Consider the following 214,159-nt stretch of genomic DNA (forward strand, 5'->3'; position numbering starts at 1 on the left):
CTGAGATCTCAGATCGAGATCTCAGCTTCTAAGCAGCTTATTATCATGAGCCGATTAGAGACGAGCGTTACTTTCAACATGTTGTTTACATGGAAAGTTACTTTGAACAAAGTCTCTGACAAGGTAACTACAGGTAACTTGTGCTTTCATTAAAACATCTCAAGTTGCAATTAATTCTGTCAATTTGGAGATTCTTTGCTTACCTGCGAAAAGAAGAAGAAAAAAAGGAAAAAATTTTTGTCTCTTGTTGACCGATGGTTAAAAGATAAGAGACAAAGAATGATCAAGTCTACTCTTGAGTCGAGGTACACTTACCAGGTATTTACCGGTAAATTGAAATAAATTTCATTCGTTAGTTATTCTTGTAAAGTCTTGGCAAAGGTCACTTCACATGTGACTGCCTTTTTTTATATCAACATTAACGTTTGGTAAACAATGTGACTGGACTAACTGGAGGTCAACAAAGTAGCCAAGTTGACAGTTGTTCCTCCTACTGGATCATGACAATATGTTTGATGGCCAATGAAGCAAAATGATGAAAAGAGCGAGAAAAGTTTACACATGGACAGATATTCAATGGATGCCTAAAGCAATATAAACACTCCAAAGGAATGCTCGGTAAGAGAGGAAAAAAAGTGCATGGCAAATGGGATTAGCCAACTAAGATGAATGGCCTGACGATGATGAACATGAAGAGAGAGAGAGAGAAGATAACAAGAGGAAGAAGCAACATTCCAATGTTCCTTATGCAGGTAAAGATGATAATTTTTGCGCTTCTTATTCTTTCATTAAATTTACCTTTCTTCTTCTTCTTCTTCTTTTTTCTTCTTCTTTCATAGTTGCTAGGCTCTCTTCATCACACTCACCTTTTCTGATCCAGACTTCATAATCTTAACAGAATTGGAAGAAAAAGTTTGAGTTCAATTTTTGCTTTTCCTTTTTTTCCATCTTTTGGTTTTTCCATCTTAAAATCATGATAAGTTACCAAGAATTTATATCATCTTCTTCATCATCTTCTTCGCCATCATCTTGTCTTTCGCATTCTGACTATGATTAACATTTATTCAGTTCAGCTGTATGAATAGAGAGAGAGAAAAAACTTCACAAGATTGATGAGGTTAACATGAACAAGTTTTCAGTTTGTTTTTATTTTTCCTGTGAACTATTTCATCTGAGATTTCATTTTTTTCTTCTTCTTTCATGCATCCTTCATGAGGGAGACAAATGTTTGCTGATATATTTATAATAATTACAATTTCAACTCAATTTCATTACCATTTCAGTTGCGACTTTAAACTTTTCTTTTTTTGTTCATTCACTTTTTTTTCAGGCCAAAAGTTGTTATAAAATGTTAAACATCATTTTTTTGCTTGTAAAAATTACTCTTTTGGCAAGTTGATTAGTTGACAATTTAGATTGTCAATTTACAGTTTGATTAATGCTTTTAAACCTTTCAACACGCGTTTGGCCCAACTTATTAATCCAACTGAAATTGAAACCAAATTGTAAACATGTTTGTTTTCAGTAAAATATTTACAAAAAACATTCATTTCTCATGAAAGTATCAAAAAAACAAAACTGTAACCAGCAAAAAATGTCAAAAATTTGCTTTCCAGTCACAACAAAAACTGTGCCAATAGAATGGAAAATTTAATTTTACTTTTTTCTCCAAATTCATTTCAAACTTTTATTCTAAATTTGAATTCATTTCAATATCGAAACATTTTTTGACCATTTAGTCCTGAAATTTCTCTGATCTTTTCGAGTCAAGACTCAGTCATTCTGATTCAAGACTCGGAATTTACAGGAAAACATTTTCACTGAGCTAATCAAATATCAAAATCAACATCGAAAATTTGATTTTACTTTTTTTTCGAAATTAATTTTTAAGTTTTTTTAAATTCATTTGAATATCGAAACATTTGTCAACCAATTTTGCCTTGAAATTTCTTTAATATTTTCGAGTCTTTTCCTGACTTGGAATCTACATTTTCATTGAGCTAATCAAATATCCAAATTAATAATAGCATTGCTTTTCATTAGAAGCAAAATTTGATTTTACTTTTTTCGAAAGTAATTTCCAAAGTTTTTTTAAATTCATTTGAATATCGAAACATTTGTCGACCAATTTTGCCTTGAAAATTGACATTTTCTGCTCAAGTCTTTTCTCGATGCAAGAATTGACTTTTGGAAGTTACATGATGAAGGAATTTCCATTGAGCTAATCAAATATCCAAATTAACATTGAAAAATGTGGAGTTGCTGAGGAAAAGCCAACAATGAGAAAAGTCAGCAGAAAATTTGGAAACAAAAAAGACGTTTCAATGTGCTTTCACTAAACTCTTTGTCACTCATGTCATTCATCTTGATCATCTTTGATCCTCATCATATTGCATTCTCATCTTGATCATCTTTTGCATCCTTGTTTAACCACAAAATACCCTGAAAGAGGATAAAGAGATGAATATTGAGAGTCAAAGCGCTACAACAACAAATCGTTTCAAGCAGCAAAACAAGATAACAGTAAACAGACTTTGAAAAGATGAAACATTTTCAGTGTTAAAAAGTGCACAGATGAAAATTAAAATGAAAGACCAAAATTGCATTGTTCATCCCATCATCCTCTTCATCCTCTTCATGAACATTCACAAGTACAACTTTGACAGTTTAATGCCGAAGGCATGAGAACATCTTTTTTCGTCTTTCCTCTTCCTTCTTCTCAAGTTTAACCTGAATCGCCATGTTCACCTTGGATAACAGGAAATTTCACTTTTCACATTGTTATTTACATATCAAACACTTTCAATCTCATGTTTATTTTCATTCAGATTCATCAACAAATTATCAACATTTGTAACTTTATCCATCAATCAGTTCAACTCTCATTTTCACTCCCAGTCAAGAATCACTTTACATTCAAAACCAATTAGTAATTCGAAGACAATTTTTTCATGAGTTGAATAATCAGTTGAGTTCATTTAATGATAGAAATTTCTGTTTAAAAATAAACCAAAAAGTGGTTAAGTTATTCAATGCACAACAAGAATTAGCATGAAATATTAGAAAATATTTTTTCGCTTAAAAATGGAAAAATTTCATTACTTCCGAATCAACAGATTTCTTCTTAAATATTTTTCTTCTCCGATCAAAGTGAACAAGCTCAACTTATTCATTAACATGTTTCATGGAAAATCATTAAAAGAAGATAAAAGTTCTGAGAAACGTGATTCTCCAAGTTGTGTAAAAGGAAAGAAGAAAAATGTTCAGTTATTCACTGATTCACCATGAGTATCATCACTTTAAATCTGATCATCATCATGATCGTCATTCAATAACATTCAGTAGGTTATTGTGTTATCAAATGTTCATCACATTGAATGGCTTGCAATGCGTCAATGAAGTCAAGAAAAAGATTCAATTCTTATCCAACCTTTACTCATTGTTATAACAATTTGTTGATTGAATAGCGCAAATTGAATCGACTTAGCATAATTAATCGAAACTTTTGTCCATCCAGTTCATTCGAATTGCGTCTTTACAGAGTTTCAAATGTTTTCATCAAAATTTTGCTATTTACAGAGTTCCTCAGAACTAAATAGGTCAGGGTTGCTGCATGTAATCTTTTATCAAAACCACCATCAAATGAGATCTAATTTTTTTTATTAACCAATAATCTTGGCAACTATGAATAGTTTGCCTGTTAACATGTTGTGACTTTTGTGAAACCAAAATTAACTCGATTTTGTAAGCTTGACATTTTCCGATTTTTTATGTTCCAAATTTGCATCCAAAAGATTTAAAGTCTAACAATTGAACAACATTAACCGATGATCAAGTAACAATTTAAACAGTAAATTGTTAAATCAATTATTTTCTCAGGCATTAAAGCCAACTCAAAGTTTGTCTCAAGTAATTATTGCAACAAGCAAATCTTGGGAAAATGTTGACAAAACTTTGGTGACTAAAGTTGAACAACGTTTAATTTTAATTTAAGTCAAATGTTGACCTCTAAACTAGCAAGTAATCAGGTTCAACTTAACCAGTTTACCAGGGATTATTAAATTCATCGTTTATTTTCTGCATGTGAAACGAATAAATTGATCGTCAAAAATTTTTACTCAAAAAAGTTCGTTTCAACTCTAGTCTCGAGAAGATTTGAAAGAGTCGAGATAAATTTTGGGTCATTCACCGATTTATTTTCATGTTTCCTAATAATATTGACAAATTTTGCTAACAATTTTCGTGAAGTCTAATGAGCATTATATTGAAAAAGACTGTTCAAACTTCACCATCGATACCTCGAGATACTGCATTTTGGTAAAGAGTTGAAAAGTCACTTTTCAAAACAAGTAACATAAGTCGCTAATAAAAGTTGAAAATATCGTGATTGATCGCACTTGGACCAAACCATCAACAGTTATCAATGATACATTAGCACTGTTAATAGCGTTTCGAGGGGAAACCAACACTTTCAAGCTCTTATAGCTGCGTCATTTGATCCAGTCTTGAAAATCATTCTCAAACTTTCAGCGCCAATGTTGACAAATATTGAATCGTCCATGCCATTGACATGAAAAAACATTAAAGACTTGAACATGAATTTGATACTAATTTACTAACTGTAATAAGAAAATGCATTGATTGAGTCAAATTACTGGACCACGATTGAACTGTTGCTTGTACAACTAATATCACCTTTAATCTTGCCTCATGATACAAGTTTTAATAGCATGATAGCAATTGAGAATAATGTTTACAGAAAAGGAACCTTTTCTTTCATCTTTTTATTGTTTCATTTTTGTTCACTTTTGCCACTTTTCATATTATCATGTTACATGTTTTCCAGATTTTACTCAATACATTATTTAGGTTGAAATCTCAGAGGATGAGAAGAGATTAAGAGATTCGGGTTTGAACCAGAAAGATTTGGTCAAACATAATGATGATTTTAAGCATAAAGAAAAGGCAAAGAGAAAAGAGAAAAAGTAAATTGTAATTGTTGAGGTTCACTTGATGATCTTCATCATCATCATGTTGGTGATATTATCTCGATATATTTTATTACAAAATCATTTATCTCTCTCTCTCTCAATCTACATTTCAGCTTGTTAAACTTTGAATATTTTAATATCAATTTTGAAAGGATCACATTTTGAGCGGGAAAAGGCAGAAGGTTATTAAACATCTAAACTTCAGGTTAAAACTTGAAAATGAAATTATCCAAAACAATTAGGTTACTCAGGATACTCGGGATAATAATAATAAAAATGATATTAATAATGATGCAAGTTAATGTAATGGCTATAAAAATAATAATGATAATAAAGAGTCTTCAGTTTGATCATTTAAAGTTGAACAAGAAAACAAAGTTTAAGAAAATTGTTGAACATCTTTAACAGATTAAACCAACGGAGGTTAATCTAGTAAATGTAATTAACTGTCCCATTTGAATCAATTGTTGATTAGTCAGAAGATAATCGCAATTGTCCGAATTAATCTTGAATTATTGTGAACATTTCCTTTTCTCAGGTTTTTAAAGTGAAAATTAATGGAAAAGATTAACATGGAAATGATTAAAATGATGTTAAAATGAGATTATGATGAGATGAGGATGATTAGGAAAAGGATGAATCTTTTAAAGTTACAATTCTGTTGAGACAAAAAGGCTTCATGTTTAAGGTTTGCTTGTTTACGCTCTTAACGTAACGTCAACACGTAACGAAATAATCACGCAACGTTGGTTGGAACAAAAAGAAAGACTGAAAAGAGAAGAAAATTGTTTATTGAATAAACTCACCTTGCATCAGGCCCAATCCCTTTACCTGACTACCTCCCACTTTACCCTCCTTGAATGACGTTCAGTGATAAACATGAGGTTGATGATGAAAATGGTTAACAAAGAGAGGCATAAGAAAGGGCAACAAACTCTCAACAATGTCCAATGTCGTTGCTTAGCAAAAGAGAGAAAAAAAGATTTTCCTTTTTTTTCAGGTAAAAAAAATTCTGTGAATCATGTGACTTGTTCAGCCAGACTGTATTAATAACTTTACCTTTTTTAACTGCATGAAGGTAAAGAGAGAGAAAATCACTTTAAAGGTTGACCTTGTCTGAGTATTCATTGAATTTTGTATTATTAATGTTAACTCAATTTTGTTCATTCAACAATCATTTTTGTTTAACTTAATTATTATCAAAACATTTGCTTGAAACAATGAATTTATCGTTAAATTCACTAATAAATCAGGGTTAATCTTGAAATTTTTTTCATTCTCAACCTTTTTTCCAACCTAAAGGTAAAATTGATTTTAACTTTATCACAGCTTTTTTTGTTCAATTTACACAAATCTTGATGAAAATTTATTTTCTCAAATTTTATCTTTTTTTTCTCGCTCTTTTTTCTCGTTGATTCAATAAAAATTGCTGCATAAATTATGGTTCCTTCAAAAGGTATCATCATTATCATCCAATAAACTTCATCTTTTATCCCAATGTACTTTACTAACCCCTCACTTTGCCCGCAGCATTGCACAGTAAAAGTTATGATTATTTATCAACAACAATCATGATTATAATGATAATGTTATCATGCTTGTTATTGCTCTTATCTCAACATATAATATTGTTGTTGTAATGTCTCATAACCATGTGAGTTACTTGAAGCATTTCAATGACAATTCAACAATTCAATTTTATTCATATTTTTACCCTGCAATAATCAACTTTGTTATTAATAAATAATAACATTGCTTATTATTGCTATTTATATTAATATTTTGTCAATTAAATTTGGCGCTCCTTATCCTTCTTGGACGATCAGCTTTGCCGCTCACTGTTGCCATTGCTACAAGATATCCAACCAAATGTTTGACAGTTTTGTTGAATGCTGCTTAATTGTAATTGATGAGATTAAATGCTAGTTTTAACTGTTTGTATCATCAAAATGGCAATACCCAATGGTTCCTATTAACACGAGTAACTTCAATTGGCCTCCAGAGAAATCAAAATATTAGTAAGTTGCATTTTTTTCTGCCTCCTCAGTCTTGTGTTTGTTTACTCCTTCATCTTGGACTCAAACTTCATCTTTATCTTTTCCATTGGTGTTTCAATTGTGCCTTTTCTTGATCATCATAAACATCGTCATCATCAGCTTTTATCCTCGCTCTCTGGATAGTTGTTTCCCATCTCTATCAATTTTGTCTTTATGTATTAATGATATTATCAGCTTCACTATTAAATAGCAATGTTAATCACTGAGACTCTCACGTTTATTAAAAGTCAAATATTGAGTAAGTGAGAGTTCCAGTTGACCAAACAACAAATCTCATGGTATCTCTCTCCCTCTCTATCTTATCAACTTTCATCATCTTCCCTCTACTCCATCTGTCCTCATCTTTTATCAACCCCCAAACCTTGAGGTTATTACATTGCAAAATTAGTATTTGCTTAGATCATTTTTACTCTCTCTTTCTCTCTCTCTCTCTCACTCTTAAAATTATAATAACATTTATCAGGATGAAAATAAAAAGCAGGCAAGAGAGTTAATCAATGATCCGTTTTTTCCCTCTGCCTTTCTTTATCATTATAACTGGAAATCACCTGGAGATCACCTTTGATTATTTGATAAATTGAACATCTGAAAATCAACTATCAGATTACACTGAACTTTTCTGAACGCGACTTTGCAACTCTTGTAAAAAGTCAATGTGAAACATCCAAGTAAACAAGAGAGGGAGAAGCAAGCTTTCCATTCAATTTCCAATTACCATCATCATTCTTCATGTTAATGTAATAATTTAATGCTCATTATAGTCATCATCATCAGGATTGCGAAAATTTTGCCTCTTCAAATGTTGTCCAATTGAAAAATTGACCTAATTATGAGAAAAATGTTGAGGAAAAATGAAGAGAAAGAATAAAAGAAAAAAAAATCATTAGTGTTTAAGAATAATCATTTTTATACGATTAATTCAATTTTCAAGGTAAATCTTTGTCCAAATTGATCAGCCTGTTAGTTTATCATGATGATAGAATGATGAAGAAAAAAGTAAGTCCAAATATCTTGTTTGACCTTCTTTCGCTTCACTGTCTTCTTCTCATCATCATCATATTTCTCGTCATTTCCTTTCCTTCATTTTCATACATGTTTCACGCAAGAGACGCTCAAGGATTCATAACGTCTCAAGTGACCCAAGCTTTTCAACCTGCCAAATCATTTTACCTTCGTCTTCGTCTTACCCATCATCATCACCATCGCCACCATCATCAACCTTCTCATCGTTTTCCCTCTGTACCTGAACTTGTAATTGGCTAAGCTCAATTGCATATCTTTTTCCTTCTTTTTTTTTCTTCATGTCTCTTTACGCGAATTTTTCCAGTTTTTTCTTCTGTTTTATTCATCATCTTGTCTCTCTTTCTTTCTCTCTCTTTTTTACCTTCATTGAAAATCCTGAAGTTGATGAAGATGATAAAAAAGAGAGAAAGAAAAGAAAGGAGAAGAAAAATGCAACGCAAAATGGTTCATTGAACATTTACTTCTTATAATATGAAATGTATTATCGATAGAGGGAGTTACTCTTTGAGTTAATATTGAGTTTTTTTCTGAGCTTCTCAGTAATTTATATGTAGCTTGAGCTAAATCAGGGAAAGAAAGGCAGAAGAGAAGCTCGGTGAGTCTCTCTTTTTATCTGTCTGTAAACTTTTGCTCTTCTTCATCATCTGGTTTACCCTCTTTTCATCTGTCTGCTTTCAGTCTGTCAGTCTAAATCAATTTAATCCAATTAATCAATTACATGGTAAAAATTACATTTACAACACAAAATAACTTAACCTAATCCAAGAGACATAAATAAAGGGTGTTGCGTTTAATAAGGTGCAATTATCAGTTACCAAAATGAAGATAAAAAGATTAACAATGTAAGATGTCTTGGTCTTTACCTTTGTCCATCTTCTTATCTACATTTGGGTAACTGATAATTGCACCTTATTAAACGCAACACCCTTTACAATTGCACTTGCTAAGTTGATTAGTTACTAATCATTTGCAGATAACTAAACGAGCAACTTTCAAATTGTTCAAAAGGGACAGTTCAAAAGTTACTATTAGTTATAACTTATAACATTTAAAATTGATCAATTGCTGATCAGATAAATTTGATTCAAGAGAGAAAAAATTAACACAATCATTTGTATTGATAACAAAACTTTTTCATATGAAAAGTGAATAAAAACAAATGATTGACAATCTAATTGGTAACCTTGATTAAATCAAATTAAAACGAGAACAAAAGGTTAACCTTTTCATTAAATGTTATCATAATCATCATGTAATCAATGAATAGATTCATTTCATAGGATTTCCATGAAGCTTTTAACCATTTAAAATTATCCAATTAATTTTCAACTGAACAATCATTACATTTACCTGAGTACTTTTGGGGGTAAATAATGATGATACAAATTAATTAGGTGTGATCAATTAGCAATCAATCAAAATTGTAAGCAAAAATTCGTGTAACATCTACAAAAGGTTACTAGCTAGGCCTGGCTGAGCAACAGCCGAAAATCAAAATCAATAATTTTCTGTAAATTTGGTTACAGAATTGTATCTTTTCAGTGGATTCAACACCTACGTCAACAGTCTTAAAAATTGATAACATTAATAAATAATAATAAACAACAATAATGTTAAATAGAATCGGCTTTTGGGCATTTGTTATAATAAAGATACTTTTTAGGTGCAGTTTTAAGAGCTTCACAGAGCTTTAAATCCTACGCTATTTTGTTTTTATATCATTGATAACGACTTTTTCATTTCATTATTTCTCTCTCTTTTTCACTCTCTTTCAGATGATGACGGTGGTGATGATGGTGATGATGATATTGTTGAACTAATATTGAGCTGTAAGTGGCAAATTATCTTTCCTTACTTAATCTAACCTCATTTGGAAAGGTAATATTATCATTCTTGTTGTTTCTCGTGCTGTTGTTACTGTTTGTCAATAATTATGTTGTCCTCAAGGCCATAAATGACCTAACATCAAGTATCAATATCAATTCTGATTAAGCTTACAGTGTACCATGAGACAGAAAAGGGTGAGAACAGGTAACATCAGATTTCGCAACTTCTATTGAGCATCTAATGAAGAAGAAAAGGAGGAAAAAACAATGTTAAGGTTAATAGAGTAATGCTTTTTGTTTTTCTTCAAAGGTTCAACTCGATGAATTATTATTCAATTATTAGCATACTTGGTGAATTATGAAGTAAAGCTTGGGAAATGAATGAAACAGATAATGTGGCCATTATGATTCCGTGTTGATTGTGTCCCTCAAATGAACCAGACAGATCCTGAATATAAGGAAAACAAAAAAGGAGTAAGAAAAAAGTGATTAATTTATTATCAATTATGTCTTGACTAATGACTTTATCATTTTCATTTCCATCATCAATCTCATCAAGATCATCATCGACGTCGTTGTCGCCGTGATCGTAGTTCTCATTGAAATCAACTCTCTCTCTTCCTTATTTCTCAACAATTTATTTTACATCAATTTTCTTGTCTCTCTTCCTCTTTCTCTCTTTCCATTTCTCTTGTTCATCTGAATTTGTTCAACTTTGAAATTTGATGATTAATGGAGGAAATACTCTCAACATTCTTACATGATCTAATGAACATAATAACTTTTCTTGTACCTTTTTTTCAACACCAAAACAGTCAATGATTAACGTTGAAAAATAAAAAAAAAGATATTAAGTTTCGCTTGACGCTAATCAACATTTCCTGCACAGTTTTACTGACAATATGTGAGTATCTTTTTAAATCACAACAGTCGACGCAAGTTCAAAGGTTGAAAATGTTGAACAATCCAGTGACACCTCAATGCTAGTCAAGTTACAATGTCAAAATTTTCAAAGTTGCTGAATGAAGGACATTTTACCGTTTCAATCCGAAATCAAAATTAAAAATGTATTTTCCTGTTCAGTTTTGTTCTTGGGGAAAAAACCATCCACAATAGTAATCATTATCAAACACCACCTATTAGAAAGAGAAGAAAGGGAGAAATTAATCCTAGAAATTTTGTTAGCTAGTAAATGTATGAATGACGTTTGTTGATTTATTTACGTGTTTCAAATACTTACGTATACGTACACACATGAACAGTATGGGAAAGAGAAGGAAAGAGCAAATGAACAAAACCAATACAATAAAATAGAAATCATTATTTTATGAACAGTAACCAAGTTGATCGAGTTTATTTGAATCAACATTGACGTAAAGGAAGTTTGATGACGATGAAATGTCTAGGAATCGGCTTGAAACCTGTAAATTAGAAAGAAATAAAAATCTCAGATTAAAAATTGAAATAAACATAATTGAACACAATGCGTTGTTAAAACCAGGTAAAAAGCAAGGCGACAATGATAATCAAATATAAAATAGTGATTATTGACACTTACATACCTGTTTTTTTCTAAGAGAAAGTAACAACTTTAGTGACCTTGAAAAGTGAATCCATAGAAAGCTTTTATTTAGTCTGTGTTCTTGTGTTCAACCATCTACAGCGAAACTATTATCTCCCACTTTTACTTTCTCTTTCTATATCTTCCACATCTCAGGCCATTGGCCGTTCCCTTGGCTTTTTATGCTACTTTAGCTTCTCATGTTGCTTCTGTTGATGTTTTCCATTTTCTTCTTCGGGTTGGTGGCCTCAAAATTTTTCCTCTTCTCATCATTTTTTTGCTCTTTCTCTTGCCTCTCTTACTCTGTCTATTTTTTTTCTCTTCTTTTTTACCTCTCATTCTTTTCCCTCGCTTTTTTTTCTACCTGCTTGTCTGACTGACTGTCTGTCTGTGGATATACCTTCATTTTTTGCTTTACTCTCCTTGTTCTTCAGCCTTTTCATATCTTCAGTTGATGGTGTTTCCATCCTTACAGAGGTAAATCCAGCCATTCGTTTCCTCTGGAATTTCATGTTTCATTTGCCATTTTTTTTGTTAGATTGCTCAAAGACAATTTTCTAAGTAAAGAAGAGTATTTTTAAAAAAAACAAACAGACAAATTTCATTGATTCACTTGACCAACGTTGAGCGCTTGGAAATCACGCAAAGCGTGTTAATTTTAAGCTTACCTTTCTCTCTTCATCTGACTTCTTTAAAACACATCCACTGAGTCCCGCCAATTTTTGCCATCTTGGTTTTGAGTTACAGGTTTTAGGTTTTATGTTTGGCTTCACATTGCTTCACTCTCAGGAATAATGGTTTAAATTTTGAGGCTTAAATTTATTTAGGTTGAATGACAAACGCTGTTGCTTTTTCAACTCTAATTCAGTAAGGCTTTTCTGTTTCGCTAAAGGAAAGAGAAGAAAAGAATTGATTAGGATGAAAAATTATTAATCACAAGGCTAAGGAAACGGTATATTCCCAATTCATGATAACATGGGCACTTGTCATATCATCATCTGTTGATAATTTTGACGACAATTGATTGTAAGCCACATGTTTTCAAGCTGTAAACAAAAAAAAAGTGTTACAGATTAACTAAATTAAGCAAATTTAACGACAATGACAATGCCAGCCATTTAAATTGTATGAAATCAATCTTCAATCAGTTGTCTATCAAAAAAATACAAAAAAACACATTGTTTCTCACGCTATAAAAACAGTAACTATTAATTAATAGAAACCATTTTATAAAAAAAGCTAGAGTCCAATAAGTCCCTTTGCACCGAAAATGTATTAAAAATAAATCCAAAAGCTGAAACAGATGACAACACAAATGTATAATTACCAAGTAAAGGCAGAGGTAGAAAAGAGCACAAATTAAAACAAACTAATTGGCAAAAATTAATTAAAAAGTCCAAAAATTAAAAAATAAATGAAGCCCAAGGAAAAAACATGGAAGAAAAATGAAAATAAAAATGGCTTAACCAGTGACTCAATAGAGCAAAACCTTAGCAAAGTTCAATGCGCGCCAAAAATGAAAAACGCGGGCAAAGTAAAAGAAGAGGTTATTTCAAAAGGGAAAGAAATTTGTTTCTCTTAAATGTTGACCTTTCTTCTTTAAAAGTAAAGGAATTTAAAGAATGTCCAAAGGATTTCTGTTCCCAAATATTTTCCACTTTATAGACTGAAATAGTGCCTTAAGGAAAAATAATTTACCAAAAAGAGTCAAGACTGAAATGACAGAAGAAGAATAATAAGAAGCTTGTTTGGAAACTCTTTTTACAACAAAATGTGATTTTCTCATTGAGAAGAGAAGTGTAAAGCAGGTATGAAGAGGGGAGAAAAGGTAAAAAGAACATCCCTTTTCTCAATGATTCACCATCATCTTCTTCATCATCTTCATCATCATCATCATCATCGTCATCTTCAACATTATCTTGACTCCTGGATATGTAAGTTACCTTCTTTGATTCTTGTGGTAAGCGCGTGATTACAACAATTTTAAAGGTTCAAGGAAGAAGCTGATCATCATTATGAGCCCGCCAAAAAAAGTAAAGGTAAGTAGATGATCAATAAGACTGAAAAAAATGTCTTGAAGAAGAGAAATCAAGTTTTTCGCGCGTAACTTTAAAATACAAGTAACAAGCTTTAAACATAATGGATGGAAAGGTAAGAATGATTTGCTTTTTTCTTTTCTCTTTTTTTCTTCGCCAGAAAACCCTAACAGGTATTTTGGTAGGTATGAGTACGCCTCAAGAAAGGAGGAGGAGGAGATGAAGATGAGGATGATGATGAAGGTTAAGAAGAAGAAGAAAGCTCCAGCCGAGAGGAAAAGGGCAACGAGCTCTACTCTATTCATTCACAAATATTTTCATTGCATTTTTTTGCTCAATTTTTTTCTTTCTCTTGCTTCTTTTTCAACAGATTGTTGCTTATTTTGCAGGTAGGTACTTACCTTTACTCTTTTTTTGTGTTATTTTGTTCACCACTTTGTGTCTCTATACCTTGTTATCAGTGTAAATAGACTGTTTGAAAAGGCGCAAACAAAAACAAAACAAAAAAACCAGTCAATGTCAATGGATAAGCATAAGGTAAGCAAAAATGGATGAAGATGAAGATGAAGGTTGATGGCGTTTTTATTCATCATCATGATGGTAATGTGAGAAAAATGAAGTTGAAAAGCGTGCAAGGACAAAATGAATTGAAATGATAACGATCAAAGTTGAGTTACAATCAGAAATTAGGAAAAAATGTAAAACCAGAAAAAGAGTTAAAATTGTATTGTCTAACCAAAGTCTCTCAGTTGATATGATCAATGTTTTAGCAAGAAAAGGATTCTGGAATTAACCACAATTAACCGATTTTTAATTGTAACCAGAACAAGGTTAAAAGCAAATAGTGACTTGATTGTGTTTAATTGGCAAGTCAGTTAAATCATTGATCAATTGGCCAAGGCAATAACAATGATAACTTATGTTCATCTCAAAAGGAAAAAAAGAGATTCAAAAGAAAACTGAAAATTCAAATCAAGGTGGAGCTGAAAAGAAAAGCAAATCTTATTCAGAAATGGTCAGTGTAACTATTTATGAGGACCGACCAACCACGACCATTGCTATCTGGTTTACCTAACCATAAGGCTCGAGCTGTTCACCTAAAAATTGTCTTGACTCTGATCTCTATTGTATTGAATATAAAATATTAATCATAATAATCACGCTAATAATGATAACAATAGTCAATCATGAATTTATCATTAGAAAATTGATTTTAAGGTGAGTTCTTTTCACCATTATTTACCTGTAATGAAGCTCTCAAAGAGAGAGAGAGAAAAAAGAGGGAAAATCTGGTTTTGAGATGAAGTTTAAAATCAATGGCCTTTATTATTATATTTTGGGTTTTATCAAGGTTTTGTTTGTTCATATAACGTCTAAACTTGCAGCATTTCCCGCCACTTCTCACATGGCTATGTTTTGCTTTACATTTGTTGTTGAGATCAAGTTACTTGAGCAACTTTCTCAGTCAACCTTTTCAAGCTCATTTTTGCCCTCATCATCTTCATGTTGCTATTTTCCGTTCGCCTTCCATGTTTTTGTCTGCATCTTTTGCTTCACTGATTTTTCCAAATGATATCAACGACTTTAGAGTTTATTTCAATCTCTTTTTTTTCCTCCTTCTTTTCCATCATGGCGTTGGTGTGATTGAATGTGATAACGGCAATTGATCTGTTGGTCGATACTGTTTAGTCTTTGCTTTTGTCATCTTCAGGGAACACTTTTTTTCCTTCATCATTTCCATCTTCATCAGATTGATTACCTCTTTGTCTTCAGGTTCACTGAACGATTCATTTCCATTCACAATTTTTCATCTTTTTTCTTCATATTTTTTCTTCTTCCCTCTCTTCACACTTTCACACTTGCAACATATTAATATCAACTAATCATGACAATTATTGCAATCATAATTACACTTTCAACTAATCATTTGATCCTCACTTTTTGTCCTCCATTAACTATTATTTTCAATTTTCATCCAACTGCATTCATTAAACTGAAAATGAAAATTCATTTTCCTTTCTTCTTTTGGGTTTCTCGTCCTTCTATCCTTTTTTGTTACCTTAACATTTTTACTGTTCAACAAATTATTCAACACATTTTGACAACATAATTCTTACAGGTTAATTACAATTACAAGCTTCAAGTAATCAAGTAAACTTGATGCTTTAAATGTTATCATTAGGATAGATGGAAATGGCAAGTTCAATGTTAATCTAAAACACTGTGTTAGTATATTTGTTGTAGCTCAAGGTGGAGATGAAACTCTGCGATTCTGTGAGTGAACAAAACAAACGCTAATACAAAAGCCATTCATCTTAACTTAGACATTTAACTGATGAATGATAAAAGGTAAAAATAAGTGACTTTCTTGTGATTGTTTGATAAAGTAATATTTTAAAATCATAATTAGTCTGAAAATTTTCCCAAGAATCAACAATTAAGGCAACAATCAGGATATTTATGTTGAAGGAGGACAACAAAAAAGGATAATATTATACATTAACCTTTAACAGGTAACAAGCAAGACTCATTTTTTGGTGTGTATTTGTGTGTGTGTTTGTTTGACAAAAGTCAACTCACAGATTAGCATTATGATTAGTTTGAGAGTTGATTGATGGTTTATTGTGGTGGTGATAGTGGTGATGATGGTGATGCCAACAATTAGCATTTGAGGAGCAATAAAATTAGCACATTTGCATGTGTAACGAGTTATACCATTTTATGCTAATTAAATTGAGCTTGTCATTGAATCTTGTCTTGCTGATTATGTCCTTGCAACCTCAACTGTAACGTTGAAAAAGGCTCACATAGAGGATGAGAAGAGAAACGAATTATGATAAAATAAGAAAATTAGAAGAGAAACAAACGATGAGGATGATAATTAGAAGATGAACATCTTTCAAGGGTCGCCCTAACATATGAAAGTAATTAAAGAACAATCATCATCATCACCGTCATCATTATCATCATGATAGATGTGATGAATTACAAGAGTTGGACAAAAAAGAGAAACTCTGAAGACAGCAAATGTTCAATGGAAAAAGTATATTTTTTTGAATTGCTTTTTTTGGTAAACAAAAAGTACTTACAACAAGACAATTTACAATTAAATTAATCAATTTTAAACTAATACCATTCATGCTTCTAATAGATAGTAATAATAATAGCTTAGCAATTATCATGTTTTCAATTGAGTTTTACTGATATTATTATTATTATTGCTACTAGTTTGATTGGTATTGTTTTGGTTAACAGTTTTGTTGATTATATTGTCAATCCATAATCTGTAGGCGGCGGTTTTCATGTAAACACCGGGCAAGTTGGGCTCAGCGCATTTAATTCCATGTGAAACGGTACCAACCAGAACCCAATGACCGTTACTTTTTTGAACCATCAAAGGTCCACCAGAATCACCTTCACACGAATCTTTACCACCATCAGTGTAACCAGCACAAAGAAAGGTTGATTTAATCTCTTTATCATGACCAGCATTATTGAACATTTCTTGGCACTTATCATTTGCAAGGATCGGTAGTTTAACCACTTGAAGTATTGAAGGTATTGGTCCACCTGAAAAAAAAGATAATCAACAGAAAAGAAGAAAAGAACAGATAATTTAAAATTTACTCCTTTTTTTGTGGCTTCTCATTTTCTATTCATTTGTAAGCTTGTTTGTCAGATAAATCTGTTGAAACTCACCATAGCTTAATTTACCCCAACCAGCAACATGAGCTACTTGGCCAACAAACTCTTCTCCTGGTTCAGGAAGACAGATAGGAACAACATGAGGTTGAACATCAAATGGTGATTCCAATTCCATCAGAGCAATGTCATTCTCAAATGTTGTTGGATTATAATTACGATGAACAATCATCCGTTTAACTGGTTTCTGAATGGGCTTCAAATTTTCAACATCACCAGTTAAATCGTATTCACCAACAACTACTAATAATGAACCCCAGAATCTAGAAATTAAAAATAAATTAAAAAAACCAAGAAAAGAGTTGAAAAGATTGTCAATTAACAGTGTAATCAATCAAATGGTAATATCTGTGTAATTCAATTCAATTTTACTCTCCTCACTGAAACAGGTAAATAATGGTAATATAATTTTCCCTTTCGACCTTTTCCATTGTTCAATCTAATTGATGAACAATTTCCTTATTGTAAATTAATATTATGATTGATTATAATAACTAATTGATGATTGGCACAAATTGAAAGTCTCTTTTTTTTCAAGATTAAATTGTCCTACTTTCAATTTAACTAATTTGACTGTGAAAGTGTGTTCCGCTCAGTATTTACAACTGATCAAAGTTTGCTATAGCTTTTGCTCTGATTTGATTAGTAAACTATTAAATTGTTAATTGGAGCAATTTAATTTGCTCTCTTATTGTTATGCTATCGAAGTTTGCCAAATACTAATTTTTTCGCTCCTTCCTGCACAAGTTAATTGTTTAATGAATGATAATAATCAAAATGGCGATCATCATGATTATGATTGAAATTTCATTGTTACCCTGGTTGACAATGAGCTGCTGTTAAAACCCAACGATGATCAATGAGGACTCCACCACATTTGGTTTTCATCCATAAACCAAGCCAAGTTGCCTCTTTAATTAAAACCTGTTAATGAAAATTAAACATTAGTAAATATATTAAACATTGAATAGGTTGTTCCGAGAAACAAATCCTTGAATATCATTTTATTCATCACTTTATATCATTGAATAATCGTAAACAATTTTTTCTCTATTGAAAAATTGATCGAAGTAGGTCAACTTTTTTTACGGTAAATTCCCATTGTTATTGATATCATTTTTCTCCTTCTCTCTATTTTCATTTATACATCTTACTGTTTTAATTTTTCAATTTTTCACATTACAATTAAAATTGATATTGACAATTAGTACGCTAAGTATTGAATAGTGAATGTTGATTGACTTTCATTTTATCAATAAAAATTGGGTTAATATTGTGAGGTTCAGTCTTTATTTGAGTTGTTACTATTAACTTTCATTGATAATTTTGTGAGGAAAATTTTTATCAACCAATTGATTTATAAATCTAAAATAAACACAATCAACATGATAGACGTTAATTTCAAGTCTCTCTTTAACTATTTAATATGATTGTAATATTTCAAGTTAGTAATCGTTGATGAATCGATGAAATTTGTTTCCCGCCTAAATGGTTTGATAAATATTGATTCTCATGCAATTGAAATCAATTAATCAAGTGGACAGTTAACATGATTAATAAAGTTTAATACTTGACTAAATTAATCTTTCAATAGCAAATTGTTTAACAACAGCTCAAGGATTAAGGAGTGTAAAGTGACAAATTATTACTTTTAAATGACAGCAATTAGTAATAATTCAACAATTGATTGGATCTTTCTTTTTTGGTTAATATCATTCATTTGTAATGAAACATAACGTTTTGTTTTACTCAATGGGGAAAAAACAAGTTTCATTTGTTTACCATTTGAGTTGGGTTTGATTTTATTATCAATGAACACTTGATTCATTCAGGGTAATCAAGTATTAAATCATGCTTTCACCATGTTAATGATATTGAAATATCTGTGAAATTAAAACTTAATAACTGAATTAATCAAGTTGCTAGGGTGGCGCCAATACTACTGTTATTCAGATTGTAATTCAAGTTTGATTAGAGGTAAATAATATACCATTAGTATTGACATTAATAGTAAATTTTCAAAAAGTTGGTTAATTGACTGAACCAAATTAATTTTGAAACAAGGATCAATTATGAATCGCTTACTTGCCAAGGCCATTCACCAAAATGTGCATTTCGACCTCCAACAACCCGTGCCATTGACTTTAAAGGGCTAACACCACAATCTGTCGATAAAATGAAAAGAATTGACGATTAGAATTTGAAGATAAATTTGGAAAATTTCATGTTTAAATCGGTCCTTACCTAATTTATTGTTATAAGGCCTTTGTACGTTGAGTATTTTATTCAAAAGATTTCCTACCGAATCGGGTAATGTTGCTGGTGTAATTGGTGTTGATGTAATTGATTGGGAAGAAGAAATGGCCAAAGGCGAAACTGAACTGATTTCAGTAAACAACGTTGATAGTTTGGTTGATGGTGAAGATGAAGCTGTAGTTGAAGTTGAAGTAAAATCAGTGGAAGCAGTAGAGAAAGGAGAAGAAGGCATTTCTGTTGTTACTGTTTCTGTAACGGTATCAGTTAAGAAAGATGATGATGTTGATGAAGATATTATTGTTGATATTGTATCTGTTGAAAGTGTTGTTTCAGTATTGAGTATTGTTGTTGGTTCAGTTGTTGATGAGGATGACGTAACATGCGTTGTAGTTGATGATGAGATCCATGGTAAACTTGATAATGTAGCCTCTGTTTTAGCTGAGGTTGATATCATTGTGGTTGGTAGTGTTGCCGGTAAAGGTGTAATGCTTGATGGATGATCTGCAATAGTTTGACCGATTGTTGAGCTAGACTCTTGAAGGATTAATGGTGACGAGGACAAGGTTACAGTCGGTGACATGGTTGAGGTGCTTGATGACTCTTTTTCGACCACCGGTGTTGTCACAGTTGGCCTTCCTGTTGTGGTTAAATTTGTACCATTAGTGAGACCAGTAGTAGGAGCAGCGGTTGTTGTAGAAGGAGTAGTAGAAGTAGAAGTAGTAGGTGTAGTAGGAGTAGTTTTCGTAATTGGTGCTTGAGTTGTTGAGGTTTGTGTTGCATTTGTTGTCGGTGGTGATGAAGGTAAAGGCGAGGGTGAAGGTAAAGACGAAGGTGAAGGTAAAGGCGGAGGTGAAGGTGAAGGTAGAGATGAAGATGAAGTTGTTAAAGTAGTTAATACTTGTGTAGTTTTAGTTGTCGTTGTCAATGTTGATGATGGCAATTTAGGCACAGTGGTGGAATAAATATTACTAGTAAATCCATTTGATGGCTTGGGTTGATCACCAGGAAGTTGACAGCAGCTTTTAGCGTAAATTGTATCCTTACAGATGCCAATAGGCTTACCTTTTGATTGTCGACATGCTAATGAGAACATGCAAGTTCCTTTGTTACCTTTGGCATCAAAACAAGAAACTGGTCTAATTGGTTTACCATTATCACTGAAAACATCAATAACCATTGGGTTCACCAAAACACTAGAAAATAAAAAAATTAAACTCACTAGATAAAAATAAATACGTTCATTATGAAGATTATTGTGTTGGTGATAAAGGTGAAAATGATGGAAACGATGAAGTAAAAGAGGAAAGCGGAACCAAGCCATGTTGATGTTGGTGGTGGTTGATTCAGCAGCAACTCATCCTGAGCATTTTTACTTTTTTGATCCTCTAAAAAAAGCTGAAGAGGAATACACAGAAAAAAAAGAAAAACAAGAAAAAAAGAAGATAGTTATGATGATGATGATGATGAGAGTAAAACAGGAAAAGCAGTTTTCAAGGTTGGGTCATTGGCTTTTCTTACTGTTGACATGTTCAAGGTTACTAAGGAAGAGAAAGGAAGAGAGAAACAAGTGGTAAAAAGAAGATAATCAAGTGAAAAGTAAAGAGAAAGATGGTGATGAAGAAGAGCAATTAATTGAAAGTTACCAATACTTTTATCCAAATGGTTAGAAACAGACGAAATTGAATTGAGAAATTGTTAAGACTGGTTAGCCACATGGTTATTGCAGTTTAACGGTGACTGTTAACATTGGCGCTCACAGCCATCTTGAGACTATCGCTTTGTGGGAGAAACAATACAAGAAAAACAAAAGATTTGGTACAAATATGTCAATCCTAAAAGGTTAATCCTTCAAGATAAAGTGAAATTGCTTGTTGGTTTAACGTGAAAATCCGATAGATTTGTCAAGTTTCACAGGATTCAAAGGTTATGACTTATTGTTTCAAACTGAATGTTTATTTTAAACAAAAGTTGAACAAAGAGGTTAAAGTGTTGAGCTGTAACGGTTTAATGGCGGCTTATCTTCACTTCCATCTCCACCATGACTAGACATGAGACATTTAGACTACAATTTGAGACAAACATTAGGTAACCACTTAACCTTTTCAGTATGATTTGTCCACCAAAAGCTCTTTCCATTTTCCATATTTTCTCATGGTTTTAATTTCAGACTTTTCTGACTCAACCTTAGCAAAATCTCTCATCAGTGTTTGATACAAAATACGTTACTTAAAACAAGTAAACAGTTCAGTTGACAACTTGCTTTCTATTGAATTTTTCAGATTTAGTTTCTTATTTCTTAATCAAATTAGTAAATTATATGTCTAAGGTCACGATTCACTTTCATGTTCAACAAGATAACTCTTTGAGCGTGAAGTACATGTATTTTTGAAAATTGAATTAATTCCCATTGAAAGAACCATATAATGTTTGAATTGTTGACAAATAATAACAGGTAATCTTGTCTTTTGTTGGTTACCTTTTGTTTTCTGTCATTGCTTGCCTTTTACACACCATGTACCGAGATATAAACAATGGGAAGTGAACAAATCAGCAGCTCAAAAAAAAGATGACATCTTGTTAATTGTTGTACTTGGAATCTAATTGATTTACAATTCAAACAATTGCAACATTGTTAATTATTCAGTCATATTGTAGACTGTGTGGGTTACCAGTTGACTCATTTTTTTATCATGCTTTAGATGGTGTTTTGTTTGAAAACAACAAGAAAAACAAAAGGTAATACAAAGTATTATCATTTGTATATTAAATGATGTTGAGATGTGTTGATGGTGATCCTAATGATGTTGATTGTGATGAAGGAAAGGTTGAATGAGAGTAAAAATTTCAATTGGGCGTTGGACAGTTTACTTATTTGTCTATCTATCTCCTCTGGTTAACAATTAATTTGAATTTTTGCTTTTACTTATCAAAGTTTTTCATGTTAATTTAAATGAATTGTAACCAAGGGAGTTGCAAATGTAATGTCAATCACACGCGTTTAAATACTAAATTATTATAATCAATGATGAGAGCGAGAAAGATGGGAAAGAGAGAGAAACCTCGACTGATGACAGTTATTATGTTCATGATGGTGAAAGATGGCGAGTCCAGCCCATGATGATAACTGAAAAGTTGACTCTTAATTTTGTCATTTTCAAGTAAATGGGAAACAAATGGCAAATCAAGAGACACTATTTCTAATCAATTCTGTGTAAATGAATAAGTAGAGAGAAAAAAACTCTGAATTGAGTTATTCACCAATTTGCAAATTGTCAAATTACTATTTATTATAATGACATTTCACCAGGAAACTACTCATCGCCGGAAGTTCATCTGTTATCTCCATTATTTCATCATGGTTCCAATTTTTTTTACTGCTGTTCAATATCTTTCATCTCTTTTCTCACCCTCTTTCTTTCAAGTCAATGATTCTGACAATTTGTTAATGACAATGAGAGTCACTGAATGAGATTCTGTCATGATAAAAATCAAGATTTTTATCATCAACAGTTCAACTAACTTGAGGAAGAGCAAAAAAAAAATGGAACCAGAAAAAACTTCAAGACTAAAAATTTGCAACAATGTTATGCTTCATGGGTATATTAGAGGTTTTTGGGTGTCTCTTGATCTGATCCGAGAAATGAAAGTTGATGAAAGCTTGATCAACGCTATTTCACCAATGATTTTGGATTGGTCACAAAAAAAACTAGAAATGAATTGCTTTATGCCCAAGAGATCAAGCTGTCAAAGTTGAATGATCCTGGTGTTGGTAGTGGTCTTGGTGACTAACTGATTGGTTTGTTTTTATCCAGTCGCCTACAGGTATGTTGTGAATGAGTTAATGACGAGGATAAAAATTGCGGTTTACAATTCATTGAGAAAATCTGATCCTGACAGACTTTGAATTTCTTTTCCTCCTCCACCTACGATTGTTTTTTACGTTAACCATTTTTTGTTGGTGTAGTTTTATGTTGGTGTTTTTACACACGTAAATACTGTTTATTCATTCATAAAATTGTAGTGTCGGACCACAACTTCCGGTGAAACCAGTAATAAGATGCTGTAAAAGAAGAGAGAAGAATATGAATGAATGAGTTTAAGATGTAAAATGAAAACTTGTTAGTGATGGTTATATTTTTACTCTACTCACAATTAACTTGAATGAAGACTTGAAGTAATAATAGATGAGGATTTAACCTTAGTTTACTCGTTTTTAGCCAAATATAACACTAAAAATGCACTCCAATTTGTTTGTTGTTATAATCTGAAATGAGAAGATGAAGAAGAGAAAAATTCTGCTGAAAATTGATAAACTTGAGCTTTTTTGCACCAAGTTTTTTACCTTTACTCTATTCAATGTAGGTTAACTAATACGGTAATTGTTATTTAAGGCCTACATGGAAATGAGTTAAAAGATATCAATCAATTTTGATGGTATAATGAGTACTTGTTGAGGTCTTTTTAAGGTCATCAACATCAAACCTCATCTTCTTTTCAACTTTCATTCTGTGCTCGTCACTGGAAGCTCATTCATCAATCCACCATTTAGAATGTCTCAGTTAATTTTATGCTGTAATCTTATCCAGTTTCCTTGTAAAAAAAGTTAGCTCTGAATGGAGAATCAGAAAAGGATAAAATTAATGTTCATGTTTTGTTATGAAAACTGGGCAAGTTAGCCACTTACAGTTACAGGTAAATACGCATTGATTAATTCATCGGTTTCCAGAATGTTTGCTTTCATCTTATTGTTGTTCCTGTGTCGGTTTTGTTGGTAATTACTGATGTATTTTTTTTGTTTTGGTTTGGCGATGTTAATGGAAAGTAGCAAATTGATAAACACTTGAGGGCAAAGAAAATTTGCTTGAAATTGGCTCTTTGGAGATAACCGTAATCAGCATTGAAGGCATTGTTATTATCATGACGATTATGATGATAATGTTGATGATCTACTATGATTAAATTTCAGTTCATAAATATGATTCAGCCTTGGTTGATAATCAGAGTCAATAATTGATATTAAAGGCCATCAAACCATCAATTTATTTTTGTTTACATTTTCTGTTCTCTTTCTCTCTTTTTATTCAGAGCATCCAGTGAATGATTTTCATGATGATGTCGTCATCTGCCCTTGATGAATTGTTTAATGATCAACACTTCCGTTAACTGAAAGAGAATCAAGAAAAAAAGGATTAGACGATTTAATTGAATTTTTGTGTTTGCTTTCATTGACAATTAACCAGAAAACCAGAAAAAAAGTGAAAGCTTTAAAATTGAACAATTGATATCACATTTATAATTAGAGTGATCGTGATTACTATTAGCAGGTTCATCACTGGAAATGACGATTAAAAGAAAGCTGATTGAGAGATGATTGATGATAATTGTAAAGAAGCCGAAGAGATGATGATGTTGGTGATGTTGGTGATAGAGGAGGAGGAAAGAGCAAGAAGCGCAAACCGAGGAGAGAGAGCAAAAAAAGTAAACTCAGTAAACAGTTAAAGTTGATTCAAGTTGATGATATCTGTTAGTGGGTAATTAGATTAGTAAAAATTGGAGAAGAAAAAAGCAAAAGGATAAACAAAGAATAAGAGAGATACGTTTGTTTTATATCTACTATCACAATGGACTTTCACCAATTTGACCAAACTCGACTCCATTTTATAAGGTTTTTTCCTCCATCGCTCCACCATCAAAGAATCAGGCTTGGACCACAATCTCTATCAACTATTAGCAAAATGCGAAGATGGTGGGAAAAACCCCAAATCAGCATTGTTCAACATTCCAGAGTAAAATTACTTTTGGATCAAAAGCTTTGGTCAAATGAAGCACGGTAAGTAAATAAAGCACAACTTTGATTAACAGAAAGCACAAAATCAAATTTTCTGGTAAAAGGGAAGATTATTTGATAGTATTCAACTTTTGGAGGGAAAATTAACCCATTCGAGATCAAAAAATGGCGACAAAATTAGCAGATTACTAAATAAGACGTTAATATAAACATGTCAAAAGTAGACTCCATTGGATTTGACTAGTCTACTTGCTATTGGATAAGACAATGCCAGGCAACTCTTTGCCGCCAAAATGTCTAGTCTTTCTGGTATCATCAGTTTGATAAGAAGTCATCTCATCTTGCATTTGTTTTTGCTAACCTTTTTAGTTTTTTTATAATCTGGTTCAATCCGTCTTTTTTTGGTTTAATTATAATTTTATATTAAATTGAATGTGCTTTTTTAATCTACTGTTTTTGCCCTGAAAACGCTAATAATCAACACAATTCAATTGAAAATATCTACTAACATCTTTATGTGCTCAAAATGCTGGTTCAAATTGTACTAAAGCCAACCATTGTTGGGGATTAATTTTGGTAAGCAAAAATTTTCCTTTTACCCAAAATTTACCTTTTATTATCAACCCAGTTGCGAATATTTTCTCACTCTCTTTCTTTCTTCCTTACTACAGGAATGCTAATTATCTCACTTGTTTATGGCTAAAGGTGAAGTTGTAATAAAGCAAGTGGAGGTCATAGGATAAGCCGTCTTTTTTCAAGCTTTCAATTATGAAGTTTATGTACTTGTTTCCTTAAATTGAATTGGTTCCTCGTTTAATTGCTGTTAAAAAGACTCATTGGTGGTCTCATTTAAGAAAAGCCTAAATTTTTGTTTTGTCACTGATGATGGATAGAAACTGGGAAAAGCGAAAAAAAAGCTGATGCTGTTTACTGATGAAATTACTGAAGATGGTGATGATGTTGGGAAAGAAGAAGGCGGAGGAGGAGGAGGAGGAGGTGGAGAAGGTAGGAAAAGGATGGGAGAGGTGTTCCACTTTCTCTCTTCTTATTCCTTTTGTTATCCAGTGCAAGGAATTTGAGAATGGATTGCCTTTAGCCTTATTTCCCTTTGCTTGTTGACCATCAGTCTAATCATATTAAAGATTCAAATTGCCGACAGAATGGTTAATCAACAATTGAAACTGTTGACCAAACTTCCATTGGTTATTATTATTAAAGGAACCAGACATCAAACAAACAAACATCATTAACAATATAACAACAACGGCAAAAACAGCAATCTCAATAGCTAACAGCAACAACAACAACTGTAAACATCTTCGAACAACTGGATATTATTTATACATTATTCAAAGTGGCGGTTACTTGAAGAGTAACATTTAACATTCATTTACCATTATTTAAACTAAGTCAAATCTACAATTGATTATTATTAAGAATCCAGTTAATCTGAACATGGTTTTGGAACCCGGTTAAACTAAATCTTTGATTAACTAAACTGCAGTACAATAAACTTACCCAACAATCAATCTTTTTTAGTTAAAGCTTAGCTAAAGGTTCCCATAATGTGAAATTGTACTTGCTTATGCATCGTCAGTTATTTTAATGATATTACAAGCAAACAGATAACAAAAAGTGGGCTTTCTTTTCATTTCGATTCAGTTCAATCCTCTGTTTAACCTTTCCTTTATCTGTCGGTGAACTTTATTATTTGATGTTACTTTTCATGGCGAGAGAGAGCAAAAAATGTGTATATTTGTATATACACATAAACCTTAAATTGGTGTCTCTCACAAGTACACAATACAAGACATAATCTTGATTAGGGATAAAACAACATATAATAATTCATCAATCACATAAAAAAAGGAGAAGAAGAAGAAAGGTAATCCTGTTTTTCCTGAACTCGTTTGCACTTTTTTATGAAAAACATTAATACTGCACAACAAACTCATTGAATCAATGAATACCTTTTTATTTCATAAAATTCAGAAGCTTTTCATCATCACCAATAAATAAAAATGATCATAAAGCAGTAAGAAACAGAAGATAAATAAAAAAAAGCTCACAATAAACGCTTCGAGAAACAGCAAAAAAAGTGCACTTTTCATGGATTTTTTTTTGGATTTAATCTTCAGAAAATATTCCCGTTGTCATCTTGTACCTTTGCTTAGGTCATCGCCAAGTAACCATAACCAAGTTTTTTTTGCACCTTAAAAAACACTTGATATTTAGCTGTGAAAAGTCAAGTGAAAAGCTGAATTCCCGCCAAACAAAAAAGAGATGAAGCAAAGTTTAAATGATGATGTTAACCTCAGATTGTGCGTGAAACTGTCATACAGAAATGAACGTAAAAAGACTTGATTGTAATTGAGTTATTACCTCGACTTGGACAATTTAAAAGTCTTCTCAACCATTTGAGTGAACGTTTTTTTGCTTACTTTGAATGACTTTTAATATAACGCGATTCTAATAGCTTAGCAATAAGCAAAAATGGTGATTTGGTGGAGAGAGAGAGAAGAAGAAAAAAAAGGAAGATGAAAAATGAGAAAGGAAGACAAAAAGTTAGAGGATGAAGATGGGAACAAGATGATGGCAGGTTGCCCATCAATTCCTTAAAAAGGGAAGAGAAAGAAAGACTGAAAGAAAGAAGAAGATGAAGATGAAAAAGTTAAACGAAAGTTATCATCATCAATATAAGGTTTGACGATTTGCTTTTGCCTCTCATCATCTCATACATTTTGGTTGATCCATGAGGAGGGAACAGCAAGTTATGTGTCAAAGAAGATAAGGAAGAAATGGATGAAAATGATGAAAATGATAATGAAAAAAAAAGTAAAGTTGAAAGTGAGATTCAGAGATTGCTGGACAGAATCATCATCTCATTAGATAAGCCAGACAAGACCAAAAATATAAGTCAGACTGAGTCTGGCATTTCTCAGATAATCATCATTATTATGACTAGAATGATGATGAGTATGATGAGAGTGAGGATGAGAGTGAGGGAAAAAGATGATGATGAACATGTCGTTGGCCTTAACGGGTTTAACAGGAGTAAACGTCTCTTCAATCAGGTAAATGGATTCAATAAATTTGGTGAATTGGCAGAAACATAATAGACATAGATGATGATGATGATGAAAATGCGATCAGGAAGAGGCTGAAATGCTTTTAGACTGGAAGCAGAACCAGACAGAAGCCGGGTCATAAATCAATGATGGCTATGGGTAAGACGAGAACCACTTTTTTACCCTCACTTTTGCTTCTCTCGCCTTTATTATCATCTTTATCCTGTGGTTTAACCGATTATTTGTGACACAACAAAAGGTAATGGGAAACATAAAATATTATCATCATTATTATTGATGTCAATTCTAGATTCTAGACGATCATGTTTATACGCATGTTAAACATGATTCTGTCTAATCTCAAGATATTCATTTTCAACCTTTCCAAATAGTCGCATAAAAAGTTGGTTAATCAACCCAATTTTGTCTGGATTGTCTTCTTTCCCTCTTCTTCTTCCTCTTCTTCCCCATCTTCGTCTTCATCAAAATCATCTTTACTTTCATTATAAATGTATTTTCATTTTTCATTTCATTTTTTTTTCCACCAAATCTTTTCTTTTTCATCTTTTCCATGTTGACAAATATTTTCCTTCAATAACACAAACATCTGATTTTTTGGCTTCTTTCAACACTTTGATTATTTATTCCTCTGTTGAATTTACTCAGAAATGAAAAAAATTCTGTGATTTCCATCAATTTATTCATCTGAGAATCAAACCTGACCAAACTTGAATGGTTCCAACTCTCAATTTTTGCATAATTACATTAACAGTTTAAAGTTTAACCTCATTTTGGACATTAATTTTTCTGTCACAAATCTAATCAACATCAGATTGTCATCTAATAATTAATGAAAGCTGATTGAATAGTTAAATGGCTTTTCTTTCATTTGTTTCTTGTTACTTTTTTTTGTTCCTTCGAGTGATTCTGTCCTATCAATGATATTAATGCGGGTTTTAAGGTTAAAACCATCACCAAAACGGAATCAGAAGTGAAGTGAAACAAAACTGCAAATCAAAGTAGCAATTATGAATAATTTAAAAGTGCAATAAAATGCATAATTAACACTAACAATTAACATTAATAAAAAAGGTATTAACAAACGCATACAAATAGACAATTAACTTAAACATTGTAACGTTTAATTATATAACATACAACCTTTACTGATTAGCTGTGTTTTAAGAGTTTCAAGTTGCAACAAAATTACAATTGTTGGTGAATTGAAGGAATGAAATTAGACTGAAAAAAATTTCCTAAAAAAATGGACAAAAACATCAAAATTGAAAGACAATTCAAATGAAAAGCAATGAAAAGTGATGGAATCTTTGGAAATTCAGATTTCCTCAAATTTGTTTTCTCATCAAACATTCAGAATGTTTAACTGATTCCTTCATTTCTGCTCAATTTCATGACAATTCACGCGAATCAACTGTTTTTGTCTCATGATAATGATTTTTATATCTTTTTCATGCTGATTATTTGGAGGTTTTCCAATCAATGAATCCAAATAATCTGATTGCTGACGAGAGCAGTTTAACCAAAGAGAGTGAAGAAAGCAAATTGTGAACAAATGATGAGCAATCAAAAGTGATATTAATGATGATTGAGATGATATATTGGATGAAATAAAGTGAAAAGTAAAAAAAAAGAGTTTATTTGATGAAAGTTACCTTGAGGCGAAAGTTGATGATAAAATCATCTTTAACTTGATTCAATGAAATTGAACAAAAAGATATTCAATTTTGGGCATTTTTGCATTTACCTTTTGTTGAAAGCAAATCAAATCACTTGATTTTTGGATAAAACAACAAAAATGAAAACTCAATGATTAACTTAATCACTAATTTGTATTTTTCAAGCTAAAAATATCTTCTTCTCAATGATTGTTATAATTTGACAATCAAACCTTTTCCTCAATCCTTTCCAACCATTTCAACATTTAGCATTTTTGTTTCCTCAATTTTGTCAATTCAATCAGTAAATTGTGTAATTGTTCAACCTTTATTGCTATTAATAATATTGATTATTATTAGTTTAGTTAAGCAGAAAACAAAATATAATCAATTTGTTGTACTTCAATCAGAATTGAGAAAAGGTAAAGAAGAAGAAAAGAGGTAAATTCAGTGTTAATCATTTTTTTTCTTCTTGCGATTGATTCAACTTAAGATTTATCATTTTCTACCTTTTTCATTAATTTCATGATTTCACTTCATTTTCATGTGATCATTAACTTCACTTTCAATTGACACATTAATTATCTTTAATTAACTCTTAACAACAAGTGTCATTATTTTGGATCATTGCAAGTTATTGATGTTTAATCAACTTTTACATGTTCATTTGAACATTTAACTTCTTCTACTTTTTGTATTCAATCAATTTGCTTAACAACCAAACCTTTTTAATCATGAAACTTGCCACGAGTTAATGGTGATTAAGTTGATCAATGAAGTAGTTAAAATGTTTAACCAAAGACAACAATTAAAGCTTGAATAACAATGAAAGGTGTTGAAACAAGTTGAACCAAAAAAATGGAAAACACTTTTGGTGTAAAAACATGAGAAAAGCGGAAAAGCAAAATCAATGTAAATAGTTAATTAGTTAATCAGTGATGTTGATTGAAAAGAGAAAGTCAAAGCGAATATAATTGTTCAGGAATTTAGGTCGAACCCAAGTCTACTTTCGATGCTTTTTTACCTTCATTTCCATGCCAACCTTTTTCACCTAAACTTGTCTTAAGATAGATTTGTATGAATGAAAAAGAGGAAAGTTTAAAGTGATTAACTGACCATTCAGTGATCAGTGATGATTAATGTTTCCACTGAATGAAGAGCTCAACTTGATTCACATTCTGATCACTTGATGATGCATTTCAATTTACGTTTCATTTACAAGTTTATCATCTTTTATCATCAACCTAATCATAACCATCATCATTAACAGTGAGAATTGGTTGGTTGATACAAAACAAAACAAAAGGCACCAAAAGTGTAATACAAATGAAAATAAACAATAAGCTTTTATTGTTGACGTTTGTTATTGTTGTTAATGATGATGTTTCTTGGTTTGCCGTTGTTCATGATAATGATAATGACGATGAACGTTATTCAATGGGTTTCTTGTTTCATACAAATGATACCAACAACGGGTTTACGCGTTTGTTGTAATAATATTTACGTATGAAAATTTCATCCTTTTGCTTCATTCAATGAATTTATATTTTTGTGTGAAAACAAGTCAACAAATGGAATCAAAGTCACCAGAAAAAAAAGAGTTCAGGTTTTTTTTTCTTGGGTTAACTTTTCTGTTGTTGTTGTCGTTCAATGATACTTTTGTGTGTTTATAACTGTAAAACTGGTGTTAATTAACAATTTCAACAGTTGTTAAGTTGCTAATAACAATTGACCTAAAAATTTAGCCAATTGAATCGCTGATGGGTTACATTGACACGCACCAATCCCACCTTGACTAAGGAATGCCTTTTAATATTAAATGTGCGGTTCATGATCTTTATCATCATTCTGTTGCTAAATTTAATCTTAACATTTATTGGTAATAACTATGAATGGAAATGATCAAGAAAAAGAAGAAGAAGAAGACAAAATGAAGATGGAAACATTGAGGAAGGAAAAACAAATATGTGTGCAAAAATTCGAGCCTTTACTGACTTCATTGGTATTTTTCCTATTGAATATTTATAACGATTCGTTTGACGGCTCCACGCGCCTTCGCCCACGTTGGTTGAAGAAAAAAGGTTGATAAAATATTCTGGTTCGTATGAGAAAAAAAACCAAACAAGACGTCAACATGATAATGGTAACATTAAGACAAATTGAAGTTTTACTTGAAACCAATTTGGGTTGAGGTTGAACCACATAATGACAGTGATGAGGCTGATGGGCTGGTCAACCTCAACCTAAGACCTAACCAGGCTTAGGGCAACTTGAAGGCAAGTGATGGTGGTCGTGTTAAGTCACAAGTTGCTATAACAAGGAAATGATTTATTTGTTGCTCAAAATGCTCTCACTGCTACTGATTATAATTACGATGATAATGATGATGATTAGGAGGATGATGATGAGCGTTGATTAAAGTGACAAAATGAAAAGCAAGATGACAATGGATTGAACCGGATTAAAGAACAGTTTTTAATCGTAATTTTAATATTTCAACCTTTTCTCTCTTAATTAGCATCACTTATCATTTCTATTAATATCATGTTCATCATTTCACAATAATTATCTTCCTCTTTCTCATTCTGATATCAAAAGATTCATCACATTCCTTTTTATTGTTGTTGTTGCAGGAAATTAAATTGCCATTTAACCATGTTTAATACAACCATGTGAAGGTTAAATTATCATTTCTTTTTTATATGAATATTCTGGTTTCAAATCTCTCCCTCATAATTAACCAATATTATAGCCTTAAGGGTATATTATGGTTTTGTAATGATGATCATGAGAGAGACGGAAAAAGGTTGTAAATGGTGAGAGGATGATGAATGAAGAGGATGCAAAATGAGGAGCAAAAATGAACAATGGAAAGGCAAAGTTTTCTGGTTTGTTATTTCTTCTTCTTCATCTTCATCTTCAATTGAAGAAAAATGTCTTGGAAAGAAAATAACTTTTGAAAATGTCTCTCTTCTATGGGAATTTCAGGGGGAAGATGGGTGAGACAGAAGATGAGGATCAAGATGATAAAGGCATGTCTGACAGAGATTTGGTTGCCAAAATGATGAAAATGTTGATTCTTAGGCACGACGCGACTTTCAAACTTTGCTTGTTTAGTCTTGTCTTCATCTACATCTTTCTCATCCTCTATCTTCATCTTGCATCGTTTGCCTTGTGTGTTGCTCCATTTATTGAGATGTTGCTTTTTTATGCATCTTCTTGTGGGCCAAGAATCGTCTTGATTACTGTACAAAATATTCAAGTGATGATGATCAAAGAAGATGATTACTCTTTCCATTTCGTCTTCTCATACTTTCTCTCATCTTATCATTATCATCTTCATCATCAGCATCTTTTCACTTTCACCAGACAAATGCTACTTATCCTTGTCAGTAACTTGGCTTAAACACATCTTAACATTTGTAAACTTATTATAATCATGAAAATGCTCCAGACAATATTAAATGACTTTCAAACGTTTGTCAACATATTTCCATCATTTCCTCCCATTCATGAGATTAACAGGGTAAAACCTATCAATTGTAACCAACTGATTAGCAGTTCAACTAATCTTTCAAAAGGCAATTACAATGTAACAAATAGACGAAAATTGAATGAAAAAAATTAATTGAAAATTCGGTTGAAATGGGTTCGCTTTTTTACTCAAAGTGATTATGAAAGTTGATGAAATAAGATGTGACAATTCAATTGGTACATGGTTGTCAACTGATCAACTGATTATCCCGAGTTAATCCAACTTGTTGACTTGCATTTACTTCAAACAGTAAAGTCATGAGTGTTTCATTGATAATGATATTAAAAAAAGTGTGTTTGCATTGATAATTGAAATCAAATGATCAACCAGGAAAATCCCATAAGGTCAACAGTTAATTGTTGCTAATTGTTGATCATTGTCGTTAGCATGACTATTGGAATGGACGCCTTTTTTTGCTGCTGTTGTCTTGCTTAAAGACATTCACAATTGTTCAATATTGAAAGGAAAAAAAAAATCACAAAAAGTTTTCCGGTTCTGACAGAGTAACAGCCTTGAATAGCAACGAGGCCACTCGATTGAATGATGATGACGATGATGATGAATGAAAAAAATGATAATCTTGAGTTAATTGATAGAAGAAAAGAAAATCGGTGTTCCATGGCCATCAATTCAATACTGTTCCAGCAATATTTTACCTTCGATTTTTAAAGTTAACTTTTCAATCAATTTACCTTAACAGGAATGCCTTTAACGGTCAATAGATGAAACCTAATGTCCTGCCTTGATCAGCTGAAAAGAGCAATAACAAGGGCAATAATGATAATAATGGTTGTAATGGTGATAAAAATGGTGACAATAATGATGATAATATATTTTACCCAAAGCGATAATTAAGGACAACTCAAACAATGGACTTGCCAATAGATAAATAAATTGAAAATTGGCTTCTAATGCTCGTTGGAATGTTGAACATTTTTGGGTTTTCGGGTATTTTTAAACTGCCATAATATTTGCTCGTAAATCCTTTTGTATCTTACCTGGCCTTTTCACTGGACATTTTACCTTCAATACTTTTCTTTTGTTTTCAACTTGTTTGGCTTTTTTTTCTTGGCTTTTTTGGTCACTTGTTAGTGTCCTAAACATTAGTCTTTTTTTTCGGGTTAACAAGTTGATTATAGATTTTGCCTGATTAAGATAACAATTGAGCTTAACAACTGGTCAACAGTTGAACAGATTAAAGGAAATGCTGGAATCTCTTTAATCGCATTTGAATGGGAAAAAGATGGTTAAATTGTTGTTACCAACTAATTGCTGCTAATAATGTGTTAGTTTAGTTTTGATATTTAAATAACAATACAACAGGAAGCAAGCAAACCTTAAATCATGTGTGAAACTCATGTTTTTTTGTTCAATGGATTGGGTTTCATTAAAATTTAATCAAGATGATTGAGAGATTTGCCAATGAGAGGTTTGCTTTTGTTGTCCATAAGTGTCCACCTTAATTGGCCTTTAAACTGTACACTGTGAGTTGACGGTGATCATTAAAATAATATTTAGAGTCAATCGATCAATCACTTGTTGAATTACCAGTTTCAAAGTAAAATAGCAACCAGTAAAAGATAACCAAAAAAGTAACTCAAAAAAAAGAAGGCAAAATGTGAGAAATGCAAAAATCCCTAAAAAATGCGTAACGAGTAAAAAGTGAAGTGTTTTGTTGCTGTTGTGTTTTCCTCATGTGTTTACAATGTTGGAAAGTCCAATGCCTTTTTCAGGGGGAAATACAGAGTAATGAGAAAGAAAGGAAAGAAAGGAAAAGAGATGAAAACAAAAAGTAGAAAGGAAAAAGAATGAATTGAAACCTTGAAAAAGGTCTTTTACTACGCACCTTGTTTTGTTTTTATCGTTACTCGAGTAATCAGTGTTTCATGAAATGTGATGAAAATGAAGATGACTCAAGAAGGTTACCTAGTCAAGATTGTAAAGTTGGTAACAAATGTGCTTTTAAACGCGTGCAAATCGCGTGTTGACCAAACATAAACATTACTTTTGCTTCAATCTGTTATAACCTTTGATTGTTACTTGCGTCTTGTAAAGGTAAAGGTATAAAGTAAGCAGATGTTAACAGATACATTTATATTTAGTGGCAACCTTTTGGCCTAACCTGAGCTAAACACACGCGTCTGGCTTGGGTTCACAGTTATTGGCCAAAGGTTATTTCAAAAAGAGAGAGAGAAAAGAATTTATTTTTTTCGCTTTTCTCTTCTTCTTCTTCTTATTTTTCTGTGTTCACTGGTCAACAGTTGTCCGACGAAGGTAAGGTGTTCCGTCTAAGACTCTCTTCTTAAATGACCCCACAAGTTTACTGGGTAAGTTTAACCAGCGGGACACACATCTTTTCATGTGTTGTTGACCTCATCTACATTATCATTTTTACCTTGTTTACTATTATTTGACCAACGTTTTTACGTTTTCATTAATCATTTTGTCTTTTCTTTTCCTTTCTTTTACTGTTGCTATAATTATTGTTATTAAAATTGTATTAATCATGTTTCTGTCCAATGTTTAGTCCATCATTCATAGGAAACAAAAGTGATCCATTCGTTCAGTTACCAATATGTATTGGGTTGGCGCCAAAATATTACAAATTTAAAGGTTCGTTCCTCTCAAGGTTGGACAGGTGATCATGTTATTAGGGCCAAAAGGAAGTTAAAGATGAGAAAAGATGATGATTATGTGGATGATGATCAGGATGAAGATGGTGAACCTTCGACAAAAAGTTTCCTTTAGCGATGTAAACATAACCCGTCTTCAACTTTCCTCTATTTGTTTCTTAACCAACAACAAAAGATGACCTTTTTTTTCTCGATTTTTAACTTTTCTTTCCTTCTTTCCCTTTGACCTTGGGTCATGAGCCTCTTGGTCTTACCTTTTTAAAGGACAATCAGGGGAAAGTTGAGGAAGAGGAGAAAGAAAGAAAGAAAAGAAAGAGAGGAAAGGGACAAGAAAATGTCCCAATTCTCGGTTTGAGGTTAAAGTCCAGATAAGCATTTTTGCCTTTTCTTACTTAAAATATGTTTATTTCATAGCAGCTGCTGAAGCATGTTGTTGTTGTTGTTGGTGTGGATGATTGTGATGATTGTTGGTCTGATTGTTGAAGAGAAAGTATAACATGAAAAGGAAAAGAAAGGCAACATTTGACAGACTTTTTCCCATTTCTCTCTTTTCCCGCCCTTTTCATCATATCCTTTTCAAATTTGGATGCAACAAAATAACCCAAAATCGGTCTCTACAACAAATTTTAATTGTCTTTCATCCTTTGCCGACATTTCATTATCAATATTGAAATATGTTTAAATTGAGACTTGAAATTGATTTCAAGTTAAATATCCTTTTTTTTTGTCTCTTCAAGCTTCTTGTTGGTTACTGACAATAACAAACCAAGGAAAGCCGAGAAACCAGGCTTGGAGTGAAACAAAGTGAAGCTAAAAGAGAGAGAAGAGAGGAAGAAAAGAAGAGAAAACCCGCCCTTTTCCAGTTCTCTTTTCATTCTGTCTTCTTTTTCTTCATCTTCATCGTCTTTTCTTTTTTCTTTTAGATCTACTCTTTTTAACAAGTTGAATGACCTTACGAAGGCTCATGTCGAACTGAAAAAAAAGAAGAAGAAGAAAAGAAAAAGAAGATAAAATTCGACTAACAGCTTCTTTTCATCTCTTTCTTTTTCCACTCTATCAAGCTCTTCCAAGGTTATTCTGTCTCCTGTAATGTTCAGTCGAGCACTTTCTTCTTCTTTTTTCATCATCATCATGCTTCTTTCCTCTGATTATTTTACTCCTAGGCTTTCCCTTTCTATTAGACTTTGATCATCTTTCTCTACTGTTTTACAGGCTCTCACTCCTCTTCATCATCATCTCAAAGAACTGATCGATAAACCCGTAATGATGCAGTCTCATCTCACTCTTTTCTTCCTTCATCTTCCTTCATCATCATCATCATACTGTTTCTCTTTCCCTTTCTCTATTTTTCCCTCTATTTTTCCCAAAATTTGCTTTGCTATTGCGTGCCATACCCTGTCTGGAGGCTCTCATCGATCGTCTGTTTCCCGGTTAGCTTGATATACACATACTCATATATATATAGTATTATATAACAAGAAATATATATAATACATAGAGATATAAGTATAAATAAATGGATAAATGTGCACATCTAGAAACAGAACATTAGAAACATGGAAAGCACACAAACACACATACACACCTTTTTTGAAGGGATTGCTTCAAGATTTATAAATTCACTGGTCTTTTAAAACACTGTAATATCACTTGAAATTGGGTAAAACACGATTGATTGAAATGATTTAAACAAGATTGAGTCTTTTTTTATGAGACAAGAGTAGTTATAATTTGCATTATGGAAGAGATGGTTTTTTGTACAAATGCGATAAATTAAGGTACAATTTAAGGGTATCTACAACTGTAAGAGTGGTCAAATACTGCATTGACTGCTTGGTGGTGATTCTCCGCTTGTTGAGTCTGAATCGTCAACGGTTGCTTGGGATCTCCTTGAGTTACCATTGACTGGAATTGTTGTTGACACGGTGGTGCAGCCATCAAGGTCGACACTCATCCAAGGATGCTTTAAAATCTCATCTAATGATGGACGGAACATTGGACTTTTGGAGAGACACTTTAAAATTAAATCCTGGCATTCACGAGAGAGACGACGAGGAAATCTTATTTCACCTTTTAAAATCTGTTCATCTTTTTCAAATGGAATGTCACCACACACCATGTCGTAAAGAAGAACACCAAGGGACCAGACTGTTGCTGATTTACCCTTATATTTATTGTTTTTAATCCACTCAGGCGGACTATAGACACGGGTTCCTTCAAAATCGGTATAATAACCTTCTTTTAAATGAGCACCAGACCCAAAGTCTATTAACTTAAGCTTTAATGTGTCAAGATCGACGAGAATATTTTCATCTTTAATATCACGATGAATTACTCCTGCTTTGTGGCATGAAATTACAGTCTCTACAACTTGGTGGAAAAATACACGAGATAGTTTCTCATCGAGTACTCCTTTTTCACTTATAAAATCAAATAAATCCATTGCTGATTCTGGTCTTTCCATTATAATAATAAAAGAGTCTGATCTCTCGTAAAAGTCAATTATACGGATTACTCCACTTATATGGTTCACTTTTTTTAGTAAACTAATTTCCATTGGTATCCTGTTTGGTCCAACGGTTGTGTCCCAACCGACTATCTTTTCTTTAAATATATGTTTAACAGCGACGGGAAGACCATCACGGCATCTTAAAGCGGCAAAAACAGTACCAAAACCACCTTTACCTAAAAGTGGACCAACTTTATAAGATTTTTCAAATGGTTCGTGATGAGGATCCATTGAATCATCCAATTAAACATCCAATATACACAATAAAAATAACAAATATCAAATCCGGGTTGGAACAATAATAAAGAAAAAGTGTGTATGTGTGTTTGTTTGTCGATGTTGATGTTGATGATGAAAAATGAAATAAAGATGAAAAAAGTACACACAAACTCACTTCACTGCAAGTTAACCCAAACTGGCTTCACTCAGGAGTTTCAGCTTCACTCTACTTTCTTTACTTGATGAAGTTTTGCTTTATTTATAACTGACTACTAACTCCATCTATCCATTTCCAGAATAACATTAATCTTTGGTTAATGTTGAGTTTAAGCGCCACATTTGATTGATTTGTTTGGGCGGGTTTCTTTTCCTCTTTCTATCTTCTCTTTCTTTTCACTTTTCCCTTTCTTTGAAACATATTTTTACTCTCTTTTTTCCTTTCCTCTGGCTCTCTCTTAATCATCTTAAAAACCATTTCCTTTGCTCTTTTCTTCGCCTTTCGTACCTAATCCAAAAATTTTCCCTTCCTTGAGGCTATTATATTTTTCTTAACAATTTCTTGTCTCTCTTTTGTTTATGTCCTCTTTTCATTTTGTTTAACCCATTTTACCATTGGATCTATTTAATCTTATTATATTGCCTTTTGTTTTGTTTACATGTGTGACCGGAAATTCTTGAAGATGTCTTGATATTTGAAAGATTCCAATTGAAATCAAGAGGGAGTTTAACCATGTTACCAATATTTGGAAACCTCATACGACAGGGAATAAAGTGATACCACAATGGGTGGGTTGAAGGAAGTTAATTGTAAAACCTGGAAAACACTGGAACCGCTTCTCATCTCTCTCTTTCCTTCTTTCACCCTGGTACCTTTCAGATGAGGACATTTTATTCATCAATAATAAAATGAAAAATGAAACATGATAATCATTTTCTACATTTTCCTCTCTCTCTCTCTCTTCCATTCTCTGGTTTTCTGCTGGTTGGTGTAATTTGGTTAAATGTCATTGAAAGAGCAATAAATGAATCATTTACACTCTTAGTTGGTGGAAATTGTTCCCTTGGATTTTTACTGTCATCTTCGTTGGTGGCGATATTGGTGGCAGTGGCGATGGTGATGGTGATGACGGTGAAGCTGGATGATGGTGATGATGGTGTGGTTTTTTTTCTGTCTTTCACTCTGTCCATGAGGTGATATTATTATTAGCAGTTAGTGTGAGAAAAGTTGAAATTGATTGGAGAATGGACTTTGCTTCAAATAATATTAAAACTATGAATCATACTCGTGGGTGGATTCATCTTGAAGATTTCCACGGAAGTTGAAGGAGGCAAATCAAGAGAAGGAGACAAAATATTACAGCAACAAGCAACAACATGATCAACAACAGCCAAATGAACACTTAAAAATGTAAGAAAGTGTGAGAAATGAAATTTTTGTTAAGACAACCAAAGTGTTTTCACATAAGAAAACCCAAAATGCCTCTTGAAAAGGGCAAAAAATGAGAAACCAAAGTAGGAGTTGACTAATTTTTCCTCCTCATCATAAACCTTTTGTTTTTATTTTCCGTTTTTACCCAATAAATTAAAATATTGGTTCTCAGTGTATCCTAATTAAGTTGCGAAAATTGATTTATCGTTAAAAATTCAATGAATCATCGTTTTTCTCATTTTTTGCATCTTAATCCATTTCCATTTCTCACCATTATACCAATATGAGTAAAACCAAACAAACCCAAACCATGATAATATTTCAAGATAAAAAGCGATGATAATCATGATGGTGATGATGATGAGTAACAAGATGTTGATCCAAATGGAGTCAATATTTATATCTATAAGCCTCTTTTCCCACCAGTGCAACCAGGATGATGATGATCATCTTAACATGATAAGAGAAAGCTTTTTCATTTCAATTATGATTGTTTGATGAAAATGATGATTTTGATGAAACAAAAAAGTTGGACAAGATAAGTGTAACAAAAGAAAGTGAAATGATAAGAAACACAAAGATTAATAACAACTCATCTTTGCCTTTCTAAGGACAAAATTGTAAAATCTGAACATCTTCATCATTTTCCCCTGTAAATGTCAATAGATCACCAATCAAAATCAGAGTCTCTTTTGTTTTCAATGTAATTTCAAGAATAATTTTCTCTCTTTTTTCTCTCTCTCCTTCTCTTTCCATATCCTCTGAATTTCCCCTGTTATTCAAGGACAAAAGATGAACATCAGAAAAACCAGCGAATGCGTCTACAAATATTACAATAAACGGTTCAAAGACGCAGATTGACATTGGCTCAACAATTCAACCTTTTCATCGTCATCATTAACATCACAACCATATTTTCACCATGTAATGATGCTCATCACCATCAGAGATGAACCTTTACATTTAATTTGTCTGTTTCACTTTCATCATCTCTGAACAAGACCAGTTAATGAAAACAAATCTAGTGACAATTTCCCCTCACAATTAATGGCTATAAATCATTATTTTCCAGTCAACATTATTTTACCTTTAATATTTAACTTTCTTCCACTCAAATGATAATCAAAACAATTTTTACCCAAATATGTATATTTAGATTTTGCTCAAGAAAAAGGTAAAAATTTGAATGAGCATTTGTTTTCCCTGTAAACAATACATGAGATTGTCTTTTAGCACAACTCATTGATTCCAAGAATAGTTTCACTTGTTATTATCCACTTAAATGCTAATCTATTCCTATTATTGTGGTTACAATTACCTTTTTTGCCTTGTTTCGTTTTTCTTCATCATTAATTTACTTCCAGTTCCTTAGTTATTGATTAGTCTAGTTAAAGCAAAGGTGTTTTCAGATTGAAAAACAAAGCTTTCTTTTTTTGCCTCTGTTTGTTTGTAATGAAAATGATTACCATTGATTCCCCTGTCATCAGAGTTTACACCAAAATTAATTCAATCAGGTAAACAATGCGCAATTTACTCACAAGCTGATTAAACGATTAATCTTATTTTGAACATTAGACGTAAAAAAAGAGGCAACATCAATTGACGTTAAATTTAACTGGAAAACAATATCAAGTAAATCAATAGACGCGACAAATTGAACCTTAAACTTAAACAATAACTACTTATTATTGAAACCAATTCAATTAGCAATTTATAAATTCAATGTGAATCAACACAGAAACCCACAGACATTTAACCAGATAAGGTTAATCAAGTGATTAGTGATAATGAGTACAATTTATAATTAAAGTTGATTGGTGAGAAAATAGGTTTTAATTGTGACAAAAAAACCAAAAACCTAAATCTGGTTACAATGGTTCATTTTCATTTCAGTAGCTTTAATAGGTAAAACATTGAAAGGTAATCAGGTTGACCTTGCCCTTGATCCAGATTAATTGTGATTCAATAAAGTGTTGATCAATTGATCAACAATAAGGATTACAATTAATCTGTACAGAATTAATTGTAAAAAAAAGTGAAAATCTGTTTCAATAAAAAAGGCTGGTAAGTCTGGTTGAGGTTGAGCGAGAGCAATCATTTGGGTACTTTTGGGTTACTCTTATTGTAATAACCTGCAATAATTGAGCTGATAGTTTTAAGATATCATTAAGGCTTGATAAGTAAACCTATCAAAGGTCAACATATGATTGGGATCAAGTTGATTATAATTGTCATGATGAAGATGAAAAACAGAAAAAAAAGAAAGAGAAATGTTGAAGAGAAAATTTAATCTCTTTTGGGTTTCTTTCTCCATTTGGTATTTCATATTATGCACTTGAGATAATCACATGAGCCTTGTAATAATTGTTATAATTTTTGCGTTCAATTTTCGGAGGCAAATTACAAGCTATTAGAGCACTCATATGATGATAATTCAATGATAATGGGCGATTGAAATTCCATAAAATAACAACAATTATCAATTGAAACTGTTTACATGTTTACTTATGTATTACCAAAGTACATTAAACCTTAAAATATGTCGTCTTCCCAGTTTCTATTAATATTACAATCAAGGCAAGATCAGTGCAGCAACAAAATAAGGTTACATGTTAATTGTTGACAATTCATGGATAAATGGTTGGAAATGTCAGTTAAATTGTAAAATATTTCAATCTCGATTCCTTTTCTTTACCCAGATGATAAACAATCAGGTTAACCTGACGAAGGTTAAACATATATATTTAAGATCAATGGGAAAAAAAAGGAAACTGGAATCAGGACAAAATGGAATCAACGGTAGACCGAAAGATTAACAGATTGTTCAGACTGAAAAATGATTAATGGTTTCTTCCACTGAATCCCAAGAAGATGCCTTGATTTATGGCAAGTGCATTAGTTTCGTCTTGTTATTATGTGTTAAAATGCATTGACTGTTCCAGGTAAACCAACATTTGCACCAACCAACCTAAAAAAGGAAATAAGAAGAGAGAGAAAAAAGTTACTAATTGTTACTAAATTATAAATATCATCTCTTTTAATACCATCAATGGTAATACAGTTAGAGTTGATAAAAAAATTAAGTTATTATTGCAATTATTGAGAGACTTTCACTGGAATTGTATTGTTAATAGTTAGTCACCTTTCATGAAACTTGAATTATCATTAGTTGATCAACTTTCTCCCTCTCATGTGAGTTTTTACAGCTTATGCAGTTTGGATTGTAGATTAACAATTAAAGGTTACTAATATGAATTAACATCCAATTGATAATGATCAATCCTTCTTTACAGGTTAATAAAACATCATCAGTGGCGTTCCAAGTTTTTCCCATTGATTAAGGACAATTGAATTGCTGGTGGAAAAAAAAGTTAGAAAAAAAATTAGATTAATCAAGGCTAAATGTGTATTTGCATATTTAGTGGCACAAGTCTAATTGTAACTGTCAATCTTTACCATTAGCATTTATCATCAGCCATAATTATCATCAATCCAGGATCAATCTTCAGGGTTTCCATTCATTGAGCTTGGTTCCGGTTAGCAATGCTGGGGCACAATCAGGTACATTGGTGACAAGGGGAAAAAATGGAGATACAATTAAAAATGAAGGAGAAACATTGTTAGTAAATTTGTTTCTTTCAATCTATTATCATGTGATGATTTGATTTCTGATTAACACGGGGGAAAAACAATGTAGTATTAGTGTGTTGAGGTTTTTGTTGTTAAGTGACAACTTGATGAGTTTATAATAGAGATGGTAATAATAATGATGATGATGATATTGTTTAGTAGTTACATTGTTTAAAGTATGAAAGGGATAAAAGAGTTGAAAGTAAACAAAAAAAGAACGGTAAATTTGGGTTTAGTTACATTTTAAATAACTATTTGGGATGATTTTTGATTGAACCAAATGCAAGCAATAAAAGATATTTTTCATTTCATTTTTGATACAATCTATTGAATTGTATTTTTATATCAATGCAATTTATTTGTTTTCCCTCACAAAATGACTTTAAATTATACCTAATTTGTTTTTCACTTTCACTCGATTGTTGTTTCAAGTTTGGTGTTTTCTTGGTTTAATGTTGTTGTTGTTTTTGCTGGTATCGGTTAAAGGTAAACAATGTTGAGTGTGAGAATGTGTCAATTAAGTGCTAATAAAAGTAGTAATAGTCAACAATTAGAGCAACAACAATGAATGGCAAGTTGCTCAATCAAACAAATGAAAACAATAAAGGTTAATTTGCAAGCGATGATAAGCTAATATTGATTTGATTTAACGAGAAGCACAAACAGGTTTGATCAATTTTATAATTTAGTCTCAGTCGAGTTGAATTTGCTCGAAATTTAAAGGTTAAATGAGACTTGAGACAAAACAAAAAGAGCAAAAGTTCCTAAAGATTTATTATAACAGGGACAGAAATTGAGATGTCCTGGTAATCATGATAAGCTCAAGATGGTTCAAAATATTGCCCTTCTCGGTATCTTTATTGTTTTTAGCCATTTCTTGATATTTAACTTGCACTTGGTACAATCAATACAAATGATTGTTATTAGGTTGTAAAGTACCTGGTAATGATGAATGGTGGTAAAGGTTTGATATTGGTTGACGTTTTTTTTTGATGAGACAGGTTTCCAGTGAAAAAAGCATCCAATTTTGGGCAACATTGATAGATTATTGTGATTGGGAAATTTGCGTATTTCTGTTACATGCATATTCATGTAATGTATCTTGTCGCTCATTGAAAATGTTTAGTTCCTTTTAATTGACATTTTATGTTGATATGCATAAACACGTTTCAATCTCTTGGATCTTCCCTTTCCTTTTTCCCCATCTGTTCAATCTGTAAATGAATTTATTATTGGATAGGCTTTGTAACAGTTGAGTGGGTGTGAGAGTTAACAGTTATGAGATGACGTTTCTTAACCACTATTTGCTCCAGTTGCTTCTGTTCATGTCAATTGTTATGAAAGAAAGAGAAGAAAGAAAAAAAGAGAAGACGAATTAAAACGTTAGATCAAGTTGACACAGTTTCAAGTTTTGACTCTTTTCTTTAACATTTTGCTTTTTCTCTGAACGAACGATTTTCTTTTTTTTCCTCTCTCTTCATGATCGTAACAAAGATTATCACGCAAACACACAAACACATAAATACACAAAAAGCTCAAATTAACTGGAATAATAGGTTCGATTGATCAAATTTTAACTATCTTTTGCATTTCAATGTTGACAGAAGCATTTGATGAAAGTGTCAACGATAAAAACAGATTTAATGTGTGTTTCTTGCGTGTGTTTATCCATGTGTTTGTGTGTGTCAAAGAGAGAAAAAAAAGAGAATGAAAATTAATGTAATAATAAAATTAACGTCAATCGAGACGCTTTTACGACATTTGGAAAACAATCGCTTACGTCTTTAGGATTTTACGTTTAATCAATCTTTCCATTTCTATTCAACTTTTTTGTCTCCAATATTTCCACGAATTGTAGTCTCATTTTTCCTCTTCTTCCAACCATTATTGGCTCTGTTGCTTTACTTTCAGAAATAATCAGCTTTTCCTTTCCCTCTTTAATCAAATGACCTCGTCCAACCACCGTTTTGGCCTAATCACAGAGCTGATTGAGGCTAATGTAGGAAATATGCGTCTAAAGATAATGGAATAATCATTTTTATTGCTCCTTTTTTCCCTCGTTTGGTATTTTGTCTGCATATTGGCATTTGGTGTTGGCATTCAATGCTGCAAGAATAAGACCAAAAAATTGTAATTGTATTAGCAATAAATTAAGATAATAGTATAATAAGTAACGTGTAATAACAATGTCGTAAGTGAGCGTATTTTGTGGGTGAGTTCGAGATAATCAAAGCTTTCAACTTGCATCAGAATAAAAAACACACTAACCTCGTATATCATTTTCACCTTCGTTTTCTGGTGTCCTTAATAATTGGGTGACCTTCATTGATTACTAATCCATTCTCATTGTCAAATTTTTCATTGACTTAAGCAAAATGCTTTGCTTCATCTTTTGCTTTCTTTAATGAATATCGTTTGTTTCCAATTTCCTTTCATCCTCCTTTATTCATGGTTTTTAAATTTTCTGGATTTCTCTTTTCCTTTCTTTTCCATCTCTCAAATTCCGATAGGAAATCGTAAAATTTGAAAAGTTGATCAAAAGTAAAGATGAGAGGAAAACAGTTCTCGCTTGTGTGTGTGGTTGTATGTACATTTTATGTGTGTGTAGATATTTTGTTTATTTGTCAATTTTCAACATTTCTCTGTTCGATTGTAAGCTTGGTTGTTGGTAGATTGCCAAGCAGCCTCCTCTGGTTGTAAGATGATGAGAAACTAGAGAGAGAGGGGAAAAGAAAGGAAAAATGTGAGAGAAGAGAAAAATAAAAATCAATTGAGGCACCTCAACAATCTCAAGTCTTCCTCACAGCTCTCCTAGGTTGATGGTGTTTAAAGTACAAACCTGGTGTAAATAATCACAAATCTAGGACAGTATATCACTTAAATATTTTGCTATCGTGAAAAAATGCAGGCAGAATGACACCAAACACAGAAGAAAAGAGCAAATTTTGCGCTTGAACCGTGAATCAAATTTTACCAGATTAGAATAACATTGGAAAAGATAAAGTTGGTCTTGGGTAAATAATATGTAGCAATAATAATCATCATAATAATGGTAATAAGCAAAACAGGTTGTTTAACAAAAATTGTATTGGGATCCTTTTTTGGCTGTATATGGTTAAGTAGATTCTTTTTTTCCATTTTTACTTCATTACTTCCTTCCTTATCCTATTCACTCGTGATTGTTGATCATCATATTTACGTTGGATTGCCATTTATTTGCGGTTAAAATTAATAAATTATAATTTCCATTTAGGTTAACTTTCCTTATTTACAGTTTTTTTCTCATGGCTTTTCCATATCCAACAGCAAATCTTACCAGTAAATCAATCGTCACTTGTATCTAGAAAATAACGGGAAAGAACAACGGTACTTTCACTGGTATCACTGGTATCATTGTGAGAGCCAATTGGTTGATTAGTGTCACTTTCATGGTCACCCACGTCCTAAAAGATATTGAAAAAATTAGATTTAATAAATTGAAAATTTGTTTGATTGAAACTAAACTTTTCTGGTTAACATGCTATTTTGCTTGGAGCAAGCAGCGCCATCTCTGGATATAAAACTGTTACTGTTATTTCCCATTTTTGGAGGGAAAATAACTTTCGACTTATCCAATTGATTAAACTCATCTGCTTTAATTGAATCTAGTAATTGTTTCAGTGCAAGATAGAACGGCATCTTGGCCTGAGCTGTTGGATAAGCTGAGGATCGAGGGGACGAGGATGGCATAACAAAAACAAGTGTCTGGTCCAGTGTTTCACTTTGTAATCCAAGAGGAAAATTTTTGGTTCCAGAGAAAACTTCATAAATTCCTGGTTGAAAATTACAAGAAACGGTTTACTCAAAGATGTGATAATCATCATAAAATGGTGGGCAGTTAAGTTGACCAAATACCAGCTTAAAATGGACAAACAAATCATTGAATCATGTATCTTTGTTTACATACCTATGCCGTTGAAAACAGCAACCTTTGGTTTATAGAGAGCCAGCTTACGACGCAACATAATTGCTCCTTCTTTGATCTCGTTTTTACTTAAATCAGCTGATCCTCTTGTTGTCCTTTCAACAATATTTGTGAAACCAATGCCATATTCAATTAGTCTGTCATCATCTTGATATGTTGCCTTAAAATTAATTATACCTGAGGCGTGTAAACATTTCCAAAAATGGTTACCATGACCAGCATAGTGATGTCCATGGTATGCTGATGATAATCCTGGATTAATACCAATTATAACACAATCAAGTCCTGGTTTGAGGGAATCTTTTAACCGTCTTTCCAAAAGTATACTTTCATCGACATCAAATCTCGCTCGTTTGGACGGATTTCCAGCAGACGTGGAGGAGTAGGAAGGACCAGCCATTGTTTTGTTTTCCCTATTTACAACTGGTCTCCTTTGCTGTTTACAGGCTTTTAAGGTCAATGGTCTCTCGTAAATACTTTATTATGATAATACACTTTAATCTGTCAATTATAGTCAATATAATAACCATCAGTTCTTTTCTTCTTCAAGATTTGGCATTGGTGTTGATTGGACTTGTACACAAGGAATACAGGAAAACCAAAGGAGAAACAGTAAACAGTAAACAAGTGAGTTAACTTGATTTTTAATCTAGTAACTTCTAGTGGCTAGTTTGAGGGGGGTCTTGTCTAATCCAGTCCAGAAGAAGCAAGACCTGTCAAAGAGAGGAAAGATTAACCAATGCATATTGCTTTAAGTAATCATGAAATTTGCCCCGAAAAATGTTGTCATTGCTTGATATCATGTTGACATTAGTTTATTTTTTCTTAGCTCTTCAGTTGTTCCTTTTATTTTTACATCTATTCTTATTTTCATCGCCAAACAGGCGACATAGAAAGAGTTTATGCAATCTGACCTTCACCATTGTTGAATTTTTACACACTCTCTCTGTCTAACATTGTCTATGATTACTTAGTCGACTTATTTTTATTTAATTGTTCATTCTTGTGACATTCGCATGTAGGGCGCAATATCAGCTGATGCTTTTTTTATATCAACTTCTTTTTTTATTTAGAGCAAGTTAAGATGAGTTGAGCAAATAAAATTGTAAAGGTAGACAGAATAAAGAAAAATAAACGATGAAAAGATTGAAATGTCAGTCTGAGCAGGTTATTAATGTGTTTTGTTTCCCTGTTTAAGCAAATTATTCAAATTCTCTTCTGTCCTACTTGAACTTTATTTCTACTTTCACAGAATTGCTTTTATAAAAGCACAAAAGATGAAGTAAATAAGAGAAATTAAAATATTCTGAGTTTTTCTTCTCAATTTTTTTCTTCATTCTTTTGCTGTTCATCACATAATACAGTTACCATATGAGTATAAATTGCTCTTGATGAAGTTTCGTCTTTTTTTGCTAATTTATCACTTTTTTTGCTCTTTTCACTTTTTATTTAACTGTATATCCTTTTCATAACTTGATATCATCAAGCAAAACCATCATTAAATCCAATTAATTATCTCTGAGTTTACTTTATTAGGACCTAACTGTGTGATTATTGTTGCAATAGACTCAGAGAGCAAGATTTAATTGTTAAGCTGACAATTAAAGTAACTGTACTTGAAAACGCGCTGTCTATCTGTGTAATTGGATGGTTAACTAATACAGATAAAGCCATAACTGGGTGCAATATGCAATCAAAATGTTTATTGTTTAATTTGCTTACTAGACGATCAAAGGTTCCCTTAACATTTAGTATGAAGAAAAGTAACTTTTATTTCCAAGCTTAAGACAGAGAGGGAAAATTGAGACTGATTGAAGATTGAAGCTAAATAATTTTTCCCTTCAAATCGATGTAAACAAAATTCCTAAAAATTTCGAGTGATTTTTCAATTTTTGCTTTTCTTTTCTATCCTCGTTTAGATGTTATGGATTCAAGTGAAAACGAAGGTGATGATGACCTGATTGCTGGAATGAGATAAACAACATTTTGAAGGCAAAGAAAAAGATGGAACAAGCAAAGCTTTTCTGGTGACAGATATTGAAGAGGAAAATAAAGCGGAGGCAAAAAAGCAATGGATGACGATGATGATCCCCTTGTACTTCCGGGAAGAGAGAAAGGTTGCTTCAGAGGGGAGACTCTTGTTTTCTCCTGTTTTTACCCACTTCGGCAGGAACCAAATTAGGCCTTGTAGAGCGACACAACAAAAGTGTCAATGGAAACTTAATGATTAATGTTTAGTTGTGCAATACAAAATGAATTTGTGGATTAGTAGAGAGAAAAGACAGAGAAAAGACAGAAAGACTAACAAGATGTGGATCCCATTTCATCATCCTTATTATTCTCATCATTTCCATGTATTTGCCTCTATCAACAACATCATTATCACATTGTATTTGGTTAGCTTTGTTTCATTGTATGAAACTTGTCTAATGGTTTTTTCATTGTGAACAAAATCTCCCTGCTATTGTAAATCTAAACCTAAAACCTAAAACCTAAAACCCAAACCCAGACCCACCAGCATGAAATGTAAAGGAAAGATGAAGAAAACCCAAGAATCATTAGTTAAGTTCAGAGAAAAAATGAACAAAAAACGTAATCTAAAGCATGAATATTAATATTATCATGTAACGTTTTTTGATCACTTACAAATGTTAGTAAATGGTTCTTGTTTGTCTTCATCTTTTCTCTTGGTTGGTTTTAATTTTATTAATTAATTTAATTTTCGCCGTTTTCCTCACGCGCTCCTCTAACCCATCTTAATCATCATCATGTAATCATCTCTTCTCTCGTTAACCGTTTCCTTCTTTCATCATCATCATTTCTTGTTCATCTGTTTTTGGTAAATGCGTTTTACGACATAATTTACTCTTCATCCATAAAGAACTTTTATATTCAAGATAATCAACATTCCAAAAGGAAAAATTTCTCTTTCGCTTTCCTACCATTCCAATAAAACGCATTTCTCAAAGCATTCATTTTATTATTGTCTCAATTGAATCTTCCTTCTTCTTCTCCTTCAGAATGATATACATCTTCATCTTTCCTGATCAACATACATTTTCTTCTTTCACCATCAGACTCTCACTCAATGTCCCAAGACCTTTTAACCTTACCAAAGTCTATCTTCAGCTAATTTCATCTAGGTCTAGGTATATGTCATTAAGGATAACACTTGCACTTGCTTCCTTCAATTACTGATGGTGATGATAATGATGATAATGATACTTTTCTTCTTCTTAAAACATATTTCCTTTAATACATTTACTTCTGGTAAATCTCATTCCACAAACTACTCATGGTTAATTCATCAAAATGTTTTCTGATTACATCAACAAAACATTTTTCATCTTTTTGATTGCTAAATTAATTAGCGTTCAACTTTGAAATACCTTTTGCAGCTCTCTGTCTTTATTTAGTTACAATTTCATCAAATATCATTGTTCAATATTTACAGAAAGGTCAAATCCATTGTTCAATTAAATGTAAGCTCAAGATTCACAAAGAAATGACCAATTTTTAATATTTGACTTTTGAAAAGTCAACATTTAGTCTACAAATCAACCCAAAGTTACAGCGCGAGCAAACTAAGGAATGCGTTTAACAGCTCGTAAAAACATCAAATCATTTCTCTCAATTCTTCGGGTTGAGGTTCAACAATACTATCGAGTTAATTTAAAATAAAGATTCACTAAGTTTTTTTTAACTAAACGAGTTTTGTTGATTATTGTTTCTTGGTGTCAGTATAATTTTCAAAGGTAACCGGTAAAGGTTAGAACTGGCTTCAAACTAACTTCAGACAGGAATACTTCCATGTTTTCGAGCAGATCATATGATAAATTTACGAATAACTTTGATCGAATTTCGATTTCCATAAATGCATAACCCCATCCAATACAGATTTGTGGCCCATAACCATAAGGTATCAAATTTTCGGGACTCCATCTATCAGGATCATATTCATCTGGATTATTCTGCTGAAAAGCCCAATCAAATTGCATTGTTTCCAAAACTGATTTAACTTGGCCATTTTCAAACTTACTTGATTTGATATTAATATGATTGGGGTTGATGTCCAAAATCAGGAGAACTGTTAATGGATTAAAAAAAGTATTTAATCTATGATGCGTGCCAACAATTTTTGTGCATAAATATTAAGTTTCAGCTTTCTAACCTTTACGGTCACAGGAAACGATCGGTTTTACTGAAAATTGGACTTGATCTGTTTAATAGAAAAAGAAAATGTTATTTCTCAAAATAAGACCAGTTTCTAGTTGGTCATCAAAAGATGCATCAGTTAAATAAGTTTCGTGCTAAAATCTGCTTCCATAGGTGAGCAAAAAGTGATCGAAGTTTCAAGTTTGACCTCGATTTTCTCGGAAACCGTCCATCGGATGAATTATTTAATAGCACTAATAGACGTAGTTTTTATAACTCTACAAACCTCCCAAGTCTCATTTCACAACTCAAATGTTCGAGCTTTTGACAGTACTCTTTGCTTTTGCTTTGAAAGTTTAACCAGAAAGTTGGTTTATTTACCAAGAAATGAGTTATGATGAGTTTGTTTTGTTGAATAAGTTGTCATCGGACATTTAAAACCCAAAAATCATGACCAAAATGCGCTGATGGAAAATTTATTTGATTGCATTGAATTATTAATTTGTAAAGAATGTAATTGGTGAAACAAAAATAATTGTATGTAATGCCATCGTCGAAATATTGAGGCTAAAAGTTTTAGGGCCAAGAGCCAAAACTAAGAGTACTATTGTTAAATCGTTAGAAGTATTTAACCCGAGGTGTGAAGCACCAATTTTTATGGATAATTAACAAAGCCCAGCTCACTAACTCTTGTGGTCATAGGAAACGATCGGCTTAACTTAAAATCGAACTTGATCTATTTTAAAGAAACAGAAAATGTTATTTCTCAAAATAAGATCATTTTCTGGTTGATCGTCAAAAGATACATCAGTAGTATAAGTTTCAAGAAAAAATATGCTTTCATAGCTGGTCAAAAAGCGATCGAAGTTTCAAGTTTGTCCTCGATTTTTTCGGAAATCGTTCATCGGATAAATTATTTAATAGCACCTTCGGACTCAACTTTTATTTCCCTACTAACCCCACCAAGTCTCAACTCTTTATTCAAATTTTCGAGACTTTAACAGCAATCTTTGTCTTTCATTTGCAATCTTAACTATAAAATCGGTTTATTTACCAAGAAAGAGGTTGAAATGAGTTTGTTTTATTGAATAAGCTGTTGTTCATACATTTGAAACCCAAAAAATCAAGACTAAATGCGCTAATGCAAAGTTTTTAAATTGAATTGCATTAGTAATTAGCTAAGAATTGAATTGGTGAAAGATTGACGATTGTAAGTGATGCCATTCTCGGCATATTGAGACTCGAAGTTTTTGGGTTAATATCCAAAATCAAGAGAACTATTTGTCAAATTGTTAAAAGTATTTAACCCAAGGTGTGAAGCGACAATTTGTATCGACATAACAAGTCTCATTTAATAAGTTCCAGCTCGCTAACTCTTGTGGTCATAGAATGCGGTGCGTTCAACTAAAAATCGAACTGATCTGTTTAACAGAAAAGGTAAAATTCTATTTCTCAAGATATTTTTTTCCCTGGTTGATCATTAAAAGTTACATCATTACTATGAGTTTTACGAAAAAATCTGCTCCCATGATTGTACAAAAGGTGATCGAAGTTTCAATTTCGAACTCGATTTTCTTTAGAACTGTCGATCAGAGAAACTTTTAAAGCTCTTAAATGAACGCAGCATTTCTATCCCTACAAACCAACAGAGTCTAGCTTTGAAAGAAATAGATTTTTACCTGTTTTCGCCCATTTGTGTCAATTTGTGCATATGTGACAATTTTTAGCTGTGTCTTTTCAGTAACAACCTTCTTTTAACCATTTCGTACATGTTTTAACATCAAATAGTCTATTGGCATTAGTTTCGTTCACGTTCGTCAATATTCAGAGTCAAATGTTTTCGCCTTTTTCTTGATTCTGCTTATTTATTACTGGATAAGTTGGACAAGAAATCCCTCAGAATAATGTTTAGTAAGTCTTGAGCAATTTTTTTCCTGATATTTCCCTACAATTTCCCGATTGAATAGACTGTAACATAGTTTTATCCACAGGTTATTAGCGCGGTGCCACTATACGCGTGAATATGGTAATGGGCCATTGATACAAATCATTGATTTCGAGTGATTTCGAAACATGAGTAGCAATTATTATTAAATTTAATTACCGTTTCTCGTGACATTGCAATAAACTCAATCAAGTAAATCATAATTTGAATGTGAAAACTTATTTTGATTAGTTTTATCAATCCAGAAGTTGAGTTTGTCATTTTATATCAAACAGCTCCAAATTAAATTGCATTTGTTTTCAAAATTTACAATGGCTTCCATTGGATTGTTTAGTGTTGAATCAATGAAATTGGTTTTGTTTTCAATAGTTTCATATTTTCTTTACGTTTATCTATTGAAACCTACTCTAAATTTTGTTCGAATGGTCCTTCATTATCATGGATTTCATTGTTATCCAAAACACTGGCTTTTTGGCCATGGGAAGGAAGTTTGGCCAAATTTTCCGTTCCCCATCGAAACTAAAAGGCTCGCAAGTAAGTGATCAAATCATAGCGGACCATTTCAAAGCATAATGGTTTCAATGTTTCATGTTTCAGTGAATTTGTACGAATTTTTCCCTAAAATTATTGGCCCAAATCAAAACCTAACAGTTTTATGGATTTCAATGTTTCCAGTCGTCTTTGCTTCAGGTCATGAAGCGGTAGAGGTAAAGTAAAACACTAATCATTTATTCATCATCTAAATCTAACTTTGAATATGGTTTAATCTTTGTAGCGAATATCGAAGTAAGCAATTGTTACTATAGATCGAAACAGAATGTGAGTGTTTCGCTTTCAAAATTTTGTAAGAATTTCTGTGAGTATCACAAGTGATTTGAAATTTCAATAAGCAAGTGATTCGATTCATATTCAATTGATAGTCTAATGATCAATATCAAGTCAACATATTCGACTTTGCTTTCCACTTTGATCATTGAAAACTATTTACTTTCTTTGTGTTTATAATGTTAGATTGTATTGAACAAGAAACAGTTGAAGAAACCGCACATTTATAAATTTATGGGTCTAAGATCTGGACTGTTAACTTCAGAACCTGCAATTTGGAAGGTTCGACGAAAATTGATTGAACCTTTTTTCTCGACTAAAAAGATGAAAGGCTATGCTAAAGCAATATATGAAGAAGTCGAATCGTTTTCTCAACATTTGGAGGGTGAAGTTGGTAAACCTGTGGACTTGGTCAATCAAATACATACAAGTACTTTGAACATCATTTTAAAGTCGACTGCAAGTATTCCTTTGGATGATTTGATTGAAGATAAAAAAATATTAATCGAACTTGTTAGTGCAGTGGAAAAAAATTCAGTTAAACGCGTTTCGAACCCATTCTATCAGTTTGATTGGCTTTTCAAATTTTTCAAGTTTAGCAAAATTTATTACAAGACCATGGAAGATGCTGAAGAAATGATTCATAAAATATTGAATCGAAGAAAGCAGCTTTTGGAAAGTTCACCACCAAATGGACCAGAAGATCAAGATTTTGTCCATTTACTCGAAGACAAAGTAGATAGAGAAGGACTTCACGATGAAATGATGACTCTCATTGCAGCTGGACATGAAACAACTGCAGTGGCCTTACGTTGGCTTTTATTCAATCTCGGTAAGATTTTAATTTCTCTTTATATTGAGTTGTAACTAAAAAAGACACAATCAACACAATTGACACAAACACTTCAAGACAAATGAGCATAAACGCGTAAAAAAATATTTCTTTCAAATTTAGACTCTGTATTTTTGTAGGGACATAAAAACTGAGTCCATTTGTGTGCTTTAAAAGTTTCTCTGATCAACAGTTCTCGAGAAAATCGAGTTCGAAGTTGAAACTTGCAAAGCTTTTTGCACAACTATGGAAGCAGATTTTTTCATGAGACTCATATTATTGATGTAACCTTTAATGATCAACCCGATTATAAGTTATTTGGAAGAATAAAATTTTTAATTTTCTGTCAAACAGATCAAGTTCGATTTTCAGCTAAACCGGACGCTTTCTGTCACCTTAAGAGTTAGCGATCTGAAACTTATTACTTGTTCGTAAACATTGTTGCTTCGCAACATGTTTTGAATATTTGTTTCGATTTTTCAATAGTTCTCCTGATTTTGAACATTAACCCAAAAACTTCGAGCCTTGATATTTCGAGAATGGCATCACCTACATTCGCTATTCTCTAACCAAACACTAGATTCCATAACTGGCAATGATATAAGATGATTGAATATCGAACAAAATTCAAGCACATTCATTAATTATGAATATTATTCTGACAATTTTCATTTGTGTTTGATTAACTATTTATCTTAATAAATCTGGTAACATGAACAAATACAATGCTCTAACTTTTTTCGTAAGATCTTGAATAATTTAATATTTCCACATATTGTAACCCATAATGGAATCTAGTTTTTGGTCAATCTTTGACGATTGTATGTAATGCTGGTCTCGAAATACAGAGGTTCAAAGTTTTTGGGTTAATGTCCAAAATCAGGAAAACTTTTGATAAATTGAAAAAAGGATTCGGTGCTGGATGTGTGCCATCAATTTTTATCGACGCATGCTAAGTTTCAACTGCCTAACTTTTACGGTCACAGAAATCCATCAGTTTATCTGAAAATCGAACTTGATCTATTTTACAGAAACCGAAAATGTTATTTCTCAAAATAAGATCATTTTCTGGTTAGTCGTTAAAAGATGTATCTGTAGTGAAAGTTACACGGAAAAAATTGTTTCCATAGCTGAGCAAAAAGCGATCGAAGTTGCAATTTCGTCCTCGATTTTCTCGGAAACCGTTCATCGGATAAATTATTTAATAGCACCTTCGGACTCAGTTTTTCTAGCCCTACTAACCCGACCAAGTCTCAACTCTTTACTCAAATTTTCGAGACTTTAACAGTAATCTTTGTCTTTCGTTTGCAGTCTTAACCATCAAATTGGTTTATTTACCAAGAAAGAGGTTGAGATGAGTTTGTTTTATTGAATAAGCTGTTGTTCATACATTTAAAACCCTAAAACCATGTTCAAATTGCGCTAATTAATTTCTTGCGAATTGAATTGCATTAGTAATTAGCTAAGAATTAAATTGGTGAAAGATTGACGATTGTAGGTGATGCCATTCTCGGAATACAGAGGTTCAAAGTTTTTGGGTTAATGTCCAAAAGCAAGAGAACTATCGGCAAATTGTTAAAAGTGTTTAACCCAAGGTGTGAAAGGTCAGTTTTTATGGATAATTTATATGTTTCAGCTTGCTAACTCTTGTGGTCATAGAATGCGGTGCGTTCAACTAAAAATCGAACTTATCTGTTTAACAGAAAAGGTAAAATGCTATTTCTCAAGATATTTTATTTTCTGGTTGATGATCAAAAGTTATGAGTAAAACTATGAGTTTTACCAAAAAATCTGCTTCCATTATTGTACAAAATTTGATCGAAGTTTCAATTTGGAACTCGATTCTCTTGAAAGTTGTCGATCGGAGAAGCATTTAAATCCAACAAATGGACTCAGTTTTTACGTCCCTTCAAACCACCAGAGTCTAACTTTGAAAGAAATCAATTTTTACGCGTTTTCGCCAATTTGTGTATAAATGTGACAATTGTGTGAATGTTTCTTTCTGGCAACAAACTTTATATTGATATAAATTTCATGACATTGATTTTATTAGAATGTTTTTGCACAAATTTCTCAAAATAAACCCTGAATACTGCAATAATTGTTTCAAACTCAATCTTTTATTTTAGGCAATCATTTAGGTGTACAAGAAAAGCTGTATCAAGAGATCATTGAATTTTTCCCTGATGATACACCGGTAGATGATATGGATAAAATAAACCAGTGCAATTATCTTGACCAATGTTTAAAAGAATCACTTCGGTTGAATCCTCCTGTCAATGGTGCTGGAAGAGTACTCGAAGAGGATATCATGGTGAAGGATAAAAGACTTCTAAAAGGTTCCATTGTTGGTGTAACATGTTTAGCTTGCCATCATGACCCAAGTGTTTATCCCAATCCAGATGAATATGATCCTGATAGATGGAACTCTGAAAATGTCTCCAAAATACCAAAAGCATCTTTCATACCTTTTGGTTATGGACCACGAATCTGTATTGGATTGCGCTATGCAATGATAGAACTCAAGATTTATACAATTCAAATCATTCGTAAATTTAGCATAAGATCAACTCGAAAACACGGAAATATTCCGATTCTGTATGAAATTACTTTCCAGCCAGCTTTACCTCTGGAAATAATAATGACACCAAGAAATGAGAATCAACAGAAATTGTTTCATTGAAAATCTTAACATTATATGAATAGATTTAATCATCGGAGATTTTGATTTTCAAGAATTCTGATGATATTGGCGACGAATCGACTTCGAATCGAAATCTTTGAAACTTTTCCTAAACCATTAACTGTGACCCGTTGTAAGTCTTGGACAAACTCATCACTGTATTAAAATTACTCAACCTAAAATCACAAGCTTGGTCTCAATTTATTACTTTCAACTTGATTCAAAAATTTATTGCAATCGATTGTGTTTCCAAGTTCGGCTTTTGTCGTTATGCCCTAAATCAATCTTTATGTTTTAAACAGTTTTTATTTTTGTGCTCGAGCTTTTCAACGATATTTGAAAGCGTAAAGGTCAACAAATTTTGTCGTGATTGACAGATAGTCAGTGTTTATATTATTACTTGAAGCGCAAACGGAAAGGTCAAGCTTATCCATTCAGGCAAATTGGATTTAAAATTAAGGAACCATAAAAATCCAAATTTGACAAATTAACATACATCGTGCAGCCATCTATCGATGTGAATCATGTTTACAGGGTTTTGGTGGATTATTAAAATTATTTTTCATGTAAATCATTGTGCTTCATTAGATTTGATTGTCAATTTACTGAATTGCTTAACTTAAAATTCAGCGTGGAAATTGATTTATCTGATTTCAATATGCGTAAACTCATAAGTATCAAAAGTATCTTTTATGTGCGAAATACAAAATGGTAAAAAATAAATTCAGTGCAAGAAATTCAAACTCAGTGCTTGGAAGTGAATTGAATCCATTATGAATGGTTGCACTTTGCAAACATTATTTCTGCTTGATTTTGCTTAGAGTTGTAAAAGAAGTTGAAAGTCAAGCAAAATGGTTAGAATCTAGAGGAGAAAGGATAAAGCGAAGCGTTCATTTTGCGACGATTTTCACCTTTCTCCTTTTATACCTTTTTCACTTTTCACATAAATTGTTCGAACACAAGAAGCTAGAATGTTAATTTCTGTATGCATTTTAGTGTATAATTATGTAACCTCTAATAATATTGATGCATTAGAGATGATTTTCCAGTTCGATCTTCAGATCGAAATAATAAAAGGTCGAGATCGATCCCGATTGAGCTTTCAATGTTTTGATCTTCTTTGCAATTGTTGACTCAAGTTATTGAGACTAAAATCATTAAAATTGTATCCATTTGAAAAGTCGAGTGAAATTTAAGAAAATCGTGGCTGAGATGCTCAATTGATGTCATCATTAGTTTTGATTTTTGCTATTTTATTTGAATTGTTTGAGGCGAAAATTAAACATTTTTGAATATTCTGATTCGATGACAAGATGATAATGCATGGTTTAACAGTATTTAAGAGCTAGTTAATGATGAAAATGTTTAAATGTTTACGCAGCGTTAAGAATGAAAAAACACAAAGAAGTGGATAAAGAAGTGAATAGTTGAAAGTAAAATTTGAAGTTGCCAAAAAACTATTTTTATTTTCATATAAGAATTTTTCTCTTCCTAATCTTCATCACAATTACTCTTTCTCATCTTTCTCATCATGCTATTTCTCTCCTCATTCACTCATCTACACTTTCTATCAACAATTTAGGTTCACCCTTGTAAATAGTGTCACCTTTGATAAAATTGACTGTAAATCCAGTCTCTCATTGCGCCTCGCAATCAATCCATTTGTTGTCTGTCCAAGTTAATCCACTCAACTTCAGTAACCTTCAACCATCAAACAAGCATTTGACCACAGTTATTAGCCATGATTAACTTTTAATTGCCCACTATTAGCTTCTCATAATCAACTGTCTCTTTAATCTGGTCATTAAAACACACCGAGTCTCCATTCAAGACACAGACTAAAACGTCTATACTTTTGACTTGCTTTTAAATCTGTTAACCAGCCAACAGACATCAAAATGTTTACACCTAAAAGTGGATCATCAAATACACCTGAAGTACCAAAGAGACGCAATCGTAAAGATATCAGCAGATCGGGACAGGATTTACACCAAATGAGTCAAAAATATGACAGAGGTGAGTCTATTTTAGCTAGACGCTTTATTTACAGCTTTTAAGTGCATCTCCATATTTTACGTACTTTTCCCTTTTTATCCTTAATTAGTCTACTAAATCACTACATTCACCATTAACTAATTAACTTTCGTTCAAAATAATCAAATTAACAGTCATATACATCATTATGTCAAGTTTGATACCTTTAAGCCTGACCAATGTTTCCCAACAACATCAATTTTGGCTTCTCATTTTTCACTTTGAACTGTAATTTCTGGTCATTTTTGTTCACTCATTGGTAAGGATTGATTGATAATTTACTTTTCTCGAATTAAATTTAACAACATTAAATAAATGGTTAATTATGATTATAATTTTAGCCGGTAATTGTCTTTTTGTTTTGGTTTTCTTACGTTTCTCACTTGACTCACAAGTCAGTTGGATTTTTGGCAAAACACTGAAAACTCAAATTTAGACTTGAGTCGATCTTCATCTTAATCATGATAATAATAAGTTGACACACAATCATTAATCATCTGATGATAAAGACGCTTGGTCACTATTAAATTGTCCAGCCTCAATAAATTCAAAATGTCTAAAAACGATGAAGTGATCTTTAACTTAAAGCTTTGGGTTTCAAGCGACAATCAAAAATGATTTTGAAATAACAATTCATTTATTAGCTTATATTAATAAATCAGCAATACTTAATAGTTTCATTAAAAGACATTTTTATTAGTGATTTATTATTGACAAATATGCAACATTTATTAACATTAATTGCATGTTTCAAGGTAGCTTTAGTTTTGGATTTCAACTTATCCACAAGTTGATAGGAAATATTCATGTTATTATATCTGATTATCAGCATGAATTGCAGCAAAAAAGCTAACTTTTTCTCGTTGATTTCTGTTAATTGTGGTAAGATGCATTCGCCTTCAATCATTACATTGGCTTCTTGAGGCAACCATTGAAAAGACACCTTTCTTCGGACATAAGTTACCTCGTACCTTCAATGCAACTTCCAGTTGTTCAAATAAGTTCATCAGATCAGACACCACAAACAGCAATGAATTACAATACTAATAATACTCCATCACCACTAAATTCATCTAATGATCGACCTCCTTTGGCTGTGAGATACGAGACAAGTAATACTAGAAGCAATCAAGAGCCAATTTACTCAGCTCCAAGAAGACAGAGATCCTTTAGGAAACAACGATCTCTCGATAATCAAACAAATGAAGGGCAACTTATTTCCACTCCGGGTCCAAATGAATCAAACAACCAGTCTGGCAGTTTATCAGTGGCATCATCATCAGTTCCTCATTTACCAATGACAACCCAACTCCAAATTCATCAACAGCCAGAGACACCAGCTTACACATTGAAACCAATTTCTGCATCAACTGAAGGTTTAATTCAACATATTATTTCTCAACAATCACAAATTGAAAGATTGTCCAAACAGCAAGATTTTTTGACTCAACAGTTGCTTCTCTCTCGAGATACTTCCCAAGATGCTAAAAGACGTGGACATTCTCGTGCAAGATCACGGTCAACATCGTCTAAAAACACTCATGGTGGTAGTTCAACATCATTAGAGCAAGTTAAACATCGTTCATCTTCCCGTGAAAAGATTCAAGAGCAGTTACACGCTCAACAGGCACGAGTACAGCAACATATTCAACAATTAGAAGCTCAGTTGGAGTTGATTCGAGATATACGGACTAGTTCAAGACCAAGCTCAAGATCACACTCAAGAGAGGCATCGGTTCGATCAAGTTGCCCTCCTGATGATAAAAACTACTCACGAAGACCTTATTCAGCTGATCCTAAATGGCTTGACTCGATTCCAACACAATCAGATCAAACAGCTTCTTCAACAAAGTCCACCAATGTATCAAATAAATTTTCAACTCAATCCAAGGCTCGAGATGAACATCAGCCAGATGATTTCAAAGACATTCAACAACCAGAACAATCTTTAAACAAACCTCGACTTATATTGACAAATCCATCAGAGGAGAGTAAAGATGATTTGGATGAAAATCGTGTATCTGATAACAGTAATACCAGGTTAGTTGTTAATCGTCCAACTCTTTTGGATCAAGATGATGGAATACCTTTCATGGATGAAGAGTTGAATGATGAACGTGATGACGGTGCAGATGAATCTGATGAACTAGAAACTGTGTTTGAATTTGAACGAAGCAAATCACCTAAAGGAGGTTACAATGAGGAAAGGAATGGCGCTTATAAGTGCGAAGAGGATGATGAATATGAAGATTGGGAAGATGATGAGATTGACTTTTACTCTCATGATGTTGGGGAATCGCCAGAAGCCGAATCTGATCCATGGGCACAGCTAATGGAGGAAGATATAATGAGAGCAAGGACAGAAATGGATAACCAAAGAAGCTTAATGGAAAGACAAGAGATGGAATTGGCTGAACAAAGACAACAAATTTTGATTAATTCAAACCCAGCGAGACAACAGCTATCTGCACCATCACCGATAACTGTTAATAAAATGAACTCTAAAAGTATAGCAAATCAGAATCTGGTTGAACAATCACGAGTTAGTCAACAAAGCAATCAGTTCAATGTTACCGGAGAAACTTTTTTACGACCAAATGTAAATTTAATCCCTTCACCAGTGTCACCACCTCGGTCACCAAGTCCAATACCATTTTCAATGAGAAACGAAACTAAACAGCAACCAAAATTAGACTCAAGACACAATTATCAACCTCAATTTGAGGCCAAACAGACTCAGGGAAATATTTTCAATTTTGATCAAGCTAGTATTCAATCATTTCAACCAACAGTTCATGTTAGTAATCAACAGCACAGGTTGTCGCCGAATTATACTCAGCCTGGAATGACTAAGGTTGATCCACAAATTAATAGATCTAGATCGCCTGTTCCAGAAAATTTGAATAGTCTTGAGTATAACTACAATGTACCACCTAAAATAATTGATAGACAAATATCGACACCAGTTCCATATAATCATCAATCCACTGGAAAACCAATCTCATCACCTGATTCAAACTATCTTAAGAGACCATCTCTTGAGAATCAACCAACTGATTTAATGGCCCAATCGTCAATCCTGAGATCAAAAATGATTCAACCTTCGGCCAGTCTAGCATCATCTTCAAAAAATATTAAACCCAAAATCAATCAACACAACTTGATGCAAACAGCAAACTTAAAACAACCTGCAGCTCCTCCAAGGCGTAAACCTGTAACTCCAAGATCACAATCGCCGATTTTTGGCTCATCCAATGCTTCACCTTCTTATAGAATACAAACGAACAAGAATCGAATGGCAGATCAAATGTTAAGTCAACCTAAACGACCACAGCGAGCTCATCCTATGGATCAACCTTTCAATCAATCTACTTTTAATCATCAAACAAACTCTACTAATTTGGATGGACGATACTCTCCGAGAGTTTACTCACCTAAAACTATGCAATTAACAGACAATCGATCAGACACAGTATTTAGACCCATATCAACTAAAAGTCAACCTAAACCAACACCAATGATTAGAATTGATCCCGCTCAGAGTCGATCCAACCTTAACCTTTCATCGTCTTTCACTAACTTAGCGAGAAGATCACCAAGCCCACAACCACAAACAGTCAAAAAACCTTTTGGTTCCTCTTTTATACAACGTATAATGGGTAACAGTGAAAAACCAGAAAAGCCACCAAAACTCGAAAAATTCGAACAACAGCAAACATTATCACCCATTGACCGTCCAATGTCACCTTCTGGTCACACTCTTAAAATCGATATGCAAACAATTAGATCAAATAGATCACGAGCATCTTCACCAGCTCCACCTAATAAGGAAAAATCACCGGTACCTAAACCAGCGAGAAAAATATTCAACAATAAGGAAACAGTTGAAGCAGGTAGGAGCACAATTAACCAAATCTAATTATTTTCACCTTTCCTAAAATTTCTATCAATCTTTTATTTTCAATTCATTTTTACCGCTGAGTGGTTTAGATTTTATTAACTATCATTTAAATGAATCATAGTACAGAATTTGTTTTATTCATTCAAATTGACTAATGATTAGTTGAACTTTACGAGATTAATTTACTCGAGAATCATCAGATGATTATGGTTAACCAGCAAATTTGGCCTGTTAAACTATGTTGATGCATGATTTAACCAAAATTCATAACATCTAATAATAATACAATTGCTCTGATTAGTGAAGCTATTTCATTTCTAGTAAACATTGTTTCGTATTTTTTTCTTTATTTACACAGGTTCCTTCGTTGACCATTTTAATCATTATTATGCCCCTAATACTGAGAAACCTCGTCGTCCATTAAGTCAACAATTTACAAATATATCAACGGGCGACTTGAACAGAATGGGCCGGTCAGTCACTCCTAATAGAGATGTCAACAGCAAAATGGATAGTGAAGGAAGACTAAGACGAAGTGGTTCATCAATTAGAAAACCAAACAACCAAAGTACAGCCAGTAAGTTGAGACCGTTTCAATTACTTGTCCCATGGTTTTAAATTGGATTGTTTTTTTTCGCAGATGCTTTAATTGATGCGCCAATCCATTTTGAGAGACGTCAAACTTTGCCTGAAATAACCGCAGGTCTAGGCATTGCGGATTCAACAGCTAAAGAAGAAGCTATTTTAAGAAACATGGCTGGAAAAAAGAAACATTCACTTCCTCAAGATGATTTACATGAGGTGATCACATTTTCATCGGTCAATCGTACCTTTTAAATCAATTAATTTATCTTATTTAATTTATTTTAGGTTCCAATGTTACCGGGATGGGAAAGGGAAAAGGTAGCCACTTTAGCTCATGAAGCTAGGGAAGCTCGAATGAACCAACCTACTGGACCTGCTGTTCATTTAGCTGCTGCTACTAATTGGTTGGTTAAATATAAATTTACAGGGTTAGTCATATTCTTCAACGCTTTGCTGTTGTATCTGTTTATGCGAATACTTCAACCAATCGATCAAGACGAACGAAAACCGAGTTGAAGGCCATTTTAAGCAAAGTTTAAACTCTTCAAGATATTTCATTAATTTTGAAGCTTCTCCGATATCTTTACATATCTGTATTGTTTGATCTAAATGAATTTGTTGATTGTTAAAAGTGTGTATTCAGATCAACCTGAGAACCATTTTGCTGCTCAAAAATACTCCAACGCATGAATTAATATACATAATTACCATCACATCATTCATGATAAAATTGTTATATTGTTATTAAAATTTTGGTTGTGGAGTTAAAGACATTTTCTTTGCACAATAGTAATGGTGAATCCGTTTATTATATTAAACTATGATGATTTGAGCAATAATTAGTAAATTTCAAAGGTTGCTCATTAAATATGAACGAGGAAAGTTTTAGAATATAATTTGCACTTTTTAATTTAAAACAAAATGATAAACTTTTATCACAGACTTTTTATCATATAAAATACTTGATAGTTAAATTAATAATAATTAATGAAAGTCTACCAATTGAAAATTGTGTAAATTAATCTCTTGAATGATGTTTTGAGTCACAATGTTGCAAATTAAAGCAATCCTTTTTTTGTTGAAATTATACTCTATTTCAATTTTAGTGAAAAAACAGCAAAGTCCATTTGGTCCAAATTAATTTGATGACTGGAAATGTTGAGATTTGAATTCAAAACATGATTCAATGACAGGCTGAGTGAGGACATGGTTGGCTGAATAGCACTGATAATGTTGCGTGAAAGATGAGGAAGTAAAGTGAATGGGTGAGATGATGGACACTGAGACTCGCAGGTTGAACCAAAACGATGGAGAAATAAATAAAATTCATTCAAAGTACTTAAATCGCTTCGAAAGTTAAGAAGGTGAACATCACATGGTAATGAAGAAGGCATAAACTGTACCTCTCCATGGTTACTGGAAGCATAGCTTTGCATAAGAAAAGGTTCATTGAGAAGTTTTAACAGCTCTCGCTGTACATGGCTTGTTGGCTTGAGTGAATTTAGGCCTCGATTTTCAATGGCAACACGGAATTTTTCACGAGTTCGTCGATGATCGGTAACACCTTGTCCGACCCCTCTATTATCATCTTGAAGTAAACGACGATCTAAGAAGATATCAATCATTCCTGGATGTTGACTAGTTACGCCTAAGGGTTGAGCTGAAAGTATATTTAATCGGGTCCAAGCATCTTCTATGTACATGAGACTAGGCATTGGGTAAACATTTCCTTGAACCGGGAGTTTTTCAAACCATTTACGTTTAACCATCTGATTAAGAGAATATAAATAATTAGATACAATTAAAAAAAGATAAAAAGAAACAAAAGAAATGATTGCGATTTACCTGAAAACCGTTCAGATCTGTATAAAAAGTATTATCATTTTGAACATCAGAGAAAAATCTCAGCAGAAGTTCCTTATTATCAAAGGAACCTTTAACCATATGGAATTCATTTTCAATCTCGAAATAAGGTTTTCCTCGGACTAATGTTATTTGATGTCTTAATTTCATTGCATTGTCAATTAATATCTCCATTCGGCTAACCAATGGTCCGTCAGTGATTCTTATTAATGGCTTGGAGTAAGCCATGTCTTGAGCTTCAGCTGAATCAGGAAGAAACAAATAAGCGCCACTTTTTTCAACCTTTTTGTTCCCTGCTCTTGTCCCGTAAAACATAAATTTTAATCGTAAATCAAGAGTTTTGAAAAAATCTCCTTGGTGTAAGATTACTTTACGAAGCATTCCGTCAGCTCCATTGAAAAGTAATTTGACACCTTCCATTTCTAGTTCCATGGCAGCAGGAGGAGATTTTGGATCGTCAGGAAAATTGTACAAAAAATTAGTACTCGATTCATAGCTAGAATTGGTGTCAGATTTTTCGATGGTGTATTGAACTAATGATAGTGGTTCTAGATCTGCAAAGAAACATGCTTCAGCAATATCATCTAGAAGTGTTGTGTAATCCCAAGCTTGATTGACTTGTACTTCTTCAACCATTTTTCCGTTATGATCTCGTATAATCCAATTAGAGATATTTTTGGGTATTAATATACAAATAAGCTCTTTTCTTTGCATACCAAGTGAATTGTAAATTACTAAATGTCTGTGTAAAATATGTAAAAAAATGTATAAATAAAACATTATAATATTTGTATTCATTTCACTTACCTAGGTGACTGGTCATTAATCTGTATCACATCTTTGATGGGCAATAATAAATTATGATTTGGAAAGAGATCGATCATTGTTAATGGCACAGTGTTTTGTTCGGTTAAAGGAAGATGCAAAAGGTAGAAGCTCATTGTGCTAATTATGGCTTGGCAATTTTGAAGAGAAGTGATCATTCTAAGGAGAAGAAAAATAAAAAGGATTAAAAAATCGATAAATGGTAAATTTTAAACACCAAGTTGAAATAAGTTCAAAACGATGTTTGAAACCATTTTTACCTGAATCCATAATCATTAACCACTGGGTCTTTTGCAGTACCGGTGATACCGTCGTGGTGTTGAAAAATGGCTAAATTAGTACGAGCTACATTTAAGGCATTTGACAATCTGTCTTTGACTGTTGCATCAATATCAGAAAGCATTGATCCGATAGAGAATAGTATTTCTGCTCCACGAACATAACTTTCTAAGATGCGGTCTAAACGCTTGAAGTAAGGTCGAGTAGTGTAAAAACCACTCCAATAATTGTCATCACGATCGGCGTATGTGAAAAAATCTCCACTAAGCGCAGGCAAATCGGAATCATCAAAAGATTCAAAGTAATCAGATAGAGTTCCCCATTTAATCTAATTCAGAAAGAAAACAAATGTCAATGAATGCAAATGACTGTTTGTTATTATAACAATACAAGGGTGAGGTGATGTAAAAAATCGATGGATAAATTTTCATTATTTATCTCAACAAACCTCAATATTCCAATCCGTTTTGGCATTGATGTAGTCAAAGAGTTTCTGATAGTTAGTTACTTGGTTGTCCCATTCAACCAACTTGTCAAACCGAAAATCATCACCTAAAGGGATAACGTAGTGATAGCATGAATGAAAACAAAAGATGATAAATTATAAGTCAACTATATAATGGAAAAGGTTTGAATAAAAAGCTACATTATACAGCTGTGAGTAGATACTCTGAAACGCAAATAAACTCACCTAATGGAACAAGAAGGGAATTTTTTCTGTAAAGCGTAGCCTTTTTACGATATTGTTCAACAAGCATTGCCGCACGTTGAGCTATATTTTGATCGGTTATCCTTTGAGGAGGAACTTTCCATGGACAGTGTAATCTGTTTGGTGGTAAACGTTTGAAATCAAATTGACAGCATACTTTTGGATCTGGTCCACAGGTGTGTGGCACATCGTAAGAATAAAAAGGTTCAATGTGACAAGAGATATCATCTTTGGGTACATTGTTTGTTTCCCAATATTGCCGCCATTTGAATTCAAGTGATTGTTTCTGGGCAAGGTATTTTTTGATAGAATAATGAACTCGCTGGATAACCATTGCTTTGAGACCCATTTTTTTCAACAGGAAGGCCATTGTTGGTGAAAGACCAAAAGGATCAATGGCCCAGCCATAACGTGGTTTATAATTTAAAACATTTTTCAACCATTCATGACCATCAACCATTTGAGATATCATTGCAAAATAATGGGTATTGGCTTCATCATTCATAACCCATCCACCGGTAACAATTTCTAGCTGTCCATTATCCAAAAGAGTTTTTATTGCTTCTCGATCATCTTCACTTTTCAAAATGTCCCACCAAGCAGCAAAAAAACTGGTCTCTGCCCAAATAAATTTAAGACTTGGATCCTCTTGAAGCTTTTTCAATATGTTATTCAATATATGCCGGGTTTGATCGCGAAAGTATTGGTCAAACGTTTTCAACCAGCCTGGATCACAATGAGAGTGTGGCACGACAAAAATTTTCAATTTATCCTCAATCCAACGGCTTTGGTTAATCTGAATATCCCAACCTTGCGTCCAAACTCCTCCATTAACATTTTCAAAATTATTCATGTTATAAACATCTTCCATCGTTAAGTTAAAACCGTTCTTGTAATTTTGTTCCTCTTCTTTAAAAAATAAAATGTAATTATTAGATACGCATATGAGCAATCAGAGTACAAAAGCAAAATCTTCTTACCTGCTGATTTCTCACAATATTTTAAAGGTACTAAAACTTTTTGATCAGGATGCTGATAGAATTTAATGTGAAGAGATTTTGAAACTTGTGCAATATTGTTACGGATATCATCGAGAAGAATACGATTTTCTTTTAGGCCACCTTCCAGTTCTTGTAACCGCGTATGTATTTCACTAGTGAGACGAAAACTGCTCTGAAGTCGATCTTTTTCTGAAGCATTGCGGAATGAAAACACATAGTAGAATGATCCAGTTAAAAACACTAATCCCAGCAACCAGGTTACATAGAGAATTTTACTTCTCTTTCTGAAAATTCGCAGCATTCTGCTAATCCGGATGAAATGATCTGGATTACACTAGATCTGGAAACGAAATTAAAAACAATACAAGATATTATTATTTATTCCACGTAATTGATTGAACGAGAACTCTGAATTTACATTGTTCTAGCGCAACATTAGCTTATCGATGATCAGTAGTAGATGAGAACTATATCCACCTGATTTATCACTATCAATAAGTTCATTAGTAAGTGGCAAGTTGAGCTGTCGAAATCAGAAGGAAAAGTAGTTTACATCACAATCACAGGTAATGTAAAGATGAATTTTCACATGAGCTGCCATTAAAAAAATTAATAAATAATCGATAAACCACAATCCATTTCATAAAAATACAACTAGATTCCATAACAGTAGAAAATAGTAAAATAAATAAATAGAAACGCTTGTTGAAGAGGATTATTATAATTTTCAACAAAAAGACAAACTAGCAGGAGAAAAGGGAAACTCATCAAATGTGATCAACTAGATATGTTCAATTGTGTTATCGCCAGATTATTTATCACCATGTGAATTATCATTCAATCATATCTTGATCTACTAATGATTTGACGTAGCCATTTGAAATAAAACAGAACACGATAGGATAGGAAATTAACACAAAGATATTGCAAGCAAAACCAAGAGGATAATGAATTTAGGACTAACCTTTCTTATTATTTCCATTTCATTTCAGGCTTTCAGATGACAATATGGTTAATTTGATTATCCTTTTCCTTACTTTACTCCCATTGTGCAGATGATCCATAATTAAGTGTACACAAAAAGGGAATTAAAATCAAAAAAAGACAACTCAAACAGGATAGACAACCAGGCTCATCATATGTTTTGAACAACTCCAGAGATAATGAAAGAAAGAAAGGCTATGAAATGTTGAACAAGGAGTTTAAACTCTACATCTAGTTTAGGATTTAACTCATCAGAATTAAATTATTTATAAGCAAAGTTCAACCTTTCAAATCTCTAACATGGAGAAAGATTAGGTGAAATCAGCTGGTCTACTAGTGAACAATACCAAAGTTGTCCATTTATTATATTTTATTTTATAATATTTTTAAACGGTCCCTAGTCACTGTTTCATTGAAAAATCAAGTTTAATTTCCTGTCCTGTGTTTCAGTGTCCTGTGCAATTTGAAAGAATCGCCATTTCAACCTTGAATGGTTGTTGACAATCATAAAAGGCTAGTAAGCAATTAAAGCACAATTAAACAGGAAAATTAATCAGATACTCAAATACACGTGTTCAAATTATTAAGGAAAATTTTCTAGTCGTTTACCAGATCCGTGATGTAGCGAATTTCAAGAGAGTATTTAGGAAAAGAAATTTTTGACCATAGATGATTTAATTTATCAGAGTGATTTAGGAGAGGATTTGGTTCATAGTTTTAAACCCATTCTGGTGCGATGACCAAATCCTATCCAACATTTTTTCACCAATTTAATCACTGAAGTTTTATCAATATTAGTGATTAGCTAGGAGTACTTGGCAGGAAAAACTAGGTTTATCAGGCCAGAAATATGCAATATGTGAAGCGTATTTATTCAAAAGCGCTTTGACACGAAGTTGTGAACGATTGAATCTGTCATTGACAGTTGTGAGTTACGATTGAAATACAGAGCGCATTAGATAAAACAGCAAGCAGGTAAGAGTACTGTAATTGCGCCTGTGCAAGGTAAGAATGATCAATGATCATGTTTGGTTTACGTGGTAAGCAACATTTATAAAACATCTTGGTTTATTATTTTTGTTTGTTCTCGTTAAATCGTTATTGTTAATTAATAAGTTGCCAGTTTTATTGAGAAATAATCATGTCTAGCCCCTGATATCTCCAAAGATTTTTTAAAAATTCACCGAATTAATTGTTTTTTACCATTTTGTTACATTATTGTGGAATAAAAAGTCATCATGTCTTCATCTTCTTATCTTGTGAAAATACCCGGTAATTTTCTGATTACCTAACGTTTATTTGATTAGTTTCTGTTGAAAATGTTTATTTTATTGTGAATACTAATCCAACTCAAATACTGGATTGATCTACGTTCAGTCTTGTTTTCTGTTGGTTATCCATTTGCTTGTATTTAATTTAAATAGGTGATTTAGTAATATATTCAACAATCTCATTTTTATAACCTTAAAATGAGAGTCTTGCCAAAAAATGAGCTCATCATTGTGATATTATGTATATTATGGTATTCCGTCTCATCAAGCAATGCAATTGTTAGCAAAACCATCTTAACCCATTTTCCATTCCCAATGACTGTATCTATTGTACAATTGTCCTCAATTTACGTCTTCTTGAAACCTATCCTGATGTACCTCAAAGCAAGTGAAAAACAAGTTACATTTGAGAGAAGGTATTTCTGGCGGATGATTTTGCCCTTAGCATTGGGTAAATTTGCCGCAGCCCTATCATCTCACATTTCAATTTGGAAAGTTCCAATAAGCTATTCACATACAGGTAAGCCATAATTGAAGCAGACTTCGTTCAGGCCCGTTTAACTTACATGTTTTTTTCATTTCACAGTCAAATCAACAATGCCGTTATTTGTGATATTTTTATCTCGATTGATAAATGGAGAAAAACAAACTACCAAAGTAAGAACCTTTCAATTTCCTGTATTGACAGGCTGGTTGCTGAATTCATCTGGTTATTCTGTCTTGATAATTATAATTATTTAATTGGACAATCATTTTATTAGTATCGAACAGCTTGTAAAACTGTTAAAGCTTCAGTGCTTCAAGCTAAATTAACATTTTTAAAGACTATAGCGTTATCCATCTAAAAAGTGCCTCAATCAACTATTTCAGACGTGTTCTGCGTTACAGTAAATTTTGACGACAGGTATCAAATTGAACCTAATCAAAATTTACTCTTACTTTTTTGCCTTTCTTCATGAATCCTTCCTTTATCGTAAACTGGTTTCAATCTATTTCCGATTTCCCTTGCTTTTTTAACTCAGCTTTTTCTGATTTTGTCTTTTCTCACTGATCGTTATGAATGAAATTGCTTGTTTTTAGCAACAACCAACAAGTTTAATCGCCTTTCTAATTCCTTTATTTTTTTCTCATCCCAGGTTTATTTATCAATCATACCAATTGTAGCCGGTGTTTCAATCGCAACTGTCACTGAGCTTAATTTTAATTTAGTTGGATTAACTTTCGCATTACTATCTTCATTCATCGTTTCCTTGTTGAATATTTTCTCAAAAAATGTGATGAAAGAAAGACCTGGACTCCATCATTTGGCTCTTTTATCGATTCTCGCCAAATATGCTTTCTTTATCTCCATACCATCATGGATTTACATGGACCTCTTCTCCATCTTTAAAGCAACCACGGAGATTCCCCATCATCTCTATGCTTATCTCATTATAGACGGTTTTCTCACCTTCTTACAAAACATAATAGCTTTTACCATTCTTTCATTGGTTTCACCGTTAACATACAGTGTTGCCAATAGTTCCAAACGAATTGCAATTATCATAGTTAGCTTAATCACGATGAAAAATCCAATCACATTTACAAATATGTTCGGTATGTGTACAGCTGTTACTGGTGTTTTACTTTATAATAGAGCAAAACATGAACAAAATGCAGCTAAACACAGTTTACCTGTTTACTCAAAAATGAACGGCTCAATGAACGGAACTGTTAATCATAATGGTAATGCTTTACTTAATAACAGTTTATTATTGAATGGGCATAAACCAATAACTAATGGCACAACTTATGTGCGCTATTATTAATTTTACTTAATTATATAAAAATCATCTGAAATTTTGTTGTCTTGTCACATTTTATATACATGTAAAATAAATTAATACAGAGTCTCTTTTACTCATGATAATTAAATAATTTAATTCATATTCATGAAGCATTCACAGAATTTATTAATTTTTATAAATTTTCTCAATAAGAATGGGTTTGCTCAGAATAGTGAATTCATCTTTTGAATGGCATGAATAAGGTGAGCTACTCTTTTTTGTATTTATTTCATAAATGTGCGATCATATTAGACTATAATTATAATATTCAGACATGCAATAATTTTTCAATAAAACTGTCTGACTTTACACCTCTATTTACATTACAATTAGAAGGGAGAAAGAATCATGAGAAACTGAAAGTTCGTAATAAATTTTTCTTTCAAAAATATGAAATTATCTATTTCGAAGTTACTTTGAATATTAATGATTTAATTTTTTTAAATACAGGCAATGTTTAACGTACCTGTGACCATTTTACCTCTAGTTCTAGAGAGATGGAACAAGCTGCAGCTAGAAATGGCGCTAAACCTAATCCATCATTTTTCCCTGCTTTTACAATTTCATTCGGTACATTTGTCTATTTTGTATTTGTATTAAAATTCTGTAATTCATTCATCATCGATCAAATTTTTGTTATCAGGAGACTCGGATAAAATCTGCTGTCATTGGATTAGTTTTGTCTGCAGATGATTATTGCTTCACATTGCAAATGATTACATCTTGTTCCGCAATAATTTTGATGATCATCTGTTGATTATTTGCTGAAACTCTAGGCACATCACTGAAAATGGGACAACAGCACCAAAAAAAGAAACAAGAAGTTTCCGATCAATATTGAACGAGTTCCACGCACTTGGAATGACTGTTGGTGTTTGTATTAACTGGACAATCAGAATGGATCTATCAACAGCATATTGGCGAGCCTTGCATTCATTGGCAGTCCTTGTGTCCGATAACAATTGAATAATTTTACCAACAATTGAAATCTCTTTTATAGTAAACTTGTCAACTTGATAAGTAATGTAAATTGTGATAATCAGCAAATTTAAATAGGAGCCCCAACGGAAAAACACTTTGGACCAGTCCAATGTAGAAATATCGGTGGTGTTGCGCACAATTTGTGATGTCGTCTCAAAAAAAATCTGTGAATACCAGAAAAATGGCAGGGAACTCAAGGCTTCGTTAAGGTCATCTTTCAAATTGTACACTTTATGATACATCAAGCTAATGTAGCGAATCCTTTTCGGGTCAGAAGTGTACTCCAAGCAAAATGTATACAAAGATTGGTAACATTCAGAGGCAAGATGAAATGTAAATAGATAGAATGATTTGGAAACAATTAAAGAGCCAATTGTGGCATAACAATAAGTCCAGAAATCAGTCCAAGCAGCAACTGGAAGAGGAAGATTTAGATCAAAATCGCTCAAAATACTGGTGTACAAATCAATCAATTCCTTGTTTGGACCCCAAATGAACCAAATAACAAGTCGAAGAAAATCAAACAACATGGTTGACAACGTTAATAGGAGACAGATAATGGACCAACGACGGAATTTATTTTCACCAAAAGGAACCAAATTAGTCATAACAACCAACGCTGAATAGATTCTTTTGGCTCGACGGAGAAGTATGAATCTAATGGCGAATGCATACACTGCTTGGAATGTCCACAGTACGGAGTTGATTGGATCATCTGAATAGGTGAATAAAACAATTGACCAACAGAATTGGTAAACTTGAGAGATTATACTCGATAATAAGAATATATAATTGAATAAACTCCAAAGGCCGCTAACTGGAAACATGTTTAATCCAAATAACATGAGCATAATTTTGATATATAAAAGGTTATTTTGGGTATCCTCGTGAACGGGCCATATTTCTGTAAAAAATCTCGTTGAATTGTTGAATTGACGAGTCTTGATAACAATTAAACGAGGAAATCGTTTATCTTTCAGATAAACATAATTTTTACTAAACATAGTTTTTTATCGACTATTTAGCTTTGATATGAAAAAAATAATGTGAAATTGAAACGGTAAAAATGTTTCATTCATTTTACTCAACTGCAAATGAATTCCGAAATGATTAACACCTGAAGATGATCAATTTTGTAGCAGAGCAACCACCTTTATTGTTAATTTACGGGTTTCCATTTCTTTTGATTGGTTAAGTTACAATAAGGGAAACTTGTCAATCAAAAGGTGAAAGCAGAGGAACAAAAGAATGGCAGTTCAACTAACTTAACAAAATAATTTTAATGGAGACTTTTTGCTCATAAAAATTCCGACAATTCGCAGACTTGAGTCGCATTGTTGTTCAATGTTGATTTGAACAAAAGATTTCCATCTACGAGTCATATTTTCTGGATTTCCAATTATTGGCCAACTTAATTTCATAGGAAATTTGAGCTGAATAACTGATTACATAGTTTCCAATAAAAAACATGATGCTAATTACTTAAAATTAAAACTAAAATAAAAATAATTATACATTGATGATTTAAAAATAATGAGATCTTTAGACAATTAAGGGAAGTTTGAAGGATAAGTTTCGATCTAAGATTGATATTTGATTGAAGATTCAACAATGATAAATTAGTGGGAATTCATGATAATTAACTGAAAAATAATGAAACATTGACAGAATAAAATTTCAATTTCATATTATTTTCTGATTAGATTTTGATGTGTAGAAAATACGAAAGAATACAAAGTAGAAAAAGGGAACTGAACAGTTATTGTTCAATTTTAAATTTTAATTGAACATCTCTTGCTAACACAAAGGTATTTACAGATGTATAATAAATAAAAGATGATTGTGTACAAGAGCGTCAGTTTAAGGTATGAAGAACAATACAGATGATATTCTTTTTCGACAAAATTTTTCTCCGATCTCTCCATTAAACGAGAGATATGCTTCAATTCCGAGATGCACGAGTCCAGATGTGATTGTACTTTCAACTTTCGTCTATTGAAATGAATACATTTAAAAGACTTATTAAACGATCAGAAACAAATAAACTATTGCACTATAAAAACTATAACAAACTATAAAAAATAAAACAAATTAATGAACATACCATGCAGAAGAATCTGATTATAATTGACATGGCTTTTTGAAGCTGTTCTGGATCTTAGCTAAAATTTGTGCCTCAAGTTGACCAATTAAATCATACCAGTGAATCGGTCATCAACAATCAACTAAATTAAAAATAAAAAGAAAAAGTATCGAAAAAATTAATCTTAGCATTTAACAGTTAAAGTCATGATCAAAACATACCAAGTTAAAAAAACATATCAATTGAGTCCAAGACGAAATAAAATTGACTCCTTTTCAACTCAACATCAAGGGCTTTGTATTCAATTATTATTATTATTATTAAAAGTTGAATATTGATCTTTAACTACATTAATAATTCCTGATTCTCAGATACTCTTCAAATTTACATTTGTACATTATCGGTAGCACTTTTCTTCATTTGTTCCGCCATTTGTTCAATCATCTCGGCCTCCTTAACCATTCCATACATACGATAATACTGGATCCATTGAGCAGTATAATCTTGTTGCGGTTGTTCACTACCATTTTGAGTGCCGGGGGTTGACTAAAAGAACAAAACAGAAATTTAAAGTCATGATTGTCCCTGTCATACGAAGCCCAATACTTTCAAAATTGATAAAGACGGACGCAGGAAAATCGAGGAATCAATTTGGCACAAAGTTAAAGCTGAAGCCCATTAATGGGAAGAGAGCTGAATATAACTGTTGTGCCGAAGATTACTCAAAATATTAAACATTGAATTACTCACTGGTATAGTTGAGGCCATTTGCTGAGCTTGAGTTTGCGCATAATAGGCTGCCCACGCCGCAGAGTTCGGATGTTGATTTGTTGCTATAAATGAAAAGTGAAGTGGAAAAAAATATTAGATAATCTGTTAACTTCGAGGTAACCTACCAAGCTTTATGAAACAAAAAAGATAAAAGGATAACCTCTACATCTAAATTGCTTTTAAAGCCAGACAGTGGTTACTGAAAGATAAATTAATCTTGCACAGATTGACACCCATTTCACGGCAGAAATATGAAATGAGCTCTAAGTCGGCGCAGATTGGTATCAAATTTCGTCCATTATAAACTTACTATCAGTGGAATTTTGAGATGGATCGGGGTAGTAATAGTTAGGCCAGTATTGCTGCTGAGCAGGTTGACTTGGTTGTTGTGGATGATGCTGTGGTGCTTGTTGATGAGTGGGATTATAGTGCCTATTATTACTAAAAGATAAAAAAAGAAAATTTAATTTGTAATTTGATACATAGAAATGTTGATAAATATTCAAGATAGCTTGTAACTGCATTTAACCCTTTAATGACAAACGGGCATAGGATTGCCATTATACACAATACAGACTTTCTCTATCCACCCTTTTTGATCAAAGGTTCGAGAAAAGCAAACCTTAGATAGTCTAAGGGTGGAGGAATGAAATGAAATGGTAAACTGGGAAAAAAGAATTTAAACCAGTACCTGTACATCTGAGATTGGTTATAGGGCTGATATTGGTTGTTTCTATTATCATCACCACTTTGTCTTCTGGAATACAATTCAAGCAATCAATAAGAAAATTCAAATTTAAAATCAATGTTGAAACATACCCATATCCTCCTCCTCCTCCTCCTCGGTCATTGTGACGAGTATCTTTATTAATTTTTTCATTAATCAATTGCTGGGCAATTCCAATACGATCTGGAGGTCCTCTAATGATAATAACTCCTTTGGAATTTTTATCTGTCTCAATGTGGCAACCTGATTGTTGCTTAATTGATCTGATGGTTTCACCACCTCTACCAATGATTACCCCAACACGATTCACTGGAACATTCATAACGACTTCTTCTCCTTCAAATCTTCTTCTATCTCCTCCCCCTACTCTTCCACCACCTCGACCTCCTCTGTCACCCCCTCGATCACGGTCTCTATCACGATTCATATCGCGATCATAACCATGGTGTTCACGAACGTTTCCTTCGGAATGCTGTTGTTGGTGTTGTTGCTGCTGTTGCTGCTTGAGGAAGAACAAAATTATCATAAGCGGAACTCAACAACGTGTTTGACTTCCTTAACACATACCTGCATGTTACGAGAATTTTCAATGATCTCTTGAATCATTTTCTCGGCTCGATTCACGTTCTCTAATTCACCGGTGATTTTACAGATCTTACAACCATTATCGTCCACTCTATTAGAGTCAAATTGAACTTTTGTATTGGTGGTTGATTGGATTGATTTTATACTATCACCCCGTTTTCCGATAACTAATCCTATGAATTGAGGAGGAACCGGAACTTCCCTATTGATTTGCCTAGAAGTTCCATACTCATTAGTAATCGGCGGTCTGGATGAGTCCCCTTGCTGCTGAGGCGGCTGTTGCTGTTGCTGTGGTGGTGGCGATTGTAATGGTTGTTGCTGATGTTGGGTCTGCTGTTGCTGCTGCTGTTGTCCTTGAAGTTTAGATGCAGCTAATTGAGCACCAAAAGGGTCACTCAGTTGCGGACGTTTGGCCTCTGCTCCACCATCATCTTCAGCCGCCCTTTTGCCGGTAATATTTCCAGTTAATTTAGTGGCTACTGCTTTAGCACGTTCAAGAGCTTTCTGAAAAGCATCTTCTGCTGGAGTCGATGACATAATACAATAATATACTGAAGTTGTAGATGATTTCAATTAAATAGTGATATTTAACACTAAAAACATATAAGAGCAGAAAAACATGTAAGAGCAAAAATTTACACAAAAAATTTCAACGGAACCAACTAGAAAAAATGGTTTGTTCAAAAGTAAAATGGCCGACTTCTGAGTGATGGAACATTTATCTCATGGCTGTTAAAGGCATATAAAGCAAAGATTGAGGTAGGCAGTAGCTCCATCCATTAGTGGGTTACTGAAGAGAAATCGATTTTTTCTTTTTTCTTATTCCCTAGATGGTGCTGTTTAACTTATTAATCTATCGTAAAATCTGTAAATCAAATCTAAACTTTGGTAAATCAGCAATTAAAACCCTAAATATCCAAAATATCACCGACAACATTGACATAATACTACTACAAGAACCAAATAAATTAACAAGAACCAGTAAAATCTGGAAATCTAAGTCTCAGACATTGTTGCTAATTTTTTAAAAATGATTAAAGCATAACTTATCTCTCTAATGACTTTTTTGAAACAATATTCACAATCCATATCCTACTGAAAAGAGAAAAACTTGAAGAGACAAATCAAAACCAATATCTCCCCGAAAAAATGAATAACAATAAACCCGACGAGAAGTGAATCATTCTCTCATCGAAAAATGCATTATCAAAAAACCCGCTCTAAACAGAGTAAATCTAAATCTCAACGATGTGAGCGCACTGGAAAAGCAAAACAACAAATAGGTATACGAAAAGCATGGTTAACTGTATTTAATTTATTTACTGTTGTGACTTTAATATTTTTTCATATATAATTATTTGTGTTGAAAAGTTTGGATTAAATTAGTTTAAAATGTTATCAGTTAATAATATTTTTCAACTCAGTATAAAAAGGGTCATGACTATACCTTGTAAACTTAAACAAATGGGTACAGCAAAAATTATAAAAAACCAAACAACGCGGAATTGGCGTCAATTTTCAACCGATAATTTTGGACTTGTTGATAACATCAAACGAGACACTGTAGTTTATGCTCTTACAAGTGTGGCTTCCTATTTCAGAAGAACGGTATTGTCTACATTTGGTGCTTGTATTTGTGTGTATGGATCAACTTTTGTTGTTTCTTTGGTAAGCCTTCCCGAGGAAAGTAAACATCGCGGTCCAGTACCTTTCCTGTTGAAAAATCGTTGGCTTATTACTATAGCTTTTGCGATGATGGGAATTGTGGCATTTTCTGTCAATAAATATTTTCTTTGGAGGACAATAACAAGAATAGAAATAAAAGCTGATGGTAGAACGGTGCATTTCATGGCTCTCAATAGGTTACCTTTATCAAGAACTCAATACTCTTTCGAAGTTCCTTTAAATCATGTTTCCTGTATTCAAGCTCGTCTTAACGCTAAAGCACCATTCGTGGTTATCAAAATTAAGGGTAAAAGAGGATCTTTCTACATCGATAAAGAAGGACTATTCCCTAATCCTTCCTTATTTGATTATAGTATTGGCGTGAACCGCAAAATTTAACCTGGTCTTGTATTATATGTTTTGTATTTATTGCAGTTATATTAATGAAATTTATATTCCATAATATTGATCACTCGAATATTAAATGATTCAAGAATCAAAATCATTGTTCGACTGGATACAGATATGGATAATAGTCATGGACAGTTTGACTTTTTTTAGCACAAAACAAATGATAAATGAATCGATATGATATTTATCAACAAAAATATCTTTGAAGATAAATTTTTAAGTTAGATTGCGATTTGTGAATAGATTCATAATAAAAGAAAATGCCAAATTAAAATTTAATATGAGTATCAAGTTATTTGTGCTTAATATTTGACAGCTTGATCCATCATTCAAAAGATTCAAATGATCAGTCTATGAATTATATCATAATTTACAGGAATTTTTGTAATGATAGGAATTTGGTGCAATAAATACAAATGTAACTTCCAATATTTGCAATATAATACAAGGAAAAAAATGGTAAAGAGATATTTATTGAGTTTAAAGGAGACGCCGTAATATTTTCCTGTTTGATTTGTTTTTGTCAAAGGTTTTTGTTTTCAAGAACAGCGATCTAAATCTTTAATTTGGTTATTTGAAAATATTGAATGCATTTCAACGAAGAGAAACATTTAAAGTCAGGTGATAGAATCATTTGAAATTTAATTGACTTAAAAACGAAAACAGAACGAATTTCATATCATGATGCTGTGATTGGATATGAGGATTAAAAATAGTTGAAAAGGAAATTTGTCAACTGATTATCAGCATACTTTTGAGAAAACTATTTTGAACATTTAATTTAATGATTGCGAAGACTGTTTGATAGTTTGCTTTTTTCAATGGAAGTGTACAGTTAGCTCAATATAAACTCAAGCATCCCATAATAGCTTTGAGAAAAGCTCTTTTTTCATAGAGATATCAATTTAAAGTGGTGGTAACGACTTGGAAATGAATGCAGCAGCGTCTCGTAATTCCTGAAAAAAATTATAACAATTAGTACACATCATAAATTAGATTAGGTCATCTTAAAAGATATGGATGTTTAAAGAAATACCTCATTACAAGACGAATGGCCCATTCCTCTATAAACTTTAAACTCGAAAGTTTTGAGAAAACCTTTCAAAATATCAGCAGTCATGTTTCCCCACATTTTTGGAACCAAAGGATCAGCTTCACCGTGACATTGTAGTACTGGAACTTCCTTATTGCCTTGAACGAAAGCATCAGGATAATCTTTATGTAAAGGTAGCCAACAACTGAAAGCTAGGATACCAGCTAAGGGTTTAGAATACCGAAGTCCAGTGTGCAAAGAGAGAGCACCACCCTGTGAAAAACCACCGAGCAAAATTCTTTCCGCAGGTATATTGTGTTTGCTCATTTCCTCCTCAATAATTTTAATGATTGATTGTGATGCTTTTGCTATGCCTTCTGCATCTTCGGGTCCATTGTGTGTGAGGGTCATAAGATCAAACCATGATGGCATGATCATACCAGCGTTCAGGGTGACAGGTTGAGCAGGAGCAGTGGGACAAATCAATTTACAATAAGAAGGTTTAATAGCCGCAAAAGTTTCAGCCCATCCATGACCAGTATCACCAAGTCCATGGAGGAAAATAATCTATAAATGAGATGAGAAAGAGATTGAAACATTAAACTTGTAGTAATCCATCACACTGCAAATTCATTCAGTAGATGTAAAAATTCTTGCCATTAAAAATAATTGACTTACCGTTGCCGTATGATTACCGTCTTTAGCGTCAATAACAACGTTATTTGATCCAGGTGCCATTTCAAATAAATGTAAAGATGCCTTGTTTATTATCCTAGGAATCCCTTTGATTGCCCTTTTTGCGGATAAAAGGGCTATCCGAGTTGATTTTAAGATAGGAATACTGAGAGAGGGTGTTATAGAAAATAATGGAAAAATGGTTTAATCTAAATATTAATGAAAGGTTCTAAAGGTGTAACTGAATGCAACAATTGATATAAAGATAATTGTCTGGAAACTAAGCTTCACAAAATAAATTGATTGAGAGATAACTCAGAAAGCAAGAAAAATCAGATGACTAGAAATTAAACAGAAACAGATGTATCGATTGTAGCTTAAACAGAGAAAGCAGCTTGACTACTGATATCAATGTAATATTTTCTAGCTAGTCAAAAATTACTCAGCTAATAAACCATTTTCAAGCAGCTTAGTCAGCTAAAAAATAAAAAGATAAGTTTTTTTAATGTCACTTTTAAATTCAAAGTTTTAATTCATCTTAAAGGTTAAAATAGTCTCATTGTGGTAATTTGTAATTTACAGGGTTGCTGAATGATCTTTTCATTCAGAGTTATCATCAAGTTGTTTACATGTGCTATTCAATGTTTTTGTTTTCTTAAAAAGTGTATCACGACAACGTTTGTCGAGAAACTTAATCCTCTGAAGTGCAACAAGTCGGGTTTTGCATTATGTTTTTGTCTAATGATTTTTCATCAGTTCATCTAGCAGTATCAATATTCAGCAACGAAAATACATGACTATGAAATTACATGTATGATACATTTAACTGTCAACAAATATTGAAATGTAAGTTAATCGTCAATACGCCGGTTTACTTTTGCTATTAAAATTATTTGTGAAACCAAATTCGCATAACACTATAAAAGATAATCAAATAAATTTTCCTCCAATAAATATATTTTATTTAATTACATTTCCATTTTTTGATTTGTAGATGAGCAATTGGTGGGAAACAACAAGCATTTCAAACTGTGTTGAAGTTAAAAAATCGTAAATTCTGCGATGAAAACCCGTTATTTTAAAGATGCGCTGGTTCAATTTTAATGAGCTGGTTGAATATAAGCAAAAAAACTTCGATTTCGACTCAATTATCTTGAAAATGACTCAATTTCAAGCCATTCTCCAGCTCAATTTGAACACTTTCAACCATTTCACGAACGCGGCCTAGAAAATCAAGAATTGTGTCCTTCTCAGTTCTTTTAAATCACACTTTATCATACGATAACTCGCCTTCATCTCTGTTACCCATTTGATCGTCGATATACGCATCGGTATAAGTAAAATTTGATTTAAACGTGATTCAGTTTTCATGCTTCTAGGAGAGATTGGAGCAAATGATTGGCGATCTGTTTAAAGATGATCTACTGGAAGAAATCATTAGATCGTAAGCTTCCTTTAAATTGCTTAAAATTATATTTCTTGGAGTAAATTTACTAACTGAGTCTTTTCTTTCAGAGCTTGTTCAGCATTCTCAGAAATCAATTGGCTAACTTTGTACTGAAGATTTTTGATTCTCATATCAGCATATTGATTTGAGTCTTGAGTTTTCCCATTCCCATTGTCACCATCATCAAGGCACGGTTGCTGAGGTAGTAAGAATTATTAAGAGCCAAACAACGCGGAATTGGCGTCAATTTTCAACCGATAATTTTGGACTTGTTGATACATCAAACGAGACACTGTAGTTTATGCTCTTACAAGTGTGGCTTCCTATTTCAGACGAACGGTATTGTCTACATTTGGTGCTTGAATTTGTTTGTATGAATCAACATGATATTTATCAATATTATTGCTTAGTTCATCAACAAAAATATCTTTGAAGATAAATTTTTAAACTAGATAACGATTTGTGAATAGATTCATAATAAAAGAAAAATGCAAAATTATTAATATGAGTATCAAGTTATTTGCGTTTAATGTTTGACAGCTTGATCCATCATTCAAAAGATTCAAATGATCAGTCTATGAATTGTATCATAATTTACATGAATTTTTGTAATGGTAGGAATTTGGCGCAATAAATACAAATGTAACTTTAAATTTTTGCAATATAATACAAGGAAGAATTGCTTTTTATTAAATTAAAAACAGATTGTGATACAAGGAGATCAGTAGAAACAGAGAAAAAGAACCATAAGAAATGGTGAAGAGAGAAAAAGCAAGAGGCGAAATGAATAAAAGGTAACAGACGAAAAAAGAAAACGAAAAAAGATGCAAAGCTAAAGTTCTTTGCAGGTTGTTACAATGATAACAGAAAAATTTTTGTTAACATTAACAGAAAATTCATAAACATGTTCACAGGTCAGTATGTAATAATAATATAATGATGATGACGATGATGATGGTGATGATGATGAAGGATCGATGACAACTGTGCGATGGGAATACGATGCCCTCTAATGAGTGTTTTTTAACTTATGGAATCATTTGTTAATTTTGTTTTCATCTATTTTAACTTGGCTTGATATCAACATCACCAGTTGAACGGACTTCTTCAAGTATGTTCTCTATTTCTTTAAAAATTTGTACTCTAAGATCCCTGTTAATTTTGTTTCTTCTCAACAGTTTATCTAAATTGGAGAAAAGATGCTTTTCCTGAACTTTGTTACTTTCAGGCTCGTCATCTAAAACAAAGAAAAAGAAAATCATAATTAGCTGATTTGTTCATAAGAGTAACAAAACTTAAATCAAGGTAAAATACTGTAATACATGAAATACACTTGTTGAGAGTTGAGACTAGAGACTGAGAAAAATACAAACGTTGCTTTGATAGACAATTTTTCTGTCTACTCATTCAATATTAATCCATGATTTTGATTCATCTAGAGCTTTGGGAAATTATTCGAGAAAAAAATCGTTACATAATTAGACAATTTTCAGATTGCCTGACGATTCGCAGTTTTAGTTTAAAAATGTTACTTTCTTGCTTTTTCCTTTACTTGTATTTCAAGTTGTATTTCATTGTATAGTTTTTTTATCTTGATTGACTTATTGATTATCAAAATTACCTTCATTACTTCGACTTTTGTGTTCAACAGTAACTCTTGGTATAGATTGTTGTTGTTGAGGATGATTTTGTTGATTAGTGGAGATAGAAACGGTTGGCTGAGGTAGTTGTAGTGATGCCAGCCCTGAAACTGGTGGTTGAGTCACGTAAGGATGATGATACCAGTAGTTGAACACAGACGGATCGGGGGTCCAGTTGGTGGAAACGGGAAAATATGAATAAGGATGAGGTGATAATAAATCGAGGGGAGATTGTTTCATTGTTGGCATTTCTTCGGTTTTAATCTTCTTAAGCGGTTCCGGTAACTGGCCTCTATTTAAGTTGTTTGTCTGTATCAAGGAAAAAATAATAACAATTTAGTCAACATTGAATTAAGAAAAAGTAATTAACTTGAAATAGTGAAGCAGTAGAAGAATAATTCAAATGCATGAGTGACAACTCGACATTCTTCAATCAAAATTCATTAAAAGAAATTTAAAATATTCCTAGAATAAAAACAAGCTTCATTGAAGACTTGATGTGCGCCTTCAAAGGGAAACAACAATCAACTTCAAGTTCACATAAACTTGATACCTTGTTGTAAAAGTTAAATCAATGACCGATGATCGATGACCTTACAAATGATGTAACTACTTTTTTTCATACTATAGTGAAAACATTTACAAAATTTACGCAATTCAAATTCATGTAAAATTAATTTACTTTTTTGCCGACTTTTAAATGGCAATTTAGTGTTGAAAATTGAGTTTTACATATTAAAAAAATTTAAACCAATTTACTACTCAGCTGAAAGGAAGGGCAACTAAACTTGAATTTCATACTTTTTAATGGTTTTAAGCGCACATTAGTAACAAATGTTAAAGTGATATTTAATTTACATGCACGAGGTGAAGGATAAATATATTAATCTAACAAATCTATGACAAACTGTTCCCTAATTTTACCCAAATCAGGTGCAAAGAACCCGAAAAACATGGAGATTTAGATATTGGCTAATACAGACAATGAATATGAATGTTATTCTGATATTACCTTGTGATTATCAAATACGAATAACTTAATCAAGATAAATAATGTAAATTAGCTGATAATGTTGAGCAACAAGTCTGGGTCAAGTTGGTTAAGATTTGGATACAAGTCGCTATTTCAAAATTGATTGATTGTTTGAGTCAGTTTGTTGGCTAATGATGCAATTTTTAGCATTTAAACCAATCTGTTTCCTCTATTACACCCAATTAGATAATAATTTAAGGATAATTTAAAGGTAGTTTAAAGGTAAAACTTCCTGTCAATAAACCTGAAATTCTTGGTATTAACATCTCTGGTCTGACAATATTTCACGGTTACACTCTTGATAATTCAATGGATGGTGATGAAAACTAACAGCTGTGAAACGATGAAGTAACCAGAATAATAATAATCACAGTTACTGGTTAACTAATACAGACTTTTTTTCATGCATCTTTCCCCATCAACACCTATCCTTATAAAATATGATGAGTTAAGCTAAACTAATATTAGAAATACTAATTATGATTGCATATATTGTCACATAAGCAATATTTCAAGATAGACTGGCTGGAAACAGATTTACAAGTGTATTAAAATGGACGATAAATATCAGTCAATTAAAGCTAAATTTGTCTGATAGACTCTTTTAGCCTGTTCAATCGATCTGGAACAGATAGAAATAGAAAGCTCAATTCAACAATCAGACAATGTTTGTTATTTTTAAGTCTTCGGCCTTCTCATTGTGTTGAAAACAAGAATCAATTGAATGAAGGAGGAAGAGTTAGACAGAAAGAATGCCAACATGTTAAGGCGTATTGAATGATTGAGCAAGAAAGGTGTATTAAAACAGGTAAAAAGCAAATAACGGGATCAAACAATGACCTTGAAATTGAGATAAAATTTTAAAATGAAAATAGTTTCAGCAAAATTTTGCTTTCAAAGTTATCCTTGCAACCGAAATGTTTTTTGGTTGTTTTGTAAAAAGCAAGATACAAATCATGTAAGAGTGTCTGAAAATTATTTTCATCATCAATTATGATAATTGAATCACTATTTAATATCTAAATAGCCTAATTTCACACATTATTGTTGAAATAAATCCATGGATTTAGATTTTTATCAATCACTTGATAATACTTTTCAATTATTCATTTGAAAACAGCTAAAAATATGGTTTCTGCTTTTAAACTGAATTATGGATTGCTTTGAATGGAAACAAGATAATCTATTGAAATTCAGCTTAATTAATCTTCTCGATTTTTGTCATAATTTTAATTGAATGTGAAATTGATTCGCAATACTCTTTTAGCAAGCTTTACATGAAATATTTCATTGCAAATTGTATACAATTGAATTCAGTTGGCAGTTTGGTGAAAACGATGAGTTATTCACCTGATTGTAAAGAGTTAAAGCCAATTGATTTGTTGATTACAGATTTTTTTTTACTACATTTATGATGAACGATCAAAAATTTCTGCTTGTTCTAATCATGCTTTGAGTAAATGAAAACGAACCACTTGAAATTGTAATGTAAGATAACAAAAAAATTGTGAGTGAACAAACATCAAGTGAATTGGATTCATGTGAGTTTGGTGTTTCCAAATATTGATATTGGAAATAATTTTTTTACCAGGAAAACAAAATAAAAACGTCTTCAACTTTCAATAATAGCACAAGAATGACTTTCATACATGATTTGGATTTAACTATCGGCATTAAGAAATAAAACAATCTTGAGGGATAATAATCTACATTGGCAATGAATATTCAAGATTATCATGAGATTGTAAGTTAAGATTGAAATTTGATGATGAAGCCAAGAAAATGTTGGCCAGAATGAGTCTGATCAACTTTCTTCTCTCTCTCTTTCTGCTTCTTTCGAAATCAAAACACACTCTTGATCTTGATAATTAGACCAGTTTTTAGCTGCATGGCGCAACCAACAGCACAGTATGAAATTACTTTAGGATGATTGGCAGTACCACAGGAATCATTTTCATTTGGTAACCACTCAAATTCAGAGGGAAAGACTGTGTTGATGCTCACAGAGGGAGGAAAAATAACCTAAGAAGATACATATGGATGAAAGGAGACAGAAGAAGAGAAAGGATAGAAAGAGATAGAAAGAGGAGGGGAAGATGTTTTCCTTCCACTGCCAATAAAACAGAAAAGAGTGAAAAGTCGGGAAGAAAGAGAAGTGTTTTTACTGTTTGTTGGCAAGATGATTGTGATGATGAAGATGATGAATCCTTAGAAAATCATAAGTTTTTATAAAAAGAATATATTTGGAATTGAGAATTGAAAGGGCTTTTCAGCAAGAATAGGAAACAAGTCACATAACTTGTCTGGAGGAATAGAGATTAACATGAATGAAGGGAAGAAGAAGAAGAAGAAAGAGAGAAAGAAAGAGCAAAGGAAATTAGATGGGAAAAAGCATGATGATAGTGTTGAACATGAAAGATTCCAGGTAAGAAAGAAAGGAGGAGCTCGGTGAAGAGGAGAAGAAGATAGTGAGAAAAGAGAGGAATGTAAGGAAAAAAAAGGAGTAAGATGTCTAAGGAAGCAAGTTTTAAATTGGTGAGGATAATGCCTCACGGGTGTGTTTCAAGATTATGTATAAAAGACGCTCAGAATCACGGGATGATGTAACATGTTGAGATGAAAAAGAGGTTTCCAGAGATATGAGAGGCTAATGTTTGCTTGAAAATGTTCAGTGAGAGCAAGAGAAAGAGGAAGGAAGAAACTATTCTTATTTTTCTTTTTCTTCATTCTTTTTCTTCTTCTTCTTCTTCTCCTTTTAATCATCATCATCATCTTCTGCTTTTTTCTTCTGTTTTTCACCGAGGTAATTTTGAGAGAGAGACTGTGTTTTTATACTTTGTAAACAAAGTAATGAGGAAAAAAGCACATTGAAACAACAGTCATTTTGATTTATCACAGCATAAAAATGTAATCACTCTGGAAAAGAGTATTACAATATAAGTTCAAGTTTTGTTCATGAGATTTTGCCATTTTTTACCCAAACCTTTGGTTAAAAAAGGCAAGTAATCAAGTATAAGTAATGATGGTACACACAAAATCACCCACTTTCATGATTAAGTAGTAAAATGTACAATAAAGTACAGTCTCAATACCTAATTGAGAAATTTGAATAATAATAATATTAGAGAAACAAACATTAAACTTTCAGATAATAATAGTCAAGGATTTATCGATCAGTGGTACAATCAATACACATTGAAACATGATAAATTATAAATCAAATGGTATAAATTCAATTGCTTTTTTTCTGGAGTCGTCTTATTTTTTTGTAAAGCTTACATTCAATTTATTGAGTGAAAAAAGGTCTGAAAAATGTGAATCTCATTATAACATTGAACAAAAGGTTACAAAAGTAAAGAGAGAAAGAAATGGAAAGACAAAATGTTTTAAGCGTAAAAAAAGGAACCAAAAAGTAAAATTAAATAGACGATCTTTAACTACTTGTATTTGGATGTACACTTTTCCTCACACACACACAGTAAAAGCATTTAAAAGTCCAATAATGCTCATTACCTTAGGCCTAATTGTTGTGTGACTTTTGAGCCGTAAAGTAATTAGACTAAGTTTGATTAGGAAAGCAACACCATGAAAGAGCTATTATATCTTTCAACATGTTATAATGAGCGTTTGAAAACTGCACTAATAATACTACTAATAATAACAATAAACAACAAACATCAAAAAACCCTAATCTTTTCTCATGCTTTTTCCAGTATTCGTTTAATACGCAAAGCAAACTTTACCAGTCCATTGATAACAAGATTCATGATCAGAGCCGTACTTTTCACTGTGATTATGCAAATTGAAACGGATTGAGTGTGAGAGTGAGTGTAATATAGATTGAACAACTGTAATGTGTTGATTCATAAAGACCATTTCTAGCACAGAAAATGTGTTCAGAATTTTCATGATCGTAGGTAAAAAAAATTAATAGTCACATGGTTTGTTCGTGATGAGAGAGGAAGAGCGGAGAGAGAGAGAGAGAGAAGACAAAACAAAATAAACCTTCAAAAAGCCTTTTGTCAATCAATAAACTTGAGATAGACAGTAGATAACATTGAAAAAATGGTAATAACGATAATACGATATTAATATCAGTAATAATTTAATTACTAGTCTGTGTTGATTGTACCAATTCAAAGGAAACATTGACACTGTCTACTGTACAAGGTTTGATGAGTCAAACAATTATAATTATACTTATACCTATCATTATTAGAGTTATCAATGGTGAAAAAAAGAGATAGAGACAGAGACAGGGTAAGATTATTAGGGAACTGATTGTAAGACTCGTAAACTATTCAATTGTGAAAGGTTTGTTTGCAAATCATTTTGAAACATGCAAAATGAAAAATCTGACGTTTCGGCTTTTTTTCCTCATCATAATGGGAATAATTTTTAAACAATAAAATTCAAGACTTGATTGAGAAAAAAAAGAGAGAAATGAATTGAGACTGACTCAATGTTTCAAGTAAAATTGTAAACACACGTTATGTGTATATCAAGTCTCATTTTATCGAAAGATGAATTAGTTATAAATATGAATGCTGAATAACGGGATAACAATGACCTTGAAACATCTACAGGTTACAGCATAAAAATGTGAATAAGCTGCCTTTCTCATTGAAGTAATACATTTTTTTTTGTTTTCTGCTTGTACATTCATACCGTCATCAACTATTAGATAGTAAATCAAATGTACACGAGAATGAAAAATAGAGATAATGGAGTGAAAATGATAAAATAAACGAAAGCACGACTAACCTGTTTATCGTAATCATCTTTCTTTTCAGTCTGAATTTTGTTGGACTGTTCAAGTTTCCTTTTATTGGCAGCAGGTGAGTTGTTACATGATGATGTTAATCCAATGACAGTTGGATCAAAACGTGATTTGAATGAATCTAATTCCGCCTCAAGTTGTTCAACATCAGCTAATTGATATTCTTTAGATTCTTCATCTAGATGAATATAAGCTCTCCAATTGTACGAATCAAAACCCCAATGGCAGGTATGATTTTCCGAAGATGAATGGATGTGAGTAACAAATCGTTGAGGTGTTAACCACATTTTACATTCTGAACACTTAATACACCGCGAGGTAGGTTCGATATACAGATCAGTATAAACAGTGCCCGAACATGAGCCAAAACATTCATGGCAAATAGGAATACCTGCTCCAAGTTTCTCAATGTCAATGGATAAACCATCACATTTTAAATCTAAATCATCAAATTCAACACCAGAACCAGAAAATGTAGAGCCTAATATCATTTTAGTGCGATTGGCGTAAAATAGTAAAGCTGCACACAATCTTTCCGCGTCCGTTTTGGTGATAAGACCACAACTGGGAGCAGATGCAGGCAATATGCCGGTTACTTTGAGGACTTCTAACTGCTCAGGGGTGCATCTGGAGCAAAATATGTGTAACTCATCACAGACTGAGTTAATTTGTTGAAGACTGAAATCGGTTAAAACAGTATTCAATATTTGAGGTAGACATAATCGTTTCTCTCCGCCAACGATAAAACATGATATTACTTCATTCTCTAAAATGGTCTCTGATCTTTGGCAGCTATTCGGATCGGCTGGTATTATAATAGGTGGTGGTATCCTTAAATTTGGTGCAATCTGATTGGATCCGGTTGTTGAGGCTGGTAATGAAGATGTGGATGACAGTGAGCATGAGGATGACGATGATACTGGTAAATTTGATGATTTCGTGACTGGTGTTGGTGATTCACCAGATCCTCTGCTTGCTTTTTCTCTCCCACCAGTACTAATATTGATATTATTACTACTGTTGCTATTTCTTCCACCACCACCTTCCCCACTGCTAATTAAACTGGGGCCATTAGAGTGACTTAACCCATTTGTTGATCCTAAAGATGATGAACACGATAAATGTTGAGAGTTGACCGATGACACTTGTGATTCCGGTGAGGTATTGTGATTTTTGTTATTTGAACTATTATTGTTATTATGTTTATTAGTATTAGCATTATTATTACTACTATTACTATTAGTATTTATATTAGCAAGGTAATTATTATTACTTTTGCTAATATTATTATTATTTGTATTATTACTATTTGCTTTAATGTTATGACTTGAGGACGTCGAATATGGTGTAGCAACAATATTGTTACTAGTGTATTTATCCCCAGAAAATTTTAGCCCGTGGTCCCCATTAATCCATGTTGGATTGTAATAATTGGGCCCACTTAAGCTGTCAGGAGCACATTGTTGGTAGCTTTTAAGAACTTTTTTCAATCGAAGATTGGTTAAAGAATTTGGAGATAATTGATTTGGGCGCGATAATTCGGGATCCATAAGATCATCAAGGTGAGGTAGTTGGTGAGGTTGATGATGATGATGATGATGGTGGTGGTGATGGTGATGGAGGGATGATGATGATGGTTTACTTTTGTCGGTGAGTTGGGTGTTATATTTGTAGCAGGCTCCTTAAAGTTGATCGTGTTGACGGTTACTATTGTTCAGCCACTAACCTAATTTCATTTTTGTGAACCATGGATAGTGGTAAAAATGTTGCTGATGATGATAAAAGTGATGAAATTGATGTTAAAGATATTAAAATTGATAACAATAATAATGGGCCAAAAACTCTCATTCCGTTGACCTTCTTCAATGGAACGTATCACTTGGACAGGATTAAGAAAAAAGATTAAAAGAGAACATCATGATCCAAATTTGTGTTGATTTTTTGTCCAATGTGAAACGATACTGAGCAATATGTTGATATTCACATCTTTACAACTGTAAACGAAACAAGACAGAACCATCCAATAGGTTGAAAATATACATTAGAAAAGGATTACCTCTGAATGGCAAAAAAAAGATGATGAGCGAACAAAAATAAACATATAGTAGTGAGTAGAAAGAGAGAGAGATAGAAAAAAAAGAAAGAAAAGAAAGAAAGAGAGCTAGAGAAAGAGATAGAGAAGAAGGAGAGAGAAAAAGATGAAGACTATTAGAGATTTTGGAGTCTTTTTCACTTTCACAATAATTAAAAGATTCGTACTCAGGTAATCCGTAACACAGTTTAAATGGTGATATTGATGATCGGGCAGTTAGAGAAGGGAAAAAAAATAACAATCGATGTTTTGAATCAAGTTTGGCTTGCCAGAATGAAAAAACAGAATTGATAAAACAAGCAACAGAGTCTACTGAACAGACACCAGCAACTCAACAAAATTCAGACAGACAGATAGTAGAGTGGGGAAATAATTCAGGGGATAAAAGATAAGAAGAGAAGGAGAAGGTGATGATACGCCGAGGGAGCAAGAAAAAAAACGTAAATAAAGAAGACTTTGCTTGGCTTTGCTACACGACGAGACGAGAAAGAGACAGAAAGAAAGAAAGATACCAGACTTGTAAGCATATCGGGGGAAAAGAGGAGGGCACTATCGTAAACAGATAACTCGAGTCGATACTATCAAAATGATTCCCTATCAAGATCCCAAAAGCGGTAACCATAGAAACCTTATTTTGCGCCAGTGTTCATTTGAATTTTAACGTCTTTTCTTTCATTTTGGAACCCCGAAGCTTGTCAATGTTACTGTCAGTGAACGGATTCTTTTTTTCAGCAATTTGATAAAACCTTTTTAACTTTTAATTAAATCGTATTTCAGTTTTTTAATTTACTCCAAGCAATTCTTGTGAATTTTGGTGGTTCAAGTGTTATTGAATTAGTACACATCACTACACTGGTTTTGCAATTATCATTTTTTTATTGGGTATGTTAAGTTTGATTCTCTCTTTTTCACTCCTCATTCTTCTTACTTTATCATGACTTTCAAGTAATTGCTGAATTTTAGTCTTTCTTTCTGACTCTCTCTTTCTCAGTCTATGTGTCTTTATTTTCTTATCTAGACTTGATTGAACAAGTTTTTATTTTTTTCTTCTTTCTCTCTTCTTCTTGATAATCTTGATAATTTTCCTCATTTGTTGTTGGTTTTCAACAATTTCAAATATTTAGAAATAATGATTCATTTATGGTTCTTTATTTTATTTCATGAGATTTGATTTTGCAATTTTTCATTTTTTATACTTTGTTACTTTGTGTTTTTTAAAGCATTCCTAGTTTTATTAATCATGAAAAATCGGTTTATGTTTCCTTAAAGTAATTATCTCCACGGGATCTTTTATCATCTTCTCTTTTGATTTATCTTCTTAACCTGATGCATCTAGTTTTTTTACCTTTTTTATCTCCTAGACTTGATTGCACTTGATTACACTTGATTGAGAAGTACAAATGGCTGTTACAAGAAACCAAAGTAAAGGTGATTCTGGTTCAACTCCAATCATGAGTCCTTCACCAAGAATTGGCTATGACCGAAAGACAATTAGAAATCGTGTAGATCCAACAACTAATTTAACCTTTGGACAAATAGTTGCTCTTGGTTTACTCGTTTCCGTGATTCTACAAGTTTCTCTTGCCTACCTGGTCATGAACGACAAGATAAAACTACATGGTAGAGCTACAGCGCAATCATTGACCAACTTTGGAGCCCGGATTGAGTATATACTCCGTTACCAAAGTCTCCACGTATTTTGGTTACTCATCACTACAACTCTTGTTATCGCTCGGAGAATCGGCACTGGTGCTGTAAATCCCCTTGAAGGCTTTGAAAATATTATCCTTGCTGCTAAACAAGTACACACGAATTCAATGGAACAATTCTTGCTAGTTTTCGTCAATCAACTGATTCTAGCAACCAATTTGGCTCCAGATCTTTTCCTACGAGTTATTCCCCTCATAAACGTCCTTTTCTTCGTTGCTCGAATCCTTTTCTGGCTTGGTTACCCCAAATATCGAACTGCAGGCTTCACGGCAGGAATGACTCCCATCGCTATTGCCACTTTTTACAACGCTTACGCTTTCATTAACTACATATTTTGATCCATTATTCATTATCTTTAATTAATACTAATAATGATAACTTAATTAGTACTCTCCTAAATCAACTCTTAATATGATCCTTAATAGGGGGCTTCAACAATTACAATTACAAAATTTACTATCTGAATGTATTTGCATGTATTTTTTATATCAACCTACCAAATTCAAATTTGAATTGATTTTTTGATTAACAAAGTACTTTTTCCAACAATGACTGACTATTGTTATTCGAAGTATCAATTTTCTTTACTTTCTAATTAATTACAAGCATCAGTTGGTGCATCCTCAAATAGCTTGATTATTTAATTAAAGTGAAAACAATCTATTCAAATATGGAGACAAATCAACCCGGGACCTCTAATCAAGATTCCATTACTACTAGAAAAGATTCCAAGTTTGTGGCTCAATTATCGGGATGGGAGGAACTCTGTCAAGTGATTGAACAGGTACAAACAATCACTCCGGTCGAAGATCCCGAAGCCGAAAGGCTAGAAAGAATTTTGGAGCTCGTCAAATGTTATCTTAACTCCAACATTGGGGATATACAACCTCTTGAGACGGATAATATGGAGAAAAAATTACATAAAATCAAAAAGTCAATGAGTGCGGCTGTTACTAAATTGTTTAAATACACTACAGAAGCTGTTTCTGAACCCTCTTCAGATTAATTACTCATGATGTTACATTCTAGGTGATAATAACCTTGAGAAGAAATCATTCCATTGGAATTTGTTTGACCTTAATAAAAAGTATTTGATTTAAGATTCATTGAATAAGCTCATATTTGTGTCCAAATTCAAATTTTCGCGTCAAATTTAACCTTGCCTTAATAATTTTACAATGAAATCTCTATTAAATGGTGAAATCTTTTTATTACCTCTGAAAAATTTTGGACTATCGTGTTTAATATCATTTGCTATCACCTAATATAGATTTACAAATCTTTCAACAATTATGTTAACATAATTTTACATCAAAGGTACACTGAAATTATCGGCTGGAGAGAAACGCACTTTATCCTCAAATTTGTCAATCATCGTTGACCTTTTAATTGTCTCAAGGGCAAGGTGATCAGGTTGTTCAATTTTCCGTCTTTCGGCCAAGAATCCACGACATGTAGTTGAAATACTACCATAATCAGCACAACATTTTCTCATATTTTCCAAATAATCAAAACATCTTGCGTCACTTTCAGGATCTTTGGCATAGGCATCAAAACACCTAGACATTAGAGAAGAGACTCGAGCACATCCGTCCCGTGAATATCCCATTGCAGGTTCACCAGACATCATTAATCAAATAAATGAACAGAATATTAAAAGAAACTTTAAAGTGGGCCAAAATCGGGTTGGATAAGTAAAAACCACAAACCAAAACAACAGAAAGTCAATCTAAAAACCAGAAAAAATCTGGTTAAGGACTTTCGATTAATCGATAGTACTTTTCGATATATAACAGTCACAGTGTGACAAATCGTGTTTTTTCAGCTGTTTTTTGTGTTTTTAAGCGTTTTTTATTCCATTTCCATTTCATTTTTATTGATTTTTTTTTAAATTATTGAAATGACGGAGAATACCGATTCTACAACTATCACCGAACAGATGGATGGGAAAGATAAAAAGAAAATAAAGACTATTAATGACTTGAATGACGATTCATTGCTTATTATTTTCTCACTTTTGAGTGTTCGTGATAAAACGAGATGTGAACGCGTTTGTCAGCGTTGGAATGACCTAATCAAGCATTCTTGGGCTTCGAATAAATTATTGGCCTTCGTAAATTCTTTCAATGTATGGAGACAAGCAGGACATGAGGATCTTGATACATTGACTCTAACCAAAATTATCAGCAAATGTCCAAATTTGACGACGCTCAACTTTGAACAAACAGCTACCAACTTTGATGAAACAGTTCTTGATGTCATTGGCCAATTCTGTCCCAAACTTGAAAAATTGATCATGAAACATAAAAATCTTAGCGGATACAATATTGCGAACCTCGGCCGAGCTTGTCCAATGCTTAAGTCAATCGATTTCAGTAGATGTAACGATGTCAGTGAGACAAGTTTGTGTGAATTGTTACTCTTAAGACCCGATATGGAATCCATTTCTCTTAGTCGAGTAGATAACATCACAGGAAAATGTTTTTATCGATTGAATTCTCTTTCTTACTTAGATCTTTCAGGTTGTTCATCGGTAAGTTCTTACGCATTGATCTGATTTTACTAAAATTTCAAGTTTTCTAATAATAATTAATTTTTCTAGATTGTTACAGATGCTTTTTCTCTGCTTGGACAAAACTGCTCTCAGACTTTAAAAACATTGTTAGCACCTTCTTTGTCCAATGCAGGATTGAAAATTATTTGCACGACTTTTCTTAATTTAGAAGTATTCGAAGTTGAATCTTCAATTGAAGGTAAGTTGACAAGAATGAAAATCCAACTTATCGATTTTTTAGCTATTATTAATTTTCGCACAGTTGAATTGCGTGGAGCCAGACTTTTGGGTAACCTGAAGAAATTGCGCGTTTTACGATTCTACCCAGAACTTGAGGATCTCGATAATGGTGCTATGCTTTCAATCATGGAAAAATGTCTTGAATTAACAGAACTAAGCCTATGTGGAACTGAAAAATTGACTGACCTATCAATAGCCAATCTTCCCGAATATTTGCCAAACTTAACTAAATTAACTTTAGAAGGATCTCAGGTAAACTGAATTTACAGAAACCTGACACTAATTACCACTCGCTTAACTCGCCACAAAATTTTGTGCCTGCCAATGCCAAAATCACATTATTGGCAGGTTTCTGTATTTTATTATATTGTTACCAACTAATTAAAATCTATATCTTCAACAGATAAGTGACAAGTCTGCTCGAGCACTTGCTGATCTCAAAAAATTGACTGAACTAAAAATTAATGGAAGTTTGATCACTGATGAAGGTGCGATGCACCTTATCACACATTGCAGATCACTGGAGCATTTATCTGTTAATCAATGTCCTGGAGTCACTCTTGAGACAGTGCTCTACGCTTGGGATCTTGTCCATCAAGGACTGGCTTCAAAAGAATTAGTAATCGTATATAAGGGCACCAGAATCGTACCGAGCTTTTTTCCAACCCGAGAAAAGTGCGGCAAATATGACGAATCAGATGAAGAGGAAGAGTATTGTCATACAGCCGACAATGAAGAAAATCTAGATGATCTTCAAGATTATGAAGAGGATATTTATGATCACGATTATGAACCGTATGGAGATGACGAAGAGTATGATGAGAGAGAAGTTTATTACCTGAGCTAAAACACGAATTGAATACGGCTTACAGCGCCTATGGAGATTACTAATACTTACAATTGTTAATCGATAGTGATCTGGAATCGGAAGAAATCACTTAAATTTTTACTCAATCTTCCTAACATTGGCATTTTTTACCACTCTTTGAATAACTTACAACGATCTCTTTCAAAACTTAAAAGTTTATTTTCTTATCAAAATCAAATTTAAATATTTCAATAAATATCATCTCAAACATTAATTTGAATACTTTTCTAACGATAATTTTGATACTCTCGATACCCTTGAAGAATCTTGCAAGGTGAAACCTAAATTAATACAAATTGCAACTTACAATTTACCTTACCTGTTTAATTGATACTAATAGGGCTTAGAAATATTTCACCCTCAGCTTGATCTTGTAGTTTTGTTGTGATGAAAATGTATCTAAAATATTCTTTACGGTCAGAAATGGTTTTAGTCCCTTAATTATAGCAACTGAAACAGAAATTATTAGGCTCGAAGTGTGATCAGCGATCAGATTCCGATTTTCTATATTCAACCACTCTGAGGCTGGTTTTTCAATTTTTAACGCTAAAACTGAAGCATGGCCATACTGGTGGTCATCTTTAGTGCTCGTCCTAGTTTAAGATTTTAAGGTAAAGGGTTTAAAAGGGAAAATATTTCATCCGAAGGTCTAGTAATACATATTGAAATATTAATATTTGAAACGAAATCAATCTGGAAACGGAAATTTTTTGTCTTTATTTAGGTTAATGTTGAATCAACGTATTTAACTTTTTACAATAATAATCAACGATAGGTGATGATTAATAAAGAATGACAACTCATAACAATCAAGTGATTGACTTTTATTACTGAATTGCCAGTAAAGTATGAAATTGTTATCCAGTATTGGGTAAACCATCCTTGGGTTGCCTATCGAGCCAAACCGTGAATTGATCCTGAAAACCCAATTACAAAGCCAATAATTTTTTCGTAACAAATCAATTCATATTATTTCATGATTAAAGCTATAAATTTTGACAAAAGACGACACAATGATAAATTAATGAATAAGAGTTAACTGGTGACTATGAAAAATCGATTTCCTAACGAGATTAATTAACTTGATGATATAAAATTGAAAAATTAAAAAGGAAAGCTAACAGAGGTACAAGCAAAAGCAAAAGCAAGCCAAAACAAAACAAATCAAATAAAGTATCAAGTTCATTAGACAATTTAGTTCATCAAACCTTATCTTCTCGAGCTGAGTTTTTAAAGTTCTTAAGTCAAAGAGTCAACTTTTTCAAGTTGACCTGAAATATAAAATATTTTACTAAAAATTATGGTGAAAAGAGAGAGAGAAGAGGAACAGTTATCTATCATGAAATGAAAGTGTAAAAAATGAGACAAAGACCAACAAGAAGAGGAACACATTATTAATAGTTAACTAACCAAAAAAGGACCGCCACTTCCCAACCTTCTTGATCCACATTCATGGCAATATTTAGCCAATTGAGTTGAGTATTTGGTTCCACATTGATGACAAAAGCGAGGAAGGATCAATTCATTAGATTCAATTGACTCATGGTTAGAAGGTCGTGATGAGCCTGACTCAGAGCTTCCTGATGTACTGTTACGATTATCTTCACCATTGCTCAATACAAGACGATCAAATATTTTAAGTCTATCATTGTCACTAAAAGGGGCAACACCATTTCCACCTTTAATCTTAATTAAATCCTGTGACTCTAAGGACAACTGTCCGTCTCTCATCGGTGATAAACCTCTAGTTCGTACACCAGGAACTGTTTTAGGTACCATTGGACCGGTTATATTTTCAGGTTTACGTAAAATTTCAGCCGGGTTTTCAGTGTTAGCCAAAAATTTGGTTGTAATCGAATCAAGTGAAGATCTTACATGGTTGGGGAATTTTTCTTTGAACTTCATCACTGGAGTCTTAGGAACCTGTTTACTTAGTCCATCTTCAGATTTCCAGCGAGTTTTCACTCTACTTGGAGTATTATTGCTTATATTATTGATGCCATTACTTTTACCATTGTTAATACCATTTTGAGCATCTTTCCGAGAAGGGGATCGATATCTTTGTCCACCCACAGTCTTCTTGCGAACTCGAGGTGAAAACAATTTACTTGAATCGGCTGTTGAGGAAGATGAAGGAGATGATCCAACACCTTGTATCACGAGATTTGATTCCCCATCGAGATCATCTTTCTTATCACTTTCACCATCTGATTGGCTCTTTTTGGTTTGGTTTGAGTTGTTGATGTTTGTCAATCCTGGACGATACTTTGACCGAGCTTTCACTCTATTGGCTGTCTCTTTATTTGCCTTTGGTGATCTTATACTTCGAGCCTTCTGCTCTTTACACCAAGGTATATGACGGTCTGCCGCCGCTTTACTGAACCTACGGTTACAACATGGACACTCTACGTAACCTGGAGGCATCCGTTTTTTACCATCGTCCTCTAATGGCTCTGGTTCAACTTTAAGGCCTCTTGCTTCACGAATGGTTCGTATAAATTGTTCATGTTGCTCTCTCCAATTGGATTTTTTATTTTTGTCTGATTCACCATTAACATCTGAATTAATTTCTTCCATTTTTTTAGAGTTACTGGTTGGACCATTTCCTCGCCCTCCTTTCACTTTAAGTGGACTTGGTGGGACTGTAATGAGAAGATCACCTTTGTCATCAACAGGAGCTCGTTGCTTGGAAGAATCGAAAATCTTTCTTTTCTTCTGTTTTTGTTTTTCACATATCACAATATGTTTCGCCTGTAGAAGGAAATGAGAAAAATCAGATGAAGATAATCAGAACACTTTGAAACCAAAAACACTGTTCAGATTAACTCTTGAGTCAACAGTCGAGGCAAAATCAATTTGGATCGATTTTCATCTCAATAGCAAAATGTTAGCTTAGCTTTATAAATTTTGTTTAATGAATTAGCAAGTTAACTATTTGATACCTCGACTGACTCAAACTAGCTCAATTCAATTTAGAAATGATATAAAATTGATTTGATTGAAATTACTTACTAATCTTTCTTGAAGAAATTTCCTGGTACAAATTGGACAGGCAACTCGTTCACTTTGGTCTTCTTGACCAGAATTGTTGTCCACAGTATCTAGATAGAGATGGATTGTAATGAAGACATGAGCTGATTCGTTGCTTTAATAATAAAGTCGCCATTAACTGTTCGACTTTTTTTAATTGAGAAGTAATTGAAGGTTTAAGACGAAACCAAGTCAAAAATTTAATGATTGATGAAGCTTACCTGATAATTGCATCGAATTATTATTAGAGAATATAATAATAATAATAATAATTGAATATTTTAATCATATTTATGGTAACAAACAAAAAGAAATTTATATTTAACCAGACAAAAGGTTATTTCATCCATAATGATTCTGCTAATAAAGCATATCAACTATTTTCAGGTTTATTCAGTTCTATCTCCATGGAGAAGGTTAACATCTTAATCAAAACAAAAGGAAACAAAAGTCAATTCAATTTAATACACTCACCTCAATAGATTCAATACTTTATCAATATAATGAGAGTATTTGGATGATTGACTAATTTATATTAAAAGGTAAAGGGTCAAACTTTCGCGCTGTTTATCATTGAGTATGTTTTTGATTGAATCAAAAACGCTTTCAACAATTATTCAAGAATTTTTTTAATTCAAAAGGATTCATTATTGTAAATATGAAGAAATGCAACTTTCGTTTAATATTCAATTTAAAGTAAAATAATTAGTAATGATACAAAGGTAAATGATAAGAAAATTTAAAGCTGCGGTGAAAATGATGTATTAGGGGCTGAGGTAAATACAAATTGGGTTTTAGTCAATATATTTGTAAATAAACCTTTTTTTTAACAAAATGCTGTCTTTTGATCGCAAAATGGTATTGAACTAGATGATTGCGTCCATTTTGATAAGACTATTAATAAGATAAATACATGTAAATTTGAAATGTAAAATGAATAGATTACTAAAAGAAGCCAATAGTCAACATAACCTAAATGCAGATATTTTGTCCAATCTCAGTTGTACTGTTTTACAAGTTAACTTTTCAGTTCAGTTTAGTATGAAAATTAGCAATCTTCACGGAGAAAGTAATTAGTAGATTGTTAATTTAGATTACCATTAGATAACTTTGATAAATCTAGTTACATAGTTACATGTAAAATAATGTAATATATTGCTTTAGTAGAAACTTTGGTGGAAGTACGAACAGGAAGATAAATTTTTGCTTAGTTGGAACTGGATTGAGAGTAGCTTTAACCAATAAAGTAAATGAAAATGCAATATTCAAGGCGAGCAAAAATGATGGTGATACTTGTGGGTTGAAATAAAATACTTCAACTTTATACTAAATTATTGATTACTATTATTGGTTGTGACTATGGAAGTGACGATTAACTTGCAATGGAATATCTTCTTTAAAATAATTTAACAGATTAACCAACGATATTAACAACATTCTTTATCTTCCTTTCAATTCATCAGCTACCTGGTCTGGTCTGGGTTATCGAGGTTAGTTTGGTAATTATCGAGAAAATGATGAGAGCCAGAAGAACCATTGACTCGTAAAGATGAAATGCTATTGTTGGTTGAATGCTGTAAACGACCAGTTGATATCTTCTGATTAGTGTAATCACTGTGAGTTGATCGTAAGGTATTAGAAAGACTTGTAGGTTCTGGAAATTTATTTAACAACTGCCTTAATCTCTTCAAAGTAGCCTCCAAACATTTGTTACGTTCTTCGAGGAAAATTCGCTTTGCTTCCAACTTCGATGTTGTCTGATCAGCCTCGTTTGCAAGGTTATCTTCTTGACTTGAAATTAAAGAAGCATATGGATCCATTTCTGCTTTAACTGTAAGTATATCTCCTCCTCTGGTAAGAGATCCAATAGTAGAGTAAAGATGAGAATCGCTATGAACATTGCTTGATCCTTTGCCATTTATTTGTTTCGACTTATTTCCTTTCAAGCGTTCATACTCAGCTTGTAATTGCCTAAAATGGATTAAAAAAAATTAGATTAAAGTATGATATTGAGGAGATGAACTAAAAAAAGCTGGCCATTTTGTTTATGTTGTTGTTCAAAGGTATTGATAGATTATTGAACTAGAGAGGGTATTGAATATCATTAGGAGCAAAAATCAATGAGCAAGTCAACCATGGTTAATTTTAAGGCAATTGGTCAATAAAATATTAATACTAACCTATTTTCTTGTTCTAAACCATTGATAATAGATTCCAGCTCAATTCGTTGATCTGTTGCAATGATCTGCCCAGGACTGAGTAAGTTTCCACCAAAATCTTGAGAGAATTGAGCATTGGGCTGATTTTCGTCAATCCTTTACAACAAATGAAAAATAAACAGTTTAGGTGAGTAAAATGGATTTTTGCATGAAAGAAATGTTAAAAAAAAGTGAGATATCATATGAAGAAAGGTGAAGTCAAATTGATAGCAAAATATTTAAAATAAAAGACTGAAGAAAATGACTCGATCTAATTATATTAAATCCTCAAAAGATACTTACAGCTCGTCATAGCTGTCAAAATTTCGATCTGGACTATTATCGAGCTCAACTTCAGCCAATCGACTAGCGTACATTTCAAGCTTTGAGTGCATTTCAAGGGAATCTGGATGTTGAAGAGTGTGAGATGCAGGAGTAACCGGAGTTTCGTTGTCATCATTTTCTGTTGTTTGGACAGGCAGATAACCATATTTTGGATGTCTTTTCAAACGTTTTGATTTAAATTTGTTTCGGATAATTCGAGTAAAGTCTTTAATATCTTGTCCAGAACTTGTTGCCAAACAGTATTCTTGCATTGGATGGATTATTTTATGGTTTTTGGTTGTTCGTCCAGAGAAAAAGCATATTTGGCAAATGTCGAAGTTGAAACAAAGCAAACACTTGTAGCGAAATCCAATAATTGGAAATTGTTTACAAACATTGCATTTAGATTGGTGTTTAGCCTTTTCAGCCGCAGCCAATCTATGAAGTACAGGTAACCAAACTATAGATTGAGGTTCTCGGTTAAGCCACTCAAGGAAATTATCGGAGTCAACATCAGATTTACGGTTAACCAGTTCAAAACAACTTCGAACACTGACTTCAACATTGGTCCCACCAAAAAAGTTGACTTCACCCAACAGTCGGGGAATTTGGATCAAGTCATGTAATAATATTCCTAAAGAGCGTTCATCAACAAGTCCTTGATCATCAGCTATTAACCTGAACATAACTATAAGGATTGAAAAGATGGGTCAGATCAATTTTATGAGCTCTAAGTATTGACTTTAAATGCTTACATTTATACTTTTCCTCAAGAACACCTTTGCATAATGTAACTAGGCCAACTTTTAGAGATAAAATTCTGATGAATCCAGTTCTGTTAGTACTAAAAATAAAAATAAAAAGTAATTCAATGAGTAAAAAGAGTGAATTTGTAGTGAAATTGAAAAAAGTTGCTTACGTATCATATAAATTAAGTAACCAGTTAAGGCATAAGTCGATAGATAAAGGTACATTAATAACAATAGCTTGATCACCACTAGCTGCAGCTTCAAAAATACTTCGAAGACATGCAATTATTTCTGGTACATTCATTAGTTTATCATTTAGTCCATTGAGTCCACACTCGTCAAATATTTTAATCAATGAGGTTAGATGTATCAAATCTAGACATAGGTGACGTTGAATAGATCGTAATTTCATAGCTGTTCGATAAGCTGCGAATTTAACTTCAGAAAATTCATTTAAATTGTTGATAATTTCAGTCATTTTTGGATGATCCCAGTGTGTTGTCTCGGTTGCATGGCTAAATTAAGCAAAAGAAAGATAAATTAAGATTGATTGAACAATTTGAGAGGGTAAAGTGATGAAAATTACTTTATATAATATGGGACTTTATTGAAAGCCACAGCTCGTTCCCAAGGTTGTTCAACTCCAGCATTCAAGAATCGTTGTTGTGCTGAATTGTGATCAATAACTGTTTGCTCTATATTTTTACGTCTTTCTTCAATAGATATTTGGATTAACTTCCAACGCGCATTCAATTCTTCCAGGCGATTTAGGACAAGATCGGAGAGTAAAATTTGAGATCCACTGATTCTGGTGGCTGATCCATTCATTTGATCAACAAACATTTGTAAAGTATAAATGTTATCCTTAAAGATCTGTATTAAAATAAAATGTGTTTCAATTATTGATAAGATGAACATGAATAATTTATCCATGAGGATGAGGAAAAAAGTTTATCAATTACAAACCTGGAGTTCAGTCAAAGCATCGTGAAGTTGATCAACAGCAATTTCATTAATTGGAATCCATTTACTGCTAGTCATTTCAGCGATATTGAGTTTAACTGAAAGCTCATCCATTTGACTTTGAAGACTAATCATTTTCTGTAAATATTTAAACAAAAACAATAAAAATTAAAATGATGATAATCGAGAGTAATTGAAAACAATATGAAACGCTATTTACGTTAAATTTTCAAGTTAATTTTCAAAATAAAATAATTTACCAAAAAGCTCAAATGTTAATAATTATTTAAAGCTCTGATTAGTTCGGTTCATTAAAAATCAATTTTCTTACCCTCATAATATCGTCCAGTCTACGCTGCCTTCCATCCGTTAACTTTAACAGCTCTGACCATTTTTCATTCAACTTCTCGACTTCATAATGGATATTTCGAGCAGTCTTCTTGACCTCATGCGGACCTCTGTGCTCATTCAATGCTGTAAATAAATTAATGATAAATTAATTATTGAAATGATTGATAGTTCAAACATTTTTGAAAATGCGTTAAAAATTAAAGAAAAGATTTAGGTGTGAAAATTGTTGGATAAAAACCATGTCGAATTAAATTTGATGTTGAATGGTTCATACGAAAATGAATATAATTTCATCTTAAGAATTTTCTTAGGAATTTATTTTATATTATATTTCTATCGTATCATGCTTTTTATATTAGAGGAATTGTCCAGAAGAGAAAGACAAATAAGATTGAAAGGCAATGTCAAAGTAAAGATGCATAAGGTTGGAGAAACGATCAACTTTTTCATATTGCACCTCTATTCAAGTATTTGAATTCAAGTAAATATTATTCAATATGATTGTCAAATAATCATGAAAAAGTAGGATTTGGATTGTTTTTGTTGACTTTTTTCTTGCTCGTCTATTCTATATTTACAGGTTATTGACAGTTTTGTGGGTAAACAATGAAATGAAATGAATACCTTGAGGATCTTTTTTGGAAAGGTAAGATCGACCTGACATAAGAGCTGTCTTTATAATTGGGCTTTCTTTTTCGAGGGAGAGTCTCAAATCTGTTAAATCTTCTTGATGTTTTGATAACGAAACAAGATCACTTTCGATGTCACCGAATGAATTAAATTCAGTCCTCTTTTTGGTCACCCATTCAATTGATTCTCGTAAAGATAATAGAAGTTGATTCAATTCATCACCAGAATTTGCTTCAAGGCGGATTTGCAGGGCAATTGTTTTTTCCTTGAGAGTGTTCCATTGACAATTTGGTAAGTCTGCAAAAGGGCAATAAAATGTAATACAATTAATTAAAGTTGCTGTAAAATTAATTTGACAATCATAATTCAACATTTAGCAATCAGCATTCTCTACCCAATTATATCCACAACAGTTAACCAAGGTTAATCATTTTAACAGTCATGGACTAGTAATTAAGGAAGATAGCTATTAAATTAACTACAATTTAGTCTGAAATTTAAGAAGACAAACTTCATAATTTGATGAACACAATAATGAGTTTGAATCTTTTTATAATTAGAATGACCTAAAATAATAGGAAAATATGCAAAAAAGTGAAAATGTCATAAACAAAAGGTAGATGTTAATTGTTCATCAACTTTGTATAAGTAATAAAATAAATCAGACTAAATTGTAAAAATATTGAATGCAAAATTAAAAATCTTTCGGTAACTTTCAAGCAAATTAAAAGTTAAATTAATGCAAAGCATACAAAATGGTAGAGAAAAATGAAAAATACTTACTTTTGTTCATGATTTCCATTTCAGGATTCACCTCATCGTATAAGTTTTCCTGATCCAATTCATTGGATTCATCAAAATAATCATCAATTTGTTTCTGGTTAAAAAATAAACAAACAAGATTTTTAGTTTGACAAAGTAAAGTTTACAAGTCAGTAATGATAAAATCAAGAGTTATTTTTGCATGATTTAATTAATTGCTGTGAAAAATAGCAAATCAACGATGAATGACGTTAAATTGTCAAAATTATTCAGCGATAGAAAAGTGAGAAAAATCTAACAGAAAATGCATAAAGTCAGGAAGATAAAAAAGAGTGTAAAAAGGATGAATGAGTTAAGACTGGATGCTGGATGATTTCATGTCTTGGATAAGTATGACAAGACTCACATAAGTAGTCAATCGATAAGGAGCAAACTCGTATTAGATTGTTATGGATTTGATTGGAAGATCATCAAATGCAAGTTAATTGTAGCTTCAGATACGAAACTGAACAGAATACTAAAGTTGATTTTTTAATAAATTTAATCTCAATTTGGTCATTTTTGTGGATAATTGGCTCTTTCAGAGATAATTTAGTTTATATTGAATATTTTTAAATAATCAAAAATGCCCAAAAGACGGAAAAGAAAGTCAAAGTCGTTATCAGTTAAAAAACATGAATCAGGACCAATGTCAGTTGAAGATTTAGACGATCATGCAATGAGTAAAAGTAAGTAATAAATTCCTGTGACCAATTTTGAAAAATATTAATAATTAATCTTTAAAAATATTATCAAAGGAGCAAATAGTATTGTTCCAAACGCGGATGAACTTTCTATAGCTGAAATATTCTCAACCTTAGGAGCATCTCCAACATTATTACCTCCACCAATCCTCAAAAGGGCTTCGTCTCGCTCATCTCGTTCATCAAGATCATCAAGATCATCTTCATATCAATCAGATGATCGAAGAAAAATGGTAAAAATAAGAGAACCTCATGAAAATATTGAACACAGTAAGCCTAAAATAAAACGAGTGGCAACACCAGCAGTTAGAAAACGCATGAAAAGGAGAGAATCGGAAAGTAGCCATTCAAGTCCTAACAGAAGCCAAACAAGAAGTCGAACAAAAAGCCAAACTATTAAACAAGCTACACATCGAGCAAAAAGTCGATCCAAGAGCCCATCTAAAAGTCGATCTAGAAGTGAATCTAAAAGTGGATCTAGAAATCGATCCAAGAGCCCATCTAAAAGTCGATCTAGAAGTGGATCTAAAAGTGGATCTAGAAATCGATCTAGAAAGCGATCCAAGAGTCGGGTTCACAGTAAAGATCGGAAAGGAAAAAGAACTGGTCATTCAGAAGTGCGAATAAGTATACGAACCAAATCAAAACGAAACATGAAATGAAATTAATCTGCTTCAAGATTTACTGGCTAACTAATAAAAATATAATACAAATGCAATTTACGATGAATTGATCAAAGTTGAAATTATTTTGCAGACTGCAGGTAAGTTTTAGTACTGAATGTTATCAATTGGTTAGACTTTGAGTTCCAAAAATTCATTCACATGTATCACTTATCAAATAGCATAACTTTTTTCTTGATGATCTTCCATTCTATTCTTTATCTCTCTCTCTCTATTTTTCTCGGTTTTTTTTTTGAAAGAACATAAAAGATGCCTAGGATGATGATGATAATGATGATGATGATGATTATCGTCGAAAATGAATCAACAAAGGACATAAAAAACCATTATCTTGGTTAAAGAGAAAGAGATAAAGAAAGAGACCAAACAAAGAGTGAGTTAACAAATAGAGTCGATATGAACAACATAATAAGATGAGTTAGAGAAATGAGTTAAGGGATGAAAGGGAAGATCATTAGGTTAGCCAATTCGTACAATCGCTTTTGAATACACCATCAGATCTAGATTAATATTTATGAGCTTGGTTAAACTAAATTATGTAGTATTAGCGATCAAGAGGAGTAAATATGGTCGTTAAAATTAACAATGATATGCATGAAATTTGGTTGGATTATTCAAATAAATGTACTTCTGAATATGTATCATTCAGTTGTTATCCAACCAATATTTACCACTTTCTTGGTATCTAAAATAACGGGATAGTAACTTAAATGAAGGGTGAAAATTGATCAACTCACCTCGATTCGATCAACGATCTTTTTTAACTTATCCAATATAATTTCATCATTACAATCTCGGAAAACTTCACAAATGTAATCAACTTGTGAATCGAGCCAAGTGAACCATTCCCTGGAACTTGGTTCAGCATTTAATCTCATTTTTTTCTGAAGCATTTCGCGTTTAGCTTTCAGGCAATCCATCTTTTCTTTGAGAAAACTTGGTGGTTTGTGTCCAAATTTGTTGGCATCACTTTCGATTTCTTGTAACATAACAATCAATTTTTCGTAATTTGTTTCATGGGTCTGAAATCATGTAAAAGAGAGTCAACGTTAGAAAGGAAAATAAAAGATAAACAAAAAAGATTATTTGTGAGTTTGATTGCTCTGAGTAAATATTTTGTTATCGATTCAAATAAAGGACGAAAATAAAAGAAGATACTTACATTAGCATCTGGAATTGGCTTTTCAGTGTCTATTTCTTCCTCAACATGACGAGAAGTCCATTCAATTTCCTCATCTAACATTCGGGCGACAACTTTAAAGCTAGTTAGATATTTATCGAGTGAAATGCGAGCTTCAGGTAAATCAACAATCAACTAAATATATTTATAAAGACAAAGGTATAATTAATTAAAGACAATGAATTATAACAAGTTGTTAAATTAGCAATTTGTTTAAACATAACATCAACCATAATTGCTTACTTTGAAGAAATTTTTTTCCATGCTATCCACATCTTTCTCAATAATGACTGTTGGAGCTAATTGAATGGTCATCATGTTTAGCCACTGGGTTTGTAGTTCTTGTTCCAAAAACTGAAATGATAGAGAAAATTTTTGTTTAAAGAACAGAAATTAAAGCATGAGATAAATTTGCAAAAAATCAGCATACTTTGACTTCATTTTGAAGAATATTTGCCATTTCAAAACTTCCAATTTTCCCGTTCAATTTTTCAAGAGTTGTATTAACCTTTTCAATCCAAGCTTCCAATTGGTTCCAATAAGATAAAATATTCATGTTTTTATTCTCATTGTGGAGACGCTCCTTGCGCCAGGCCAATTCTCGAGCAATAGCTTTCCATCTTTCATCGATTATACTTATTTCTTCTTTGAGAGTTACTCCATAAGGTACGTCAGCCATGATTTTTTTAATCATTACTTGGAAAGTTCCATAAAAAGGAACATGTTCATTGAAAGCTTTTCGCAAAGGTTCGTCTTCCTTTTTAGCAACCTCTATATTGAGTTCACCAGTTGGTAATCGACTAGAAGATAGAGTTTTCTCAGCCATTTCAAGAAACGTATTTATTTGAGTACAAGCGTCCTTATATTGGATTCGTGTTTCCTTTGCAAACCACCAACGTCTATGTCGTTTCATAAAAGATTCACGAAGTACCTGCCAATGAGCCCAAATGGAATCAATTAAAGCAACATATTCAGGTCCTTGAGGGTGAATTAAGTTGATCATCATTTTTTCAGTTACCATTTTGTTTATTTTAGGTTTAAGAGAGTCCATTGTGTTTTGAATTTTTTTCAAGGCACCAGATTGTTGACGATACTCCATGAAATCACCTTTGTTTAAAAGTTCACTTGTATCCAGATAGGTTTGGATATTTCTTAATTCTTGATGCATATTCTCTAATTCTAGAAGGGTAAAAAAATTGAGCAATTTAACTGTTTTACTATCAGATGGAAGACTTGCATTTGTGGGAACAGTTCTGGACAAAGAACCTTTACGACTAGTAGTTGACTTTGGAGATGATTGATTAGAGTCAATTCCTTCAGATAAATCGATTGAACGTTGATGTCCTAATTGCATATGTTTACTGATTGATCCAGAAGATTTCATTGTTTCTGACTGTTTTTTCACTTGTAGTACATCAAATTTTTCATGATCATCCTTGATCTTATCGACGCTTCTTGTTTTACGAGACATCTTTTCCTCCAAAATTTCAAAATCTGATTGGATCGTTTCAATGTTTTCTTTCAGCTTATTATCGCCATTTATGACAATGCTGTATAAAGATTGCACTTTTTCATTTAAATCTTTTAAATTTTCTTTCTTTCGAGACAATTCAAAAGGATCAACTGACGAAGGATCCTCTTGATGATTCAACCAGGTTTTTAGATCGACCATAAGATTCATTACAGTTTTGCTGGTTTCCATTGCATTTTCCATTTCATCTTTTCTTTCAATTGCCATTCTATGAAGATTATCATATATTTCTTCTAATTCATCAACTTTACGGCGCAATTCATCAGGTTCATCACTACAATCGAGAGCAAGTTTTGCTTGCTTCTTAACTTTATCTATTTCTTCACGTAAATTATCAATCTCTTTTATCACTTTCAAACAATCATCTAGCTCCTCAAACTCATGAGATGTAACCTTGAGATCAATTAGGCTATCCATCAATTCATTTAGAGTTTTCGACAACTTATTGAGACGAGTCTCAAAGTCGGTTGGATTTTGATATCTTTTGAATTTCATAACAAGCTCCTCATATTGTGTCTGAAATAGAGGAAAATTAAATTTAACAAAGAGAATCACAAAAATTTAAACTACAAAAGACTTACTTTCAATATAGCGAGTTGCTCTCCAAGTCTAGATGCAGCTTCCAATCTTTCTTGGGAGCGATAATTTTCAATGCTTTCAGTCAATTTATCCAAAATTTCTTTATTAGATTTGAATTCATTATCCAATTTCTATAAATAAAAAATGATAATTTAGTTTTTTTTCAAGAAAATATAAAATAAAGAAATGGTTAGAGTGATCAATGTTTTATGAATAAATACCTCAACTTCATCAGGCATATCTTCTGCTAAAATATCATCATCAAAACGCTGTTGGAGTAAGTAATCGACATCTTGAATCCACCTTTGAACTTTTAAAATCTGAGAATCACATTGTTGAGCGTCTTTAATTGATGCTTCTAAGTCTTGAAGTCGTTGTTGGGCTTGATGTTGCAGATTCTTCCAACGTTGATCAACCTTTGCAATTTCTGCTTCGACACTATCCGAAAAAAATCCTACAGTGATTAATTCGTTGGCTAGTTTATGAATACGTTCCGATCTGTTAGCAGGTCGATGTCTTAAATATGTTTCAAGATCCTAAAAAGTGAGATGAGAAAATTAGTTGAATGCATGAAAGAATAAAATTTAAAGAAAATAAACTTACATCCATATTTCCAGAAATCTCTTCAGCATCGGCATCTGTTTGAGGTGATCTTTTCAGTTTCCTATCCAATTTATCCAACCAATCTTTTTCCATCATGATTAACCTGGTGAATTCACCAAATTTGCTGTGGTTTTGTTTTAGAGTTGTGAGATACTCTTCAATATTTTCCACCAAAGTCTGTAAACTTTCTTTTATTGTTTTGGTCTTATTTTTCATTTCTTCCAATGATTCTGTGGTTGGTTGTGGACTAGGTGCCAAAGAGTTTAGTTGTCTTTGCAATTTATTTGCATCTTGGAGTGATTTTCGTATTTTATCCTGTAATGAGCGACCACTTTTGAAATTTTTTTGATAATCTTCAACAACAGAGTGTCTCACTTCATCGGTTTCAAAGCTTAACGACTCGAAATCTCTTTCAAGTTTTTCAAAGGCCTTACAAACATTTTTACTCTGGATCAAAGCAGTTTCGAGTTCGAGTTTTTTGTCGAAAGCCTTGATTCTAACCGTGGAACATTTTTCTTTCAATTTATCCAATCTTTCCTCAAAACGTTGAGTAGCATTTTTATCGTTGTCATTATCTTTGTCAGAATCAGCATCGGTATCAACACCAAATTCAGCAATCATTTCTTGGCCTTTAAGAACAATTTCTGAACAATTGCTTTCCAAAGTGCCTTCAATATCATTTAAAACCTTGTTACATTGTTCAACGTCACTTTCAATGGTTTGAACATCACCCATAGCTGGACACAATGCATCGAGGAATGAATTTAATTGCATTATTTCTTCTTCTAATGTTGATATTTCCTCTTGAAAAGAAGTTAGGCTTGATTCCAATCTTGATAACTTTTTCACTTTGTTTTCTAATTCATTGTGGCAAAAGTCCCAAATCTCTTGAGAAGAGTGTAATTTATCTTTCATATCTGTCACCCAATCATCTTTTAATCCTTCCTTTAAAATATCCTTACACGTTTCTTGTAAAACTTTCAAATTTTTTCCTTCATTGTCAAGTTCTTTACGAAGACGGTAATATTGTTCAAGTTGATTCTTATTCTGCATCAGATCAAAGAAAACTTCTGATTTTGCAGAAAATTTGGTCTCCTTTAATCTGCTTAACCACTGATGTAATGATTTAACGGAATCATAAACTTCACTAGGAGCACCATTTTCATTAGATGGTAAATCTTGCACAGTTTCTGATGGTAATTCGTCGGATATTTTGATGTTGTCCAAGCCTTCACTAACTTTTTTATCCAGATCACATAATTGGCCATATACATCTTCTCGGAAGTCAAAGAAATTTACAATTGTTTGATATGAAGGTTCTTTGGTAGCAGTTGGTAATGTCTGTTTCAGATCTTCCAGCTCTTTACGGAGTTTGGACACTTTATCTTCTTTGGTTGATAAAGCATTTAGCCGTAATTTACAATTTTTATCAATTTTTTTCAAGACATCGGGTGATTTATCACTTGTATCGGTGGTTTCAACAAACTTTTTTGCTGATTCCAGAGCGCGAGACATGGCATCTGTTTCACTGACCATCTGATCAAGTCTAACTAGCGCTTTGTGTCGTAATTTTCGTGAACGTAAAGTACGATTAACTTCACACCATCTCTCACTGATTCCTTCGACAATTTCATGTATCCGTGAACCGTCTTCGCCATATTTATCGAGATCTTCAACAAATTCATTTCCTTGAGTAACAAGTGAATCAAATTCTTGTTTCCTCAGTTCTAAATCGCTTTCTGTATCTTCTAAAATTATTTGTTGCTCATCTAATGGCATCTGATCCCATGAAGTTGAACAGCTTTCATTTTCATCTTCAACGCATAATACTTCTTCAACACTGCTTAACCAGGTTGTAAACACATCAAGAGCTTTTTGCCACTCCTGAATCAGCCAACTATCAAGCCGACGTTTCTTTGAACTTGAACTACTCATATTTGAAGTCGTAGGCGTTGTTTTTTGTTTCTGCTGCTGTTGCTGGAGGTGATGTGATTTCCCCTCAACCTGTTCCTGTTCATTACCTTCTGTCATGGACTCCTCCCCAGTATCATCGGTGGACAGCTCATCAAGTGAGGCCTCATTGATTTTTGTAACAACATGACTTAATGTACCCATCCTTTGAACCGTTGCATCCCAAACCTCTTTTAGGGTTTCCATTTTTTTAGCAATAACAGAACCAGCTGCTGATTCACGACCAACTTTATCCATTAGTTGAGAAGCATTTTCACCTAATTTCACATATAAAGACCGTTGACGATCCATTTCAGCCTCCATTCGTTCAAGTCGTTTAACTAGTTCACCCACAAAAGAAGAACCGATATGCATATCAGCAGCTGCCTCTTCCATCTCTCGTAATCGTCGATCTAATTTAGCTCTCCAATGGTTGAATTTTTTATCTCCTTCTTCAAATTTTTCCCATTCATTCACAATTTCTTCCAAAATTTCAGTTCTTTCACTAATAAACGTGCGAACGTTATTCCATTTTTCTGCTAAAGGTGCTAATTGGTCCTGTAATTCATCAGGTGGGTTGTCCACTGTAGGACTAGATGATCCTTCAAAATCATCATAAATCCAGACAAGGTTACGCAATGAGTCGACAATTTCTTCTTGGACATTGACATCTTGTTGGAAGTTCTGTTAAAGAAGAATAAATAGGACAACAAAATGAAAATCCATTATGAGTAAAATGGGTATACAGTAGAGTACTCCATAACTTGGTAGAATTTCGTGTTGGCACTACCTATTGGATTTATATTAACCGGGAACCATTTAATGAGATTTTCTAATTGTTTTAACCAAAATTACTCAAATTTTAGTTTAAAATTTAAATTAGCGAGTCAACTTTACTAGAATCAATAAAAATTTATTGCTAAACAAATCAGAATAAGTCAGTAACACAATAGTTTGATTATTCAGTAGAATGGATCATTTTTGCATCTTTACAAAAGTCAAGAGCTACATTGAAAAAAAGACATTTTAGTTATTAGGAAAATAGGCTGATTATAACCGCAGGAAACCCCTTTTTTATGATGAGTTGACTCACTAATTCAACCTTTTTGGCTAAATTTTAAGCTATTTCGATTGCAACAAGCAAATAATTGGATAAAAATGGTTCTGAAATGTTTAATCCAATAGGTGGTGCCAACACGAAATTTTACCAACTTCTGGAGTACTCTACTGTATTTATTACTTACCTGGTAGTCTGCCATTTGTTTTTTTAACGAGGCTAGATCGGATCCAAAATCAGTAAATTTACTCAATCTATCTTCGGCAGAAAATAACCAATTTCTAAGATGATTGATTTGTTTTTGTTGCATTATCATTAATGTTTCATGGATATTTTTACGAAACTCTAAGGCTTTAAGACTCAACTGTTCCAGACGTTCATTCAACAGGTTCATTTGTAGTTCAAGTTCAGGTATTTCATCAGGTGGACATTCTTCCGAATCAACAATATCTTGACCATAAGACAATAGTTTACCAACTTCAATTTGAATATCTCCAAGCTTATTGATGAACTCCTCATGGGCTCTGAAAATTTCTTTAACCTCTGGTAAACTTTTATCCATCAGATCAATATCAATCAATTTTTCTTCTGCGTCAAGAATCCATCCCAGAGCTTCTGTCACTTCAGCTTTAAACTCTGAAATTTCATCATCTTCATCATCTTCATCGTCGCCGTTTTCATTATTCATGTTACGCTATAGATAAAACAAAAATAAAAACAATTTTTATCAAAGATTGAATCAAAAGAAAGCAAACTCAAGGGCTGAAATAGTCAAGAAAACTGCAAATCACAGAATGTTTAATAAGTGAATTCATAGTCTACCATGAACCGAAAATTCTGTCCAGTCAACAAGCAAGAAAGGCAAGAAAGGTGCAACCGTTTTTGTTAAATATAAGAAAAGCGTTAGTGATTAATCCATCAGTTATGGGCTAATAAAAAGTGATAAACTTTTGAAATCAATACTATACAGTGAGAAAATGATTTATAACCAAGCAATGGTGATTACAATGAAAACAAAATGTAGATAAACCTCACCGTTTAACACCATAATAAGTGTTGTCAAAAGGGAGGGGAGAGTCAAAAGACAGCAAAATAGATAGAGAGAGAGAGAGAAAGAAGAGTAAAAATAAAAATAATAGAGAGAGAAAGATTAGCACAAGGGGCAAACAAACTTACCATATTCCGTCTATTCTCAATTCTGAATAGATCTTCATCCATTTTTAAGTGAAATTAGCTTCTCCGTGTTTAAAAATAGGTATAAATTGATGAAATAATTGAAGAAATGAAAACCGGGAGACCAAATGACAATCAATTGTAACCACAAGTTTATCAAGTTTCTAAAAAAGTTTGGTCTGATCTCTGGGGACTGTTACCTAATAAAAGCTGTGATTTGTTTACTGCAAGCTTTAAGAAGATTTAACCATTTAGAACAAAAGATGGAGCCTCTTACTCTGGATTTCTCTCGTCTCTGATGTTCAGATGTGAAGGTTGAGTTTTTGAAATAATAATCCAGTAAAATTTAAGCTCATTTATTCAATTTCATTGAACAATCTTTCTTAATTGACTTTTAAATTTGTTTAACCATTGATTAATTATTAGATTGATTTGTATGTCACTGTCAAGTCCTGCTTCCATCCGCAATGGCAGCAAATTTTGATCCTTATGACAAAAACAGGTAAATGCTTTTTCGCTCATCCATTTCTTTCCTCTGTCCATATTATCTTTTTCACTTGAGATTTTTATTTTTCATTTTCTTATTGTTTCTTATCTATCAAGTTGTCCATTTTCATTATAATGGATTATTACTGTTTATTTTTTGTATTGAATTTTTATTTTATCCTCTTATTTTCATTCATGCACATTTAATCCATCTTATTTATGTTATTGACTTTTCATGAATTACTCATTTGTTTATGTTTTTTGTTTCATTTTAAAACATTGCATTTCTTGTTCAATTTTTCTAGTTGGTATTTTGGTTCCATGACAAGACAAGAAGCTATTGATTTATTAAATGCTGAAAATGAAGTGGGAGTATTTTTGGTGCGTAACAGTAGCTCAATTATTGGAGATCTTGTCCTCTGTGTTAGGTAATTAATATTCTCTAATTTTTTCTTATATATTTGATGAAAAAAAATTACACTTTCTTATCGTTTTCGACAATTTTTTTGTTCATTATTAACAGAGAGAACATGAAAGTTAGCCATTATATTATTAATAAAGTTCAACAATTTGACCAAACTCGTTTTCGGATGGGTGATCAAATGTTTCCTGATATCCCCTCATTACTGAGCTTTTACAAGATTCATCTATTGGATACAACTAAACTTAAAAGACCTGTAAGATAAAACTACTGCATTATTTACTCTGCTTATCTTTCAATTCTTCTTTATTAATCTTTACTGCTTTTTCAATTATTAGGCCACTAAAAGATCTGAAAAAGTTCGAGCTAAATACGATTTTGCAGGAAGTGGCGATGATGAAGATCTTCCTTTTAAAAGAAATGAGATATTGACAATTATCTCAAAAGATGAAGACCATTGGTGGACAGCTAAAAATAGGCTGGGCAAAACTGGTTGTATTCCTGTTAATTACGTTGAGCCGGTAAGGATAATTAATTAACTTAGAGCTTGCTATCATCTTTACAAAATTTTTTTTGCTTAAAACCATCATTTATCTTTTTTTTCATGCCTGGGGTTCTAATCGTTCTTTTTTCAGTATGACGATAGTCAAATTGAAAACACAACTAGAACTTCAAGTCCGATTCCTAGTCAAACAAAACAATTACCAGCTAAGCCGCAATACAACACACCACAAATACAGCGACAGTTGCCTGCCATGGCCAAAGTAACACAAGCAAGAGTGCCCAATGCATATGACAAAACAGCCTTGAAATTGGAGGTATAACTCAATTTTGATACATTACTATATTTTATATTTCAAGTTTTCAATTACAAGCTTATAACACATTTTTGTATTTCTCTTTTTCTCTTATTAGGTAGGAGATATCATAAAAGTAATAAAAACAAAATTGGATGGACAATGGGAGGGAGAATTGAATGGAAAAATTGGACATTTTCCTTTCAACCATGTTGAATTCATTGATACGGAGAACCCTGAAGAGGAAGACACCAACTCATGACCCTCTTATGATTAAATTGATGAAAGCAACATCATTGCTCATCGACAAATCCCCTTCATACAACCCATACAAAAACAGAAACATATACACATAAAATTACTACACAATTGTAAAGAAATCCAAAGCAATGGAGAAACAAATTTTTCTGGGTAAACCTGTTTAAAAAGATACCCGGCTAATGATGAGCCCGAAGCTGAACAACAAGCATCCGGAGCTGGTGGTCTACTTCCGCCAATTGATTTTGATCAAATGTTAGAACTATCTATATATTTTAATATAGTTATAATATATTTATGTGTATAGAGTAAGTGAGAAGGAAAGAGAAAGGGAGTATGAAAAAGAAAAGAAGGAAGGAAGAAGGCAAAATGCCAGTGAAAGAATCAACCGGAGTTGATGTTTTACTTCTTCAGAAGAGGAACACCACGTGATGAACTGGTAAAGAAAGGTTTATCCTTATCAGCCAAATTTTGTTTTTTCTCTTTTTTTTAAAAAATTACAATATCCATTTAAATCACAAGTTTGACGTATCCAAAACTCATCAAAAAATCACCTAATTCATCTAAATGTATCATATAAAAAGACATAAAAGCAACGAAACTTGTGTGATTTATCTACATAGAGAAATTTGTAAAACAGTTGACATTCGTGATCCTCAAACGGCATATTAATATTAGTTTGGCTTAATCTATTCAATATTAACTTAAGAAGGAAATTATCACTACATCTGGTTTTGCTATAATTTCCTCCTCCTTAAATCAATCAGCTGTTTCATAGATGTTAAGTTATCGATCAATACTTGCCATTTAAACTTGTGTTACTGTTTGGCTTAAACATGAACAGATGTTGTATTGTTTTAATCAGTGGTCTTCCTGCTTCGGGTAAAACAGTATTCACCACAGAATTGGTAAATTACATGCAGCTCAATAAGATTGATATTGATCCGTTTTACATTAATTTTGATAAAGTGATTCCATTGGAGGATCAAAAACTTCTTGTGCATCGTGAAGATTCATCTTGGAGGCAATGTAGAAAAGATTTCGTCTCGTCTTGTCACAATTTTCTTGAACTTATGTTGAAATCACAAAGCTGCTCCAAGGAACAATCAGAACCTTCAACTCAAGGAAAATATTTGAATTCCATCCTCGACCAATTATCTCTGGATAAATGTTCCATCCAGAATTACTGTCTAAACAACTCTCGTTTTTGTTTAATCGTCGAAGACAACTTTTATTACAAATCAATGCGAGAAGAATTTTTTCGCTTAGCCAAACAATTTAATATTGGATTCGCCCTCATCTCTTTCAATATTGCAATTGACATTTGTATACAAAGGAATACTCAAAGACCAAATTCAGTTAACGATGAAATTATTCAGAGAATGGCTCAATTATATGAGAAACCGAAAGCAGATGAATTTGGAATCAGCTATGAGAATAAAGTACAATTGATGGAGATTAATTTTGATAATATTAATCACTACGATGACCAATTTATAAAAGCTTTACAAATCATTAACAAAGCTATAGACAATCCAATAGAAAGTCATCCAGATGAGTCTTGTAATAAACTGTACCGAGATATCAGTAGAAAGATCACAGCTAGTAACTCTTCTCATAGATTCGATAACGTTTTACGTCAATGTGCTAGCAAAATAATGACCAATAATCTGATAAAAGTTAACGGCAAGGAATTATCTCTGATCAGAAAAGAATTGTTGAAAAAATTTGGAAACAATCAGCTAGATCTTCCTGTTGATATCTCTGAAGAAACATCGGAAGAGGTTTTGATGCAGTTATGTTTGGATTTAATTGAACGTGAGCTTGAAAAAAAGGCTAATTAACGTAAAACAAAATTCAGAATCGTCTGATCAGAGATAAATATGATCCATGATATTGAAATATAATTTATCGTAGAATCTAAAACTCGATATCCGTTGTTCGCTGATTAATTTCGTGTTTTCTATCTTTATAATCTCACAGCAATCATCACCTGATCGTTTTGATGGTCTGATAATTGAGTGTCATCACATTTTCAGTTAACATAAAGACGAATGATAAATTTCAATTTAAGTGATAATCGAAATCAAATTGTGTTAATTTTTCCAAGATTTTTTTCTCATTACAAAAGTTGATTTATAAATACTTTTCTAGAGTTTCAAATGACTAATGAAACTGCAATTGTGAGATAATTTTTCAAAAATTTGACCTGAAATTGTTTAAAATTAAATTTTGTTCGCAATAGTTCAGTTAGAAGGGTAATAAGTCAAATCGTAATTTATTTTAGAGACTTTTAAACTTGAATACAAGATATAAAGTAATTTCGCGTGGGAAAATGATTCGAGATTCATCAATTAAAATGAATTGATTTTTGGTGTTTTAATATACATTGATAAGATCAAGCTTGGATTCTTTGATTGCTTTAAAAAGATGTACAAACAGACAGAAAATACATTGTAAAAAAGCTCTGTCCAGGAAAAGTTGATTGGATTGGAAAAGGTTAAATGTATTTTATAGAATTAGTGGAATTTGGTTCATTAAATTTTTTATAAGCGATTTTTCTGCAAGCCGCTGAGCAACTTCATCCTCATTCACAGATAATGAAATTTTGGTTAAACGCATTTCTCGAGCTTGTTTTATCCTTACAAGTCCAAGAGACTCGAGAATCTGACATATACAGAGAAAGTCAGAATTGCTGATCAAAGTTGAGGTTATTTTACATTTGTCGCAGGCTTTTACGAACAATCTATACAGCATCGGGATAACGATTTCTTTGTTCTTTTTCTCTTTTCCATAACAAAGTATACAGCACAAAATTACTTGTTGATGAAGAGTCAAATCCGCAACACTTTCTTCCTTAAATAATTTGTTTCCAAACACTGAGTTCAAGATAGATATGATGTGTCTTGGTTCAACTAAAGGTTTGTCAAAATTTTCTTTACGTGGAGATCTCCTGATTCCTAGTCTCGGAGACATTTTCGGTGACATCCTTGAGGTCATTCTTGGTGACATTCTCGGAGATTTTCTTGGTGAGCCCATATTGTTTCCATCATCTGCAGTGGCAGTAAGACCTAATTGATAAGAGTATTTTTCTCGTTCCGCCATTTCAATTGCTTGTCGACAGATATCCAAAGCTTTTCTGGCATCTCCACTGTACGATGAAACTTTGCGAGCACATAAGTCTAGTGCAGGCTTTGAGATTAAATCACAGGTTTTTGAAAGGTATTTGAGTCTAGATTGGATGATGTCAACTAGCTGATCCTTACTATAAGGTCGGAAAGAGACCTTCTTGACACAATTCATTTCAAAGGAGCACATTTTTGTTAGACTTGAAGAAGTGATGGTATTAGCAATACCGATTAAAATTAACTTTGATTTTTTCGCTCTGGGCCAATCCAACATAGTATCGACCAGATCTTTGTCCAGTTTGTCAATTTCGTCGATTATTAAGATAACCATTTTTTTGGAGGCAATAATATAGTTTTCAATGGAACCAATTATTTTGTCTCGATATCTAAACAGTAAAGATTAAAGTTATAAAAAGCTGCTCACAATTTTCAATTTAGATTACTAAAGCTTACCTAGTCGAGTCTTTAATACCAAGATCTTTAGCAATCTTGGAGTAGATCATGGTGCCTTTTCTGAAGTCCATTGAGTTGTATGGAAGAATGGTGAGTGTGTATTGATTAGAGAGTTTTGACACAATTGAAAGTACTGACATCGATTTACCAGTTCCAGGAGGACCAGAGACAAAGATTGTAGAAGATTCATGTTCTAGAATACAATCTTCAAGAAAACCAGATAATTCAGTAATCTCTTTATCTCTACCCACAATACCATCTACAGCACCTATTGACAGGAGTCTTTTAGCTTCAGCTATCGGGTTAGTTATCGGTGGTGAACTGATGAAGGTATCCATGTAGATATCTGGTTCAGGGGAAGGTGGAGGTGAGTCATCATAGCCGTTAAATTCATCCAACAAGTTCCGAGCAACCCTCCTTTTAATAGGAGTTACATTGGAACGTTTTCTGGTCACTGGTGCCTTTATTGGCGAGTCCTCTGGTTTATGTCTTTTAAGAGATCTGTTTCTTGTTTCAACTACCATGTTGATATTTAATTAAGACACTCAGTTAAAATGGATTAAAATGTAAAATAAAAATTAAATAATGACACACAAATAAATAATTAAAAGGCTTTGTTTAAAAGTACAAGAAAACTAAAGATCTTGGTTTTAAACCACTGACTTGACTTAAATGGATAAACTGGCGCGAAGATTCTCGCGGTCACATAAACAACAGATTCTTCCCTCTCTTTGACTCCCTTTGTCAATCTCCCTCCTTGCTTTAGCTAGCTCCATAGATGGTGCTACTGACACATTGTGTACATTTTTTAACAAAAAATAACAAAGATTATTAATGCTAAGAAAGATGAATAAATCTACTTCTTAATTGTTTAATAGGTGTTGATTAACAGTCCAATTTGATTTATAAATTGGCTAAAAAATTAATTACAAGGTTTGTAAGTCTCATTTTTTACCTGTCATTGTTATTGTTAAACATTTAAAATTGCTGTTTTTCTAATTTAATTTCCTCATACTTTGTTGCTATTTTTTAGTTATTGATTTAACTCGTTGTTGTCATGACGTTATTCATTGTTTTATGGTTAATTGCATCCTTGGTCATTGGTCTATTTGGTTTGATTCTATTTTTTGATGGTAAAAAGTTGCCACCTTGGCTTACAGTAATTTATAAGTATGGTAAATTGCTCCGTGATTTGAACAATGAGGAGCGATCAGTCTCTGGCTTACTACTTATCAGATGGATTCAAGTTCCTAAAAGGTATGTTTTATATGTTGCTTTCATCTTTTTTTCAGAATATTCTTGCTGAATCTTTTTGGTCAACTTATTGAAATTTGTCTTTCTCATTCTTCTAGATATTTCTCACATTTTTATGGCATCGCTGTGATACTTCATTTAATAGTGCTGTTGTCCAGTTTATTTCATGTGGATAGTGTACGTCAAATCCTCAATACACCATTGAATCTTCTTTTTGGCGCTTATAAATATGGTTAGTTTTATAATTATGAATGAGATTGTTATAGTTACTCAGATATTTCAATTTACGCTAATCTGAATCTTATTTATCTCAACTAGATGGCGTCAACGTTTATTTATTTTTCCTTCTCTCCATGATTCACATTTTTCGGCGGTTCATTGAAAGTGTCTTTATCGCTGTTCCATCATTTGCGAAGATTAATCTGATTCATTATTTAACTGGCATTGGATTTTATATAAGCATAGCTTTGTACAATGCAAATAACTTATTTTCCACAGTCTTAATCACTCAAGGTTCGATCAATTATTCGCTTGTTTCATTTTCAAAATCAGTCTAATTATTGTCACCATTTCTCTTCAATTAGACCGTCCCTATCTCTATACCGTTGGATTGATTTTTTATGTGATTGGCCAAGTCCTTCAATTCCATAGTCACAAAATTTTATCCGAATTAAGAAGAAGAAATGGTAAATTTTGATCAATTATTCAAATTAACTTGAAAATCATTAGCATTGAAAGTTTTACATTTACATCTGAATTTTTTTCCAGATAAACCAAGAGGAAAAGCTGGTTACTACCTTCCACACGGAGGCTTATTTGAATTTGTATCATGTCCAAACTATTTCTCTGAATTAGTAATTTATTCTGGACTATACATGTTGACTAATTTAAATGCCAACTGGTTGGCTATATTGATTTGGGTTTATTCTAATCAGATTGTGGCATCTCTGTTAAACCATAAATGGTACAAACAAGCCTTTGGAAGTCGATATCCGGCCCGAAGAAAAGCGATTATCCCTTATATTCTGTAATTTAATCTGCAAATCTATTATTCAATACCAATTTCGCACACGTTACTATTTCATTTCCAACTTTTAACTTAATAAAATAAACATTATTTTTCATTCAATTGTTTTTACTTTATTATTAATAGTTAGCAGAAAATGTTCTTTAGAATCTTCACTTTTATATCTATCTTACAAGGAATAGTTCCGAACATCACAATGGAATGATGATTCAAATGTGGGATTTTAATAAATGTCTATTAAAATCAAACAATTAAATTTTTTCAGAAGAAAGGCGAAAAATGCTGGAATCGAAAAGGTGGCAGCTAGTTCTGTTATACTGGTCTTTGACGAGACTCAATCTACCGATAGCCACCACTGAAATCTCGATATCGATTTTTCAATTCTTGGGGTTCCGTAGTAAAAAGAAACAATTATCACATTTGTGCACAAAATGACACAAATGGTCAAAAACGGGTGAAAATTTATTTCTTTAAAATTTAAACTCCTTTAGTTTATGAGAACTAAAAAACTCTGTTTATTCGTGCGATTTGAAGATTCTTCATATCAACAGTTTTCGAGAAAATTTCGGTCAAAGTTTAAAACTTCGATCGCTTTTTGTACAATAATAAAAGCAGATTTTTTTACGAAATGCATTTTGCTGATTTAACTTTTGATGTCTGACCAGAAAATGCACTTATTTCGTGAAATAAACTTTTGTGTTTCTGTAAAACAGATCAAATTGCATTTACAGCTAAACCGACCTTATGCTGTGGCCATAAGAGTTAGCGAGCTTAAACTTATCCTTTGTCCATAAAAATTGATGGTACACACGATGGACAAAATACTTTAAACAATTTAACAACTGTTTTCTTTATTTTGGCCATTGGTCTTTAAACTTTGAACTTCGATATTCCGAGAATGGCATAACCTACAGCAATCATTCTTTCACCAAATTGATTATTTGCTAAATAATAATGCAATGCAATTTAAAAACTTTTCATTAGCGCATTCGGGACATAATATTTGGGCTGTAAATGCACGAGAAACAACTTATTTAACAAAACAAACTCATATTAACCCATTTCTTGGCAAATGCAGCAATTTTCTGGTTAAACTTATAAATCAAATGCAAAGAGGACTGCTAAAAGCTCGAGTATTTGAGTAAAGATTTCAGACTTGGTTGAATTTGTAGGGGCATAAAAACTGAATCCATTGCAGCTATTAAATACTTTATCCAATGGACAGTTTTCGAGAAAATCGAGGTCAAAGTCGGAACTTCGATCGCCTTTTGTACAGCTACGGAAGCACATTTTTCAATGAAACTCATGTTACTCATGTAAAATTTAATGGCCAATCATAAAATGTACCTATTTCGAGAAATGGACCTTTTCTTTGTCTTTCAAACAGATTAGTACAAATTTTTGTTAAACCGATCGTTCTTTTTGACCATCAACGCTAGCGAGCTGAAACTTATTATTTGTCCATTAATAATGTTGGTACTCATCATGGATTAAATAATTTTTCAAAGTTATCAATAGTTCTCTTGATTTTGGCCATTGGCCTCAAAACTTTGAACCGCGATATTTCGAGTATGATATCACCTACAATCACTATTCTTTGGCCAAACATTAGATATTATCATGGGCTGTAATAGCATATGACTGAATACCAAATAAAACCTGAGCTATTTCGTTTAATAATAGAGATGCTTCTAACTGATAAGATTTGTGTTTGGTTACCATTCAACTTTATATACCAAGTCTAAAATCTGGCAACATAAATAACCCAATGCTATAACTTATTTTGAAGAACTTTGAATAATTTGATATTTCAATATATTATAGTACATAATGAGATCTAAAGTTTGGCCAAAGAATAGTGATTTTAGGTGATATCATACTCGAAATATCGCGGTTCAAAGTTTTGAGGCTAATGGCCAAAATCAAGAGAACTATTGATAACTTTGAAAAATTATTTAATCCATGATGAGTACCAACATTATTAATGGACAAATAATAAGTTTCAGCTCGCTAGCGTTGATGGTCAAAAAGAACGATCGGTTTAACAAAAATTTGTACTAATCTGTTTGAAAGACAAAGAAAAGGTCCATTTCTCGAAATAGGTACATTTTATGATTGGCCATTAAATTTTACATGAGTAACATGAGTTTCATTGAAAAATGTGCTTCCGTAGCTGTACAAAAGGCGATCGAAGTTCCGACTTTGACCTCGATTTTCTCGAAAACTGTCCATTGGATAAAGTATTTAATAGCTGCAATGGATTCAGTTTTTATGCCCCTACAAATTCAACCAAGTCTGAAATCTTTACTCAAATACTCGAGCTTTTAGCAGTCCTCTTTGCATTTGATTTATAAGTTTAACCAGAAAATTGCTGCATTTGCCAAGAAATGGGTTAATATGAGTTTGTTTTGTTAAATAAGTTGTTTCTCGTGCATTTACAGCCCAAATATTATGTCCCGAATGCGCTAATGAAAAGTTTTTAAATTGCATTGCATTATTATTTAGCAAATAATCAATTTGGTGAAAGAATGATTGCTGTAGGTTATGCCATTCTCGGAATATCGAAGTTCAAAGTTTAAAGACCAATGGCCAAAATAAAGAAAACAGTTGTTAAATTGTTTAAAGTATTTTGTCCATCGTGTGTACCATCAATTTTTATGGACAAAGGATAAGTTTAAGCTCGCTAACTCTTATGGCCACAGCATAAGGTCGGTTTAGCTGTAAATGCAATTTGATCTGTTTTACAGAAACACAAAAGTTCAGTTCACGAAATAAGTGCATTTTCTGGTTGTCCATCAAAAGTTAAATCAGCAAAATGCATTTCGTAAAAAAATCTGCTTTTATTATTGTACAAAAAGCGATCGAAGTTTTAAACTTTGACCGAAATTTTCTCGAAAACTGTTGATATGAAGAATCTTCAAATCGCACGAATAGACAGAGTTTTCATATCTCTACAAAACCTATGAGTCTAAATTTGAAAAAATACATTTTCACCCGTTTTCTTCTCGTTTTCTCTCAGGGTTTTGTCAATTTGTGCATCAATGTGATTTTTCTGTTAATTGTGTCTTTTTTAGTAACAACCTTTTCCTCGACTCATTTGTAGGTTTAGTGATGCATAATTTCAATGCCTAACTATATTGTGCGAATAAAAAATGAATAGATTCGAGGGTCAATGGAATTGAATAAAGCAGAACCATTAGAAACAATAAGAAACTAGAATAAATCAACGAATTTATGCATAAAAATGATGTTATCGTTTAAATTTATTGTTTACTAGCGTTTGAACAACTTTGATCTTACATTCATTACTCAAATATGACTCCAGAAATAACTAATATTTTTTTACAATTATGACATGAGTTATCCTGAAATACAAATGTTCACCAATCAGACTAAGAATGCAAATCGGAATGAAGTATAAGAAGTACTTAAAAAGTAGCTCGTAGTTCTGCATATCTAGTTCATCAAAGCTGTACAAAGCAGGATGAAAACTGATGGAAGTTTTGTGTAAACAGCCGTGCGTTTCATGAAGAAGTAGTGCTCGATCCAGCAACTTCTCATAAAAATGTTTCCATTTACGTTGAATATAAAACTCGAAGCCACCTTCAAATCGCTTCTCGTGTAATAGATTGATAACCTTGGTAGCATGAAGAGGCAGCTTTGAATTCAATACAGAAAACAATAGATAGACGGGGAATGATCTTTTTGCCGAATACCATTGAGGTGCTGGTGAATCCGGCAAAACATTACAATAGCTCAATTGTATGTTATCAGCCTCTTCTTCAGTAATAATAAAAACATAATTTTCTATGATCGATTCTTTTTCCAATTCAGCGACAAAATCTCCAGCCGGCTTGTACTGTCCTCGCCTTAGTACCTCTTGTTTAGCTAGTTTAGGACCGTTCTCCACCATGATTTTGCATAAAGGCTCTTCCATCCACAACGGCATCCTATCGCTTTTTGCCACATCTTCCAGGGAATCAATTGTTTTGATGGGCGCACTAGATGTGAGATCGGTTTTGAAGGAACTAGAATAGAGTGCTATTGTGAAAAAAACAGTGAACATGATTGACAGCCAAACGAATCGCAGAGAGTGGTTATAGAAAAGAGCACTTCTTGATATATCTTGAAGAAGAATGGTTCCAACCAAAGACCAAATGATCGATGGAGAGTTGGATCTAATGCCACAAAATTTATATTTAAAGTACCACAGAAGGAAAGGAATTGAAAAAAGAAAGAGATAGAGAAATGTCAAGAATATAATTGCTTCTGTGGTGAAAATTGATAGGGATTTGACGACATCTTCACGAATTATTCCAACTTTGGGCAAAGCTGATGTTATGGTACAAGAAACATCACTTAACACTGATCCTGGTTTAAGTCCAGTGATTGAGTCAGGGATTGTTGCGAATGAATATGATTTCTCACCAAAATCAACTTCACCTTGTTGGATCAGTCCAATCAGACCAGTACAATTAGCAAGATCACATTTTCCATAAGAACGCTGATCATGCAAAACAACAGTGTAATTAATCGAATCATATAATTCCAGTTGTTTATTATAATATTCACCAATACCACCGGTAAATTTATGTTTGATTGGATTATAAACTGCGGTTGGCGTCCTATCGATGAAACCAATTTTGAACTGAAAATTTAGATTCATAGCGATATGAGACTATGGACTAAATTAGTTGGATTAACTGATTAAGAGCAATTTTCATATGAATAATATTTTGATGTTGTTTCATCTGTTCATGTTTTGCGATGAATTGAAACAATCCTTTTGTGTCTGAAAAACACTCAACATTTAATGTGAGTAAAAATTTTCATTCCATTAGCGTAGAGTTCAGAAAAGATCAATTTTTTGTTTTTCAATATTGCGAACTTAAATTCTGATGGAATGAAAAAATTGATAATTGGATCGATTTGAAAACTCTTAGTGAAAATTGACTATTCATAAAATCAAATATACTGCATATGCATAATGCATAATCATGGGAAAAACTATTAAGGCTGCAAAAGATTGTTAGGTTTTCCTGGTAAATGTTGAAATCTAATTGTTTTGTTGTCCAACTGATGTAATAAGAGCTACAAGTCTTACAATTATTCTGAGAGCTATTGAAATCTAATGGTCTAAAGCTGTTAAAGATCTGTGTGAAAATCAGACGTGTTACAAATAAAATTACAATTATGTTTGCGCCTTATTAGCCAACAAAAAGTGAAAACACAAACAGATAGTTCAGGCAAATTCAAACTAATTTACTTCACGTTTGCTTCAATATCTCACGAACCAAGCATGCTAGGAAGATCATTGTACAAGCTCACGTTTAAAAGCATACAAGCCCCGTATCAGTCCATACAATTTGATACAAAGGGCATTAATTTAATAAGCTGCAAGTAATCACTTAGCGAAATATTGATAAAGTGATAAAGACCAAGTTAGTTGATGATGAAGGAATTACAATGTAAAAAATAACAAAACACAATATTTTAATTGTCTTGTGGACATCATCTTTATCTCCAACCTACAATCCGGTCAGTTATCTTATTAAACGCAAAACCCTGGCAAATTCAATCAGCTAAAGCTTATTTATTTATTTATTATAGTAGATTCCCTGATTAAATGATAATGGAAGATCCTTTCTAATCAAATTCATAGACTTCAATGAAAATGTTTGATTCTGAATGCTTTTAATGGATTTTGTTTAAGAGTTCAATAATGAGCTTTTGATTGTTTCTTATTTTGGGTAAAATAGTCACATTTGCGTTCAAATTTTACACGTTTTTCCTTTTCAGCTACAATAGTTGAACACAAATTGCGCTCGTAATTCAAAGTGAAAAGATGAGAAGCTCATTGATGAGAAAGAAGGAGAAAGAGAGAGAAAAAAGAGGAAGTAAAAAGAGAAAAGAAAAGAAGAAAAAAGGAAAAGAGACTTGAAGGAGAGAGAGTGAGAATGAAAGATAGCTTGAATAAAGAGAATAGTAATGACCGGGAATTTGTAAACACAAAGTCTCTGGTTTAGGTTTTAAAATATTCTTCTCCATTTTTATTGTTTTTTTTATAAATTAATAATCTTTAACAATGTTTAGTTAATAACACTTTAATATGTGATTTTGTGTTGTCCTGTATATTGGAAAAATGGAGAAAGGATTTATTGCTGGCCAAAGAGAAGAACCTATTGAACTGGATTCAAATTTGGACACCAGAATAGCTGAAAACAATGTCAGCAGCTGCAGCAACATCAGCATTTGTGTTGGAGATGATGCTATCAATTCCAATGGTATCGATGGTCTCAAGTCTACTAATTTATGCTCTTCATCAACTCAAACACCAATGTTAATACTACCTGAATCACCATCAACATCTTCCTCGTCCATAGTATCTTCATTGTCTTCTCCTTCATTGGTATCCCAAAATTGGAGAAAGAAAGTGATTTCAGAGTTTAATAAAATCAGAGCAAGGAAACGATTCCGCTATAAAGATACCTTAAAAGCATCTTATGCAAATAATCGTAAATATTTAGAGCAACTATTAAACGCCAATAAGGATTCTGATAGAGCTGTTTCAGTTAATTATAAATTTGGTGAATACTGTCCAAATGATTTGCCCTCCAAACGAGCTTATTTAAAGTGTGAATCTACCAAAGTTAACCAAAAATGCTTCATCAAAACATTTTATTCTGTAACTTCTATTCCTCCAATGTGCACTTGGGCACCTATTCAACAAAATTTTCTGGTCGAAGATGAAACTGAGCTTCACAATATTCCTTATATGGGTGATGAAGTTGAACAGGGATTTATTGAAGAGCTGCTAAAAAATTATGATGGTAAAGTCCATGGTATAAAGGAACTCAATGCTTATGAAGATGAAATTTTTGTAGAAGTTGTTGAATCTCTAAGCAAATCAGAATTGTTAAAGGATCAACATAGACCGAATAGTGAACCTGAGCCCCTTATTTCTACTACAGACTTAAATGACTCAAATGTCTCAGCAGGTAATTTTTTAGAAGATATCAATGTGTGATATTTAAGATTAATCTTAAATTTTTATTGTTTTGAAATTCAGAATCTATTGTCAAGACTGGTACGAATGTGAAGTGTCATATTCCATTTTTAATATTTGAGGCCATCTATTCTGCTTATCCCGATAAAGGAACTCCGAAAGAATTGGAAGAAAGGTATTTTACTTTGAATTTGATTCAATGGCTCCATTTCTTACTTTACTTTTCTTTCCTATTATTTCCAAATTTAGATACCTGAATCTAATTGCTAAAAGAAATGTTATAATTCCTGGTCATATTGAATTCACGCCTAACATAGATGGACCTCATGCTTCATCAGCCTCTCGTGAGCAAACAATGCATTCATTTCATACCCTTTTCTGCCGCCGATGTTACAAATATGATTGTTTTCTTCATCGTAAGTACTAACTCAACAAATTGATAGTCTATATCTTTTCTCTACACTTTTGGTGACATTTAGTTGATTGTTTATCTCTTTGTATTTCAGATAATTATACAAAGCCACAGCCCAAACCTTCGGATATCAAACCAGCTTTTGAACCCTGTGGACCTGACTGTTACCTTCATATGGATGGTATGAGATTAAAAATTAAGCAAGAAAAACAAGATGGTGAAATACTTATTCAGGAGACGAAGAAATTATCTTATTGTAATGCCAGTAGTGGTAATGATGCAAGTAGTGAGGACAGTAATGATAGTTTGAAAACGCATCAATTTGGTAAACATCATCACTCTCATCATACAAAGCATCACAAGAATCGAAATATATCTTCAAACTTTATAACCAGAACTCCACATGATCAAATGAAAGAATGGAAAACCAAGTCAAATAAAAGCCAAGCACGAGATGATATTCATCATCAAATTTCAACTAATAATCAACTTTACCTCACAAATCACGACATCCATTTTCCTTTACCCCTTCAACCACCAGTCTCAGAAGATGAGACAGACTCTCGAACTGAAATTAACCAAGAAAATATGTCTCAACTTGAAGAAACTAGTGATAATTCAAATTGTGATGAATGGACGGGTTCTGAAAAATCATTGTTCCGTGTTCTATGGAAAAGCTTCTATCGTAACTATTGTGCTGTAGCGGAAGCTTTATACACCAAAACTTGTAAGCAAGTTTACTTTTTCGCTCAGCAAGAACTCTCATATGGTGGACTAGAAGAAATCGATTTAACTTTTTCTCCGCCTCGTAAAAAGAAGAAAAAAAATAGATATTGGGCTTTGCAACATCGAAAATTACACCAAAAGAAAGATGGATTAGCCAATAGTGTTTACAATTATATTCCTTGTGATCATCCTGGTCAACCTTGTGACCTTAACTGTATCTGTGTATCAACAAACAATTTTTGTGAAAAATATTGTAACTGTAGCCCTGAATGTCCACAAAGGTTTCCTGGATGTCGATGTAAAGCTCAATGCGCTACAAAGCAGTGTGCATGTTATCTAGCCGTTCGAGAATGTGATCCTGATCTTTGTCAAACCTGTGGTTCTCACCAAGAGGATATTAAACAAATCACTTGTCAAAATGTTTCAATTCAAAGAGGATTAAAGAAACACTTGCTTCTTGCTCCATCAGATGTTGTTGGCTGGGGAATTTTTCTCAGAGATTATGCAGCCAAAAATGAATTTATCTCCGAATATTGTGGTGAAATAATATCTCAAGATGAAGCTGATCGCCGAGGTAAAGTCTATGATAAGCACAAATGTAGTTTCTTATTTAACCTCAACAACGATTATGTGGTTGATGCTACTCGAAAGGGTAATAAAATTAGGTTTGCTAATCATTCAGTTAACCCTAATTGCTATGCCAAAGTATTAATGGTCAATGGTGATCATCGTATTGGTATTTTTGCTCGCAGACAAATTCAGCCTGGAGAAGAGCTTTTCTTTGATTATCGATATGGACTGACAGAGCAACTTAAATTTGTTGGCATTGAACGTGAAAGTGATTGTCCAAATTAACATCATAGGTCCTTAATTGTTCAAAATGAATCAACTATCATGTTTTATTAATTTATTTAAAATAATTACAGGGTTTCCAGTCAGATAGAAACACAATTCAAGACACTTTTTCCACCATCAATTGAAAAACCTCTTGAAACTAGATTTTTGTAAAATCAGTTTTGCTCTCACTTCCAAATCAATTAAAAACTTCTCGTGTTGACTGTAACAGTACAAATAAAATGCAACACAGAAATCACAATAGCATGTTGTAATATTCAAGTTGGAACTCAGAGACTGTTAAATTAAATTTGTTCAGTTTGGAACAAAATCTGTTCTTTTATGAAGCAAAAGAAACTTGCCATGACTTTACCAGTTTTGCTGGTACTTACCACCAATATTTATTAAATAACGAACCAAAAAAGAACAGAGAAAATCTCTCAATTGCACACTCATTCACCGATAAAATATTGTTCCTTTTCTTCTTTTCTTTACCTTGTCTACGTCATTTCTATGTTTCTAATTTAATTTTAAATTGTACCAATTGCTTCCTAATATTTATAGTTAACTAGTTCTCGATTCATTGTGTTCTAAAATATTGTAACTATATTACCCTTAAATTATTCTGTATTTGTTTTGATCCACGACTTGTATCTAATAATCAATTTTTCATCATTTTCATACTGATTAACTTTTCACCACAAATGATTTTTTTCATTTATCAATAGTATACAATAAATAATAGTGAATTGATTCAAGCACTAAAACTTCATTACTTTCATCATTTCCATATCTAAAAAGGCGATTCCTTGGCTTATTCACTTTACATCGCATTTGTCTGGATAATCAAATGACCAAATTATTTCTTTGATGCCAAATCGCCAATTCAGCTGCAAAGTGAGACCAACGAAGTAAATCTAATGACCGATTTTGTATCATTTAAATATTGATGGCTTTTCATCAAAAATACTTTTTTCATTTATTAATAGTATAAAATTAATTAAGGTACAAATATTTCATTACTTTCTAGTTATCCAAGTCATCTTTTTTAATTACTGCTTCATCCCAGGGACCATAAATATTTTCTTTGTACGATTGTAATGACCAAAAATTATACGGAAGAATTAGATTTACAAATATAAGCAAAATAATATAAATTATTGAAAAAATTGGACTGCTAAGTTTTAAAAGAAGAATTAATGAAATAAATGTCAACAAGCAAGTGATAAAATAATTGACCCAGACTGGAATAATATCCCTCAGCTTGGATCGGCAGATTGTGAATAGGACAAAAATGTCAGTGGCGAAGGTTAATAGAGCAAACGCTTGGTAACTCGATGCTAAGCGAGATGCTAGACACACTCCAGCGAAAATGGCACTATTTAAAGATAACGATGGACTAACTATTGCGACTTTGACTCCATAATCGAAAAATATCAAGTGAATAATCATCATCAGTGTAACCATGGCGTAAATTGTGTCGGTGCTAATAGTTTCAGTTAGAGTTTTGAGAATCGGTGAAACTGCGAATCCACTGAAGATCAAAATTATTCCAGTTTTTAGTTCACCAATAACTGTAAAGATCAGAAATGAAAATTGTAAATTCGTCTTGAATATTGAACCAAAGATTTATAATTACCATCGTCACTTTTTGAAGATAAAATCAGTGTGGTGTAAAGAAGTAATGTTATTATTCCAATATAAACACAGGTGTAGCTTGAAGATTTATCATCTGATTGTAGAAGGTTGAAAACTTGTATAAAAATAATAATACAATTTATCTCCTGAGTTAATGCACCAGAATGGATTATTGCTTCTTTCAATGTGTAATACTGTAAGTTAACTAAATATGGGTGAGTAAAATGAAGAGAAATTGTAAGTTAATCAATGTCATCCGTTGAGAACAATTTAATCTAAAGTTAAAAGTGATTTTGAAACTTTTCAACCAACCGTTTTTACGAAGATCCTGTAGAAATGTCGGTGGAATGTAATTGTCTGGATAAATTTGAGGTTCGTAAAGTCCTTTCTTCCAGCCAGTTTCACCTCCTTGGTTTGATTCTAAAGAAAAAGTAAACCAAACTTCGATTGTCTATCAAATAGTTCAACTCAAGAAAAGTATTCAGATAATAGAGATTATGGATAAATAATTACAATGAAGATAACAACTTACCTTTTGACAGAATCATGCTGAAAATCACCATTTAAGCAGCAAACGCACCAGAAATAAATAAACCCAAATGTTTTCATTTAAAAAACCGGTAACAGCTGATTTTTTCCTCCCTTTCTTTCTTTCTTTCTTTCTTTTTTTCTTGTTCCCTATTTTGATATTAAAAGCAGACCCTTCCAACAAAAAAAGGTAGGAAATTGTATTTTGTGTTAATTACTTCAACTATTTAATTTATTTATTTTTTTTTATATTTAAGTGCTTAGTTTTACATTATTTATTCAGTGCTGTGCATTTAGCTCCACAATTATTAACGTTTTTCATTTATCCATCTTTATCATCAGGCCTAACTTAATGCTCGTTTTTTGGATGATGAAATAGTGTCTTTTGGCCCATCTTATCAAGCTTATATTTTTTTTGGTTTAATTGGACCATTTTAACTGCTTGTCTATCAAAAAAACATCCACTATACCATTGAGTTAAGTTTTCATCTATTGAATCACACATGTTCAGCTGAAATGCCTGCAAACGAGGAACCATCTGATGCTCTTGATACATCATTGTATGCTCCAGTATCAATAGATACACAAAGTGATCTACCCGATTCTTTTGACAAAACTGGTGATGGTAATGTTGAAGATGAAGAGTTGCATGATGATGAGAATGAAGAATCAGATGCGGAAAGTACAACTGAAGATCAACCTCCAAGGGGTCCGATCAAATTGCACATTGATATGTCATCAATACCTTGTATTCCTACTGATCAACAGTTTTCTGAGTTACAAGAGCTTGGTGTTGTAGCTTATGAGCAGCAATCTTACGAGAAAGGAGTTTTAAAACAAGTTGATGATGTTATCAATAATCAGGTGACTAGAGCTGGAGCTGATATTCATAAGAAAAGAATCGCGGCCATTCTTTCATTTGAAAATGAACCCTCTCCTGATGAATCTGAAAGAGAAAGTTTTGATTATCAAAACCAACAACCTTCGACATCCGCATTTGGGTGTACTGAGAATGCTTTTAACATTGCCAGTACCAAAAGTCAAGAGGTTGTTCAAAAAGTCCATGACTTCCATGCGAGCCGTCAACATAATCCTGATGATGACTATGATGACGATGGTGATGAAGATGTTTCAAAGATCAGACATAAATCTTTTCAGAGAACAGAAGATAATGACGAATACATCCCATCAGAAGAAGAAAGGGAAGAATATGAGGACGAAGAATTTGAAAATGAAAAGAAAAGGAGGAAAGCTGAAAAAAAGGAATTACTTCACAAGAAAATGAAACTCGATTCTGGTCCAGAAAAAGTGACAAAGAAAAAGATAATCGATGATGGTGATGAAGCTGCCTATCAAAAAAGAATGAGGTGAATTTTGGTTAAATTAAATTAAAGAAACAATTTGAATTTAATAAATTTTATTCTTTTCCAGATATGTCAAATTGAATGCTCAACAAGAAGCAAGTTCAGGAGAGGTGGACGTTTATCAAGATTTTCACATTATTGGTGATGATTTCAAAGTACCTCTTCATATATGGTCGAAGTTGTACAAGTAGGCTCGAAAATTAAGATGGATTTAACTCAAATTATAATTCTGAATTTTATTTTGTATTTTAATTTAGTTATCAACAAAGAGGAGTTCAATGGTTGTGGGAATTGCATCAACTCGGTTGTGGTGGAATTTTGGGTGATGAAATGGGTTTGGGTAAAACTATCCAAGTGATTGCTTTTCTTGCAGGCCTCAGCGTTAGTGAGGTATCAAATTTTCGAGACGAGTAAGTACATAAAATACAACTAAAAACTCTCTGGTTTGATTTGAACAAGATTTCTGCTTGTTTTTTTCTGCATTAGTTTTTGTAAATTACTTGTATTTATTCAAATTATTGCCGATATCTCACAATTAATTTGTTTAATTTCATACTTTCTAGGAGGAAAAAATTGGGTCCAGTAATTTTAGTCACTCCAGCTACTGTAATGCAACAATGGGTTTCTGAATTCCATGCTTGGTGGCCATTTTTTAGAGTTGCTATTTTACACCACACAGGATCGTATATCGGGAAAAAGGTAACATTTCGGTCTTAATATGAAATAATCTGATTGAATTTGTTTTTCAATATTTGCTGTTATTAATATTATTTTCTTTTTTCTCATTCAGAAAAATCTGATTCGATTGATTAATAGGTCTAATGGCATATTAATAACTTCCTATTGTAGCATTGTTGCTTATCAAGACTTTTTATACGACTTTGATTGGCACTATGTTATTCTTGATGAAGGACATAAGATACGAAATCCCGACGCTCAGACAACAATTGCATGTAAAAGGGTAAATTGATTGCAAAAAGTAGTTGATAAATTTAAAATTACAAAATTATCCTTAAATTTAGTTCCGAACCCCACATCGTATTATTCTCTCTGGCTCTCCTATCCAAAATAACCTCAAAGAACTTTGGTCACTTTTTGATTTCATCTACCCTGGCAAACTCGGAACCTTGCCAGTTTTCATGGAAAAATTTTCAGTTCCAATAACTCAAGGAGGTTATGCTAATGCCTCTCAGATTCAGGTAAACTTTGATTTTTTATCTTTCTCATATCAATCATTGTTATTAAATCATTTTTATCTTTGACTCATATTAGGTTGAAATTGCCTACCGATGTGCCACCGTTCTTCGAGATGCGATTAAGCCATATCTTTTACGTCGAGTCAAAGATGAAGTTCAAATGGCTCTCAATTTGCCTAGCAAAAATGAACAAGTTTTATTTTGTCGATTAACTGATGAACAGCGTGATGTTTACAAAGGTTATTTAGAGTCCAACACAATTCGTGATATTTTCAAAGGAAAAACACAAATATTTGTTGGCCTTATTAATTTAAGAAAAATATGTAACCATCCCGATCTGTTCACTAATGGTCCAAAAGAAGAAACTGGTGATATTAAAGATACCTTTGGTTACTATAAAAGATCGGGTAAAATGAAGGTTGTTGATGTTTTACTCAGCCTTTGGCACAAACAAGGACACAAAGTTTTGTTATTTACTCAAGGAAAACAGGTAAGTTATCTGTTTCATCAAAATATTGATTTAGTTAATCATATTTGTTTCCAAATTTTGTTGACACAGATGATGGCTATCCTAGAAATTTTCCTTCGATATCGTGAATACGCTTATCTTACAATGGATGGGAGTTCACCCATAGGATCTCGTCAACAAACTGTTAAAGAATTTAACTCCGTAAGAATAAAACAGTTCATGATCTTTATCAAAAAATGAAAATGCTCAATGAAATAATTTTTTTCTTTGTTTTCTTTTTAGAATCCCAATATCTTTGTTTTCCTATTGACTACTAAAGTGGGTGGCGTAGGTTTAAACTTGATTGGAGCAAATCGTGTTTTAATTTATGATCCTGATTGGAATCCAACAACTGATATGCAAGCTCGAGAAAGAGCTTGGAGAATAGGTCAAGATAAACAAGTAACCATCTATCGGTTAGTTAATTTGTTTATTTTTATGCAAATTGATCCTGAAATCTAATCGAATCTATTTTGATCACAGGTTATTGACAGCAGGAACAGTGGAAGAAAAAATTTACCACCGACAAGTTTTCAAACAATATTTAACAAACCGTGTTCTCAAAGATCCCAAGCAACAAAGATTTTTCAAAACAAATAATTTACACGAATTGTTCACTCTTGGAAATGATTCATCAGCAACGGAATCAAGTGCTCTGTTTGCAGGAACAGGATCTAAAGTAAACATTAACAAATCTGCCAAAAACGCCACCAAAAAGGACAAATCGAGTAAAAAATCTCAAATTCTACCTCCAGATAAGATTACACTGCCCCCTGAAAAGATAAAAGAGTTACACGAAAGGGCTAAAAAGCTTAGTCAAATGATTGGTCAAAAGTTTGCTAACAACAGTTCATCTAATTCATCTAACTCATCTGAATTTAAATCATTAATAAGTACAAGTGATAGTCAACTCATCCGAGATTCAACTAATCATCTTAAAAATAAATCAGCTAATTCATCTGCCTCATCATCATCATATAATAAACATAACCATGATTCAAACTCGATACCAACCAAAAATGCAAGTAAATCAAAGAAACACAAAGGAACAATTTTCGAAGGCAAACGAATCAAATATCTTGTTAAAAGTGATACATATAATCCGGTAAAAGATGAAAAATCAGAAGGTGATGCTGATTTAAATAAGCAACAAGATGATTACGTGCTTAAAAAGTTATTTAAAAAATCAAATATGCACAGTGCGTTACAGCATGATGTTATTGAGGGTAAAACCAATTCTGATTTCATTTTAATTGAAAGTGAAGCAGATAAAGTTGCCAATGAAGCAATTAAAGCCTTACGCCGATCTCGACAAATGTGTTTTGCTCCATCACTCGGAATACCAACTTGGACTGGAAGCAGTTCAACCCTTCCTACAGCCAGTAGATTTGGTAAAGGACGCCGAGATCGTTTACCTGGAGCTGCTAGTGGATCTAGTGATTCTGCTCCATCAAGTGCTTCAATTATACAATCAATCAGAGAGCGAAATAAATTTCAAACTCCCGAAGAGAATGAAGAAGATGATAATGCTCGGCCAACCCCTGCAACATCTACAATTTCATCTGAACATAATGAACTGCTCAATGATATAAGAAATTTTATTGCCTTCCAAGCTAATGTTGACGGTGAAGCTACAACTCAAGAGATTTTAGAGAAATTCAAAGATAGGATTCCAGCTCAACTAACGCCCATATTTAAGTCACTTCTTTGGAAGATCAGTGATTTTCATCGTAGATCTGATGGTGCCGGTGTTTGGAGAATCAAAGGAGAATTTAGATAATTTCAGAAACAACCTGAAATTAATCTAACAACAATAGCTTTCATCTTGTTAATTCACTAATATGCATTTCATTTTCTTGCTTTTACAATTTTCTTTTCGACTCATCAACCATTTTTTATCGACATTTTGTATTCATGTTTCTGTGTTCTGGAATTCTCATTCAAATGTTTTCTATTTTGTTAAAATGATTTCAAAGTTTGATTTTTTCGCATCCTTCTTGTAATAAATAAGATTTCAATTTTAATTGTCAATATTAAATTGTAAATCTTTTTGCTGTACTCTTTAATAAAGACCTTGGATCAATGACACTGGAAAGAGACCAAAAAAATCTAATTTACATATTTTTATCAAATATTTACTGTATAACTGAACTTTTAAATTAGTTAAATTTAGCTTGTTTTGCTAAATTTACATCTTGGTTATGAACAGCTTATGATTTAATATTGATACCTCGAAATATTCATGGAATTCCATTCATTTTATGGATAATGTTTTAGGCTTGGAGTGCGAGAAACTCCAATATTAAATTGGTCTAATTCACAAGAATTTGAAGTGTCGAGTGAATCAGTTTGTATATTTTATTGCATTGATTTTACTTGATTGTTTATATTTGATATAATTAAACGTTTTACAATTATTTTTAGTGATTCTCGTTTTCATTATTGGGTTCAATTCATGGCATGGATCTGATTTGCAAGATTTTTCAACAATCGTTTATTGATTTTGGATAAAACATCTCTTGAAAACTTTTATTTTAAAGGTTAAGACAAGTGTATGACACTGGTTGACGTTGATGAACAAGATTCCCAAGGATTAAGATTTGAAATTAAAAAAAGACCAAATTTTTACTTTTCGTGAGTCCAAATAAGTCTGGTTAACCAGAAATCTTATATTTTTTATCTTCATTATCTTTGGCCATACACCAAATTTTATGATGGTGGTGATGATACTAGTAATGTTGACGAGCTTTGCTACTGTATTTTTAAGTTGTAATTTGATGACATTTCATGACTTTACTTGACAAATTTTTCCGAACATGAAATTGATTACTAACTCATGTATTTTAACAACGAATGAGTGAACCAATGAAGAGATGTTACATTTAATTTCACAGATTTCTTTCCGAAACTCAATCAAATTTCATGCAACAGTTATCTTCAACGGAACATCAATGTTTAGAATGACATCAAAATCAAAAGGTGCGCAATTTGCAGATATTTATTAGCAAATTATAGCACTAAGATATTCAAAAACAAAGGTTTTCATAAAAATAGGTGAAAACATAAGAAAGGCTCATGTCAGTTCAAGATTAACGCAAAAACCTCATAATTGATTGATGTTGAAGGCAGTTTCCAACGTGACATGTTTCCCATCCAAAACCAAAACATAGTCTTGTTTTCCTTCTCATTTTCATTTTTGCTCTTCTTCAGCTGATGACAACCCAAACATTTTTAGAGCAAATATGCAACAAAATTAAACCTTCAAACAATAATACATGTACATTTATTTTAAATATAAAATTAGTGAATTTTGAATCATAACCGTAAAACGTGAATTGGTTGATCCTTTTGTTTTGTTTGTTTACCTGGAGATTTACAACCCGTTTCTTTTGTGTGTAGTGTTTATCACTTGTGTAAAATTTATTTATGCTCAATCTAATCATAATATCATTTGATTGAATTATTTTGGTCATCCTTCACAATGCATGAATGACATCCTGACCAAAGATTAAGGTAATCTACTCTTTGATCCTGACTTAGTGAGTGATCTTTCACCTACATCGATATCAATTGGATTTATTCAATAATTTGATTTTACTCATAGCTTTTGCTTGGGCCTTACTTATATTTTCTTTCTTTATTTCGTTTCAGTTACCCTGCAATTGTTCTCATCAATAAATCTAATATTAAATATATTCTTGAAGATGTCTATTGACATTAAAAGAAACCGATATCCTTTCTGTATTGTCTGGACACCAATTCCCATATTAACGTAAGTTTACTTCATATTTAAAATTTGACTTTTGTCTTACCTGGTGCCTTTCAATTTTGATTTCAGATGGCTTTTCCCTTTTATTGGTCATATGGGTATAACCACAAGTCAAGGTATAATCAAAGATTTCGCCATGTCCCATACAATCTCGGTAATGTAGCTCATTTTACCAAGACGTTTCAGTCGATCAGCTGTTCCAGGATAATTTATTAATGTCATGTTTCTCCTTTATTCAATGCCAGACGGATAATATAGCTTTTGGTAATCCTACAAGATATTTACAACTTGACCCTCATTTGGTTGATGGTGATAAGGATGCCTGGGATCAAGCAACATCTCATGCATGTGAGGTTTACTCTCAAAGAACGGTGAGTGAATATTGGTGTGCAATCACCCAAAAGTGTTTTTCTATTACAATGTAACTGAAAATCTCGTTTCTTTACTCTTAGCATAACTTAATTTTGGATAATTGTCATTCTCATGTTGCCCTCGCACTATCAACTATGCGCTACAATGGACGTGATTCTTGGAATATGGTTATTCTCGCGGCTTGGATGTTTTTCTGTGGAAAATATGTCAATTTATTGGGTTTCGTCAAAACCTGGTTACCGTTTTTGACAATGGTTCTTGTAATCCTTGCTTTCATCTTTCTCATTCCATGATTGTGGAAACCGCGCATCTTTGATCCAAAAAAATCAAGAATATTTTTATCGGTTACTCTACTTGCTATTTCTAATTAAAAATTTATCATGGGAGCAGTTTTAACGATATTTGTTAATTCATGCATTCTCACTAAATATTTAACCTGTAAATTCAAATTTAAATATGACAATTGTATAAATTGCTTAAAATGCTGAATTTTATCAGGCTTTTAGCTGTAAATAATTAAGTAAAGATTATTACCTAATCAATTTACAGTTTCGCTTTCCTTTTTTATAATAATGTGGCTCAATGTAATGGACAATAAAACAAGCAAGAAAGATCAAAAATCAAAGGAGTATCAATTTTTCTAATTTCAAATGATAAACGCAACAAAGATCGATTAAATTGTGACAGCACTCAATATTTACTCAGGTGATTTAAATGCTTATCTTTTTCATGATAATTCAGGTCTCTATTAAATATTTTAATTTCTGTTGTCTTTTTTCCGGCCTGATAATTGAGCTTCTTGAATTTGCTAGAATAAAGTTAAAACAACTGATTGTCCGAATAATGGATCGAAATCAAGGAACGCAACATTAACGTAAAATACACCTCATAAGTGGATTGATTGAGCCTCAGGATATGCATTTGGCATCATTCAGCTTCTTACTTTGATCAAACTATCACTTCATCAAATTTTCTCACTTTCTATCTCATTATCAGAAATCTTTTTGTTCGCTGTTTGGTCTGAAGCTCCAGGGGACAAAATTTAAGAATAAAAACTGGTTCATTAAAGAAAATTTGAAACTTAATCTTTCAATTTTTCTCCTTTTATTGCTTCTTGGGTCATCTGTCAAATATCCTCTTCCTACAAAGTCAGTCTAATAACTTCCGTAATCAAATGAACATAGTTTAACGCGATTGAACAAATAAATTGGAATCTTTTGGGTTGACTTTGAAATCAAATCTTAACTTGAAAAAAATGATTCAATTTACATCTCTACAAACTTTACAAAATACGCGCCATTGCCATTAAATTTAAAAAATGTTCAAATTTTAAGGATCGAAAGAAAATTATTAAACAAGAAATGCCAGTTAATATAATTTATTTTAATTTAATGACTACGAACTGGATGTAAATCATAATAAATAACGATGATTGTGACATTGTTTAAATAATGATTGATGTTGATGAAAGGTTGCACTCCATTGATGATGGTGATGACGATGAAGATGATGGAGAGTAATAATAATTTACTAAGCTTCAAACAAAGTTTCCATTGATCCAGGAAGCAATAAAAAAGATTCAGTCAAAAAAAGAGCGAAGGAGTGAAATAACAATATCAAATTAATTATTTTAAGACCTTAACAGCTTAGATTTGATGATCAAGAGGAGCAACATGACCGTATTGAAGACCAGGGTGAACGGCGAAAAGGTGCATACCACCCATACCACCCATACCTCCGTGACCTCCGTGACGCTTTTGCTTGGCCAAACCGGCTCCAATGGCAGCACCAACAGCAGCAGTACCGTAAGCACCTCCAAGGAAAAGAAGTGGTGGAGCTAATTTTCCAAGAAGTTTGTCTGGGATGTAAGGAATATGGCCGGCCTCAACAATGAAACCAAAGCACATGATGGTGACAGCAACAATAACCTAAAATGGTGGATAAATGGAAGCTGATTAGATTCAAATGTTCAGATACATTTTACACACGAATGGAAATTGTTCAAATTTTAATAATTTTCATCTTTAAAAGCTGCTAACATGTAAAATCATGCAATGAACAAACCACTATAACTCTATCGTAATCCATCTTGGTTATATTGACAATATGCTTTGCCAATCTATACACAGATTGGAGAAGCAAAACTAAGGTAAATAATTTGATTGAGAAACAGTAACACAGTCACATGAATTGGTCAACAGAATATGAACTTACCAAGAAACGCATGTTGAGATTATTTGGTTGTGAGGTAAGACACAAAAGGTAAATATTATTTAGTGTTGAAGCGACTAACTGATTAACAAGAACAGATTTTCATTTGATGACCTCTTCGCTTTTATACACAATTTTTTGATGGGAAGATCAAACATTTCGAAGGCTGTTCTTCGATTGATAATAATTAATTCAGATGATGAAGAGGTGAATAAGACAGCAGAAACGGTTAAACTTGTTTGGCTTATTAACCCATCTTATTGAGGGAAGGTGAAAGGCTAAAAGAGGAGAAAGCATAATTGGCATAAACAAACGGTAGAAAGAAGCTAAAGGCGGGAAGAGAAAGTGATATTAAAAAGGTGAAAGTAAAATAAAAACGGAAATCAGGATTAAACTCGGTTAAATTGTTGTTGTTTTCATGTTGATCATCATTTTGTTAATATACAAATCAAGATTGTTAATTATTTCCTAGCGGCAACAGTTTTCGATCGTCAGGTCAATTTGTAACCATGTATGTTGCTGAATAATCATGTTTTTTTTTGCTTGCTGGTTGCATTCATCTTTTCATGATTAGCTTCGATTCCCCGTTTCACATTATTTCAACTATTAAATGTAAATATCTTTTTTTATGCCAAAACGATTCAAATTATAATCAACCATTAAATGTATTTTAATCAATATTAACAAACACACCAAAGACCAGCAAACATTAGTCAACTGACCTTCACTTCCATTAATTGACCAGTTCTGATGTAATTCAGTGTGTAATATATTGAGGGTGAAGTTGAAAAACATGATGACAATTAAGGCTGATTGATATTTTAATTAAAATGTCACGAGTTAATCACAAGGTTAAAGGTGTATCTTGGGGCGTAATCATTTAATGTCATCAATGTTGACTGAAGATGATAAATATGTTAACATCACCAATCAGTATAATCTGTATGGACCCAATCCATTTGAAATGAAAACCACCAAATACGTTATTCGTCCAAAAATGATCCTTTTTTTTCGAGGCCAAACATCTTTTTAATGTTCATTTAAATGTAAAATTCAAAGAATCAGCTTCACCTTATTTCTGAATGCAGGTAAGCAAAGCGGAAGAGAATCATGATTGTAATATTAATACACTTGATGACGATCTTATCCAAAAGTCAATCATGCAATTTTGTTCATCTAAATCATTTGATTATCCAAGCCACCAATTTACCAGTCAGTCCGGACATTAATGCTGATATCGACATGACCATAATACGAGTAAGATTAAAGGTGTAAAACGCAAATCTGCTAATGAATGTTTCTCTTGATTAGATTGATAAGCATTGGTAAGATTCAACGGGTGAAATGGTGAGAAGCTCGATCATGAAATAGATCCATTAACAATTCAACTGATGAATAATGAATGCGGTGAATCCTCTGAGTAATCAGTTAAATAGACAGTTGGTCCAAGGACTTCACCACAATATCACGGACAAAAACCTGACGTCCATTAAAACTGTCATTGCATTGAAATATTCATTATTAATTGTCCGGCTCTTCCAAACGAAAGCTAATTATCACCAATTAAATAATCATCATCTGGTTAACCTTCAATGGCAACTTGAATGTTGATGAGTTCAATGGCGTGATTAAATAGTCTCCAGGTTACATCTTTCAAGTCATAAGTTCACTTGGCTTTGGCAATTCATGGGATTCCATCTTTGAAATGTTCACTATTAAATCTTGATATTCACATGGTTCTGTAATAAAGAAATTAACGAAAATAAATTAAAAATCATTAGCAGAATCTTAATGTTGGTTTTGGTAAAACGCAGAAATCTCAGAAATCAATGGCCATGAGACAATTGGTACAATCTTAATCTCAGGCGATTAATTTTCACCGAGATTATATCAGCATCTTAGATTTATCAGTTTAATTAATAATACTTTAAATGAATGTGTACATACCTGGTTAATTTGAAATGGATAGCGTTAGGATTCCAGCAAAATCACCCGTTGATAGGTAACTAAGGATTAAGGGAAAGGCGAGAAAAATAATCCTCAGTGACTCTGGTTCACTCAAGGTCCATAAAAATCTCTCAGCGACTTAATTTAATCCGATCAGCACTTGAAATTCCCTTAATTAGTTTACTCACTTTACCAATTCCATTTCCAATACTCTTTGTTACCCATTGACCACTGATTGTTTCCTTTGGTTTAGTTCATTTCATCTTTAACCACCAGCTGGTCGAAAATGTATTTCCAACCAATCATTAACACGTGTTTCGTCATTTTTTCCATTTCGATTGTTAATTTAATTCAAATTAATTGCCAAAATTCAGGTAAGGGTATCTAGAAAAATTCATTATCAAAAAGAATTGAATAAATCGGATTTCAAGTAAATTCTGTGTTATTTATGTTCATCTTTAGCCATTTTATTCACCCTTTCCATTGTTTTAATTTTTTGTTTCCTATGTGTAACAAGTGTTCATTTTGTTTTTGTTGTGATTCTTTGTCTTCTGTGTAACTTGATAATTTATTTCTCTCCTTTTTTTGGTTTATTTTCAGCTCCTGGCATTTATGCTGGAATACTTACGGACAATAGTCCAAAATGTGTCGAGTCTCTCAAACAGCTTGATGCAAATTCAAAATCAGTCCTGTTGATGGACGGGAAACGTATTCTGCCTAAAAATGAACCACTTAGAGACCAATTTTGTGGGTAAGTTATTATTATTTTATTCAATCTCAATACCATAATAAAGTTATAAAGTAATAAAGTCTAATAAAGTTTACTTTCACACATTTTCCACCAGACCTCTGAAACAATTATCAAGGCAAGCTGGGGTCTATTTAAAATGTACCACACCTTTCATCGGACAAACAGCAACCATTTTGATCAATGGTCTCAAAAAGCCGATCAAACACATATGCAAAGCATCTATTGATAGTAAGTTGATCCAATCCTGATGTTTCTCTGAATAAGTCGATCGTTTGAATACTATTTTGAAGTACACTGAATTACGCCAAATCAAGAAATATGGAATCTTGAAAATCAAATCATTAGATGCTGGTTTTGTGGTTAACTAAATACCAGATTACCAAAACTAAGATTAAGGCCAATGATTAGATCTTATTTTCGTTGTTGCTGTCATTTATGAAGGGAAATTGAATAATTTCGTCTACTAGAGAAGTTATCATTATTAGATCAGCCATGATTCAGAAGGTTGATCAAACATCAACAAGTGATAACCTTAGTGATAAATTAAGTGAAATTTTATATTTTAAAGACACTAATTTCTCCCAATTATTTTTAATAGGCATCAAGAAGCATTACATTTGCATGGATGATGAATACATTGATAAATTATTGACGATTGAAGCACAATTCTTGGATTCATTAACAGCATTAAACAGTGTCAACGGTGTTCCCCGTGATATGGTTGTTCCTGGTCTGTGCTGTACCACTAACCGAATGCTCGATTCAATCAAAGCAATCGTTCACAAAAAGTGTCCTGATCCAACTGCGAAACCAAATGAATTTCTTCATGCTCGTGTCCATGAATCGATTCGTGATGTTGTCGATCTAGTGTGTGGTCCTTATCCTACTACCAAAGCCTGTTTTGAAAAGGTTCCTCAAATCTTTCAAACATTCAAATCCTTTGAAAAAGGTCCAAGAGATCTACGAAATGAGACATTTGTAATCAAATTGCTTCAAGTATTGCTGAGTCTCTCTGAATAATCAATGGAGAATCACACAATTGAACTGATGGCTTATTTATCTTCTGAAAACATCCAACAACCAAATCATCATTTGACCTTAATAAACCAGAAATGAGTTTATTGTCACTCAAATAATTAAATTTATTTGCTATTCATCAACACCAACTTTTAATGGATATCTCAAATCTCAATAAGTGATCGACTTGAATAAAATCTTGAATACCTGAAACTTGTCTATTCCCTCACAAATACACACATGTAATAATTTCTAATTGTCTATACTTGTCCATTGAAATAATTAACCTACAATCAGTCAACTTGACAGAATTTTATTCAAGTTTTTCTACTGATATTAGCAATTGGAGTAATTTTTGCTTTGCTTGGATTTACATTATTATTTCATCTTATAATGTACTATGGCTCAATTCAGTTGAACTTTGAATTTTCACGAACAATCACAATGTGATTTTTGATTAATAACTGATAAATACTATTCATAAATAATCAGAAAATTGATCAAACCAATATGATTTGGTTAAAATTGTAACCTTCGATGGGCCCAGCTGCGATAAAATCATTGAATCTATCACTGTAGTCCATTTGCAACCTTGGGTTCAAATTTATCAAATTCATTCAAGGTTTCTCAGATTTTAATCAATAACTTCACCACAATGTTGAGAAACAATAATCAAAATTATTTCTATCAGATTGAATTGACATGAAAATAATGAACGCAAATATCAGCAGATTCCAATAATAATAATTGACAAGCAAAACAAAACCAAATGATTAATTATCTGATCAATAATATGTTTACTTCATTTTGATGCACTCTTCTTACATTTCAAAGCAATCAGCATATTACTCAACTGACCAATTTGCATTGGGAAATATCCCCATGAAATTTAAACTTTTCCTTCAGGGCAATGGAACAAATAATGTAGAGAAATGTAGTCATTATGAGCCAGTGTAGATTGAAATTTAATGATTGAGTATCAATGTAAAGGTTTACCAAATGAGCCAGTCAACCTCATCTCAATTATTAACATCATCAGCATCATTAAGACAGAAAAAATGTTCTTAAATATATTTATCAGATTTTTCCATGTTGATTCCGCCCTTGAAGTTGAACTAACTGAACGCCTCTTAGAGTCATCAATTTTGTCTTTGTTAATTTCGCCAACTGGCCAGTTTATTCGTATAAATACATTACCAATGACCAATTGAGTTTTATTAACTAGTAAACATCTGATCTAACCATTTAATTCAACTGTTAAACTGAATACACTTTGCCATTGTGATTATAATGTCTGCTAAAATTGTGTCTCTGGTTTTAATTGCTTTTGCCATTGTGAATCAATCATTTGGTGCACCCAACAAATCAAAAGGTTTAGTTTAATTACTATTATCTATCAACTCAGTTTTCAAGCCATCTTCTGAACATTTTCAATTCTTATTTGATATTTTATTAGGAAATTTATCATGCCCTGATCAATTGAAAGAAGTGGACAGAATTTTCAAAGTATTGCTTCTTATGAACAAGCAAAGGCTTGTTGCTAGTGATGAAGCAAAACATGCTCAATATTGCAAGTAAGTCATTTTTTATTAAATTACGTTTAATTATATGATGTAATTCACTTAAAAATTGCAATTTAGTTAAGAGTTCAAAACTTCAACAATTTAAGTTCAACTCTTTTGTTTCGAATCTTTTGATTTGGAAACATTAGATGGCGCGTCTGGCTCACATATGATTTACGATCATTTTTGTTGACTGATAATTGTGATTAACATTTGACTCGAGTATTTTGTTAACTCTTTTTTGATAATTTTGTGGTTCTTTATCAAATTTTGACTGTTCTCTTTGTTTACTTATTTATTTCTGTTCATTGTTTGAATATGATTATGTTGATAACTCAATGGGTGTTCATCTTTTTTAAATTGTTACAGAGAAATCACGTCGTTGGGGAAAAAAGTGGCTCGTTACTCCAAGTGTGAAAAGGCATTTGCTGCTCAAGTTTTGACCATCCTTTCCAATGGTGTCAAAAAACCAATCAAATATGTTTGTAATGAACAAAAACAAGGTAATAACAGATTCTTTTAAATTTAAACGATGGCATAAATTGACTAATTGTTGCATTTTCTTTGTCCAAATAGCTTCCATTGCAAATTTCGCCTGCATGAACGACGCTTTCTTGGACCAGGTTAATGAAAAAGAAGCTTACTTGGTCAAGAACCTTAAATACGTCAGTAAAAATGCAACTAGTGCCGATGCTCTTCCTTTATTCTGTTGTACTTTGGTTGACTATTTTGACAACTTGAGTAAACTTGAATCACCAAAATGCTCATCAAAATCTTCTGATGCTAGTAAATTTGTTCACCAACGCCAATATTCAGGAAGTGCTGATGTTATTGATCTTGTATGTTCATCGTACAAAACTGTGAAAACCTGCGAAGAGAAAAATGGGCCAATGATGAGCATTCTAAGGACTCCTCCACCAAAAGGATTTTCAATCGATAAAGAGGAATTCGCTAATTATTTCATCGGCGCTGTTACCAGAATGATATGATCTCATTTCAATATTTCCATTATCGCATTATTAATTCATTTAGTACAACATAACGAATGGCCTTCGTACGAAGAAAGGGGATTTGTTTCAAAGTACAATTTTAAATTATCTTCAATTTATCTGTATTATCATTTTCTATGATTTAGATTATTTTGTCGATTCAGTTTGTGTTATTATTTTATTACAGGCCTATCCAGTGCAAAACTATAATAATAAACTCAAAACCTTTACAAGTTTGAACTTCATTTGACTTTTCAAGTATCATGTTTTATCTTCAATTTTGCTTTTCAAACTATTCAAGAAATTTGGTTATAATATGATAATTGACTCGATCTTTAATCTCATAATCAGTCCAGCTCACTCAGATTGTTTATAACTAAAGTCTAGATTCGAAATAAGGTTCATAGTACAACTGTTTAAGCCAATTTATCCGATTATCATTCAGAAAAAGTCACGTCTTCGCATTTTTTCTGCTCAACTCTGTTTACATTTAAATTTCAATTGATTTCAATTTTCTCAAATCAAACTAATAATATTTTCTTTTCTCAATTGTTAATCATCCAAGAAGATACTTATCTGCTGTTAACATTCATTATTATCGAGAAGAGCTGAATAAACTCAACTGGATTCAGTTAAATTATAACAATCCCAGCTAAATCTTGACCTTCCATTATATCCTTGTACTTTTATTATACAATTTTGAATCTCCAACCATACTATCTTTGTAGTTTGTTGACAAGCTAAAAAATCAATCTAAACAAATACCAATCAAAGTCATATCCAAGAGTTCAAACAAAATCAAATCATAATATTTGATTAAATTAATGATTTCAAAATACATAATTATATAAATACTCTATTTACTTAGTAAGTCTCAGTGAACGTTAATTGCATATCTGACCTCTAAATAAATCATTTTAGTTTATACCATAGATAGAAATCATTATTTGCCTGTTGGGTAAATAAGAGCTTTGAATATGAAATATAAGTGAAATTTCATTTTTATTGCAATTAAGCTGTTCCAATATTGATTTGAATAACTAGAATAATAAAGGTTCGGTTAAGTGCGGCTCATTTCCATATTAGATTTTGATTCAGCAATCAAAATGAACTCGTTGATAGGACTAATTTACTCGTTAACCTTTTTATACATTGTTTCTGGCGATGCTCAAGTTTACATGCCATCGGTTGAAGATGGTGGTGATGATGGACAAACTGGACAATCTGAAGACCCAGTGAACACTCCGATTAACCAAGATGATCAAGCTCCTGCAGCAACACAGCCAGCAGTTATAACAACATCTTTGGCTGATTCAGGAGATGGTGAAATCCCGTTCACACAAAAACCTTTTATTGTTAAATTGATTGACAAATCAAACAATATTTACCACAAAGAGAGTAAAGATCGTCGCTCATTTATCCTCAGCAACATCGAAGCCTACAAATTACCAGCGAACAATTTGCTCATTCGATCCCGTTTTATCGGTGCTGTTGACTGGATTATACACAAGCCCGATTTTGAAAGAAAACATTTACTATTTACCAGACCGGGACCAGCTGTAAACCATGGCAAGTCAGCTAATCATTTGAAATTGTTACTTCGTAATAAACGCCAAGCTGATTCATATGGAATGCCTAATCCCGGGAATGGTCAAGGTCCACCAATGGGACCAGGTGATCGACCAATGGGAAACAATTCGGGTTAGTATTACAAATAATAAAAATATTTTAAATGAGCAAATCAGTTTAGTGTGTTAATAAATATTTTAATACTTTTTCGTTTGTTTTCAGTTGACGGAATTAGACATTTCTTTGGTCGTCTGAGAGAGATTATGAATGATATAAGAAGAGCTTTCAGTGGTAATCGAGTTGATACTAATATGCAAGGAATGGGTAACACGCCAGGAATGGGTAATACACCAGGAATGGAGGAAAATCTACCTAATTTACCAAAATAACTAGGAATGTTATTTACAATTGAATTTCTCTCTGTACTTCCATTTATATTGGATACATAATGTAACTCCGTGAATGTCATTTTTCAATAGTAAAAATTGACTTTAGGAAATAACAAAATAAACTGATGATTTAACCATTTCTTGACTTTCAATTCTTGAATTACTACCATAACAAACATTTAAATATTGTTAATATATTTAGCAGTTCGAAAATTTGTCTGATTAAAAACCATTATCACTGAATTAGCTTTTCAATTTCAAATGATTTGATAAGAAATATGAAACAGTATGAATGATTGGTATGAGGTACATTGGAAAGATCAGTGTACTGGTAGTTGATAAATGGTAAGTAGTTGATTGATTCCTATTAATATATCATAAAAGTATGAAAAATGATAAAAATGATAGTCATGATTGTGATGATGGTGATAATTAAAATGATTGTAGTAGTGATAGTGAATGAAGTTTAAATTATGACAATCGACCGACAACTTTGAGTATGCTTGATACGAAGTTATATTTTCGTAAATCAACTGAATCAACTCCTTTAGCTGCCAAAAATTTCAGAGCTTGAGGAGCCTTATCTTGGCATGACTTATGACTTCTGAAGCTTCCGCACATTAAATCGAGAACATCCGAAACAGCTAAACTGACCATATCTCCAATGAAGTTATTAGTGTTGATTGAAGGATCCTTGCACCGAGGTTTTTCAAGGTTGTAGATATCATGAAGAAGTGTATTAACAGCACAACAGAAGTGAGGTAAGATTTGATCATCAGTAACATTTTTAGATATAATTTGGAGTGAATCAAGGAAAAATGCTTCTCTTCTGTTGAATCTTTCCAAATATTTGGTTGTCATGCAAGCATAATTTTCAATAGCCTCTGTTGAAAATGGAAAGAAGATTAAATTAGATTTTACGATCAAAAACATGGCATGTTTACAATCAAGGAATTATTATCCCTCTAACATGCTCGAAATGTAGTAAGGTTAAGGAAGTTGAAAATGTTATTAATCTTGATGTTAATTTTAAGTCAAATCGTTAATGATTGATCATTAGGTTAGCCGAAATTAAGGTCAAAATTTCAAGGTTGGCAAGAATATTGAATTTCATTAAGTTTACAGATTAATGCGACTTTATTTCTGTAGTTGTCAACAAACATGATATTAACCTAAAACTGAACTATTTGTTATCATAAAAAGCTGCAATTTATGAACATTTCAGATAGAAAAGGAATAGAAATAATGAAAAGATCGATAAACTTACTTTGCTTATTTGCTTTGCAAATATATTTCACTGGCTTTTTGATTCCACTTCCCAAGACGACAATAACTTGAGCTAAAAATGGAGGCATACATTTACTGAACTTTGATACACGGCGACTGAGAGTTTTGAAAGGGCTGTTGAAAGGACAGAACAAAGAACATAATTAATCAAACGACTCGAATCAATTGTGCCATAGAAAGGCTCGCTTGATAACTGATCCATAATTTTATGAGCCAAGATGAGTGTTAAGGCTCATAAAATTGAACTTGAGAAAAATGGCTGACCAAATATACATACCTGCACCAATCATTCATGATACTGGCATTAACAGGAAGTGGAATGTCATGATTCATTAATAGCACTTGTTTAACTGTTCCGTCGATTCCGTTTTCCTGTTGATCACAGTTTTGTCCACCTTTATAATTGAGGAATGACAATACGCAGCAAGAGCAGAAGAGGAAAAGAGAAAGAAAGCAAAACTGTAAATGAGTATCAAAAAAGGTACAATAAATTGTATTTGCTTACTTGATTGATTAACAGAGCACAGGATAATAGTTAAACTTATAAATGTAAAGTAATTCATTTTGATTATAAATGTTTAAATCACAGTAATACGAGGATACAGGCAAACAAATAAAGCTAAGGTAGTTGTTCGGGGTGAACAGTATCAAAGATTTGTATTTGCGGTGAATCACGTTGAAACAGATGAGTCGATGTTATTGAATGAACTGAGAGTCCAATGATGGTCAGACAAATTATTTATAAAGATTTGAATCAGTTTAGATTAACATCAGACTGGATTGTCTTCATAAGAAAACAGCTACAATTAACTTATGATTATCTTGAAAGACCTCATGGTTTTTAGCGGGACATCCTTCCAACAGTTTCTTGAGTTACCAGATAGCTTTACCACGTGACAAAGTTAAGAATAATCATAATCATGATTATTTATTAGTTAAAACCGAACTTAACTTGTTTTCTATTGCACTGTTAATCCTTCAAAAAACATGATAACTTTGAGTGATAAAATTAAAACCAGCTAACCAAATGATCATAATAATCGTTAAAGTGGCCACTTTTTGCTTTCAAAAATTGGCGCGTCTACAAAAATTGACCAATCAGTAAACACTTGATGTTACCCAGTCAAGGTTAATATACAGAAACTTCACTGACAACCATTTTTTACTTTCCTTGAAAGGATTGGACCACCTTCATTATAATCATCATCATTTACTCTCACTGTTTTAATCATCATCAATCTAATGCCTTAAAGGTAAATCATAATTGATTGTTGTTAATTGCGTGTGTTTTCGGGTTAATTTAGTTTTGAAACTTTACTTCAAGTCAACTTGCTTTCTTTGGTGATCATTTTATGCAAGTGAACGTTATTTTATGTTTTGTTTTGATTTACTTTCGCTTACATTTATTTTTCTCTGTGATTTTTTAAATTCCCAAGGATCGAGCTGATTGTTACAATGTTGGTTGAAAAGACTCAACATTTGTACAGATATAATTATATATTGAAACCTTTTTTCCTTAATTACAATTTATTGGAACACAAATGAAGAAGAAAGAAAGAAAGAAAATTGGAGCTCAAATTAGTTGTTTTGTATCGCTAATTATGACTGATTCACTTTTACTAAACCTTTCCTAAATCTTTTTAAACCTTTCTTAAATCATTTATCCATTTACCTTGAACTTTTGTTTGACAAAATTAGGGCGACAATCATAATTGACCAAAATTTGAGGTAGAAATAGTTTCATGCCAAGAAGGTTACCAGAAGACAAAAAGGTACCCATTTACCCATTTTACATTGACACTTGAAATGTATCAAAATAGAAACTCATCTATACCAGAATAACCAGATTATACGATCAACATGGGTCGAAATTTACATCTAATTAGAATTGTAATAAATTGCAGTTCTATTGTGATTCAAGTCATTCTAAGCTTCAACCCAAGATGTGTTACCTAAAGATATTTATACGAATGTACTCCAACCTAGTATTTCAACCTAGCTAATTGTTAGAGTTTAGACAGAGTTGAAAAACTAGTTTTCATTATCATTTGGAATTAAATTCTGATGAATTCTGACGTCAGATAAAGTTAATTGCCTATGGATGTGAATTTACAATTTCTGTATTCAAATTCGAGTCATTTATTATGCAAAAAACTCATTCTGATGTCTGGAAACTTTTATTTTCTGTATGAGATTGTTATCCAAGATTTTGAAGTTGTGATTCTGAATTTTCACGGGAAAAATTACAGCAATTGAATTGAATTTTTAATATAAATTGCTTGTGTATTTTTACTCAGGGTAATTAAGAATGCACTTTGAATCAATAAAAGCTGCCTTTGTTTTAATCACCTCAAGTTAAATGATGAGTTTATCAAAATCAGATATCCATAAATGTATGTTGGCCGATTGTTCAATATTTAAATTTATGGCTTAAATTATTTTTACTTGTTGATCTGAGGAGTTGAAACTTGAAAAAACGAGATTGAACAAATAAAAAAAACTCATATTAACCAGATTTTGTCCAGTGATAATCAAAAATCGGAGATAAACTTACACTTTGGTTGGATCAATCTGGTCTTTAGCTTGTTGTTTTGAACAATTTTTATCAAAAATCGACCTCTAAATGCATTTAAATAAACACTGATTGTATGTTAAGATATTATTTCAAGATTTTACTGATTGCATGGATTGTTATAACGATTGTTATAATGATTCTAGGGAAACAGATCATTAGGAGTCAATTAAATGCATAAATTTGATAATAAACATTTGTTTAATAATTTTAATTCATATGTTTGAGAAGCTTTAAGGCGCCACTTTTATTTGATTTGTTTCTGGAGCTCCATCTATTATTGAAAAGATATGCTAACAGGTAAACATTTTTTGTTAGCATGAAAGTGTTTAATTTCATACAATTCAACTAAATGAATTTATTTTTTCTTCTCTCTTGTTCTATTGTAATGAAATCAATTAATTATACATTATTTAAATATTCAAACTCGATGTCCCTTTTCTGTCATTTAGAAGTGGCTTTTTGAATATTTTTTCTTGACTAAGTTGGGATTTTTCTATTTCAATTTGTGTTAGATCAATAATCATGTCTCTCTATGATGATATAATAACTTCGAATGACAAAGGTGATTCAATTAAGGACTCTAAACCTTCAGATTGGTCTGGTATCAAACTTTTGGAGACTCATTTATTATCTAAAAAGAAAAATCAAGCCAAAGTAAGTCGTTACATTTTTATTTTCATGCAAGCTGATCATTAAAACTAAGCCTTTTCTATTTTTTTGACAGAGGGAAAATCTTCCTCGTAGACCGGTAAATTCATTTGGCGGACCTGGGTTTGGATTTAAATCTAAAACGATTGTCGATGAAACTCCAATTTCTTCGATTTTAGACTATCATGGAAAGGTGATAAATTTGGAACCGAACGCGAACTATTTTAGCTATTGCTTTGCAATAACAAAAAATCTACAATATTTACTATAATCTTTTACAGAATACAAATGGTTCTTTATTAGGTGGTGATTGGGACGTAACTCAAGAATATGATCCATTATTTCCAAATGACTATGAAAAAATTGCAAAAGAGAGAAGCGGGAACCCAGATAAAGTGAAGGTTGAGAGTGACAAAAGCCGTGATTTAGATGATCACGATAAAAGACGGCGTTCTGACAAGCCGTCTACTGCTACAGTTGCATCAACTTCAACATCAGGAATAATTGTAAATCCAACTGGTGGAACAATGTTTGCCAGGTCTTTAGTTGATGCATATAGTGATGATGAAGAAGAAGATGTAAAACCTTACGCTGGATTCGGCAAATCAGCTCCTGTTGTAGCCCGTGGTGCTGCAATAGCACCTCCACCATCTTTGATTGAATCAACAGTTGTCAAATCATCAACAAACGAAATGGATGCTTCCACATCAAGTTCTTCTAGTGGTCCTAAAGGATCTGTTGCCGCTAAGATAATGGCGCGAATGGGATACAAGGAGGGTCAAGGTTTGGGTAAAGAAGAACAAGGAATAAGTCGAGCTCTCGAGGTTGAAAAAACAAGCAAAAGGGGAGGCAAGATCATAGCTGGAACAAAGAATGTTTCAACAGCTTTATTACCACCTCCACCCCCGCCACCGATTTCTTCCTCTCAATCAGTTTCAGAGATGATGCCAGGTCCAAGTTCAGGAGAGGCAACGAGTGTTGAATCAATCACGGAACTGATGAAAAATCCAACTAAAGTAGTCTTGTTAAGGAATATGGTTGGCCCAGGCGAAGTAGATGATGATTTAGAGCCAGAAGTTAAAGAAGAATGCTCAAAATATGGCGAAGTTGTAAAATGCGTTATTTATGAGATCCACGGAGGTCATCCAGAAGATGCTGTAAGAATTTTCGTAGAATTCAAGCGAGTCGAGGCTGCGATAAAGGCTGTAGTCGACTTGAATGGTCGATATTTTGGAGGAAGAATAGTAAAAATAAGCTTTTATGATGTAGAAAAATTCAAACGGTTAGAACTTAATGACTGACTCGAATGTCAGAGATAACTAAAATGTACAATTTGCATAGAAAATTTTCACATTTATCTTTTCAAAACTTTGCTTCATTTTAATAATTGCTAATTATGTAAATTCATATAACAATCTTTTTTAAAGAAAATTGAATAAATGAAATCACAATACATAAAACACCTATTTTTGTAATTAGAGATCAGAAATGAAGGCTCAAATGAAATGAATGATGAATAGTAGGAAACATCACAGTCGCGTATATTAACCATATGTTAATCAGTAAATAAATTTAAGGCACTTAGATTTGAGCTTGACCAGGTGTACTAGGTGTTTCAGGTATTTGTGTCACAGTTGGAGTAGAGATTGGTGTGAAAGTTGGTGGTGCTGCAATTGGTATTGGTGGCAATGACAGTGGCACTGATGATGGCACTGATGGTGGGATTGATGGTGGGATTGAACCTTTGCTTTTATTTTTGTCCAAATTGCTACCAGACTTGATGGCTTTAATGTATGCTTCATCGTCAGATCCTTCAGAACAAGATGTTGATGTTTCATGATCCGAGATAACATTATCATTAAGCTTACGAGGTATCTTTTTTCGTCTGATGGCGGTTGGGTTAGCCACTGGTTCTCCGTTCTTGAAACATGTTGGGTACACTTTGAATACAATATTTTTTGATTTACAATACTTAACCAAAGTATCAGTACAGGCGTCGTCCACCATTTTTATGACAAACTGGTTAGCATATATGAAAAACGAAGAAAGTTGACTTGAATTGTTAAGATAATAAAACACTGGATTAAAAACAACAACAACGAGAGTCAAATTTACTTGAAAATTAATAGAAATTTATTGTCAAACCAAAAGAGGGCGATAGTTGATTAACCGCCAACAAGTTTGAATTCAGTGAAACTTAAATGCTTAAAATGCCAAAGGCAAAAGCTTAAATAAGCTTAAATTAGGCAAAATTAGCAAGATTTAAATTGTTTCTTAAAAGCTTTTTCAATTTCGCCAATTACCCGATTCAAAAAGTTAACCTTTTACATTTTCTAACCCTTAATATACTTATCTATTGAAAGATACAAAATAAAGAGATGAATTCGTTTTTCAAAGAGCTGTAATTTATTGAATCATTTTAATTTTAAATAAGAGGATTACAATGGGCTTGTTTTGGAACGGAATTTGTATCTACAAAGATATTATCTTTTCGTGTTAATGATATTAATTGTTTTCTTGCTTAATGTCTTAACAATATTCAAGTTGATACTGACAAGTAAAAATAAGGAGTCAAATCAAAAGACTAGTGAGTTTTCAAGTCAATTGATGGTTAATGTTATTGGTTAGTTAATTTGATCTGATGGAAATGAATTCGTAAATTGGTTAACATTAATTGTTTTGTTGTACATTAAAAGGTAACAGTAAACAAAAGGGTAAAGAGTAATTGTTAAATCAGATCTGATCAAGAGATGTGAGGTGATTAGTGAAAAGACATTGAAGGTTTGAAGGAGAAAAATTTGTTTGTTTGTTTGATACTTTTTTTTCAATTTGATTAGCCAGAACTAAAATTGTAATATATTGATTGGCAAAAAATGAAATTAACAGGGGACAAATAATGATATCAGTTGATCAGGTCAGTTAAATTAACGGTAAATTTTAACGATTTAAATGTCGAGTAAAATTAGAGCATTGAATTGCATTACAAAATGATCAAGTTAGAATTAAGTTAAGGCATCGATTTGTAGTTGAAGCTCGAACAATTGTAATTGCCTTTTTTGTCTCTAATGAAATGAAAATTGTGTTTTTTCCATTTACTTGTCTTTGTATTTGTTCAATTGTTAAACTGGACAATTAAGTGAAATATCCAATTCGTCTTCTTTAAATCCCTTGTAACCATCCAGACTTTAATTCTTGATCAGCTGCCAAATACTATAATGGTCATCATGAAATAATAACATATGACTTGATTGTAGAAAAAAATTCCAATTGATTTCGATTGAGCAAAGAAATTTATTCCAACATTTGTGCTTTTGTGAGCACAATTACATCGTAATAACGTTCAGTTTGGCTTTGGTTCAGTTGACTTGTGTTGTTATGTAAATCTATCTGGATCCATAGCTTAAAGTGTAGTAATTGTAATCCAAGGAAAGTAGGGAGAAGAAATTGTTGACATCAATTATTGTCAAAAAAGGCTAATTGATAACAGTTAACTGGATAATCAACAAATATGAAATCCAAATATCAATGGAAGTACAAAAAAGATGACTCGAGTTGACTGCATAGTTGATTCTTTAGTAATCTATTTGATTATAAATCAATATCTTGACGATTCCATGTTTCTTTTAGTTGACTGTCGATTTGTATTGAGAAATACTTGATCAATAATCAATCATTAATGTAATTGATTATTTCTCCAGGTTTTGCCGAATTTGCGTCTTGTTTGGAATCCAAATATCTCCTAAAAGTATCTCCAGCAAATCAGTATTCATGTTTCTCTGTTTAAATTTGCCAACTTATGGTCACGCAAATCAATTATGATTATCCATTTGAATCATAAATCTTTATTCCAAGTTCCAATGTTTCTGTCTTCGATGTTGCTTGTTTTTCTTTGAACTCCATTTACATTTGAGTATCCTTATGTAAGTCCGTCTAAAAGTGGCATTACAAAGTGCATAACAGAGAGGATTAATGGTTGAATTGATGTAACAAAGGTAATAACAGAAGTCCCATAATGACTTGGGGACAATTTTTTCGCCATCATCTGATCTACCTGAAAAAGGTGAAGAAAAAAAAGACATTAGTTTTATTTTGTTCAAAATACATTGTTTTATCAACCATTTGATAATGTTGCTTCAAATGTTGAACACTTTCCCTGTACTGTTATACTGAATGTCAACTAGTTAACTCAATCGTAATTGACTTAATGATGACATTAACTTGATTTTCACTTGCAAAAGAGTTCAGTTTGGTCAATGAGCATAAGAATAACTTTCTCAATCAAATGCAACCAAATAGCCTGAAGGAAGTGTCTCTAGAAAAATCTTTAAATTTTTCCTTCATTTCCATTCCATTAAACATTGAGCATGAAAGCAACTCAATACTAAACTATACCAGTAAATACACCAAATTAATACATGAAATACCGGTAGACCGCATAAATATTAAACAGAGAAAGAGTAAAATTGAATTATCTTCTTGAGTGTGATAAATTAACAAAATTGATTGAATTAACCAAATGATTAAATAATCATCATAATAAATAGTTACCAAGCCAAAATCAAATATGAATATTCTCATTTTCATTGTTCTACTATTTACGTAATATTCAATTAATCCTGAAAATCAAGGCAAAAGTATTGATTTAGGTATTGTATTTGCTAGAATTAGAAATGATTATATTTGAAATTCTGTTTCTAATTCTTTTATATTGATATTAAAATAACTACAGCTAAATTAGATTGAGTTGAACATGATGAAACTCTAAATTATCCAACAATAATTCAATTTGCAGTAAGGATACAAGATAACCACTAAGCCAAGTGACTCTTAATAATTGAATGTTTAATAAGATGATTGACATTGACCATTTCAAGTTAACACAATTTTAGTTCATTATCAAACAATTTACTAATTTAAAACCTAATTTCATCAATATATTGCCTAAACATTTGATCTTAATTTGATTTGAAGAGAATATCAATATTGAATAGTAAAATATCAATAGGCAGTGAAAGATCAATTTAAACAATGGTTAATAAGCTCTTAACTTTAAGATATTTACAAGCCTTAACTTGAATTTACAATAATTGAAAGCCTTAGCTAATTTTTTGGGTAAAAATGTTTGCCTAAAATTTATCTAAATTTAAAAAGCTCATTTAGGAACCAAAAATCCAATTACTAATTACGCGCCTCAACTAATGAACACATGGTTCAAGCATAAGGATTTGTGGATAGTGAGTTTGTTTCAGAACAAAACTTGTATCAACAATGAGAGAAGCAACAAAATTTGATGAGAGGATTAAACAAGGAAGATGATTGATTAATTAATCTTCTTACCTGAAAGTGAATTAATTAAAACTAAAACATTATAAGGAGTCCAAGTGATGGCAAAAGCAAGTAGAATGGCTGACAAGGTTTTAGCAGCTTTCCTTTCACTTTTAGGTTGCTGTGGATGAATTGAAGTTCCGGATGGATTAGAGGTTAATCTACGCGGATTGGAACCAGAACCAGATATGGAGAGGTTACCAGGAGATTTGGCAATGGTGGAACCACTGGAGGTTGAACCTTGTTCAAGGCTGTGTTGATGGTTAAACTGATTGGAATGGCGTGTTTTAACATTGTAATGATGTGATTGAAATTGTAAAGGTTGATGGTGCTGCTGTCGTTGCTGTACATCAGCAACAGTTGACCCGGGACAATACAAATTTTTATCCGATTCAAGAGTATCACTGTGTTCAATCATTTTAATTGTATGATTATGATCCTCGTCACCGTATAATTTAATAACAATTGTATAAATTGATTCACTGCCCTTCAGTGAATCTGCAAGTTCACCAGTTCCAGTTGATGTTTGACTCGGTGAAATATCATCTTCCCTTGAAACAATCTTATTACTATTATTATGAGATGCAACATTGACAGAAGAAACATTTTTCACTGTATTATCTTTACTACTCTTACGAAGCTGATGTTGATTATTATTATTATCATTATTATTATTATTAACACTATCATTATTATCATTAATATTAATATTGTTTAAATTTTTGTTATTCTTTGAACAAGTATAACCACTGTGATTACGGTCGTAATGTGTCTTGTTTTTCCGATGAGACAATCTGTATCTAAAATTACGATTTCCCTTGCCAGTTGAAACAGTTTCACTTTGATCACAATCACAATCAGTAAAATGACTTTTTGATTTGGTCCAACAAAGCCACCAACTAGTTGATTTACAAGACAAAGATTTAGCCTCAAAAGAAGCTGATCTTTTATCATTTGAAGTGGTTGTTGTGGTTGTCGTTATAACCTGACCCTCTGATGATGAAGATGTATTTTTCCTTGAGAGCACAACCATTCCACTGCCACCGATTCCTCGAGCACCACCTGAAAACCCATTACCAGAGCTGCCCTTGGAAGCACCGACAGTTGATACCAGGAAAAGTGTGGTTAAATCGCGATAACGTTTCTCAGTTTCACGCCAAATCCTCCAATAAAGCGCAATCATCACAAATAATGGTATATAAAAGGCAGCAATTGCAGTGCCAAAGGTAATATATGAATTGGTTTCAATAAATTGAATATAACATTGGTCATGTGGCACTGTCCGTTTACCTTCAATATAAGGCCAGCTATCAAAGTAAACAAAACAAGCATTTAATCATCAAACCATTAAAACAAACCTTTTGTTTTTCATAAAATCATTTGATCAAGATTTGAAGATTTGCTCTGAAAATTTTCATCCATTATCAAAGTCAAAGATTCACTCAAATCCAATGATACTGACTCTGGTTATAACCCGATATTTGGGTTTATTGGTTCTTAATCATTCAAATTAGTTATTTGAGTGTGAATTAGATGAAAGATTCCACTGATTCACTGATGGAAATGATTTTTAACTAGACTTTTGTTTTTTTCTGAACAAAAATGAAAACCTGCAAAGCGTTTAAACGGACATTTGCACAAGTTAATGTAAGTGTCAGCTCTTGGAGTCTAGTTTAGTGTTTTAAAATAATGGAAATGCTCGAAAAGGAAAATTGAGTAAATAAAATTGGAATCAATCAGTTGAGTTGATGAAAAGTAAACAAGTAAATACAGTAAAGTAACTAAAAGTCCAATAATACAGTCTAATAATGTTGAAGAGTAAATTTTGTTTTTATATCTTCATTGAAACTTAGTTTACTGAAAGAGTGGAAACTTGACTTTTGAAGCTCAGAGAAACTGTTTAAAGTGTAAAAATTTAATGTAAATGTAAAATTGAGCAAAAAAGGGTGAAACAACAAACAGTTGAAAGTGGCAAGTGAAATGATGAAACAAAAAAAAAGCATTAATAAACATTAGGAATGAAGAGAAATATTTTCTTCATTTCATTTTATTCATTTGAAGTGATTGAAAAAGAGGGAAAAAATAATAAAAGTAAAAAGACTTGAACTGAATCAACTGAATGCTGCTCAAAGATAATGATGAAGCCAAGAGTAAAGTGAAAAGATAAACAGGAAAAAATAACTTATAAAAGATAATCAAGTTGACCAGATAAATCTGTGGTAACCATGGAAGTTGAAACTGAATTATCACATTTTTCGGACGCATTTTGATACATTGCATGCATTGAACTGCAGGGAAGGAAAGAAGAGAGAAAAAGTGAAAAAAGATAAAACTCATTACGAACTTATCATGAAACTGGAATAGTGTTATTACATAAAGAAATAAAATTGATAACTTTACTGTTCGCCATTCAATAAATAACTATTTTCTGGTAAAATATTTGTTCATATTTTTACTCTACTTTTGACTGTTTCAGTTTATCCAAGAAAAGTAAAGATCAAATATCGTTCTAGATCAACGATTACTAATCGTTATTCCGTTCATCCAGGATTACATTTTTATTGAGGCACAATGAAGATGAGAACAAGATAGGGAATTAGAAGCCAAACAGGGAGTTAAAAGTCCAAGCATGATGATGGTCAAGATGAACATGTAAGAGTGAGTAGATAAAATGATTGGGAAGAAATGAAGTTGTGATGAAAGTATAAAATAAGATAGGAAAAGCTCAGATTTAGTGTTTACTATTGAATGACAGTAAACTTTACTCTTCTTCCCTCTTCATCATCTTCTTCTATTAAATTCTTATATCTTCAGATTAAATGAGAGTAAATAAACTTTCTTTACTTCAACTGATTGACTGTGAGTCAATTGGATAAAGGATTTAATTTGAAATTGTTTCACGTAAATCAGAAACAATTATAAAAAAGCAATTGAAAAAGTTTTTCATTTTTATTGTTATCCAACAGATTAAAAGGCTTTCTCAGTTGGCGATATTAGTTCATTTCGAGTTTCATATCTTTTGAAAGGCTAACATTTGATTAAGTTAATACAAGTATGAAGACTGAAAGACGATCATCGATATTGGAAATTTTACATATAAAATGTTCGTAAAGAAAAATATCTTGCTAATAAGTTTTGTCCTTCATCCTTTCAAAATCTTACCTTTTCTGGCAGAAGTGTTTCGTTCAAGTTCAACTATTGAAATGATTTTTATAATTTCTTGAAGAAACTGAACAAACTAACATTTCCATCAAGGTTTTGCATTGAAGCGTCTGAGACACTTGATGAAGGCGTTTAGCAAGGTTTCATTGACTTTTGAAATGAAATTCTGAGAAGTTCTGTAACACTTGGCAAGTCTTGACTTGAAAAGTTCATTTCACCAATTATTACACTTGAAAAGGTTGAGTAGTTCTCTCATTTTATCCAGGCAAAGATGAACTCTCATTTGTTGACGATTCAGATAAGTTGGTTCAATGGTTCACTTGAAATAATTCCTATCAATGATTCAAATTAACTTGTTCAACATTGCAACAATTTTCCAGTTTCAATAAGTTTCTCTTTTTGTTCCAGTCAAATGGTTAAACTGCTTATAAATGATTTCAAGAATTGAAGTTATTTAAATTCAACCAAATTTGCGATTCTACAAAATTGAGGTAAAATTTTGCTGGTAAGTGTAAAGCTACTTAAAACCAGAAAACATTAAAAACGGTTAAATAATAATGAATAGCTTTACCCATTTCTGGTAAACATTCAATTGTTCAACTCTTTTCTGGTCTTTCATTTAACGTCTGTTTTTAGCCCCAAATCACAAGCATTTACAATCAATTGAACATTTTGCTTTTTAATAACGCAATGTTTTACTCCTTCAACTGACTTTAATAGCAATAATAATGATAATAAAATCAATTCGTTACTCTGGTCTGTCCAAAAATGTGCATTCAAATTGTGATTGAAAAGGAATGGAAATTATTATTCAATTGAAAGATGAATAACATTACAAGTAAAAAGTATAAAATAATAGTGATTCGTCTAGGAAAAGATTGTTCAAAATAAATTGAATAATGTGATATGTTATATTGAACTTGAATCAAAGCCAGCGATTGTTTAAAACTTGTTTCATTTTGTTCTTATTACTGTTATTATTATCATTATTGGCATTATTATTTCGTTGCTACGATAATATAAATACATTATACAAGGTTGAAAAGGCGAAGGAATAAAATTTTATGTCAGAATCAATGTTTACTGATAAAAGAATAGGAAGGAAAAAGAAATGAAATTCAATACATTTTTTTCGCTTCCCTTCCCGTTCCCTTCACATCCAACATTATTCAAGTTGACTTAATTTGAATATTGCCTTTAACGTTCCTCCTTGCTTCTGTTATTCATTTTGTTCAGGGCGACACAAAAAGATCAATTGAAAGATAACCATTGAGGTGCAAAGTTGTTTGACAAAAAACGCAATCCTTTCAATAACTTGATATTTGAATTGAAGATGAGGAACAATGTCAATACTGGTTTGCATTGAAAAATGCCCGCTTTAGCCAGACTATAAGTTGACTGACAAAAGTTTGTAAAGATGATAAACTAATATCTTGGATAACCTCGATCACTAGAATGGATAATTAAAGCTGATTTGATCCTGACAAACATGCCATTTAACATGTTTTGTCTGTTGATAAAGAGTCAAAGGTCTAACTAAATGTTCAAGTTAATCATTGGGTCATTTTGCATTATTGTGACAGAGCGATTTAAACACAAAAACAATCGATCGTATGTATTGAATGACTAAAGTCTAACAAGGCAAGTTTCGGGCTTGTATTGTAGAGGACGAAAATAACGAGGAAAGTATTTTTGCTTTTGCTAAGCCAGTGTGCGGTTAAAGATAGTAATGCATTGCAGTCACTGAAAAGTATTACCGATTGAATGACTGGGCGAGGACTTCGGACTGATCAATCCAGAGTACTAGTGGCCACATTAGAAAGATGTTCAAACTTGATCATTCAGAGGAAGTAAAATCACATTGAATATCATTGACCCTGCACTAACGTAAGAAAACAAAAATACATTTCTCGTTACTTTTCGTCCTCTACGATATAAGTCTGAAAAATCCTACAAACACGTAAGGTCACTTCCCTTGTAAGTAAATCATGCACAACTTAGCGTTAGAGTTGGAGTCGTTTTGCATCATTGTGACAACAGATTGTTTTAGGTTTTGATTGAATACTGATAATGGATTGATTTTAGTCTTTTAAAACGGAACTTTTATTTATCAAGTTGCTGTGCAACAATAAATTTCCTGCTCAGTTACCAATTATAGTGAACCATGATGTATGAAATGGATGAGTTGAACCTTTTGTTTTCTCAAATATGAACATGCTCTTGAAACATGATTCGTATGATAATGATAATTCTTACCTAAATATCCATGGAGGCCACAAAAGTAAGGATATGATCCATGTTGTTGCTATCATAATGCAAGCTTTTTTAGTGGTTCGTCTTGCTCTGTAAGTTAACGGTCTAGTTACACTGAAGAGATGGAAGGGATTGGATGAAAAAAAGTTGAGTGAACCAAAAAAATAGCATCAAAATATGTTATTAATAATGAGTCGAAAAAAAGGAAAACATTAAGAAAGTTAAAATTTCCGTTTCCGAGTGAAGAGTGGAAGCAAAGATGAAATAAAGTTTTCAGAATGAATCGAGTCTGGTGCAATTTTGATGACAAAAATATCGTAATCAACTGTTTAATAATAAGATTATTACATGATATTTATCATTGTATTGATCGAGATGAGATGAAAAACTTGACACAAGACTTAATCTAATAAAAACCTTATTTTAATAAAGTTATAAACAAAGCTAAAGGATGAGATATTTTCCTCTGTATTCACTGTTAAGATTGATTGTGGTGAATGTTGGAACATTTTTTCTGTTTTCAAACATGAAAAGGCAAAAAATAATCTCATTCCAATTGATTTATTATCTAAATATTGAGTCAACTTTCTTAACAATCATAATATTCACAATACTCCAGTGAATAACAACTCTAGTTTTTCATATTTTCCTTCCATTTAAAGAGGAGACCTGAAATTTTCACCAGAATAAATCCCTTTGATTTACCATTTTAATTTCAATCACTAAATCTATCATAAATTGCATATTAAATTTCATGGAAAACTCAATGGGAACTGCAATGTTGACCAATGACAGTGGATTCCAATCTTCTGCATTTTTGAAAAAGTTGTTCGAATCTTTGGGTTTCGTGCTTCTTTCCAAATCATATTTACTTGCTATCATCATTATCATCATTCCATGACTTTCAATATTTACTCTGAATAAACAATAATTCATGTTGTTGTCTGTAATATTGCAATTGTTTTTAAAATGCTGAGATTCCAATTAAACGGAAAATAAACTTTCAGCTTGTCAACGAATGATGGTTATTCAGGGTTTGGCAAATATTTGATTGGCTCAAAGTTTCATGTTCATTATCAAGATGCATATTAACACAATATCCAGAGTTGGCTGAACTGTAGGTGAAGATAATTATCAGAATTGTTGGGTTTAATTTAGTTTTAATGGTCAACTTAACTTATATTGAATATGACGGGTTCAAAATAAGGATTAATTATTAGAGAAAGGATGAAGGCATGAAATGATTGGAAATGTTCAACATTATATGTTATTAGCAAAGTGCGATCTCTTGATAAACATATGCATTCGTTATGACAATTGCAAGCGCACGCGATTCTATGACAACTATTCTTAACCAGACAGTGCTCACGTTGCTATCGCAAGTGCAGTGATAGCTTGGGTTATATCAAGTGAGGATAATGACGGTCTCTGACTGACTTTTATGAAAAAAGAGAAAAGGAAAAACATTTTCTTTCGGTTGTCTTTAAGTTACAAAATTCAAAGTTAAACATTTATTATCAATCATTAGTTGCGAAGAGTTGAAATGCCTTTACCTTAAAGAAGGGATGAAGTGACATATTTGTACCAAAACTTTAGTTACTACTTCATCTACTCAACTTAAGTACTAATGATCAATTCAAACATGATTTGTGCAAACATTTCTAACATTATTATACAAGTTTTTCACATAAAATTCAGTTATGAAACCATCTTCGCTCAAACATAAAGTTGCTAAAGGAACAAATCAGTAATAGAAAAATTTATAGCAATTCTGGACAAAGTTGAACACTTGGTCAACTTTTACCTAGAACCTTAAATATCTTTTAATAACCTCAATAATGATCAAATGAATGAGTCCAGTTGATTTTATCCTAATGAACGTTTCAAATGAAAATTACTTTGCCTGTGAACCAACTCCAAGTCTAAATATTTAACGCAAAACTATCATCATCAAGCAGTTTGGTTAAAAATTGATGAAGCAAATAAAACGTTGCAACTTGAGGATTAAAGTTTATTTGAATTTTCAGATTAAAATGAACTTAACTCTTGAAGCAACTCAAATTATTTTGCATTATTATTGTGACAAGAAATGGTTCAAGTTTCATGCTGATGAAAATTTCATTGGAAAATATCAAAAATTCATTTACAGAGTGATCCAGGTTTACCTTTCAAACCAATTTTGGCTTCATGTTCATCATTGGATTATCATTACTGTGACAATGAATCAATTGTACCATTCAACTGGTTAACCAGTCTAACAATATGACCAATTGATGACCAAGTTTATCGATGACAAAAAGCGATTCCAATCTTTCGGAATAATCGGATTACTTTTTTCCTTCTTTACTCCATTCACCTTAATTCCCATTGAATTATAATTGAAAACATTTCATTCTCTTCCAACTTATCCAAACAGTTTCAACATTTGAATTGAAAGAGAGACAGAAAAATTAATCGAAATTGAATTTATTAATAAAATCGAAACGAAAGTTTACATGAAAAGTCAATTTTTAAATCATTCGTTAAGCTGATGTTTGGCCATAAAAGTGTTCAAATTAATTGAATAGTAAAAAGCTGTTTCATCCAATTAATTTGAATGGATGAGATATTAAATGAAAAGCTTTCAATGTTTAATGTTTATTAATTAACAAAATGGAATGAAAAAAGGAGCGAAAAACAGTGAAATAAAACTTTCAATTCTGAATGAATGTTAATTGAAGAGCAAACAGAGTTTTTTGTTTGGACTGTCAATGTTAATTGAACCATGAATTGAAGTGAAAAGCGCAAAGGTAAAGTTGAAAAGAGATGAAAATTTAAAGTTCAACTGAACATGAGAAATGACAATTGGTGACTTGTTCATTATTAAGATGAATGTTGTGATGAAAAACAATTGATCAACTGGACTAGTCAGTAAGGGACTGGTCAAGATATTGAATAATGAATTGACCAAAAGTAAAGCAAAGTTAATCTCACGAGAAATCTAAAGCAAGTTGTAACAAATGTCTGAAAGGTTCAACATTTTTTTCCCTTCTTTGTTCGTTTACTTGTTTCAAGATGAGACAAGAAAAATGTTGAGGTAAAATGAAAGGGAAAATGGTTTTATCATGAAATTGCCATTTCAACTGGACAAGATTATCGACAGAATATGAATCGAGAGAAAGTTTTCAACAACCATTTGTGGTGGACAAAAGGGTCATCAAGAGAAAGGGAAAGAAAATGAATAAATGAAAAGTTGACAAAATTGATGGATAAAGAAGGGTCATCATCATCACCTTGACAAATGTCATTATCATCATGAACCCAAATTATCATGAGGGTCAAGAGATTTGTAAAGGTTTACCAAAAGTAAAATGATGAACCATGAAATTGAAAATATCGGCAAATGCAGAGCAACAATGAAAATGAAGAGAAAAGGTTCGATTGATATTTTTTAAGCAAAAAGAAGAAAACATTTTCAGTTTTGAATAAATGTCTCTGAGAATTGAAATGTTCATCCAAAATGGTTGGCAATAATAGCAACAATAATCTTTTCATTTCTCTTTACCTTGGCTATCATCTTGACCATTATTACAAGGAAAGGAAAGGCAAACAAATGGTCAAACAAGTTGAACAAGAAAAGAGACAAAAATCAATCAATAAACAGTGAAATGAATTTTCATTTTTTCCTTCAAATCTTCAAATCACTTTTTGTCCTTTGAAAATTCATTAATGATGATTACCTGAAGAAAAGGGAAAACACTTTGATATCGATTGCAAACAACTTGGCAGTTGAAATATTTACACGTAATCATTGCCATTATCGAGTGATCATCGAAGCAATTGTTGGACGCTTTTATCTCGACGATAATAATAGCTGTTTGGGATGGAAAAATGATAACAGGAAAAGGTTTCCTTTGATCAACATTTGTATTCAAAATGGTTTACTTTCAACTCTTCTAATGTCGAACCCATTTATATCATCAATCAATCATTGCAGCCATTTTTACCTTAACGTTTCCACCAAATGTATTTCAAAAATCAATTTCAAGTTTCCTTTTCTTCATCATCTTCATCTTCATCTTTTTTCCTTATACTTTCCTCTTCCTATCTTCAACTTTATCATTACTTGGACTTTTTACTCCCAGCTCATATCTTCATCCATCTTTGGGAACAGGTAAACACTTTTCATCATAATCTTCATTCCCTTCATCATAGTTGATGTATTTTGATAATGTTGATCGTACCGTGTTATCATCAGGTAAGGAGGAAAAAAAAGTTGAGTGAAAATTTCTATCACAAGAAAAGATCAATTTTACCTCTTTTCTTGCTCATTCAGAATTGCCTTTTCTCCTTTCCATGGTAACAAGTATTTAGTGTCAAATTTTTCGCCTTGTTTTCCTTTTCTTTTTCATTACAACCAAGTCTAACCTGACCTCTGAAGAAAAACATTTACTTTTTACATTCTTTCATTATATCATCATTAACATGATGCCATGAAATAACGATATTTATTACCATTGTTAGCAGTAAAATTAAATTATCGTTATGTTTCTTGGTGCAACTAAATATTGGATTAGCTTTGAATTTACCTTTTGTTTAACTTGGTTTTATTGTTATTCAATTATTAACTCGATTAGTTGCGATAAATTTAATAAGCTTAATTGAGCCTGAAAGAAGAATCAAAAATGGAAGAAACTGAGATAATCAGATTTATGGGAATCACGAATAGATGAATCATTCCGAGTGAGGACTGATAAGGTTAATTGGATCCATTTGATAGACTAATTGATATTTTTTGTTCATCAAAGTAAATAAAGCAAATGTTGAATTTAATCATTTTATTTTTGACGCTTTACTCGAGTTTGGGATTTGTAATGTGATATCATGAAGGAATTTCAGGAATGCCCATGAAATGCTGTTCATAAGTGATTGGCTTTAAAGTTTGGATCGAATTTCAAATCGTTTTGTTTTTTTTCGTGTCAAATGTTCAGACTTGTCTCTTCCATGAATTTTCATTTTGCAAATTCGTTTGGTTAAAAAGTTCAGTTTGAGAATTGCAGAATTTTCCAGATTTTTCAATTGGTTTGGTTACAAATTGGACGGTGAATTCATGATTTTCAAGAATCATGATAATGATATCATTACCATGCATATGTTGAACGGTGTAAGTAAACAAAAGGGAAAACTAACAAAGAGAATAAAGAAGAATGAAAAATTGAATTTTTGAAAGTTTGATTCATTCAGTGATTCAAGTGAAAGTATTTTCTTTTTGTTACTTGATAAAAATGAAATTGTCATTTCCCTTGATACTTTCTTATGTTGATGGATTCTTATGTTGAAAAACAGGGGAGAAAAGTGAGGAAAAATTCTGTCACATGGAAAAATGAAATCTATTGCATCTTTCATTGAACAACATTGAAGATTCCGCAACTGATTCAACTTGAGATGAAACGGTGATGAATGAAATGAAAAATTCTGATAACTTTAGTTTTTGATTGATACCTTAATCAGTTTGACCCTCATTTAAAAAGGTTACAGATGAATATCTAGAAAACTTGGAAATATAAATTATTAATATACTATTATTTTTGAATGATGAGATTAAGTGGATGGAGAAAAGGAGAAAAAAAAGTTGATAAAAGACAATCATTATCGTATGCTTATTATAATTAATAGGATAAAAGCTTAAAAAGATAAATTGCAATTATGATGCTGACAATTAATGAGAATGGCAAGTTAATACTGATGATGAAGATAAGAAGGAAAAAATAATTGTCATTTGGGTGTGAAGATCAATTAACGAATTGATGATGAGCTGAAATGTCACTCCATGCTCAAATCCCTGCAAAAGTTTTTATTAAACTGAGTGAAAACTCATCGGTTACAGGGACTGAATTCTGAATGTAAATTCCAAGAGCAAAGTGCTGGGGTGAAACGGCAAAATGAATGCTGAAAGCCAATGCTGGGAGGTAAGACTAGCAGTAAATCCTGAGAGTAAAGGCTAGGAGTAAAGCCTGGGAGTGAGTGCTGGGAGTAATGTTGGGAGTAAAGGTTAGGAGCAAAGGCTGACAGAGACTCTAGTAAATGCTGTGAGTGAGCAATGCTGAGACGAGAGTAATGCTAAGAGTAGAGGCTGGGAGTAATGCTGGGAGTAAAGGTTAAGAGTGGAGACTGGAAGAGAATGCTGGGAGTTGAGGTTGGGAGTGAGTGCTGGGGGTGAGTTCTGGGAGGTTAGAATGATAGTGTTTCAAGATGATAATGAGGCTGAGTATGGTTGGAATGATGATCTGGGATGAGAATCTCACTCTTGTGATAATCTTTTAAAAGGTTGTTTATGATAGACAGATTGGACGATATTTTCATATTAAACACTTTGATAATCGTGAAGACAAAGGCAATCCATCAAGTGAACCAATTTGTAATTAGATGAGACAATTATAAACTGATGTCAGAATAAATTTTCGATTGTTCATTAAGTTCAAGTATTCATATGAATTGGAATTAAATCATCAACATTTAGGTGAACGTCTCGTCTCTTTACAATTAAACTTTTAAAACTGTTGAACACTTTTCCTGGAAAAATAAGTCATGCTGAATGATTTCTGATTAGTAAATTATTAACATTCATGTAATTTAACCACTAATTTATTCATGATGATAAATTATTAAAGTTGCTTTGTTTTTACAGTTGCAACCAGGCAATTCTTGTTTCGAGTTGAAATTATTTTGACAGATTGTCAATGAATAAAACAATCATTTTTCATTTTGATATTTACATTCCTCAAACTAGCAAATAAATTCATCGAATCAAATCTAAATTCAAGTTGACACAATAAACATGATTATTTTGAATTCGATTCCAAACCAATCTTTCATGATTATAATTTATTTATAAAGTTAAGGTTTTAACAATTTTTCAATCAAATGCAAACTTTTTGATTAAATATTTACAAATAATGAAATTACAAAATTGAAGTAAAGCTAAAGATTTGCATAATTTCAATCTGAAACTTCAATTAGATGTAATGACAAAATTGTTAGTTTAAAGCAACTTAATGATCATCCATTAGCATCAATTGCAATGTTTACGAATTGACTGTCAACACGATTATTAACCAGACAAAATGTGCAATTGACTGAACAACCAAGCAATTCCAGTGTTGAACTGAATTTGCTGTTTACACCAACCAATGCAAATACAAACCAATCCGAGTTTCCATTCACTTGAATAATTTTCACTTTCATTTCCATCATTTCACTCCAATTAATCCAACAGAAACAAATTTACCAATTCAACTCTAAATTGACCAACTCTGCTATAAATGACACAATTAGTTAAAGGCCAGAAAAGTTGAAAAACTAAATCAAATATGAGCAACATCTTTACAGAAGTCCAGGAGAAGTCGTCTAATTGAAATGTCTTAAAATCGTTTAACGACAACAATCAAGTTAACTGATTAAATTTTGTCTCCAATTCAATGCTCATGGGTAACATTTGAAAAGATAGATTACCTTATTTTTGTGCTAAATCACCTGACAATGTGCGGCTGAAGAGTGGAAGCAAAGTTAAACTGTAAGTGAAGACGAAACAAGAGGAAACAGAAAAGGCAAGACAATTAATCAAGTTGAATCGAGAGAATCAAATTGATTATAATCAATAGAATGCAATCAATTTGGTTTAATATTCGAGTTGTTGATTCTCTTTCAATTACAATTAATTGAAACCTTTGGGAAACTCTTCAATTGATAATTAACCGAGAATCAGAAACTCTTTAAACGATTCACTTTAACCGTAAATCTGGTTCAGAAGATTGACCAGAAATTTTCAAAATCAACTTTTTCTTTTGAGAAGAAAAAAGTAAATGTAAAAAAATATTTTCCCTTTTTACTCTTTTGGTGAAATGCTGAATATTAGGTTTTAATTTTAAGAGTTTTATCAAAGGCTAATTGATGTGCTCTCATCTCATCAGGTAAATGTGAATACGAATGCTGATGTGCATTTACATTTGACTTGTTAACCTAACCAAAAGTTAACTGAAATGTCTTTTCAATCTTCATCTTCAACCTCATCTGCATGTAAGATAAATGACACTCTAATCATTTCCTAGAAGCTGTTTACCTACAAAGATTAAAGACACCTTTAGTTGTGCTAAGATTGTGATGAAAATTGGCGAAAGTAAAGAAAACTTTTCCTCATCGAGATTACCTCTTAATTAAAGGGCGCAACTTTTCCAACTGTTTAACCCTTCATCTGGGAATTGGGAATAAAAATGCAAATAAAATACAATTTTTGAGAGTTCATCTTCATCATTATCTTCTTACCAATGAATGAAGCAGTGAAGAGAAAAAAGAAGAAGAAAAAAAATTAATTCTCACTTCTTTCAAACACTTTAATGTTCAACTTCAACATTAATCAATAGACTTTGAAGTGCAAGGAAAAGTTAATCTTTCATTAACCCTGAATGCTTGGTTAATTGCAATGTTTCACAAATTAATGATCGATTTGAGAGAATTGGCGAAATTAGCTGAAACACTTTTGAATAGAGAAAAATGTTTTTTCCATATTTATTCAACTTTCATTTTCTAATTTTCCCATGAACAGTCAATGGAAATTGTGAAACTGATAATGTTGAAAATCATTCAACAATATATAATCTTATTCCCTCCCTGAATTGAGATATAGTTACACTTTTATTACTCCCAGCACCATAAGCTTAATATCAAGTTTTTTTTGTGTTTTGCTTTTCAAGTGTCAAACTTTTCTCTTCCCTTTCAAGGATTAGCTTTTACTCAGTCTCGGTGTCGCTTTAAACTTGATATCATTGCTTTTGTTCATATTTGGTGTTCATCAACTCAGAAGATTCAATAACCATAATAGTCGATTGGGAGGAAAAATAAATATAAACAAGTGGAAGGAAAGAAAATTTGATGGAAAAAAAGTTCTCGGTTAAACAAAACCAAAAACTTTTGATTCAACTTGAACTTGACAAGTTGGCAACTTTATTTTTTGGTGAAACAGAAAATTCCACAATTTACTTTGAACCAATGTTTCACCTTCATTTGTATATTTTCATGATGATTGTGAAGCATGAAAAGTGTTTACCCTGAAGCTTGCAATTCAATTTGTCTGTTTCATCATTTGATTACGAATATTTCATTTTTTCCTTTTGGTTGTTCAGTTGAAATCGGTTGCAATTAATGTTGAAAGTGTTTAGTGTTGATGAAGCAGTAAAAAATGAAGCCTCCAAAGTAACTTTTATTGCAGTCTAAGCACTGAGTTGATCAATTAGTTTTGTTCAATTGATTAAATTGCTTGGAAATTCAATGGAAATTAATTGTTAAATTTGCTGATTCGATTCGATTTAACCGATTTAACGACTTACAAGTTTTTGTGTCAACTTTTTGTCAACCATTTGAGAAATGAACTTATCATGTTATCGATGAATTGGTTATTGGAAATTAGAGACTCAAATTAAATGTTGTTTAATGGACCATTCGGTTCGAGTTTTGATTGAAGTAAAAAGAATCTCAAGTTGATGAAAAGAGACATTTATTAGTGGAAGAACTGCATGATGATGTGATGATGAAAAGATTATAAGGTTATTGTCGACTGACAAGTGAAGATGATTTAATGTCAATTATTGGTAATCAATATGAGACTGATACTTGAAATGATTGACTGAAAGTGACGGATGATCTGTCAGCACTTCTCCAATTACAAAAAAAAGATTTCACTCATTTTCGTTTTCTTATTATTCTTTTCTTCCCGTGATTCAGAACTGAAGATGTGAATGAAATTGGAATGTTGAGGGAAAAGAAGCAGCATCGACGATAAAGATGTTTATTGGTGAAGGACGATTGAAAGACAAGATGAAGATTGATGAAATAAGGTGAGAATTGCAAGAAATAGAAAAAATTGTTATTTTTGACTTGATTATGTCATTAGCAGTTCTTTGTTAATTAGCGATTCTAAATGATGAATAATCGATGTAATAAGAGGATGTCAAATTGAATAGAAAATTGCCTATTTTTAAATCACTTTTTATAATTTTTCTAACTTAAAATTTTATCCTGATTCCAAAAGTGTTAACTATTTTATGGTCAGAAACACAGTTCGTAAGATATTGAAAAGCAAAGAAAATAGAGGCAGACTAAAGCAATTAATGAGAGTTGTTAACTGTTGAATCGTCAGTTATGCCGTTACACTTTGCACAAAAATTCAATTTTCTAAATTTACATTTTTTCATCGTGTTTAACGAATTGAAATTTGAAGAATTTTCCAGTCGAAAGACTTCAATAACCTTGCTGGACGAAATAAAGATTTTTGCAAATTTTTTCTTCAAATTCTTCTGCATTATATTCTGAGATATCTTGATTTTCAGAGAAGATTGATTGTTAAAAAAGTATTCGAAACTGTGGAGTTTTCTTATTCGAATTGAAACTAAAATCGTTGGAGTTTGAACTCCTTCCTGGGAGTGAAAAGTCCAATAACTCTGATTACTTTTTTCCTTCAATTTTTTTCGTTTTCTCTGATAATTATTTTGATTGATAATTTTGCATTAAAATGTTATCAACTGAATTGACTTTTCCAATTAACTGGATGATTATTAGAAGCAAGTCAAGTTAACGACAAAGGCTAATTATAAGTTTATAAGCTTTCTTTCGTTCAATTGCGTGGTTATCATTATTATTACTTGTATTGGTTAGGGAAGGACAAATTGAGGAACAAAAAGTTGTGTTGAAACATAAAAAGTACAGAAAAAAAGAGAAGCAATATTTTCTTTTAGTCTTTTCTCATGATGGAATCCAGTGAATGGAAATTTATGGAAAAAGAAACAAAAGTTATAATGATAAGGTTAACCGAAACATTTGATTGCATTCCGTGAGAAAAATCTATTAATGATAATCGGTACATTCTTAAGTGAATGCAATAAGGTTAATGCAGGGAAATTGATAGCAAGATCATGATCGATTTACCTGGAATAATGTTGACACTGAAAAGTGAACAGATTACATCTCCAAACTGATTAGAAAGATTGAATTCCATGTCCATGAATGTTATTGACTTATTGACTTTACATTTTCATTTACAGAATTTGAAATCAAATGGATTTTGAAATTTTCTCAGTTGATGGAAATTCTGGTTCGAGTTGTAATTGAGTTGTAAAAGGAATTAATTTCAATGATAAATGAATGGAAAATGAGTTGAACTCGAATGTCTTTTGAAAAATTTGATTAAATTGATGTTACTTTTGCTGCAATTAATTACGCTTTTCTCAAGCTTAATTATCATTAATGAATGTTGGCATGAAAATAGATGTTAAATGGTTTAAAATTGAATTTGAATTTTGAGCGAAAGCGATAAGTTTAAAAAAAGGAAAAGAGTTACAAAATGATTTATTGTAATCATTTTATTCTGTTCAGTTGTTTATCATCTTGAAATAGAGATTACATTGAAAATGAAATGGGAAGGAAGTAAAAATACGATTAGAGAATTGGAATTGAAGATGAAAAGAAGATGAAAAAGAAAGAAAAAGAAGAAGAGAAAAGAAAATAAAGAAATGGATTTAAATGTAATTGGATTTTGGTTTAGATTTAAATAGATATAAACAAGTTATTACAATTGTTATTGATGATAAAGGTAAGAATGAGCATTTTATTTTTACCTTTTTTTTCGCCTACATTATTGCAATCAATTTACAGATTGTAAATGTTGAATTGTTTTGCTCAAGGTGAAACAGATAAATCAGCTTTTACTCAAATTATCGTCACAAGAAAAGAAGAAGAAACAAAATGACATTTTCAAGTGAATACTTTTTTCTCTTCATTTTTCATATTCTTTCCAAATTCAGCCGATTAAACATTTAAAAGCTTTAGTGTTTACTTGATTAAATCAATTGCTTGTTGAGTTTCAAATTTCGTAACAATTTTGCTTCAATTATTCAAGTATTTATGGTGAAACCAATCATCTTGAAATCAGTAATTCAATGACTTCTAATAATATCTCAAAATGCATAATTCATCATTCGTTTGAAATCGACAAATGAGAATGGCTGAGTTCTGAGTTCTGCGAATTTTAAGATTTAAGAATCTGAAGATTCTTCGATGCTAAAGAAGTACATTTGGAACTTTTTCCGTTTCCCAATTTTCGATTAAATCAAGACTTTTTAGAAGAATATTTTTGTTCAAAATTGTTTTCTACTGAGCTGCTGTGGTAAAAGAAAATCGAGAGAAATGTTCAGACGATTTTCGAATGATTTGCTTCGAAGGATTTTGACTGGATGTAGCATCAGCAATGATGAAAAGAAGAGCTTCGATTCCATTGCTAATCAAGACACGAACTATTTAGTTCTGTGAATCGAAAGCAATCTAAAGGTTACATTGTAAGCAATCCAATAAAGAGTTCAATCCCAAAACACAAAACTCATTATAATCGTTCTTCGTCAATGAATGATTTTTTGCTCGGTTAAACATTTAAACTTGAGATTCATTAAAATATTTGAGTACAAATTGCAATATGGAAAGAAGCTTAAACAGTAAAAAGTGAAATTCAATTCCGAGACGAATTGTTTAAGTTCACAGATTTTGCACTCCCAGTAAGAAAGTTTGACTTTTATTTTAATAATCAGAGAAAATGTTGAAACTCCAAACATCTTATTTCAAAGGTCATTATTGACATTTGTCGAGCTTACATTGTTATCTAGACAAAACAAGAAACTCGTTGATTTTTGAAGAAAAAATTTCCATTGAAAAGTTGTTCAGTTGACTTTGTTAGCAAACAAAATATTTGTTTTGGCGACGAAAGTTTAATAAAATTCTTGATTCAACAATGAAACTTGATACAAGTTCAACACATTTTACAAAATAGCAAAAAAATCTTTTCCTTGCAATTGAATAAATTCATTTCCATAAAACACGGCAAAAGATGGATTCATTAATGAGCAAAGGGAACAAGAAAAAATCGATAAAAGAATCGACCATCACATGGAAGGATTTACATGAACAAGTTGAGTTCCATTATGATTGATGTCTCGTTCAGGTGATAATTGTCCAATCTCCAAGTGAACAACAAAAATAACTATCGAGTGATGATATTGGTAAATGTATATAAAAATATTGGGAGTGAAGACTGGAAAGGAAGGAAAAATTTAGCTTTTAAATTGTTGTTTGTATACAATTTACTTTCTATTAGACAGCAACATGAAATGCTCAATGGGAAATGAATCTTGAATGATGTTCATGAGAGTTTCTATCTGTCCATAAAAGTAAAAGAAAAACACTTTTTTCTTCTTTCTTCTTTCCTTCTTTGCTCATCACTTTCTGCTGACTTTTCCTTCTTTTCATTTTTCATCTTCATCATCTTCTTCTTCCTTACTTACCTTTATCCAGTCTCTCTCATCAAAAAGACTCTTATGTTCCAACCAAATAGTCTTTCAAGTGATCTGGATAAATCTCAAGAACTAATCTTAACTAAACTATTAATTTCCTTTTGTTCAACTCATGGCATCATTTAATGTCAATAAACAATGAAAGTGACGAAATTTTCTTCTGATTGTTCGTTGGATAATCAACTGACGAACACTTTGCATCATTTAACGTTTCAAACGCTTTACATCATTAAACTTGATGACTTGATGTTCATCAAAAAGTCGCAAAGAGACAAAACTAAACGCTTTTCAAATGGAAAAGTAAACTTGAAAATGAACATTCGCAATGAGATTTTCATCCAACGAATTTTGCTCATTTTTCGTTCATTAAAATATTAATGAGAATCAAATTTCGAAAAGTTCAGAATGTTCTTTGTATTTAGTTTCAGGTTAAATTTGATTACAGAATCTGGGAAACTTAAATTCTTAATTCCTTCGATTTTCTTGTTCTTTCTGTTTATTCAATTGTTGTTCATAACATTAAGATGAAAGTAATGAGAAGAAGAACAAGAAATCTGAAAAATAATATTTTTTGTCATTCACTTGATGAGATTATGGATTGAATCTCGTCTATAACTGAATAGAGAATTGCTTTTTTTGCAGAAAAAAATTGTTTCTCTTGTTATTCTTTCGTCTATTCCTGGCTTCTCAGTTTCTCATGAAATATGTGCTGAGTTAGATGATGCCAATAAAAATGAGTAAAGACGATCAGGTAAGAAGTGAAAGTAAAGATGACAGAAGAAGAAATTGAACAATTGAAGGTTCCAAGTAAAGATTGAAACTAATGATATTCATCTTTATCGGTGTAAAAAATGGCGAGAAAATACGATTTTCCAGATTTATTGTTCAACATTTGAATAATGGAAAGGAGAGTAAAAATGAGACCAAAATTATTCATTTTCCGATTATTAATTTTTCTTTTCCCAGTAAACCTTTCTTTTTTCACCATTTTAATTTGATTTACGAATCACAGGGAAAAGTTGAACAAACATAATCAACTGAACAAATTGAATTTACTGTTTTTACAAATCGATTGTGTAAACAAGTTGATCAATTTGATTAACTCAATCTCAATTTCAATATTGAAACAAATTAAATAATGGAAAAGAGTTAAACTTTTGACAAAATTTCGCCAAAATTCACTTTTCCCTTCAAACCATTTTCTCGACTTTTTCAGGGAAAACTAAATTGTCTTATTAATGTTTATTGATTGAAATCTTGTTGCAATTGATGATAATTTACTGTTAAACTCAGTTCTTAAGGCTGCTCATGCCAAATGTAAATTGAGGTTGAACATTTGAGGAAAACAAAAGGGAAACAAATTTGTGCGATATTTGTTTTCATGGTTTTACCTCATCATGCTGAGTCTTTGATATTATGAATAAAAATGTAACTAAACTCAATGTCATTGTTTTGACATATTCATTTTCATGACTTAATGCATTTCCTTTTTTCCTTTCTTCTTCTTCTTCCTTTTTTCCTTTCTTCTTCTTCTTCCTTTATTCCTTTTCTTATTTCACATTTTCCAGAGTTGAATCAGGGAAAACAAGTGAAATAAGTAATCACGGTGAGAAAATTAACTCAATTGTAAAATTGAATTCATAACAAGTGAATAATTAGACTTGTCAAGAGAAAAGAAAAGAGACATTTTCGTCAAAACTATTTTATTGCAATATATTGAACTGCAATTGAAGTTTCTTTTCGTTTAAAGATTAATTCGTTCAAATTAGATGCAAAACTATTTCCATTGTTTGAACATTTGTGCAAATGAAACATTCACGAATCTAAAGTTTCTTTGTTCGAACTGTTATTTGTTCATTTATTGTTGCAATGGATTTGAGTCAAAAGAATATTTGTTGAGCTAAGAGATGTTCAGTTCAAAAGTAAACTCGAAATCGTTCTGAGCCAGTTGCATGAAACGATTCTTTTCTGGTTCCATCTGTCAGGAAAGGAAAATGCTGTAAACTTTTAGACACTTTCAAGTTTAAACTGTTTTGATTGTGATTTGTGGAAATCATTCAATAGAACTAAGCAAAATGGTTATTTCGTTGGACTGAAGAGGGAAATCAGAAGCTCTCAGTTTTGACTTATAAATGAATTCGAGTTGAAGTAATCTAATTAATGAATAATCAGCTAAATAATTTGTGATAATTTTTACTTTACTTTCGAGATCTATTTATATGAGTTCATTTGAATGGTGAATGAAACATTAAAGCTTATGTTTCATTATTTTGCATAATTTTTAATCTCTCATCTTGTTGCATGGTCTTGATCATGAAAATGTGAATCTCTACTGTTAGTCAATTTGAAACTTTTGTATATTTTGGCCAAATTAAAGTGAATCCATTCAATTAGTGTAAACGCCCTTTTATCAAATGCTTTGCAATTTATTTTTTATTATTATCGATCGTTTTCATGAGTCAGTGGAAGGAATGATAAATAGATTTTTTCTTTGATAAATTAACATGCCATGTTATTCATAATTGTGACTTATTCAGACTTGATTCATGAGGTCCGATACATCATGTAGGCAAAGTGTTTTCATAGAAATAATGAATTTCGAGTTAATATTGAGAACAACTGTTTACTCGGCTCGATTGAGAGATAACCAAACATAAGACGATGGGGCCAGTTCAAGTCAACTCAAGCAAATTTAACGTGCATTTCGAATCTTAAAACATGAAAAAATTTATCGATAATCCTTTTGTTTCGTCTGAAAATGAAACAATTTTGGACAAACTTGCATCACTTGTTAGATTCGAAATAGATTTTCCAAGATTTTTCAAGAAATGTTCTGTTATTGGTTTACAAGATTCTCTAAACTTGAATAAAATTTGGACCAACAAATGTTGGTAAATCAGTTGTTGGGTTTGTTAGGATTAAATGAACATTTGGAAGGATAAAAATCTCTAAGTCGATACACTTTTTGCAGGTTTACAAGTTTCAACCTTAATCTTTTAATAATAATGATCAGTGATCTAACATTGCAAATCGAAACATTACAGTTGCTAACAATAAAATGAAAGCAACTTCTAACGAGTTTCATGATCTAATAAATCTACAAAAGTAATAAACTTTTATATGAAAGCAAAGAAATGAATCTCAATCAAATCAACTTTATTTATCCAAACGAATTCAATGTTATATCAAACTTAGGTAAAGTTTTATTGCAAAATAGCCTCGAAAATCTAACGCCTTAATCGTGCGAAATTATGCAAAGTAAAAGCAATTCATTTCGAATTGCAATAAATAGAAAATTTTAAAAAATAAAATCAATTCTAATTGTGGAAACTTCGATATCTCATGTTGATAGAAATGTTTATTTTCGTTGTTGAACCAGTTGAAGAGACCAGATATAATGAGCATTGACCTTTGGTAAGACCTTTAATCCTTGTTTATGTTCGTGTTAAAGTTGATAAATATTACTGAATGAGAGGCAAGAAAATTTAATTTACACAAATCTTGTGACCGAGTTGAGCAAATAAATAGAGTTTTATAATTGAAGTAACACAATAACAGGAATGGAAGATAAATTTTGTTGAAAAAAAACTCTGAATAGTCATTGAATTAGCCTTGAATAGTGAAAAGATTTTCATTTAGCTGCTTTATGTAGCAATTGACCAAAGAAAAGCTCTTCTACTCAACTGACCTTTTCCTCTTTTCTACTGACCCATTCTCTGTTCTTTCCATCTTCATTCTTCTTCCCAACTGTCCTCAATGAAGTAAACGCTCATTTATCCTGATCAATAGCCAACTACTTGTCTTCCCTTTCCATCCATTTCAACCTTTTCCTTTTCTTGTTCAACTTTCTTCTTTCAACATTCATCTTTGATTTCATTTTGAAAAATACAAACTAATCTATCCTTCAACTCCGCCATCTGAATCATCTTTTCTCTGGTCATTCTTTTCTCTCTGGTCAGTTCATATCTATTAATAATACTTTTTGACATTCAACATCTTATCTTATTTTTTATCCTTTTTTTGCTCCATTTTTGTTCAACTTCTGTTGTCGCCTTTCAAACATCTGATGACGATCTGAAGATCAAGAGATTGAATATCGTTGCATGTTAATGGGAAACAGAAAGATATTTCACCATTGAGATAATCTGATGTAAACATAACAAGAATGAAGGAGGCAAAAAAAGGTTGACCAGGGAGGAGGAACAAGTGCAAGAAAAAATCCCATTCTGATGAGCTTTTGACGTGAATATGAAAGAAGGAAAAAAAAGTAAGCTTTTCCTTGTTGACTGATTTGACCAGTAAAATGTCACTCACATATTCAATGATTGATGCTTATTTATGTCGGATAATTTTCACTCCAGGGTAAAGCTCAATGTTGCGAGTTTTTTTCACTTCATCTTCATCTTAGTTGGATAACTTTTTTGCAACTATTTTTCTTTTCTTCGTTTCAAATGGTTACTTTCAACGAAAATGATGACATTTCAAGTGATAGTAAGAAACAAAGTATCATTCAATCCACATTACTGTTAACACTAGTGTTATCTCCATTGGTCAGCCATACTCTTTGGTGAGAACAAAAACGCGACCAATAACTTGATCTATTTTCACTAAAAAATGACAAGTAAAACTCAGCCTTCTATTCAACCTCAATTCACCTGCCAAGTGTAACGCAAGAGGAGGTCCTGAGTGCACTGAGTTTGGAGGTTGACGAGAGTTTATCAGAAGAGTAAAGGCTCGTCTTGAAAGTTTGATATCAGTGGTAAACTTCAACATTGAGAACCTTTCATTGTCTTGTCTTGGTTTGTCTGGTGGAAATTAATCATTCCTCAGAGTAAACTGAAAAGTTCTGGGAATCCATTTGGAATCTAATAGACTCGAATAACTCAGAAAATCGCCGAATCTGCACAACATTCTTTATATCTTTTGATTTTCCTACAAAAAGTTGATCTCGTGTGACCCTTTGGAGTGTTGGTCGAGTCACCTAACAACCCTTCAGGAGCTAGGTTGGGTTAGTCTTAGCTAACCACGTAAGTTGCTTGTGAATGGATCAATCCAATTCAACGTAAAATTTCGATCGATTTTGTTGATTCTTTTGTGGCCATAAAGTTTCATATGAAAAGGAAAAATCTTCAAATGATGATTCAGAGAGAAAATCAGAGATTGGGATTTTTTTTGAAATTTCAATATTCTAGGGCTGGGAAGGTACAATCATGGAGTTTGGTAAAAGGTAAATCTTGTTTTCTTTTGACCCAAACCCTTATGTTTATGCGAATCAAATTCAGCTCGGAAATGGGATTGACATTGACCGGAAGATGAATCTATTCATGGTTAAATTGGATGGATAAATGTGAATAAAACAAAAACGTAAACTTGATGAAAGCTGAACAGTTTCAAGTATAACAAGTAAAGCAAAAGATGATGAAAGGTTGAAAGTGAGAAGAAAGGAAGTTGATGATGATGATAAACAGTTGAAACTATTAGAGTTGATGATATCAGTAGGAACAAAATGAAGGTTAAAATGATGAGAGTAAAGATGAAAAAGAGTAAAAACGGAAAAGAAAGAAGAAAACATTTCTTTTCTCTATCAACAATTTATTACTATTTTACCTTCTTTTTCTCACTCATGAAAGTTCTGTTGAATCTCATGAGAATCATCAATATTTTCATCTCAATTCTATTCATTTTTTCCTCTCATCTGAAACTAAGCTTCCGGTGATGCAAACAAAACACCGAAAAAGAAGTAGAAAAAAAAGTTGTGATAAAAGTTCGGACAAACTGATGAGATTTTTGATATAAAATGTTGCCTTTTCTGGATCAACATTCAGCTCGACGATATAATAAGATTTCCAGTCAATAATGTAATGAAATGAAAAGCCATTAGCTAATCATATTGCGGTTATCATTATTTGTCTTTACTTACGTTACTCAGCTAATGATCATGAAATCATGTTCAATGTTTCATTTTTTGTTTTCTTTTCTTTCGTCTTTTTCCTTCAATTTTGACTCCTTTTTTTGTCATCACATCTTATCAATAATAATAACCTTCCTTTAGGGTATGATAACATGAGAATTGCGGTGATGAAAATTATTGTTGAATATTACGTTTCCATTTTATTCTGGTCATTCAGAGGAAACATTGTTAACATTCCTTATCAAGAGTAATAAATTGCGCTCGTATTATAATGCTAAAACCAATTCATCAAAAGTAATCAACTTTTATTTTTTTGGTTAAACAAGGCAAAGAAGAAAAGTATTGGTTGATTAGTTTTTTCTTGCTGCCTGAGTCTCGAATCAGAATGTAATATGAACATGAAGATAATACAATTATATAAATATTGGTAAGCTCAAAAGTGAAACCTCAAACCCAATAGTGTCCAGTTTAACCTGGTTTCATTTTTCTTGTCCAGCTTCAATCCATTTGCACAGCTTTTGCTTCATCGAGTAATCAGTGTAGTAATGCTTTGATAAAGTACCTTTAAAGGCTGGATAAATGCAAAAATTGAGATAACATTAAAGCTTTCAGATTTCTGCTAGTGATGAGTTTAGGTGACAATTTTGTTGGTAAAAAGGTATTTTGATCAAATCAATTGTCTATCTCTTATCAGTTTACTGTCAAAATATTCATGCAATGTAACTTGATAAAGGCTCGACAAACTTGAGGTCAAAACTATTGAGTTTTGCGAATTGAAAGAAGCCTTGGCTAAGCGTTGTAAGAAATTGGGCTTTAAATGAGTTATCAGGGATCGGGAAAGGAAATTCATGAACTTAATGATTATTGGGTTTGGTTTAGTACAGGGCTATTCCGCCTCATTTACTGCATTTTTTATTCAATCTTTCAAAAGCTAAGGATGCTAGTTTACTTATGTTTGAACTGTATGCTATGGAGAATTGAAAAACGATTGTTTCAAAGTTTCAAGATCATTTAAGGTCATTCGTTCACTTCACCTCAAAACCACCTGCAAGTCAATTTTGAGTAGTACAGACTTTCATGATATTGATAAAATGTGAGGAAACTAGGAATAACTACAGAAAACATAAGTCAAATTTTGGTTTTCGCAAATTGAACCACAAATTTGATCTTTCAAGGTCATTCAAGTTCGTTACGTTATTTGACCTCTAAATGACTAGAGAAATTTTTTTGTGTGCACTAACTTTTTCCGATTTTTGCTTGTTAATTAACTAACTGCAACGAGATATAACTTCTCGTTGCAGTTAGTTAATCTCGGGCTTCGCCCTCGATTGTTTTATCATATCGAGTGATCATTTCTTTTCATATTAGAACAGTCAATGTTCGCACTCTAAAAGCCAATTATCACTGACTCAACGTATGTTGAATCAACTCTTAAGATAGTTTTTCCTAACCATTTTTGCCATTCCCTCAAGATAATCCGACAATGAAATTATTTTGATTCACACAACACAGATTATGAGCAATTCACTGATTCGCCATAAACTGGACCCTCTGTACTTAAGCCGTTTAACCTGAAATCATTACTTTCATTAATTACTTTCAACTTGATCCAACTCATTACTATACCTGGTTTCGCCTCATAAACCTAGAGGCAATTTTGACCCTTTACATCAAAGATTTTGACCCTTTTTATCTTCAATGCATTACCATAAGAGTCATCCTTCAGGCAATTAATCTTTATGATTTTCTTGCACTTCTTACAACACCATTTGCATACCTCTGATCAGAGTAGACTCAAAGCTCGCCTCTCAATGTCCGACTATACAAACCATACAAAGCAAAACAACACTTTCATCAATCCATCTGAAAGATTCTCGGAACATCCAACAATATCAATATAATGAAGATGGAAAGATTATTACGATTCTTGTTGCTATATTGAAGTAAAAAAAGAGATTGATATTGTGACCTTAGGCCATAATTGGCGTTTATCTTCAAGAATGGTTGACAGTTATATTTGCTTCTCATTTCTCATGAGATACTGACGATGATAATGATGATTAGAGATAAGGAATGATTATATGGATGGTTAAGAAGGATTTCTCTTATTAGTTTTATATAATAACTTGTCATGAGAAGTGTTATAACAAGGTAATAAAAAGATAAACCAGTGAGAAGAAGAAGAAGATGACGATGATGAAAAGATGGAAAAGACAGAAAAAAAGGAAGAAAAAAATGAATGAAAAGATTGTGATAGAAGTTCTTGGTGTGATGTAGATGATGAAGGGAAAAAGATTGAGAATGGAAAGACATAATAATAATAAAAATAGCAATAATAATAACGATAATAATATGAGTAAGTTTAACTTTTTTTCTGCTTTTGTTGCTGTTTACTGTTTGTTGTTGTTGCTGCAACATGTTTTCATATTCGAGATTCATTATTGAACACTTTTCCCTGTTTTTATGTAACGAGCAAATGAATATTAACTTTGCAAACGTTCAAGTAATGCTTAAGTCAATGTGCATTATTGATTGGAAATGGGTGAAAATAAGAGTTTGCTTGTGACGATTAAACTCAGTATGAATTGAACTTTTTTTTATTTCTTTCTTGTACTTTTATTGTAATGATAATGATAATCATCATGAAATTGTAAAGACTTGTTTTTGTTTGCTTTTCATTATTCAAGTTTACTCAATGATCATTTTGATGATTTTCATTTGATGCTCTTTCAATCAAGTGAATCGCCATTTTTCAAGTTGTATTTCAACGAGAAAACTGAGAAAGGATGAAAAGACCGGATTTAGTGAATGAGAATAATGAGAAATGGAAAAGAAAAGATTTTGTTTTTTCTCTCATTCTCTCTCATTCTCAAAAGAAGCTTTTTCTTGGATGAAAAAATGAGCAGATAACGGAAGATGGAAAAATATGAGGATGAGTGGAGAGAGAGAGAGAAAAGGATAGAGAAACGATCTAAATCATCATTTTGTTGAATAAAAATGATATTTTGTCTTCTTTGATCTGTTGATCAACCCAAAAAAATATCATTCCAAGCAACATTTTGTGTCTCATTGGTAAAGGTAAAATCATTCAAGTCAAGTGTGAAGCAAAAAACGTTGAAGAAAATACAGGTGATACAGTAATGGTGTTGAAGAAAGATGATGAAAAAGATGAAAATAATGTCAACTTGGAATTCCAGACTCAGCGTTTAGAGTTTGAACAGAAATGAAGAGCTGTCTTAATGATATGAAACTCAAAATGATGTTGTGATGATAAAGGCAATTATATCAAAAAGATATTAGTGATAATCACACAGACAAAGAGACACTCATTGAGCAAATGTGATCCTAAAAGAGTGACTTGCTAGGTTGAGAGGCTTAACACCACCAGCCTAGTCAGATGGGATAGACCGATAACTGCAGCGACCATAAAATGATGATGATGATGAGGAAGATGATGATGAAATGATGAGGAAAACCATGATGAAAATGATCTAGCAGATAATGAAGATGATAGAGACGATCGATATGAAGAAAAGATGATGCAAATGAAGTATGAAAAAGTCCCTTGTTGAGCTTACTTCGATGGGTAAAGACTGACACTGTTAGGTTGTGAGACTCATTGTTAAGCCTAATGAGACTTGGCAATGATGAGTTTTGCAATTTGCAATGAAAAGGTTAATGGTGAAATAAAGCAAAAAATAAATTTCAAATAATATTAATAACATGAGATACCTGGTATGTCTGGTCATCATCATTCTGAAGTTGATAGATTTAAATTCATTCAAATGTTTTTTTTCTAGACATCGGTTTAAATGTTTGAATAGATCAACCTTTAACCATTAGATTGATGATGATGAGACAATTACAGAGTCTGGAATGTTGCATGACCAAATGAGAGAAGAGATGAGTTTTGTTTTTATCTCTTCCCATTAGATTTATGTGTATTTGCTCAGTTTAATTTTACTTTTTTGGTCCTTTGTCCAAACAAATAAAAATAATGAAAGTAATGGAAAACTTTGCAATGCAAAATGTCACCATATTTAACATTTAAACGTTATTATCAACAGTTCGTTACAATATTTTTTTATAGTCTTCACTACAAAGTTGACAATAAATGATGATAATAACAAATTTCAAGTGGATCAACATAATTGCTTTCCACGATTAAATTTGACAGCAAATTTTCAAGTCGTTTCATCCACGTTTACAAAATGACTTTCATCAACATTGGAGTTTCAATTTTGAGCTGAAAAAGTTTCTCCTTCATTTTAACCTCAACATTGTTTTTATTTGCTTGTTTGTTTTCATTTATCGAATGTCAGTTTTGGATCGATCGATTCTCAATATCAATCAAGTAACAATCAAAATTTTTGATTAAAAAAAGTTTATTTCCACTAATTTTCGTTCACTTCAGTGTAAAATTTTCTCAGCTCAAATGCCTTCAGACATTTTCAACATTAGATTTTGCTCAACAATTTAACATGATTAATCAACTGAAAAATGTAATGAAATCATCAATCAAATTATTGATCAAGTTGAATTAAAAATTCAATTTTTCCATTGCTACTTCTGAATAACGATTAGAAGTTCGTCTTCCTGGTTAATATTTTCAATGATACGATATAGCGAAATTTCCGGCTCGCTCAATAAACTGAAGGGAAAATTGAATGAGATTTCAGGGAAACTAAATTGGCAAACTGAGATAAATTGAATCCAATTCCAACATTAACTGATTGAATTGCAATTGGCCAACAGTTGATTGAGAATTTGCAATAAAAGAGAAGATTAACAGTTAATCTGTATCATTAATGAATAACATGGAGAGCTAACCAGAGTTGGAAACCATTGATGGTGAATGGAATTTACTGGAAAGGTAAAATTGAGAAGAAGAAAAGATTTGATAGAGTGATTTTCATGAGTGAGAATGGATTTAATAATATCAGCGGGTTAAGTTAATGCTGATTAGATGAGGTTTAAAGAGCAATCATAGTGGTTACTCTTGAGGTTAATCAAAATTTAAAGTAGAGGAATGATTTGGATACAAAAAAATCATTCAACTGTTACAACGCCATCATCATTATCGTTTGCATTTCACTTTGCCATAAAGGGTAAGAGCCGATCCCATAGAGATTTTACCTCCTCACTGTTTTCATAAATTTTGTACGATGTTAGTGCACATTTAGGACACAGAAAATTCTTTTGTTGTATATCATCAGGTTATGCTTGAATATCACCGAAATCTGACCTCTGGTTCAAAAGTTATTAGCACAAATGAGCGTCAAGGATAAAAAAATTTAGCAGTGTAAGCGCAAGGTGATTGGCTCAAGTTATATCTGAGCTTGTTCAATATGTTAAACACTGAATAGGGTTTATACATGGCCCACTTCTGTCCATAGATTGATACGGAGCATAACTCGACAACCAATGCTCAAGTATAAATCTGCAGAAAGACCATGTGATATCTCGTCATTTGCCTCGATTGCATAAGGAGTATTGTGAATAGCTGGAACGTATGCGACTGGTTGACCACAACCGAAAAGCAAGTTGCTAGTATAATCTTTAACTTGATCCCGTTTGTAAAAAAAGTCTCACAGCTTCGTTGAATCTTTCTCTTTCATTTTGAGGAAGAATTGCGGCGCGTCGCGTCATCAATAATTCATATTGCTCATTCGATGTCATGCCTATTGCCTAACTATCTAATAATCAACGGAATTGTTCTTGGTCTGCAGCAGATTGACGATGAGATGTGGTTAATGGGAAGTATTCCTCGATAGTCTGTGAGATAACTTTCCATATGATCTCATAGCAGCTGAGACTCATCATACCATGGCATATCCATAACAGGTGGTAACTGCTGCATGTCATTAAAGAAATAAACTATTGACCCACCAAGTGGCTCGACAACTCCATTTCCTTCTCGCAAGCGGTTAGCAATATTAGCCAATAATTTTAAGCCAATCATAGACATGCCGTCAAAAATAATAACTTAACTTAAGAAATTTTAACTGGAATAAAAACGATTCACAGTAAAAAGTTGAAAATTTTTTGGCAAAAATAGGTTTTTCACTCACAAAATTTTAAAGATGTTGAAAGATGATGAAAGTGTTGGATATTGCTTATAAACACGCTTTATTATTAACATGAAAGAATACAGCTTTTTTTGCATGACCTTGATAATTTAACGCCTTTCCTCATTGAAGTGAGCTTAATAAGAGCCTTTTTTGTCCTGCACTTTTCATGAAACTATCTTTAATTTTACCACCTTGATAAGCATTTTCTTCATCATTTTTATTTAATCCTTTCAGTTTGGCGAGGCTTTTATCGATGAATAACTCAACGTAACAAAGCCACTGTTGCCGGTTAAAAGAAGTCTTAATGATAGCCTTTTGTCTGTAAGACTTTCATCAATTTTCATACTTTCCCTCTCTCATTGCATTTATCGTCAGTTTTGTGTTTTTATCTAAAAATTAATGAAAATTCTGAAGAATAAGCAAACGAGAAAAAAGAGTTAATTTGGTAAAATAAAAATGTAAGGTTATATCAACTTTAATCTAATTATTGCGATCATCTGAAATGACAATCTCTCTGCCATCATATCATACCATGATATGACAGCATAAAAGGCAATAACACACTTGTAAACAGAAAAAATCGAAACCATTTACGATTTTTTTCTCAGTTATTTTCAATGACGACAACTTTATTTACTTTGTATAATTTTCCTTCACCCTTTTAAAATGAACTTTTTTTCTCAACCAATGTTCTACTTCCCTGAAAATTAAAAGCAGATACAGTGAATAATGAATCACAAAAATGACGAGCAAAGTTGACAATCAGTCTTTTCTTTCAGCTTGCAATCTGATCAAGCTGACAATTGCTGTTTACCAATGAAAATGGATTGCCCAAACTCCCAGTGAAAGGGAAGGATAAAGGTTGGAATTGCGCAAAATTTTCGAATTTCGTCATTTTCTTTTGCTTTTTTTCCTCTAAACAAACCTTTTCATGCTAAAATACAAATGAATTACTGAACAAAGTGACAAAAGTTAGGCAAATTATAATGAGCAAAGAGCGAGCAAAAAAGAAAAAGTAAATTCAATTCAATTATTATTGAATCAAATTTGTATTCAAAGTTACTTTACGTTTATTACCTTAACTTGAACAAGATTTGCTATCATTAATGTCAACATTAACATCGTTATTATCATTATTATTGTTATTCCATGAATTCGATATTTTACTTTCTTCGGTTGATTTGTATTAACAGGAAATTGGCTCGAGATATGGTTTAACATGATCTAGGTATTCATGGGAAACCTTGATATTGAGTTGCTTCTAATGGGACTTGATATCATGTCAAGGTTTAACACAATAATGGGAGTGAAAATTGTGATATCACTGGGAGTGAAATCGAATGGATTGAGATAAATATTGTTCTGAAAAGAGACTGAATGTTAACACTTGCAACATTAATTGTTGAGATTATTTCAGCTGTGAAATGTTTTCGGAAATGTTTAGTTAATTGATATTCATCTTGGCATCAATTTCATTTACTTTGCTTTATTGCAGATCAATTGTTAGTGGTTGCAATTGTGTTCAAATTGAGAGTTCAAGATTATCGATAAACGGTAAATCAGATAAACTACAATTTTTTTGGAAAAAAAAGTTGAAAATCGAAATTTACTTTTAAAGGTTAAACCTTTTCTGTAAATTTCATGATCAGGAACAAAATTGAAGAAAATTTTTCGAATCAATATTTTGCAACATTTTTTCTTTTCTCCAAATGCTGAACACATCAGATTTGTATTGTTTACCTATTCAATCAATTATTTGTTCATCTTGATCATTGATTGTATTAACACTGATTATAATGATGATAAGAAGAGAGATTCCAGTCTTTAGCGTCAACACAAATCGGGAAACATGTGAATGTGGATTGGAACAAGATGATGAAAGATGAAGATGAAAAGGTAAAGGAAATGATTTTTGTTGATATTGAGGTTATCATGAGAATTCCAATGATTTTTATTAATGATAATGAACATTTTCACTTTACTGTGCAGTTTATTTTTACTCTCGTCTATTTACATTTGGATGTACAAGTGAACGATTCGAGGAAAAAGTAAAGAGTATAAAATCAAAGTTGAGCTTGATAAGAAGATATAACTTAGTTAGCGATCAAAGAAGGTCTTGCAAGTCAGTAAAGGGTTGAATTTGAAAAGAAGAAGAAAATCAAGAGAAAAAAACGAAAACGATTTAACCCTTAAACTAACTTCTTTCAACTTCAAGTTTTGATTAGCAATGAAATTACAAGATTAGCCAGAAACTTCAAGATTTCTTTTTCCTTGATTCCTCAGCAATTTCAAAAAACTTCATGAAAATAATTTACTCCAACATTTCTTCTCGTAAAAATCGAGTTTCAAAACAAATTCATCGCTCAGTTTCAAATCTCATTCTCGGAAAGTTGCAATTTTCCTTCAACAGATAATCTTCCTTGTTGGATTCAAGCTTGCAATCGAAGAAAATTTTTCCAAAAAAACGAATTCGAGTTTTGTTTTACTAGCAAATTGATCAATGGTTAAACATAACTTAATGTTGACTGTTTCATGGTTGGTTGGGTTGATTAAAGTCATGAAAAATGATAAATTTAACATGAGAATAATATTGATTAATATAATCAATCCTGAAAGGTGAAGACTATAATAGACGTTTCATTTCCACTTTTATTGTTATTATCAAAGGTATTTTGTAAGAGAGGGAAAAATGATGTTTTAATGTTAATCAATATTAAAGGACAAAAAGTGAGTTGAAAGTGAAATGCAAGAAAACACTTTTAGTATCAGATGAAGAGTAAAATATGTTTCAATATTAGAAAATTGTTCGTTGGAATCAATTAATCTTTACAACTGGTTCTCATTAATCAAATGGTTGAACATTTTTTTCTGAATAAAGATGATTCTGGTTAATTAATAAAGCAAATCGTACTGTTCAATTTTTTCTCAAAATTCATTTTCTTTGAACAAATAGTTGATGTTTTTCAACTTTTCATCGCCTTTTGTCGTCGGTTAAAATTGTTGAGATTCTTGTTTGACTTTGTTTTTTTCCTTGGTTCATGTTGTTTGTTTCAAGATTAATGGATGAAGGAAATGAGACAAGAAAATGTTGAAGAGAAAAAAATGAGTCAAGATAAATGATGATGGAAATGATGATAGAAAAGGACAAAAGAGAGAAAAAAATGATTCAACCAGAATTCATGGTTAAACAAGATTCAAATGTTTTATGGTTTTTAGTTTGAAATAAACACTCCAAGTGCTGGGAGTGAAAAGCGAAAAAAAGTTAATTTCGTTAATCAATTTGAAATGAAGTCTCAACCTTTCCATGTATCGATTGGCAGTCTTTTTTAATGCTAATAATAACCATCTTAAGGGAAGGAAAAAGTTGTCTTTTCAGTGTAATATAAACGCTTTTCTTGGTTCACCTTTTTTTGCCATAAAGCAACTCATTACCGTAAAAATAGTGGAAAATATTAGTGATGATGAAAAAAGATGAGGAAGAAGGAAAAAAAAGAGTTTCTCATCTTTACTCTTATTATCTCCTTTTGACTCTGGAAATTTTCTTGAAACACTTTTTTTCTCTTTTTGTGCTCTTCTTCCAGATAACTGATATTATTTCAAGTGTTGTGATTGAAGTTTTTTTTCTCTCCTCAGTCTGCAACTTTTTCGCTGCCTTTTCTTCACCTACATGAAATCAGGGAAAATCAGGAAAAGGTAGAAAAAAGTGAGAACAGAAATTAAACTTGCATGACTGATAATTATGAATTTTGGGAAATTCTGAGTGAATGCGAATCTTTTTTTCTCCCAACTTCATTTTCTTGCTTCTTCTGTCAGGTAATGAGCCTTGCAGTTGCTTGCTGTTTCACGAGTGAACTTGTTGGATGGAAATGAGTGAAAGGTGAATTGGTTTGCTTTTTGGGACTGGAAATGGGTAAAGAGAGTGAAAATAGATGAGTTTGGTTTGAGGTTGATGAAGGTAGATGAAGATACAAAAGGATATTTGTCAAAATTTGACAGGTTAAAAGCTAGGGATGGTAAAAGGTTGAGTGGGAGTTGAGGTGGTAAAAGGATGATTGGAATGGCGAATCAACTTTGATGAATATCATTCGTTTTTTTCGTTTTTTTGTTGTTTTCTGCCTTTTCTTCTCTTCCTTTTCTTGTTCTGTCCCTTTTCTCTGACCTTGCTGTGTAAAGCAGAAATTGGATGCTCTGAAGATGATGAGCTATGGTAAACATGGTAAATATTGAATTATAAAAGAGAAAAGTTTTCAAAATTCGATTCTCAGAGTTGCTATGAATAATGATTATTTCACAATCACTATTTATGAAGTTTAAATTATGGATCATGAAATGAATATCATGAACAGATTCATGTTTTTATATTCAATTGGTTTACTGTTTACTTGGTTAATGAGATTTCATTTTTACATGCTTTATGTTTGTGCTTTTTTAGTGTTCAGTTTCTTTGGTCATAATCGTTATTCAGGATGAAAAATGGTTTTGAAATGTTGGAATGAAATAAATGCTGGAACAATGGAATTTGCAATTAATTTGGATTAATCATGATGAGATTAAAATAATTAGTAATTCAAACTTTTCAGTTTTAAGTTTTTTTTCATTCATTCCTCATTACAAAGCATTCACTCTTATTGAGGTTAATTTTGGTCATCTTCATCATTCTCATTGGTTCAACTTTTTTTCCTAGTTCTGAAAGTTGATGAATTTCTGTTGGGATTATAAAGAATTAATTAATTAAGTTGTTTTTAATTTGTCGTTTCACATCATTTGAGCATTTATTTCCAGACAAACAAAGATTTCAATTAAAAAAATCATTTGCTTCAAACATTCATAACCTGAATGAAAACCTTTCACCTTTTAGTCACTGAGATTGCAAGCTAATGCTCAGTCAGAGCAACTTGTCTCAATAATGCAAAATAACCTGATGAATAGCAAGCGTTGGGCAAGCCTTTGCCTAACCTAACCTTACCTAACCTAACTTTGAACCTTTAATCATTTTTAACAGCCTTAGTCAATCATGACTAAGGTTCAAATTCATCAAGTCAAATCTTTAAAGTACTGCTTTTTATACGAAGCAGGGTTGGTTAAACTTTGACTCAGACCTGTTGTTAAATTTTACTTGTGATACATTGAACGTCACAAGTTTTTGTTACTTAAACATTGATTTTCGTGGCTTCGAAGGCTTAATTGTGTTTGGAATAAATTGCTCAGGTAACAAAATGTAATGGGCAAACACATTTTAATTGTAAACAAGTCAACAATTGCATATTTAGTGAGTTAATTAACCAGATATTGAATTGTAAATTAAGTTTAGGATCAAATCAACTTCGAACATTGAGTAAGCCAATTAAATGAATAAACATTGGCTATCATAAAATATGGCTCATCTTAACCCAGGACAAGTTTATAAATCGTTTTTTGCCGATAAAATTATTCAACTTGAGTTAACCTACAAGCTGATCTTGTTTCAAAGCCATTTCTCATCAAGTAAAACAAGACATTAATCTTGGTCTAATCCATTACCAATTGATGTCTAGTTGGTTTTAACAAGCGATCGCTAAATTTACTTTGACATTTGACTATTCATCACAGAAGCATAGCCAATTCAAACAATTCGTCACAATTAACCACTGACAACGGACAACCAGCCTTTCCTGGACTAAATCCCAGTCAAATTGAGCATCTTGCATCATTCACCATCAATTAGATGGTGAATCTCAAGATGAATGGTGATAATCAAATGTTACTAATTGTCTATCAAATTTGAATTGAGTTGCAATAAAGTCTTCTTTTTCTCGATGCATTTAAATTAGAAACTTTGAGTAACCCAGAGAAGCAAATAAGAAAATTCAACATTTACTTTTTCGAGTTTCTCCAAGTTCTTTCTCTGTACAAACAATTTTCATTGTCATTTTCATTTAAATTTACCTTCATTCGTTGACTTGAATCTGCAGTTGCACTGTTTACCGTTTGAAAAATAACAGTAAACATTGCAAAACAAATGAAGAAAACAGGGGAAAAAGAAAAAAGGAAAACAAGGTTTTCATGATAACTCAACAGAACAATAACAACAAGAGAAACAAAAATTCAAAGTTAACTCGAGTTTAACCAAGAATAATACTCAATTTTTCATCAATTTTAAATTCATCAGAACTCATTCTCATTCTGTATTAATATAAAGATGATTATGATGAGGAAAAACAGAATTGGAATGAACAATGAAAAGTAATAACCGAAAAAAAGAGTTGACTGGAAACAGAAGAAAAGTTTAGACAAATAAACAAAGAAGGAAAACATTCAAATTCGAAGTGAAATGCTAAATGCTGGAGCAATGTAATGATAAAAGGAATATTCATATTCACATTAGAACTTTTTCCCAGTTCTGTTTCATATTTAAAGTTTAGATTCATGAAGGCAAATGATGAGTATAATGATGAACAGATGAAGAGTGAAGCAAAAAAATGACTGAAAACCAAATGATTACATTCCTTTGAGAATCGGTAGGCAACTTTAACCTTCACCGAAAATCATTAAAGGGATAAATTTATCATCAAGAAGTTGAATAAGAAAGTTTCATATTAAACATTAAACAAGTTTCAGTTAAACTCGTTCATTAAGCCTCTTCTCATGCAGCCTTTCCTCAACCATCTTTGTCCTCTAATTGACCAAAGATGCTCTGGGAGTTCGTTCCCAGTTGACTTGGATTTTACTATCATATCTGAGATGATGATGATTACCATGCAGAATTGATGAAAATAGACTTTTCTCTGTCGTTCATTAAACCTTATTCTGGTCAATTTGACTTTTCCCGTTTTTTTATGTTCACGTAAATAACTTTAAATAATGTTTGAAAAGGTTCGAGAAAAAAGTCAATAATAATCTTTATGAACGAGGAAAATGTTGCTCAGTTGATTCACTTAGATGATAATGATAATGATAACAGTGAATGTATGCAAAAAGATGAAACCAGTGAACCATTTACCTCAATTGACAAGTAAAAGGAAAAAATCATCGATCATCGAGAAAAAAAATGACTTCTCATTTCTTGTGAGGAAAAAAAGTTCAACTTTATTTGTTGGGAATATCGAGGAAAGAGAAAAGGAGAAACATGATAAATTTGCAACAAAATTCAGTTTTTCTGGATTCACTTCATTCGTAACGAAGTCTGAATATTGGAATTGACTTTTGTCGATCAAATGGACGAATGAAACTGTTAATTCCAATCTTGATTTCAATTTTTAAATGACAGCATTTAGGAAAATCTTTACTCAAAAACTTTGTTCTTTTGTTCAACATTATCGATTATCGGTTTGCTCGTGAAAAATGGACGAAATTAAGTTTGAAATCGAATTTGGAAAATGAGTTTTTTTAATTTTTCTAATATTTCATTCAATTTGATGCTAGTTCTTGAGTGTTTTCCTCATGAAACTGAATCGATTTCAAGTAAGAGTTATCAATATATCTAATGATTATGAAAAGAATGAAATGAAGAAAAGGTCAAAATTAAAAGTTAAAAGTTTAATATCAAAAGTTTTCCAATCGAGAAGAATCGATTTTTCATTTTTCGTTTTTCGTTTTCAACTTACATGATTGTCGAAATTAAATTTGAAAGTTTGTTCAGGAAAGAATAGAATGGTTTCTCTGAATCTTTTAATCAAAAGCAACTTGAATATTGTTTGATATCCAAGGTAAGCAAAAGTGTTTTCAGTAAAAGAACTTTTCTTTTCAAGTTTTTTTTACTCTTTCTGAATTTATTTCATCTTTTTTTCCACTTGAAACTGTCATTCGAACATGAAAAGCATAATTAATACTTTTATGATGAAATTGTAACTTTAAAAATGGATTGATTTAAAATGAAATTGTTCAAGTTCTTACCTGAAATATCTGTCAAAAGATATGATGAGCAAGTTTAAAACTGAGGCATTTGAAATTAAATAATCAATAGCAAGCCAAGTATCACATATAAATGGTCCGAGTGGCCATCTGTTCAATAGAGTGTAAAGTGAAAAAAGTGGCATTGATATCAAACCTGAAATGAAAGGAAAGCAAAAAAAAGTTTGTCAACAGCGAAAAAATTTGTTGAAACAGATGAAGGAAAAGATGAAAAAGAAAAAGAACAAAATTGATAAATGGTTCTAATTAAAGTTCTCTCTTTTACCATCTTCAATCTTAATTATCACCACTTTCAACTCTTGAACATAGTTTTCCAATTCGAGGTTACGGTCTCATGTAAGTTATTTTCAGCAAAATGTTTCGCCACAAAGATGTCAAACTAAACCACTAATATTTGTGCATTTTTGTATTACAAGGGATTCCAATGATATCATGTATCTTTCCGGAAACCCAACTTGGCTAGAAAAACTTAAAATTCATATTTTGAAAACGGTGTGAATGGAAAACAACCATAAAATACATTTCATTGGCCCCTTGACTATCATTAGAATGTCATTTACCATAATCGAATCTTTTTTCCTGGACTGATTTATGTTTGTCACAAATTGATGGCTCAAATATTTTTTAACGTAGGAACCGTCAGAAGTGTGAAATCGATACTGAGATTAGAAATACTGATTATTAGTAATTCCTTGACCATTACTGATCATTTGATTACGTTGGTTTAACTGAAAAACTTCAACAGGCAATGATAGCAAGTTGGTTAAGATGAGAGGTACAACTCAATAATAATTGCTGAAAATGCACCAATTTTTTTCGTTGAGTACTTTCAGAGTTTTTGAGTTTATCCACGTATATGACAAATTCTTTTGCAGAACGCAAAGACGAGACTTCAGCGTTTTATATTGCGCTATATTATGGTCATTTTCGACGAGCACAATAAAATCATAATTTGATGTGTTGTAGCGAAATATTGCGGACAAATCATTTAAAAGTTCAATTTCTGTAGGTCCACTGCTACTATATTTCCACGTTTCTTAGACGTCCCGGTTACTAGATTTCTTGATTGTTCTCCTCGCACAGTAACGTTTATCACAAGTTTTTCTGGATTCTCTGAATAATTACTTTCAAAAGCTTTTTCTTTGCTTAAATAGTTGGTCAAGCAACTTTTTTTTCATAATTTTTTGGGAATCGTCACAAGTGGCAAATCGATACCGAGATTATATTAGACCTTATTGAAACTGATAAAACGAAATTAGCTGAACATAACTTTTGCAGGGAGTTAATTTAGCTTTTTCGATGACTTCTTCTGAAGTTCAGGGCATTAGCGGTAAAAAAAGTTTCTTTTCTAGAATAACGCAGTGACCTTAAATGATAAACTTTTACAAGCAACACTAGACTTGAAAGTTTTTTAATATCAAGCTCAAGGTCATTCAAGTTCAATTCGCTATTTGACCTCTAATTGGCATTAGAATGGCATTTCGTAAATACAAAACTTTCTGCATCGGTAATGTCTGTTAGAAGTTCATAACTCATACTGGCCAAAAGATATGATTGATTCCATATTGCTCAGTTAATAAATTTGTTTTGTGAAAAATTCAATTATATTTCCGATAATAAGAGTTATGTCCATGGGACTAAAATTAACCAATCTGAAAAAATTTTTCTCTCAGAGAATGACCTTCTAATGTCAATTAAAGGTCAAATAGCGAATTGACCTTGAATGACCTTGAGCGCGAGATTGAAGTAATTCTAATAAAATTTCAAGTCTAGTGGTGCTTGTCAAAATTTTCTATTGTTTAAGGTCACTGATTTATTTCAGAAATAAAACTTGTTTTTAGCGCTAACGCCCTGTATCTCTGTTTTTTTGAATTGACAAGGATCAGCTTTCGTGAGACACTTCCTTAATTTTAACGAAAGAATGATTCGTTAGTAAAACTTTTTACTAATTCTCATGACACAATTGAATATCAATGCATGCTTGACTTAAATAATTATTGTCAACATTAGTCATAAAAAGTATTTGTCTTCCAATAGTTGAAGTTCATTTTTCCATTCATTCATAATTCTGTTCATTTGTTGAAACTCATTACTACTTGTGGTCAAAGCGATTAGTTGAGATTCTTTAAACGCTTGGATAACTCACAACTCAACTCAAGTTTCAAAGGTTTTCTTACCAATGAAGGTAACATCACTCATCGTGATTACATTATTGTTATCATTTCACTGACTCGAACCTCAAAAAATACAATTCTGCCTTCCAAAGGTCTTATCTAGAATTATAACTTTATTCATGTCATCATCCTCATGCTCATTCACTTTTCAATCTTTACGTTAAGCCTTCTGGGAGGTGAAAAACTCCCACAAGTTTATCATCTATTTTTTGTATCGTTTCATTTCATCCCTTTTCCCTTTTTAACTTTCCATTACAAATTGTCATCTATTAGCTTTCAGATGAACAATTGATTATAAAATGATTAATTGATTGGATTTGTTTCAAACTTCTGCAAAGCCTTGTTTTTCATTTTGATGCTTCATTTTTTCCTTCAATTGATAAACTTTTCAATTTACATTCTCAATGAATATCGACTTTAATAAGCTCAAGATGTGCATCGAAATGATGCTGCTTAAGTCAAATTCAATTTTGTTTATTCCGGTTCATTCTTTTTCTTTTTTCAATGGTATCAAGATGAGAATAATGAATAATTGAAACTTACCAATTAAGAAATCAGCAATTGATAATGATAAAAGGAAATAATTTGAGATTGTTTGCAGTTGCTTGTCCATTTTGAATGAAATCATCACCATAACATTACCAACGATAGTGATTATACTGTGAAAAGGAAAACTAAAGTTGATTGAAAAATATTCATTGATAAGCTTTACAAAAGATGACAAATCCTGAGATCGTATTCATCAAGCTATTGACTTCAGTTTTGTTTTATTTATTTTAGTCAATAACTCGATAAAAACTCAATGGAATTCAATGAAAGAGTTCAATTTGCCAAATCACCATTTTAGAGTAAATTGAAAAGATAATCTTCGATTGGGAATTCGCTATAAATTCCAATTAGTCGGTTAATTAAACAGTTTGCTTATGTTATGATTGTATTTATTGATCAAATGCTGTTCTTCAAATCAATATTTAAAGTCTCATCACTTACATCAGACAATATATTAATAATAATAAGATTGATCCCTGGAATACCAATTGATCTGAAGATGTGTAAGTTGCAATTGGAATAGATATTCTGATAGCTCAGGTTCATCATCCAGAAACGAGAATAAAATTACAAACTACAAGCTTTGAAAAAATTTTCGTTCGCATTGAATTCTCATGAAAATTCACAAATTCTTAATGCTAACACCAACAAGAGTTTAAGGCTAATAATTGAAAAACCAAGCTTAAAGACAGCAAAGCTCAAAAGCCAGAAAAGTCAACTCATAAGAGTTGAAATCCAAGAGACTAATTGTTGATGAAATGAGTCAATGCTAATTTTTCACTTCAACTGATTGAAAGATCATCTAAACCTCTTGGTTTTATTGAAGCCGATCTCTTCCTCTTGAACTTAATAAAATCTTTTATTGCTTTGCTTTCTTTACTTTCAATGCGTTTTGAATTTCTCCCAATGTCAATGTCTTTTTGTGCTGATCGTTCAACTGTCTCGACCAAGAAAAAAGGCCTATTCAGTGATGTTCACTATTGGAATTTTCGGTTCTAATTCGATGACGATTTCAGGTTTAGTTCAATTTAGTTTTGATTCTTTCTTTAGTCGTTTAGTTGCTCTTTGACTCCAACAATTGAAAACTTATTTGTCATAGTGATTTGACTCAACCTTCACAGATGAGTGTATAAATGAGTGCAGAAAGTGAATGCTGGGAAAAGCTATTGAAATTGGTGAACAAACTTGAAATTAGTTTACCTGAAGCAACCAGTAATAAAGGCAATTATGATGGTTTCTGCGATGGAAAAAGTTTCAGGTTCTTTAATAATGTTATCAGTGGGTGGTGTCCATGTTTCATTGTTGAACAAAGTAACTTGTTGCGGGTCTTCATTCAAGTTGATGGTGATCGTTGAAGAATCGCCAAACAGTTCCATGTTAAGTGGTAATAAAAGAGAAGCAATAATTGATAGTGACTCTTGTTTAACTGGAAAGGCCAATAAAAGGGTGACAATAACAATGTCCAGGTATGCATATTGTTGGTTATGATGGTGAATTCAATAAGGTTAAGATGAATCAAATAAAACAAAACACACGGTCAATATTCAGACCAAACAGACATGAAGTCAAAATATTCAATTTAAACAAGTTTATTCAAAATTGTTAAAGATGATGAAGAAGCAATTGACAGATTCAACTTAAGTGAATTAACACCAAGAGGACAATACAAAAAAGATACAGAAACTAGTTAAGTTCAAAACAGACTGAATACAAGACAAAGATACACACTGAGTGTTAAGGTGACATTTTAGGTATTTATAGTAGGGCAGGTAAGACAGCCCTTTTGAGTCCTCGGTGAGTAAGAGTTTGTTTGACGGTTAAGATGGACGAGTGGAAGAAAACCAGGAAATTGAGTTCCTCTAGGGATTTGTGTTTGTACGTAGCAAGAGGTTGAAAATAGCTTAAGTAGGTAAAAATGGTCAAGTTGAAGGGTCAAAATAGCTTCTAGGTTTAAGAGGTGAAATTAGATGTTGTAGTTAGTTAGATTAGGCCAATAGTAAATGATTAAAGAAAAGATCAAGTTATTAGGATGAATGGTTGAGGTACAGTGGGCACTTTCCCTAGGACTTTTGAGGGTTCATAGTTCATGGAGAAACTGAGGTTTTCTCATGAACTATGAGTCGTACAGGTAAACAAATGTTACCAACAGATTTGTCTTAACGAGAGGAAGCTAACGATATGTAGAAATATCGAGGAATACCAGAGGTTCCTGATTCAGTAGCTACATATAATGAAATGTACGGGAAAAGGTAAAAATAAGGGTTTTTCATAGTTTACTCTAAAATGACTTATCAGGTCAAAACTAATTATGAATCATTAAGTTCATGATGATGAACTATGACTGATTAAAGTGTTAAATATTAGTCAGAGTCATTATTGGTGAAGTTGGAAGATGAAACGAGAAAAAGTGAAAAAGTCAAAATTTGAAATGAATTTAGATTAAAGGTAAATCATGACAGATAAGTCATATTGAACATTTAAATGAAGGGTAAGATTAGTTTAACTTGTAATGAAACAAGTAAAGTTGGTATTTTCAACCAACAGCCTCCCTTGCTAGGAACAAACACAATTAACTGATGTTGAGCAAATTGACACATTTACTCAAACTTGCTGGGGTTAACGATTTAGTTAACATATCGGCTGGTTGTTTAGTTGTTGGAATATACTCAATACGTATTTTACCATTTTCTTGATGGTCTCGAATGAAATGAAAACGCATATCAATATGCTTTGTTAATTTGGGTAAACAGCTATTTTTGGATAAAAGGATCGCTCCTTGATTGTCGCTGTAAATGGTGATTGGAGTAGTCAAGTTAACATGTAATTCAGTTAACAACTGAATGTACCACAAAACATCTTTAGTACATTCCGAGATTGAAACGTATTCAGCTTCGGTTGTCGATAAGGCGACACTTTTCTGAAGTCTCGAAGCCCAAGAAACTGGTGAATCTCCAAGTGTGACGGTAAAACCATTTGTTGACTTTCTTTTAACCAAGTCACCACCAAAGTCAGCATCACAATAACCATGTAATTGAAGATCAGGGTTAGGATAATTGTAAATGATGCCATGATCAATTGTACCTTTAAGGTATCGGAAGATTTTCTTTATTGCTCCCCAATGAATCTCATTATAACACGAATTAAATTGACTTGCTTTGTTGACCTGAAAGGTAATGTCAGGGCGAGAAATGATGGACAGGTACAATAAAGCTCCAACAGCTTCTTGGTAAGGAATTGATGCATCAGGAGCATCATTAGTTGCAATTAATTTAACGTTGGGATCGCCAGGAGAACCAATTGGTTTACAATTTTCCATGTGGAATCGTTTCAGTAATGATTTGATGTAAGCTGATTGCTTGATTTTAATTGATGAACGATCTGGACTCTGGATAATCTCCATACCTACAAAAACTTGAGGTGATTGAAACTTCATATCGAAGGCTTTAGATAAAGAATTAGTTAATTTTTCAAGTTCATTTTTGTTGGAACTAATTACAAGTCCGTCATCAACATAAATGACACAAATTGTTAGGAAATTTTGATTGTTAACAAAAATACATTGATCAGCTTTACACTGAGTGAATTTATGGTTGGTAAAAAACTCAACAATTTTTGCGTTCCACTGACGTGGAGCTTGTTTTAGGCCATACAAGCCTTTTTTCAATTTTAAAACTTTACCACTTTTATCATCGAACCCAACTGGTTGCTGCATATAAATTTCTTCATAAAGATCACCATAAAGAAATGCAGTTTTAACGTCGAACTGCAATAAATACATTTTGTTAGCTGCAGCAATCGAAAGTATTGCTCTGATCGAGTCGTAACGAGCAACTGGACTGTAAGTCTCAAAATAGTCGACTCCATATTTTTGAGAGTAACCTTTAGCTACCAATCTAGCTTTGAATCTCTCAATAGTTCCATCACTTTTACGTTTGATTCGGTAAACCCAACGACATGAAATTACTCGTTTACCTTTTGGAAGTTCAACTAGATCATAAACATTGTTGTCATTTAAAGATTTCATTTCATCTTTCATTGCGTTCAACCAATTAGCTGCATCTACTGAATTAATTGCTTCGTCATAACTCAATGGTTCCAATGAATTATCAGCAATAGAAGCAAGACACATGTTAACAAATGAATTTCCTTTTAAATTAAGGTTGGTAAGTTCATCCTCATCAAGTGGATCATAAATTATTGTCTCATCACTACCAGAGTCATTATCATCTTCATTTTCATCCTCATCATTGACTCCACATAATTTTCTCAAGTTAACAACTTCATCATTGTTAACACTTTCAATTGTAGCTTTACCATTGTCATCATTTTCAGAAAATTTCACATTACAGGTGACACTAATTTTGTTGGTAAATGGATCGTAAACACGATAGTTTTTTGTTGATTGGGTATAACCAATGAAGATACATTTCTTGGACTTTGCGTCCCACTTCTTTCTTTGTTGATCAGGTATTTTAACGTAGACAACGCAACCAAAAACGCGAAGATGGTCGTAACAAGGTTTTTTATTGTACCAAAGCTCATAGGGTGTTATCCCTTTATGTTTTTTGTTAATTACTAAATTCATTACATAGACAGCAGTGTTCATTGCTTCGGCCCACAGTCTTTTAGGTAATTTACTTCCAAATAGCATTGAGCGTGCTAATTCAGCTATTGATCGATTCTCTCTTTCAATCAAACCATTCTGTTGAGGAGTGTAAGGACAACTCAACTCATGAGTAATTACATTGTTTTTCAAAATTGTTTCAACCTTACTATTGATAAACTCAAGTCCATTATCGGACCTCATTATTTTTACCTTTGAACCGGTAACCTTCTCAGTTTCTTTGATGTGTTCATCAATTTTGGTAAAAGTATCAGATTTATGAGTAATAAAGTAAATTGATCGAAAAGAGCTGAATTCATCTTTTATAACTAAAGCATAATTCGAACCTCTAATTGATGAAACTTCCATAGGACCAACAAGATCACAATGAAAAGCTTCACCAACCTTTACTTCTCTAGGTACTGCAGTCTTGAATGACTTTGAACACATTTTGCCCTTCATACAGCCATCACAAACAAATTTATTAGGGTCACAATCAATCTTTATTTTAGGTAGCAAACCTTCTTTGGACATTTCAATGATTTTATGGACGTTGACATGGGCAAGTCGTTTATGCCACTCACTCAAAGAAGCATCTTTAACAATTAAAGCAAAATTATTTTCATCTTTTCGTGTCTTCAAATTTAAAACAAATGAATTACCAACTGGTCTACAAGTCATCAATACTTTACCAGTCTTACTATCAGAAATTTCAGTTCCTTCTAATGAGGAGAATAACTTGTAACCTTTTTTCATCGCTTGCATCCATGAAAACAAATTGAATTTACCAAGTCGAGGTGTGAATAGTACATTCTCAAGTTTACATTTATTCCACTTTTCACCATCAAAACATTCAGCTAATACAGTACCTTTAGCAATACCAGTAATTTTATTTCCATCTCCAATAGTCAAAGGTATTGGTTCTTCCAATTCAACAAATTCACTAAAACTATTAATGTCACTGGTACAGTGATAAGAACAACCTGAGTCCCAATACCAAACTAACTCATTTGATCTATTTTCATGAGCTGTATAAGCAATATCATGTTCATTTCTCATTTCATTTTCATTGTTATTCAAAGCTAAATTAGCTTGTTGATCGTTATTTCTGTTTGGATAATTATTTCTATTGGAGGGTAAGTTAACATTGTTAGGACGTTGAAAGTTCCTATTTCCTCTGAAATTATTGTTGCTATTACTTGAGTGATTCTGTCTGTTATGATTGTTGTTGTTACTGAAATTATTGTTACTTCTGTTTTGATTGTTAAATCTGCTCAAATTATGTTTAAAGTTATTAGAATGAGTACTCCAGTTATTTCTATTATTGTTATTATTGTTATTTCGATTTGAATTATTGTTATTATTGCTGTTTGCTCTTCTTCTACAATCATTCTTTAGGTGTCCTTTAAGACCACAATTGAAACAAAATTTATCCTTAACATTATAATGGATTTTATTCGCAGGTTTGACTAACAAGGCTTCACCTTTCTTGCTTGGATTACCTTCATTCAGACGTTTCTCTGTTCTTAAAAGATTTGCTTTTAACTGAGACAAAGTAATTGAATCTCCTGTATCAATTCTCATTTCAATATTTTGTCGGAAATTCTCATAAATAATTGGTAAATCATCCAAAACTTTCATTACAAGATTTTCTTCATCAACATCAATTTTACGATCTTTATTTAACTTAATTGCAGTCTCAAGTTCGGAGAAATAACTAGCAACTGTGTGAGCCGAAGTGAACTTTACTTCAATTATTTTTCTCTTGACACTGAATGAGCTTTGTTTAGTTCGCTCTTCTCTAAAATTTATAATATTGGTAAACATTTCATGAGCAGTGGTAGCATTAATAAATAAACTTGTTAGACTTACATCTTCGGAATCAATACTAAGCATGATTAGTTGTTGAGCAGTGGAATCCTTGATATCCCATTCGTTGATTTCGGTGTTTCTTCTGGTGATGTCACGTTGAGTGAGAGTAAGAATCTCATCAGCATTATATTCGGATGGACGTGAAGATGAACCGTCGAGGACCTGAAGTATTCCTTTGGATTTACAGATGGTTTCGATGGATCTTTTCCAAACATAATAATTCGTCTTGGATAATTTAATCACTTGGATATCGTTGGTAATCATGATGGTGTTGTCAGTGATGGTTATTTAAAAAGATGATGTACAATTGATAAACACAATAGCCAATATTCAGGCTCACAGATTTTGTATCAAAATACTGAGACAAACAAACACAAGTAAGCAAAGCGTGACTGGGCCCATAACCTGTTGGTTATGATGGTGAATTCAATAAGGTTAAGATGAATCAAATAAAACAAAACACACGGTCAATATTCAGACCAAACAGACATGAAGTCAAAATATTCAATTTAAACAAGTTTATTCAAAATTGTTAAAGATGATGAAGAAGCAATTGACAGATTCAACTTAAGTGAATTAACACCAAGAGGACAATACAAAAAAGATACAGAAACTAGTTAAGTTCAAAACAGACTGAATACAAGACAAAGATACACACTGAGTGTTAAGGTGACATTTTAGGTATTTATAGTAGGGCAGGTAAGACAGCCCTTTTGAGTCCTCGGTGAGTAAGAGTTTGTTTGACGGTTAAGATGGACGAGTGGAAGAAAACCAGGAAATTGAGTTCCTCTAGGGATTTGTGTTTGTACGTAGCAAGAGGTTGAAAATAGCTTAAGTAGGTAAAAATGGTCAAGTTGAAGGGTCAAAATAGCTTCTAGGTTTAAGAGGTGAAATTAGATGTTGTAGTTAGTTAGATTAGGCCAATAGTAAATGATTAAAGAAAAGATCAAGTTATTAGGATGAATGGTTGAGGTACAGTGGGCACTTTCCCTAGGACTTTTGAGGGTTCATAGTTCATGGAGAAACTGAGGTTTTCTCATGAACTATGAGTCGTACAGGTAAACAAATGTTACCAACAGATTTGTCTTAACGAGAGGAAGCTAACGATATGTAGAAATATCGAGGAATACCAGAGGTTCCTGATTCAGTAGCTACATATAATGAAATGTACGGGAAAAGGTAAAAATAAGGGTTTTTCATAGTTTACTCTAAAATGACTTATCAGGTCAAAACTAATTATGAATCATTAAGTTCATGATGATGAACTATGACTGATTAAAGTGTTAAATATTAGTCAGAGTCATTATTGGTGAAGTTGGAAGATGAAACGAGAAAAAGTGAAAAAGTCAAAATTTGAAATGAATTTAGATTAAAGGTAAATCATGACAGATAAGTCATATTGAACATTTAAATGAAGGGTAAGATTAGTTTAACTTGTAATGAAACAAGTAAAGTTGGTATTTTCAACCAACACATATAATGACGTTAATGTTTACAGTTGACTCTCCAAGTTGAGTGTAAATGAGGCGAACAGAGAGAAAAAACAAACTGTAAAAAGAAGGGGAAAAAGATAGCAAACAAAGAATAATGAAATTGTAAAAATTGGACAAAAAAACGCTAAAAAATGAAATTCAATTTTCACTCGACAAACAAATAAAAAACGAAGGTAAAAGCGGTTTCAATTTTTTAGACAAAAACATTTTCTTGTCAACCTCTTTTTTCTGGTTTTTCTTGCCACTTTCAGCTGATGATAATACAACTTGTTAACAATTTCCGTTCATCATTAATATAATCATGATAATGATTCTGTCAGAAACATGGAGAGAAGAAATTTACATGATAATCAACTTTGAATTGTGATATTTTTCGGCCAATTTTGTTCTTCTTCTTTTACCCATTTTCCTTGTGCTTTTTTAACCTAAATGGCATCTTAATTACTCTAAACATTACTTCAATTGTGATTATATTTATGGTGATAATTATGCTGATTATCGTTATAATTATCATTATGAAAACGGAATTATAATGAAGCTTGAAATGTAAAGATGTTTCCAGTGAAAAGAGTAAATAATTTGCTTGCTAATTGATCTAATTAAGAGTATCTGTTGATAATGATGAGCCATTTATTTCAATTAAAATTTGCTCGCTTCTTTTGTCTCATTATTCAATTCAATTTTTGTGTTTGTTCAATTGTTCAATCAACATTTTCCCTTCAATATTTACATTTGCTATTGACTTTCCAATGAAAAGTGAAAAGTCCTTTTCAATAAGATGAAACAATTTTTTCAACCAATTGATCAATTTTCAACTCAAAGGCGGAATCATTATTGCAATCATTATTGGAATCATTTCAGGAGAAAATTGTGATTCTTCTTTTTTTCTCATTTACAGATTTCGTCTATTCAACAGTGACTTGGTGATCAGAAGACATGCAATTT

The 214,159-nt window shown here is 32.2% G+C and overlaps 30 protein-coding genes and 5 long non-coding RNA genes across 80 annotated transcripts; 20 read left to right on the top strand and 15 right to left on the bottom strand.

Annotated features, from left to right (window-relative positions):
- Window positions 1-6,668: 6,668 nt before the first annotated feature.
- Window positions 6,669-12,929, bottom strand: LOC107360537 (uncharacterized). 8 transcript variants are annotated; one of them, XR_016198696.1, is made up of 9 exons: window positions 12,786-12,929; window positions 12,127-12,344; window positions 11,859-12,015; window positions 11,460-11,496; window positions 11,138-11,318; window positions 10,936-11,033; window positions 10,246-10,345; window positions 10,070-10,135; window positions 6,669-7,871 (listed from the first exon to the last, which is right to left on the bottom strand). It is a non-coding gene; the product is annotated as an uncharacterized LOC107360537 (long non-coding RNA). The 8 variants fall into 8 exon arrangements; XR_016198693.1 differs by lacking the exon at window positions 11,460-11,496 and having other exon boundaries at window positions 12,786-12,921; XR_016198692.1 differs by lacking the exon at window positions 11,460-11,496 and having other exon boundaries at window positions 9,927-10,135; window positions 12,786-12,921.
- Window positions 6,867-10,766, top strand: LOC107360538 (uncharacterized). Of its 9 annotated transcripts, none has more exons than XR_016198689.1 (5): window positions 6,867-7,009; window positions 9,847-9,949; window positions 10,072-10,102; window positions 10,208-10,371; window positions 10,457-10,766. It is a non-coding gene; the product is annotated as an uncharacterized LOC107360538 (long non-coding RNA). The 9 variants fall into 9 exon arrangements; XR_016198682.1 differs by having other exon boundaries at window positions 9,847-9,900; window positions 10,065-10,102; XR_016198690.1 differs by lacking the exon at window positions 10,072-10,102.
- A 3,595-nt stretch (window positions 12,930-16,524) lies between the features above and the next one.
- LOC107360535 (uncharacterized) lies at window positions 16,525-22,348 on the bottom strand. 2 transcript variants are annotated; one of them, XM_015927209.3, is made up of 7 exons: window positions 21,096-22,348; window positions 20,971-20,990; window positions 19,441-20,847; window positions 19,282-19,361; window positions 18,014-18,120; window positions 17,194-17,459; window positions 16,525-17,064 (listed from the first exon to the last, which is right to left on the bottom strand). In XM_015927209.3, the coding sequence occupies exons 3-7, from the start codon at window positions 20,771-20,773 to the stop codon at window positions 16,673-16,675; spliced, it is 2,178 nt and encodes a 725-aa protein (XP_015782695.2). In that variant the 5' UTR covers window positions 20,774-20,847; window positions 20,971-20,990; window positions 21,096-22,348; the 3' UTR covers window positions 16,525-16,672. The 2 variants fall into 2 exon arrangements, with proteins under 2 accessions (XP_015782695.2, XP_015782696.2); XM_015927210.3 differs by lacking the exon at window positions 20,971-20,990 and having other exon boundaries at window positions 21,096-21,368.
- Window positions 22,349-25,481: 3,133 nt separating this feature from the next.
- Window positions 25,482-26,875, top strand: LOC112538636 (uncharacterized). Its single transcript, XR_003081880.2, has 2 exons — window positions 25,482-25,816; window positions 25,912-26,875. It is a non-coding gene; the product is annotated as an uncharacterized LOC112538636 (long non-coding RNA).
- A 10,901-nt stretch (window positions 26,876-37,776) lies between these two features.
- Window positions 37,777-39,921, bottom strand: LOC107360223 (serine/threonine-protein kinase pim-1). Its single transcript, XM_015926855.3, has one exon. The coding sequence runs from the start codon at window positions 38,890-38,892 to the stop codon at window positions 37,966-37,968; it is 927 nt and encodes a 308-aa protein (XP_015782341.1). The 5' UTR covers window positions 38,893-39,921; the 3' UTR covers window positions 37,777-37,965.
- Window positions 39,922-42,792: 2,871 nt separating this feature from the next.
- Window positions 42,793-48,553, bottom strand: Tdg (Thymine DNA glycosylase). 2 transcript variants are annotated; one of them, XM_015926860.3, is made up of 9 exons: window positions 47,886-48,553; window positions 47,444-47,751; window positions 46,779-47,382; window positions 46,208-46,651; window positions 45,720-46,045; window positions 44,879-45,258; window positions 43,766-43,855; window positions 43,452-43,664; window positions 42,793-43,277 (listed from the first exon to the last, which is right to left on the bottom strand). In XM_015926860.3, the coding sequence occupies exons 1-3, from the start codon at window positions 48,301-48,303 to the stop codon at window positions 47,263-47,265; spliced, it is 846 nt and encodes a 281-aa protein (XP_015782346.2). In that variant the 5' UTR covers window positions 48,304-48,553; the 3' UTR covers window positions 42,793-43,277; window positions 43,452-43,664; window positions 43,766-43,855; window positions 44,879-45,258; window positions 45,720-46,045; window positions 46,208-46,651; window positions 46,779-47,262. The 2 variants fall into 2 exon arrangements, with proteins under 2 accessions (XP_015782346.2, XP_089123666.1); XM_089267540.1 differs by having other exon boundaries at window positions 43,766-44,042.
- On the top strand, window positions 48,224-50,874 carry LOC112538635 (uncharacterized). Its single transcript, XR_003081875.2, has 3 exons — window positions 48,224-48,365; window positions 48,454-48,530; window positions 49,823-50,874. It is a non-coding gene; the product is annotated as an uncharacterized LOC112538635 (long non-coding RNA).
- Window positions 50,875-54,229: 3,355 nt separating this feature from the next.
- Window positions 54,230-58,525, top strand: LOC107360212 (cytochrome P450 4C1-like). Its single transcript, XM_015926839.3, has 4 exons — window positions 54,230-54,537; window positions 54,601-54,710; window positions 55,015-55,660; window positions 57,790-58,525. The coding sequence occupies exons 1-4, from the start codon at window positions 54,315-54,317 to the stop codon at window positions 58,341-58,343; spliced, it is 1,533 nt and encodes a 510-aa protein (XP_015782325.2). The 5' UTR covers window positions 54,230-54,314; the 3' UTR covers window positions 58,344-58,525.
- A 1,267-nt stretch (window positions 58,526-59,792) lies between these two features.
- Window positions 59,793-65,650, top strand: LOC107360204 (uncharacterized). The gene is made up of 5 exons (XM_015926822.3): window positions 59,793-60,359; window positions 61,265-64,270; window positions 64,637-64,855; window positions 64,919-65,079; window positions 65,149-65,650. Exons 1-5 carry the CDS (start codon window positions 60,242-60,244, stop codon window positions 65,377-65,379), a joined length of 3,735 nt encoding a protein of 1,244 aa, XP_015782308.2. The 5' UTR covers window positions 59,793-60,241; the 3' UTR covers window positions 65,380-65,650.
- Window positions 65,651-65,746: 96 nt separating this feature from the next.
- On the bottom strand, window positions 65,747-71,459 carry alpha-Man-IIa (alpha-mannosidase 2). Of its 4 annotated transcripts, none has more exons than XM_015926825.3 (8): window positions 70,505-71,459; window positions 69,520-69,880; window positions 68,522-69,448; window positions 68,279-68,382; window positions 67,812-68,158; window positions 67,534-67,710; window positions 66,709-67,468; window positions 65,747-66,632 (listed from the first exon to the last, which is right to left on the bottom strand). In XM_015926825.3, exons 2-8 carry the CDS (start codon window positions 69,839-69,841, stop codon window positions 65,955-65,957), a joined length of 3,315 nt encoding a protein of 1,104 aa, XP_015782311.1. In that variant the 5' UTR covers window positions 69,842-69,880; window positions 70,505-71,459; the 3' UTR covers window positions 65,747-65,954. The 4 variants fall into 4 exon arrangements, with proteins under 4 accessions (XP_015782311.1, XP_015782314.1, XP_015782312.1 ...); XM_015926828.3 differs by having other exon boundaries at window positions 68,522-69,445; window positions 70,505-70,852; XM_015926826.3 differs by lacking the exon at window positions 70,505-71,459 and adding an exon at window positions 69,959-70,316.
- A 98-nt stretch (window positions 71,460-71,557) lies between these two features.
- On the top strand, window positions 71,558-73,723 carry LOC107360221 (solute carrier family 35 member E1 homolog). Its single transcript, XM_015926852.3, has 3 exons — window positions 71,558-72,315; window positions 72,382-72,452; window positions 72,932-73,723. The coding sequence occupies exons 1-3, from the start codon at window positions 71,994-71,996 to the stop codon at window positions 73,601-73,603; spliced, it is 1,065 nt and encodes a 354-aa protein (XP_015782338.1). The 5' UTR covers window positions 71,558-71,993; the 3' UTR covers window positions 73,604-73,723.
- A 2,549-nt stretch (window positions 73,724-76,272) lies between these two features.
- On the bottom strand, window positions 76,273-79,474 carry Psi (P-element somatic inhibitor). Of its 8 annotated transcripts, none has more exons than XM_015926846.3 (8): window positions 78,751-79,474; window positions 78,276-78,682; window positions 78,148-78,213; window positions 77,767-77,897; window positions 77,436-77,518; window positions 76,907-77,231; window positions 76,707-76,827; window positions 76,273-76,594 (listed from the first exon to the last, which is right to left on the bottom strand). In XM_015926846.3, the coding sequence occupies exons 1-6, from the start codon at window positions 79,303-79,305 to the stop codon at window positions 77,070-77,072; spliced, it is 1,404 nt and encodes a 467-aa protein (XP_015782332.1). In that variant the 5' UTR covers window positions 79,306-79,474; the 3' UTR covers window positions 76,273-76,594; window positions 76,707-76,827; window positions 76,907-77,069. The 8 variants fall into 8 exon arrangements, with proteins under 8 accessions (XP_015782332.1, XP_089124597.1, XP_015782331.1 ...); XM_089268471.1 differs by having other exon boundaries at window positions 76,273-76,620; XM_015926845.3 differs by having other exon boundaries at window positions 78,276-78,685.
- Window positions 79,475-80,205: 731 nt separating this feature from the next.
- LOC107360235 (transmembrane protein 223) lies at window positions 80,206-80,832 on the top strand. The gene has a single exon (XM_015926869.3). The coding sequence runs from the start codon at window positions 80,206-80,208 to the stop codon at window positions 80,830-80,832; it is 627 nt and encodes a 208-aa protein (XP_015782355.2).
- A 629-nt stretch (window positions 80,833-81,461) lies between these two features.
- Window positions 81,462-82,854, bottom strand: Apt1 (Acyl-protein thioesterase 1). The gene is made up of 3 exons (XM_015926868.3): window positions 82,556-82,854; window positions 81,881-82,444; window positions 81,462-81,800 (listed from the first exon to the last, which is right to left on the bottom strand). The coding sequence occupies exons 1-3, from the start codon at window positions 82,613-82,615 to the stop codon at window positions 81,750-81,752; spliced, it is 675 nt and encodes a 224-aa protein (XP_015782354.1). The 5' UTR covers window positions 82,616-82,854; the 3' UTR covers window positions 81,462-81,749.
- A 1,792-nt stretch (window positions 82,855-84,646) lies between these two features.
- Snoo (Sno oncogene) lies at window positions 84,647-94,030 on the bottom strand. 4 transcript variants are annotated; one of them, XM_089268466.1, is made up of 4 exons: window positions 93,509-94,030; window positions 91,437-93,446; window positions 85,621-85,948; window positions 84,647-85,236 (listed from the first exon to the last, which is right to left on the bottom strand). In XM_089268466.1, the coding sequence occupies exons 2-4, from the start codon at window positions 93,000-93,002 to the stop codon at window positions 85,064-85,066; spliced, it is 2,067 nt and encodes a 688-aa protein (XP_089124592.1). In that variant the 5' UTR covers window positions 93,003-93,446; window positions 93,509-94,030; the 3' UTR covers window positions 84,647-85,063. The 4 variants fall into 4 exon arrangements, with proteins under 4 accessions (XP_089124592.1, XP_015782317.1, XP_089124593.1 ...); XM_015926831.3 differs by having other exon boundaries at window positions 91,437-93,613; window positions 93,712-94,027; XM_089268467.1 differs by having other exon boundaries at window positions 91,437-93,510; window positions 93,712-94,021.
- A 198-nt stretch (window positions 94,031-94,228) lies between these two features.
- On the top strand, window positions 94,229-95,803 carry LOC107360236 (uncharacterized). 4 transcript variants are annotated; one of them, XM_025160400.2, is made up of 2 exons: window positions 94,229-94,426; window positions 94,881-95,803. In XM_025160400.2, exon 2 carries the CDS (start codon window positions 94,945-94,947, stop codon window positions 95,590-95,592), a length of 648 nt encoding a protein of 215 aa, XP_025016168.1. In that variant the 5' UTR covers window positions 94,229-94,426; window positions 94,881-94,944; the 3' UTR covers window positions 95,593-95,803. The 4 variants fall into 4 exon arrangements, with proteins under 4 accessions (XP_025016168.1, XP_015782356.1, XP_015782358.1 ...); XM_015926870.3 differs by having other exon boundaries at window positions 94,906-95,803; XM_015926872.3 differs by lacking the exon at window positions 94,229-94,426 and adding an exon at window positions 94,467-94,812 and having other exon boundaries at window positions 94,906-95,803.
- A 1,249-nt stretch (window positions 95,804-97,052) lies between these two features.
- LOC107360216 (F-box and leucine-rich repeat protein 13) lies at window positions 97,053-99,130 on the top strand. Of its 2 annotated transcripts, none has more exons than XM_015926843.3 (4): window positions 97,053-97,787; window positions 97,857-98,007; window positions 98,050-98,300; window positions 98,452-99,130. In XM_015926843.3, exons 1-4 carry the CDS (start codon window positions 97,155-97,157, stop codon window positions 98,893-98,895), a joined length of 1,479 nt encoding a protein of 492 aa, XP_015782329.1. In that variant the 5' UTR covers window positions 97,053-97,154; the 3' UTR covers window positions 98,896-99,130. The 2 variants fall into 2 exon arrangements, with proteins under 2 accessions (XP_015782329.1, XP_015782330.1); XM_015926844.3 differs by having other exon boundaries at window positions 98,071-98,300.
- A 480-nt stretch (window positions 99,131-99,610) lies between these two features.
- LOC107360214 (uncharacterized) lies at window positions 99,611-102,308 on the bottom strand. Of its 3 annotated transcripts, none has more exons than XM_015926841.3 (4): window positions 102,168-102,308; window positions 101,929-102,017; window positions 100,327-101,667; window positions 99,611-99,833 (listed from the first exon to the last, which is right to left on the bottom strand). In XM_015926841.3, the coding sequence occupies exons 1-4, from the start codon at window positions 102,178-102,180 to the stop codon at window positions 99,774-99,776; spliced, it is 1,503 nt and encodes a 500-aa protein (XP_015782327.1). In that variant the 5' UTR covers window positions 102,181-102,308; the 3' UTR covers window positions 99,611-99,773. The 3 variants fall into 3 exon arrangements, with proteins under 3 accessions (XP_015782327.1, XP_015782328.1, XP_089124595.1); XM_015926842.3 differs by having other exon boundaries at window positions 99,611-99,902; XM_089268469.1 differs by lacking the exon at window positions 99,611-99,833 and having other exon boundaries at window positions 100,190-101,667.
- Window positions 102,309-102,603: 295 nt separating this feature from the next.
- LOC107360203 (utrophin) lies at window positions 102,604-117,592 on the bottom strand. 2 transcript variants are annotated; one of them, XM_015926820.3, is made up of 20 exons: window positions 117,426-117,592; window positions 116,437-116,943; window positions 113,243-115,876; window positions 112,861-113,175; window positions 112,642-112,770; window positions 111,548-112,576; window positions 110,960-111,460; window positions 110,773-110,883; window positions 110,512-110,664; window positions 110,087-110,371; window positions 107,945-108,038; window positions 107,156-107,458; window positions 106,512-106,654; window positions 106,184-106,318; window positions 105,804-106,090; window positions 105,388-105,732; window positions 105,224-105,312; window positions 104,448-105,156; window positions 104,127-104,261; window positions 102,604-103,917 (listed from the first exon to the last, which is right to left on the bottom strand). In XM_015926820.3, the coding sequence occupies exons 1-20, from the start codon at window positions 117,465-117,467 to the stop codon at window positions 103,410-103,412; spliced, it is 8,454 nt and encodes a 2,817-aa protein (XP_015782306.1). In that variant the 5' UTR covers window positions 117,468-117,592; the 3' UTR covers window positions 102,604-103,409. The 2 variants fall into 2 exon arrangements, with proteins under 2 accessions (XP_015782306.1, XP_015782305.1); XM_015926819.3 differs by having other exon boundaries at window positions 110,960-112,576.
- LOC107360233 (uncharacterized) lies at window positions 108,430-109,395 on the top strand. The gene is made up of 2 exons (XM_015926867.3): window positions 108,430-108,651; window positions 108,721-109,395. Exons 1-2 carry the CDS (start codon window positions 108,549-108,551, stop codon window positions 109,326-109,328), a joined length of 711 nt encoding a protein of 236 aa, XP_015782353.1. The 5' UTR covers window positions 108,430-108,548; the 3' UTR covers window positions 109,329-109,395.
- Window positions 117,593-117,724: 132 nt separating the features above from the next.
- Window positions 117,725-119,980, top strand: Crk (Crk proto-oncogene, adaptor protein). Its single transcript, XM_015926861.3, has 6 exons — window positions 117,725-117,924; window positions 118,214-118,336; window positions 118,432-118,585; window positions 118,668-118,850; window positions 118,965-119,147; window positions 119,245-119,980. Exons 1-6 carry the CDS (start codon window positions 117,890-117,892, stop codon window positions 119,386-119,388), a joined length of 822 nt encoding a protein of 273 aa, XP_015782347.1. The 5' UTR covers window positions 117,725-117,889; the 3' UTR covers window positions 119,389-119,980.
- Window positions 119,981-120,220: 240 nt separating this feature from the next.
- Window positions 120,221-121,311, top strand: Pstk (Phosphoseryl tRNA kinase). Its single transcript, XM_015926853.3, has one exon. It carries the CDS (start codon window positions 120,221-120,223, stop codon window positions 121,226-121,228), a length of 1,008 nt encoding a protein of 335 aa, XP_015782339.1. The 3' UTR covers window positions 121,229-121,311.
- Window positions 121,312-121,643: 332 nt separating this feature from the next.
- Window positions 121,644-123,638, bottom strand: Cdc6 (Cell division cycle 6). Its single transcript, XM_015926840.3, has 2 exons — window positions 122,966-123,638; window positions 121,644-122,898 (listed from the first exon to the last, which is right to left on the bottom strand). The coding sequence occupies exons 1-2, from the start codon at window positions 123,487-123,489 to the stop codon at window positions 121,896-121,898; spliced, it is 1,527 nt and encodes a 508-aa protein (XP_015782326.1). The 5' UTR covers window positions 123,490-123,638; the 3' UTR covers window positions 121,644-121,895.
- A 153-nt stretch (window positions 123,639-123,791) lies between these two features.
- LOC107360225 (polyprenal reductase) lies at window positions 123,792-125,348 on the top strand. Of its 2 annotated transcripts, none has more exons than XM_015926859.3 (6): window positions 123,792-123,902; window positions 123,999-124,222; window positions 124,318-124,451; window positions 124,538-124,732; window positions 124,804-124,905; window positions 124,988-125,348. In XM_015926859.3, exons 2-6 carry the CDS (start codon window positions 124,023-124,025, stop codon window positions 125,248-125,250), a joined length of 894 nt encoding a protein of 297 aa, XP_015782345.1. In that variant the 5' UTR covers window positions 123,792-123,902; window positions 123,999-124,022; the 3' UTR covers window positions 125,251-125,348. The 2 variants fall into 2 exon arrangements, with proteins under 2 accessions (XP_015782345.1, XP_015782344.1); XM_015926858.3 differs by having other exon boundaries at window positions 123,792-123,898.
- Window positions 125,349-130,999: 5,651 nt separating this feature from the next.
- Window positions 131,000-134,991, top strand: E(z) (histone-lysine N-methyltransferase E(z)). The gene is made up of 4 exons (XM_015926830.3): window positions 131,000-132,244; window positions 132,316-132,427; window positions 132,502-132,668; window positions 132,759-134,991. Exons 1-4 carry the CDS (start codon window positions 131,389-131,391, stop codon window positions 134,243-134,245), a joined length of 2,622 nt encoding a protein of 873 aa, XP_015782316.1. The 5' UTR covers window positions 131,000-131,388; the 3' UTR covers window positions 134,246-134,991.
- Window positions 134,992-135,178: 187 nt separating this feature from the next.
- On the bottom strand, window positions 135,179-136,458 carry PIG-C (phosphatidylinositol glycan anchor biosynthesis class C). 2 transcript variants are annotated; one of them, XM_015926857.3, is made up of 4 exons: window positions 136,395-136,458; window positions 136,175-136,282; window positions 135,864-136,067; window positions 135,179-135,798 (listed from the first exon to the last, which is right to left on the bottom strand). In XM_015926857.3, exons 1-4 carry the CDS (start codon window positions 136,423-136,425, stop codon window positions 135,251-135,253), a joined length of 891 nt encoding a protein of 296 aa, XP_015782343.1. In that variant the 5' UTR covers window positions 136,426-136,458; the 3' UTR covers window positions 135,179-135,250. The 2 variants fall into 2 exon arrangements, with proteins under 2 accessions (XP_015782343.1, XP_015782342.1); XM_015926856.3 differs by having other exon boundaries at window positions 136,175-136,303.
- LOC107360205 (DNA excision repair protein ERCC-6) lies at window positions 136,440-141,544 on the top strand. Of its 4 annotated transcripts, none has more exons than XM_015926824.3 (11): window positions 136,440-136,580; window positions 136,733-137,757; window positions 137,822-137,941; window positions 138,012-138,164; window positions 138,318-138,453; window positions 138,545-138,715; window positions 138,777-138,953; window positions 139,027-139,440; window positions 139,510-139,620; window positions 139,702-139,874; window positions 139,942-141,544. In XM_015926824.3, the coding sequence occupies exons 2-11, from the start codon at window positions 136,907-136,909 to the stop codon at window positions 141,236-141,238; spliced, it is 3,603 nt and encodes a 1,200-aa protein (XP_015782310.2). In that variant the 5' UTR covers window positions 136,440-136,580; window positions 136,733-136,906; the 3' UTR covers window positions 141,239-141,544. The 4 variants fall into 4 exon arrangements, with proteins under 4 accessions (XP_015782310.2, XP_089124601.1, XP_015782309.2 ...); XM_015926823.3 differs by having other exon boundaries at window positions 136,544-136,580; window positions 136,648-137,757; XM_089268475.1 differs by having other exon boundaries at window positions 139,027-139,620.
- Window positions 141,545-142,661: 1,117 nt separating this feature from the next.
- Window positions 142,662-144,141, top strand: LOC107360237 (transmembrane protein 222). 2 transcript variants are annotated; one of them, XM_015926874.3, is made up of 5 exons: window positions 142,662-142,997; window positions 143,110-143,230; window positions 143,297-143,381; window positions 143,473-143,598; window positions 143,680-144,141. In XM_015926874.3, the coding sequence occupies exons 2-5, from the start codon at window positions 143,163-143,165 to the stop codon at window positions 143,890-143,892; spliced, it is 492 nt and encodes a 163-aa protein (XP_015782360.1). In that variant the 5' UTR covers window positions 142,662-142,997; window positions 143,110-143,162; the 3' UTR covers window positions 143,893-144,141. The 2 variants fall into 2 exon arrangements, with proteins under 2 accessions (XP_015782360.1, XP_015782359.1); XM_015926873.3 differs by having other exon boundaries at window positions 142,662-142,971.
- An 820-nt stretch (window positions 144,142-144,961) lies between these two features.
- LOC107360239 (uncharacterized) lies at window positions 144,962-147,899 on the bottom strand. Of its 2 annotated transcripts, XR_016199344.1 has the most exons (3): window positions 147,758-147,899; window positions 146,533-147,549; window positions 144,962-145,527 (listed from the first exon to the last, which is right to left on the bottom strand). It is a non-coding gene; the product is annotated as an uncharacterized LOC107360239 (long non-coding RNA). The 2 variants fall into 2 exon arrangements; XR_016199343.1 differs by lacking the exons at window positions 146,533-147,549; window positions 147,758-147,899 and adding an exon at window positions 145,814-145,897.
- A 123-nt stretch (window positions 147,900-148,022) lies between these two features.
- LOC107360228 (uncharacterized) lies at window positions 148,023-149,738 on the top strand. The gene is made up of 4 exons (XM_015926862.3): window positions 148,023-148,131; window positions 148,358-148,508; window positions 148,603-148,736; window positions 149,107-149,738. Exons 1-4 carry the CDS (start codon window positions 148,044-148,046, stop codon window positions 149,526-149,528), a joined length of 795 nt encoding a protein of 264 aa, XP_015782348.1. The 5' UTR covers window positions 148,023-148,043; the 3' UTR covers window positions 149,529-149,738.
- Window positions 149,739-150,751: 1,013 nt separating this feature from the next.
- On the top strand, window positions 150,752-152,326 carry LOC107360231 (uncharacterized). Its single transcript, XM_015926864.3, has 4 exons — window positions 150,752-150,897; window positions 150,982-151,099; window positions 151,457-151,590; window positions 151,664-152,326. The coding sequence occupies exons 1-4, from the start codon at window positions 150,816-150,818 to the stop codon at window positions 152,074-152,076; spliced, it is 747 nt and encodes a 248-aa protein (XP_015782350.2). The 5' UTR covers window positions 150,752-150,815; the 3' UTR covers window positions 152,077-152,326.
- An 833-nt stretch (window positions 152,327-153,159) lies between these two features.
- Window positions 153,160-154,174, top strand: LOC107360230 (uncharacterized). The gene is made up of 2 exons (XM_015926863.3): window positions 153,160-153,777; window positions 153,868-154,174. The coding sequence occupies exons 1-2, from the start codon at window positions 153,183-153,185 to the stop codon at window positions 154,032-154,034; spliced, it is 762 nt and encodes a 253-aa protein (XP_015782349.1). The 5' UTR covers window positions 153,160-153,182; the 3' UTR covers window positions 154,035-154,174.
- LOC107360232 (uncharacterized) lies at window positions 153,822-156,022 on the bottom strand. Its single transcript, XM_015926865.3, has 4 exons — window positions 155,827-156,022; window positions 155,599-155,716; window positions 155,302-155,435; window positions 153,822-154,918 (listed from the first exon to the last, which is right to left on the bottom strand). The coding sequence occupies exons 1-4, from the start codon at window positions 155,882-155,884 to the stop codon at window positions 154,506-154,508; spliced, it is 723 nt and encodes a 240-aa protein (XP_015782351.1). The 5' UTR covers window positions 155,885-156,022; the 3' UTR covers window positions 153,822-154,505.
- A 68-nt stretch (window positions 156,023-156,090) lies between these two features.
- Window positions 156,091-160,004, top strand: Spf45 (splicing factor 45). Of its 2 annotated transcripts, XM_015926851.3 has the most exons (4): window positions 156,091-156,574; window positions 158,409-158,550; window positions 158,621-158,737; window positions 158,826-160,004. In XM_015926851.3, exons 2-4 carry the CDS (start codon window positions 158,419-158,421, stop codon window positions 159,843-159,845), a joined length of 1,269 nt encoding a protein of 422 aa, XP_015782337.2. In that variant the 5' UTR covers window positions 156,091-156,574; window positions 158,409-158,418; the 3' UTR covers window positions 159,846-160,004. The 2 variants fall into 2 exon arrangements, with proteins under 2 accessions (XP_015782337.2, XP_089124603.1); XM_089268477.1 differs by lacking the exon at window positions 156,091-156,574 and having other exon boundaries at window positions 158,218-158,550.
- Window positions 160,005-160,931: 927 nt separating this feature from the next.
- On the bottom strand, window positions 160,932-206,717 carry LOC107360210 (muscarinic Acetylcholine Receptor, A-type). Its single transcript, XM_025160399.2, has 6 exons — window positions 206,447-206,717; window positions 205,241-205,356; window positions 202,506-202,659; window positions 169,288-169,398; window positions 163,882-165,176; window positions 160,932-162,595 (listed from the first exon to the last, which is right to left on the bottom strand). Exons 1-6 carry the CDS (start codon window positions 206,620-206,622, stop codon window positions 162,387-162,389), a joined length of 2,061 nt encoding a protein of 686 aa, XP_025016167.1. The 5' UTR covers window positions 206,623-206,717; the 3' UTR covers window positions 160,932-162,386.
- Between the last annotated feature and the right edge of the window lie 7,442 nt (window positions 206,718-214,159).

This window comes from Tetranychus urticae, chromosome 2 (genome assembly GCF_039701765.1).
Source record: "Tetranychus urticae isolate SD_2017Ah chromosome 2, NJAU_TeUrti_SD_1.0, whole genome shotgun sequence".
Taxonomy (NCBI): domain Eukaryota; kingdom Metazoa; phylum Arthropoda; class Arachnida; order Trombidiformes; family Tetranychidae; genus Tetranychus; species Tetranychus urticae.

Bases quoted from the DNA above. Each gene is read 5' to 3' on its own strand.
- LOC107360210 (XM_025160399.2), bottom strand. From the start codon at position 206,622: ATGGAACTGTTTGGCGATTCTTCAACGATCACCATCAACTTGAATGAA. The intron at 205,357-206,446 runs GTAAACTAATTT...TCCTTTTCACAG, and splicing joins TTTATTACTGGTTGCTTCAG to TATAATCACTATCGTTGGTA. The intron at 169,399-202,505 runs GTAAGAACTTGA...CCATCTCTTCAG, and splicing joins TCTTTTGACAGATATTTCAG to TGTAACTAGACCGTTAACTT.
- Apt1 (XM_015926868.3), bottom strand. From the start codon at position 82,615: ATGGCACCTGGATCAAATAACGTTGTTATTGACGCTAAAGACGGTAAT. The intron at 82,445-82,555 runs GTAAGTCAATTA...TCTCATTTATAG, and splicing joins ACGGTAATCATACGGCAACG to ATTATTTTCCTCCATGGACT. The intron at 81,801-81,880 runs GTATTTCTTTAA...AATTTTTTTCAG, and splicing joins GCCATTCGTCTTGTAATGAG to GAATTACGAGACGCTGCTGC.
- Cdc6 (XM_015926840.3), bottom strand. From the start codon at position 123,489: ATGGTAGTTGAAACAAGAAACAGATCTCTTAAAAGACATAAACCAGAG. The intron at 122,899-122,965 runs GTAAGCTTTAGT...TTTACTGTTTAG, and splicing joins GGTATTAAAGACTCGACTAG to ATATCGAGACAAAATAATTG.
- LOC107360232 (XM_015926865.3), bottom strand. From the start codon at position 155,884: ATGAATTACTTTACATTTATAAGTTTAACTATTATCCTGTGCTCTGTT. The intron at 155,436-155,598 runs GTATGTATATTT...TCCTTTCAACAG, and splicing joins ATCATGAATGATTGGTGCAG to CCCTTTCAAAACTCTCAGTC. The intron at 154,919-155,301 runs GTAAGTTTATCG...CATTTTCAACAG, and splicing joins TTGCAAAGCAAATAAGCAAA to AGGCTATTGAAAATTATGCT.
- Psi (XM_015926845.3), bottom strand. From the start codon at position 79,305: ATGTCATCGACTCCAGCAGAAGATGCTTTTCAGAAAGCTCTTGAACGT. The intron at 77,898-78,147 runs GTACTGGTTTAA...TTTATCTTTTAG, and splicing joins AACCAATCTCAGATGTACAG to TAATAATAGGCACTATAATC. The intron at 77,519-77,766 runs GTAAGTTTATAA...TTTCATTTATAG, and splicing joins ATCTCAAAATTCCACTGATA to CAACAAATCAACATCCGAAC.
- LOC107360212 (XM_015926839.3), top strand. From the start codon at position 54,315: ATGGCTTCCATTGGATTGTTTAGTGTTGAATCAATGAAATTGGTTTTG. The intron at 54,711-55,014 runs GTAAAGTAAAAC...TTATAATGTTAG, and splicing joins CAGGTCATGAAGCGGTAGAG to ATTGTATTGAACAAGAAACA. The intron at 55,661-57,789 runs GTAAGATTTTAA...CTTTTATTTTAG, and splicing joins TTGGCTTTTATTCAATCTCG to GCAATCATTTAGGTGTACAA.
- LOC107360225 (XM_015926859.3), top strand. From the start codon at position 124,023: ATGACGTTATTCATTGTTTTATGGTTAATTGCATCCTTGGTCATTGGT. The intron at 124,733-124,803 runs GTTCGATCAATT...CTCTTCAATTAG, and splicing joins CACAGTCTTAATCACTCAAG to ACCGTCCCTATCTCTATACC. The intron at 124,906-124,987 runs GTAAATTTTGAT...ATTTTTTTCCAG, and splicing joins CGAATTAAGAAGAAGAAATG to ATAAACCAAGAGGAAAAGCT.
- LOC107360237 (XM_015926874.3), top strand. From the start codon at position 143,163: ATGTCTATTGACATTAAAAGAAACCGATATCCTTTCTGTATTGTCTGG. The intron at 143,382-143,472 runs GTAATGTAGCTC...ATTCAATGCCAG, and splicing joins CCATGTCCCATACAATCTCG to ACGGATAATATAGCTTTTGG. The intron at 143,599-143,679 runs GTGAGTGAATAT...CTTTACTCTTAG, and splicing joins AGGTTTACTCTCAAAGAACG to CATAACTTAATTTTGGATAA.
- alpha-Man-IIa (XM_015926825.3), bottom strand. From the start codon at position 69,841: ATGCTGCGAATTTTCAGAAAGAGAAGTAAAATTCTCTATGTAACCTGG. The intron at 68,383-68,521 runs GTGAGTTTATTT...TTATCCCTTTAG, and splicing joins TTCCCTTCTTGTTCCATTAG to GTGATGATTTTCGGTTTGAC. The intron at 66,633-66,708 runs GTAAATCGCAAT...TCTCTTAATCAG, and splicing joins CAGATCTGAACGGTTTTCAG to ATGGTTAAACGTAAATGGTT.
- PIG-C (XM_015926856.3), bottom strand. From the start codon at position 136,425: ATGGTGATTTTCAGCATGATTCTGTCAAAAG. The intron at 136,304-136,394 runs GTAAGTTGTTAT...AGACAATCGAAG, and splicing joins CAGCATGATTCTGTCAAAAG to TTTGGTTTACTTTTTCTTTA. The intron at 135,799-135,863 runs GTAATTATAAAT...TGATCTTTACAG, and splicing joins ATCTTCAAAAAGTGACGATG to TTATTGGTGAACTAAAAACT.
- LOC107360231 (XM_015926864.3), top strand. From the start codon at position 150,816: ATGTCTGCTAAAATTGTGTCTCTGGTTTTAATTGCTTTTGCCATTGTG. The intron at 151,100-151,456 runs GTAAGTCATTTT...AAATTGTTACAG, and splicing joins AAACATGCTCAATATTGCAA to AGAAATCACGTCGTTGGGGA. The intron at 151,591-151,663 runs GTAATAACAGAT...TTGTCCAAATAG, and splicing joins TTGTAATGAACAAAAACAAG to CTTCCATTGCAAATTTCGCC.
- LOC107360535 (XM_015927209.3), bottom strand. From the start codon at position 20,773: ATGGCTTGGTTCCGCTTTCCTCTTTTACTTCATCGTTTCCATCATTTT. The intron at 19,362-19,440 runs GTAAGGACCGAT...TTTTATCGACAG, and splicing joins GCCTTATAACAATAAATTAG to ATTGTGGTGTTAGCCCTTTA. The intron at 17,065-17,193 runs GTGAGTTTCAAC...CTTTTTTTTCAG, and splicing joins TTGGGGTAAATTAAGCTATG to GTGGACCAATACCTTCAATA.
- LOC107360203 (XM_015926819.3), bottom strand. From the start codon at position 117,467: ATGGATGAAGATCTATTCAGAATTGAGAATAGACGGAATATG. The intron at 116,944-117,425 runs GTAAGTTTGTTT...TTTTATCTATAG, and splicing joins TTGAGAATAGACGGAATATG to CGTAACATGAATAATGAAAA. The intron at 112,771-112,860 runs GTATTTATTCAT...TTTTATTTATAG, and splicing joins ATATGCCTGATGAAGTTGAG to AAATTGGATAATGAATTCAA.
- LOC107360205 (XM_089268475.1), top strand. From the start codon at position 136,907: ATGCCTGCAAACGAGGAACCATCTGATGCTCTTGATACATCATTGTAT. The intron at 138,716-138,776 runs GTAAATTGATTG...CCTTAAATTTAG, and splicing joins CAACAATTGCATGTAAAAGG to TTCCGAACCCCACATCGTAT. The intron at 139,875-139,941 runs GTTAGTTAATTT...TTTTGATCACAG, and splicing joins AAACAAGTAACCATCTATCG to GTTATTGACAGCAGGAACAG.
- LOC107360230 (XM_015926863.3), top strand. From the start codon at position 153,183: ATGAACTCGTTGATAGGACTAATTTACTCGTTAACCTTTTTATACATT. The intron at 153,778-153,867 runs GTTAGTATTACA...GTTTGTTTTCAG, and splicing joins ACCAATGGGAAACAATTCGG to TTGACGGAATTAGACATTTC.
- Tdg (XM_015926860.3), bottom strand. From the start codon at position 48,303: ATGGCTGGTCCTTCCTACTCCTCCACGTCTGCTGGAAATCCGTCCAAA. The intron at 47,752-47,885 runs GTATGTAAACAA...ATTTTCAACCAG, and splicing joins TGCTGTTTTCAACGGCATAG to GAATTTATGAAGTTTTCTCT. The intron at 47,383-47,443 runs GTTTAGTTTCAA...AATATCTTTTAG, and splicing joins ATAGCATGTTAACCAGAAAA to GACGTGGGTGACCATGAAAG.
- Snoo (XM_089268466.1), bottom strand. From the start codon at position 93,002: ATGGATCCCGAATTATCGCGCCCAAATCAATTATCTCCAAATTCTTTA. The intron at 85,949-91,436 runs GTTAGTCGTGCT...TCCTTGATACAG, and splicing joins AAGATGATTACGATAAACAG to ACAAACAACTTAAATAGAGG. The intron at 85,237-85,620 runs GTAATTTTGATA...TCTTTGTTTTAG, and splicing joins CAAAAGTCGAAGTAATGAAG to ATGACGAGCCTGAAAGTAAC.
- Pstk (XM_015926853.3), top strand. From the start codon at position 120,221: ATGAACAGATGTTGTATTGTTTTAATCAGTGGTCTTCCTGCTTCGGGT.
- LOC107360233 (XM_015926867.3), top strand. From the start codon at position 108,549: ATGCCCAAAAGACGGAAAAGAAAGTCAAAGTCGTTATCAGTTAAAAAA. The intron at 108,652-108,720 runs GTAAGTAATAAA...ATATTATCAAAG, and splicing joins CGATCATGCAATGAGTAAAA to GAGCAAATAGTATTGTTCCA.
- LOC107360236 (XM_025160400.2), top strand. From the start codon at position 94,945: ATGGCTGTTACAAGAAACCAAAGTAAAGGTGATTCTGGTTCAACTCCA.
- LOC107360235 (XM_015926869.3), top strand. From the start codon at position 80,206: ATGACTATACCTTGTAAACTTAAACAAATGGGTACAGCAAAAATTATA.
- LOC107360204 (XM_015926822.3), top strand. From the start codon at position 60,242: ATGTTTACACCTAAAAGTGGATCATCAAATACACCTGAAGTACCAAAG. The intron at 60,360-61,264 runs GTGAGTCTATTT...AATTGTGGTAAG, and splicing joins GAGTCAAAAATATGACAGAG to ATGCATTCGCCTTCAATCAT. The intron at 64,271-64,636 runs GTAGGAGCACAA...TTATTTACACAG, and splicing joins TAAGGAAACAGTTGAAGCAG to GTTCCTTCGTTGACCATTTT.
- LOC107360221 (XM_015926852.3), top strand. From the start codon at position 71,994: ATGAGAGTCTTGCCAAAAAATGAGCTCATCATTGTGATATTATGTATA. The intron at 72,316-72,381 runs GTAAGCCATAAT...TTCATTTCACAG, and splicing joins AATAAGCTATTCACATACAG to TCAAATCAACAATGCCGTTA. The intron at 72,453-72,931 runs GTAAGAACCTTT...TTCTCATCCCAG, and splicing joins GAGAAAAACAAACTACCAAA to GTTTATTTATCAATCATACC.
- LOC107360216 (XM_015926843.3), top strand. From the start codon at position 97,155: ATGACGGAGAATACCGATTCTACAACTATCACCGAACAGATGGATGGG. The intron at 97,788-97,856 runs GTAAGTTCTTAC...TAATTTTTCTAG, and splicing joins ATCTTTCAGGTTGTTCATCG to ATTGTTACAGATGCTTTTTC. The intron at 98,008-98,049 runs GTAAGTTGACAA...TCGATTTTTTAG, and splicing joins AGTTGAATCTTCAATTGAAG to CTATTATTAATTTTCGCACA.
- LOC107360228 (XM_015926862.3), top strand. From the start codon at position 148,044: ATGTATTTCCAACCAATCATTAACACGTGTTTCGTCATTTTTTCCATT. The intron at 148,132-148,357 runs GTAAGGGTATCT...GTTTATTTTCAG, and splicing joins AATTAATTGCCAAAATTCAG to CTCCTGGCATTTATGCTGGA. The intron at 148,509-148,602 runs GTAAGTTATTAT...ATTTTCCACCAG, and splicing joins CTTAGAGACCAATTTTGTGG to ACCTCTGAAACAATTATCAA.
- Spf45 (XM_015926851.3), top strand. From the start codon at position 158,419: ATGTCTCTCTATGATGATATAATAACTTCGAATGACAAAGGTGATTCA. The intron at 158,551-158,620 runs GTAAGTCGTTAC...TTTTTTTGACAG, and splicing joins AAAAGAAAAATCAAGCCAAA to AGGGAAAATCTTCCTCGTAG. The intron at 158,738-158,825 runs GTGATAAATTTG...AATCTTTTACAG, and splicing joins TTTTAGACTATCATGGAAAG to AATACAAATGGTTCTTTATT.
- LOC107360214 (XM_015926841.3), bottom strand. The intron at 101,668-101,928 runs GTAAGTAATTTC...TTCCTTCTACAG, and splicing joins AATTTCTTCAAGAAAGATTA to GCGAAACATATTGTGATATG. The intron at 99,834-100,326 runs GTTAGTTAACTA...TTGGGTTTTCAG, and splicing joins GAAGTGGCGGTCCTTTTTTG to GATCAATTCACGGTTTGGCT.
- Crk (XM_015926861.3), top strand. From the start codon at position 117,890: ATGGCAGCAAATTTTGATCCTTATGACAAAAACAG. The intron at 117,925-118,213 runs GTAAATGCTTTT...CAATTTTTCTAG, and splicing joins GATCCTTATGACAAAAACAG to TTGGTATTTTGGTTCCATGA. The intron at 118,337-118,431 runs GTAATTAATATT...CATTATTAACAG, and splicing joins GATCTTGTCCTCTGTGTTAG to AGAGAACATGAAAGTTAGCC.
- LOC107360223 (XM_015926855.3), bottom strand. From the start codon at position 38,892: ATGGATCCTCATCACGAACCATTTGAAAAATCTTATAAAGTTGGTCCA.